A 243,155-nucleotide genomic window follows, 5' to 3' on the forward strand; every position below is an offset into this window, starting at 1 on the left:
CTGAAAAAAATTATAATAATTACATGACACCAGAAAATTTTGAAATTTACACCGCAGTTTCACGTTCTACTCGAAAACTACTGAAAAAAAAGAAATTAGAAGGCTGGAGAAGATTTTGTTCTTCTATCTGTCCAGAAGTTAATTCATCAGTCGTTTGGAATAATATTAAAAGATTCAGATCTGCCTTTAGTGATCATACATCACGTTCTGCACTCGATTTAACTTTAGCGAATAAATTTTTAGATCGCCTTGCTCCTAGTTATGTGCCGGAATGCCTTTACAATATTTCTCTATCCGTCTCTGACGAATTATTCGAACTTGACTCTCCTTTTACTCTTGTAGAACTTAAAGGTGTTCTAGCTTCTATTAAAGACTCTGCACCGGGAGAAGACGGTATACCGTATTCCTTTTTTATAAATGCTAGCAATGCGACATTAATTTACTTTTTAAATATAATTAATTCCATAATTATTTCGGGAAATATACCTACTTCATGGAAGTCTCAGATTATTATACCATTTCTAAAGCCTCATAAACCACCTTCTGAACCATCATCATACCGTCCTGTTGCACTTTCCTCTGTCTTACTAAAGCTAGCTGAACATTTAGTGAAAAACCGTCTAGAATGGTTTTTAGAAAGTAATAACTTACTATCCCCGAACCAGTTTGGTTTTAGGAAAGGTAAGAGCACCTTAGATAATGTGAGCATCCTTATTTCAGATATTCATATAGCTTTCTCACAAAATTTGTCAATCCTCTCAGCCTTTTTAGATATAAATTCTGCCTATGATAATGTAATAATTTCTATTTTAAAAACTAAATTACAAGCTCTAAATGTACCGGTAATGCTTTCTAATTTCATTATTAATATTTTATCAGAAAGAACAATACATATGGATTTAGATGAAGATACCAAATTATCTAGAACAGTATGGAAAGGCCTTCCACAAGGATCTGTTCTCAGTCCAATCTTATTTAACATATACACATACGATCTAGAATTATTCCTTGATAAATCCGTCAAAATTTTACAATATGCTGATGATCTTTTATTATATTTTATTGCGAAGTCCATAGAATCTGCTTCTGCCAAATTATCTGATTCATTAGATTTGTTAAAAACGTGGTTAGATGCAAATGGTCTTAATCTTTCTGTAACCAAGAGTAGTGTAGTTTTGTTTTCAAGAATGAGATCACCGCAACAAATTAAGGTGCTTTATGATAACTCATACATTCCTATAAAGACTGAAATTAAATTTTTAGGTATCGTGCTAGATAATAAATTAACAGGTCTGTCCCACTGTAATTATATTTCCACGAAATGTGAGCGTAACCTCAACATTCTTAGGTGCCTTGCTGGAGTTTGGTGGGGAGCACATCCCGTTTCACTAAAACTTGCTTATAATGGTCTTATAAGGAGTGTCATTGATTATGGAACTTTTTTGTTAGCTCCAGGAAGTTCATTTGCTTTTAAGAAATTGGATTTAATTCAATCAAAGGCCTTGAGGATTATCTCTGGAGCAATGAAATCAAGTCCAATCAATGCTTTACAGCTCGAAGTCGGTGATCCACCTTTGGTTTTAAGAAGGCAATATCTATCTGATCGCTTCTTTTTTCGTTGTTTACAATTATCTGATCATCCGCTTATTCAAAAGTTATCTCAACTACATATTTTTATTTCGTCTTCATCTTATTGGAAACATAAAAAACCTCCATGTTTAATACAAAGTTATAAAAAATATAAATCCATAGAATCTCCCACTTTTACATCGTCCTGTTTTCCCATTTATAAATGCTCATATCAATCTTTAGTTTTATCTCCTAATATTAAATATGATTTTGGGTTATCAAAAAATGATTCAGAATTGAATGCCAAATTTATGTTTATAACTGACATTGAATGGAATGAATGGCACTACATCTTTACTGATGCATCAAAACCAGACAATAGCGGTTGTGTAGGTGTGGGTGTGTTCCATTCACAATTTAATATCGTTCAAAAAATTAAACTTCCACCGGAATCTTCAGTTTTTACCGGGGAATGTTATGGTATTTTAAAAGCTGTAGAATATATACTTTTAATGAAATTACATAAGGCAATAGTTTTCACTGACTCTATGAGCTCTTTGCAAGCTCTAGCCAAATATCCGTTTAAATCAAAACCAGTTTATCCCATTATTTGTGACATAAGACAAAGTCTTTATCTTTGCATGTTGAGAGGGTATTCCGTTTCTTTTGCCTGGTTACCAGGACACAGTGGTATTAGCGGCAATGACAAAGCTGACCTTATTGCAAGAGAGGCTGTAACTTGTGGTGATATGTATCCGTATCATAATTACTGTAGTGACCTAGCTTGTCTCCCAAAAATATATTTAAGGTATGCCTGGAAGGAATATTGGGAAAAAACAAGTACAATAAAAGGAAGATTTTATCGCCTTATACAACCCGATATTCCTTTCAAACCATGGTTTTGTAAATTAAAGCTTGGAAAGACCGCAACAACTATTATAACTCGTATGCGTCTAGGTCACGTATGCACACCTTCTCATTTATACAAGCTTGGTATTGTACAAAGTTCGTCGTGTAATTGCGGTGCTGAAGTGGCGGACTTGAATCATATATTCTTCTCATGTTCTAAATTTGACCACACCTCCCTTTTTAATCATCTCCGATCCATCCGTGTTCCATTCCCAACTTCTATTCTTACTCTACTTTCTTCCAATGATCCTATTATCTATAAAATACTATCTTCATATATATATGATAACAATATTAAGATTTAGTTATATTACATGAATACATTTATAGTTGCATCAATTGCTTTTCCTATATATTTATAAGTATATTCTCATATGTACAAGTATATCCTTCATATCCTATAAATATCCTAGACCTAATCCTTATCCTTTCTAAATTCGTTTGTGTTAGGTTTTTTTATTACTATTATCGTTTCCCCGTTTTGTTCTTGGCAAAATACCCTAATATCGGGGTGAACGCCACAAAAAAAAAAAAAAAAAAAAAAAAAAAAAAAAAAAACTGACAGCAGATTAAGAATTTGAAAGAATACTCATGGAAAAAAAAGCGCGGGAAACGTTTAAAAAAGCGGGAGTGTTTTTTGATCTTCTTTAAATTAATTTTATTTTAATTATATAAGGATTAGTCTTATTTATATATTGTGTATTAGATTGTATATATAATTGTATATTTTGTAGTAATAGTGTTTGTTGCTGTAAATATTGGTAAGTAAATTACCTATATTAATTAGACATTATGGATCCACCTATAGACCCTGGGGGGACAACCCCCCAGGTGTCTGCAAATATAACTATCCCATTTAATAATAGTTTTGATATATTGGGTGAATCTAGTATGGACACAGATGGTTCTATCGTTGCAAGTTCTAAACGTAAGCGAGTACGTAGCGAACGTCGCATTTGCAAACATTGCAATAAAAAACGAAGGAGGCACACCAAAGGTCTCGAATCTAAAATTAAAGATAGTGATTGTCAATGTATTGAGGATGAGAATCAAACTCAAGTATCAATACCAGTTGTAAACAATACCGAGTCTGTTAAACCTGCTTCTCCACCCAGTACTTTAAGCAGAACTTTGTACAATGCCGAGGATGTAGCTCCTTATGTCGTTCATGTACAAAAAAATGAAACACATTCTAATGATAACACTACATTACATCCTATTGCATTTGGTCGCTTTTTACACACTAATAAGATAAATAATATAGTGAATGGTAGCCTCAAAAGAATAGGAAGAAACCGTTTATCGCTTTCTTTCTCAAATTTTGAAAATGCAAATGCATTTTTAAATAATAGTCACTTAGAAATACATAATTTTAAGGCATTTATACCTTCTTTCCATGTAACCCGTATGGGAATTGTGAGGGGTATTCCTAAAGATTGGACAGAAGAGGAAGTAATCCAAAATATATCAGTACCTATAGGTTGTGGGAGAATTCTAAAAACCAGAAGAATTAAGAAAAAGACCATTAATGAAGGACAACCAAGTTTTATTAATACTGAAACCATTGTTATTACTTTTGATGGACAAATATTACCAAAAAGAGTATTTATGTTTTACACATCATTAACTGTAGATTTGTACATTTACCCCACTATCCAATGCTATAACTGCTGTAGGTTCGGACATGTCAAGATGCAGTGTCGTTCAAATCCTCGGTGTTATAAATGCAGGCTAAATCATACAGGTGATAAATGTGAAGTAGATGAGGAAAATGTTTCTTGTATCTTGTGTAATGGTTCTCATTCAGCAATTAGTAAGAAATGTCCTGAATATGCACGTCAGAAAGCCATTAAAGAAACAATGGCCCACAGTTGTGTTTCTTATGCTGAAGCATCAAAATTTCATCCTCCCACTTCTAAACTATATTCAGATGTATTAACATCATCACCTCCGTCCAATAAATCTCATTTTCAATCTTCTTTCCTTAAAGAGAAATCATCATTACCACATATTCAATCATCATATAAAAAAACAGTTACACTTAAACCACGCTCTCCTCAAAAAGCACAACAAGGATATGATCGTTCTGCCCATGAAGCCATAGTTAAGGAATATAATATTCCTGCTCCCTCTAATGGTTGTGCATTATCATCAAATAATATTGACAATAATCAATCCATCTTTGATATTATTCTCATGCTTATTAAAGTGTTATCGCAATCGAAAATGATACAAACAACTTTACCACCGTCCAACGATGCCATTTACAATGTATTTTCTCAATTATTAACTTCTCACAATGGATTACAAAGTCCTAATAATTCAGTGGAACTGTCGTAGCATAACAAACAAGAAATCAGACTTATTTTATTTGATTAATAAATATAATCCTTTTATAATAGCTCTCCAAGAGACTTGGTTAAAGACAGGATATCCTTTTAGGATTTCAGGCTTTACAAGTCTCCGTGATGATAGAGCTGACGGATATGGCGGTGTTGCCATATTGGTCAAAAACTCCCTTCCTTTTTCTTCTTTTTCGCTTCCTGTATATAGCGGCATTAATGCAGCTGCTATAATTATAAATGGTATCTGTTTTGTTACTTTATATATTCCTGATCCTACATGCCAAATATATTCACAACTAGAACAATTATTTTCAATTTTACCTAAACCTTTTCTCGTAATGGGCGATTTTAATGCTCAACACCAATCGTGGGGCAGTTCTACTTCTAATTTTTATGGTGGAAAACTCCTGACGATAATTGACACTTACAACTTATGTATTATTAACTCAGATGTACCAACACGTAGAACTGCACCGAATGAAGGGTTTAGTGCTCCTGACATTTCAATATGTTCTTCTGATTTAGCTTCTTCACTGTCGTGGTATCCTCATTCCTCTACCTTCGGAAGCGATCACTTTCCCCTCATTCTTTCTTTTCCAATTTCCATTCCCTCAAGTCGAAAGAGTGGTCCTCGGCTTAAATATAATTTATCAAATGTAGACTGGAATATTTACAAACAATATTTAGATAATAAAATATCGGAGTTACCTATTGTTTACCATGGAAATGAACATCAATGTTGTAATGACTTGATGATAAATATGAAGGAGGTTGCTGATTTATTATTTCCTGTTAAAAATAGTGCTTCAGGGAAAATTCCCTCGCCACCTTGGTGGGACAAAGATTGTACGGAAGCAATTAAAAATCGTAAAGAGGCTGAAAAAAATTATAATAATTACATGACACCAGAAAATTTTGAAATTTACACCGCAGTTTCACGTTCTACTCGAAAACTACTGAAAAAAAAGAAATTAGAAGGCTGGAGAAGATTTTGTTCTTCTATCTGTCCAGAAGTTAATTCATCAGTCGTTTGGAATAATATTAAAAGATTCAGATCTGCCTTTAGTGATCATACATCACGTTCTGCACTCGATTTAACTTTAGCGAATAAATTTTTAGATCGCCTTGCTCCTAGTTATGTGCCGGAATGCCTTTACAATATTTCTCTATCCGTCTCTGACGAATTATTCGAACTTGACTCTCCTTTTACTCTAGTAGAACTTAAAGGTGTTCTAGCTTCTATTAAAGACTCTGCACCGGGAGAAGACGGTATACCGTATTCCTTTTTTAAAAATGCTAGCGATGCGACATTAATTTACTTTTTAAATATAATTAATTCCATAATTATTTCGGGAAATATACCTACTTCATGGAAGTCTCAGATTATTATACCATTTCTAAAGCCTCATAAACCACCTTCTGAACCATCATCATTCCGTCCTGTTGCACTTTCCTCTGTCTTACTAAAGCTAGCTGAACATTTAGTGAAAAACCGTCTAGAATGGTTTTTAGAAAGTAATAACTTACTATCCCCGAACCAGTTTGGTTTTAGGAAAGGTAAGAGCACCTTAGATAATGTGAGCATTCTTATTTCAGATATTCATATAGCTTTCTCACAAAATTTGTCAATCCTCTCAGCCTTTTTAGATATAAATTCTGCCTATGATAATGTAATAATTTCTATTTTAAAAACTAAATTACAAGCTCTAAATGTACCGGTAATGCTTTCTAATTTCATTATTAATATTTTATCAGAAAGAACAATATATATGAATTTAGATGAAGATACCAAATTATCTAGAACAGTATGGAAAGGCCTTCCACAAGGATCTGTTCTCAGTCCAATCTTATTTAACATATACACATACGATCTAGAATTATTCCTTGATAAATCCGTCAAAATTTTACAATATGCTGATGATCTTTTATTATATTTTATTGCGAAGTCCATAGAATCTGCTTCTGCCAAATTATCTGATTCATTAGATTTGTTAAAAACGTGGTTAGATGCAAATGGTCTTAATCTTTCTGTAACCAAGAGTAGTGTAGTTTTGTTTTCAAGAATGAGATCACCGCAACAAATTAAGGTGCTTTATGATAACTCATACATTCCTATAAAGACTGAAATTAAATTTTTAGGTATCGTGCTAGATAATAAATTAACAGGTCTGTCCCACTGTAATTATATTTCTACGAAATGTGAGCGTAACCTCAACATTCTTAGGTGCCTTGCTGGAGTTTGGTGGGGAGCACATCCCGTTTCACTAAAACTTGCTTATAATGGTCTTATAAGGAGTGTCATTGATTATGGAACTTTTTTGTTAGCTCCAGGAAGTTCATTTGCTTTTAAGAAATTGGATTTAATTCAATCAAAGGCCTTGAGGATTATCTCTGGAGCAATGAAATCAAGTCCAATCAATGCTTTACAGCTCGAAGTCGGTGATCCACCTTTGGTTTTAAGAAGGCAATATCTATCTGACCGCTTCTTTTTTCGTTGTTTACAATTATCTGATCCTCCGCTTATTCAAAAGTTATCTCAACTACATATCTTTATTTCGTCTTCATCTTATTGGAAACATAAAAAACCTCCATGTTTAATACAAAGTTATGAAAAATATAAATCCATAGAATCTCCCACTTTTACATCGTCCTGTTTTCCCATTTATAAATGCTCATATCAATCTTTAGTTTTATCTCCTAATATTAAATATGATTTTGGGTTATCAAAAAATGATTCAGAATTGAATGCCAAATTTATGTTTATAACTGACATTGAATGGAATGAATGGCACTACATCTTTACTGATGCATCAAAACCAGACAATAGCGGTTGTGTAGGTGTGGGTGTGTTTCATTCACAATTTAATATCGTTCAAAAAATTAAACTTCCACCGGAATCTTCAGTTTTTACCGGGGAATGCTATGGTATTTTAAAAGCTGTAGAATATATACTTTTAATGAAATTACATAAGGCAATAGTTTTCACTGACTCTATGAGCTCTTTGCAAGCTCTAGCCAAATATCCGTTTAAATCAAAACCAGTTTATCCCATTATTTGTGACATAAGACAAAGTCTTTATCTTTGCATGTTGAGAGGGTATTCCGTTTCTTTTGCCTGGTTACCAGGACACAGTGGTATTAGCGGCAATGACAAAGCTGACCTTATTGCTAGAGAGGCTGTAACTTGTGGTGATATGTATCCGTATCATAATTACTGTAGTGACCTAGCTTGTCTCCCAAAAATATATTTAAGGTATGCCTGGAAGGAATATTGGGAAAAAACAAGTACAATAAAAGGAAGATTTTATCGTCTTATACAACCCGATATTCCTTTCAAACCATGGTTTTGTAAATTAAAGCTTGGAAAGACCGCAACAACTATTATAACTCGTATGCGTCTAGGTCACGTATGCACACCTTCTCATTTATACAAGCTTGGTATTGTACAAAGTTCGTCGTGTAATTGCGGTGCTGAAGTGGCGGACTTGAATCATATATTCTTCTCATGTTCTAAATTTGACCACACCTCCCTTTTTAATCATCTCCGATCCATCCGTGTTCCATTCCCAACTTCTATTCTTATTCTACTTTCTTCCAATGATCCTATTATCTATAAAATACTATCTTCATATATATATGATAACAATATTAAGATTTAGTTATATTACATGAATACATTTATAGTTGCATCAATTGCTTTTCCTATATATTTATAAATATATTCTCATATGTACAAGTATATCCTTCATATCCTATAAATATCCTAGACCTAATCCTTATCCTTTCTAAATTCGTTTGTGTTAGGTATTTTTATTACTATTATCGTTTCCCCGTTTTGTTCTTGGCAAAATACCCTAATATCGGGGTGAACGCCACAAAAAAAAGAAAAAAAAAAAAATACTCATGTCATGTGTCAAAATCAAGAATTTAGTGAACAATACAATATAACGTAGTGATTACTTACTCTGAGTAAGCAAAGTAAAGAATATTGCTAGGTGTCTATGGATATTGGACTTTACACTTTTTGTTTTTAGGTCCTTCTTCCTTATTTAGCTATTACATACTTATATAGAAATTGACATTGAAGTATGTTATTGATATAAGTAAATAATAACTTGTTTTGTATATGATCTTGGTTATAATTTTCAATAAATATCTAACTGTATTTTATCTCTTTATGAATAATTACTTCGTTACACAATGGAAAATGAAAATGTAATTACGCCTACAATAGAATGTATTCCAAATGAAGTGATATTATTGATATTACAATACAATAATCGTAATGAAATCGTTTCTTTTGGGATGACTTGTAAACGTTTCTATGAAACCATAAAAAGCAATCAATCTTTATGGAAAAAGGAATTCAAGAAAACGTAAGCATAATCGTGTTTCATCTAGAATACCCGTCATGTATATACCTAATCCATGATACTACCTTATTCTTACAATTTTGCTGAAATTGTAACTATAATTTGTGTGTAAGGTTTTTTATGCAACTTAGAATGACAAGGAAGTTGACGACCCACCTGATGGAAAGTGGTAACCGTCGCCTATAAACACGAACTGTGCACAAACACAACTAATAATAATAGAATATACTGTATCACCCATTATTCCCTTCATCTGTTCCATTTTTACCTAATGCATCTATACCGCTGGGATTGTTAGCAATGAAGTTTGACAGCCTCATTGCTAGCAATATGCCTTATTAGATCAACCTCCATATGATTCCCCCTGGAAACCATTGTGAACAATTCATGTTGAATTCGTCACAATGGACTAACTGACCTACTTCATTCTCACCTATAATTCTTCACTAGTGCCCTGCCGGTGTATACCAATAGTGCGGGTGGGGTTACCATTCCATTATCATCCATTAAAAAAAAATTGCCTCTATTCCCTGATTTCATATCCCACCCTTCAAACCAAAACACAACTGATTTATGCCAGAAACATGAATGGGACAAAAGTGCCCAAGTACACAGCTTATGTAGTACAGCTTTTGTATAAAATCTCATTTTGATGTATATGTTATGCAATATTAATAAGAATTGTAAATTAATTTTAATATTTTACAATGGGGATCTACATCCATATTAGTCTCGTATTAATTTTGTCAATTTTATATTAATATTCCTGATAATTTGTTGAGAAACCCATGGCTAGAAGTGGGTCTTTACTGGATTATGGTATAGAATATTTTTTGCAGGCTCTTATAGTTATACTTAGTTATATCTTTAATAGCATAGCATTTAATAGCATCAATTTTTAGTCATCACTTATTTGTCCCATTATATTGGTCCCATAGATATTTTATCAAAACTGATTAAATAATTTAATTTTTAAATATGAAATATTAATTTTGCCTTAATTGAAGTCAATCTATTTTGTGGAACAAAAATTATTCTTTTTTTTATAAGTTATGATGTAAAAATTTAAAAAAATTATCATCAAAAGAAATTCCTTGGTGTGTTTTATGAATAGGATTCCCATATAAGAATAAATGACCGAAACTGGTGTCTACACCTTCCATACATTGATCCAAAAATACCAATGAAAGTGGCCTCTCTACACTATTGGAGTGCCATCAAATATATTGACCTGGAGCACAATATAGGTTAGGGCTTACCCTGTGTCCATGCATAGAAATAAATTATAATAATGAATGAATAAGAATAATATATAAAGATATAGTTGACAGTTGATACTTTGTGTTCTATGCAAGGGCACAATAAAAATAAAAAAAAATTGAGGAAATTAGAATTTAATAAAAGCAACTTCTGTAACTCACAATAATAAGTTATAATAAAATTATTTCAGTTTCTCTTCAGACATGTTTGAAGTTGTCAATGAACACTGCAATGGTAATTGGTTAGAAGAATTAAAAAGAATATGTATAATAAAAAAGCAGGTGTATTCTGAGTTAATTAGAATGTCACATCAATTTTACTGGTAAGTATCCCATAAAATATATCTTCCTAATTTTATTTACCGTATGAAATTTGTTATTAAGTAGTTTTATGTACACTTGTATATATTGTTAATAATAATTTTAATTATAATTAATAGTTTTCTCTTACAGGCAAGCTAATGATGTAACACTGCAAAATATCAAGCATTTTTTTAGTATTGCAACAAATAATAACCTGAGTCTATACTATATTATTTATATATTACAAGATTTAATAAAAAAAGGAAATAAAACTGTTGAGACGTTTGTAAGCAAAAAGTAAGTAATTTCATTTATAGTATTTTTATAAAATACCTAATTGTTATTGAAAGTAGTTATGTATCTTGCTTACAAATTAATACTTTTTATTACATTGCTGAAGTGATATACATATAATAAATAAGCAATTTATACTATTACTAATAAGTAATGGTATTCTTTAATATGTAAAAAATAGATTTACAACAAATAGCATATAAGGCAAAAGTATACAGTCTGTGTAGTCATTCCATGTGACTGTTTTTAGATTGATTATTCAAATATATTTACCTACTCAAAACCTGCGATGCCATACGTCCTTAATGTTAGAAATGTTAGCCTTTCTGTGAATAGACATTTATTTCATAGCTTTCTTGTTAATTTTTGTAATATAGAATGTGATTATGTACACAATAATTATAAAAAATGTATATTTTTATAATATAAATCAATAATTTCATTTCGCCAATTATTTGTTTACAACAAAAAATATTACTTAAGTATTTGGTATTCAGCCAAATAGGAAAAAATAACCAAATAGGGTAAGTAATGAATAACAACTGAATATTCATTATAAGTTAATAAATATCGCATGACATTATGTTCATGACATGATTTCTGAAACTGCTCAAATGATTTTAATTATTTTTTATAAATAATGTATTGTTTGATCCAACTTGAAATATAGGATCTAGGGTAGGGGACAAAACAATATTTCCCACCAAATAAAAAAATAAGATTTTTTCATTTATTTCTATAAACATATTCAATTTATGAACATAATTTTGTCAATTGTTTAGTACCTACTAATTATTTATATAAATATTATTACCAGGCTATGAAATTTATTTTTGATTGCAGACCGTTTACGTTGACAGAAATGCATTATGCAAAAGTTATTCTTCGTCATTTGATTCACGGTTACCTAGCAATAAAATTGGCAAAGTCACATTTGCGCAGAGAGCTGCCTCCTGAAATTGTGGTGAACTTCTTTTTGCAATGGATAGATCATGAAAATTTACACTTAGATGAAAATGTCAATAATAAAGTATGTATAAATTATAACATCTTTATTATAATAATAGAAGGTATTTTCCTTTTCGTCACTATTTTCTTTACATATGAAAATGTATAAAATTGAAACTCGTTTGCGCCTAATTATTTACTCTGGTGGGGCACTAGAGAGGCATGATAGGTGATGTCAGTTGACCCATCATCATAATGAATTAAACAGGAATTAACCAACAGATGGTTTCCAAAAAGAGCCATGTACCTGACGGATTAAAGACCCCATGTCACGAACGCATTTGATCATGTACGCAATTTAGCCACTACACGCAGTACGTAATTTAGTCACTACACGTAGTTTGTCACAGATGCATTTCGTCAATATCTCAATTCGTCGCATACGCAGTTTATCACAAACGCTAGTCATCACTAGTTTTAACTACTGCGAATGGATATTGTATTGCAATTCAAGTATATTACTGACTTGTATTGAATTTTTAATTCTTTCGTGAATACAAAGGTTTATATTCTATGGGGATCGAACTCACGATCATAAGATAAAATGATGTAATTGTTGCCAGACTATCATGATCGTCAATTAGTGTATAATATCATACTCTTTTAGCTACAAGTACTAGTGAATAAAGTAGAAAGCCTATTGGAAAATAAAGATTCATCGAAAGGCCCATTCATGACAATTCAAGAAAGGTGTGCTAAAGGACTGATATCACAAGAAAAAGTGCTGGACGCTATCACTCAAGTAATTTATCGACAAAGACATATGGCTGTGACTACAACTGCAAATTTGCAAACTCTTGACATAATTAAGGTTACAAATAATTTTATTTGCTTATTTTGATAGTAGTAAAATTAATACAACATACATATTTTATCTGCATATAAATATTAAATTACGTCCTATTCGGTAAGCTCTGTTTTGTAAATTTTTATACATAGGAAGTCAAAAGCAGATCCTTCAGTTTTTTTCACTATTTATGGTTAAAAAGAAAGTAATCAACAGCAAAGAAAAAAGATAATATAAAATATTTTTATCAATAAACAATAATGTTTGTATTGTATTCTAAAATCTTTATTGTACATACTTTACATCGAACACATTAAAAAGATTTAATAAATGGTTTCTTTAATTTTAGGTATTAGAAAACAAAATCGGAAACGCCATTGTTGTTGGGGCTATTTACCATGCAGTTGCTAGAAAATGTAATGTGAAATGTGAACTAGTAGCGTTCCCGAATCATTTGTTTCTCGAGTGGCGGCCCAATTGGGACGATCCAAATGCTCCAGCTTACACCATCGATCTTAATAATGGAGAATTGAAACCAAAAAGGCGCTGCCCTTTTTCACAAAACAACCATAGTAATCGTTACGAATATCATCCAGATGCGCTACTTCAATCGATTTATTCTTCTTTTCGAATGAGTATGGGATCTATTGAAGATTGGTATGTAAACACTTAAACGAATTATTAATACATATAAACGTGCACTTGAGTAGATGTCGCAGCTATGACGCGATACTTAGCCCAGTAGTTCTCGTGAACCTGAGCCAATTTAAAAAAAACTCTTTAATTGGCCGGACTGGGAATCGAATCCGGGACCTCATTTACAAAATGGACCCACCACTACGCCACGGAGATCATTAATATCAACGAGTATTCTCTGTGTATTCGACTAGAGATGAAACGGATATCCGGTAACTATTCGGTATCCGGTCTATCCGGCGGTCTTAATACTAACCGGCCGGATAGGCATCCCGCCGAATTAAAAAATAATCTGGATAAAAAAGTATATTTTGAAGTAATTATTTGCTTTATTTAGTTAGTCTTACTATCACTTATACAATAGAATGTTTTAATTTTAAATTTTTAATCACACAATAGTAAATGAATGTAATAGGAAAAAAAAAAGAATTAGTACTCATACTGCACTAAGGGCAAATTATGGTGAATAAATACTAATTTCTCTGCATTGAGAGGTAACAAGCGGTTTCGCTTCTCTTCATAAATAAGGCCAGCTTCAGAAAAGTCTTTCACTGTACACACTGCTGCAAGATGCTGAAAAATAGATTTTGGCAAACTTTGTTAATTTGGGTATTGTTTGGCATTTGTTGCTTACTAAGAATAAGGGTCATGATTGCGATCAATTCGCACTGACATAGCCGGATATCCGACTATTCGGCCACATGGTTAGCCGAATATTCGGTATCCAGTAACCGGCAAAACTGCTATCCGTTTCATCTCTATATTCGACATAATCTATTTTCCATGCAAACTTTTTTCTTACCAACTATGTTTTAAATAAGGTTAAAAATTCGTAATCACTGCATTATCTATGTACACTTATATTGTATTTTTATTTCAGGAACACTCAAAATGCTTTACTGCTCCTTGATCTGCTAGGTATCAATCAAATGGAACAAAATGCATACAGGAGTTTTTTCATATTCCTTTTTGATAATATGCGTGACCTTGACATTAATACACCCCTGAACATTAAATATGTACGTAAATATAAAACTTTGTAACATAAATAACAACTTATTGAGATTAACTAGTTTATTATATACATAATAATTTGCGTTATATTCCTTTCCACAGATGAGTGATGTTCATCTGCAATTGCTAATGTTGTTGGCCTCTAGAAGTATTTCTACTGAGCCAAGCCTTAAAGAAGTGAGTAATATAAATTTGATTTTAATGTATGCATATCTCTCATGTTACTATAAACTGTCAGACTTATCCGACAGAGAACATGTTTATTTCTATTTAACTGCCTACTTTATAAATATAATAATAATAGAGATAGAGTATAGGATAAAAGTAATATTTCAAAATGATAGTAATATTAAAACCAAGTACAATATAAAATTTCCGATTTGAATCGGACGTTAAGGCAACTTCTGAAACCAAGCAGTTAAGAGGTTAACATCCTATACCATACTTCAAATTAATTCATAAAAACAAAGACAAACCAATTTCGACCCTTAAAGACTTTATACTCCCCGACATCGTTGTCTGAGTCTTGGACCTCGATGATCCAATTACTTCACTATCGCCGGCGGGGACGAACACCCCCATCACAGCGTTCGCGAATAATCAGGTGCACACCTGAACACAACTCGCCCACACTTCCCTCCTCGAGCTTAATAGACCCTCGTACCCTTAACGGGAGGCAAAGTGGCGGCTTAAACCGAGGCCACTCTAGCGCCTTTGGACGTGCGCCTTAATCCATCGGTAAGAGTCGACACTTCATCGTTCCCCTCTCGCGAGCTTGTTGTGTCATCTGCACTCGCCCCTGCACGCGGTGCACCCGATGAAGCTGTATAGTCAATCTACGACTAACAACAAATACAGACCGAAAAAATAATACGATTTTATTATAGTTCTAGCTGACCTGATAAATATTTTACCCCATATATTCATTTTTGGGTCCATTTTTAGGGTTTTTTTTGTCATGATAATGTCCTCTCTCTCAAGTTGAAGCAAATCATATACATTTACAAAATTTGATTATAATCGGTTGCGCGGATAAAGGATAATGGAGTCGATTTTGAGCGTTCGTTTCTTTAAACCTATCTCTAAAATTTCAATTTTTGTCAAGGCGAAACCTTTATTTATTTTATTAAAGACCAATAAGAATTAAATTTCTAATAAATTTAACACAAAATTGTCATAAATTTAGTTTATGAATGTCCATAAAACAGTAATTTTGCGTAACTATCAATTTAAAAATATTGGGATAAAAGATAGATTTAAAGAAACGGCACCTCAAAATCGATTTAATATCTCAAAACAGTATTATATACTTAGCTTTATTACATTTTAGATTGTCGTAAAACGACATGATAGCCGAGTTCAATATGCTATCGGTATGGTTTGCTACCATTTAAAACTGAACTATGTGTGTATAGTTCGTGGGTGGGACCCATGTTGCCGAGCCGAATGGTTGAATCGAATGGGAATGGAGACTAATTTGAATTTTGGTATGGACCAACCTTTCTACTATGTTGTAGCTGTGGATCAGTCTATAAGATACGTAGCACAAGGTAAAGTTATTTTATTTTAAATCCAATAACCTACAATATAATAATTTAAGAAAATGAGAAACAAAGACTTACCTTAAAAATAATTCAATAATTAGTCTTCTCCTTTTAGTGTACACAGCAAACAAGCCGACGATCCACTTGCTAGAAAATGGTAATCGGCATTTACAGACACGAACAGCACTATGGACATTACCTGTGATGCTAATACCACTCCTCATACGCTGTCAGTAGCGGATTTACTGGCAAGCTAAGTAGGCTAGAACCTAAGGAAACAAATTTGGATCCAACATTTATTTTTATTTAAAAATATAAAAATGTAATAAATATAATTTTAATTAGGATATCGAGTTCTATAGGAACGTCAAATGTACGCTATTCCGCTATTGTACGCTGCTATTCCTATGAACTAAAATGATAAGTTTCTTCTAACAAGTAGTCACATTCAAATCACCAATAAGTTTTATTTTTAGAATACTTTTAACTATGCACAATCAAATTTATTACTAAGTATTGACTGAAAATACTTGCTAAACTAGACAGTACAGTTAAAATATATTGATATGCATCTATATATATATATATATCTTATTTAAGAGCTGCGCTCTTGTCGGTCGAGCTCTTGCTACTCGCTACAATTTTCTGCGAGTCTCTTGATACGACACGACACCAACCTTTTCGTTGATCTGCCTATGTGTATACTTTGGTCTCCCTCTACCCCTCCTTCCTTCTATTATAATGTTCATAAGTTTGTCGTATCGTATCTAGTATACTAACATTTTTTCTTTTCTGACTCTTTTCCTTAATCCTAAGCAGGAGCTCCTCATTACTAATTCGATCTCTCCAGTTAATTTTATCCATTCTTCTTCCATTCCTTCCCTTGATATGCATAAAGTAACCAATAATGGTCCTATATAAATAATTAACTTTCTTTGTTAATGAACACTTTCATGCCTATATTTCAGAAAACCTTAAGGATGTACAACGTCCAACACGCCTGTATCATTTAGAAGACATTATAGCTCGAGAATTTACACATTTCGATGGATTTGCGTATGTTCCGAATGATGAGAAAAGATATGAGTATCCCGATGATGAAGCCATCGCGTCTATGTACCGGAGTCGCGCTGTAATTTACGCAATTACTTTCTAAAATTACTTTTGTATAGTTTAATTATATAAAATATTTTAATTATATATAAATAATGTAAAAATAATAATTATATTTGAAATTGAAATCAATTTGAAAGTAAAATTATTATCTACCTACTTTTCCCCCTCTTCATTTATAATTTATATTAGGTAGGTTTCTTATTACCTACCACTATGATTATAAAGATTAATAAATTGTCTATAAACATACAATGCAGAGGTAAGGCTGTTCTAAATTTTTTAATATACTTATATATTAACTAAATAATAATAATATATAATACTTTTGCAAGTATTATATTTCTCCTAATGCTTCTGTAATAACACGTTTCTGTAAAAATAGCCGGACAGATAAACTCATTTCATAAAACAATGACCACCAGTCTTGCAAACGGAAGATGGATATTAAATTACAGCTGATTAGGTCTAACCATTTTGGATCATTGCTATTAATTACTCAATTTAAACGGATAATTCTCAACATTTCTCGTCATTTCATTTCGAAGTTACTTTTATTTATTAAATTATACAGGTATCAAGATAGTGTGAGGAATATGGATTGAAAATAAAAAATATGTACGTACAATTAATTTTCATTTATTCATTCTTGCAGTGCTCGGGAGTTGACAAAATTTAATAAGAAACGAGATCTCATAGGAAACCAGATATTTACAAAATAAGTGCTATGCTCTCGCTTTAAACACAAGGTATAACGCAATGGCACTATGAATGAGATGTCTACAACGAACTAAAATACTTTTCTTGAAATTTGCCAAACATATCGATGAACTTTTCCAAAACAAACATTTAAGTACATACGGTATCAGATTGCTTCACATTTCAAAACGTATGTAACACGAAAAATAAAAAATCAACATCAAATTAGCTTGAGACAAAAGTTTAGTCAGATCATAAAATTTTGACAAACTGTATAATTATTTTAATAGTAATATTTTTTTCGCAATTTTTTTTATATTTATTGTATAATAAACATAATATACAATTTTAAATTAATATTCTTGCTACTTTATTCATTATTACACATTATATCGTGGACTACAAGAATAATAATATGATACTTGACTAATACTTTTCTCTCACGAAATCTGACAAAGCAATATTGTTGTGGACTATTTCTTTACTACTGGATCATTTCATAACCTGGAAATATAAAATGTTCATTATATGAACTTTTGGTACGAAATGAGCCAGAAGGGAAAGTGAGGAATGATTTCATTTCCACAGGCACGTAACCAGCCACACGAAATCTTCGTTGGGTTTGCCCATGGCGCCACTTAAAGTTTGAATGACCTTGGATGAACTCTTGCAAAATTCATGGCCACAATCAACGACGTCCAAATTTAAAGATGAGCTTTTATCAGCCTAAAAATACCGTTTTTCAAGTTTTTTTTTCCCTGAATTGTTGGTGAACCTTTTTTATTATAAACTATGTAAAGCGTATGTGGACTAACTATCGACTGTTATTGCATTAAAATTTAAGGCCAATAAGTTAGAAATGCCATCGATGACATACAAAAAATAGCATTTACCTTTTAATGTAGCAGTTAATTTGCCAACTTATTAAAGCTTACAATCAACGCAACGAATATAATGGCTAAATTAAAACATAACTACAGTAAATTTGAAAATGTAATGTCATCATGAAGTCCAACAACGTAAAATTTTCACCGGTAAATTTTCCTAAAAGTATTTTTTATTATAATCTAGTTGTTCCAACATACTAGTATTAAATTAAAACGTGATTACAATTATGACTATGTAAAAACTATTATACTAAAAAAAGAGTAAAGTTGGCAGCAAAATAACATAATTAACGCAGCACGTATTAGGAAAGGTTAATGTTTACTTTTCACACACAACTCATTCGCAGAGTTCGAGATCAAAAGCGCGCGTGCTGCGATACCTAAATAGAACACAAGTCTTCGGAGCGAGATTTACAATTGAGCAGATTAATCTACTGTAAAATCTCACTAATATACCATTTTAATAAAAGAAGCAATAATTCTACTATTATTAAAATTAAGTAAGATTAACATATTTCCACTCTATCAATTTACAATTTGTTTCATCACACTGAATATTTAAATTAAGCAAAATTAAATTACGTTAAGTGTATTAAAGTTGGAACTTAACTCACATATACTGAGTTGACATTTGGATCAAAGTTTGGTTATATTGTAGAACGTTACTCGTGTTTAACTGTAAGTTAATGATTGAGGTACACCATTGACAGTCTTAGATTTGAGGACCCCGTTTTCGTAAGACATCACAGTTTCGCGACCGTTCTCTGTTACCCTGAAAAAGAAATTATCGTTAAACATATGTACAAATGTTACGAACCCCATATAGATTTCTTAATACAAAAGTCGTTACTACTAATTGATTGAACTAGAATCATTTGGGTCTGGACAACTGTGAAGTATAACATTTTAAGATTTCTAAATGTAGTAAAATTTTCATTGATGATTTGTTTCAAAATTTTCAATATTTAATAAGAATAATTAACATTCTTAATATATTTTTTTATTCAAGTACTTAAGAGTGCTGATATTTGAACTTGTAACTATCAATATAATATTAATCAATGTTAATATAGGTACATATGATAATAATTATGCTAAAAGCCCTTTCAATATGCATGTTATGTATTAATCATATAAAGTTTTCTTGAGAACCTCGTGGTACAGTGGTATACTACCGCCGCTAAGGTCGTGATTTGGAATCTAGAGCATAAACTGTATGTCAATTTAACACGTTCACGCCGGCGCGGGCCACCGGTGGCCTGCGCTAGACTGTCTCATTGGACGGCGCGTACCACCGGCGGTACGCACTAAATTCTCTTATCTGGCGGCGCGTATCACCGGTGGCCCGCACTAAACTGTCTTTTCTGGCGGCGCGTACCACTGGTGGTACGTATTCGATTGTGCTATTAGTATCAATTAGAGAGCCGCCTCGCAGCAACAAACATTAAAGTCGGCCCCAGCGTGAACGTGTTAAAATTCCCACTGTCCGATGATAGGATACACCATTGACAAACCAAATTAATTGACAGTAATCTTCACCACGACAGCAGTTAACAAATGCCTGTGGCTACCCTGTTAGGGAATATAATGGTGAAAATATTTGCTTTTTTTTTTTCTTTGCTTACTTTTTGGTGGTAATCTTTTTCCCGTTGACTATGCGCGTGGTTGTTGTGGTACTCCTCATATTGGCGCTCCCAGGTCCCGCCAGTGAGCTATTGAACGTCGAGAATGAAGTGAAAGTGTTGCCGTTTGGTGCAGCGTGAGCAAATATGTCGTCCAGTCCTTGCATGCCGAATCCAAATGGACTGAAAAGGGACGAAGTGAGCGAGGTGCTGGGATGACTGCGACGTCCATGTCTATGATGATGCCCATGACCGTTGATTTCTGAAGTGTAAACAATACATTTATACGTTATAATTCGAAATATGTCGTATCGAATTCGACGATCGATCCCCGCCAATACAGACATCAGTATTATTTTCACGGTTATCAAGGACTTCAAATCATAATAAACCTTGTACGTCACATGTCTCGTACAAGCAAAATCTATGAGAGAAAAAAAAATAACTTTTTTGATATTGGCCAAATTTAAAAATAAATTTGTATTATACAATATTAATAGATAATAGTAAGCTAAATAATAATAAAAACAATACACAATTACCTTTGTGTATTTTTAAACACAATTTTTGTACGTTTCTTCACCCTCATAGTTAAACTCCCAGTGATAAATTTTTAAAAAGTTTCGTACTATATGGAGATATACTATGTTCAGTGGTTAGTCTATTATTATTATAAAACTGTGAGCCAAAAATACGAGTGTAACGCCTCAAAGATTGTCGTTGTGATCGTTCTTACGTAAATATAGAATGGGCCCTATTCTATTCTGTGTATGTATTATAATTTCAAAATCATTAGCGACGACAGAAGTAGGTTAAATCCCGTCATTTATGCCGACGAGCGCCATAGCGCTCGTGAAATCAGCTGCTGTTTAGCTCGTTGTAGAAAAATTATTAAAGTTGGATAATTTTTGAAGGAAATACAGTTTTTTTAGAGACAAGGGTAAATAATATCAATACGACAAAGATTTCTTTGGCATTTTTAAGTAGGTATGAGTTAAAATCAATGGCACTAAAACGGTTAAAGAAACAGCCAAATTGAATAAAAGAATAAGGTGATTTAAAAAATAAAAAAAATTATACCAACCAGCAAACAAATCGCCAAATGAAGATCCACTAAAGAATTCTCTAAACACCTCCTCGGGGTCTCGGAATGTGAACGGGAAACTGCCATAGCCGAAGTCGTAGTCATCGTCGACGCCAGAACGCCGGCCGCGGCCATTGTTCAGCCCTTCCTTGCCGTATTGATCATATACTCGTCGCTTCCTTTCTGCGGAATAGAATATAAGAATAACAACTTTAGTGACGACAAATAATTAATTAAATTACATAATTTCAAATTTTGCTATACCGTGACCAAAATTTTATCCAAAAAACACAATAATCAAACAATGTTTATTACTAAAAACTAACTCATTGTATATGTACAAATTATAATAAGAGAATGATTGGCTCCTTTGATATTAAATAAAGAGGATTTGAATTAAAACTATTTAAAATTTTTCAATGAATATTTAAAAAGTGCTCTTGTAGCGAACTAAAACTTTAATTACAAATAAGTTGCAGATAAAAATATATTACTAAAAGTTTTGGACATGCTTCATATTTTACATCTAAAGGTTTCATATACTTTTTTACTATTAAAATGCAAGTATTTAGTGGCAGCTTTATAGGTATTTTGCTGCATAATTTTTGTTCACTAAAAGAGCACTTTTTGAATGAATTAAAATATTGTAAATTAGTAAATTATTATCAAAACTTCCACTTCGATAAGGTTCTAATGCTCTTAATGACCAATCGTCTAAATAATAGGCTTTCTTGAAATGAAATGGAGAAACAAAAAAATATTGACTCAAACCATGCACATAGACAACAAAACAAAATAAAATTAAAATAATATAAGTACTTAAGATAGTAACAATTCAACACATTCCTAATGGAAGGGATTAGTTTCAGATAAATAACATTTATTTCAAACTTAAGAGCAATCATAACGAACTATAGGAACAACAATTTTCTGTCTGTCTTTCAAAGAACAAAGAATTATCAATCTTCTTGTTGATTATTTTAAAAGTGCTCTACCTACAAACTAAAACGTTAATCATAGAATACGTTGCATATAAATCCAGCACTAAAAACTTTACACCTACTTCATATTTTATTTTGGAATATTTCAAATACTTTTTTATTCTTAGTAAGGTTTTAGTTCGTAGGCCGAGGACTTTTTAAATAATCAGTCAATAATATTGAAAATTCATCAATTAATTTTGAAAATTGGCAGATAATTGCGACATTGCCACCCTTCATCAAGCTAAAGTTATGAATGCTCTTAGAATGCTAATCATCATCTTCATCTTCCTACCCTTATCCCAATTATTATTTGGGGCCGGCGTAATATGGTTTTATCCATATTACAAAAAGGCTTTTAGTTTTATGACCAGCAGCCTGCCTGACGACAACCCTCTTTGGGAATGCTTAGAATGCTATTGTAACACTAATAATAATAATTACCCATAAAATCAAAATATTTCCTAATAATTAATATATAATAATAATTTTAGTGTTTAATATTATAGTTGTTTTTATAAATGGTTTTATATTTACAGCTCTTTTTGATTTATCATAGTTTGACGCACCACTACTACACTACATCCCGTGTTACCCTCAATATTTCCTGAGATATTATTTATTGCTTTCTTATTTCTGTGCCCGAACAGGGTTTATAATAGTCCTCTATTGATTTATGAAAAATATATATACGTAATAACTATTTAAATAATTTATTATTTATGTGACACGGAACGGGCATACAACTTATGTTTATTATAACCAAGAAAGCTCCAAGAATATAAAACTTGATTAGATATTGACAGTTTATAAAATAAATACAAACATTACTGCAATATGTGCATTTTTAAATGGTTTTTAAACCTGTTAGAAAAAAATATAAGTCTTAATTCTGTTATTTGGCTAAGCATACCGTCATTATTGTTGAGTATTAATACTTAACAATAAAAAAAATTAAGGCATTTTTGTATTTATCGTAAAATACTGATCCGAGATTATTAATATACAAGGCACAACATCTGTTTTCGACTTTTCTTGGGTTATTTATGATCAAAAATCCTTTCTAATATTGCAACTATCAAGTGAGTTTGTCTATTACCTCTTAATACGTAAACGGCTCAACCAATTGTCACGAAATTTGGTACATACGTAGCATTTAGAATAAAGGACAGGCTATTTCTAATCTATATCAATTAACATACATAACACGAACGAAGTCACGGGTAAAAACTAATAGGTAAATGTATCTAGCAAGCTAAAAATAGCTGGAAATAATTTCTTTTAATGTATTTTACATTTTAAAAGAAAAATATTTTTTTATTTAATAGTAAGTACATGTTAAACACACGTTTTTGGATAAATTAAAATACTATTCGCATCATAGCTTGGCGTAGGTTATTTTTAGAACGAAATAGAAATACAACCAGATAAATAAAATGTGATCCCACACGCCGAAGGTTCCGTACAAAAAAAAAAGTATAAATAAGTTTTTGTTTTCATTAGATGAACATTTATTTAAATATAAAGATTCTTACGAGATAACATGGCTTTATGTACAAATGTATTTTATTTTAATACCATTTAGGTATGAAACCCTAAACTGCCAAAACGTTAGCTGTTATTCGCACTTTAAATTTTGTTAACGAGACTAGATAGTGGCAGCCTTGATCACCAAAGCCAGAGTAGGCTAAGAGGCCAGAGATAACCTACTTCTCTATTTTACTACGAGTATAACGTAGTACACGACATCAACTTTTTATTTTGAAAATTACAAACTTAAACCATAGTTTTTCGAATAAAGAAATATTTACATTTAATAAAATTACTATCCATACTTATTGTTGGATTGAAATGGGATTGCAACCCTTACATGTAATATATTCGATAACATGAACAAATTAATGTCAATATATTTCCACAGATGTAGTATATTTTAACAATTTAGTGCTCTAAATATTGTATACTTACGTTATCAATTAAATGACTACGACTCGGACGATTCTTATAATCAAAACAATTGACTCAACCAATCGCGCAGATGGTGCGATTTAAAATTGCTCATGGTTGTTATTTAGAACATATGTATATTTAAAATATCAGTAGTATGTTTCTTTAAGAATCAGCTACAAAGTAATTTAATTACTAGCTTCCCCAGGCTTATTGCATAACTCTGTTAGCTAAAGCGAATAATATCAATACTGCACAACTTGTATTACATAAAGGCTATAGCGATAATAGAATTGTAGGCTAAATAGCTAATGGTCAAGTCATCCACACAAAACTCATGTTGTTAGTAATAAAGTTAAACGCAAATATAAAATTTGCCAGTTCATTATGAATATTATCACACTTGGTCGACATTAACCGATGAAATAAAATTAGCACCAGTAAAACATGAAACAAGAATCTTTATATAAATATCTGCTAACAAGATGCTGTTTTGTCAATCTCTGATATATACTAACTGATGGAGACTTATAATTGTAAAATGATAAACGTAACCTTTAATGGAGGTAAAGAAAATTTATGGCAAACATCACTACTTTTAAGTTAAATGATAACTATTATTGGTTTACATGACATCCGCATGATAATATTCATAGCTTATATTATTTGTGGACAACTACCAAACAAACGATGGAATGGCGTGTCTCCAAAAAACCCTTTGAAGCTAAAGTGTCGATGGCCATTGACTCCATTCTTGCTCTGATATCTGTGACCGTGATGGCCGGATCCCCGTGCGTCATACATTTTCCGCTTGCTCTCTACCCAACAATAAAATGACATTTTACATTTTTATGATTAAAAATCACTGTATGTAGAATATAGATTCTCAACGGAGGCTGTACGTCCTCCTAATGGACGATGGAGCCTTCCATGTAGACGGTAGCAGATCCAGACGCAAATTGGGGAAGTTATATTTTTATATTTGATACTAACTATTATGGTATGGACAGTGCGGGACATCGTCATTTGGCGATGGTCCAGAAAGGGTTAGGAACCACTGCTGCTACAGAGATTGGGATTAGAATTTTAATACACTATGAATGTGGATATGATGCTTATTGCACCTATTAAAATGTTCATACTTTTTTATTAAAAATAAGCGCTTATAATTTAATATATTATATTAGCAACTCGCCCCGGCTTCGTGCGATTTATTGTTTTAATGTATCTTTTAAAATTTCACAGTGTAAACCATGAAAATAAATTTTTCGTGACAAAGTATTTATCTACTTAAATCTATCAAAATTTAATTAGTATGTATAGTATAAACAAACCTTCCGTAAAAATATCTAAATGACAAAATAAAACCAGTAACAAAATTTGTTGCGTGCTTTAGAAGGAAGCGGAAAAACAGACAGACGCAAAGGACAACTTTGCTTTATACTATACGAGGTCTGTCCGGAAAGTTCGTATAAAAGTGTTCTGGAATGCGAGAAAGAGGAGTGGGGAGGCCAGGTAAGCGCAGGACCCCTTCCTTATGTCCCTAACAATGCTTCAGTTCTGGTCTGACCGCCGTGCGGTGCGAACTGGCTTGTCACGCCATCTGTGAAGTTACCTCTTAACGAAACCCCGTCGGCATGGAGCCCGCTTCCGTTGAAGAGCAGCGCGTCGTAATCAAGTTTCTCTCGAAACTCGGCAAGAATGGCCGTGAAATTTTTGCCGATCTCAGAACAGTTTATGGGGATGATGCTGTGAAGGAACCAACCGTCCACAAGTGGCTAAAAAGATTCAGAGAGGGCCGAGAAAGCGTTCAAGATGACCCACGTTCAGGACGTCCTTCCACTTCACATTCCGACGAAAACGTTGAAAGAATTCGAACTTGTGTTAATGGGGACCGTCGTTTAACGGTCAGACAGGTGGCTGAAGAGCTTAATTTGGGCAAAACCGTGGTCCACGAAATTCTAAGAAACGAACTTCAAATGAAAAAAATTTGCGCCAAGATCGTTCCGTGAGTTTTTGAGTAAAAATTCCATTACGGTGACCGAACACCCCCCCTATTCGCCGGATTTGGCCCCGTGTGACTTCTTCTTGTTCCCAAAAACCAAATTGGTACTTCGGGGGCGGCATTTGGGGGACATAAATGAGATAAAAAAAGCTACGACGGGGCAGCTGAGAAACCTACAACCAGAGGACTTTCAAGGAGCCTTCTCACAGTGGAAACGGCGTTGGCACAAGTGCATTATGTCACAGGGGGAGTACTTTGAAGGGGATAAAATTGATTTACCTGAATAATTGTAAAATAAAATTTTTAAAAAACTTTTATACGTACTTTCCGGACAAACCTCGTATAATGATTAAGTCAACGACAACCTAAGAAACTAAATTTCTTATGAATAAGAATTGAAATGAGTCACCTTACGACTGACGTTAAAGACGACTAAATGACAAATAGGTACTTGATTTAACTGTAAATTAGCATTGCCTACATTAATAAAACAATTGACATGGATATGGAAAATTTGCCAAATATATTTGGAATGTGTACTAATACATAATCCAATGCATAAAATCTAATCGCGAATGGCTCCTTTATTATAATCACAACCGGAAACTTGATCGATTGTATACGTCTTTTTTAGTTTTCTCCAGAGAAAATAATAATGAAACAGAATAATATATTCATGTACATAAAATACATACATATTTACACACATTTATATACAATAATCTATAATTTTTAATGACGTCCTAAATATAAAAATATAATATATATAGATAACATCTATCGATATTATTTGGATATTACCTATTGTTTGTTATTATTGAAGTAGTATATATTATTTTACTAAATCTGTATAGTATCAGTGACAGTACATACTTAATTCTATTCTCTTAATTGTATACCTGCCCCAAAGTCAAGCTGCGCGATGTATTTACCTTTTTTACAACATCACAGTTTAACTTTTTCTAATACGTCGAATATTGCAATAGGCAGCGCAACTGACTGTGTCGAAATTCAACTATTTTACATTAATTCTGAATGAAATTTAAAAAAATAGTTAGATAGCGTACTAAAATTTGGTGCATGCGTTAAAATTGTTGTTAATCTATTACTGAAATTTTGTGTTAAAAATTTATTGAGAAACTACGTAAATTAAGACTTACTAATATATTAAATGTAAATAAGTTTTTTTTTGGTGCCTTAAAAGCTCGAATAATTTCTCCATACGCTTAATAACTATTTGGTACTTAATCTATTATAGCTAGTACCTCATTAAATAAATGCCAATTTTAGGTAGTAAGTTTATTAGGTTAACTAAGTTACGTTACGTACGAAAGCTACGTTTAGATATTAAAAATAGCTTCATTGCATTTAAAATTACTCAGTAAAAAAAAACATATTAACTAAATATTAAAACTGCTACTAATCCAAGTAGATTGCCTAATATATTGCAATCAAATTATGAATTTTAAATGTCCAATTAAGAAACCGTTTTGAACAGAGTAGAAACAATAATACTTTTTATACTTTTTCTTTCCATTCTCAAAGCGTATATTTTTTATATTATATGCATATCATTTTATCAAAATAAAATACACAATTGTGCAAGCAAATTGTATATACGTTGTGTGCACTATGTAAACAGTATTTTCAAAATTTTCAAGCATAATTACTTTTATGCTGAGTATTTATTAATATTAACGATAAATGTGCTAGTCAATTATAATATTATTTTTAATGCAAACATACCATCTGAAAGTACTTCGTATGCTTCTGATATTTCTTTAAACCTCCTATTGGCTTCGTCTGCATTATCTGGGTTCTTGTCCGGATGCCATTTCAAAGCTAATTTCCTATACCTGAAAAAGAAATTATATTTCCATTTGAATATTATGAATGTAATAACATGAATAAAAATTATAAATACCTATTTCAAATAAAATAAATACTAATTAACAAAACAAATCTTGCAAGAAGAATATCAAGTTAAAACAGTTACCGCTTGTCACATAGGTAATAAAACTACAAGACAAATTAGATAATATGGCAAGTTGTAATTTAGATATCCGGCGTATGCCAGTGGTCTAAATGCATACATGGCCAAATGCATTTGTGAGAAAGGGGTATAATCTCTCTTCTATTATAATAATAAAAAAAAAAATGCGAAAATTTACGAATACCTCTGCTATTAAGTTTCCGTTTGTTATACTTACCTATCTTTACCTATCATCCCTCACTGGCACCCCGCCAGCGTAAACCGAGCGTAAGCACAGGTTGAGTTCGTTCGTTATGATAACATAAATAAAAAGACCTTTCTGTTACAACCTATATACCAAATTGATGGACAAATTATAACGGATATTCATCTCTTTATTTTGAATGATACAGCATTGCATTACAATGTAAAACAAACGGATAAAAATAACGAAGCAGTGACGAACTCTGAATGTATGGATAAATCATACATTTCTATAATGAGACTTTTATTACTATTAAGGTACGGTGCTGAAGGTTACCAATACTTACAACACACACCATTTTATATTTTCAAAACGAGCAATAAACAGTTCGCCCACCAGTAACTCTATGTAGATATTATACCTACTTACTATGTGTTGAGTGTGTCTACCATGAGCTTGCCGCCTCGATACTCGCTTGCAACAACGTCAAATATTTGTTTGCTGGATAGTTAGTTTGTATAGATAGTTCTACAAGGCTCACTGATTTTAGTTCAAATTGTAGCATTCGTAACCACTATCTGAACGATCTGATTACACGATTGATCAGTGGATGTTGTAATTTATATAGAATACTTTAGTTTAAGACATCGTAGACTGACACTAAGATATGTATCGTATTAAAATGTACCTTCTTAATTCGAGGGAGAATACCTCAACGTACTGTTTTGTCCCATATGATAAAATTGAATATTCTTGGTTAAATAAATGAACAAAGAAAATAAATATACCCCGTCTAAGCGAGCCTTCAAACTAGATTTACCTGTACAGCAATTTTGCAGTAAAAATGCTTCAGATAGTCGGCTACTTTTGTTTATTTGTTTGTAAAAACTTTATTGTACATAATTTACATTGGACACGCATCTTTGTTGTATTAGATGTTATAAAAAAGCGAACGTATATAGATACTACTAGAGCAGCAGCATAACTACTAAGCGTGAAAATACAAAATCACTTAAAACTTGGAATAGCAAACGCTCTGACAGCCCACCTGATGGAATGTGGTAAATAACAGTTGCTTATAAACATAAAAAGCTATGGATATTATAGGATTTACTATGACGCTCAGGTGATCCCATTTCTGAGCACCAAGGTATCATGCCTTCGTACTGCTATAAACCTACCATCAAACCGAAACACAGTCATATAAGCACAACTGCTCGTACTACTAGTTGCTTGTCAGTCTGCGGCAGAAGTACTCGCGTAGACTAGTTACTATCGTGCAATATCTGTATGTATTATTAAAATATAATTCAAACAACTCACGCTTTTTTTATTTCTGCCTCCGTGGCAGATCGAGTGACGCCTAGTACCCTGTAGTAGTCCACCATTGCTGGTTTCCCTCAAGGGGCGTTAGATCTGCAACAGTAATTTAAATCAATTAACAATTTTATTCATAACTATATAGATATAATTATTATATAAAATTTATACAAGTGTATCCAGTTTGAAAAAAATTCAGTTAAGTAATAAAATCTTTATAGTTTTAAGGATAATTTAAAAACACTACCAAAAATATAAATACATTGTGAGTTTAAATACATAGCATGGGGGATAGGGGGTTGTACATGCGAAAACGGACTACAGATATAATTGTTTATATAATAAAAGTAGTATTTTTATTTCTACAGTCTGTATCAATACAACATAATGAAAATGTGATCAAATAAATAATTGAAGCAATCTTAAGACAGTGTGCTATAGATCGATATTAGTACAAATAAAAAATCTGTTGATTGTTACGTTTTATTACCAATTTAATTTAGACAGTGTTTTTATAATATTTTGCTTACTGTTAGTTTTTCATTACGTTCTATTGGTACAAAATATAATAGAAATTTATTTTAAATTTGGCACATCACATAAATATGATAAACATTACACTACTCTCCCAAAGACATGTACTATGCCCTACAGTTTGAGATACGCAGTTTACACACTACCTAAAACCATTTAGCCCTATCTATTTAAATTAAAATATACAAGAATACATATACACAGTCTTAGTCATAGGGGTAACGAACTAACTTTATATTCCTAAGTGCATATTATTAGATAAAACTACTACAATTACCTACATACAAAAAGTTTAGTTTTATTTACAAGTAATTTCAACTAATAATTGAACTAAAACTATAGCTTCAGTTATATAAATATATATAGTATAAATGAACAGTTAGGTATACCTATTATATGTAATATGCTCGGCTGGGAAAGCTCCTATGAATGTTATGGTAGTATTAATATTATATGGATATACACAGCTAATATAAACCGAAATATGTAGTTACGTGTAAAACAGCGACAAAGAACCGGTCGCGAGTTTCTAAAATTCTCGATTTAATTTAGGAAGTATACTCATGGTGAATTTACTCCATCCATCACTGCAGATTTCACATTAACATACTTAATATAAATTGATCATAAATGTTTATTTAAGTAATTCTACAAATAAATATTTTATATTCTTGGTGATCTTATGCACATATCTGATCAAGGAGGTCAATAACCAAATTACTTACCTATGTGGGTAGCTCTTTCCGCATTGAAAAAAAAAAACTGTTAACCGTTTTTAAAGTATTTTACATATAGGGACTGTCTACGAAAACCGTACAATGCTCTAAATTTCAATCTAAGATTTTCTAAACAGCCAGTATTATACATCTTGTGTCCATTGATTACAATGGACACAAGAAGCATAACACCTTAGTACCTAATCAGGAGTAGCAACACATAAAAGGATGACGCCCTTCATTTGTTGCCACTTCTAATTACATGTGATGACGGTTATCATTATACTATGAACTATAACGGTGTTATTCGTAACTATAAGAGGCAATTATCACTTTAGATCAAAAGGGGTCGCCACGCCAATTTATTTATCATTGCTAAAACGGTTTTTTATTAAAAACTAGCTGTTCGACCTAGCATGGGTCTGCCTATTAATTAAAAAAAGAAATCTTCTCTTTCACTCACTTATTTGCTTTTTATATAGGCTAGCTTTTTGGTCGCTACTTTACACGCATGGATTTCAGAAATGGAAAATCAACTGATTATTTCTAGACGTGCTGTCAAGATAAAACTTACATAAAATTTTAAGTCAATCCTCAAGACAACAACTTTGAAAATTGCATTTAATTTGATGTCGTTTTTTGCGTGTACTGGACGAAACATGCAAATTGACAAAATTTCTAAAAATTTTTGTTTCTGATTCTATATACAGGCATAGTTATCTTAAAAGCCTCGTGTGTTCATACGATCTACACATTTTGTATTTTTTTCTTGTACTTTTCTTTTCTGTTTTTTTAGGAACTATATTTATCAGGAAACTAAGAAATAGCCAAATCAAGGAATAACAACTGTTTACATATTTTTTTATATTAGCTATTATAAAATAAATTAATGATCAGCTTTTGCAAAACGGTTTAGATACTAAAATTATTAATATAAACTAGTTAGATTGCAAATAGCGCTGTTTGTCAAAGAAAAAATGCATTTAATCCATCTAGCTATAAGGAAGTAATCACGCTATGTAATATCTTTTGTGACAATTAGCAATCGTTTGCAAACTTTTCGTTCGTGCAGTATCTACTATTATAGGAAATCTTTATAAGTGAATATCTAACTTTAGACGTCTAAATATGTAAGTAAATGTAAAAATATAATTATCTTTTTTATTATTTTATTATTCAAAACTAACACATAAGACATTGCGTGCAAAAACGAGGCATAATTATAAATTTTCCACTTGTATTATGATGTTTATTCAAGGTAATCTCTGAAACCGCTGAATTGATTTTAACTTTGTAAATCATTTGCTCAAATTGATATATAGGACAGTTTTTTTAACCTACCGTATCCATTTTTATAAATTGATCCGGTTTTATAAATGGATCATGTGGCGGTAGGGGACAAATCAACATTCACCGAACCAGCTAGTAGACTACATTTTGAACCACCAAGAAATATGAATTAAGTGTGATGTAGCTGTTCGCCGCGGCGTTGCTCGTATGCAACAGTATATAAAGAATACTATACCAAAAATTACAAAATTCGTTCAACCATTTTTGCGTGAATGCGTAACAAACCGTAACCCTCCCCCCCCCCCCCCATTCACCTACGGAAAGATGATGCGGAATGTTTTTTTAATGGGATGAAAATAGAATAGTAACCCCACCTGCACTATCAGTACTGACACTGACAGTACTATTTGTACACCCTGGTGGGGTACTAGGTAATAGGACTTGCAAAATTCGATAATTTTGATATTCGAATATTTGTTCTTTTTTCGAGACAGTATTCGAATATCATTCGAATAATCCAAAAGAAAAGTAACCAATAAGTATAATTTTATTAAATATTTTCTCATATGACAGAACTGGATAGGCATGTTAGAAAATAAGCTAGAGAATTTGAGTGTGTTCTAGTAGGTAAGATCTCGTTTACTTAGTAGTAAATAAATGGAAAAATATATTTGAAGAAATAGAAAATGAGTATCAGGGTAATGGAGTGATCACACTAGGCATAACAAAACGTCCCTGTGTTAAGAACTCACGCTATGAGAGAGTACCTACCATATCCCGAGGACATTTCCGAATTGTAAAGAGGAAATTGTGAAAACGGATAAATTAAGGTATCTCGGGGTCTACCATATAATGAAAGTGTTTTATTAATACGGAAACGGCCCAGTAAATAGAGCTTAACATTTTGTTCATCATGAATCGTATCACAATAAGTAGTCCAAATGAATTATATTTTAATATTTTTAAACGGTATGTATTATGTAATTTATCACATTTGTGTTTCGTTCGGCCCTGAAATTTCGGAAAATATTTCATGGTAGGCCCCTCTTGTTGCGAAAAAATGGAGGAGCAAACAAAATTGGAGAAGAGATTGAGGCTGACTCTAGTAACAATTTCTAGGATAAATATAGTTGGTAATGAAATAACTTATACTGAAACTAAACCTTAAATTATTTTTTCTGAAAACTGATTGAATCAACGATATAGTAAAAAGCAAAGAGCATCTATCCGGCTATTTTGGTTTATTACCTTGATAACTTTGTAAAGAAGAAATCGCTCATTTCAAATTATTTTTACGAAGTATATTTTCTTTGTTTTATTAATAAGAAATGTGGGTATAAAATTATTCGAATATAATCGAATAGCACTGATTTTCTATTCGAATATTAATTCTGAAATATTACCAGTGCGTACCAGTACGTATGATAAAGAGTAAATCATATCTCATATATTGCGTTTAAAAATTTTATTTTTCATAATAATGAATAACATTGTCTCTTCTATCTTGTATCACACACCAACTTGATTGTCAATTTCATGTAAAATATGCGATATTATGGTCCTATCTGTATTAAACGTAAACTAATTAGAACACAAAGCTAATATTGATTAAAAACTAAATTATTACTCATGACTGGGATACGTTGTTTGACCGGGACAAATAAGTGCCTATGTACTTCTCCATCCCATACAGTTTTCATTACAATTGATAGAACCATTAAAGTGCCAAGTAAAAATTACGATGGCGCCCTTCTAGACCAGTAGAACAGACAGGATGAAATATCATTTTTATTCTATGAAGAACAAAAAGAATTTAACACCTAAAGTTCAACACTTGCTGTACGCAGCGTCACATAAATAAGTACTTAGGGAGGTCTATTATGGACGAAACCTTTATATATGCCCATAGCTGTGGTAATAATTTTTCTGGTGGTCTTATAGAATCATACTGCTATGTAAACAACGTTTTGTCGTCTATTACAATCACAAGGTTCTAAGAGAAATAAACTAAAGAAAAAAAACTCACATTAATATGTAATTGAATACCAGGACAAAACCAGAGCATATAGCAATAATTTTACTAAAGCCTGAATTAATTTAAATGCTAGGTTTCTTTTGTCGTTCCTAGACTAGTATAATCTTCACTAGCTACATGAACTTCAAAACTTGTTCGGGTAGATAAAGAAAACAGAAATTGTGCGACATCATATATAATCTATAGTGGATGGCTATAACAGCTATAATCATTAGATGCTGGGCCTCCATTACGTATTCACTTTACTCCTCTATGCCACTCTTCTAGTTAAAAACACAGTGGAAGTGTGTGTTTTGTGAGTCAAACTTTGTAGGTGATTAATAGTAGGTATTATCTAGCATTCACCATATAATATTTCTTATGACTAAATTAAAGTCTGTTTACTAACCCTGTCATGGGATTAAATAAGAATTTCTATTCACTGTATGGTCTATTCTAGTTGGAAGCCCAGATGAAAGTACATAGTAATGTGTTGTATGCAAGTCAAAATTTCAAAACAACTAATGATGTCTATCATCAACCACTATTATCATCATCATCAAAAATACATCTGTGTAGTGATGGAGTAAAAAAAAAATGAGTCACTACTTATTTTCATCTCCAGGATGTATAAAGGTATGTGATAATTACAATTCATCTGTTGCACTTCTTGAGAATAATGGTATGTATTGCCTCAGTATCCTGTATTCTCATTGGCATCTTAGAATGTTCATATTTCAACATACCAAAGTATGGCAAGATCAACAAATATATAAATTTTCAAAAACATTTATTTTTAAATGTTTCTTGAATAATTAAAAAGTAGATATTCTGCTAGGGAATCAAAACAATAATAAAAACATAAACATAGGATATGCAGCATATGAATCTAACACTAAAAAGTTTGCAACTACTCACTTTTGCTTTGGAATTTTTTAAATACATTTTTGCCATTTGATGGCAATTTTTTGCCATCAAATGGATCCAAATTTTCAGTGACTGTTTTCATCAGTGAATCATGCAATAATATTCTTATTATTGCATGATTAACGTTTTAGTTTGTTAGCAGATATTTTTTTAAATAAATCAATCGGAAATAAACAGCTACAGTTTGTCTAAGTCTTAAAATTTTTATAAAATTTGAAACAAAATGTTATTTCCATTAAGAGGATTGAGGAGGTTATTTTTTATATTATTTTTTAAAATGGTAACTGTTGCCTATAGACATGAACAGTACTATGGACATTACAGAGTATACTGTTTTGCCCATGATACCTCTCATGCGTTGTCATTCCTGAGGGCTCAGGTGTTATTCCTCTGTACCCTGAAAATTGACACCATATCCCACCCTTCAAACCAAAACACAGCCATGCAAACACAACTGCTTCACGGTAGAAACACGAATGGGACAGATGTATGCAAGCAATCGACTTTTGTACATTAAATTTAAAATACCAATATCTCTAAATATAACAGACATATTATAGCAAAGTTTCAAGTTATCAATTTTCAATTTTTTATTGCACAATTACATTTCTGTTTTGCCAAAGATTGACTGTGAGAGAATTTACCAGACTTTGTACAAAAGTCAATTGCTTGGGTACCTCTGTCCAATTCATGTTTCAACCGTGAAACAGTTGTGTTTGCATGGCTGTGTTTTGGTTTGAAGGGTGCGATATACTGTGAATTCACTGGGTACAGAGGAATAACACCTGAGTCCTTAGAAATGGCAACACATGGGGGGTATCATGGGTGAAACAGTATACTCTGTTATTTCTATGGTACTGCTCATGTCTATAGGCGATGGTTATCACTTTCCATCAGATGGGCCGTCAGCTTGTTTAACATACTAAGTTGTATAAAAAAAAATGTTGTTTAGCATTAAGTCCACCTTTTTGTACCAATCATTTTATGTAATGTGATCAATAAAAAATAAATAAATAAGTACCAATATAAACTAAAACTTATATTAGAATAAGCTTTTACCTGCAATTTTATTTTCCTGATGTTTATTGACTAGGATAAAAAGTATCTCACTTAGTATGTGTAAATTTCATAGTAATTGGTTAAGCTGTAGTATAACCCTTAATCAAGCATAGTACGATTTATCGACCACCTAGGTAATTGGAGTTTTATAGTGATCTTTGTCTTTTTTTTAATTCATTGAACCTTTATTTGATTACCAATATTTGTATCTTTCGTATGAAGCTAAACATTTTTTACTAAACAATTCATTTTGGGAAAAATCATTATTCAAAGAAAGTGGTCATTATATGCCCTATACCAGTCTGGCGATAGTATGATATGGACACTGTTTCCATTATACAAAAGATGATTTTGAAATAAAAATATAATTGTAAATTATTAGGTTTTTTATAACAAAAATAACATTTTATTTTTTTTAACAAAAATAACATTCTTCTAGTAGCATAAAAAAAAAATTAAAAGGGGAAAAAAAAATTAAAATAGGGATAATGGAAACAAATTATAAAACAACAGAGAGCTCCTTAACAGGCATAGTGCATAATACAACCACTTTTTTTTGTTTTAATTTTAATATTTTTTAAGAAACAGATATTGTACAGATAAAAATTAAGAACACACCATATTTAAAAATATGTTTTAATGCCAGTGCAAATGGGGCCTGATTAAGGGATAAAGTAACAAACAATCTCGTTTTCACATTTATAATATTAGTATTATATTATATTGCATCAGAACTACATCGCATTTAGTTTTTATTGGTCCATAAACACAATAGTTTTGCTAAACTATCAAGTTTTAATTTTAGAAACAGGTCAGTTTAAAAAATAGAACAGAAACAAAACAAAAATACATAACTTGATATTTAACATATTAAAAATTATAATATAATATGCCTTAAAGCTGTGCAACTGTGTAGATAGAGAACATTTTCAATTACATTAATCATCATTATATCAGCCATTATCTATTCACTGCTGAACATAGGCCTGCCCCATAGACTGCCATAAGAGACAGTCCCGAGATACCTGCATCTAATTTTATTATCCAAATTCCACTAAATTATCCTCAGAAATTAATTGAATTTACCAAGATAAAAGGCATGAAGTACTCACTTGCATACAGAATTAAATACAAATGCAATAACAGAAGTAAGATGAAATAACAATACCATTAATATGTCTAAGGTATGCAATGAATGGCATGTAACAGTTCAAAAGTTAAAAGAAATTTAATTTTGAATTTGTAATAGAAGATATTTGTTACTATTATTATATTGTAAACATTCAAAGCTTTACTTAGATTAAATGTGACAATTTTCGCTATCAATTCTCGTATAAGAATTTTGTAATGATTCTAAAATATTAAACATTAAAATGTTTAAGAAGCTGTAAACTTACATATAAAAAGTGTCATTTTATAGATTATCTTTTTCTGATATATCCACAAGTAACCCAAATTAAATATGTACATTAAAACCAAACTACACTTCAAAACATGAAAGTAATTAAAATTTGTTCTATTCATAACTTACAATGGTACTATAATATTAATTTTGTAATGAAACATTTATAACAATAATTTAAGTAAAATATAGATAAATCAATTGTGATGTTATTAATAATAAAAAAAATGTTTTATTGTTGTAAATATACTCAACTAAAACAAAAAAGTATATTTAGTTGACAATTGGGATATACTTAGCATAGTATTGCATATACTAAGTATACACAGAGTGCATGATTTACTGTATATAATTTAAATAATATTCATTCAACCCACCTGTCTTTTACTTAGTAAAAACTGTTTTCTTTTATCTATTTCTGTTCAATTGTTACAATAAATACTACCATAAACAGAAATATGTGATTGTGATACACCATTTTGATTTTGTTTTTTTTTTTTTTGTGACATTGACATTAACATTACACATTTAACTTAAAAATAGTACAAAGTTTACATAATGCAGGTCTGTTTACCAGATATAGATATTTAAATGTTTTATATTCAATCACTCATAGTTTATTTAAATCAGGTAATCCTATTCATATAATAAATATGAAAATTTGTAAGGATGGATGGATGTTTGTTACTATTTCACACAAAAACTATTGAATGGATTTGTATAAAATTTGTAACCTAACTTAGCAGCACATAAGATACTTTATGTAATGCAGACAGAGCAGTGAAATACAGTTAGTTCTTATTATATACATATACATATGTATACAACTGACTGACAACACTCACTTGGACATATCAATACAGCAAATCTACCATGTTAGAGACCCCATTACCCAAACTTTTGTCAAAAGTAATTCTGATACTCTAAGTTCTTGGTAATTGAATATTTGAAGCAATGTATTTTTTTTTTTTTAATTAACTGCAGAAAGACAATTTATGATACATCTTTCTAAGATTAATACATAATGCAAGGTAGGAATTCAAAACAAAAAATATTGATGTGATTTACTTAAACATTACTCACTGTTAGACATATGAATAATTAAATCTCCACTGTATATCTAAAATAATTTGTATGGCACATGATGTCTAAAAGCTAGATATTGGAACAATATATATCTTTATTATATATACAATATGCATCTGTCATGCCTGACCCTATAATCAATTATTGAGGAATTGACAAGAGAATTTTGTTTTTTTTTTTTAATCATTACCTAAAGAACTATGAACATCTTCATGAAACATAAATGTCTATTTATGTTTCATGAAGTTTTATCTTTCTTATTTTTGAATGACAGAATTCAATAAAAAGATATACCAGAATTGTTTACCAAATATGACAAGTATAACAGAATAAAGGTGGGATGTCAGTGATTATATACCACAACCTATATATTTAGCTATCTACCTACCTATTTTATACAAACACCTACACAAACCACCTATAACTTGACTTCATTGAACGCTAACAATACAATGTGGCATTGCATCGAACGCCTTTATAACATGTAAGTAATCCATAAACACCTGTTTCGTAATGATATATTAGTTTCGATCAAAATTTGTTTGTTACAGATACTGCAATAAATACAAACCTTAAAATAACATTGGTTCTTCCGGTGATAAGATTTAGGTGCCAACCGTGGCCAGAAGCGGTGATTTTTCCACTCCACTTCACTGAACAATCTAGAAATTTCACCCAACAGCACACTGAATATTGAAAAATACAACAGACTGTTTCAATAAGTACAATCACAGGACGACACTATCACGATTAGTTAGATTGATGTTGAGACTCTTAAGGACACATGCACGAAACGGATGACTGATTTTGTCCAATGACACCTTGTATTCGATCTGCCGTAATTAATACACAATAATGGAATTGTACTTTGTACGCTCATACACTGAAAAACTTTTAATGCAAAATCAATAAAAGATGGCTTTAGAACATAACATTTGCGCGTGTAAGACAAAGGGATAGGTGGTAGGTAACGTTTTTATAACCGCGCCTAGTACAAACAACTCAAATGCGCGGTATCCATTAAATTGAAGACCACAGTCCACGACACGATTGACTCAATGAGTCAAACGCAGTCATACTGACAGATCTTATTTGACAGTAAAGGAACACAAATTGTAACATAGGCAATCACAAATACGAGTCGCCACAGATATGATAAGAAATAGATTTTATTTTTGTTACTGTTAATGCCGCCACAAACGATCATGCTCTCTATGTTCAAATAATTTGATATATTTTATCAATCTTTATTTAATGGAATCAAGCGATTAGAGAGTAAAAAGCAATAAAAAGTGCTAATTGGACTATTAATTATCTAGATTTATTGAACTTCTGAATAGAGCAGATCAATACAAATTTTTTTTTTCAGAAATAGACAGCTAAAATGTATAATTATTACACAAAAATTGGAAGAAATATATCAATATTGATATATTAAGGTTAACAAAAAAAACAATAAATACCTACCCTTGGATATATTACACAACACTATTTGGTTATAAACTAAACAGAACTTATACTATGAGTATTACACTCTTGATATAAATATTTACTTTTCTTCGTAAATATATTATACATTAAAAATATCCAAATCGAAACGAACATACTCATAAATTCAAGCAATTATATTGTTGGATTTGAGCTAATGACTACTGATAAAGCGATAATGTAAACCACTAAACCTAAAAACTAAAGGTTGTCAAATATACAGGATAAATAGAATATGTGTCATAATAATGCTTATCTTGTGGGGTGTTAGCTTCTGGAAAATCGCGTGGACGTTCATATTCTTTTAATAGCTAGGTACATCTTCATTATTTATATTAAAAAACGGGTACTGCTTACTGGACAAACAAGCTAGACCTAAACAACAGACAATTAAATGAAGATTGTTTTAGTTATATTATGATGTCTTAGCGTCATGGGTGCTCTGCACCCACTCACATGGGTGCTAGAGCCCCCGAGCACTCGTGGGATCGGTGCCCCCCTTTATTTTTATCAATAACTTTCATTGCTATTAGAGAAAAGTCTTTATATATAATATATTAATTAACAAAAACCCTTCCTTAAAACTAGTGTTAGTATCTACTTATTAATACTATATTAATGTATTATAATAATTTATATATTAATATCTTTTAATTACCAAAAACTATAACTTAAATTCTCGAAAAAAAGAACACCTGTATCTGTATCAACGGCAGTAAATTATTATTTAGTGCCATTATGTTTATTTTATATTATTTTATACGGACCTTTTATTATAGGTCCGTACATACATATTTTGTACTGCATTATTTAAGACGTTAATTAATACTAACACTACTTTTAATGAATGGATTTCGTTTATTAGCGTAATGTATAGAATAGGTCCCCTATATATATTATAGTAGTATTCTGTAAGCGAGACGTATATTACCTAGGGACCCCAGTATGTTTTTTTAATGGATGATAATGGAATGGTAACCCCGCCTGCGCTATCGGTATACACTAACGGGGCACTAGTGAGAGGTGATAGGTGAAGATGAAAAGGCATGTCAGTTAGCTCATCGTGACGAATTCAACGATAAATTAATCACAATAGTTTCCAGAGGGAACCGCGTGGAGATGGACCAGATAACCCTATCTGGTTATATATTGCTAGCAAAGGGGCTATTAAACCCCATTAATAACAATCCGTTCCCCCTCCCCCACAGTATGGTTAATCCGGCCTAGCCTATACTAAACCTGACTTTAAGTCAAGTAAGAGCGAGTTATGGGTCGATAATAACACCTATATCACAGTGATACCTATCCTTAAAAAATTTTTAGGCATTTCACATATTATTCAGTATTGTACATACAATATATTTAAAAAAAATCTTTTTAAACAGTCTTAGTATAAAATAAAAAACCACAGTTAATTATAAGGGCACAGTTTGAGGAGAAAGGGGAGTATTTAGTGGTCTATGTGGTCAAATTAGTGTAAAGAGTCTGTAAAAATTTCACAAAATACTATTACCGAGTTCTTTTGTAAACCACGTAATTCATTCTCCATTAATCTTTATTATTACAGACTCTCGGACAATTTCACAACAAAAATATCGGGCAAAGAAACGAATAGGCATATCTAGGAATATGTTTTAAAAAAAACATGCTACCTTGGCAGGTAAAAAGACAGACAAATGTATACACGCAAATACAATATTCTTGATACATACATCACTATGTTAAGTAGGTTTACCTAAACAAACCAGTCGTTTCTTCCTGATAACTTTTCATATTCATACGCACAAAATGAAAATGTATACACGTAAGTACTCGATTTGGCATTATAACTAAGTAGGTGCCTGTCCAGATAAGACTCGGTCAGAAAAAAACAGAATACAACATTTTCATAATTCCATTTCCTTTAACTATATCCTTTAACTATATCCTTTAACTATAGCTAATGTTTCGTTATACCACAACACTTGGGCTTTATCACCAGCTAAACTTAAATATACCCACCATTAATCCATCACCAACATCTAAAGTAGAACTTAAAGTCAACGCTATCGATTTCTTACATATTTGCCATAATCTCTTTCTTGTCCTGTGTATTTGAATTGTGGAAGATAAATGCTAGGTATATTTATTATTATTCGAGTAATGCTATTTGACATCACACTCATGACTACACACGACCTTCAACGGACCGGTTCACGGCTTTGTAGCTAACAGTCACCCATCCCAGCTGATACTGTAGCTGAATACCAACTGACGTCATCACATGTTTATTGTTAGGAAGTAGATACATTTCAGTCACTTTATTTTAATAATTCCTACGTTTTACGCAATTTGTATATACGCATACACATACACACGAAACTAAACAACTCTTAAATAATCTTCATAATCGTTATGTAACACAACTAATAAAAATGAACAGTTTATTGCTTTGTTAATAATTTATAAACTGTGAGTTGAACTCACACTTTATAAATTATTCAAGACACGATTCGAAATCACAAACCAGAGGGAGACTTTGTACAAAAGTCGATTGCTTGGGTACCTCTGTACCATTCGTGTTTCAACCGTAAAGCAGTTGTGTTTGCATGCCTGTGTTTCGGTTTAAAGGGTGGGATATGACGTGAATTTACTGGGTACGGAGAAATAACACCTGAGTCCTCAGAAATGGCAATGCATGGGGGGTATCAAGGGCGAAACAGTATACTCTGTTATGTCCATGGTACTGCTTATGTCTATAGGCGACGGTCACCACTTTCAATCAGGTGGGCCGTCAGCTTGTTTGCCATTCTAAGTTGCATAAAACAAAAATTAAAAAACAAATTGAGATTATGCTTAGTAGGCATAAATAGGAAAATTCCAAAAAGATAAGCAATTATAATGACGGTGAGCGAATTACATTTCACATGAGTTTGATTATAATTTTCCTATCAAATTTGAATCGGTCGAAAGTGCAATCTTTCTTTCCGATTACATTTTTATATATTACCAGCTGCTCGCTTCAGATTCACACGGATGTACTATAAAAATCTCCCTACTGTCTTCTGTCTCACTCACTCTTTTTTTATATAGAGATTTTTTTAACCCAATTTTTCATTTTCTGTACATTTTTTTCAAACATATTTATATGAATTTTACTCTAACGATTACAAACATAATAATTAAGGTTTTGTTTCACAAAATAAACGGATTCCAAACATGACAAAATCGGTTAATTTGATTTAAAAACTAAACCATTGAACTGAGTTTAATATCATTTCTATGAGACCAATCTAAAAGTATATTCCTTCAGATAAAGGAAAAAATATCCAATTTGATGTATGCCTGACGGAGTTATAAGGTTTGTTTGTTGCCTTATTACTCTGTCAGTTATAAAACGATTTCAAAAATTCTTAAAAAAATGCTAGTACGTGTGTACCGAATTTCATAAAGATTGGACGGGTCGTTAAAATACTAAAAGGTTATAAATTAACTAACTTTTACACGTATAATAAGAATAGTAAGTACTAACTACTAAATAAATTTTAACGTTACATTTTGTAGAATAATCTCTTTATATGCTCTAAGAACTTAATCTTATAACCTTATTCATAATAACTAAAACCAATTTTAACTATTATACTGTTTTGTCACTTTCATTCAAATCGAAAATTTAACACAAAACATTGGTTGATTAATACAATACTTTTAAACTGATTCTAATACTACTGATTTACATATCATTGGTTAACCCTAAATAAAAAAAAAATCGATAGTGTAATATCACTCCGGATATTAATCCCAAATAAGTAAACTAGATATAGAAAATAAATGAAAAATTAAAATATTTATACAGATGATAGTCATTGAAGTATGACTATACTAGTCATATTTTTATAGTATTGTTATGGTATAGTATTTGTGGCCATGCATAATGCAAGTCTACCCATACTATATAATATACTTACCTATTAGAACAAACATTTTGTAAAAAATTCGAAACAAAATATTTTCAACGCGTCTTGTTAATATGGAGGAACCTCAAAGTTTTATTTCCTTTATGGACCTACTAGATATGTTCCTTAAGGAAATTCGCTAAATTTTACTGATAGAATAGTACTTTAAAAAGATTTCGATCTCACCGTGTAATGTTAATAAAAACAACAATATAGTTTTGGAATCACGGCAAATAACATACTTCAATATTCAGTGGCATACTTTTCATGTAGGTATACTAGGACATTTAAACAAGTAACTAATAGGTACACTATTAGTCCGTTATAAAATTTTATTGAAATTCGTTATTTTCTAATGATGAGTCAATAAACAGATATACATCAATTACGATTTTATTAAGTAGGTATATTAATAGATAAACAAAAACGTCTTTATACCAATAATAAAGTACCGCGTTCGTGATTCACTGTTCATCCCAAAGGTTGACTAGTAGAGAATGCTACTAGCATTAAGTCTATCTTTTGTGTCTTATTTTATTTTGAACCATTACATTATTTAAATAAATAAATACTTAACACATATTTTCATATATCTACAATATTAAGATATTATAATTTCTATCACTAAAAGTGAAATTGTAACAGTTAAATCAACGAAATAGATGTATATCAGCATCGCGGCTTTTGTATTTACCCGTCAACAGGTCGTTGGCTATCGAGGTCAACAAACTTGCTCTAAATACAAAAGGGTTAGTGGAACTAGGTAGTAATGTAGGCGCAGTACAACAATAACAGTAGTAAAACGGTGATGTTTAACGTTTGACATATATTGCTTTATAACAGATTATAATAGGATAGGTACTGCAGAGAATTACTGGGTAATGTTGTACGACGAAAAGTACGTAGATTTTTAAAAAGATTTTTATTCACAATAATCACATTAATTATTTTAATAAATATTATAATATAATATATGTACAATTAAATAAAAATAGAATATAATTTGAATACTAGTTACTGTGTTGGTAACAGGTCGTCATAGCTATTACTATGATTTCAGCATATTTAGTATTATGCACTAAACCTTACATACGTGGAACACTCAGAAACTTTGCGACACTAAAAGAAATGTTCTATAGGTAAATAAATTTTTATTACATCTTTTCAAAATACTCTCCACCAGCCTCTATACAAAGTTTCATGTGTCTGAACCAGTTTTCGAAACACTTGTCCAGTCCGCCGATGACCCCTCGTTTACAGCCTGCTCGAACGCTGAGAGTGCATCATCTAGCGACGAAAATTGTATCCCTTTGAGCTGAATTTTTATTTTTGGGAATAAGAAGAAGTCACACGGTGCTAGATCAGGGCTATAAAGAGGGTCACCCAGGACTTTGACCGGTGTGCTGTCTAGGAAGATCCTCGTTTTGATTGCGGTGTGGTCGGACGCATTATCGTGGTGGAGCAGTAGCCCGCGGAACCCTATGTTTGGTCGCTTGTTGCTCACAACAGAGAAAACTTCTGCCAAGCATTTGGTAGTATACCATTCGGCATCAATACTTCTTTGGTTTCGTAAAGGAATTGACACCAAGTAGCCAGTCAAATTGAAAAAGCTCGCGATCATATCTTCCCCCCGCTTCTAGGTCGCTTTACTTTGGTAGGCGTTGATTCAATTTGAAACACCCAAATCGTCGACTGACGCTTTGTTTCTGGATCGTATTGATAAATCCAGGATTCATCATCTGTAATGATGTCGTAAACATGCCTAGACGAGCCTGCTTCAAATTTGTCTATCATATCATGTCACCATTCCACCCTTGCCTGCTTCTGAACATCGGTGAGGTTGTGCAGCGTGAAACTCGTGAAAGCGTCCTGATCCAATTTGCAGTATATGCTGAATCTATTATTACTAGTAGAAAACATGCAAAACTTGACCGAATACGTTTCTAAATAATTGACTAACATGTTGACATAAGTTTAAAAAACTTAACCAAATGGTTTAAATTGTTCTTTTTTAGAGCAATCTGTTATTAAGAATAGTGTTGTTTCTATTAGATAGTAGATGACGTAAAAATAAAACAAGGCAAAAATGTTGTACTTAGGTATTACATATTGATAGAATACAACGTAAAGAATAAAAACACCCCAAAGAAATTAATAAAAGACAATTAATGTATACCTACTTATAGTGTAATAAAATACATAATTAATTTTATTAGTGATGAATACGAAATGAAATCATTCTCATAATTGTTTTCAAATTTCGATTGTGTTAAGATAATAATCATATGTACAAATTGATTAAGAAGGATCACTATATCTATAACACAACATGATTATTGTCGGCATGAGTATGGTCGGCAGCAGCTAGAATTTTGCGCTTAAAAATAATATTTCAGTCTTGATCTATTTAAATCATCGGAGAGCGCAAATAGCGCCGTCACAGTGGGCGAAACGAGACATAGCACGATGCCATACACATAGTAAGCAGATGCGTTGAGTATTGGCATTAGATAATAATTTTAATGAACTGTATTTATATCTAAGTCATACTCTATGTAGACGCTATACTAGAAATAAAAATATTCTATTCACAAAACTTAATAAAGTACATAAGTTCAGTTCATTCTTTTAGGAGCTACGATGCTACAGATAGACACGCAGATATGTTAAACTTTTTGCGTCGAGAGTTAAAAATACGAGCTAATAGTCAATTGAATGAATGATAAGAGTTTATATTTATCATTTTTTATTAGAACATAGAAAAATATATTTCTTAAAATGTTCATAATTTATCTAATTTTGCTATGTACAGTGTTCTTTTAATGTTTTATATTACCTACCTGAATATTGATTATTGTTTGCATTAATTTTTAAATAAATTATTAAAAAATATTTTTTAGTCAAAAGTACTGTTTTCATAAGTAGATTTCTTACCCGACGGCCGAATGAAAAAAGATATTATTTAAAAAATTCTATAATGGTATGACATACTCGCAGATATGCATGTACGTTCGTACTAAAGGACTAACAGAATGGGGGAAGACATCGATATTATTAGGAAAGTTAGTTCTCATAACTAGCAATACCCTACCCTGACAATTCGATCTCTACCTGGTGTCCCTTGAAACTATCGTGGTTCTAAATTTCTGGTGAATTCGCTACGATGACCTGATTGATCTGAGATCACTTACTAGTACCCCGCAGCGTATACGGTTAGCGCATGCGAGGTTATCATTCCATGTGCACCCCATTAAATTATAGTGCTGACGGATTTTAGTTTACATTTAAATTTATATTATAATTTTAATTACTAAGCAATGTAGATATATATGTATCTTCCTTATGAATGTGCTTATTTGTACTACTACTGGACATCAGCAGACAAACTAGCACATTCGTTTCTTTTTTACATTTTCATTAAAATATATTGAAACCGTCTAAAATTATCATTTATTTGAACGAAACTATTGCAAGATTTCTCAGAGGTAAGAGAGCTATTTTTGCTCGTCGCAAGAGTAGTTATAATTAGAAAAGTAGACAAATATACGCAAGTAGCAAAGCAGTATTTTAAAAATAGCTTCGAGTCTGACGTTGTAATAATACCACCATATTAAATATTCTCTTCCATGTTTCTTGAAATGTAAGGAAATATACTAAGTGGAATATATATTATTTTCAAATACAGTACGAATATTTACCAGAGGGAGACTTTGTTCGTTTGCTTGGGCACCTCTGTACCATTCGTGTTTCTGCCGTGAAGCAGTTGTGTTTGTATAACTGTATTTCGATTTGAAGGGTGGGATATGGCAGTGAATTTACAGGGTACAGAGGAATAACACCTGAGTCCTCAGGATTGACAGTATATGCTGTTATGTCCATGGTACTACTCATGTCTATAGGCGACGGTTAGCACTTTCCATCAGGTGGGCCGTCAGCGTGTTTGCCATTCTAAGTTGCATAAAAATAAAATTAAATACATACATATCTAGCCTCAGCCGTATTGCATATTCGCCAATATATACGATTACTATAATAATATAGATAACTAATTACAATAAATATAAGTATGGTTAAAATTATGACGGAAATGCTATCTAAATGAAACAGCATACTCGTTGTATTATTTCATTTAGAGAGTAACAAGTAACAAACCAAAACATTCATCAATTAATTGATTTTTATTTGTATTACTATGTATTAAACACCAGCAAACCGATAGACGGGTCAATTATTCGTTTGTTTAAATTTCCATTAAGTTCTATCAAAATAGATTAATCTGAGATTTTGTTCTACAAAAATAACATTAACCTTGACAAAACAGACTTGAAAATCAGTTCAGAACAGCGAAGTTATCGCGTTACGTACAAAAAAACACGGAGATGAATTGATAACATTTATACGAGTAACTACATATTTATTGTTGAAAATATTTATTAATACGTCCATGATGGACTCACTGGTAGTCTATTAACTAGTTAGCGGTACCTATTATATTTTTAATCTTTTCAACGGAGTTCAAAAGAAAGGAAGTTCTCAATTAGGTTGTACTTTTTTTTAAATGTTTGTTACCTCATAACTCAATCAGTTATAAACCAATTTGGAAAATACTTTTTTATCTGAAAGGATATGTATCCAGATTGATCCCATAATAATTTTATCAAAATCGGTTTAGTAGTTTTTAATTATTCTTTAATATTGCTTTTTTTTGCTTTTTCCACAATTTTTCTTTGTGTGCACATACTAATAAAAATACACATACTGATGGTTCTGTGTGGTCCCAGCATAGAATAGACCACCCCTCCTTTCCCGTGGATATCGTAAGAGAAGACGAAGGGAGGATGAGAGATGGGCAGCAGCGTCCCGCTTAAAACATCTCCAAAGCCTAACTGCGGTTACCAACCCGCCTGCCAACAAAGCATGGCAACTGCTAGAACCCCCCCCCCCCCCCTAGTGGGAGGCTTATGTTCAGCTATGACAGTTATTTTATTTTATTTATTTTATACAACTTAGAATGGCAAACAAGCTGACGGTCCACCTGATGGAAAGTGGTAACCGTCGCCTTGACATGACATGAGCAGTACTATGGATATAACAGAGTATCCTGTTTCGTCCATGATACCCCCCATGCGTTGCCATTCCTGAGGACTCAGGCATTATTCCTCTGTACCCTGTAAATTAAAAACTGAAAAAAAAACTATAGTGAATCACTTAGAGAACATACCTACATTCCCAGTAATTTAATTAACATCTCATATCCTGTCTGTCTCTTTCCCCGAGGAACAATTTAAAAATTTATAAATTGTATGTATTTATCAAATCTTAAGTCAATTCATGTCAAACTGGATTTTATTAGATGCAGAAAAAGTATGGCTGCAATCATAGGTAGTAAAAGAGAAATTGATAATTGAATTTGACTAATTTGGCGTCAACACGCTCAACGACGCGTGATTGAGGCCAGTGAAACGGTACTTAGTTTGATGAAATAAGCAATTCTATTAAACACTCTTCACATTTACTTTTCATAACAGAAAGTTGATGATGGCAGTAAGTAGGTAATCTACCTATTTATACGACGTCCACTAAATTATAATTTTGTTTAGTCTGTTTCAACTTCATGAAGAGTTTTATTGAAACTATCACAGAAAAATTCTCTAAAAGAAATTATCAACTTGAAACATATATCAACATGTATCTATATCAACAAACTATCTAATGTTTGAATCAATTATTAAGGCCTATTGTAACAGACTACAGGTACTACTATAATATTATGTTATCTGTGCTATAGCACAGGTACCTATGTTTTAATGGATGATAATGGAATGATCACTGGCGGGGCACCAGTGAAGAATTATAGATGAGAATAAAGCAGGTCAGTTAGCCCACGGTGACGAATCTAACAATAAATCAATCACAATGATTTCCAGCGGAAACCACGAGGAGATCGAACTGACAGGGTATATTGCTAGCAATGGGCTCATTACTAACAACCCCTTCTCCCCCATAGGTACCTATTAGTAGAAGGTATCCATAAGCATCAGTGACTAGTGGACATATAAAACAAATTGACATTTTACAGTTAGATATAAAATATATAAATAGGTATAAAAATTTACTATTCATCTCACTCAATATTTTGAATGAAATGAAAAGACAGTAGTCTCTAGTAAAAAAGTTGCTAGGTATTCCTAAGCAATTCAAGATTTTGTAAAACTATAACTGTACCTAATGAACGTCACTAGCTTTATAAAATATTTAAATTAAATGTAATAAAGAAAAACTCATTTCCAGAAAAAGTGCCAAAACTAGTTACGCTTCAGCAAAGCTATTACGTCGTCACATTTCTCTTCAAATTGTCAAAACGTGACTAAAATAAACATGACAAGACAATAAGAATAGATTAGTAGGTCCACTTGGTAAACATTGAGCGAGGAATAGAGATTTTCTTTGACTCATTTATGGTTATAGACCGATTCGAAATCAGATAACACTTGCTATTAAGCTTGTTATCATATATTTCTTTTACGTATGGAAAAATCTTCAGAATGACATCCTATACACTAAAGCGAAGGCTGGATAGAGTACATACGGTCACTAAAAAGTATACGATGTACCGCACATATGCCATTGTAAGCTATATTGAATTAGGGAGGGGGGAGGGATTGTTAGTAATGCGGACTATCAGTCCCATTGCTAGCAATATACTCTATCAAGTCGACCTCCACATGGTACCCTCTGGAAACCATCGTGCTTAATTCCAGATGTATTCAGCACGATGGGCTAACTAACCTGCTTTTTCATTCTCATCTGTCATCCCTCACTGGTGCCCCACCAGCGCATACCGACAGCGCAGGCGGGAATACCATTCCATTATCATCCATTAAAAAAAGCTATATTGAATTTAACTACTTTTGACCTAACAGTGTTCATCCAATTCTGTGCTACTTATGTAGATACAGAATGACGGGTTTTGAAAATCTGTAGACGTTCATCGACTTTTGATGCTGACTGTGCCTCAAGGCGAATTTATCGGGGTCGTCGGGTCACACAGCTCCGATAAGACGGCCTGCCCAGTTTGTTTTTAATGTACTACTACTGCCCTTACTTCTGATTTTTTTTTCAAATTTATTTAAGATCGTTTTCGATGGTGTAATTTGTAATATTTATATAAATAATAATATAACAATGTTTCCTAATTAGAAATGTTCTATTTTTTTAGCTCTGCCTGTTTGAGATATTACCAAAATATTTGCACAAACATAATTATGCGTTCCGGTTTTTAATCGAGGTTATGGCCTAAAATAAGGAATTCCTATTTGCTCATATTTACATATTGGGGTCGATTCTGGGCCACCATTTCTATAAATCTATAAATTAAACTGTTCCGGGTATTTAGTTAGGATATAACCTACCCATGTGACAAATTCATTCAAATCCGTTCAGCCGTTAAAGTATAATTTAAGTAAGTAACATACATCCATACAAATATTCGAATTTTTATAATTCGTAGGATGAAGTAGAACGTAGAATAGAATACCATTTATAAAACTTTAAACATCTAATAAATCTGTTCTAGCTATTGCAGCGCTAAATTTTATTTTTTTATATACAAGGTTAAATTGAAGTCATTAGCATCATATGAAGATAGTGTTCTACTAGCGAAACTGAACATCTTCACCAAAGAAACGTGGATTGTAAAACGACATCATCCCCTTATTTAATACAATTAAGGTCCATACCCTAATCGTATATATCGTAATCGTATTGCTGTAATTAGATTTCATTAGATATTTTTAAACTAGAGTCATCATCATCATTTCAGCCATTATCCGTCCACTGCTTGACATAAGCCTCCTCCATAGTCTGCCATAAAGAACGGTCCTGAGCCACCTGTATCCACTGACTCCCTACAACGCATTTCAGATCGTCACTCCATTTAGTGGGGGTCGTCCTACACTGCGTTTACCCATACGTGGTCGCTACTCAAGAACCTTTCGTCGGTTGTCGGTTCTTCAAGCTATGTGACCAGTCCATTGCCACATCAATTAAGAGTATTTATGATACATTTCAAGTATCAATTGGACAAAAAAGACTATTTCATTTAAACCTCCACCCCTATATTTACATATTTATGGACCGAATTTCGAAAAATCCTTTCTTATTAAAATTTTGTAGTTATAACTTTAATAGTGTCGGCTGTGCATTGATGAAGTCAGGATTTTTCTCTTTATAAATTGATTAAACAGATCCCCTGTCAATAATGGAGACTAATAGCTCCATTGTTAACGACATACATAGAAATGCTAACATCGCCTGCGCTATCGGTATACGCTGGTGGGGCCACCAGTGAATGATAGCAGGTGAGGACGAAAGCAGATATTTTTTTATGTTTGATAATGGAATGGTAAACTCGCCTACGGCATACGCTAGTGGGGCACTAGTGAATTAACCACGATTGTTTCCAGGGGAAACCGCGCGGAAATCGACCAGATAGGGTATATTGCTAGCAATGGGACTGTTAGAGCATATTAATAACAAAGTCTTTCCCCCAACATACCCTATTAGGTCGACCAGTCAGTTAATATTATACCTTACCTAAATGCACCTATCATCACTCACTGGCATCTCGCCAGCTTATACCGACAATTTAAGTGAGGTTATTATTTCTTTTTACCTCATTAAAAAATCTAGTCATGCTATCAATAAATTAACACTTAAACTTTTAAAGACTTAAATCATTTTAATTTCAATTTTCGCAAGTTTTGATAGTTAATCTATTTATATCAAAATTTAGACTAACCAATATTTAAACTAACATTTTTTTTTAGTTCAACTCTATACCCTACGTGGTCAATGTCTAGAAATTGAACTAAGAAAGTTTTGAAAAATAAAAATATTTCAGCCTTTCATATCACGTGATTCTATCGTGCCGCAACAATGCTTGTAAGCGGTAAAATATGACAGTAAAAATACAAGCAACCCGGGTGTATTATATATTTACTTATCATTCATTTGAACCAAATTTCATTAAATGCCAACGACGGGATAATAATAGCATAATAATATGTAGTACGCACGTAGGTAATTATTATAAGCACTACGTGCACAACTATAGACCACTTCCGTTTATGATGCGATGTCATGATCGATTGACGTATCAGCTGACTCACAGTTTAACATAAATTTTTCTCCGATACCTCATTAGGAACTCGTTTGCTCTATACAGCCTTCTCTGTATTGTAAATAAGTTATTTACAATAAGTTTGTCAAATGTAATGGCAGATTTGGCGTGTTATAAATAAAGAAAATGGGCCAGAGGATTTGTATTCATTAGATAGCATTGAGCCCCTAATATGGTGGAAAGGTATTTGTGGTTCCACTGAGTTAAGCAAAGTAGCGATTCGTATTCTATCAGCTCCCTGTACTTCGGCAGCCACTGAGCGTTCCTTTAGTATCCAAGGCTACATACATAATAACAAAAGAAATCGACTTACAACTGAAAGAACTGAAAAAATTTCATTCATTTGTTATAACTGGAATCTTAAACATAAAGCTGAATGCGAGGACATTCAGTTTAATGAAGAAAATACCTTAGAAGCTTTCATTGAGCAAGTAAATGAACATAACAGTTTAGACGAAATAGAGCCTATCGAACCTATACAATTCATCGCTTGTAATAACTCTGAATCTGACAGTGATTGACTGTAGTTTTACATTTTACTTTCATCTCTTTCTTAATAAACTCAAAATCAAATTAAAAGTTTTTTATTCTGTAGGCTGCATAATAATATTGTCTATGTCCAGTATAGTGGACGTCTTGCGGCTGAGATGACGATGATGAAGTACAAAATCATAAACACCCAAAAATTTGGGTGTTTATGGGGTTTAAACCCAATAAACCCAAAACACCCGGTTTTTACCCACCAGACTTTAAACCCACCCAGGTGGATTGCCCATCTCTATAAATAACAAATTTTTGGCGCAATATAATTATGAGCAATTCGAAACCACATCGACCAGACATCAAATGAACTTTACCAGCATTATACAGTTTACTGTTATAATGGTAACAGGAAGTAGTATATTCATACAAACTGTTGTATTTATAAATGTATAAAATAAATATTGTAACGTACATGCATTGGTAAACATTTGTATTTGAGTGTCTTGTGATCGCATATCCGCATTGTACTTTTCCTTTTTTGCGCAAGCCCAATTTTGTACTTTTAGAATAATAATAAACCTGTTATTAGCTTTAATATTTTAAATATTAGTCTGTAAATATTAACTATAATGCCGTTGGTATCTAATAATAAATAAATACAATTGGACAAGAATCAAATTTACACCGAATTATAGCAATGTATAAACAAAATACTGTAAATATTAATTATAAACGCTTACTATTATAAAACTGATTGTGAATGTAATTTCTAATACAAAAACTAAGTATGTACCTACTTTGGTAGGTGTGATAAGGCCAAAACCCAAGGTTGGTTGTTCGTGTTTTGTTATGGTCACGTTTACAATTCGAAGGCGTGACTGTTACATCTTTTCAACTGTTTATAAATTAATTATGAACCTATTATTATTTTTTTATTGATAAATGGTAACTTTCTATAAATAACAGACTTCAATTTTAATCAAAATTTTCAGTTTAATTAAAAATATTATAGATGATTTTCTAATTGTACTTGTTAGAAGTTAGAACAATGTTAAACTAGTGGGTATCCTTATGAACTGTACGGGTACAAAAGAAATTATACGAAATTACCTGCGATTGGGTATAATCAAAATAGAGACGTATAAAAATTACTAAAAAACTTGGAATTAATGTACTTACTATGACGCGTAAATTAATAATTTAAAACTTTGCTACCTAGTTGAAACAAAGTTTAATGTTTGTATTAAGAACCAACAAAATATAATAAGGTTTCCTAAAAATATTCAATATAATAGGTAATGAAATAATAAACCCGTTTAGGTTGCACATAATATTTGTATATTTGGAAGACATAATCGAGGTTTACAATTTTATAACACTAATTGACGAATTACTTACTAGGTATATTCAGTATTAATTAATCCACAAGTAATGTATATTTGTGAGAGAAACTATAATATGCCACAGTACTTATATAAAACTGTGCTTAAAAATAATAATACCCAAAGGTTTACACAATTATGGCACCTCCGTATTTAAACAATTTAAAACTCATATAACAACAAATTATGAGCTAAATAAAAAAATCAGTACAGAAAGATATGTAACAATAACAATAAATGCTATAAAATAATAGATGAGATTAAAATTTTAGAGTTTACATCTCTTTTAATGTTTTTCTCAACATATCCAAATAAATTTCTGCGTGCTTTGGTTGAAACACTAGAGCAGGTCTCAAGCGTATCGCAGTCTCTCCACACACACCTCCTATTACTCCTGTAAATATCAGAAATACTACTTAAAACTAGTGAATAATCATCAGAGTGATCAATTTATTGTATAGATATTTGTTAGCACTATTTAAATCCTCCACACCCTTGGTGCTATGCGGTGAGCTTTTAGACAACCCGTCCCCTACCGAAAAACACGTGTATTTTATGGTACCAAGTAATCTTAAAAAATTTCAGAATATTATCTTTAAATACAAATATAATCGAATTATTAAGTTGTAATCTTAATTTGTCATAAGCTGGCTAGCATACTTATTTCTTTAGATATTTAAAAAATTTATAACTTTGTCTTTTACGTATACATGTGAGCAGTATTTATACATTTTTATGTATTTGTGTAGATGTTTATATGTATATGTGAGTATTTATGTATGTGTTGTATATATCTAATAATGAGTAGTGATATATATTAACATTATTACATGTATCACATCTCCATATTTAGAAATAATAGAATTCTCATCGTGCCTCCGATCAAACTGTTTATAATTATTCCTCTCCATCCAAAGGTTGCCTGGAAGAGATTGCTTTAAGCAATAAGGTCGCCCATTGTTTTCTGACTGTGATTATTTCTTATAATTGTTTGTATCTATAATAAGTTTACTATTGTAATCTTTTGGAGGAAACAATAAAGAGTAGCTATCTATCTATCTATAGAAAATTAAGTACCGTAATAAAAATGTCCAAACAGACATTAAGGTTGCAACAACAACAGTAAGCCAAGGTCACGCGCCGCTTTTTGATTTAGAAATCGCAAGTTTAACGAAAAAATAAATGCACGTGATATCTCACTGCAACTCCCCTCGAACTTTGCGATATTTCGTTTTTTTCCGTCGATTTTTTCGAATTTCTCCACCCCCTTTTGAACCTTATGTGACTAATGGGCGACCCTCAACACGTAAGAAGCATTACAGTGTAGACAACATTATAGGTTAGCATGTTAATCTGTATAGATATATGTAGCTAATTTATATACATTGGCTACTTGGCCTATAAAGTTGAAATTTTATTTTGCAGCAATAAATATTTATGAGATATTGGAATAGAGAACATAACTGATATGTGTCACATATAGAGCTATATATTGCAATGATCTTTAATGTTTAAAACAAACGAATAATGAGTTCTCATGAATAATTGTTTCGTACAAAAAAGTGATAGGCGATATTTCAGACTTACCATTTTTCTTCAAGTTATTATTAATCTTATCTCTTGTTTCAGTGTTGCAAGAATTGAATGAAAGGAATGTTCCGCGACCCCGTACGCTGTTCACTAAATTTGGAAATTCCTTTTCAATCTGGTGAAGACCATCTTTCAATACTTTCCCAGACTTGTTCACAAGAGATATAAGATTATCTTCTTTTATTACTTTTAAAACGCGTTCTAGAAGTATCAATTTTCCAGGATCACCCATCCAAGTATTAAAAATGCGGTATGCTTGAGCCGGTCTGTAAATATAATTCATATGAGTAGTCTTTACAAAATCTAATATTTTATTCCAAAAACAATTAGAATAGGACTAATACAGGAGTAAAATTTATTGATTAAACAATCATCAAAATTGGTTACGAGCAATCGAATAGGTACAAGTATAATTTAATTGCAGACTTGTAATGTTATCATCGTATTCTGTTAATAAATATTTTAAAATAAAATAATAATAAAGATGGCACTAATATTTCTCATGTTTAACTATGATTACTAATTGGTATACATACTTGAAATCATTGCTGAAATAAAATCCGCCGGTCAGCATTTTCTTACTAAAAGTGAGGACGTCTGGGGGCGATGGTAAGTTAAAATGTTGATAACACCACATTTTCCCTGTGGGTCCACATCCAGTTTGTACCTCGTCAATAATGAGAGCCACCCCTTTCTGTATTATATTTCAGTATTATAAATGATATAAATTTTAATAATCTAGATATAAGATGAAAATTATTGAACAAACAGGTAGGTTTAATACACTTCCTCTCTCATCTTCCAGTAATCATGATGGAAAAAAATTCAATCTCCGCACATTACGAATATTTGTATTTACGAATAACTAGTGATCCGGCATTAACATAATCAATACAATTATTGTTGCATATATATAGTATTTTTTTATGCATGATAATGGAATGTTAACCCCGCCTGCGCTATCGATATACACTGGCGGAGCACCAGTGAGGGATGATAGGTGAAGATGAAAGCAGGCCAGTTAGCCCATCGTGACGAATTTCACACGAACCGAACGACGGACGAACCGCTTGGAGGTCGACCTGATATATTGCTAGCACTAGAGCTGTTAGACCCCATTACTAATAATCCCTTTTCCCATCTATATATAATATTGAAATTATTATAACCTCAACTTTAGGATTCCATTACGTGCTGAAAGGGCAGATTTCTGATATGATATCCAAAAATTACAGCATAAGAATATTTATTTGCGTATTTAATTGTGTTGTATTCAAAATGAAATTTAGATATAATATTACGTATACATATTCTAATACTATAGTCAAATGTATGTGAAAGTATTAAATACTACGGATAAGTAGATATCTATTTATATCTTAATTTCTAGGTTCCTTATAAGATATAAATCAAGTGCTAACAACCTCTTACATTGATCTCTTGCTTCATTACCATTTATAAATACTATTATACACTAACCGTTTCCCGCGGCTTCACTCGTGTATATACAGAATAATATGTGTTAAATTAGAATATAATAATCTTCCCATGTACCAAATTTTTGTACGATTGAGAAACAAACTTAGAAACATTTTTCAAACTTTTACATTTTTTTTATGAAACTTAGAGTGGCAAACAAGCTAACGGCCCACCTGATGGAAAGTAATAACCGTTGCTGTAAACATGAACAATACTATGGACATGACAGAGTAAATTGTGTCACCCATGATGCCCTTCATGCTTTGCCATTCCTGGGGACTATAATGCTGTATACGATGAATTATGTGTTTTGTAGCATGTGATTTCATAACATTAGTAGGATATAAAAATATTTTAAATAGTATTAAACTATTATGTAATTAATGTTATTAAAATATTTCTTCTAATCTGTAGCTATGTTACTGTTCAAAATTACCTTTTTGCATATTTTCTGAAGATTTTGAAAGAATTCTGGAGATGCCTCGTAATCTCCTCCTTCAGATTGAATTGGTTCTACAATTATTCCGGCCACTGGATTGGTCTTTTTCTTATACTTTTCAATAATGTCAGCCACTTGTTCCAGACATCTAAAAACAAATTAATGTTAATATAGGTTATATAATTTTATTATATGGAATATATATTGTAGTGTTCATTTATTGCTCAATACTATCGAACAATCGCACAGTATATTTTAATACATGCAATGCATACAAGCAGTTGATAGGTTTTAAATCTAAATCCCAATAAATTCACATTTGCAATCTGATGATTCTATATACTGTGCAGTCATATCTGTTAATATAAAAAATAAATACTTGTACATTTTCCCATGTACATTAAGCTTAGTTATATACATTAAAATTTATTATATATAGGTTAATTAATATTTTTATGACAACTACCCAAAGCAGCAAGTCTGTTGGATAATTGCAAAAAAAATATTGATATAAAATTTTACACCCATCGTAACTTTTCAACGAAAGGTTACATAATCAACCATGATTATAAAAAAATATAATTGGATAAGGATTAACATCATGATACGAATGTCATCATCTTTCAATTATAACCATATTTAGATCGATTAATATGAACAAAAAACTGTGACTTAATTATAATAGTTAAATATATAACCCCACTGACATTATGTATCATTAATAATTTTCACAACGAACGCCAAATAATGACTTTTATAAGCAAATTTTTAATTCCTTGGATTATATTACTGTAATTCTCGTAGAGATCTCTATTTTTTTAAATGATACTTATATTGTCTATATTATTCGCTGATAATATAGTTTTATACGGGTAAAAGAATTTTTAAAATCAGTCGAGTAATTTTAGAGTTTGTCCATCACAAACAAATAAATAAACAAATCGTTTCTCTATGTAATATTAGTGTAAACAGTAGGCATATTTATAATGTCCATGTATGGTATTCATAAAAATAAACGACAGTTAACACGTCCCATTGAATGAGTCGTTAGCTAATTTCCATTTCAAGTTGTATAAAAAAACCATGCCAGATCCTACGAGTTGCACCTATTCATGACTATACCTAGTCATTATTGCATTTAACCGTATTCTCGAGTCAACCTAGTTATCAATTTAGATATAGTGAATATAAACTGCCGACTCGGGAGACTAAATCAATGTAATATGGTGTCATGGTCAGAAACCCTAACTACATTACTTATATGGACTATGTAATATTTATAGTACATGTATATTACGCCAACTGAATTGCAGAGATAAATAACTTCAGGTTTATAATATTATTAATGGGGTACCAAGTTTTTGTCTCACACAATCTCATGTCACCTATTTATTTAATACTTATTACGTTGTCCATGTATCATTATTATATAGAAATTTAAAAAGTGAAGTTACTACCTATAATAGTATACTTGTAGCCTATATAGCATAGCAATATGTTAATTTATATAATGTTGTTTAGCAATTAATAAAATTTACTTCACAACAGAAATAAATGCCAGATTTGTGGTATAGAACTAGAGCACTAAACTACTAAAACAGATATTAGCTAAATACATATTATTATGTCAGTATCAAATAGATTATCAATTTAATATTTATTTTAATAGACAATAAAACATGTTTTTAATTTAAATATGCGCTCCCACACTTATAAGCTGTTAAACATAAAAAATAATCGTATTAGTAAGTAAACTGTATACTCCTATTACGTTATTAACAAAACTGTACAGTGCATGTTATGTAAAGAAAGAAAATATTACTGCACCCAGTTACTGCAATCGTGCTTCAAGTGTAGATAAACAATACTGAATACAAACTTTCAAGCGACTGATGTCAAAGAATACTAATTAAATATGTCTGAAAAAAAACAATATAAAATGTTAAAAGAATGCGCTAAAGAAAAAAAAGGGGCCACAATATTTAGATACTAAATTATAAATACTTCTGATCTTCTTGCTGATTTTCGCGTTGATATTCTTCTAGGGGATATCTATATCTTGGAAACGGAGCAACCGGCCAATCAAAAGCGGGGCAGTCTAACTTATGTATCGGTTTTGATCTTGTAGTGGAAAGAGCGCCAAATGTGCGACCATGGAAGCTGCCCTAAAAGTTATAAATTTTTAATTAATTATACAACTTTAAAATAATCCTTGTGAAAAAAATTGTATAATATTGTGTGAAATAAATACTTTATATACAATTTGAACCTTTGCAACTGTAACTGAATAATATTAAGAGATTGAACAAAATAAATAATCACCTGAAAAGACATTATAGATAAATTTGGAGAACCCGGCGATTGATTCAACATACAGGAATTCATTTCCTCAGGTGTAAAGTCTGTTTTGCCACCCCGCTCTTTTGTGCGATACCACATGAAGACGGCTTTATATGCATTCTCGTTTGAGCATGAGCCACACATCATTGTAGCGATATGATCAAGCCCTTGCGGTGCCACAGATAACAAAACATTTCTTAGTCTTTCAGGCCAGTCCGCTGAAGGAAACACGCCTAATGCAGGACGATTCACCAATGCTCTCTGAAATATATTAAAAATAAAATAGATTTAGCCATGAATTGCATCCGTTGCAGAGATTTTTGGTTCTCGAATACTGAACTAATATTAATACAGATAAAAGTATAGTATGTATTTTTTATTAGTGGATGATAATGGAATGGTTACTGTGCTATCGATATACGCTGGCGGGGCACCAGTGAGAGATGATATGTGAGGATGAAGCAGGTCAGTCCGCCCATCGTGACGAATTCCACTAGAATTAACCACGATGGTTTCCAGAGGGAACCGCGTGGAGGTTGACCTGATAGAGTATATTGCTAGTAATAGGGAAATTAGACTCCATTACTAACAATCCCTTTCCCCCGGGTAGTATGTTTTTAAAGTGAGGATTTTAAACATTTTAGTATGTATTTGATTTTCAATCTACTTCAAAAAGAAGGAGGTTCTCAATATAGTTGTATTATATTTTTTTATGTTTGTTACGTTATACCTCCGTCAGTTCTAAATCAATTTGGAAATTTTTTTTTTTTTTATGAGTCCAGGATATACTTACAGACTGGTCCCACAGAAATTGTATCAAAATCGGTTCAGTAGTTTAATTTTTGAACCCAAATAACTCGTTTTGTCACAATTGAAGTCGGTTTGATCTTAATCAACCTACCTGTTATTTTTTTTTATTACACTCAGGATGGCAAACAAATTGATGGTCTACCTGATGGAAAGTGGAATATTCAATAAGTACCTACCTGTATAATGAAATTGCATTTGAGTATAAATCTAATTTTTTGGCAATTCTTAACGATAAATACCTAATTTGTAATCAACAACATGACATCCGTTCGAATTTAAGTCTTACTAGATTGTGCTGGTCTTCAAAAGCAGTCAACAACTTCGGGTGATTATATCCAATTGGTACTGACGATATTTGTGTGAAAGCATCCAAATACTCATTCCCATCTGCATCCACAAAATAATTACCAATACTTTTATCATAATCAGCAAACAACTGGACAGAACTGGCTTGCTGAAATTACATTAAACGATATTATAAGTACAGATGACATTAATAACTTCTATTTTAAACTTAGGCAAAATATAGATTTCCATTATATCGACGACTCACGATTATAGATATGAAATAACCAAACTAGTTCCAGATACGGTAGTGGGAAGAGTTTATTCCAGAACATATCTCACGCTTGTGTAGCAAAACCACACCCCTGTGCGACTAGCGAGTAGCGAGCTGTTTTTAGCTGCACATGTGCAATCGGCTACATTATATGGAGGGAAAAGATATATTTGCTAGCAATATCCTATTATATATATTATGTCGACTTCCACGCGGTCCCCTTAGGAACTAGCATGGATAATTCTTATGGAATTCGTCACGGTGAATAACTAACCTGCTTCCATCCTCACCTATTTTAGCGCACGCAGGGTTACCATTCAATTTTTTTTCTTTCAAAAAATTCACTCCACCCCATACTACTCTAGATTGCACAAGATCGCCACTCAAAAACCTTTCTTCCCCATTGAGGACTCCATTCTTAGCTTACTCCACTTAGCTTTTCATTTGAGCCACCTTGTACGAAAATTATGGCTAACAAAATCTACAGTAAACAAATAATTGACTGTGGTAGCACCCTTTACGTAATCCACTAAGAGACATGGTCTCACACCACCTAAAAAAGAAGCTAGGGCCAACAATGCACCTACAATGCAAGATTTATTGTTTACACTACTATATACTAAACCAGGGATGCTAATCCTTGCTATATGATGATGACTGATGAGATGCTATACCTTAACTAAAAAATTGCATATTGCATAGAAAGCTAATATCTATACCATGTTACACCCCTCAGAGTTGATTGATTACAGTCTAACAATATTGAGGTAGATTAACAGTAGTTCAAGTTTGAACACCCCTGTGCTAGGCTAATTGGAAATGAACATATCAAACTCTACATCAGTCACACCTCCCTTTTCTTACACCAGTTAGATATATGATTTCATTTCTGTTATATACAATAAAAAAATTATAAAATAATTCCTTAAAATATAGATAAAAATGCATATATATACCTGTAGAGAATTGAGATCCTTTAATAACTGTAATGTTTTTGGACCAGGAACTGAAGTTCTTAATGATGGTTTGCTTGGCTCATTTTGTACAGATGTTGATAATCCTCTACAATCTACAATAAAGAAAATAAATTGGAGAATTCTGTAAGTTGCAGGTGCCATACTATGTTACAGCAAAGCTTGTAAAATTTTATGACAAAATTTAAGTCCTGTTTTAAAATGTGGATAATAAATATGATTGATTCAATAGATTGCTTTTTGATTTTTTTTAAGTTACAAGTTAAAGTCCCAGGGATTTATCTCCTAAAAACTAATAAGGTTTTTACACAAGGAAGGCTTAATTTTGTGTATTTTTTTCGTTTTTAACAGAGCAGTTAGTGGTTCCATGTATTCTTAAGTCAACAATAGCCCTTGAACATGCAGGATGAGAGGTCAGCATCAGTCTCAGTATACATTCATAACCTGGTGTTTTTTCAGATGTGCAGGCATAGTGGACTACTGACTTACAGCATAAATAATAAACTTTTGTTTTATTTTTATTTTGTGTGTAATATATGCTATTTTTATATATTATTATGTATTATGTTTATTATTTTCTATTTATTTAATTAACTTTATGTACATAGCAAAGGCACACATGGCAGACACTAAGACATTCTCTACTAATCAACCATAGGGCAAACATTTGGGGAATACAACAAATATTTGGTGAAGGTAAAACAAAAGGGAAAGTGAATTAAAAACATGCATTAATATGAAATATTGAATATATAACATATTGAATAATGTAATATGTGTAGATAAATAAATAAATATAAATAGATATACTTAATAGAAAACAACTTTACATAAATAATATGTGTATTATTTATGTGTATTAAACATGAATAAGTTTAGAAGTGTTTGTTAATTTTAATTATTGTAGTCTATAATTACTAAAAATCTGTTGATTTTATATTTATCTTATAAGCATCTTTGAAAAAGATTGCTATTATCTCATTTTCATTTAAAATATTCATGTGTTTTTTAAATACAAGGATAAATTGGATGCCAAACTAAAGTCTTATCTGTGATTATTAAAAAATATAGACTGATTAAAAGAAGATTTTTTTAGAAGTTTTTCATTATCCTTTAAAAATTACCATGATTTTGTGAAACTCTTCTTCACTCATAAATATTTTTAAAAATTAAACCTTTGTATCGAAAGATCAAATAATACTAGCCATAAATGAATTTATGTAGTAAATTCGAAATTAATGTAATCAACATATAATAAAAAATAGTAAAATATTTTTAATTATATTATATATTATTAGTTTTACACCTATAAGACTTAGCTGTATACAAATTGTAGTTTTAAAGGAAGTATTAAGGGATAAAATACATAAGCAAATATGTTAGTGTTCAAGGTTTTCCCTAACTAATCATTAATTACTTTTAAAACTCCTCGTTTTACTACAAGCCCGTCTTGCCAAATTTTTATAAAATATCCACCATAAGCATGGCTTCATTATAAACTGTAGTAAAAAAAGTATGTACTTACTTTTGAAAATTAAGGGAAAAACACCCTTTTTAATTACATAGTTTTTCAACTGTAGCATTTTTCACTATTTACCACCCAAAGCTTACTAAAAATAATACTGAATTCGCTAATATAGTTATTTTAGAATTTTCATTGATTTCGTAGAGCAATTCAAAAAGAATACGGCCAATTCAAGTCAATTGACAATAATTTAATTCAATTCACTCCTTGAAATAATTTTCCTTTATTGATATGGAGATTAGGACACTCAGATATTCTTTTTTCATCCCTTTCTCTCTTCAATAAAGTACAAAATCATATAACAAGAGATTTGTTGTTGTATAAAATGTACCGCCCTCCTGCGCCCAAATCTAAACACAATGTTGACATATAAAAAAATATAAGGTCATCTTATTTATTTTTTTATTTGAATAAAGTTTAGTATTCGTGTTACTTTCCTTTATTACGAACGTTCTTGTTTGCATGCCAGGCGATATGCATCTTAGCAGAGCTTGTCAATGTGAATGAAAAAATAATACGCGAAAACATAAATAACTAATTAACCCTTTGCTTTTGTCTTGGATATTATGAATATTGCCTGAACTTTCTAGCTGATAAATATTTTGTACTTAAAGAAACTAAAACATATCTACTATAACAACTTTATAACTTGTCTGCTACAGAAACTTTCTGATAATTACGTCTCAGAATTGGTTCCAGAACCTATCTGTGTCCTTAAAATAAAGTTAAGATAGTCTGAAGGCCTATTTCAAAATCTTTGCTGTGACTGCTTTTATGACATTTGAAAATGGTTTTGTCAATGTCAAGTTTTATTTCATAAAATTGTTAGTATTTGTCAAAGACTTTTGTTATTCCTTATTATTAGTGATTTTTCTATCTAATTGGGAATAATCTTAAAACATTTATTGGTATTTCAGCTGGAAAATATATACGTACTTATCTATATCTAATTCATAAACTTAATATTTATTAAACAGAAATTTATAACATTTAAAACTATATAATATAGGAATTGATTTGACACAGTATATAAACATTATACTGATAAACATATTACAGCCAAAACGGTTTCAGTTGTTTTTGTTTACCGTCAATCTGTGGCTGAAAAATTAGAATTTTTACGAAATAGTAACTATGACTCTAAGCAAAGTATTACTTTCCACTGATGTTGCATTGGTATGTGTACAACATGCATTATCTACTGAGAAGGAAGAAATAATGGGACTACTCATTGGGGAAGTATGTGAATACCAATTCATTACAAGGAATATAAACCTATAAAATATAATAACTACCTCTATCTATTAAAACTATTTCAATAATTAAAATTATTGTCATACTAGGAGTTACAATCTAATTTTCAATTTATCTGGATCCAGCATGATTTCCATGTAATAAAATATGAAAGAGTATAATAATATGAATGGAATAAATATATAGAAGAACCAATGCAATTAACCCCATGAGATCAGTGAGCTGAAGTGAAGTGAATGATATAAAACTCAAGAACTGATAGCAAAGAATAGTTTAGAATAGTAATAGTCCCCCACTGAATGGAGCAACAACACTGAATATGTTGCAGGGAGTCTGTAGATGCAGGTGTATTATGCTTTCAATTGAGGGTGGAGACCTATCTTCAAAACTAGAATATTCATGGCTAGAATTATATATATTACTTGTAAATTATAATAAGAAAACTGATTGTCTATTGCAAATAATTATGCTTATATCATACTTTTTATACTTACCATTATCAGGCTAAGAATATATTATTATATTTGTAGGTAAACAACAATGGTAATGTGGTTTCCATAGTGTCTTCTGTAATTTTAAGACGATTAGATAAAAAACCAGACCGAGTGGAAATATCAGAGGAACAGTTAGTACAAGCAACATTTAGAGCAGAGGCATTAGCAGCTCAAGTGGGGCGACCATTGCGAGTTGTGGGCTGGTATCATTCACATCCACACATAACAGTTTGGCCATCACATGTTGGTAAGAAAAATGTAAATTAGTCTTACAACTTCTTTCCACTTTTAGCCTCTCATTTAGATCATTGTATATGTTAATCCACAGCTGTCATAAAAACTAAGTTTGTAAACATTTGTAACATTAAAATAAAAAAGTTTCAGTGCTTGTACCCTTTTTAAATATGCAATATCTTGTCAATGGTTGGAAATGAACATTGGAAGTGGCCTACCCTAAAAGGCACACTACAATTAGAGATATACTGTAATAAAAGATAGATTATTGGTTTAATTGCCATTGTACATGTAAATTTATTTATTTAACTATTATTAATATAAATGGAATAGTAAACCTGACTGTGATATTTGCTGACAGGCACCAGCGAGATATGATAAGTGAGGATGAAAGTAGTGACTTGATTCATCAAAACTAATATATGAAATAATGGGGGGAAAAGGAATCATTAGTAATGGGGATTAGTAGCCCCATTGTTAGCAGTATATTGCTATCAGGTCGACCTCCCCGTGGTTCTCCCTGGAAACCATTGTGATTGATTTATTGTTAGATTTGTCACAGTGGGCTAACTGACCTGCTTTCATCCTCACCTACCATCTCACACTTGTGCCCCGCCAGTGTATACCGATAGCGCGTGGGGTTACCATTCCATTATCATCCATTAAACAAAATATATAAAATAAACTACAATGGTTTTTAAGTGTGAATATTGGCTTGATAGGGTATATTGTTAGCAATGAGGCCGCTAGTTCTAATTACTAACAATCCTTTCTGCACTAAGTACTCTGATAGTTGTACCTAATTCAGAAAAAAAAAATATAGTGTTGATGGATTATTTGTAGTAGCTGTCACTCAAAATTACAATTATAATAACCCTTAATGCTAAATACCTGTTTTTTTTTATACAACTTAGAATGGCAAACAAGCTGATGGTCCATCTGATGGAAAGTGGTAACCATCACCTATAGACATGAGCAGTACCATGGACATAACAGAGTATACTATTTCGCCCATGATACCCCCCATGCATTGCCATTCCTGAGGACTCAGGTGTTATTCCTCTGTACCCAGTAAATTCACGCCATATCCCATCCTTCAAACCGAAACACAGCCATGCAAACACGCTTCACGGTTGAAACACAAATAGGACAGAGTATCCAAGCAATCAACTTTTGTACAAAGTCTCCCTCTGGTTATTTTAGACATATAACTGATTTATATATCTAAAATATTCCATGTTTATTTTTACAGATCTTGCTACTCAATCAATGTACCAAAGAATGGATCCTAGTTTTGTTGGTATAATATTTGCAGTATTTCTCACAGAACAGTCGTCTAAGGCACCATCGGTAACAAATTTCATAATTTACAATTTTACTTCACTAAATCTTTTAGACTGTAAAAATAATTATTAAAGTTGATTCAGGATTTACAGAAATATCTTGTAAAGCCCCATCAATGTACCATTGCTAAAAGTCCAAAATACATAGCTATAACTGAACAATGAATATAAACTGATATAAAGTCTTGTTCTAAAATAATAAACCAAATTTTTTTAATGAAAAAATAGTATTAGATTAGTACCTTTAAATCTGCAAGTTATACAAAGCAAATCTTATTGTGATTTGTGTACAGTAGAGGATTTTAACACTCATTGTTATATATATTCGAGAGTTTTTTTTTAAATATTATGTATAATATAGCTGACACGACAAACGGTGTTATATGTTTACGGTGGTACGGTATGCTAGGTCCATTTTTTCTTATTAGAATAAAAATTATATTATCTCGCAAATTGAAGGCAACAAGATACATTTATAAGATGATTTATATCTACACGAATATTATAAAGAGAAAATATTTGTATATTTATAATGGATAAACTCAAAACTACGCAATCATTTTTGGATATTATTTCACCTATAGAAAGCTACATTATTAGCAAGTAACAAGTATGCTACATAATATTTTCAAAAATTTTATTTGTTCATACAAAGCTAGTTCGCATAGCGAGTACTATATGTATACAATATATTATGTTTTTAGGTACAAATTACATGCTTTCAGTCTCATAACGAAGGTTCAACTCAAAGTAGAAGAGAAATTGAAATGAAAATAGTAAATGACAATGATTCTTTATTAATGAATAACTTTGAGGTAAGTACACAAAAATTATACAATTTTCTATGTTATTGAATTATACATTGATACATAAATAATTACATAGGCCTACGAGTAATAAAAAATCATGTGTACCTAATTAATTTAATATTATTTGTTTTTTAAGACACTAACTCAGCTGCCTGCAATATTGAAGGAAGAGGAAGATGAAGCATACAATAATGAAGTGGGCCAAAGTGAAACAGATGATATTATTAATAAACAACATAATGCTGCTGTCAGAACTATTGCAATAGGACATATAGTTGAAAAGGTATCATGTTATTACTGGTATCTATTGCCCAAATTTATTGTCAATGTAAATATACTACTACTACAACTAAGATGATTGTTCCTATTTCTACAATATAATTGAATTAAAGCTGATCTAGTTCTGAATAAACTTTACTATACCCTTGGTAATAAGGTTTGTAATAAAGCTTGAGATTCAATAAAATCAATAGTATACATATACATAAAATGTTACTGAAAAAGACTAAGTTATACTCATTGAATGACACTGTATACTATACATACCTTAGGTATAATGATAAGAAATTCAGCACTGATTTTATTAATGACAATGAATAACTTTTTGCAAGCAACAAATTGGGAATAAACTAGTAATCTCGAAAATAAATAATAGATAATGTTCAGTTTTATAAATATGCTGGATTTTGGATTGTATATAGCTTTACCTTTTTTAATTTATATTTAAATTAATTAGATATAGCAAAATCAAAATAATGCGCAACGAAATTAATTTCATGTGGCCCTGATTCGACCGGTCCGCGCGGGATACCCGTGACCCCCGCGCCTCGCGTCCTAAAGTATAGATATTGTATCAATGTTAATTAATATTATGTATAACAAGGAAACATGATTGATTATTTATTATTACCATTTAACTCATAAACTACTCAACCAATTTTACCGAAAGCTACATCTTCTCGAAGTTACATAGGCTATTTTATATTTTGTGTAAAGAACTCGTGCGAAGCCAGGGCCAAACTAGCAACCCATGCTAGTTTCTGTTATAACTTCAACAAAAATTGGTTACCTTTTTAGTAAATCCTGTTGAGATAGTGTAAAATAAGAATTACATGAGATGCGAACGACACGGCAGTGCAACATGAATTTCGATCGTTAATCGCTTTTAGATAATACAAAACAAAAATGTAGATTTACTGTCAAAAGCGTGTAATTTTTGTGTTCACAGTTATAGGGAATCAGTATTTTAATTTATTGTAATTTCAATAAAATCAAGTTATCATGTAAAAATTGACATTTATTTTAAATGAAAAAAATAAGATGTAATAGAATGTCTTCTAATGAATTCTATTGTATGATGAACTGCGACTAAGACAAACTGTCTTCTTATCAGTGAATTGAGCTATGCATATATGATGAAATATGTGTATAATTCCTTGGAATTTATATAAACAATGTTATACATAAGTATAATTTTTATAATTATTTCAGATGTCACGACCTATGTTAGAAGGTCTTGTTGCCCGAAATGCACTTAACAACGTACGGCTACAAGCATTAAAAAAACAGCACCAAGAACTAATGTCAAGATTAGAAAATATGTCCTGTAACAGTTAGTGTATAACAAATCAAAGACGCTGAGAACGTTAATTCCTAATGAGGACTTTTTTTTACTAATAAAGTTCATTAAAATAAAAGAAGTTTTTTCTTTATATCAAAGTCTCTTTTGATATGTTTTACATTAAATCTGTTTTATCAATCATTTCAAAACCATCTGAAGAATCCATACTTGATACACGTTTTCTTTTATTGTCTTCGGTCCTTGAATAAACCATATTACTCACAGCTCCAGTAAAATTCCAGAGTGCATTATAAGCCGTACTACTCCATGTATCGGAAGGCTGAATAACTTCCAATGTCGACTGTAATTGTCCTTTTTGTTGATCTGAAACCAGTTTGAATTTGTAACTTGTAATTCTGCCGGATACTTAAAGTTCTTCTTAATTGCTAGATGGGTTAAATACACTTTTCATATTTCTACTGTGAAGCAGCTGTGCTTGCATAATTATATTTCGATTTGAAGAGTGGATTATAACAGTGCAACTACAGACTACAAAGAGATATTACTATAGTCATTATTCTCACTACATTTTAATGTATTCTGTGGTATCCATCGTCCTGTTTATGCCTATAAGTGATGGTTACCATTGTCCATTAGGCGCGCCGTTAGCGCGATTGCCATTCTAAGTATCATACAAAAAATTAACCCTATGAAATTACGAATTGTTCCTGTAAGACTTCACAGTTCCGTATTCTTAAACTTATTACAAAGTTAGTTTACAATTGTGGTTTACAAATTAAAACAGGAATTAATTTAGATAAACTAAGATAATATAACTATAAACTACGCAACGCGAAAGTGTTAAAATTAGAATATTATTATAATTAAAATCTGCAAGTCTATTCTCGAATGTAATATCGAATACAATTTTGTATTGCACTATGAAATAAATAGAAATTAGGTTAGAATTGGGATTGGTTTGCAACAGTTTGCATACTGGTTTGGAACCATTATGTCGTTAGTATTGCAATTCGAAAATGCGAAGCAGCTCCATTCCAATATCTATCTGTAGAATTTATTTCAAGAGTTTTTCATTGGTTCCTTATTCGTGATTGAGCAATATTTAACGTATTTGAATAGAAATTTTAAATCTTTAAAAGTTGATATTCTATTTAAACCAATATATTGTTATAAATCAAAGTAAATATATATTTTTTTTTTCACAAAACAGATCCAGAAGTTTATAAACGACATGAGAATCGAGAGCAGACAAACAAAAATATTTGAGCAATTACCACAGAGCAGTAAGTGTTGTGATAATTATGTTCCACAAAAATCTAACTTCAATTGTGGCAAAATTAGATATTTTGATTTAAAAACTGCATAATATCCTTTAAAAAAAAATATAATTATCCGAATTAGTTAACAGCTGGTGGAAATATGGGATAAAAAAAAATAAAAAAAAAACAAATTGAGAGCTTCGTCCTTTCTTGAAGTTGAAAATCCATATTCATAGTTTTATTATAAGTTTCATGTATACATACCAATGGGTATATATTCATCTTCACTGGAATCAGATGTATCAACATCTTTATCAAAAGGCTGCATCCTTTCTATTGACAGATTGGTGACTAGAGAACTACTGTTTTCAGAACTGTCACTTGCTTCATCGTTAGGCAAATCTTCAGGTTTCCAACAATCTGTAAAAAAAAATTATTTACTTGAGCTATTGGAGCAAAAATTATAATATAAAAATTTTATTTTAAGAATAATGTAAAAGATACTTCACAAATGCAGATTTAGAGTCTAGATCAAGTCAATGTATACTATATAGAAATTAATCTCTTTGTTCGATTCAGATGGGCTGTGAGAATTGTCGACGGTCTCAAACTCAGAGGCAGTATTAAGTCTAAGGCGAGGCTTTGTCTCCCTGTATGTTTTACCGCTTGTAAAGAGGATTGTGTTCTGAGGAATAATTGTCTAAACAATAACCTTAGTCATCTTTTATCATCACATCGCTCGCCATCGGTAAGGAATTCTTTCTGACACGCTTGATCCTAAATAGTCACTTACAGTGCGGTTTTTTTCTCCCGTGAACGCTCAGGCTCAGTATGAGCTTCGAGGTGTTTTCTAGAGGCTACAGTATACTTAATACTTTTTAAAGGGTGTATTAAGGTTTTTTCAGAGTCGACAACGTGCACGGGACACCCCTAGTGTAGCAAGTGTTCATTTACATCACTAGACTGGCTGTTAGCCATCTTCGTGGTATAAAAAAGCTCATTCAAAATATACGAGTTTACATTTAACACAACTTTTCTTACAAATTTTTGTTTCTGGACATCTTGCATGTAGTTTGTAGTGTTGTTTACGGTTAGAAATTTATATTTACCTTATACATAGGCGTATTTTATTCTTTACCCTGTGTGTATAAATATGATTTGGTTCTGAATGATTTTTGATTTCTCGAGAGTTGCTAAATTTAAATATCATTTTCGTATGACATGAGACAAGAATATGTAAAACTATTCCAAACTTCAGATCGGTACAAAAAAGAAATCCTACTATAACCGTTCATTTTTATCTTTTTGATCATCATCATCATATCGGCCCTTAACCGTCCACTGCTGAATATAAGCCTCCTCCTTGGGGGGTTTTGTCAGTAGTTGCTACGCTTGGCAGGCAGATTGGCAACCACAGTTAGGGTTAAGAGATGTTTTAAGAGGGACGCTGCTAGCCATCCCTTGCCCTTCCTTAGTCGCCTCTTACGACACGCACAAAAAAGAAAGGAAGGCCACTACTTCCTATTCTACACCGCTATCTTTTTGATACAGAACCCTAATTAATTATAAATTTGTTAAATATTTCTAATAAATTAATCTGATGTGTCTAATCAATATTTAGTAAATATTTATTCTGACATTCGTTAGATCCAGAAAAGCCACTATAAAATGAGCCAGCCAGACCTGCGTAGTGGTGTGCACATTACGGTATGTCCATATTAGCACTAATATATATATATATACTAGCTGACTCGGTAAACGTTGTTTTGTTGTTTTACCATATACATTATTTCTAGAACTATACATGAAAATTTATCATAAACAATAAACAAATCTATTGCAAAATATAAAAATCACGATTATAAAATATAGGGGTTGATCGTAAAAGGGTGAAAATTTGGAGTTTTATGTATTTTTCTATGCTAAATCATAATGAAATAAAAGTAATAAATTTTGTTAAAAAAATAAAAAAAATATTTAGAGGTGGGTCACCCTTATTATTGAGGGGTATGAAAAATACCGATGTTGGCCGATTCTCAGACCTACCGGATATGCACACAAAATTTCATAAAAATCTGTAAAGCCGTTTCGGAGGAGTTTGGTACCAAACACCGCGACACGAGAATTTTATATAATCTATAGATTAGATTATAGCGTTATCGTCCACGCTAATATTTATAACCACTCAAAGCATTTTATTGAAATTTTCTAAATGTTTATTCTTTACACCAACTTCAGAAATAAGCAATGATAATATCACTTACTTCTAATAATAATCTAATAAACGAAAAACAATGTTTGCCGGGTCCCCTAGTGTTCGAGTATTTTATGTCTATGAACATACCTAAACTTTGACGTTCATCAGTAACTATAACAGGCTCAGGTTCAATTGACAATAGATTTATATCAACTTCAGAGATTTCTGGAATTAAACCTTCAAAATCTACATCGGACTCTGAAAAAAAAGAAATATTTAAAAAACTTCATAAACAAATAAAGAATAAAATACATAGAACAGAGGTTTTTAGTGAGACGTGAGTGGGGGCGGGGACATCCATACGTTGAATATACTAGATGTTTTTTTGAATCGAGTAAAAAATATATAAAGGTCCTACCATCAATGTATTCAATATTTTGATATATTTTTTCGAGTGTACATCAACTTTAATAGATTGCCAGATATCACTGCTTATACCTAACTTAATGAAACACAATTATTTATATGATTGAACTACCTACGGTACCTTTAAACTAGAGTTGGAAGAATCTTAAGTCAATTGCTTGGGTACCTCTGTCCATGGCTGTGTTTCGGTTTGAAAAGTGGGATATGGCGTGAATTTACAGGGTACAGAGGAATAACATCTGAATCCTCAGGAATGGCAACGCATGGGGGGTATCATGGGCGAAACAGTATACTCTGTTATGTCTATGGTACTGCTCATATCTATAGGTGACGGTTACTACTTTCCATCAGGTGGGCCGTCAGCTTGTTTGCTATTCTAAGTTGTATAAAAAAAAAATCTAAATACCACATTTTTATGTATAATGTATAATGTGAATCATGTTATAGACAGGGACCAAAACATGAGCACATGTTTTGGTTTAAAGTGATAATTTTAATTCTGTAAAATCGCGTAGATACATGTCTTTTACGGTTGCTAAAAGTACAAAGTAGTAAGTGAAATGAAAATTACGATTAAACATGCTCTGAGTGAGATACACTCTCATTGATTAAAAGAATTTAATTCTTGTGGGTGGATGTCGCTTCTATCTAGTCTCTATTCTCATATCATGAGATAGTCATGTATCATGAGTCTCTAAAACTTTTTAAATTCATTCACTGTTTGGTTTAATGACAAAAGAAAAGAATAACTTTTATAATTGTTACAAACTAATAAATTTATTAATTTGTAACTATTACAAAAGTCCTATCACAAAAATTCAACAATAATTATTGTTTCAATTTTTTACTATAATATAATCATACGTAATTATTTGTAAACAATTACATACAAATATACTATATTGTATATAAGAAAAAAGTTATTCTCATTGAAGAAATTACTTTACCTGCATTTTGTTGAATTTTTTTCATTAATTTTAGAACTGGTGGTGCTACTTTATGAAACAAGCAAAGTAACATACAAAGTATGTATAATAATGTGTAGCCACTTATATATTTTCCTAAAAGGAACATCACACTTAAATTTATGTTGACCAGCAGAAATGCCTGAAACATGCCAATACAATAATCATTAATAATACTATTATTGTAAATACATAATATAAAATCCATACTAATATTGTAAATGTTAAAGCCAACCAATTATCATGAAATTTGAGATATACATTGTATTTGGAATGAAGATCATGATACATTTAATAAACTTAATATAAATAGAGAAAACAATGGGCGACTAAGGTCAATGTTTTTCAAACTTTTTCATGGCGCAGTACTTTACTCTTCGCGGTTTCTAACCTGTATTTTATTATATTATAAATATCTAATTCGTACAATTTATTTTCATCGTTAGGTATTGATTACAATAAAATAAGTAAATAAAATATAATGAAGTACCTAAAATAGACATCGACTAAGTTGCGAAACGTCTGCATGAAAATGGTAGGCTAGGTAGGCTAAGTTCAGATTGAGAGAATTGACAGTATAGAAGAAGTTAAACCGCTCCTTTAGGTAGTAAAGAGCAAAAGGATTAAAAAGGATTTTATGCAGTAGTATACGAATGTGAGTAAACAAAAATGAAGAGGAAGCCACTTAAGCTCAGCATGAAACAGAAACATAATCATATTTTCCAAGACCGAAAATAAACCTGATAAAAATATTTTGTAGATACTAAAGTTTGTTAAATTGGTCTTCTGTAAGATCCAGATAACAAGTGTCAGCATAATCAAGAATTGGGAGAAATAAGAATTGGGATAGTGCAATTTTGGTAGGTGTAAGCAAGAAATTATGCATTCTTTGCAATGAGCTAATGAATCCGAAAAGTTATGCATAACTAGTAAATGATGTGCCAAGTGAAACTCATTTGAGTACTGATTAAAATACTAGCAGCATGTTCATTCTTAGCCTTGTTTTTACATTTGTTTCATGCTTTCCTTAATTATCACAGTAGAATTAAATAAATAACTGAAGATTTGTTGTCTTTATTAAAAGTTTCAGAAACAATTGAAAACTATTATCTAAATCTGATATGAATAGGTAGCGATTCAATTACCCAAGAAATAAGCTGAATACACTTTTTCAAAAATACTCGAATACCAAAACAGATAAACATGATACACTACTCAATTTTTTTTACTCCTATTTTATTTATTAAAACTATGAAACACAAATATGCAAAATCTGAACCCAATATACCTTATCTGTACATAAAAATAACAAGTTCAAAATATAGGAGGGAAGGGATTGTTAGTAATGGGGAGTTTAGTCCCCATTGCTATCAATATACCCTATCAAGTTGACCTCCACGCAGTTCCCCCTGGAAACTATCATGACTAATTTATCATTGAATTTGTCACAATGGGCTAACTGACCTGCCTTTTCATCCTCACCTATCACCGCTCACTGGTACCCTGCTAGTGTATACCGATAGCGCAGGCGGGGTAACCATGCCATTTTCACACATAAAAAAGTTCAAAATATATTTCAATACTAGCTAGCCTAGTAAATATTGTGTTGCCAGGTTCACTTTCCTTTTTTCCTTATCTGTACAAAAACTACCTTTCTCTCAAGTTGGAACAAACAATACTTATACAAAATTACATTATATTTAATTAAATAATTTTAAAGATTAGTATAACTAATGTTATAAATTTGAAATAAATTTAACTCTCTGAATCATAACTGTGATTAGCAATCCCTTCAAAACCAGTAAAATTGGAGTGTCTATTTGTAATACTGAAATAACCATTTTTTACTACATGTATATGAATATATATATTATACAACTTAGAATGGTAAACAAGCTGACAGTCCACCTAATGGAAAGTGGTAACTGTCGCCTATAGACATGAGCAGTACCATGGACATAACAGAGTATACTGTTTCGCCCATGATACCCCCCCATGCATTGCCATTCCTGAGGACTCAGGTGTTATTCCTCTGTACCCAGTAAATTTATGCCATATCCTACCCTTCAAACCGAAACACAGCCATGCAAACACAGCTGTTTCACGGTTAGAGTACATACACCAAAATAATTTTTTTTACAATTTTTGTCTGTCTATCTGTCTGTCTGTTTGTTTCGGCTAATCTCTGAAATGACAACCGATTTTGACAGGATTTTTATTGGCAGGTAGCTGATGTAATAAAGAGTAACTTAGGCTATGATTATTTTAGAAAAATTCTTTTAGAAAAATAATTTTGCAAAGTCCAAATACTGTCCAATACGTGCGCGCAGCTCACAATGAAATTAAGTAAGTATCATAATAAAAAAATAACAAAAAATTAAAGAATCCACTGTTAAGTGGCACGAAGTTCGCAGGGTCAGCTAGTTTAAATATATAAGACATTGAAATCTCTTAAATATTTTAAAAATTTTATGTAAATAGTTCAACTAAAATAAAAAAAAGATCCCGTAGGAACCCCCTTCTTACACACACACACACTTCTGACACACTGGGATTCCTTGTTACCTAAGATATTTTCTAAGCTAACTATTCTAGAAACTTTCAAGAAACTGGCTTATGGTAGTTGCCCTGTATTCTTTGACAATCTGATTTTTATAACTGACAACAAATATTGCAAGAAAAAAAGATTATCTTTGAACAAAACAAAAATAATGACTAATAAGTTGCCAAGTACCTGACAGCAATAAAAAAAGGAATTATTCAACAGGTGCATTCTTCCCTGCCTCTTATATAGGTATGGGTGTCAAACATGAACACTGACTCAGAACTCCCTATAAAAATAGTTAATATTCAAACAGCCAGCAGAAAATATCCTGAGTTTGTCACTTATATACAAAAAAGGCTAACAGTGGAATAAAAACCATAATTTAAAAATTAAAGAAGAAAAAAATAAATATCCTTTGACTGGCCACATCCTAAGAGAATCAAAATAAAAATGGACTTTAAGTTTAATAGAGTGGTGACTAAAGACACTAAATAAAACAAATAAAGATATGGTCTGATCAGATTATCTTTTTTAGTTTCATCATCAGACTTTGATGGTAATTCTGGACCCTTATGGATAAGAACAGCTTAATATAGAGAAGTGAAATAGGCTAGAGTAGGCTTATGCATTGATTGATATACAAAGAGACATGCAATATGAAAAAAAATTTTAATCATTTATTCAGTAAAAGACTACACCTAAACAAATTAACAAAAAATTCATACACAATAAAAAAAAAAAAGGAAATTGCTCACCTTTGTTGGATTCCTTTCTCTTAAATATATAAAATTAGCCCATTTCTTTACAATCAATTTATTGAAATTATTAACAGATGATCTTAATTTATTTCCTTCATTATTAACTAATCTTCTTAAAAAAGTAGTTCTATGTTTATGTTTCAACCAGGCTTCAAATGAATCAATAGACATGATAGTAACAGAAATATATAGAACAAATTCTAAGAAATTAATTTGTTGTTGAATACATAATCTGCAATGTATTAAAAGACATATCACAGTAACTACTAAATATAAGACAAAATATACATATATATATTTTTAATATTAAAGTACTTACAGTAATATTATATTTAAAAAGAACATAAAAGACAAAGACAGCCACATTTTTTCCCAAAATAAAACATCTTCAAGCACTGATATAAATATTGACAAAATAAGAGATGTTTGAATACTCCGACATTCGGAAGTTCTGCTGGAACCCCATTTCAATTTGTTTCTTATAGTTGCAAACATTGATGACTTTTAAAAAATTAATAGATATACGAAAATCTAAATATCATCACAAATATCACACACAATTATATCATTGACAGGACAGTAAAAAATTATAATGAAATTGCTTGATTTAAACTATGTTAAGTATTTTGAATAAGGTGATGTAGTTAAATGAATATTATCACAGAATATTATATACTACCTATCGTGTTTCTGTGAATTTATTTAAGGATACAAAATGAGAAAAATAACAAAGATTACACATTTGAAAACATTGATACAAAATAATTAAAAACAAAACAAGCTTTTTTATTATATACTTTACTGCTTTAGATACATCAATTTTCTATATACACATTTTCTATTTTACCTTTAATAATGTAAACTACAACACAGTTACTATTCTTAATCTGTGGTGTGCAGTCCCTAATACATTTTTGACATCTGACATATAAACTAATGAAAATTTGTCATTTAAAATCAAAACATAATTTTATTATCCTCCTTCTCTAATTTTTTTCATTTTCTGATTCTATAACTAATTTATTTAATACACAAACTGCTATAAGTGTACCTAATTTATTCATTATACTATGACGGCAAACATTTATGAAAAATGTTCAAATAAAGATGGAGCACGACCCTACAAATGTCGAGACTATGCAACAAAAATTGCATTAAATTTGCAACATTTCAAAAGAGACGGTAGATTTTGTGATATTGACCTTATATCAGGAAAAACAATAATTAAGGTAATGTTAACAATGTTAAACAAAGTACAATGACAAACGAATTATTATTCAATCTAAATAATAATGAGTAAATTCCATTAAACAGCTTGATACATACGTTATGTTTTGCATTGCTTTATGTAGTGTTGAGCTATAAAACTTGTAATCAATTTTTTCCACTAAAATAATTTAATTTACAATTATTGCTTGAAATTTTTTAAAGTTTGTTTTTGTTTGCAAATTAAATCATATTATATTTAATTTGACAAATTAAGTTAAATTTAAAAGAGATAATGAGTTTGTTATTTCTTGATGCTTAAGGTCTCAATCAATCATCGTCAAGTTTATTATATACATATTATTTGGAATGGAGCAGAACATAACCTTCTATTAATCTTAGTAAATAAACATATAATGATCACATAGATAAATATTTAGGTAATGATTAGTCCAGTTTATTAAAAAGCAATTTGTGCCATTCTAGGCTCATCGGGTGGTCTTAGCTGCAAGCTGTGCCTACTTTGATGCTATGTTTAGTGTGGGCTTAGAAGAAACTCAGAAAAACCATGTGGCTCTTCCTAGTGTTCCACCAGATATACTACCTATGATAATTGACTTCATTTACACTGGTATGAATTGTCAGAAAATTTTTAAGCATAAGTAAAACAACAATATTTGGATATTCATCTCATAATTACTTACAAATTTTGGTATAGCATAAAATTATTACTAGTATAGCCGGTGCCCTATAGTTTATAGATATTTGTACTATTTTTCTGTTTATTGTGGGAGCTTTTATGGGTACCGAAATAATCTTTAATTATTTATATATTTACTATTTGCTCAAGAAAAATGAGATATGGTGGCAGAAAACAAAAAAATAGATTTATGTATGAAGCCCTTGCTTAAATCTTATTAGCTAACCCTTAAAACATTGTGTTTGGGCTCCTAACTCCACCTACTGGGTCTATTTTTTCTTATTGTATAAAAACTATTGTACCTCTCAAGTTAATGCAAACAATACAAATTTACATAAAGCTCAGTTGAATGTTTTCAGAGACCAGCATTAATGAATGTTGCAACATAAGATTTTTATACATATATTAAAATTATTTGAATAAAATATTCCAATTTTTATTGATTTTTAAATGTATAAACTGGCATTTTTTATAGGTGAAGTTGTCATTGACAAAGCAACAGTGCAGCATTTATTAATTGCAGCTGATATGCTACAGCTTCGTGAACTTGTCACTGGTTGTGGAGAATATTTAAGAAGAGAATTACATCCATCAAATGCTCTGGGTATTTTCAGGTATATTATATCTTTATTGGAATTATTTAAAATTATTAGGTAGACATCAACATGGATGAAAAATTCTTTGTAATTGAAATAAAAAATTAATCTAGACATACTGTTTTAAATACAGTGAATTTTGGGTATAACAATGATGAAGGGACCACTCTATTTTCGTCGTTATATCCGGAAGGCGTTACAGGCAAAGGTAAAGAGATACAGACACACACATATATAGTTTTTTCTTCGCATAAATCAGCATTGTTTTTACCATTTCCAATTTTGAAATGATTTCTGCCTTTTCTTTAACAATGAATGTGTGTTGAGGCAGTGATACTTATCCAAAAGTTTACTAAACTCAGTTGCTACTCAGAATATCATTTTGTAACTGAACCATAAATTCAACTCCAAAATGTACACGCTTCCCTACTTACTTAGCTGATATCTATAAACAATAGGTAAAGGTCTCCATACTTGCTGACCATCTGTGTAGATGTAAACAAAAGGTTAGAAATGTTTGTGAAAGAAAGAAATTATGGTGTATCTTTAGCGGCCAACTTTGGTCACAATGTCTGCATGAGATTTCTAGGAATTTGTTACAAATGATTCATTAAAAACATCAATCAACAAAGTCATTACACCCGAACTCTCCGTTACATCCAAAGTCACTATAGCCACATGAATTTTGTACTTAAGTATGCTTTAAATTCAAGGGACTTAGATTTAGCGTCGCTATAGGCAAATGGTCGCTGCAACCAAGGTCGTAATAAATTAAATCCACTGTATTTCTATTCTTTCAACAAATATATACTTCTTCTTTTATTCTGAATTGTGTATTTTGGCAAAATAAATTTATTTATTCCTTCCATATATATATATCTATTCTGGACTGTCCTCATACACTTTGGCCCATTTTCCATCACTAGTGCATCTGCCCACTATCTGTTAAACCAACCTATCTTCCTTTACTTTTCTCGTAGTATCCATTCCATCACTGTCTTTGTACACCTACAATTGTCTTTCCTGCAGATATGTTGGGCCCATATCTATTTCAGAGATCTAATTCTATATGTAATATCTGTAACTACCATCCATCTACATATGTCTATATTACATATCTTATCTAGAAGTCTTATAACCAACATACATTTTATTAAAATTTCTTCATTTTTTTTTCTTGATGCCCACGTCTGGCATCCATATGTTAAACTAGGTAGAATAACAACATCTTATAGTTTCTTTATGTTGATATTATTTTGTTTGTTTTTCATTATTGCTAGAAAGTTCAAATATTTTCTCCATGCCAAAGCTACTTTTCTCTTTCTTTTCTATGTGATTTTTAAAAGTGAACAATTGTCTTAAATAAACATATTCTGATACATAATAAATTTTTTCCTCATCTAATATATTGTCAATATCTTATGATCCATTGGTCATAATTTTAGTCTGAGCTGTTAAGAAATAAAATTTTAGCAAAATTAATGTGTTAAAATATGTTAATTATTTTCTAAAATGCAATATTTGTTTCACATTTATTTAATAAAAAAATAAAAATATAGATACATATTTTTTTTTTGACATTTTTTATTGTAAATCGAAGAATACCTCCTGTCTTATCCCAAGTTTCTAAATTAGAATAAAAGTAAAAATAGTAATTACACAAAGGTATAAGGAATATTCTTCTTCTTCTTCTTTTTAAAAATATGGCATCCAACGTAGAAGCAACGGTGACTTTCTGCCAATGTCAGGGTTAGAGAAGACTCTGTGTAATTTATATTATGACATTTTTCAGTAATGTAGATAAATCATTCAGTTGAGTTCTCTGGAAAGGAGGACAACACAAGATATGTTATATACATGAAGGAAAAATAAATTTAATATGATATGTGTGTATAAGTGTATTATAGCAAGGACAATATGCGGAAGGAATGAAAAGACGACGAAATATGTAAAGAGTGACATATATTTTAAATTTTTATATTATTAGTACATATAAAATTGGCCAGTACCTTAATCAAAGGAGAGTGGACTAAAGTAAGAAGGAATGGAATATTTACAGGACGTGGCAGGCTACGAGGCAACAGGTCATAGAGGGGAAGAGTCAATTTGGGGCATTCAAAAAATAGGTGCTCTAACGTTCCTTCCGCTAAGCCACATTCGCACAGAGAGTGATCTTGGAGATAAGGAATATTAAAGGAAAATTAGAAGAATGTTTTTAAATAGCAGTTTTTTAGAAATTAGCAAACTTCTTATACATACTTTTTAATGCATTCTGGTTCATACCAAGCTTAATTGTAACCCAAATTAAGTGATTAATCTGAATCACAAAAATAATTTTTATATATATTTTATATAAACACAATAAATTACCTGGTTTTTACCCAATATTTCATCTAATTGACCAGAATAATATCAATTGAATGGGATAAAAGCAGCTTATATCATATATATATACACACAGTATACTAAATTTTGATTAAGATGTAACAAAGGAACAAATATTTATACATTGGCAGCCTAAATGCTATTTTACAAACACCTCCATTTTCCTCATCCATATTCTATGTATGTTCGTTTAAGTCATATTTAAATTGTACTTGCAAGATTTTAACTAAATATAAATACTTATACATACAAATGTGAACTGAATAAAATGCTTGTAAAATTACATAAATTTTTTATACTGGGAGTGTCACTCAGCTTTGTCGTCCCGGACTTCTGACGGACTTAGTCCGCTACTGCATATTTATATTATTATTCTACATATTATCACTTTCAGGTTTGCTGAAGCCCACAATTGCAGAGAACTAGCTGAGGAAGCATTAGGCCATGCTCAGGCTAATTGGAATATAGTTGCCAATGGAGATGAACTTCTGGAACTGCCTTTACCACAACTAATCACATTATTATCATCAGAACAGCTAAAAGTAGATAGTGAAGCACAGGTAATATATTCCTTTTAAATTACGCAAGCGATTACGAGTAGGTTTCTTATAATATTTATTTTATTCAATTCTGAACTAGCAGATTAATTAAATATTGATATAGTGAACTAATCAATCCTTTTTATTCTGCCAAGAATTCTCAGATAGAAGAGGAGTTATTTTAAAGGCATTTTGTAAATTATAATTAACAAAATAAAAATAAGTAATTAATTAAAGTCAGTATTTTTTATTGTAGGTTTTATATCCAGCATTACGATGGCTAGAGCACGATCCATCATGTCGCAGACGTCACTGTTTTGAAGTTTTGAGTCATATTCGTCTGCCTTTAATATCGCCCCAGATTTTAGATGAAGCCATTAAGAACGTACAAGATCCATCAATTGCAGTCGCTTTGAAAACAGTTAGAGTAGATATGGTTAGTATTTTTTTTTCTCATAAAATTATGGTTAATGTTTTTCTTCATGGTTCCAGATATGTATCACTATTCTATTAGAGTACTTTATTTCCACAAAAAACAATTATATTAACCATTCAACATTAAGCAAAGATATATCTGAGTGTACAGACATGACTTTTTGAGAAACCAGCCTCTCACTGGTAAATATTCCTATACAATGCCATTTTTTAATCACTATCCAAATTTTCATATTGTGTTCTTTTATAAAAATAATGAAGTAATAATTTCTTATTTAAGTGGCCTTTAGTACTAAAATATGATAATAAATGACAAGAAAGTTAGCCTAAAAATTTCTAGTTTCATGATCTACATGTCTCACAATCGCCCGCGCCGCGCGCGCTTCTGTTCTAAGTTCATTCACCTAATTAATTCATATCTACACTTGCAATGTACTTAGACATAAGTTGCAAATTTTCCCTTCGTACTTTTACGGGCTTAGGACCGTCAAACTGCAAAAAGTATTTGTGATTTGAAAGTGAATTCACTGAAAACATGGCCTAATTAATAATAATTGAAAAATGTAACACAATTAAATAGGTATTTTACAGTTTGGCGTATTTAAAAAATTTTAATCAACTTACAATTAGGTAGATAATAAGAAAATAAAAACAAAATCCCCTTACTACTAATAAATCATAAATAAAAACTTTCGATTACTTTAATAATTGTTTAAAATGTAGTCCAAAGTGCGTAGAGATGTTGCATCTCTGTGCATCTTCTACCGAATTTATCATGGGGAGTGCTCTGAAGATTGTTCGGATTGAAACCTGCTGCTGATTTTCACCATCGTACAACCCGCCATAAACTAAAATTTCATCCCAACCATCTGGACGAGTGGCGGTCCTCCACCGTGCGTTTTTCAAGGCACTTTCTCCCACGCACAACCACTCTTTGGAATCAACTTCCAGCAGCAGTATTTCCGAACCGATACGACAACATAACCTTCAAGAAAAGAGCATATTCCTTTTTAAAAGGCCGGCAGCACACTTGCAATGCCGTAGGTGTTGTGGGTGACCATGGGCGGCGGTAGTCACTTACCATCAGGTGAGCAGCATGCTGGTTTGCCCCCTGTGTTGTAAAAAAAAAGTTCATATCTCTCTAAACAGAGTCTGGCACGTTTTTGCACATTGTCTTTTATTTTATTTAAAACGAATTGGTTCGTTTAATTTCAGCCTATAAAAAAGTCACAAGGTGTGAGGTCTGGTAAACGAGGCGGCCACGTCAGCTTAATGAGGCGGTGCACCGTCCTGCTGATAATAAAAATCGTGATAATAAGCTAGTGGCACATCGTCCATTAATTCAGAAATTAAGCCCTAAACGTGTAAACAGTATGCGCAAGCGCGAATGACGAATGTTTTTGAGTCGACCGAAATTGCGCGTCGCGGCGTTGAAAGGCCTCCCTTCGCCCCTCGCTCGTCCTTCAGTACGTTCGCTAGCTCGCTCTATTTGTTTAAGAAAAAAAAGGAAAAAAATCATTGTTTCATGGCTTACATTGTTTGTTTGTTGCGTAAAATCTATTCCAGAAAACTGCGCGCATGCGCAGTTACTTAAAGTGTCTATACAGTAATAAATTTTTTTTGAAACCCGTTTTTTTAACTTTAAATTTTTACATACTCAAATTTTATTTTTTATGTACTCTACAAGTGATATATAATACTATAAAAAAATTGGATAGTGATTAAAAAATGGCATTGTATACACCAACGAACAGAGGTCGAAAGTAGACAGTCCAGTATTGGGCCAACTATCTTCCGTATAGTGTGCCTCGATAATATTAAATGACTATTAATTTAATATTATCGGGGCACACTATACGGAAGATTAGTAAGGCTAAATAATCTGTACATTTCTTTTTTTCACAAAAATAAGCAAAAAGTACAAAAATGAGCAATGGATCAAAATAGTTGATTTTTAAATTAATGACTTTCCTTCTGATGGTATTGTATTAGTATTAAATAACACCATTTTTGGGAGAAGGATTATCAGTAATGGAGATTAGCATTCCTATTGCTAGCAATATACCCTATTAGATCGACCTTCACCCACTTTCCCTTAGAAACCACTGTGAATGATTTATTAATGAATTTGTCACGATGGACTAACTGAAATGTTTCATTATCGTATATCGTCTCTTACTGGTTACCTCACTAGTGTATAGCGATAGCGATTTTTTATTAGTGCTTGTTTGCAATCTTTTCAGAAAACGGGTCGTGGAGCATTGGTGTCGCTGGCTGCGGAGCCTCGCGCGCGCGCTCGTCGTCTGCTGATACTGGCGGGCGGCTCTTGCCACGATCACGCTAAGCACCCACCACTCTCTTCAGACAACATTCTCTCCTCAGTCCTAAAGTTTGACTTGTACAAAAGGTACAAAAATAGACGTACGTTTCTCGATTATGTTCTGTTACATACTTTAATTGTAAATCAAGTCTGTTATTTTCATTTAGGAAAATGTTAAAATAAGTTTAAGTCTCTTCATCTATACAGAGATAAATAATACAGAGAAGTTTAATTGTACTTTAAACCAATGTCTTTTTTTTTTTCAAATGAAGTAAAGCATTAATCGACTGTTACCATTGGCGTTTTGCTGAACTTGACATTGACTATTTCAAATATCTATAAACATATTTTAATTTAAAGTTAATAGCGTCTCGTCTAGATTGCCAGTCAATTTTAATTTTAAGTTTTTAAAATAGGGTAATAAACTATCAGTTTACGTTTTTTGTAAATTACTACCATTACTGTTATTACTATACAGAGAATGGGAGGATCTCGCACCAATGGGTATAGCTCGAATTCAGCCTGGAGTAGCCACGCTAGGTGGTCGTGTTTACGCAGTCGGGGGAGAACAAGGTAGCCAAATACTTGCGAATGGGGAAGTATATGATCCACAGGTAAGCGACTCAAACAAGAAAACAACTTTAAAATATCCTCGACATATAAAAATTTACAACCATAATAGTGTCATGTCGAAAATGTATATTTGGTTATATTTTATTTAACAAATTGATAGATTATTTACTTTGTGCTCATTTATCATATTTATGCTCAAGCTGAAATTCCAAATAATATTTAATTTAAATAATATACTTTTTTATTCAACTTAGAATGGTGTGGTTTTTAACTTATAAAAAACTTAATTGTAATCTTAAATATCTATTGTTATAGACTGATAAATGGTCAAACATATCACCAATGAAAGAAGCACGTTGCGAATTTGGGCTTACTGGATGGAATGGTAATTTGTATGCATTTGGCGGTTGGGTTGGATCAGATATGGGAGCCTCGGTAGAAGTTTACGATCCCGTGACTGATGAGTGGACGTTAACGGGGCGTATGCCCGAGCCAAGGTTCGGCATGGGCGTTGTCAATTTCGAAGGTATTACATGCTTGCTTTTTTGTATAAATATAATGATGGCTACTGTAATATATATATATATATATATATATATATATATATATATATATATATATATATATATATATATATATATATATATTATATATATTGTATGTTAGGAAGGAGAATCCGCCTGCCTAACGTAGCAACTACTGACAAAACTCCCCTTATGGGGAAGGCTTATGTTCAGCAGTAGACAATTAACGGTTGAAAATGTTAAATAATAAATTTATAGATTATATTTAACAGGCTGCGAGGCTGCGACGTGCGAAAAAAAGGCAATATATATTGCCTTTTTTTCGCACGTCTTTTGTAAAATTTCGATTCTCACTCGTATACTGAATTCATCTAATGCACTATAAAAACTGTTTACTCATTAATATTTGATCATCTTATTTCCAAGCACATCAGCATCACACAAGCACACCAGAGGGAGACTTTGTACAAAAGTCGATTGCTTGGGTACCTCTGTCCCACTCGTGTTTCAACCGTGAAGCGGTTGTGTTTGCATGGCTGTGTTTCGGTTTGAAGGGTGGGATATGGCGTGAATTTACTGGGTACAGAGGAATAACACCTGAGTCCTCAGGAATGGCAACGCATGGGGGGTATCATGGGCGAAACAGTGTACTCTGTTATGTCCATGGTACTGCTCATGTCTATAGGCGACGAAAAAAAGTATAAAAAAAAGTATAAAAAAAAAGTATAAAAAAAAGTAAAAAAAAAAGTATAAAAAAAAATTGCATAGCCTCTTCTAATGAATATAGATTTTATGGTTGTTGTATAGCAATACAGTACGCAGTAGCTATCCAATGCCAGCCTTTAAATTGTATTTATGTATTACATATTATATTGTTGCAATTGTTGGCAGCTAGCTAGATAAAAACTAGTTAGTAATAAAATTATAAAATGCCCTATTTCAGGTCTGATATATGTAGTGGGTGGATGCACACATACTTGGAGGCATACGCGTGATTTACTGTGTTATCATCCCGGTTCACGTAAATGGCACACACTCACTTCCATGCGGCATCCCAGAAGTCAAGCGGCTGCAGTTGTTCTCGGAAACTATCTCTACGTTATAGGCGGGAATGCTCCGAGACGAACTGTCCTAACATCCGTAGAAAGATACAGTTTCGATGACGTAAGTTAATATACAATACATATAACTAATAATTAACTTATTTTGTAATTTACTCCTTAGCAAATAAAAGGGCATTCATGTCTTATTATTAAGAGAAAATATTTTTTAAAATGGATAAATTATTAACAATTTGAATAAATTCAAACAGATATTTATTTATATTTAATATATATAATCACTTGACAAAATAAAAATAAAATATATACGACATCAAATTTTGTACATCTAATCACAACCACAGCAACTTCACATCATAAAATATTATATCAATATTTTCAGGATTCCTGGGAGGAAGTTACAAGTTTAAAGGAAGCAAGAGCAGGTTGCGCAGCGGGTGCCGCCGAAGGAATGCTTGTAGTGGCAGGCGGAGACAGCGAGAGCGGTGGAGAGAGAGCCTTCTATCGCGCTCGCACCACGCTCGCCTCAGTCGAGATATACGACCCGCGGGAAGACACGTGGCAGGCCGGGCCACCGTTGCCACATTCTCGCGCCGAGGCAGGCGCTGCGTTACTCTGACAAATGATCGAAATACTCTCGCCGATTGTACGGTTACAACATGAACGCATACGATAACAATCGATTGTTACAAACGTACAAATAATATAAGCAACATACATGAGGAAAATTAATTACCTACTGAGATTTCAGCTATTGGTAGTTTAAATTCAATTTTTAAAAAAATGTAGAAAAAAGTAGAATATATAATAATTATTGAATCATTACCATAAATGTTTATTTTCTGTAGTCAGTCTAGTTCTCATCCAACCGTATTGTGAAATATAATAAGACAAGGAATGATCAATAGAAAGTTCGCATTACATATCCACACATAAATGTATGCGATTGTACGTATAGCTCTTGATATGGCACATGAAATAAATTTGTTACAAAAACGACATCATAGATGTATATAGAAAGCAGAAGCGCGACTGATGTAGTGACTGCCTTACAATGCAAATCTGTCGCAAAAGAATTTGAATCATTGTATCGTTTTGAGATACATCAGTCGTTATAATACATACATAGATATTTAAAATTGACTGAAATGCGTCGAATGTACCTATTGTTATAGCGTGAAAAGAATGAACTAGAATCAACTAGAATGTTTTAAAAACTGATTAGTCATGCGCATATTGCTATAGCATAAGATTAAATATTCAGGTAGATCTGACAATCCCATGGTTAATAACTTTAAGTTACGTTTTGTAAGTCAGTGCTCGCAAGCAACGGACGTCGCAGTGGTATCGTACGTGTCTTTCGCCGACACGTGTGTCGCGTCTTATCGTCATTATTTGTTAAATGCGAGAGCCTCAGAGTAAGCGGGGTCTGAATGTATGAAAGGTACATTTCGGCGACATTGCCGCATTTACAAAGAAAATCATACAAGTGTCACCCAGCTTAATTGCTGTTATAGCCGTACCCTCTCTTATATGGAACATAAGGCTATCTTTACAGCCGCAAATTTTAAAGAAAGGCAGCCTAAAAGATTTCACCATAGCCATGGCCTGAATCGCCCCACTACATTGTTTATTTGGTGATTTAATTAAAAACAGGAATTGAGTGAGAGCAAGAGAATTAAATTTGCTATGCAGGTAAAATTTTAGACTAGTTTTTGGTTTACACTGTGTCAAACAAAAACTGGGATGATAAAATATGTGAAACAATGTGATAATAAATCTTAACACAAAAAATAACTTGTAAATCTGGTAACATTCTGATCTGAAATTTTTGAAATCATGTTTTTTATATTTTATTCAATTTACTTTGTGTTAATATATGCTACCTATTAGTTCTTCCTATAAGTATACTTGAAGTTCATAATGACCAATCAATATCAATGGTTTAACTTTTTATATTCCATGATGTATATTATAAATATTTATACAAATTTCCAATATATGACCTAATTTATATGTACTGCTCTTTCATTTCTTTCACTGGTCTAGTGATTTTTACAGTTTAATCGCTACCTTTAAAATGTAAACATATGGCCTGAATTAATCTGTATGTGAAACCACATTTTTTATTTTACCATAGAAAATAGGACGTCGAAAATCACTCTTCAATTGTGCGCTACTTTAGTATTGGCGTGAATTAATGTACAAAGTACATGTTAGGATATAACCTACCCATGTATAAAATCTCATTCAACTGTTGAAACATGATTAAGTTATAAACATCCAAATATCTTTACAGAGTTTCATATTTATAATAATTGTTATACAATACCTTCATTCACAGAAAGTTACAAAGTAATGCAATTATCTGGAATTCATATTAATCAAAACATATAATGTAGAAAATTGAAATGTTTATAAGACTGTATCAAAAACATTATGCATTTTATACTGCGTATGTACTAGGTATCTTATATAGTTACTTATTGGGGATGGCAGGGTATAATGCAGATTTGTCTAAACCTATATACACACCCTGAGTACCTATATACTCAGGGTGCAAATAATAGAAATGTTTATGAATGGCTGTATCAAAAACAATGTAAGATTGTATATTGCAAATCCTACTATATAACCTAATAAGTTCTTATTAGAGATGGCAGGGTACGACGCACTGGAAGTGAGGTAAATGTAAACAAAGCATCCTGACATCAACATAGGTATGAGCGCGTCGAAGTCAGTCGTTCATTTTAGTATGAACCAAGCCAGTACTGAAATTATATATATATATATATATATATATATATATATATATATATATATATAAGTTTTATTAATAATATTACATAGAAGCTATTAGCAAATTGTAATAACTAGGCTGGATATCGTCATCGTCCCACAAAATAGTAAGTGCTTTTTATATAAATTTCATTTCATGAAAAATTGAGGACTGAGTAATATATTCCTTATAAAAACTTACTATATTTTTTGTCTATGACAACTAGCTTTTTTACCTGCGACTTCGACAAAAAATAAATTACATATCATTTCAGTCCTCTAAATTCTTTAACAAAACATTAATAATTATTATAAAAATAATTATAAGAAAACCAAATTAAATGAACTCAACATTTCTAGATGGCGTATCAAGATACAATATGTACTAGATGTTAAATTCGAGCTACAGGAACACAACTATCAAGACCGTATCCGATTACTAATAACTGAATACGTAATACGAGTAACTGAATACGTCTTTATATCTAAATATGTTATATAAAATAAAATAATACAATATACGAATTTATTTATATTTTCACTTATCACATTAATGAGAGATAATAGTTAATATGATACCTTTACAGGCACAATGCAGGAAATTTCGCATCTAAAATACGAGTAAGGTCTTCGGCTAAATAGAGCCGCCCAACCAAGCCTTCAAAGAGAGAAGCAGGTCTATCTGGTCGGTGTAACTCTGTACCGGAACGCTCCACTGCGCACCATTCCATGAAGCAACAAGCACGATACAAATGCAGAGGTTTCTGTGTCAACAATTTATTATAGATTTATAAGTATAAAAATAAGTATATATAGTACCAGATTACAACATTATAATGCTTACTTTTGTAGCTTGATACAACTGAATGAATGCGTAAGCGTTCCCGCTTACTCCGTGACATATACTATATCCTTTAGTGGACAAACCTCGACGCCATATAACATCGCCACATTGTAGGGCAATTTTTAAGTATTTATCCTCTTCAAATATCTATAACCAATATACATACTTCTATAAATTGATGTACTAATAAAGTGAGAACATATCTATCTGTAATAATAAACATAATATAATCCTTATACTATAATATCTATTCTATAGAATCGTGGTCCTAAAATATGTGATTGTTTGCATTTGAAGTCAGACTATGTATAGGAACAGATAATATTATAGTGCAGTAAGTATAGGTAACATCAGGCTATAAAATTAAACAAATTTTCGTATGGCTTTAAAATCATATCGGTTTTTACAGTTATATTTCTGAAGGTCTAAATTAAAAATTGGTGTATGAGTATGTTTTATTTTGGTAGGCTATCTAGAAGTGTGTACAAAGTAGCAAGAAAACAGCTACTTAATGATATAAATCAATAGAATTTTTATTTACTAACCTGATGTGCTAATAAGCATAAAGGCACAAAGCCAGGTGCTCCATGACACCACTGAACCAGTCTATCACCAGAACTGCTACCTAAGGAAGATGGAAAGTTTCCACTTGGAAAGCGCTGATTCAATAGCCAATCTAAGGCTGGTTTTATAAAATTTCGTATGTCAATAGCATTTATATAAATGCGAGCCTGAAATACAGAGGTTTTTTTTTTATAATAGTATGCCATGTGACTATACCATGCCCAGGAATGCCCTGTCCCTCTTAAATAAGTCGAAGCTGAAGGGAACACGTATTGGACGAGGCCATCACACAATTTTATGGTACGATACAGCCACCTCTTACATACCTACGGTACTTGTGAATGGATGCTTTAAATTTGTATACTTTTGCTATCTATTTTAAATGAAAATTCTTATAGGAATTTAGTGGTATTATAAATTAACTGTTCCATTATAGTTTGTAGCCCCCACCACAAATAAATGGCTAGTCATAAATGTCGTTTGTTACAATATAGTTAGTATTACTGCTTACTATCAGGTGGGCCGTATGCTTGTTAGCCACCTCAGTGGTATAAAAAACAATTTACTTAATATCTTTTACCTATCTAACAAATACAACAATAAATTTTGACTCTCCAACACGGCGCGTTGAGCTGTTAAGTTAGTATAAGAACTTCTTTATATATTTTTTTTATGATATTTAGAATGACAAACAGGCTGTCGGCCCACCTGAAGGAAAGTGGTAACCGTCGTACAAGACATGAACAACATCATGGGCAATACAGAATACACTATTATGTCCATTGTTATACCCATTCATTACCATTCCTAAGAAATACAATATTATACCTCCGTATCATGTAATTTCACTCCCATATCCCACCCCTCAAACTGAAACACAGCCATACAATCACAGTTGCTTCACAGCAAAACATGATTGGAACAGATTTACTCATGAAGATGACTTTTGAACAATGTCTCCCTTTGGTTTAAAAACAAAATATTTTATCGTTTCAGAATATTTGATTTTTGATGATGATGAAATTTTTAGGTACAGCTAGATATTATTGGTTTTATGTGCCAGCAACAATTGCAATTTTACCCTGTATAAAAACAGTGGTTTTTAATATTTGCTGCCAATTATTTGTTATTCCACAGGTTTTTATGCACTAACATAAATCACATAACTTGACGGTTTTGCTGTATCAATGTGACTTGTAATCTTGTGCAACACTGGAAAACTTTCCAAATTCTACCAAGAGTAAACAAAATACAACATCTACATAATAAAATTTATGCCTTAATACCTGTAATAACATATATAGAATTCCAGCCATTCCATGAGCTGCTCCAAAATATATTTTATCATGCCACTGCCATAAAAGTGGACTATCTGACTTCATTTGTGCAGAAAATTGTTTACCAGAGTTTAAAATGGCAACAATTACCTGAAATCAATGTAATTGTCCTATTTAGAACTGTCTGTCTGTTATGTATATAGCAATTTTACTTATGTTTAATATAATATATCAGTATATAAGGTAAACACATCAAATTAAAGATGAAGTTTAAATTGATAATTATGGATTTACCTTTTCAATATGATTGGCAGGAATGACTTCTTTTTCAGTAATATATTTATTCACAAACAGTAAAGCATAAAGGTATCCAGATTTGCCATATAACAGTTCATCAGGTGAATCATTCAATAAATGTATAAGGGACATAAGTCTAAAAATAAATAATGTTGTATACCTCAAAAATTACAAAACTGTACTTCCATTAAGACATATTAATACCTTTGGGCTAAAATTTTATAATCAGGAAGGTTATCTGGGCGCCTTGTTCCTATTTTATATGATATGACTGTAGCTAAAGCTAATGGTCCAGCGTCTCCACATAAAAAACTTATTCTCCGACCTTTCAAGTTCTCTATATTAATATATTCCAATGCAGCCTATAAACAAAAAAATAATATTAATTTTAAATATTATTATGCTAGACTAAATGATACTAGCAACCATATCTTCACCTGCATAACTTATTTATGACAATTTTTTTAAAATATTGTAAAACCTGAATTTTATTTGGTATTTTTAACTTACACATTTTTCTGGAGCCTTATTTATTTCTTTCCATTGCTTTATAAGCATTAGAATAGAATGCAAAGATTATTAAATAAATATTTAGGGCAATACAATCACACTGAAAGTTAAGTGATATGTTTTACATTATGTATTACTAAAATACAAATTTAATTTATAGATAACATACCTACCTTTAAACTTTCATAACTGTTTTTGTTTTTTCCTAATGCACATGTAAAATGATACAAAGCAAGTCCTGATGAGCCTGTGTATATTGTTCCATCATAAAAGATATCATTCTGCATTTTTGTTGTCAACACATGCATTTTATTGGACTTAAAATTTTGTAACTTTGCTAGAAACCTTTCAGACAGCTACAAAATAGATAATGTTATATGGAATAAGTGTACAAGTTAAATATATACAATAGTAAATTATATTTGTATAAGGTTAATACATACATACAAATATAATTTATACAATAAAAAACAGATCAAATATATATATAACTTTTTTTAATAGGTGATGATAGAATGGTAAGCCCAACTGCGCTATATACTAGCGAGACACTAATGAGTGATGATAGGTGAGGGTGAAAAGACAGGTCAATTAGCCCATCGTGATGAATACACTTGGAATTCAGCATAATGGTTTCTAGGGGGACCACATGGAAGTCGACCTGGTTGGGTATGTTGCTAGGAATGGGGCCTTTAGTCTCTATTATTAACAATCCCTCTCCCTCTGATATAGGTACTTACTATAATAGGTGTTTATTGTATATTTATAAATAATTATAAAAAAAATAACAATGTGAATATTTTTATTATTTCAATCTGGCAATGAAATTACAAGGTATGGTGTAATAATATTATAGTCCTCAAAAATGGCAATAGATACAATATTATGGGAATCACAATATTTTTTGCTGTTGTTTATATCTATAGTTAAAAGTTGTCAATCTGTTTGCTATTCATAAAAAAATCCTAGCATGACCCATCATAGTCCATTAGAAAAAGCATTTATATTTTCCAATATGCATACACAGATAAATAAATCAATTAACTAACTTATTAGTTATATTTTATAATTATTAAATATGATGATGATGGTATCAGCTGTTAACTGTCCACTAATGAACAAAGGCTTCCCCCTTGAGGAGATTTTGCCAATACTTGCCATACTTGGCAATATATAATATACTTAAATATTGCAAAGAGTTTAATGTATTGTCTTTAATAGTATTATTTTTAATAGATTTTGTAGGGGGTGGGAATTATTATTAGAGGTAGAAGCAGTCTCATTACTACAAATAAACATTGTCAAGTGGACCTCCATGCAGTTCCTCTAGAAACCATTTTGGTTAATTTCTCACGATAAGCCAACTGATTTTACTTTATCCTCGCCTATTCCTTATAAGTATCTCTCCAGCATATACCGATAGCGCAGGTGTGGTTACCATTCCATTTTCATCTCATAAAGGTTTTGTAGCAATTTTAATAACTCGGTTAAGAACTTGTTTTAATGTAAACGGGAGGAAGAAGACGGATGGCACCAGGCAGAATAATATTTAAAAAAATCCTGTGAAAAATAAAAACTCGGTGAAATTTTTTCTAGAAGATGAAATGGAAAGACGATTTTTGGATAACATAAACTCGCTTTTTAGGGACGGTTGTTGAAAAATTTGTAACAAGATGTAATTTCTTAACGAATATTAAACTTACCCCATCTTTAGATTCATTAAGAATGTTATTTGCAACTTCGGTAGAATAATCGTCATAGTTGTTTTCAAATATTCCTTTTGAAGTCATTTTCATATGAGTTAATGGTTTATCAGAAGTAGATACCTATTTAGACATCTATATAATCTTTGAGTTATTTTAAAAGATACCTATTAATTATATTAATACATTTTAACATCTAAATATTATGTTAACTCAGTTTCGAATATTTACAATCTATTTGGAAAATAATTTCGAATATTTTTTTTAGAGCTAGTGTTGCCAATAGATTAACAATACTTACTGAAAATGTCGCCCGAGAAGAAAAAATACAACTAATTTTACTTCCTAAATCGCTTTGAAGAGGCAGCACTAACGCCTCACTAATTGCTTTAGTTATTTAGATAATATAAACTATGTCAAAAATGAAGTTTGCAAATATTGAGAAATTTTCAGTTATCGCAAAATAAGGTCATTTAGTGTAACTATTTAAAAATATTTTATTTGTATTAAAAAAATTTGGTACCACAGATAACATAATTGGATAGACGTCAAGACATAACAAATACACAAACAAGACGAATTCACTGTATAGGTTCTCTGATAAACAGATACATATCTATAGTGGGGAAAGAAAAGAACGAAGGAAAATCGCGCATGCGTCTGACAAATTTCGGCCATATTGTTATGACGCATACGAGATCATAGGTCTCCGCCAGTGACGAGTCTTCTCGCAGTTGACGTGGCTACTACGTACCATCCCGTTCGCCCACTCCGGACGCAGCATAGACGGTGACGAGGAATACGTAACTGGTGAGTGCTTGTAATGAAGACAAAACTTGCGACCTGTCACGGTCGCTTAAATTTGGCTTTACAAAATATGGATGTTCTGTATAATTTAAGAGTACTTCAGCAACATAGACAAGTCTTTCAAATAATGAAAAATATGTTGCGTATAAGTTAGACGCAATAAGAAAATATCTTGACTATGACGCGATAATTCCGTTTTAGGGATTTCTTATCTCCACAATATGGTCAGGAGAGAACCTAGTGATAAATATGAAAGATTCATTCTACATTAAGTGACAATAGTGGGAAGAACACAGAAAGTTGACCTTGAATATTTTAGGTGACCTTAGTGGGCATGGACGGAATGGTGGAGGAAAACGGCACCTCCAGTGGAGCTGGCTCTGCGGATCCATTGAGCGCGGGATCTTCCGCTGCCGGCGCTCCTCACGCTGTCGTTACCAGCATTGTGCAGCTTACATTACCCACACAGGCTTCTTCTGCACAGGTGTTTGTTTTGATATGATAACAATATTATGTATTTATAAACTTAGTGTTTGATATAATAATAATAAAAGATATGTATTGTAGATTATTGAGTTACTATTAAAATTATATTACAGAAACACACTTGTGTAAACTAAGCTGCATTTATTTTTCTCACTGAATCTTATTAGAACTTAAATTATAATGTGACTATATTTTTAATTCTTAGTGATAAAAACTGAATTTATTTTTCAGGCTCAAAGTGTAATACAACCCAATCAACAGTCAGTTATACAAACAGCATCCAATATTCAATCTGTTCAGTTACCTAAAGGAAATGTTATCCTTGTTGGCAAACCAAGCTCTGTAATACATACTACCCAAGGAACTTTGCAAACATTGCAGGTAAGTTCAGCTGTTTAGACATATTGATTAAGAAATGCTGTTATACATTTATACATTTTAAATTTTAATAATGAGAATATGTTTTATATTGAAAACCTGTGATTTTGCTTATGTGACTCATCCAGAACATTATTTGTCTTTGTATAAAACTTTAATAAAATTAATTCAGCCATATGATATGATAATCATGATGACATTTATAATACTAGTTTAATTAAAAATACAAAAAAATAAATTGTGTATGACATACATGTTACTGTTAAATATTGCATAGATTTGTATTTATTAATTTCAGATAAAGCCAGAACCTAACACAGTAGTGGGTACACAAGGGCAGTCCTGCAGTGATGATAGTTGTAGTGATGATGAAAGGCCCAAACAAAAATATCGGGAAATGTTGAGTAGACGTCCATCTTATAGAAAGATACTCAATGACCTTGGAGGAGCTGAAATTGCTGGTTAGTTACCATTGCATGATTTTAAATATTAAACTGCATAACCCTTAATTGCCTATTATAGAATAGTCTAATAGTGATAATTACATTAAAATAAAATAACTGCAATGTATTTTGGCTTTGAAAAAGTCAGGAAATTAATTTGATTATATAATTACTAGTTTTTAGTATGTGTATATACACATACTCTGTTTTTTCATTTTTTGCATATTTATTAAACAATCTTGGCTTGTATTTTTATTGATACAAAAGTTGATAGAATTAATTAATCTCTGGAATGAAAGATTTTTTTTTATATTAGAGTTGTAGACTTAACAGTCTACAACTCTAATATAAAAAAAAATCTTTTTTTAAGTAACTGCTTTTTATTTTTATATTACTATTTTCGTTAAAAATATATGCTAAGATTGTAATGTAAAAATGCTAACTAAGAAAAAACAAATTATAACTGTTACATTTAAAAATGTAAAGATTGTGCTTTTTGAGAGTTAAATTTTAAAATCCATATACAATTAATTCCAATTATAAATTATATTCAGTATATTAAATGTATGGTTACAATTTAATTACTATTATAAATAAAATTGTTCAGGAAATTTTAAATAAAGGTACAACAGGTTTTGTATTTGTTGAATTGTATAAGCCATAAAAGTACTTTCACATATTTTTATAAGACAATAATAAAGAACTATTTACAAGGGAAGGTTTGACACATAAGGTATTGAAGAGTATAAGAGCCTGATAACATTACAGAAAATCGCATGGGATCTAAACCAGGCTGTGAGAACGAAGTGTCGCTGTCATCTCCTTTGTCCTTTGCGCCAGGTCAGTTTAATGTGCTGCCGCTGACACTACTCGTTTCTGTGTGCAACATGTGTCACTAACCTGTTTCAATGCATCAGTTATATGTTTTACATACTTCATTATCAGTTTATCACCACCAATTTTGGAGTACTTATTCCATTAAATATATGTTTTCAGCCACATTTCGTTTGAGATCTCTTCTTACTATTCTGGGCTTTTTTTTTTTTTTTTTTTAATGGATGATAATGAAATGGTAGCCCCGTCTGCGCTATTGGTATACGCTGGCGGGACACCAGTGAGGGATGATAGATGAGGGTGAAGCAGGTCAGTTAGCCCATCGTAACAAATTCAACAATAAACCAATCACGATGGTTTCCAGGGGGAACCGCGAGGAGGTCGACCTGATAGGGTTTATTGCTAGCAATGGGGTTGCTAATCCCCATTACTAACAATCCCTTCCCCCCACTATTCTGGGCTATACATTACATATATGAATTTCATAATTTAAATAAATGGCCGCCTTGCCATTATTCAATTATTCATTATAAGAGTTTAATCTTAGATCATACAAGACACAAAATAACATATATAGTGTAAATTGTCAATACTTCATATTTCAGAATATCAATGTCTAAAAAGATCTAAATCTTAATAGATTGATTGTAACAAGAATTTTAAAGCAACTATGTCTCATAATGTACAAATTATCTGTATTAGAGAAGTAGAAGTGGTGTCAAACCAAGTAGCGAATTGTGTCTTTAAATTATCTATTATAGTGTACTTATTTATTTTATTGTTTTAAATTGTAATACATAATAATTTCAAATCTAATATAATATGGTAACGTAAGTGTAGATTTTTTATTTTGAATATAAAATATTAACTTTGTCCCCAGGAATATCAATGTATGAATATAGTGTCATGGGCCTCAAAGTGTATTCTGTAATGATGTCCATGATGCTGCTCATGTTTATTAACGATAGTAGCCCCTTTTATCAGCTTATTAGTTATTCTATGTCCTAAAAAAAACAACATCGTTGTTAATTAGGTTTCTTATGGTATGACTGTCTGTTCGTCCGTCCATTCATCTGTCACAGCCTTATATCTCAGCAGTTATTATTGTTATCGATTTCAAATTTAGAATTGTTTTAAATAGCATTGTTCCGCACATATTTCATAGAAATTGAAAAAATATTTTTATTTGCTAAGGAGCCAAAAACGAATACTAAAAATTGCAAAATTGACCTACAAGTGGGGTACCATATGAAAGGGCTTCATTTGTACATTTTAATACTGATTTTTATTTATTTTTATGCTGCATTGTTTTTTAGATATGAAATTACGACATGTAGTATCAATAATAATAACTTTTAGGAAGGAGTTGTATGTCATATGAGAAATACAATAAAGGTAATTTTACCTCATATTTATGTACGGAAACCTCGGTGTATGAATTCAACTTGCACCTGATCGGTCCCTTTTTATTTTTACATGCGCATTAATCTAAATTTTAATACAAGTTATTAAAAAGTACATTATAGTTCATATACTATATATAACATAAAAAAAAAATTACGTTTTGAGACATGTCTTTTGATCTTTTAAAATTTAGATTTTTTTACTTTTTATTTAAGACTGATATTCTGAGATACAATCTTTTGCACTTCATGTGTTATTTTTTCTGAGATTAAACCATTTTAAGAACCTATTCTTATCAAGTTTCACCTAATTTTCAATCACGAATTATAGGTATAATAATTTATGTGTTAAATTATACTAAAGTACTCGGTCAATAATATTGTATGTATGGTATTGTTTAATTATATATTCGATCTTATTTACATACATACCTACCTTAATACTAATAATCAAATAAATTATTTCGAATGATATTTACCTACTTGGCATATTTAGGAATTAAACAATATTGACATATCTTTGCATCATAAATGCATAATTTTTATAGTAATTAGATGCATATGAGGTTATAAATCATCAAATTATTTACATATATTTAATTTATAAATAATAAGCTAAATAACTTATTTGTATATTATTTTATTGTCTTATTTTTAAATTATTGACTTAAATAAAAATATTTGCCAAGGTTGTTTACTAAATATACCAAGTATTAAAAAACGTACTATTACTATATGTACGTATATAAACGACTTAATTATTATAAATAAAGTAATAAATCGTCTAAGGCTAAATTAATAAATATGTGTCTCTATCTGTATTAGGAAGAAAAAAGTCGTGAGTTTAATAATGCAAAACAAAATTATATACAGTAGTAGCCCAACAAAAAGATGTCGTCATCCTACACTGCCTGATTGACATTCTAACCGATGACGTAATCTAGCGCGAGCCGTGTAGGTGACGTCATGCCAACCTGTTTCTTGTGTTATGGATGTTTATATCTAAAAGTTTTATGTATTCATTTTGATCTCGAGAAAACTATGAGAATTATCATTACCTATTTAGGATATTTTTTCTACCTGTATTGTTTGGCAATATTCATTACATACCTATCTTTTTTTTAAACAAGTGGCTGTAGATGATTGACTTAATTACTCCTAAGATGCATTAATAATCGTATAAGAATATCACAAATACAATAATAATTTACAATTTTAAATGCTATAATATCTTATTTTTATTAATTAAAAATGTATGCTCATTATTTTGCGATTCTAAATAAAAAAATTTGCAACTTAAAACTCTAATTCTCCGATAATGACATGACGTAGATTAACAAAATAGATAAATGGAAATGCTATACTCCCTGAGTTGAATTAAAATTGATTTGCGAAATATATATGCATATTGAGCACCTTGACACCAATCCACTGATCGACAAATGTTAATTATCGATTAAATTACAGTTAAATAGGTGACAGTCATAAGCATAATGCGTCAATACCATCTGGCCAAAATCAATCCATCTTTTCTAAATTTTTTATGAGCCCAAAATGATATATATTTAGTGCCAATTAAAAAAAATAAATTCACTAAAATACATCTTCCACTCCCATTAAAAACCATTATTATATTCCATAAATATTATACAATTTTTTTTTAATTTATAATCCAAGTCCTTTGCTTAATTGTATACTACGATATTTTAATTCCATAGTCTGATATTTAACTGCTAGATACGGTTCTTTTACGTATAAAACTATAGATATAAAAAAGCCTTAGATATACCAATAATCAACATATTGTAGGGTATATCTATAGAGACAAGTCTGCAAGGTGCAAGGATATAACCAGTATACATCAGTTCTTTTTTTTAACGCTGACAATGAAATAATAACCCTGTCTGCGCTATTGGTTTATACTGTCAGGATATCAGTAATAAATCTCGTGTATTAACATAAGAATGAAGTCTGTCATTTAGCCAAACGTGAGAAATTCACTAGGAATGAATGACTATGGTTTTATACTGAGGACGTCGTAGAGGTCGGTTGTATACGGTAAATTAATTTTTTTTCATTGGAATGTAAATGAATGCCTCTCTATCTACGCTATAGATATATAGTAGCCGAACACCAGTGAGGGTAATACGATGAACGCAGGTTAACTGGCCAATCATGATGAATTCAACAATAATTCACCACGATGGTTTTCAGTAGGACTGGAGAAACCGCATGCAGGTCGACTTGATAGGGTACATTGCGAGCACTAGAGCAGTTAGATCCCATTACGAACAATCCCTTTCCTCCAGGGAAATAATATATTAGCTTCTAGTCAATTTGATAAGGTCATTAGGATTTTACTAACAATCCCCTCTTTTCCGCTATATTCACAGACTGTAGATGAGGGTGTGTGTGTACGCCTGTCTACCATAATATATATACATCTTTTACATGTGCCAGTCAAGAGGTTCACGAGTTATAGTGAAATATTTTTATAAATTGTTTCAGTGCATCCAGATGCCCCTTTAAATACATACATATAAAATTACTCTTGATGTAATATTACTACCAATAAATAAATACATAGAAAAAATATCAATGGTTAATTATTTAAAAACTTGTGGAATCATTAACACAAAATTAACTGTATCCAACATACTGCAGATTTATTATTCATAATTATTATACTATAGTGATAATGCAATAACATACCATCACAAAACTAAATAATTAAATGAAGTCATTGTTTTAGTATATTGTTTTCTAACCAGAGAGCACAATCTTTATATAGTCTACTTATTAATAGCCTATTAGTTATTAATACGAATCTCATATTTCTTTTTGTTCATATGTAGTATGTAAGTACAAAATAAATAATTATATATTATAATTTACAAAAGGATATGTATTTTAGTGATTCCAGCTGGAGCACTTCAGACAGACAGTGGCTTACATACACTAGCGGTATCGGGGGCCGCAGGCGGCGGCGCGATTGTACAGTATGCAACAAATCAAGACGGTCAATTCTATGTGCCGGGTTAGTATAGTTTATTCAAATGCAAGTTAAACCTGAGATATTTCTTTAGATGCAATGTTTTGTCAAAGACACGAACAAATCGTACTATCTTTTTAGGTCCAATGCTAGAAGATCAAACTCGTAAACGTGAACTAAGACTACTAAAGAATCGGGAAGCAGCGCGAGAATGCCGAAGAAAAAAGAAGGAATATATCAAATGTCTTGAAAATAGAGTTGCAGTGCTTGAAAATCAAAACAAAGCACTCATAGAGGAACTTAAATCTCTAAAAGAACTTTATTGCCAACAAAAGACAGAATGAGGCCCAGCCGGCTAACCGGGTGTGCCGTTACCCTGCCGGTGAAAATTTGTGGCACACATGATCACTGTGCTTACATGCTGCTCTCAGAACAGGTACATGGGTTCGCTCCACTCTCAATGCAACGAGTCACGTTGGCGGGCTTGATTGATTGGAATATATTCAATTAAGTCAAATAAACTTCTTGGATTATCATTTAAGACAAAGTGGATTATTACGAAGTATTGTTAGATTATTTTGATATGTTAAATTGTTAATATCTGTTTTATAATTTTCTGTTATTGTTTTTAATATCAGTTTGACTTTAGACACAGTGAAAATATACGAACTAGGTAATAATGATAACGAAATAATGATTAAAATATTTTAAACTTATCCTAAATACCTATTTATAGATTTTGTTTACCATTCCTTTATACATTTTTTGTAATACTGTATGAAGTGAAACATTTTAAAAATTCTAGTGCCATTTTGGGTCAAAAATTTTTTTTAAAATAAATTATTCTTTTATTGAGTATTTGTCAATGTGCTCATAATATTTGATACAACAATTGATGTATGACATTTTTACTTGCCTGTCTGTTCTTTCTTGTCAATTGTGTTTCTACATTCTTTACAAATGGTCTTCATAGTTTCTATATAATTGTCACGTTAGTCTGTGATTCAAGATATTGGTGAAATTGTCCCTTTTTATTATATTTAACATGGTTGTTAATGAATTTTTACACCTATCAGGTGTTTGTGGGTAAGCCAAAGTTATAATATTTAGTTATTTTGTGCAATAGCCATATTGCAATGTACAGTTTATACCTATCACTATTTCTTCTCATAAGTGAGAAATAAGAAATGAAAATATTATGTACATTGTGTATAGAGATATAGGTATTGTAAAGAATGTATGTATAATAAAAGATGAAATTCCTTTGTATATAGTTTATTAGTTATTTTAATCTTGTGGGCGAGAAGGAATGGTTGCTGTTGTACATTAGAATGATAATTAATTTTCACTGCATTTCTGATTATAATCACAAATTATGAATCGTTGCTGGTGTAAATAATTGCGAATGACAGATTCCATTCTTTCAATTTGAATTCGCGAAATCTACTATATTTTTGTGAAAGGGTAAATAGTTGACTACCAGAGTTAAATTAAGATTTTATGATGTATAATTTGCCATGATTGACTTGACGAAATACCTATTTACTTTTTAATACCTATAGGTACTCATTACCATGATAAGATGGTATATTACCATTGTATTAAAGATTTATATTTTTCTCTTGTTTAAAGTAAGTCATGGCAAGTGATTTAAGATTAATGATAGACATTGTGCAAAGTGCCTTCTAGAATGAATAAAGTTTATACCAAGATAGCTTTTTATGTTAACTTAATGCTATTTATAAATATTAATAATATTAACTGTTTGATGTATTAATGTAGTTTTTTTACTATCTAAACGTACGGTAATAAGTTCTGCAAGTCTACCATGAAATGAAATTCCGAAATTTCGGACTCAATTTCGTGTTTTTGTTTATACCAAAATCGGACCAATAACCATTTATTGGTCCGTTTAACATTTCATTCGTCATACATCCTATTATAAAAGTCCAAAGGAACAATATTTAATAGTTTCAAATGCCATGTATTATGTAATTTTAACATCAATTTTTTTGTTTCGTTCGGCTTCGAAATTTCGGAAAATATTTCATGGTAGGCCCTCTGATTTCAATTGGGTATAGTAACCATCATAAAGCTGCAGCTGAAATCTGATATATTACAAATTACTGTAATTAATAGGCAATCAAACAAGCCTCCTGATTACGTATTTATTAAACAATTGAAAATTTAGCGAAGATATTGTAACTTAATTTTTGTATTAGTGCTGCCTCTGTACGTCATATTCTTTACGAATTGCCAACGCATGACGAAAGTCATGGGCATCGCAGTGTTTATACTCAGATGTCCATGGTGCTATTCATGTCAATAGGCAATGGTTACACCATAGTGTATTTAGTGTTATTGTACAAGGATGAAAAAAACCCACCAAGTATAACACAATAGTCCTCAGAAACGCATGAAGAGTGTTGTGGACGTATATTGTTCATTCTATAGGTGGTTACAGTTACCACTATCCGTCAGGTGAGCCAGCTTATTTGTCATTCTAAGATACATATTTTTTTTAAGTAATGAAACAACTATCACCGATGAACCGCGAATCTGTTTCAAAAGGTACCATCTAATTAATTTTTTTTTTAATTATCCAAAATCCTATGATTTTGGATAATTAAAAAAATATTAATTATCCAAAATCCTATGATATTTATCCTCTACTTACAATCGTGCCGAATTTATGAAGTAGGCATGGGAAACCTTTCATACATCTATATTTCTTAAACCTTGTTCCTACATCAGATTATAATGTCTATTAATTCTATAGATTATTCCCCTAGCACTTGCATCTTCTCACTTTCGCATTCAATACACCTATGTTCAATCAATTATTTATTTCATACTTTTCCATATTCCTAAACCGACGTGCAAATTTTCTCTTTTTTACACTAATACTTTTAATAAATTTGCTCCCACAGGTATTAAGAATGTCTTGTCATTGTCACATGGAATTTTTTTCTAATACAATTGGGAAGTATAATAAAATCTGAATATAAATAAAAAGCTAACGGTAGTTAAAAAAAATATAATAATCCCAAAGATGACACGGCGGTAGGATTGTGGCTTGGTCGGCGAAATGTAAGTACAATAAATGTTACGTTTACTACAATGGCTGGAGTCGACAAATGCCCGACTACTTCATCTGGATTTACAGTGTAGAACATATTATATGCATACTTTATTAGTTAAGCTGGCAAACGCTGTTTTGCCTCCTACAGACTAACCAGGGCAGACCGACCCCCAACCGGGTCCCTCTAGAAACCATCGTAGTTAGTTCCTGGCGAATTAACCACGCCTTCATTCTCATCTATCATCCCTCGCTGGTGTCCCGCCAGTATACCTACATCTTTAGGGCAGGCAGAGTACGATTCCATTTTCATCCCATTAAAATACATCTACTAGGTCCATTTTTCATCGCATTAAAAGCTATCTTATTTCTCAAGTTGGACCTAATAATTATACATTTAGAAAATTTCATTGAACTATTTCGTAAATTAGCATAAACGAAAATCGTGATATGGGACTTTTTAATATATTGCTCGTTGCTGAATTTAAGATCAAGTAAGAAAGAATATATTTAAAAACAATGATTTCCATATACCTACATTTATCAATGCGATATTTTACGTTTTATATTTTATTCAAAAAAAATTATGCTAAATTTTCTATCTAGAGACACACAAATATATCTAATTATGTATTTCTAAAATTAGGTATTTACCTATAAGTATGAAATTATTTATTTCTATGACTAAAGAGTACATTATAGTCACTATGAATTTACCCTAGCAAAATTTATTTGGATGGAATTGTGCACAGATAGATACATGAAATGGGTCGACAGTATCAAAATCACCAAAGGTAAGGTATTAGCGCTAGAATAATATTTAAGCTTTATGTCAGTTTGATAGATGACTAGCAGATTCTCGTTTTTTTTTTTTAATTTAAATATACAAATGAGCCCAACTAGTAGATCAGTTTAAAATATATGATCTATATACTATTTATGTTATATATTTAACATAACAGCCCTTGACAAATTCATTTTCAGTTACTTATACATAATGCTAGGGAACAAGCTAAAATACCAAATTAATTTACGAGTTTGAAGTGATCAAATATAATTCACATGTGTAAAACTAAATAAACAGCATTGTTCTACACTTTTCATTCATATAACTACTTTATTTACATTCCTTTCTATTTATTTAAAAAAATTTAAAGTTCAATTTGATTATAGTTTTGTTTACATTTTTAAATTTCAATTTACTTATTTCTTCCAAAATAACATAACAGTAATAAATAATGCATTTGAACAATAAGAAATTTATTAGACATGACAAATTATGAAATTCAGTGTAAAATGTACACATGAAATATACAAGCAGTAAACTATTAGGCTATTGACATAGGAAAACATATGAAATACACTTTTTTCATGAATGTTGAATTTATAATTTCGTCTCTCCACTTCAACAAGTTCATTGTTATAAATGAAAATTATTTTAGTCATCAAAATTTTGTGATAGCAGGAAATTAGCTGCCAGATTTTCATTTTTTTCACAAGCAAAGTATGCTTGAATTACCATATGTTCAGGAAAACCCAAAGCTTTTAACCTTTCAATAGCTTCTTTATCTTGGGGTGAAACTTGAATAATGTTATGTGGTTGTTGAGGTTGTGCAGAGTCTGCTATTGCACTCTCCTCTGTGGCTGCTGCTGCTCCAGATGCTGGGGGATTAACAGGCTCATTGAGCATTCTCACAAATGCTTGTTGATGCTGACTGATTGCTTGCAATAATGCAGGATTGGTTTGGCCAATCTGTTGTAAAACTGCATTCAACAAGTTAGGATTCTGTTGAATAACTGCACGCATCTGTTGAAACTGTGGCTGGTCACGGAGGAATGCTAATGGATCCTCATCTGACCCTTCTTCAGCTTCTTGTTCCTGAAGCAACTCTTCTGGTATACCTGTTATTAAATATTCTACTGCCCTTTCTCTATTATTGAATGAAGCTCGAAGAGCTTGTTCCACTTGTTGTCGATTGTAGCCCATATCCATTATACTCTGAACTGTTGATTCAAAGTCTGGTTCATTCGCAACTGCTGGGGTTTCGACAGCACGTTCTGGTTCTGTAGTAGTTGGGGGCTTTGGCGTTTCTTCAATAGAGTTTTTCTCTTTAGAGTCTCCACTTTCAGTTGAAGCACTTTCACCTGCTTCTGGCGCAGAAGTTGAGGAAGCCGGAGTTTCCGCTGGTTTTGGTTTAGTTACCATTATAACTATGAATTTCTTTTCATCTATATTATATGTACTTATCTTATTGTCATCGAGCAAAATCTTCCCGGCGTAAATAAGTCGTTGATAATCGGCCGCATAATCTTTACCTTTCTCAACTTCGATTTTTAGCTTCAATGCTTTGACAGTTTCTTCTGGATCAATCTCGATTTGAAAACTTTGTTGTTGTAATGTTTTCAAAGTCACCAACATTTTGATTGTACTGCGTTATTATTGTTATGTAGTGAATCAGTCACTTTTATATCCTCAAATAGATATCTAAATTCTGACTCGACAAAATTATGCAGTAAACATAACCTCTACAAAAAATCCGTCAAAAACCGTTTGGATACACGCAAGCGAGCCAGGCAAACGAAAGTTACCTAAACAACAAAATTGGAATCACGTTTTCCTCTTCATGTAACTGACATGACCAAATATAAATTTATTTATATATGTAGGTGGTATATTCTGTAATTAAAAAAAAATATTATGGATAAATATTATTTTGGAACCTTTGATGTGATAATAAAAATAATAAATAAAACATACCTATCCAATATAATTGTAAAGCTTGGTAATTACAAAGAAATATAAACATATAATCATCATTGCCAGATTTAAAATTTTTCGTAACTTTGCATAAAAGTTTTTATTAACGCGAAATTTTGGAATATTAAAAAGTGAATTAGACTTGGGAAAACTTAAGTAAAATTATTGTTTTTTTTTTTTAATTTTTATTTTAGTACTTGCAGACTATATAGAGCATTGTTTCTCAACCAGGGGAAGGGGGGAGGAGCCACTACCCCTGGGGGCTTGGTCGCGTTTTTATTAAAGGAAGTCGCAGTCTATTAAAAAATAATAAGAACTCGAAAGATTTATTTAACGTAGCGATGCATGACTTTAATGATCTGACTACTAATGACTAATTTCATTCGGTATACGTATTTTTTGGTGGTCACACCTATAGATAAAGTAGTGGTATAGAAGTAATGGATACAGAGAAAGGATTTTGTTTTTGATAATGTTATAGTGAGGAATCGCAAGACTTTTGACTTAACAATTTGGCTTTTTGTAGATCATGACATAAAAATAGTTGAGAAGCAATAGTATAGAGGTATATAAATATAATAAAATATATGAATTAAGGTAGTAATACAAAAAGGGTAAGACGAACAAAAAGTAAAGGGTAATCTTAAAAATTGTAGCAATTTGGAAAAAAATATTTGATGTTTCGGTGAAATCAAAATTCGTATCTGGCAACCCTACATATAACACATGTTAAAGCGAGATAGAGAACCGACGCTCTGAATTAGTAATTTTCGCACATTGGTCGCTTTTAGTAAAGCATAACATGTCACAAATTAATATGACAGCAATATCATGTAATTTTCAGCTATCACATTTGTATTTGTTAAGAAGTCAACTAAAAAGAACTATTACATGCACATATTTAACATTACATAGTTTAGATGTTTTGTCTCGTCTCGGGGATTGTATTTCCAGTTTGTTAGTACGTGACTACGTTATTCTACGTAGATACTATCCTTATATTGTTATTATAATAGGTTACCGACAGCACCCACCCTTAAAGCCGGGAGTCATTTTCTATCACAGCTAACGATTGCTAATTGTAAAAAATGATATTACGTAACATAATCGCTTCCTAATCATTCGTGATGCCTCTGTAAAGCGATTTAGAAATTAAAATTACTATTTTGAATTAGTTCTTTTTAATTTTTATTAAGTCACGGTTTGTTTAAAATTATGATTCTTTTGCAATTAATGATAGTTTGTGAAGTCTTTATTATAGGAAATCATTTCCCGCTTTAGGTTTTTTGAATGGGGTGAAAATAGAATGGTAACCCCGCCTGTACTGATGCAGATAAAATTATCAATTGGTTCATCGTAAGGATTTACTACGAATTAACAACGATGGTTACCAGAAAGATTGCATGGAAGTCGGCCTCACAGGGTATTTGCTAATCTTCTCATTGAGAAAATAAGAGATTGTTGGTAATGAGGCCTATCTATTTTCACCTATCGTCCCTTACTGTATCATCTACGGTGCTTCGCCTGTATATATAGATAGCGCAGGCGGGGTTATTATTCCATTTTCACACAACCAATGAAACCCTTCCTTTATCACCCATTAAAAAACCCCAGAGTTATTATTATTCTGCATTAGGTATTGGCAGAGTATAAGTAATAGTATTAAAGTATCGACACTTCCTGTCGCCTATTGCGATCTGATCTCACCCCCTCTCAAACACGCGTCAGCTACCCTACTTTAATGGATATCACTAGGGGGAGAAGGGATTTTTAGTAATGAGGATTAGTAGTCGTATTGCTAGCAATGTACGCTGTCAGGTCAACGTCCTCGTGCTTTCCCCTGGATATGATCAAGATTGATTTATTGTTAAATTTGTCACGGTTTACTAATTAATCTATTATATCCTCACTTATTATCCCTCATTGGTGTCCTGACGGTTATACCGATAGCGCAGGCGGGGTTACAATTCCATTATATTAATGGAAAATGGATGTCTCAAGTCTACGCTTCAATAGCCGCCTAAATAGCCACATGAAAATGGCACAAACATGTGTTTGTGCATAATTGAAAGCTTCGCTTGCATCTTGGAGTTGCTAGTAGACAATTCTGGTGTAGGTACGGTCCACCTGGTTCTTTACAGCAGAATGAGGTAACATTGAATGACGTATGACCAAAAACTAAAACCAATACTTATTTGAACGATCTTTGTTGAAGATTTCGGCCGAAACATCAAAAGCTAAAAAGTTAACCTTTCTTTTTTTTATATAATTTTTGGGGATTCAGTGTCATTGAATGCCCAAAAATAATGGAAATTTCTATCATTATGCAAAGAAGGGTTAAAATCATGAAGCCCATAAATTGACCGATCAGTTATAATCGAATTCTCAACCTATTTAACGTTTATAATCTAGTTTAATATCCAAATACATAATATCAATAGATAATTAATATTTATTTTCTTATTTGTTTGCCTATTTTATTACTCAAAAATAGTCAAATATTATTTGAAAGTAGTCCATTTATCTATCTGTGCCATTATAAAACATATTGAAATCGGTGATCAGTTGGTTTGAAAGGGATTTTGAAGACTAATTACGATGGTTCTCAGAAAATAGGATCCAAGGCCTCTGGTATTTAAAGAGCATAGTAAACAGTGAGTTTATAACTTAACTCATCTTTACAGACATACTTAAACTTTTTAGATTTTAGTGAAACTCATGTCAGTTTTTAATTATGGACTAAAATATAATGACAACAAAATTATTATATATATTAGATAGCTGCACGAAGCCTAGTGTTAACTATTCGCATTTTGAGTGCCAAACGGTAAAACTACTTTCCATTTTATGCCTGTTAACTCATCCTGATCCTTTGAAATATAACTATTTTTCATAATAACATCACACTATCACTGATAACAAAAAAATTACGGTTCCTTTTTAATACTCCATCTCTTTTCCTGTTTGTTTGTTGGTGGTATAATGAGCAATATTAGTCCTTTGCCAATTTATAAAAATGATCCTTACCGTTTTTTGTTAGTATCTCGACTAGTTTCATTATTGTTAGCGGCACATACCGATGAGCTCCGGAACAGACTTGTGTCTGAAATCAAAACTTCACTCGATAAAGTTTCGATCTGGGGCGAACGCAATCTTGTTCACTTTAACCCTAAGAAGACACAAGTCTGCATGTTCACCGCAAAAAAGACACCGTTTGTCGTATCTCCTCGCTTTCAGGGCACTTCCCTCGATAATAAGTCGAGTCTGGGGATTCTTGGCGTCGATATATCTAGTGTCGTCCAGTTTTGCGGTCATCTGGAGGAAAAAGCTAAGATAACTTCCAAAAAGTTGGGGGTGCTCAATAGGGTGAGACGGTATTTCACGCCGGAAAACCGCCTGAAACTGTATAAAGCTCAAGTGAGGCCACAGATGGAATACTGTTCTCACCTGTGGGCAGGAGCGCCACAGTACCAACTCCTTTCGTTAGACCGCATTCAAAGTCGGGCAGCTCGAATTGTTGACGATCGGCGTCTTACTGTCCGGCTCGACCCACTGAAACTGCGTAGAGATGTTGCATCTTTGTGCATCTTCTACCGAATTTATCATGGGGAGTGCTCTGAAGAATTGTTCGGATTGATACCTGCTGCTGATTTTCACCATCGTATAGCCCGCCATAAACTAAAATTTCATCCCAACCACCTGGACGAGTGGCGGTCCTCCACCGTGTGTTTTTCAAGGCACTCTCTCCCACGCACAACCACTCTTTGGAATCAACTTCCAGTAGCAGTATTTCCGAACCGATATGACAACATAACCTTCAAGAAAAGAGATGCCGTAGGTGTTGTGGGTGACCATGGGCGGCGGTTGTCACTTACTCTGCATGCGCTGCCATGGGGGGTATCATGGGCGAAACAGTATACTCTGTTATGTCCATGGTACTGCTCATGTCTATAGGCGACGGTTACCACTTTCCATCAGGTGAGCCGTCAGCTTGTTTGCCATTCTAAGTTGTATAAAAAAAAAAAAAAAAAAAAAAAAAAAACCATCAGGTGAGCCGCGTGCTCGTTTGCCCCCTGAGTTGTAAAAAAAATAAAATAATGGGCAACACTAGCTCTTTTATTAGCTATTTAAATAATCCGTGTCTATTATAAGGTTTATAGACTCGAATTGTTTTCTTTTTAATTTTTAAAGGCTTTTACCTTTTTAGGCATATCATCCGTATCAAACCCTGAACAGATTTTTTAAATTAGGCTCTACCTAACTTAGCAATATATACTCTCCCTTACAAACATAGCCTCACATGACTAACAAATAATATGAGGCTATGCTTGGAGTTTAAGGACATGATATAGTCCAAAGGTGGTCAGCTAGTCGCTATAAAACGGCTAAATAGCTCAAATTGTAGGTATATAGTGTTAGTATTGGGGAGCCTACAGATCCATTGCTAGCAATATATCCACTCAAGTAAACCTCTACATGGTTCCGGTTAGAAACCATCGTGGTTAATTTTTGTGGAATTCGTCAGGATGGGTTATACTATCTTTTATCCTCATGATCCCTCACTGGTGTCTCGACAGCGTATACCGATAGAGTAGACGGCATTACCATTCTATTATCGTCCATTAAGAACTATAGATATGTCTTTTCGGTTGTGAATGTACTTATTTTCGCGTGATAGCGTAGATAGATCGTCCGCTCATCCAAGTCATTGGTCTTAAAATGTCCAAATAGCTATGATAAAGGAATGGCAATCCCGCCTACGCTAACAGTATATATACGTGCTCAGAGGTTGATGGTCCCCATTACTAACATTCTCTTTCCACTGTCCCGTAATAACTTCCTCATCTTAAATTCCTAATACGCTTTCATACACGATTCACAGCGCCCGCGAAAATCGAGTTAAAAAAATATAAGAATTTACACACTACATATTACAGTCCACTTTTTAAAATTCGTTTACAAATCAGTTTACTTTCAGCACGCAGTTTTTTAATAACCAGTGAATACAAAGCATAATTTTGATGTATATTTTAAAAATTTATTTCTTACATACAATAGGTTTAACTTAATCTAAATGCTACTAAAATAACTAAAGTCGCTAAGTTATACTAGCTAACATAATATTTCACAGAATGGTATACATACATAATAATTATTCTGTCAAGAGTTTTATATCTAATGAGCGCGTCAGCTTTTATTTACGAATTTGAAAAGCAGTAAATAAATACAATAAATATTTAATGGTACCACTGACATACTCAATAGATATCAAAATCATTTATATTTTCAATTTAATTTGTGTACAATTTACAGATGTTACAAATCGTAAATAAACAACAACATAGTCATAGTCTTTTTGATATTTTTGCAGCCCAAGTCAATCACATTAAAACACTATACACTGGCACTTTTCATTGAGTAGATTCAAATAATTTTTCACGAAAGTATTTAATTTTCTGTGCAAAAAAAGCTTCTAGACCTTCTGCACAACGATAAAATTCAGAGTCTTTAGGGTTAAAGTATCTACAATTGTCAAAAATTTTCGTCATATCACCAATAAATTCACTTAAAGTACTATATGTTTGTTCATTCACTTTTCGTTCTACTGTCTGTAGATCTGGAAAAAAAAAGAAACGACAACATTTTATGTAATGTATGTATCAGATTATTCGTAAAAAAAAAAAAAAACTATGTTTCCGTCGCCATTGGGGTCGATTCTGTGGCACCATTTTTCTAAACTTATCTCTTAACATGACAATTGAGGCTCAGCATACTTAATTTAATTGTAAGTTGGGATATTAGTACCTATTCATATATATATATATATATATATATATATATATACACACACACATACACATACATATATGTGAGTTTGTTTGCTTCATCTTAGTGCTTTAATCGCTTAACTAATCGCTGTGAAGTTTTATATACACGTACTATGTGTGGAGAAAATAGGACTACTTTTTATATCAGTCAGTGAATTCCAGCGACGCAGATAAAGTCATAAATAAAAACTACTTAATTTATAATAGTATTGTTTACACTTATTGTTTTGTATTGGATCGAATTAACAATAAGGAGGTCCTGCTTAGGGTTAAGGAAAAAAGACAAATTATTAGGACAGAAGGGGAAAAATGTTAGGACACTTGATACGACATGACGAACTTATGAACATTATAATAGAAGGTAAGATAGAAGGAAGAAGGGGGAGAGGGAGACCGAGACATAGTTACATCAGGCAGATCAAGGAAGGAGTTGGTGTCGTGTCGTATCAAGAGGTGAAGAGACTCGCTGAAAATCGTAGTGAGTGGTAAGAGCTCCACCGACAAGAGCGCAGCTCTTAAATAGATAGATAGATTGTTTACACACCCATTGGTTCCTTGATAACTTTATAGTATGTAGGAGCTTCTCTAGGATCTACAGGTTCCATGAACGGCCAAGCGTTTTTATGTAATTGTATTTGTTTTACCAGCCTCTTTAAATTTTCAAAGTCTTTAGACGTCAATTCTTTCATATTTGCATAATTAACAGAATTATTTTTTTGGCAATTGGGGCAAACATATTCATCAATATTGTCTGCTTCTGATTGCAGAATACCAACACATCGCCCATGAAACCAATCCTGACAACGATCGCAACATATATAAAACCTGAAAAAGAAAAAGATATTAAGAGTTAATAATTGTTTTCAAGTATCAGATTTTATAGGAGCTATAGAATTTACAAACTAAATGTTCTATTATGCTTATGGAATTAAATGAAGGATATAGTAAGTAATATTTCTAAAGAAATCCCACCATGTCAAAGTTTGTAAACATGTTTGTGTCTGTTACTCAAACACGTTTCAACAGATGAACGGATTTTAATGAAACTGGGTGGGCAGGTTATAAAACTAATATAAATAAATTCTTCTCTTTGATGTGATGATGTTGATATTTTCCTTTTATCCCTCAACAAGGACATAGAGCTCGCAAGAGAAAATTCAATTCTACTCCATAATTCTACATTGAACTATTTAAAAAACTTGTTAACTTGCAAAATGAGATACGAACTGTGAATTGTCGTAGGGTTGCCGGCAGAGACAATATAATTCTTGGGTCTCCTCAGCGCGTCGACAATCAGTACAAATATATTCTTCCATAGTTTTACTCATTTCTTCAGTGACACCAACGCAATCACCATGAAACCAATTGCTGCAGTGTTCACATCCAACATAAAACCTGTAATAGACAAGTTTTAATTACAATACTACTATTGCTTATAAATATACTATGAAGTATTGGAAAGGTTGATACAATAAAGTTTTCTTCACAGTAACCCTCATTCGTGTTCCGGCCGATCCACACGGCAGCTCTATTGGTCGACGGCGACTTTAAATCGACGCGTGGATGTGAACATATAGCTAGTAATCAAATAAACTCTGACTTATGGCAATGCAATTTTGTGTTCTAAGGGGAAAGGGATTGTTTGTAATGAGATTTAACAATCCCATTGCTAGCAATATACTCTATCAGGTCGACCTTCACGCGGAAACCAATCTCTGGAAACCACCACAACCACTTCTGGAAACCATAGTGGTTAATTCTTGACTATGGACCAACTGACCTGCCTTCATCCTCACCTGTCACCCTTCACTGGTACTCCGCCAGCGTATATCGATAGAGCAGACGGGGTAACCGTTCCATCTTCATCCATTAAAAAACCTGTGTTTTATTTTAACGGACAAAAATGTCCAGCTAACCTTTACAAATTAAATATAATCAGAGGTATTTTGTGCTCATGTATCGGATTTCAACAAATGGGATATGATGAAATGGATTCGTAAGAATACATCTGGGTTCTAGTCAGATTTATCGTTAACTGTTCAAATTGTTGTGAAGATAACATTTGGTTGGTTGATCATAACTTAATTCAACCAGGTAACGACAGTCTCGGAATAAAAATATAAAATACTGCTTATAATCTACTCAAACTAAGAAGAGTTTATATTATGAATATTGGAAAACCAATGTTTTTTTTAACTTCGAGTAAACTACTCTAATAAAAAATGCCTAATAAATTCTTACTTAGTATTGTCATACGGCGTTCGGCATATGCAAAGGAGTTTCTCTTTTTTGACATTTTTCTTAGCGTTTTTCGGCGTGGAATCGCGTGTAACCGCCGGCGGTTGTCGTCGCTTACCGCTTCGCACTTCCTCTTGTTTGCTGCGTTCCGCACGCGTACGTAACGCCAACTCTGCCGATAGTTCTTTCTACAAAAATGTATAAGACAAATCATCTTTCCATGAACCTAATAGGATCGAAAAATTAAAGATGTTTCAGAAATGATGAAATACACTAGCCAATGTAATTAACTTTTCTTATTTTTTTTTTTTTTTTTTGCTTTTAGTACAGAATACGAATTCAACATTGAGAACACAAAGAAAAAAAAAAAGGTAGCTGAGTAACTATCAAACCTGTGAGAGTTAGCTTGGTTAAAATTTTTTAGTGTTCACATAAGAAAGAACAAAAGTTACAGTACAAGGGCGACTTATTCCAAGAATGTATAATATATTCAACTTAGTTATTACTTTGTTAATGATTTTTTTTATATATATATCCCATTACTTTTATATTTTGATCACTATGAGAACTAGGCTCAAAACGAAACATCTCTTTTTATCTGAACATACCTGTATCTCTACGCCTAGTTCTTTCTCGAGAAGTCCCCGTTTTTTTATTATATCCTTCTTCAGCATCTCCTTATGTTTATAAAGCAGCATTTGTAACCGAGAGTGAGTGGAGGCCGCTCGGCGCCGCTCATCAACTGCCGAAAGTGGGGCTGGTGAGGTCGGTGGAGGCTGCACCGGTGCGGAGGCTGGGGCGGGCGTTTGCTGCAAGGTGACGGGAGCGACGGCTGTGGCAGCGGGCGGGGGCGGGGCGCGCGGCGCCGGTGGCGGCGTTGGCTGGCGCGCCGCCCTAGATCGCTTGCGTGGACTGCTTTCGACCCACTCATCGTCATCATCATGGCGGGAAGACAAGGCGCGGCGCCGCGGCGGTGGCGATGGCGATTGCGTTGAGACGGCAATCGCTCTCGGCTCTCGCTCCACGTGCGGTTCAGGTTTCATACGTTTCTCCTGATACCGTTGAAGCTGCAGAAGTTTCTCTTCAATTTCAGGATTCAGGTTTTCCTGCTTCAAAGCACTTTTGATCGCTGAAAGTTTAAGAAAGATTTTCTTATCGACCACTAAGTTACGCCATATTTTAGTAAGTGCACGTGTAAGAATATATATATATTCATGTATACAAGTCGTTTGCAAAAACTTTAACCTGAGATAGCAAATAGTCGATCTTATGATTAATCTGGGCATCCACCTGTATTTGCTTTGCATCTTGCATTTTTGTGCTTTACATCTGTTTTGTCAGCCTTCCCTCTTATAGAAAGAATGATCTTTCTACAAGTCTTAATCGTTAATTGCATGCCCAATTTTATTTTTACACCAACACTTTCTTACAAACTAAGAATGTAACAATACATACATATTTGATTTTGCCTGAAAATCTTTATGTGAAAATGTATTTTATTTATAACAGTTGCATAAACATTAAATATACTCACTCTGCTGTATATAGTCTGGTGTAAGCACGAACTTATTACCGGGTACTCCTTCCTGAGTGGAATTAACTATATCTGCTTTGTTATTATTTCCCTTTATTTCTTCAGTTTTGTGACAATTTATTTCTTTATCGTCACCATTTAGAAGTGGTTGATTCTTTAATTGTTCTTCTTCATTAACACCCTAGAAGTAAAAGGTATTGGTAATTTCATAAAATATTTTTAATAGCTACTTACTTTGAGAAGTCCATTTGTTCCGAAGTATCATAATTATTCCTCATTTTATGCCACATATACAGATCCGGTAAATTCATAAAAACCTGCACTACCCTTAATTTATGGGGAATGTAAAAGAAACAAACTAAACAATTCAAAATCGTTTGTGGGAATATATCAGTACAAATAAATTTAAATTTTTAATAATTGTTATATTATTTTAATTGCGATACATTAATGAAATGAAAATTGGATTACCCGTTCCCTATTTTAAGAATTATAATTATTAGTAATATTTGATTTATAATCAGGTACAAAATTGCCCATACACCCCCACAAAACGTTTCAATAAAATGATAATTAGAAAATAAATTTACATAAATAAACAGGACTTGTATAAATAAAAGTCAATGAATTATTCAAATTATTTTATTTAAGTGACATTATTGCACTAATCATATATAAATAATGTTTTGATCTGTAATAGCTAATTACATAGTTATACAGGTGGTGTATGAGCAATTCCTGATACCAAACGTATTTCAAAACTGTATACTAGGAATCTAGGATATATTATGAACAAAATATCTTTGTGTGAAATACACAAAATGATTATACTATTTACCTGATATATATGTAAAAGTTCTACAATTGATTAAATGGAAGATTAAGACTATTATATTTATATTATTTTTACGGAATGCCATTTTTGTAGCCCATAGATCAAGTGAGTGTACATTTGTTATTCTGCGTTTTATCAATTTTATTCAATATGTATATTAGAACTAATACATATTATTATGGTTCACATCTTGATAAAACGCCAAATACTTATAATCATAAGCCGCGCAATTTATTTTATATATTATGTTAGTCTACATGACAAACCGGGTAGAGAAACACATGCTCACAAAAGCATACTTATGAGATTATGTACAATGAATAACATATTGATAAACGACACTCGTATTAAAGAATAACTAATGTACTCCCATAAGTGAAATATGTTCAAATTGGTATGTTTTGCTGCTAGTATTCTGAGCATGTGTATCTGTATTAGCACATTTAATGTAATCATATAGACTAAAATAAAATAGGTGGAATAATTAAAATATAAATGCATAAATAGTAGTTCAATAATCAAGGAATAATTAATTGTGATCGAGGAGATTCTCTTTGATGTATAATAGTAAAATACTGAAAATGTAATTTATGTCTTGGGTAATTTAGCACCACTTTTAAAATATATCAGTAAATGGAGACTTAATTAAAATGTCTAAACGCTCATTTAATTTCCTACTATTAGCAATCTCAAAAATGCTAAACTAGGTTAAACTGTCAATTACATATATTCATGAATATATATATATTATATTTATTTATTACTGATAGTATTATATGTACTTATATAGTTTAGAAATCCCGTTTCGGCGTTAAGTTTTACTTTTCTAAGAGGTTTCTTTATCAAACTATGCATTCATTAAATAATTGCAAAATAAAATAATGATTATTGTGGTAATCATATTTATATTCAGTAACCAAGCGTTCAGGTTTGCTTGCAATATTGCAATAAACGTAGAATGGTAATTAACTCAAAATAACATTAAAAATATGCGATATTACTTCGATTAATTTATAAAAATTTAAAATTCTACTAAAGACTGGAACATTTATCATAGTAAAAATCAATTTTAGTTTTGCATAAATTTTGATACTCAACACTGCATTTAGTATTAAAACTACTATTTATATAACTTATCTGCTAAGAAAAATATTGTTTTCATATCTTTAACAGATATGAAAACAATATTTTCATAAATACATTATAGAAATTGCTATCATTTTACAAGGATCTTTGGTGCATTATAACAATAATAATTAAATTATTGCCGAATTATTATTTCACGCTAAAATTGTGTCCAGTCTCATAATTTACAATACCTATGAAATGGACAATAGTTAAAACACTTTATTTAATATTAATGAGAAGCTATATTGATATTAGGTTATCATCATGACGAGTGCATCATTATTTATATGAAAATTAATAAACATAATACTTTTCTAGCTACAGCACGCAAGTATAATATTAAAATTATAAAAATGCACTCATTTTGATAATATCCCTTAAAATAATTTAAATTTCATGCCTCGCCTATTAAGATTACATAAATAAGTTAACACTACAAGAATCAAATATCACAATTTTGCCTAATTCCTAACTGCCCATATACAAATCTCTCTAGCAGATAGGCTCTTATTTAATTACAAGTCTAATATATAACAACGAAACGGCGTCCACGCGAAGTGAAACATGGTGACGAGTGGCGTCTAGTAGTAATAAATTACCTGATGCGGCATGGGCACGGGCACCGACACGGACTGCAGTGGCTGCAGCGCGTGCAGTGGTTGGGCGGACACTGGTGCAGCTACTGGCGCCAGTGGCGGCAGTGGCGGCGCCGCACCAGGTCCACTCGCCGAGTTCGCTCCGCTCGGCGCTGGCTGTACCGCTAAGTACATCTTCCTCGGACCCAGCATACCTTGTTTACCCGTTGATTCTTGTGCTACAATTTTATACAATATACAATTTAATTGCAACTAATTGTGGTCATTTATAAATAATTTTACATTTGAAAACTATTTCATGATACTTTATTAAGCATGTAACTTTTCTGCATGGAAAAATTTAATGTTTATTTCTTTTTAATACAAATTAATTGAATTCAAATTTGACTGAGATTTGTATCAACTTATTTTAAAAAATAAATTTTCAAGTTAATATCAAAATATTTAAGTATTTTCTATATTTTTTTTTTATTTCATGAATAGTATTATTTATGGCTTCACTTAAAAAGCAACTAAATACTTTTTTCTCAATAAGACTAATGAATGTTGTAGTGAAGTTATTATTGTCATTAATTACTGTAAATAACATTATGAATTTAATACCTTTCAATAACTGCTGTTTTACTTGATGTTGTACTAAAGCCAATTGTTGAGGTGTTAATGAATAACCATGCAACCCTTGCAATACTATACTAGGACCACTACTCGTTTGCATGACCTGTAACAAAGAAAAAATAATATAATTTACTTTGTACCAATATAGCAGTGGAAACAAACAGTAACAATTTGGGAATGCCAATTCATAAGGGTTTTGTGAGGTTTATGCGTACAGGTAAGTTTTCACTATCAGGTGGCCGGCAGCTTGTTAGTCATTACAAATTGTATAAAAGAATTGTTTTTAACTCCTTTATTGTAGTACAGTACTCATTATATAAAATTACGATTGCTAAATTATCTTCAGAAAATGACATGGTTCATATGCATTTGTAGAGGAATGAATGATAAAAGTATTTGCTTATTTATCTCTCTAGGTAATAATAAGTTGAAATAAGTAGCTATTAACGACTATATCTTCGCTTACTTCTTATGAAGTTCTAAACTAATTTTAATATGAATTTCACTTATATTCAGATTTTTTATGGAAAGTTTATACAATTTGCACCCATATAAAACGAAACAAGTGCTAGTATACAATAAAATACTATTATTTCGCATGGTAAATACATTATGTACCTGTGCTGTGACAGTCTTTATGACAGTGCCTGGTGGTTGACCCACTAGTAGACGCTTTTCAACGATCTCATCTTCAGTGAGCGGTTGTTGTTGAGCCGGCTGTGGGGGCTGAGGTGTCGGTGGAGGCGCAGCAGGCGGCGGAGGCGGCGCCGCACGCGGCGTTGTCGCCACTGCCGGGCTCTGTCCTATGTGCGCTACTATCTGTGCTTGGTTGTTTCCAGTAGGTCGAATCAAGACTTGCTGTCCATTCACAGTTGCCAATTGTATTTTACCAGCCGCGATCTGCTGTACGAGAACGGGATTATTGACCACGATTTGCTGAGTAGAGGCGGGGCGAGCGCGGGGTGTCTGCGTGCGAGAGAGGGATGAACGAGTTGGGGCGGGCGCGGAGGGTGTGGCGGGCCGCTGTAGCAGCTGACCCTGCACCAGCACCGTCTGCACGGCCTGCATGCGCGGCTGCAGGTTCGCTCTCGCTCCGCTTTGTACTACCACCTGTTGCGGCGACTGGACGACCACTTGCTGCGGTTGTTGCACTACCACCTGTTGCGATGGTTGTACTACTAGCTGCCGGTTACCCTGTAGAACGATCTGTTGTGTCGGTTGTGGAACGACGCGCGGAGAGGCCTTTGTATCTTCAGTTGTGGTCTTGGCTGTTAACACTTTGTCTTCTTTATCATTGTCTGAGACTTTGGAAGCAGGCGATGCTGCCACAAGCTGACCAGTGATTCCTTGTTGACCAGCCATCACGACATGCAATTTTCCATCAGGCATTTGTATTAACTGTTGTCCAGCCAGCAATCCCCTAACTGTAATTTTTCCATCTGGTGCCCTTATTATTTGCACTTTCTGTGGTCCATCCTTTTGTGGTGTTCCTGTTGTTTTTGGTGGGACTTCTGTAACTTGTCCACTTTTTGTGGTTGTTGTAATAGGTTGACTGATAACCCTCGTTGAACCATCTACTCCTTTAGTCATGATAATCCGTCTGGTGCCTATTACGGTTTTTTGTCCAGTTGGTGTACTTGCATTTGTGGTTAACAATGAAGTAAGGGTGCTTTTACCAGAATTTTGATTAGGAGTGGACTTTGATTTCTCTGAAAAGAAAACAAAGATTAAATTTGTGATTATGTGAAAAATAATGAATTAGAGGATGATAGTTGATAGTAATGTTACCCTGAGAAGTTTCAAGTGCTCTTTTTTGTTGATGTGCAGCTCTTTGTTCACGTAGTTGTTGCTCCATCTTATCCTTAAGGTCTGAGGCATTGGGGGGTGGTGCAGCTGGTGTTCGCTGTGGTAGTTTACCAGTTGAAGTGCGAGTAACTGGCGTCGCCCTTTCAGTGCGTTCACCATATTGACGTACTTCCCATAATTCCAATTTATCCTCATCGACCCACTCTTCAGAAACCTGTGATTAGTTATATAAATTTAATAATACCCAATATCAACAAACAACACAATAAAAAAAAAAAAGAAAATAAATTAGTATGGAGTAACAGTCTAAATAGTAGAGTACGAGGCCATAAAACTTATTAAAAAATTAAAACCTGAAAAAAGCCCAGGTTCAGACAACATTACGAATGAAGCCATAAAAATCGGAGCGCCTATTTTAATCACATATCTAGTGAAAATTTTTAACCTAGTTCTGGAGAAGCAAGTGGTACCAAAGCAATGGTGTGAATCTGACATTATACTGCTGTACAAGAAAGGCAACCTGCTTGATATTGGCAACTACAGACCTATCAGCTTACTATCCACAGTTTACAAACTCTTTTCATCCATTATTTTGAGCAGAATAGCAACAGAAATTGACAAATATCAACTAATAGAGCAGGCTGAATTCAGACCACATTACTCTACAATCGATCACATCCACACAATAGAACATAGATAATAGAAAAGTATAAAGAATTCAATAAATCACTTTACATAGCATTTGTGGACTACTCCAAGGCCTTCGATAGCATTACACATTCATCCATATGGCATGCTTTGGCTGACAATAATATAAACAGCACCTACATAAATATTATAAAAAATATTTACTCTAAAAGTATAAGCAGAGTCAAACTGCTGTTGGCTGCAATTGGCTGACAATAACATAAACAGCACTTACATAAATATTATAAAAAATATTTACTCTAAAAGTATAAGCAGAGTCAAACTGCTGTTAGCTGCAATTGGCTGACAATAACATAAACAGCACTTACATAAATATTATAAAAAATATTTACTCTAAAAATATAAGCAGAGTCAAACTGGAGAGGCAGGGTGAAAAGTTCACAATTGGAAGAGGCGTAAGACAGGGAGATCCACTTTCTCCAAAACTTTTCATAGCAGTACTTAACAACATCTTTAAAAGTATCGATTGGAGCCATGAGGGTATATGGATACTGAACAAAAGACTAACACACTTATGTTTCGCAGATGATATAGTACTTTTTAGCGAATCGGCTAGCAACCTAGAAAAAATGCTACAAGAACTAGATTTGGAAAGTAAGAAAATTGGCCTAAATATGAATGCAACCAAAAGAAAGATCATGACAAACCACAGCAAAAAATTAATCAAAATAGAAGAGAACCCTATAGATTATGTGGATAGTTATGTGTACCTAGGTAAATTGGTCTCTTTCGAAACGAACAGTGGAGAAAATGAAGTTGATAGAAGAACACAACATGGAAAAAATATTGGGCTCAAAAAGAAATCCTTAAAGGGAACTACAGTCTCAACTTAAAAAAGATAATTATGGATTCCTGCATCCTGCCAAGCCTAACATATGCATGCCAAACATGGACGTATACTGAAAACAATAAAGAACAAAATCCTATCATGTCAGCATGCGATGGAAAGAAGTATCTTAAAGTTAAGAAAAATACAGAAAATAAGAAACACTGATATTAGGAAGAAAACTAAAATAACAGAATAGTATGAAACAGAAGTGGAGATGGGCAGGCCATATAGTGAGGTACAAAGATAAAAGGTGGACTCTTCAAACAACAAAATGGCGAGGTCCAGCGGGAAAATGTTGGAAGGCAAAGAAAGAGATGGGCAGATGATATAATAAAGACAGCAGGAAAAAACTGGACAAGTATTGCTATAGATAAGGAGAAGTGGAAAAAGATGGAGGAGGCTTTTACCATTGGGGACCACTGAAGTGGATAAAAAGCTATAATTATAATAATAAAACAATCTAAATGAAGATATACGAGTCATTTTTCTTTATTTACCTGAGGTTCAGTATTTTGAGGTGATTCAGCGCGCTTTCTTTTCCGCAAGCCACTACGTATTGATGTTACTTCCCGTACAGTTTTTGGTAATTCTAAAGGGATAACTACTCGGCGACGAAGATACTGTGTACGTTCGGAAAACTGTCCTATATGACGATGTTTCAATAACTCTAAAGAAACAATTTCTGTATCCGTTGTTAATTGATGTTTTCCGTCAGCTGTAGCTGGTTTAGCAGCCATATCATCCCATCGTAAACAAGCCCACATTATACGAAGTTGTAATGCCGCACTTGCTAACCACTGCAAATTTACAGTGCGATATAACCAGCATGTTTTGAATAAAGGTCTTGCACATGGATATGGCCACACAGCTTGATTTGGTTTTGCACTATGACTAAAACCAGAAACAGTGCTATGACCAGCTTGCCTCGAAATTTTTCTTAATTCATGATGTGGCAAAACCATTAATGTTTTTGCTTTACTTCTTGTGTGGAAAGTGGAACACAGTGGATACTTGACTGGTGTTCTTTTCTTCTTTTTGTCTAGTGCTGAAGTTTGTACTCTTTTCAGGTATATCTTACCACGGGGGCTGTCTGCTGAATAAATCCTTATCAAACCATCTTCAGCTTTCTCTTCTTTGACAAGTTTATCTTCTCTTTTCGGTTTAATAAGTCCAAAACGTCTATTAATTGTAGCACGGTATTTGCTAGCTTCCTCATTTTTAGACTGTGTTACTGAACATTTATAGGATGTAGATTCCTTATTATTATTGTCACTTGTTATTGTAGAAGAGTTACTTGATACTTTCGAAGATCTACCTCTAGTTATCCTTAATTTCGGTATAGGAGGCCTAGCTTTATCAGAATCGAGATCAACTGCAGTATCATCAATATTCTGATCAGGATCAGTCAATTCCTTCAAAGGGCCTATTTCAACTTCATTTTCTTCACTATTATTGCAAGTAATATCGATATCCAATTCATTTCCTACTGCTGGTACAGCTGATTCTTCTAATGTACTCTCTGATTTAAGAGAAGACATTGCATCATCATCTTTTTCAGACTTCACAACAGCATCACAATCACTACTTAATTTTCTTTTTACAAAACCATCTGTGGTTTTATTATCACATTCTTGTGCACAGGCTACAGCAGATAACAAATCTGTCAAAATATTCTCATTATTGTTTACAGTAGAAAATGAACTTTTTCCTAATAAGTACTGTTCAAGAATTGACATTTTTGTGTTTTCTTTTGAGTTGGTTAATAAACTAGAACAGTTGTTAATACCGCCTTTTAATACTGTCAATAATTCATTTAACAGCTTTGTTTTGAGAATACACAATGGCGAATAACAATTAATTTTTAAAGCTGACCCTTGTAGAAAACTTGACGACTCCATTTTGTTACAGTTATTTGAATAACATTTGTAATGTTTTGTCAATTCAACCAATTTGTGGTATCGATCCCTCAAAGCATCGGCAGTTTTATTTGTGCCATCATCTTTGATATTCTGTTTTCGTTCATTTGGTGTTTCGCAGATAGATGGAATCTCGGTTTCGGGTTCATCATTCTCAACATCAATATTTTTATCATCTTCAATTTTAACATCTAAATCTTCTTTTTTCACTTTGGTTAATAAATTAGCAATTTTCTTTTCTTCCATGAATTTTAAGTACGTGCGGCGAGTTAAAAAATCATCTAATTTCGATTTTTTTGCAATCTTGGGATAATATCTTCTTGTAGAAGAACTCAAAGATTTTTCTACATCAATTTCTTCAAAATCATTATCATCTTCTTTTTCTACAATTAAGTTACGCATCGATGGGGGTACTGAAAGCATATACAACATTATTATTCATAAAATAATAATCTAAAAGTTACATATTTTACTACTTTTGAAAATTGCTATATGAAATAATAGAGCTATCAATATAATTGTTACACCTTCATACATTCTATATTCATGTATATTATTATTATATATATATATATATATATATATATATATATATATATATATATATATATATATATAAATAAAAATAGTGAATATCGACTTGCATGATTGCATTACTCACATTTATCAAGAACTTCCTTGTTCACAGTTTTATCTGAAATTAAATACTCATAGGTTTTAGGTTCAACAGCTAATACTTTAATTGTATTTCCTTCCCTCACTCTAACTGCAATTTTAGCAGGTCCATTGCTGAGGTTCAATTTTGGAGTTGTGTTATGCTTTTTAAACTTTCTAGTGGTTGAATTCCATAACCAACCCCATTGGCCATGAATTCTGTATTCTTCTCCTTTTTGCTTCCATACCTTAAATAGACGCATTAATTATAAATATACATAGTTTACGTCATAGAAAAAAATATAACATTATATTTTAGAATGAATTATAATTCCTTTATTGATGTATTTTTTTTTATTTGTCACAAAAAATATTTTTTATTTTAGTTTAATCTGCACTTTCTTTACAAAATGTATACTTTAGTACTATTTTCTGTTATATATTACCTGATGGCGGAAACCTAATGTATATTTAACAAAATTATATCCAGTTCTGTAACGTTCTTCTTCTTCATCTCTTTCTTTTTTCTCTCGTTTATCTAGTTTTTTACGTTCTTCACGCTCTAAGGCCGTGGTTCGTATCAATTTGACATGGCCAAGTTGTTCGTGCCAAGCCGGCATCCATACAACATTTTTTATACATGCCTGAAAATGTGTAGAAAATTGTTTAAAAAAAGAAAAATATTAACAAAGTGATTAATGTTAAAATATAATACCCACTTGTAAAACACAAAGAGCTCTAGAAAAATCCCGTGGGGCTTGACATAGTTGTACTGCCTGTACCCAAGGCTTTCTTAGTAATGACCAATTAGGATGCATAAACTGTATCACTATATTGGATTCTAGTTGTAACAAAGTTTGTCTCAATGTAGCGACTAGTAATGGTTTTGTAGCTGAAAGAAAATACATATATAAGACATTGTAACAACATATAATAACTAACATATATTATTTATAGTTAATATAATGACAAACCATTAAGAAGTCCAACCCATTTAAATTCTTGTCCTGAAGATAAAGAAAATTTGTGCGCCATGTAACGCTTTTTATCTCTTTCTTCATTTCTTTGAGGTTTATTCAAAGCAAGAGGATTGATCGAATATTGATTTACATAATTTTTAAACGAATTTTCATTTCCTAATTTAAATAGGTATGATCCATTTGATATTTGATTTGATTTTAAACGTGTTACTCGTTCAGAAACTGGAAATAAATAATGTATTAAAGACAATACAAGAACAACAACATATTACTCATATTGTGATATAAATCTATAGTAGCGTTAAGCTATAAATGAATATAAGTAGCAATTTTGCTATAATCATCTATTTATAAAATTTACAGTACGACTATTACAATATCCAGAAAATTAAAGTAAGTTTGTCAGGTTATGTGAGGTGCACCTCTCAGCATATGATAATGAAACGAGTTTCTAAAATTCCGATTTATTCTATGGTTTTTTAAGTTATATATACCTTCATCAGTTTTCTTTTGTGTTAATGATGATCTAGTTTTATTATTATGAGTTTTATTTTTCTTCATTTCGTCATCATCTGTGACGTCGGGCTGTGAATCTTCATTATCCACATGTGATATGTCTTCACTAGTTACCGTAACTTCATTGACCACATCATCAGATACAAGTGAATCATTTTCCATTTTTTCATCTTCAATTTTCAATCCGACATTTTGCTCATTTTGTTGCCTTAATTCTTCTTTCAGTTTTCTTTGTTTTATAATATTAGAATTTTCTACTTCTAGGTAGGATTTGCGATTTCCTTTTGCTTGATTTGTTAATCGTTCTGTAATTTCCATTTGTCTAGTAATTTCTTGTCTCATTTCTAATAGTTCCCGGACCAGGGGAGTTTCCATTTCGTCAGCATCTAATACATTTAATAGTTCTTGGAACTGCTGAGGTGTTGTATAATACCATACATCGCCATTTTCAGCTTCTCTAAAATAATTAATTGCTATCATTTATTGATTGAATATAATAATTATTTAATATTTTCAGGAAACAGGACTCTCATATGGAAAAATATTAGTTACACAGAATAAATCTTTATAAATAAACTAGATTATAAGCATTTTTTAATACTTTTATGATTCTAGTTCAGGTTTCATTGTTGTATCTACATACATACAAATTAAATTTCGGTTCCAAATAAGTACATCACTGGAGATAGGTGGAAAAATTTGGCACATATTTCTAAATATGTATAATAGCAATATTTTGCGCTTTGTGTAAAAGATGTGTGAAATATTTTTTTAAAGAAAATAAAATAAAATTGGAGATTATGGAATAAGTTCTGCATAATTTTCATTTTTGTTTTTAAATCAGCTAGCTAGGTTAAATTTTTATGTGAATACAGATGGGCCACTAATATTATGGTAACACAAAGCAATAATGAATGGAGTAACATGAATTATCAAAAATATTAATTCAGACAAGTTACACTCATGAATACTGGCTCGAGTCAATCATAGTGAAACGAAGGAATACATTATAATGGCATATTTATTAATACCGTTACAACAAAGAATATTTTCATATTAGGTAGAAAAAAAAATGAAAATATTTAGAATATCTTAAAATATTGAATTGGCTTTTTCAAGAGAAAAAATTAGCTCGAAAACTCCATTTAGTATTTCACAATCACTAAATAATCTCTAAATAATATAAATACTTGTTCTTCAAAAGTTCAAAGAATATTTGATTAATAATGATGCTTTAAATATATATATATGATAATTTATTATTAATATATATATATCATAACCTATATAGTACAGAAAAGTTCTCTTAGGAAAGTGCTACGATACTATAAAAGTACTACGAGCAGCATTTACAAAATTTGCTTGATCAAGTTCTTTCATTTTGCGAAAAATAAATGCTTTAATGTAGACAGCTTATACAGAATGTGAAAGGGACTCCATTTTCCGCACTTAGCCTCTCATTTGGGCCATTGTGTGTATAAAAGCTAATACAGAATACGCTGGATAGAAATATAACTGTTAAGTATTAGCAAATAATTCAATATCTCATTTTTTTAATTTATTTTAAAAATTATAATTAATTAATTTATATACTCAATTAACTGCATCTAATATCTGTGTATTTCAATACTTACATAAATATACGACGAGTAATAAACCAATACTTTCTTCCATGGCGATCGAAACCCATATGTTCGTGACGACAAAGTAAACCTTGTTTTTCAGCATCAGGCAAACAATCAGTTACACCAATAGTTTTATGTTGCTTACAAAGAGCACACTGCCAGTCTTCAGATGGGACATCAACTAATGGTGGGTCCACACATTCCAAATGGAATACAGCTGGACAAGTTTCACAACACAACAAATCCCCCAAACGATGACATACTCTACAGTGATCATCATAATGTATAGGAACTGCAAAAGAAGATTAGTTGTTATGTTTTATAATATTATTTGTATACTTTAGAACTTGTGGGAGTTAAAAAAAACAATATAAATCATAATAGGATACTATACAGTGGTTTAAGCATTTATTCATGTCATGGATACTTCTATGACTGTTTGTAGTAAAGTTGTAATTTCTTAACATTTTGATAAACTTTAGTAGTGTAAATCAATCTAGATTCCAGATTAAAACAATAAAACATTCAGTTATGAATATTGTGCATAGTCATAATACTGGCAGTTTCTCATGGAAGTCCAAGTGATGTTATGATGTGATGATATAACATTTATAACTTGAAAGAAATTTGGTACATGGGTAGTTGTATATCCTATTTATGTGTGCAAAGCTTGTACCCCGCAGCTTTGATAGTCACAGTCACAGTTGTCGATTACTCTTGTAATGGAATAAAAAAATTTAAAACAAATACTATAAGGTAATGATGGTTGTTTCTTTCCATTAAAATAATTTTGGAGCTCTGTTGTAAGAAAATAATACTTAATTATTTCTTTAAGTACCTACTTTGCTTTTTTGGGGTATTGATATCATTGGTAATAGGAGGTTGATATTCTCCACCAATGAGAATCAATTCAATGCCAGTTAAATGTTAACAAGCTGTTACTGTACTTTAAGTACAACAAAAAACAAAGCTTCAATTCTCCAGGAGTTGATAAATATAACACCAAGAAATGTAAAATATTAAAAATGGCTTAAAAATAATATTAAAATAATTTATTAAATTACATTAATAAATGATAATTTGATAGTTTCTCATATTTAAATATTTTCTTAAATACATAAAATTCTCTTTTGGTAATTTTTAGGGTTCTGTACCTCAAAAGTTAAAACTCCTTATAGGAACACTTCAATGTCTGTCTGTCTGTATGCCCACCACAGGCAATTTTCTCCTAAATTACTAAATCAATTGAGTTGAAATTTATGTACACACAAATAATTCAGTGACTCAAAGATGGGCATGTAACATAAATAAATTAATTTTAAACATGGGGCCACTTTTAGGGCTAAGTTTGTTTTATGATAAATAGTTTTTAAGTTATTTACGAAAATAGGCAAAAATTTATCACCCTTCTTTTAACTCTAAAACTACTGGGCCAAAAATTTTTAAAATATATAAAAAAACATAGGAAATTACTCAATATTATGCATGTATGAATTTAAAATTTAGTTGTAATAATATGACCAAATTACTTTGAATAGACTAGGATTATCTAGAGTATGGAGAGGGTCCTATATGTTCATTAAACATACAAAACCTTTTCCATGTAAGTTTATCTAGCACTTGAGTGGTTTTTCTTAGATTTTGCTTGTAAACAACTTCATATACAATAAGCCGGCAATAATATTTTAACAATACTAAAAACAGAAATACATTACCATAAGAGAAACTACCTTTTAAGGCAATGGATTTGAGTTTTTTCAATCTTATTAGCCCTATAACCTAATGAAAATTTATCTTTTTTTAGAAAAGCAATGCCTAAAATTTTTTATGCCTTTCTGATCTGTGATCTTATTAAATAATAAAATATGGTTTTCACATACTACATTATATTGATCATTATGTATATTGATAAACCTCTAATTTAGAGTACTTCAAGTTAATATAAGTACTATACATATAAATTGTATACTATATGCTACTTTAGGGTAGAATGGTATAAATATCAAAATAACAACTTTACAGAAGAAACACAAGAACAATAATAAAATATTTTTGCTCATAACTTTTGTGTTAGATTTATAATCATCTGATTGTGAAAGACTTTCTTATTTATATACTTTAACATGACAATTAGATTTAAAACTTTAAAAGTTAGGATGGGGATTACTACCTCAAATAGGTTCTATACTGTAACTTTTTTAGGACAATGGCAAACAAGCTGATATGTACCCATGTAAGCCCACATGATGGAAAGTGGTAACTGTCAACTACAGACAAACAGCACTATGGACATTATAGAATACACTATTATACTCATGGTAATTCCAATATGTTGTAATTCCTGAAAGCTACAATAGTATGCCTCCTAATCTATAACTTACTGTAACTACATTTATAAGCTACAGATTGATAATGTCAAATTCTAAACAAAATTACATAAGTAATATTTGCCAAAATGGTAATTATGCATTCCTATTTCAAAGTAGCAATATGCCAAATATATTTATTGTTATTTCTTTCTATGATATTAACTCCACTTTTTACACTGTCCATATATATTTAAATTTAATAAATACTAAAGCAAATCCTTGAATCACACTATATTAGTTTGCAATACATATACATCCACCTTAATAAAGTTTGTCTAAAATTTATAACTATAAAGAATAGATGTTACATTAATTGTAAGTACTTACCTTCACTCAACAGGTCATCGCGTACAGGATTTGTGATTAGGAATTGATTGCATAAAAACTGTAGTACTGTTACCCTGTCCTCTATAGACGTAAATGGGTATTCACATGAGTTCAAAACTTTTATCACATTTTGATCAAAGGACTTGTCACTCTCTACATAGATCCTTAATATTTCAGGCCATGTCATGACATCCAATAAAAATAGAGTAATATTTATACTATCTTTATGATCCAAAGGACCAAAGTGAGTCTGTTGAGCATCTTCTTCTCTCAGTAAGGCCTTCAACAGCATTATATGTACTTCTATAAGTAGATTACTTTGATCTTCACAGCTTAAAGCTGCACACAAGTCTTCTAAACGAAACGGAGACAGCCTCACCAAATGTCTAAAGTGCCGCAAAACTTCATAAATACCAACTACTTGTAAAATTAAATTTTGGGGGATGACTAAATCATCTGATGATGCAGGAAGCTCTAATGGAGGGATTTGCCTTTCGTCTTGTAGCCACAGAGGATCTGGACTAGGTACCCGAATTGCATTGCTGCCAACTTTCCTGACAATGCCCCCTGTTGTGCTGTAACTACTTACAGAAAAGTCGCTGTCACTGGCGGCCCCTTCGCCAACGCTTCCTTCAGAAGTTTCGCTGGCGCGATCATCTTCTGGTTCAGATCTATCACTATATTCGTCTCCAAAATCCGACCCATAATGGTATTCCGACTCATGATAGTCCGCGGCTTGTGGATTATAGCCTCTTCGCGAATATGCACTTGACAAACCACCTCTCTTACTCTTATGAGATTTTCCTCCTCTCTGTTTACGCGTACTTCGTCTGCTAATATCACTGCCTTGTGGAGAAGATGCTCTAGATGCAGAAGGCGTGCTTACAAGAGAAGTGGATCCCACATTAAGACCTTGTAAATATTTCGGTTTTTTCAATAAATGATATTGGAATTTTCTGTTCTTTTCAAAACAACCCGATTTCGGGGGCCTCCCGCGTTTCTTTGCCCCCCTTCCCGACATCATTGATAGCAACTGTCAATTATGTACTGTTTCGCACGTGTACCACAAAAACATAGTCTTGTTTACAAAAACAAACCGATGGAATTGCATTTTAGTTCAACCTAAATCCAACGCAGTCATGATCCCAGCAGTTTTTAATGCTTTCCACAAATTGAACGTCACACACTACTCTTACACTTAATTCACTAGATCCTTTATTCCAACTTAAATATAAGTCAATCAAATCACTGACTGATAACAGAAGACAATTTCAATTTGTAAATGAAGAAAGGCACCAAAAACGTAATGACGCGAAATACGAGTATATCAATTCTGAAACGCTCCGATGCTGGCTTCCCATTGGTTGATTAGTAGTCCGCCATGTCGTTTTCATACTTGCAATAAAATTTCGGATCAGTATTCTGGACTAGAGATCGAATATTGTCACACACTCGATATCTAGTACAAAATATTTTATAATTATTTAATTAGGATCACAGCATACAATTTCTGATCGGTGTAAATTTATTATTTGCTGGAGAGTTGATAGTTCACAGAACACTTTCTTTGATATACACCACATCGGCGGCCATTTTCCTTTGTAATATCTATTAATTATCAATTGACAGATTGAAAATTTTAAAAATACCAAAACTTATTAATATATATAGAATTATATTAAAAATTGCAATAAAAATTATTTAAGCATATTTTAATAATAATTTTTATGTTAGAATGCTGCAGTAAAAGCAATGTACGATAAAATATAAGTAACGGAAACTAGTTTGTGTTTGTTATATTGGTAATCGCAATAGCGTCTGTTAAGGGTGGCAATATTTTAAAATGCCGAGTACATCAGATACGGAGAATAATTCATATAAAAGGGAAACCCTTTTATTATGAAATATTCTCCATACCAATCAACTTTATTATGAATTTTAGTTCATATTTTTAACTTTTTATTTTATTTTAGTGAAAATACTATTAAAAACAACTTTATCTCTCGCTAGTAGGATAACTCACTCGCCAATAGGGTATTTTTTTTTCTTCTTTTGACTTCAGATTTTTAGGATAGCCATTAGCCATTTTCAAATTTAATTAAGAAGCGGGGAAATCGACGCGTATCAAAACAGGAATATAGTGGCAGAAAACAATAGGATATTATATAAATCATGATATGGATAAATAGATACTCTTTATTATTTCCTCTATAAAATTACAATAGTAAACTTATTATAAATACAAAAAATAAAAAAAAAAATCACAACGAGAAAACAACGGGCGACCTTTATCGCTAAAAGCCATCTCTTCCAGGCAACCTTTGGATAGACAAGAGTAATTAGAAACAGTGTGACTGAAAGCATGAAACTCTGTTCGTTAAATACTATAAATATAGACATATAATACGTACGATAATGTGAATAAAAATATATTTTAAGGGTTAAACTGGACTAAGTACAGTTTAACCCCGCTAAGACACAAGCTTGCGCATTTACCGCTAAAAAACCCTATTTGCTGTGGCTCCACATTTCCAAGACATGTCTCTTAACATCTCTACATGTGATGTACAGTTCCGTGGCCACTACACACACAAACTCGGTGTGTTTAATTAATTAATAGAGCAAAGCATTATCTCACGCCGGATCAGTTATTAATGCTCTGCAAATCGCTAATCCGGCCCCACATGAAATATTGCTGTCACATATGGGCGGAAGCACCTAACTACCAGCTTGAACCCTTCAACTCGTTGCAACGACGAGCTATGAGAATGGTCGATGATCCCAGGCTTATAAGCGGTTTTGAACCCTTAAGTCTCAGGAGAAATTTTACATCACTCTGCGTGTTCTACCGCTTGTACAACGGATTGTGCTCAGAGGATTTGTTAAATATGATGCCCACGGCCACTTTCTACCATCGTATGGCTTGCCACCGACATGCAGTTCATCCTCATATCCTAAAGCCTAAATAGTCGCGTACAGCGCGGTTTCAGAGATGTTTTCTCCCACGAACACTCAGGCTATGGAATGAGCCGAGGGGTTCTTCAAAAGGGGGTAAAGAGATTTCTTCAGGATCGGCAACGCGCGCGTAATATCTCTGGTAATGCAGGTGTTCATAGGCTACGGTAACTATTTACCATCAGGTGAGCTGTATGAAAATTAAATACAAATTCATACATATAAAAATAAACATACATATGTACAAAAATAAAAAAATAAAAAGAATGTGAGTATATGGTAATCAGATACAAATTATAAATTTGCCAACTTGTTCAGATAGAAGTTTTTAACATTTAAAATTTTATAGGGATTGTATACTTAGTAGAGGTTGATAGACTATTTCATAGTTGAACATCTTGCATAGTAAATTATTTATGATAAAAGCTTTTTAAATGTACTTCAGCTAGAAGCTCCCAAACAACCTCAGATTAAGATAAAGAATCGTATATAGAAAGTCAAACTGTTCCTAAAAAGTAAACTCCTAGAACTCCTACTAGAAAGTAAACTCCTTTCTGAAACAGGGAATTATGATCATATTTTCTAACAGCGAAAATAAACCTGATAAAATCGTTTTGGGATAGTGCAATTTTGATAGTTGCAAGCAAAAAATTATGCATTCTTAGCAATGAGCTAATGGATCCGATAACTTTCCTACAGAACGTTTCAATTTGTGGCGGCCTAGTTAGAGAACTGTAAATGATCATATCTAGGTCTTTCACTGATGCACTGAAAGGGATTACTAACTAATTTTGATTGGTCTACCTTTTGGGTAAGTTTAGGACTACCTGCTAGTAAGACTTGTGATTTTAGACGGATTTACTCTTTTGTTAACCGATACAAAGTTTTGTGGCTTTCATCATCATCTCAGTAGTTTAAGTTAGGATTATATCTTTATTTTTAAACGAGATAAAGTACAAACAATTATTTCGACATGTCCAATAATTATTATATATTTTTAACAGATTTAAAAAAAGAGGTTATGATCCATTGTACATTTTGTTATATACGTCCACCGATTTCTCTGTCAATTGGAGATCAATTTTAAAAATTCTGGTGGTCCCATTGTCACCAAGTTAAAATCTGATGATGGGATCCTAGGGAGATTTGAGGGCAACCCATAAATTTTATTACGATGTTTCAATTTTTTTCAAAATTTATTTAGATATTTGTATCTAATATTGCTGAGCTGATAATGAAAGCCATAATTTTTCAATGGTTAGCAGTTAGAGGATATTTTTTTAAATACTATGGGCACGTAAATTGTTATATTCCCTTAAGTTATTCAGATGAGCTGATAATGGAAAGTTTAACTCCTTAACGATTAGGAGTTGGGAGATTATTTCTTGTATATTATAAACACGTTTCTTAGGCTCTTTCAAGTTATTTGAGTGATCACTGAGAGTCATCATTTCGTCAATGTGGAGGCTAAAGAGAACGAGAACAATAATTATAATAAATACAACTTAACAGTATACTTTCGTTATGTCCATGGTACTGCTTATGTTTATAGGCGACGGTTAGCACTTTTCATCAGGTGGGCGGTCAGCTTATTTGCCATTCTAAGTTGCACAAAAAGAAACTTAAATGAATAACGAAATGTAATTCTAATAAAATATTTAAATATTTTTGTTAAGGCTTAAAGACCAATCCTTAAACAACTGTGAGAAACCGTAAAATTATTAACAATAATGTAACGCCTTATTGCATTAATTGACATCGAGTTCAAAGATTTTGTCCTCTAAAGAAAATTCAGGCAGTGTGTTCTGCAGTGGCCAGCAACTGAGGCATTGATGGACGAACGTGCAAATATGGGCTGAGGCGTAGCCGAGGCACACATACGTAAGTCCATCAATGCCTAGTTGTGGCCAAGGCTTGTATAGTACTTCTCTCAAACAATGCGCGGAAATCAAAAACACAATTTTACTTTTTAAGTTCAATGACGAATAATGAACAATAATAATTTTTCACGCGCTATAATGTTCCTTTGTTGTTTTTCAATAAACAGCTTTCTATTTGCAAGCCAGTTCGAAATTTAAATAAAACTTTTTATTAGTTACCTCCTTAATAGCCATGTTTTGAAGTAAAAGGTGATTCCATTTTTAAATTACAGGACAGATATGAGTTTACATAGTAATTTATCTGGCCGCAAAACACGACAGAAATGGATTTTCATATAACTTTTGCCGGCCGCTGCCCGCATGTATCTGGCCAGTACCTACGGCAATTTTGATTTATCTCGAAGAAGATTGGCAAGATAATGTTCACATTTCCAAGCATGTTTGAGAACTGTAGGCACTACTAGTAATTAGTAATTTGTGATATAAGCATTATATAATCAATTGTCGAGAAATTTGTTATATGGGCAGTTTTTTTTGTCATAACTAAGTTGATCACGTTACCGCGCATTTTATACGATAATATAATTTATTTATAGTATATGTATTTATGTAACATTTTATTATGTATCTTAATATTTTATTTAACTGTATATTTGTTTATGTATACTAAATATTAATAGTTGTAGCACTTCAGCTGCCCGCTAGCAACATGTTTTCTAACTGCATTGGGTTGACTGGAAGAGATCTCTGTCAGAGATAAGTCCACCCTTGCTCACAATATTTATAAATGCATTAACATTGTAATTTACAAGTGCAATAAAGAATATATATAATTCTTGGTAATTTCATGATAATATACCCTTTCCGACTAACCTTGTCTATTCTGGTCACTGCTCATGAAACAATTTTTTTTTTAATTAATTAGGATTTTATACAGGTAAGGTAAAAACAGGCACACTGATATATAGTGGACATATATAGACATTAGATATTTTTTAAATGTTGTTTAAAATTTTTAAGTTTGTAAAATAAACTTATGGCTTATTACACTTTTTGGGATACTGTAAGTGTAATGAGCAATTTATCAATAAAGAAATAAATAAATTGCAGTCCATTTATTAAGCTTAGTTAATTCTCACGGAAACAAAAATTCAATGTACAGACTTACAGTATTTTGTTATAAATACTGGATTTAATCAATTATTAACTGTTAACAAAACGTGTTCATTAGTAAATTTTTATTGGCAATATGCATAGAACAATGTATATAATGGTATAGAAAAATGTATATAAATGTAAATAGAATAGAAAACACCATCACCATCTTAAAATAATTAAAATGGTGATGGTGATTGCATAATTGTAGACAGCGACTAATCCATAGATTATTATTATATACTGAGGCAACACCATCTTATGTCAGTAATAGGTATGTACACTGTATAGTGCAAAGATTGTTTTTAGTTATAATGTCTTTAGACATACTTTCTGTAATCTGTGGTATAGTGAACTAGAGAAAAAAATATTTTTTATTAGGTACCTAATTGAAGTTTGTTTATTCCAGACAAATTATCTTTTTGAAGACTAGGCAGCATGGTCTCCGACCTTAGCCTGTTCCAAACGGAACAAACGTACTAAAAAAAAAAAAAAATGAAGTTTGTCTTTTTAGTGTACCCATTAAATTAGGTTTAAATATAGTCGTCTATTCTTTCATTACATTTTAAAATGATGTATCGCATGAAGAATATCATAAAATATGACGATCAGCTGTCATTGCCTAAATGCATGTATCGCATAAAAAATCCAAACGATGCTTTACAAGCAGACGATTGTGATATTAATATCAGTGACCAGGTTATCAAGCTTCTTAAGGTTTACTTTACAATATTTAAATGTTATTCTCTAAAATATAATATTCTCTGTTTTAATCAGTCCTTTATTCCTGAGAAATGCGATCCCGTCCTAATTTTTTTATGCCTTTTTCATTTGACACGATCTTATGCCAGATGGATAGCTGCATTCCCCTATATCTACAACTTCTTCGCTACTTGAACGGCTTCTTGGTTTTTTTACCTGACCTGTCACTATGCTTTTCCAGGTTGTCATTGCTTCTTTATTTATTTCATATTTTTTATGTTATTTCTACATAATACATATATTAACTACTCCATAAAATTGATACAACCATGTGGTTCATAATAAATCTTGCCTTGTCCAATTAAATAGTTGGGTAACCTGGTTTTGCTACTTTCATATTTGTCTTCTATCTGATAACATAAAAGTTATCATTTATTTATACTTTAAATACTGAGATAATCTTTACTAATTTTATAAATGTAAAAGTGAGTCTGTTACCTCTTAGTGTTTTAGAAGTTTAACTAAACATGAAATAATATTGTGTGATGGAGAAGGACACAAGTTATTAATTATTCTGTTCAATCAATATGTCTCAGTCACACAGGTGAAGTCGCGGGTAAAAGCTAGTCTTTTAAAAAATAAGTGTTGAAATGGTATAAAATAGTTTTACTTATAAATAGATAAGTATAATATCTCTCCCTATCCAAACATTATAAATCTCAAGATTTGTTGAACTGTTGTGATTTAGGTAGGTAGATCTAACAAATTCACTTTCAAGTTTATAATGTTATTAGTATATTATAATTATGCTAAATTTTATAACAAATCTTTGTTGAACTTTTATTTCAATATTTTTTTGTACTAAGAATGGTAAATAACACAGTATTCCTGCAAGTGAGAGTGAGAATGTAGTTTATAGATATTGTGCTATCCTTTGTGGATTGATACCTCTGGGAGTACTAAGCATTAGAATGTTATCTATCACATTTTAGTGAACTCTACATTTTCATATAATAATATAATAAATGAATGCACTAGTTATTCTATAATTTTAATTAATGAATAATAAAAAAATCACACATTATAACTGTATACAGTAATGTGTTGAGGTGTCATCTGATGTTTATTAAAGCTTTATTAATTATTGCAGACATTAAATACATGAGCTATATTAATGGGAACACTATTGTGCATATGTTTTATTTAATATAGTATATGATTGTATATATAGTATATGATGTAATTGAGACATAAAGAACTGAAATTTTTAAAAGAGTAACTGTCCTGTTTTAGTTGTATCAATAATTAATAATTACATTTTCTCATTGAGATAAGGGACACTCACTCCCAAACTAACTTCAATAGATTGAAATCATAAAATGTATACCCAAAAACAAGTGTGCATAATGAAATATGTAGAAGTGTTATAGTTTGGGACATTGGAGAAGGACAGGCTACTTTTTATCTTGAAAATTCAAAAATGGTAAAATGGGATGGAAGTTTGTATGGGAAATCAATTATTTCTCAAGTAAAATAATATAAATTCATCATAATTATATTTTTGGTAAAAAATAATATTTCTGTGTTTTGGAGATACTAATTCTACTCAGGCAAAGTTGCAGGTATCAGCTAGTCTCTTATAAATGTTTCTAAATTGTTTGATGTTATATATTAATGAATTCATTTAACTCTAGTAGTAATACTCTTTCATTCAACTGTTATACTTCATTCATTATTTCTCTCATTACAGGCACAGATTCCAAACAAGAAAATGGCTGAATTGGAAAAGCGACAAGATCTGCTGCTAAAAAAACTGGATATACTCTATGATAGAATTAAAACTATTAGTGCATATTGCAACTATAATGGACAAGATGGTAAAATAAGAAAGAAGCAGGATCCTGTGAGTTGCTATTAAATTAATTTTTTATGTGTAGTTAGATGCTGTCTTCATGTCAATATTAAGTGCAGTTTCAAGATTCATTAAATATATTGATAGTGCTTAGATGTTATGCCCACCACATATATCTTTGTTATGTACATGAAATTAAAGTGTTAAATATGTTTATATACCATTATCATAATTTCTGTTGTTATTTATCAACTGTTTAAAACAGACCTATAAAGACTGGTATAAGGAATGATCCTGATCTAGCTATGTATATTGCAACAATTCAAGTTGTTGTTCTACCTAATGGGAATTATCTTGCAAATGCAGCATAGGATACCTTGAATGGGAATGTTACTTTCCCATTGGTTGTTGGTTTTTCAACCTATTAATCAGTCTATTTCTATTTTACTTTGCTTTTGCATTAAGTTTATCTGTAGCTTTAATGCCATGGTCAAATTACATTAGATATATTTTTATATTTAAGTCGTCCAGCTATTATTCTTGTTTATAATAATTACAAAATTTTTATTAGGATACCCATGATATACCTAGCTTAATATATTTATATATAAAGCCATTTTTACTAATATTATACATGTAAAAGTGAGTTTGTTACCTCTTTGGACCATATATGCACTCGTTATAAAATTTTGTGTTTATGTACATACCCAGTGAGATGGGTAAAAGCTAGTATGTTTTCAGAACCAAATTTTCCACACCTAGCTTCCCATAGCCTGGTTTTTCTTAGTGTTTTTGAAATCCAGTGATATGGGGGAAAAACAGCTGTCTTTGTAACAAAACCAATTTATATATTGTTTTCATATTTAATTATTTATATATTTTTTCCTATTTATTATTTTCAGATACAACCAGAAGAAATTGTTTTGGTTATCAGTCCTGATAATTTACCTTGGTATTTGAAATTAATACTTGCACAATCCAATATTGCTCTTAGAATTACATGGCACATTCATTCATCTGTGCCTAATGAAAAAGTCCCAAAAATAACAGGATTTGTAAAAAATTTGCAAATACAGAGATTTTTAAATAATACTAACATTACTGTAAGGCTGATATTCAAATGTGGTAAGTTTTACCTTCTTTAATTTTCATTACCAGATTTTAAAATGTCTGTTAATCCATATGTAGAAAGAATATAGAGATTAATTGCATGTATCAAGTAATACTAATAAAGCATATTCTATATTTTTTTTTATTTAGTTTCAGCTGATACTGAATTGAAATTATCACCTTTGGCCGTGCCAATAATTGGAAATGTGAATGTACTGAGATATTTGTCATTGGTTTTCCCATCTGTTGTACTTTATGACTATGAAGATCATATTGTGGATGGACTTCTAGACATTTGTCATACATTAGAAAGGACTCCAGAAAAGAACAGAGAGACTCTAATTATCAGATTATTTTCACAGTGTAAAAATTGGATATATAAAGATGAATGTTCAATTATTGATCTAGCTACATATAATATTGTTAGGCAATGGAAAAATATTCCAAAATCAGTGCCAAAATTGTGGTATGAAAACTGCAATAAACTTTGCTCGTCTTTGTAAAATAAAAGATGTATAACAACTGAATAGTATTTTAAATGTACATAAAATAATATTTTCCCTTTAATTATGTATCAGAATTCGATCTTTAGTAACATTGTCAATTCGAGTATCAGTTTTGTTTTTCAAAATGAGTTTGATTCCTATTCAGGTAATAGATTAGTTCTACAAATAGTATTTAATGATGTATCAGTATATTTTATATATCAGAACATTTAACAATAATTTTAGTATAAAAAGTTTTATTTTATCTTAGGATGGCAACCAAGTTGACATTTCAATTGGAAATTATTGATAGATGTCACTACATTTTAGAAGCATAGTATTAAGGATAACTACCAGAGGGAGACTTTGTACAAAAGTCGATTGCTTGGGTACCTCTGTCCCATTCGTGTTTCAACCGTGAAGCAGTTGTGTTTGCATGGCTGTGTTTCGGTTTGAAGGGTGGGATATGGCGTGAATTTACTGGGTACAGAGGAATAACACCTAAGTCCTCAGGAATGGCAACGCATGGGGGGTATCATGGGCGAAACAGTATACTCTGTTATGTCCACGGTACTGCTCATGTGTATAGGCGACGGTTACCACTTTCCATCAGGTGGGCCGTCAGCTTGTTTGCCATTCTAAGTTCTATAAAAAAAAAAAAAAAAAAAACTAATTTTATTCTATAAAGACACCTACTTCAATCGTGGCAGAACCAGTTTATTTGATTTTAAAACTTAACTACTGAACCAATTATGATTAAATTTCTTGTAGACTATTTTTAAAATATATCGTTTCAAATAAAAAAAGAAATATATGTTTATAAATGATATAATTCTGAGGTAACAAACAACCGACTTTAGAACATCCTTTTTTTAGGTCGGTTAATAAACACAAATATAATTGAAATTGTTCCATACACATACGTTTTACATACCAGATTATGGAACTTCTATTGTCAAAATAGTCAATTTTCGGTTTAATCGTGTAGTCTAGACGTTCAAAGACATTGGGGTTGAATCTGCCATTTGTCTTAACCTATCTTTAAAATTAAAATTCAATTTGATACAACAGCGAAATCTTTATTCTAAAGGCCAATATGAACTAAGTTTAAATTATTATTATTAAAGTTTAAATTGTTATAATTTTCGTTTATGATGGTCCATAAATCAGTAATTTTGCTAAACTATCAAAATATAAGGTTAAGAGATAAATTTATAGAGATGGCGCCTCAGAATCAACATTATTAAAGTTTGAAATTCAAATGAACCGTTTGGGCCATACTCGAACGTTCGCCACAAGTCTTTTGTGGACGGGAGAAAAGGAATTGTTAGTATGGGGATCGAAACTGTTCCATTAAAAGCAATATGGCCGTCAGGTCCACCTCTACGCGGTTTCCCCTGGATATCATGTTGGTTAATTCTTGTGGAATTCGTAACGATAGAATATAACTAATTTGCTTTCATCCTTATCTTTCATCTCACTGGTGTTTCGTTAGCATATATCGATAGATCAGGCGGGGTTACCATAACATTATCTTAAAAGAAAGTTTCTTGTGAGCATATTTTTTAGTCTCATATGCCTTCTCCTTGTATTTACTAGGTGATCTAAAAGTACTCTTTTGTATTAATAATCAATATAATTAAAAAAAATATTGGAATATTAAAAATAAATAATTAAATAATTATTCCCAAAGAGGGTTGACTTTAGGCAGGTAACTGGTCATAAAGCTAAAAGATAAAACTTTATGTAATATGAATAAAAATATATTACGCCCAACTCAAATAATTGGAATAAGAGTAGGAAGATGAGTAATTAACAAGAATAAATGACGGAAATTGTAAGAAGTATATTTTTAATGCCAAATCAAAAAGGAATACGTAAAATGAAACTTGTTATTTACAGGTATAATATTGTTTATTTAAATTATGTAAAAAACTTTATCTATAATGTTTAGAAGTACACACAGATGATTCTAGTCTGCTTTTTTATAAATGGCACCTTTTTGTTCTTTTTTTTTGACAATATTTTAACAACATCTATTATCGTCTCGGTCATACAATACAATCCATTATAATATAAATACAATTGCATTTTTAAATTAAAATTTTATTATATCACTTTTCATTTTCTTTATAATGTACTATGTGTGGTAAGTTTGTAGGCTTATATGAAGGAGTGACTTTTGTGGCTTATCCCAAGTAATACCAGTACATAATCTTTATATTTATAAATTGGAATGTCAGTCATGAAACAGTGCATTTTTATATTACGTAGTTTTATGGGTAAATACATCTACAACTTTTCTGCCTTATTTTAATCTAAATAGAAAAGAAAATCTCATTTTGTTTTCTACTTGTCCCTAATTGATAATTACTACATAGAATGTCGATAAAGATCTTATGGAATATGCAAAGGAAAAATACTGAAGACTTTTATATAATAAAATGGAATTTAGTGTATAACGAAAATATTTATTTACAAATTGATTAATGTGCATCCTGGTCATTGTAAATTAAAAACTTATTTCAATATCTCAATAATAATAACTATTATTATTATATATCATTGTAGTGTGTTTAAGGAATCAACACTCGACGTCACGGGTAATTTAGTTTGAAGATTGTTTCATTATTATTGAATGAAGTATTATTATATGTATTGCCTAATACAATATAAACCTAATTAACAAATAACAGTAGATACTTAATTACATAAGTAAGTAGGTACGTAACATAAATTCAGGATAGTACCTGTACTTTAAGTAAATCACAAGATATATGTCTAAGTAATGTCATTATGATGTAATATAAAATGTTTCACTAATTTTACCTTTATATCTGTGATTGAAAAAGTAAACTTATTTATATGTATATTTCTGGTTCTTGTACAGCCTGGAGTTTGTTAATAAGGCGGAATAAATATAAGATATTAATGGCACTGATAGAATATTCAAATTAATTAATGTACCATATTAGCTTCCAGGCCTAGTAGTACTTAAGTAGAAGGTAAGTCTATGGATAAAGTTATAAAAGTTCTGTCTTGTTTTCATAATTAAAATCATCCGAGCGATTTGAAGGCACTGTAGTGCATAAACATTTTAAATTATGCTAAGAATTATTACTGAAATGCAATAGATGAAGAATAAAGTGTTTAATTATGGCGAATCACATTATAATTTTATTAAGTATAATAAATCGGTGATCCAAAGCGTTTTTAACTATTCTCCAGTAGTTACTTTTATAATAAAGTAGTTATATTTTATAATAAAACTGAAGAGACAGAATTAGTTTAATGTAATTGCGTTTCACCGTCTGTGGGTGTAATTGTGTGGCACTATTATTATTGTTATAATAGTAGGTACCCTCATAATATATGAAATAATCGCAATGTGAAGGCAGCGGTCTTCGATTGTAAACGATCTAAGCAGATAAACAGAATACTAAAAACATAAATATATGTATAGTAGTACAAGTATATTAATCAATAATGGTGTACAAATATCCAGATTCTTATAATATTAAGATTCGCATCTTGTTATAGCATAATACGATCACAGTTTTATTTTTAAATATTGTGCCAATTTTATGAATAAAATGCATGTGTTTGCATTATGAAAAATTTTAAAACTATTTACATCTATAAATCTGATTTTTACTATAACTATCAGTCAATTGTATATTATAACAATAAAACATCGTAAAATTGTCATAAAATAAGCTTCAAACTTATAATCAAGAGCTTAAATAAAATGGCTAAATATTTTATCAATACTGATTGATATTATTTGTATGGTATTTAAAAAATAATGATAAGGATTATTGATTATGCGCATATTAAGTACTAACATGAATAAGCGCATTTATAGTTTGAAAAATTAATATTAAAAGTTTACGTAATGTTGAGTACATTTTGGTGGAACATAAGTTTAACTTACAGTAAAGCTAATATTATACTAAGCATAAGAGCTGCCATATAAACTATATTTACCAACTGTACGTCTTAATATAAACAATTAACGAGATCTGAAAATTTAAAAACGTGAAGCTACCAACATTGGTCGTAGTAACGTCTTATATCAACAGTTACTCTGAAAACAAACATGAATATGTATGATGTTTTATTATTCATGTATATTTATAACTAGTTATATGATACGTAATCGTAAAGCTTGTCAAGTGATATGTACATTCGAAATATGAAATAAATAAAGAGGAATGGGCAGTGAGAATTACATATGCAATAAACCCGCGGGCGCGGCGGAGGGCTCGTGTCATACGAATGAAGAGAAGCCGGGCAGCGGCGCCCGCGAGCGCGCCATATTATTCATCACGATCTGACCGCCGTTGAGGCTCACCACTGCGCTGCCTTCTGGTTCCGAGTCCGTGTAACTAGAGTACTGTCGGAACGGCCGTTGTCGCTTCCACGACTGTCGCAACGTGTCGTTTACGTTCGCGTAATGATTCACGAAAGAGTGTGGTTCCGATTTCACGCTCTCGTTTTCGCTTTCCGAATTCTGGAAACAAATATTAATGCTTTACACTGGTTGCATATATTTTTTTTAATTAAAACATCTAAGATTTTATATCATGCATTAAGCAAAATTTTAATTAATATTTTTTTTAAGTGTTGATTATTAATACTAAAATAATATTAGCTATATATCATGAGATTTTAATTTTAGTTGAAAAAATGTAATAGAATATGTAAAATACGAAACCTAAGTAACTTAAATAATAACTAATACACAAGACAGAAGAACGAAGACAGAATGAAATTATTAATGTATATTGCTTTATGTACAAGTGGGCATAATAGTACAAAATGTATGTATTTTTTATAAAATTTAACCACACGACTAAAAATATGTTACCGATGTCGATACGGTTATTTATTCAATCGTGTGGTTTATCAGAAAATAATACAGCACTTACTACAAAGAGTGCTCAGTCTGGATGAAAGCGTGACGAAAATGAAAACTTTAGCAGATATGATTTCTCATTCAGATATTTACCGTCACAGGATCCGATCGAAAGTAGTCAGGGAAAAAATAAGGATCGAATTTAGTGACGGGCACGAGCGACGTGAACACAGACATTGATTTAAATAGATGTCGCATTGCATGTATTTAGCGTGCCATTTTTTTGGCCTATTTGGACTCGAACTAGACTTCGATTCGGAGTTTCTACTAGAAATTTTAAATTTAGGCCTATTAGGAATTATACCACATAAGCATGTGGTATTTTCAAGACGGGTTACCTAATGGAAACCTTTTTAAATAATTAAATAAGTTAATTGCTAATGCAAATAGCATTTGTTAACATCTTAAGTGAGTTCAAAATATAGGACACATTTAGTTTTTACGATTGAGATACTTGCGTCGTCTATATTCATCAATATCTGTGGTTATGTAAGTTTACACGACGCTTATTTTAATTGTGATCACCTGTGAGTCGGAAGAGCTCATCTCGGAGGGTTTTTCAGTGAGTGAGGAATCGTCGGGGTTCTCGTCGTAGCCACGGAGGCTCTCCTCATCACTGTGGTAGGCGACGGAGGCAGGCGAGGGTCGCGGCGGTGACTTGGCTAGCGCGGCGCCAGTCGCTTTGCCGCGTCGCAGCGTGCCACCAACGCCGCCGCCGCCGCCACCTCCGCCCAGTACGCCGGTGCTCGCCACAGAATTCTGCCGCGATCGGTACATATCCATCGCCAACGAGCCCCGTTCGTCTGTCTCGCCGGCAAGTGATTCTTCCAGAGTTTTCTGTGCTTCTTCTGCAAATTGTAAAATAGTATTTTTTACTTACAAGTATAATAAACGTCAACTATCTCGTTTCAATAAAGGCTAACAGTATAATTGATGGGGAATAGTAACTGTCATCTATGGAATATACATAAAATATGGGGGCTATTAGCCCAGGACCAACAAAAAATATAGACATGTTTATGCTATTTCTATTATGTTGTTATTTCTGAGGACTAAGGTATTGTGTCATTCGAACCAAATAGAACCAAAACAAATTCAGTGTGCAGTCTTAATTAAATTAAGATAATACCAATATGGTCAATTGAATTGGAAATTATAATCGACTTCACTTTGATATATTTATTTCCTCTGTATGACGGAATCCAAAAGGCCAGATAATGCATATTTACATTACAAATATAAATAAACATGTATTTAAAAAAGGATAACTTACTTTTATATTTATAACTCTTGCTCTTAACGCATAAAATGGCTATCACCATGATTATGATGATAATGGATGCGGCAGCCAGCGCCACCATAAACCAAGTGCGGCGGTAGAACGGGCGGTACTGTAAGTAGCCGTACTCAAGGTACAGCTTCGACGGCGTCACGATCACTTTATCGCTGTATGTGGGGTTACTGATGCCGTAGCTGTTGTATGCGATCACCCGGAACGAGTACGAGGTTGATGGCAAGAGACTCTGGTATGATATTGTGAATTCTTCTAACATGCCGTTGCTAGTGCGGGTTATGGTTTCCCATCTCGTGTCGTCTGTGTAAAAAAAATATTATATGTATTAATGTTGATAATAATTAATGTTGGAAATTCTTAAAATGCAAAGACATTTTAAGAATTTCCTCTTGTTCTTTTCATTCCAATTTTAAATAGCTTCATTAGTGTAGGATAAATGCATATTGGCACCCTTTTATTCTTATGTGAAAGCACTATCTATCTGATTTCTCAAACATTACATATTAATTTGACGGTTTATTGATGAATTTACACGATAGCAGATATATAAGCCAGGTAAGCATTTTTAGAAACTAAAAATCTCATCTAGTTGATTAAATAAACAATAAGATAAAAAATATCACAAATAGAAAAAGTCCAGTAATACATCAGAGTAAAAATGAGAAAGGACATGTTATATTGTTGCATAGATCATGATCACGGTGATACCGTGTGAACAGATATGTTTGAAGGAGGAAAATGAGTCTAAAACTGGGATTTGTGAATGAAACATTAAAAAATAGATGAAGCAAGAGATGTATTCAAGTCTTTTTGCATTCAATTCTTTTTATTTATTCTGTAAAAGACTCAATGTTGGATAAAAAAAAAATGTTACTGTAGGAACATGGTTAAATGAAGGTTAACGACTTTTAAAATTGTGTAATTAGATTTATTAGACTGGTATAAATGTAAAAATTTGGGAGAACTTACAGGCTTGCCACGTTTCCTTCGCTGCGTTTAAAAATAGACAAATAGTAAGTATTATACGCTAATATATAATATTATAGTAGTATTCTTGTAACAAGCACAAATAATTTAAGTAATTCCATATTTTATAACATGATTATTGCACGGCCAATGATGTGTACATCTCTTACTGGTCTGTATATATTACCATGTCTATTATTGTTGTCTATAAGTGTTGTATTATAAAAAACTATATGTAACACTGTTGATGTACCAATACATAAATAATAAGACAATTGGTTTTAATGGTTTTAATAAAATGCAATTTCACATGACAGAGTATATATTTAAATCTAAGACAGTAAAAAATGTCAGAGGTTAATATGTTTTTTAAAAAGAGTATACGATGAGGTTGTAACATTACTCCCCAATGAATATGATTTATATACAATGTTTGTCTGTCTCTACAATGTTTCTTAATCATAAAGTAGTCGTCTCGGAGGGCGTCTGGTACGTACACTACGACGCAATGGTACGGCTGTTTCCTCGGCCGTAGAATATGCCTCTTTAGTAAGTGGTATTGATGTCAATTGTTGTCATTCTTGTGGTAGCTCACAGGGTGATGTTTGTAACGGTGTAATTGGAGCATTTGCTTGAGTTTGCTCTGGAGAAGGTTCCTGAATTTCTGATGTTGGGGCCTGTAATGGAGTCATACTCGCTTGTGAGTCTTGAGATGGTTCTTTAACCATTCCTCCTATTTTGGTACTTTCAGCTTCATCAATTGCTCGAGAACGTATATGATCTGCATGTCTTCGTTTTTCCACACCATCAGGTGTTTGAACTAGGTACGAATAACGGTGAGTACGTAATGTTACAGTAGCAGGATGCCAAGTTGATTCATTTCGCGTGCGTATATAAACTGGGTCACCACTCTTAAATTCTTTTAAAGGCTGATGTCCATGTAAGTTAGTTTGAAGTTGTTTGAAATTTAGTGTTTTTCTTAAATCTGGGCGTAGATTGTCAAATACACAATTTAGTTGATGGCCAAACATTATTTGTGCTGGAGATTTACCTGTTGTAGAATGTGGTGTATTACGATAACTGAACAGGAAATTTCTTAAGCGTTGTTTCAAGTTAGCTCCGTCTTCGTTACTGGCTGATAACCGGGTCTTGAAAGTGCGAACAAGGCGTTCTGCTAATCCGTTGGAGCGAGGATGGTACGGTGATACCCGAATATGTAAGATTCCATACTGCTTGCAATAATTTTCAAACTCATGCGACGTAAATTGTGGACCATTATCAGATACAATAATCTTGGGTAGACCGAAAGTAGTAAATATTCCATCCAGTTTAGCACATAGTTTTACTGTAGTAGTTTTAGTCATTGGTCGTACTTCAATCCATTTTGATAAAGCATCAACAACTACTACCCAATACTTTCCTTCGAAAGGACCTGCGAAATCAATATGAATTCTTTCCCAATTTTTTTCTGGGATAGACCAAGAGTAAATAGGGAGTTCTGGATCATTCGGCCTGTTTTCTTGACATTTATGGCAAAGTTTAATATATCTATCTATATCTTCGTCTATGGAGGGCCACCAGACATAAAATCTAGCCAGAGCTCGCATAGCAGATGTGCCTGGATGGCCGCGGTGGAGGTAGTGTAATACAGCTTTTTGTATCCCTTGTGGAATTACAATTCTTCCGCCCCACATTATAATTTTATTCTCGATGGCAAGTTCTTCACGTTTTCGATAGTAAGGTTTTAGGTGACTATTACATTGATTCTTCCAGCCAAGTTTAATATGATTGGATACTTCCCTTAGGACGGGATCTTTTCCTGTTTCTTCTTTAATCAGTTTCTCTGAAAGTGTTAAATCAATCATTTTTATCGCTTGCAATCGCGTGCCTATTTTATGTACAGTCAGTTCACCTTCAGACGGTATTTGGTCAGGGTTTGGCATTCTTGACAAAAAGTCTGCAAGAATATTGTGTTCTCCCTTTCGATACTCAATGTGATAATTATAACACCCAATTGCTAACGCCCATCTCACCAATCTGTTATTAACAAGTTTAGGCAGATTTCTTTGTGGGCCTAAAAGGTAGATTAAAGGTTTGTGATCAGTAATTAATGTAAAACGGACTCCTCTTAAGAACTGATCAAATTTTTTGATACCAAAGTAGATAGCTAATGCTTCTCGGTCTATTACAGAGTATTTACTTTCTGCAGGTTTTAATTTCCTAGAAGCATATGCGACCGGTTGTTCAATATTGTGTTCTTTGTGGAAAAGAACAGCCCCAAGTCCTTTTTCGGAAGCATCACATGCTAGATAAAGCATTCGTTTATCATCATAAGCTATCAGAGGTCTTGTTTTTGTTATGCAGGTTTTTACCTTTTCAAATGCGGTTTGTAATTCTTTCGTCCATTTCCATTTTTTTCGTGAAGATGTTAAGTCGTGCAAGTCTGAACAAAGTGTATGTAAGTGCGGAATGAATCGCTCGTAAAAGTTGACCATTCCTAAAAAAGATCGTAGTTCTTTAGTATTGTTTGGCGCTGGAGCTTTAGCGATTGCATCAATTTTTGTTTTAGTTGGGCGTACACCACGTGCGTCAATTATGTGTCCAAGATATTCAATTTCGGGTTGGAGAAAACTACATTTTTTTAAGTTAACTTTGAGGCCAGCTTCTAGCAATCTCTTGAGTACTGACGTCAGAGTACTTAGGTGTTCGCTGTCATTTTTTCCTGTTACTGCAATATCATCGAAGTAGACGGCCGTATTCGGGATGTTGTCTAGTAGTTTTTCTAAATAATGTTGAAAAATTGATGGTGCTGTTGCAATACCGAAGGGCATTCGATTGTATTGGAAATATCCTTTATGTGTTGTTATTGTAAGATACTTTTTTGATTCAGGGGCAATTTCAAATTGAAGATATGCATCCTTTAAGTCAATTTTGGAAAATTTTTCACCATTTGCAAGCTGTTGTCTTAATTGGTCAAAAAGTGGTACTGGATGTAGGTGTGTTATTAATGCAGAGTTGATTGTGACGCGATAATCACCGCAAATACGAATTTGACCATTAGGTTTTACGACATTAACTGTTGGAGTTGACCATTCTACGGGTGTTATGTTAGGATCCACTTTTGTGATAATCCCTTCTTGCACTAATCGATCTAGTTCCAGTTCAATGTTCTTTTTGATACTGAATTTTACAGGACGTGGTGGAAAATGTTTTGCTTCTGTTCCCGGTTTAATGTGAATGTTGACCTGATAGTTTTTTACTTTACCAAGTTTGTTGTTGAAAAGTGTTGCGTAATTTGTTAGGATGTTTTGTAGTGTCTGTTGTTCATTAATTGCTTTAATAGAATATACAGCTTCCGGAAATTCCATTCCAAACATTTCACTCCAGTCTAATCCAAACAGCATAGGGTCTGAAGTCTTCATGACAATGACAGGAAGAATTTTTGTTTTCCCTGTATTTCCACTGATACTTCTGTTAGTCCTCTTGGTTTAAGTTTAAAATCATTATTTCCATATGCTTTCAGAGGTGGTGAACGTTTTAATTGTGGTGATCCAATTTGTTTCCAAAATTTTGTATTTATAATAGAGAACTTCGAACCTGTATCCCAATCCATTGTACAGGGTATGCCATTGATAATGGGGTCTATTCTCTTGCAGTCTTTGTTCTTGTTAAGGTGATATACTCCTTGTTCACTACATTCGTCGTCTGTAGTAGTTGACGATGATGATGATGATGATTCATTCGCGTCTTGGTAGCGAGATGAAGTGGTGTTTTGAGTCCTTTTAATGCTTTGTGTGTGCGGCCTGCTGTCAATAAAAGCGCGTCCTGTTTTAATGCAACATGATTCGAAATGGCCGATTGTGTCACATGCTTTGCAATTATGATTTATAGCTTTGCATTCATCATTACTATGCTTCTGTTTATTTCCACATCTGAAACAGTGGTCTTTTTTGAGTTTTCTGTTTATAACTTTATTGTTTTTATTGTTTGTACGTTTATGTTTATTGTCTCTTATTCTTCTAACAATGTTATCAGATTCTGCTATCTCTCTGGATTGAGCGAAAGTAAATAGTTGTTGGAATGTGACTTCTATTAATTTTCCAGTCTCATCTTTCTCAAGCAGGTCAGGCCATCTTTGTTTTAGGTCTATCTCTAACGCTGCATGATTAAGGCCTGTTGCAAATCTATCTCGTAATTGTCTCTCTAGCAAATTGTCATATTTGCAATCCTTACTCAGTTCCTTTAGCCTGTTTGCATAATTTGTCATTGACTCGTTTTGTTGACGTGTTGCATTCCAAAAATCAGTGAGGGCTTTATACCTTGTTTTTCTAGTACCATAAAGGTCAATTAATTTAATTTTAATGTCGTTATATGTCGATGTTTCAAAATGCGGTGTGAACGCTACCTTAACTTCATGGAATATTTCAGGGCTAAGGCATGTGAAAAGTAATTGTCTCTTCACATTGTCAGTGTCTCCACCCCATATGTTACATTTGACTTCAAAGTAGTCTATGAAATTATGTATATCCGTTGTTGCGGGATTGAATTGATCGCATTTAAAATTTTTTAAGACTGTGTTTGACGATGTTGTCAATATGCTCGAGTCTGTTGCACTCGTAGTAGGGGTCTGTGACGTTCCACTTACTTGTATTACTGTTTGTGTAAGTAATTCCAGTATTTTAGTTATTTGTGTTTGTTGGTTTTGTTGTACCTTAAGGAATTCTTCCATTAATTCCGGATTCATTTTAAAATCCTCGTCGCCAATTTAATAAAATGCAATTTCACATGACAGAGTATATATTTAAATCTAAGACAGTAAAAAATGTCAGAGGTTAATATGTTTTTTAAAAAGAGTATACGATGAGGTTGTAACAATGGTGATCTCAATAAGTCATGATTAACATTGTTAAAAGTTCCCTTACCATGAATATATTTTTATGATTTTCTATTTGTGTTTCTGTCGTCAAGCAATAAATGCTTATATGGCTGTGTTTCGGTTTAAAGGGTGAAATATTTATTTATTTGTTTAGGTTCACCAACAATTGTTTCTACAAGATAGTGCAAGTATTTATACAATCATGGAGCTTAGGACCAAGTGTAACAATTTTTTATAGGCAATAACAGCAGATGTTGATACTAACATTTAGTATGGAGAAAAACAAACTTATACAGGTTACAACTATTATTAAATGCTTAACAACTAAAGCCACCATATCCATAAGCAGATCCAGCAACACGACTTATTTCTTATACATTCATAGACATTTGCTACAAAACATTTGGACTATCAATTAATATCGACCTGGTCACTGCAGTTATTTATAATTTTACAGAATCTTAAAATTGGAGAATTACTACCCAGAACAGTTCTAAATGGAGATATTAGCGGAACTATGGGTTCACGAGGTAGTCTAGGGGAGACTCACAATTTGATAAGGCTTAGTAATAGGGGAAGAGGCTTAGTAGTGAAATTATATAAATAATATGGAGGCATATATACATATTATTTATGTTATTTAATATAATACATTACACATTGTTTGATTCAATTAAATACCATTTTATTTCTTAGGAATGGCAATGCATGGGTACATGTTATATTTAACAGGATAGATGGATCGTTAGTGTGGGTGCCATCCAAGTTGGATAAAAAAAAATTAATTGAAAGAACTTACCGGATTCTTTTTTTTCTGTATTATTTTAATTTTGATAATGAGTTGATATGTGACACAAAAATTAAAATTGCGACATGGACGTATTTTGTTTCGTTTACGAAGAGGCGAAACGTTACGTTGGGCCGAACACGAATTTTAGCGTGGCTCTTTAAGTAGAAGTAGAATGCATTGTACACGCGGTGTATATTTCTTTTATTTGATTTAGATTATCTATTTGCTATGTAAACAGGTTACACTCACTCACATTTATATAATCCTGAATAGTCAGCTTTACATCCTATGCTGATTGGGCATTGCCTTTCCGTGAAGGAGACCTTCGTCTGTAAGTAATCAGTAGACAGTGCTGGGTGCGCTTATGTAGGTGTATATACTTATGTTTGTGTAGATGTTTACCGTGCGTTCTGTTACGCATACGCATAACATTCTTCTTCGAATGCTGGCTCGAGTAAATTATCGAGGCTGCCCTATGGCAGCGGGTCGCGTATGACTGTGAGTGAGAGGAGTGAGAGGAGCGAGAGGGGCACGTACCCTTCTTGCGGGCCTCGATGTAGTAGCCGAGCAGCGGGCCGCGGCCGGGGCCGGCGTTGTCCCAGCGCAGGTGCAGCGCGGCGGGGTCGGGCGCGAGCCGCAGGCGGCGCGGTGGGGCGGGCGAGCCGGGCTGCGGGCCGGTGCGCACGCGCGCCTCGGCCGCGGCGCCCGCGCCCACGCCCTCCGTCGCCGCGCGCACGCTGAACCGGTACTCCACCTCCTCCTCCAGCCCGCCCACCGCTAGCCGCCGCTCCGTCACCTTCTGCTTCACTTGCTTGCTGAACCCTGCACCGGGAGGTTGCGCGCGTATTATTCATGTTCACAGTTCGCGAGTACATTTCGATATCGGACATGAAAATGAGTTTATACTCTTAATATATTCTTCAGTTCATACTGACATATTTTACTATTACATATACTATATGAAACATAAATTGACGAATGAAAATTATCATATCAGCCGTTAACTGTCCACTGCCGAACACAGGCTACCCTTACAGGTTGCCAAAGGGATGGTTCCGAGCCACCTGCATAAATGAAAGTACTACACACTATAGATTAAAAAAAATTAAATATATAATCATTAATTTCATCTCATGCCCTAACATGGATTGTTTATTTTATTAGTATTGTGGAAGTATAAATTGAGTGATTTAAAAGACTTCAACATACAGTTTAGCATACAGATACCAAAACTAGGAGAATATATCTGCTTCCCTCCCCCTTCTATTACACGCACGCTAAATTAATACTCACGTTCATCTTGTTCTATTGTCTCATATGTGACCAGATAAGACTGTATAAGTCCATTACGACGATGCGGCGCTTCCCAGGATACAACGAGACTGTTCATCGTTATATCACTGAAGGTGATGTTGCGCGGTGCCGACGGTAATCCTTGGTGGGTACGTACTGAGATCGCACTCGACCGAGGTCCATCACCGGCTGGATTAAATGCCAACACCTGTAACGTTACAATAATGTTTACCGGCTGGGTAATCCAAATTCGAAATAATTTATTTTCGATTTATATATATATATATATATATATATATATATATATATATATATATATATATATATATATATATATATATATATATATATATATATATATATTTAAAATCTTTCCCTGTAATTTAATTATACACCCCATATTAACATTAGTTCTGACAAACAACAACTCATTTACCTTATATTTTTCAGTACATTTCGAATTTTATTCTTCAAAATACTTTTTTAGCGAATACATTTTAATGCTTCAGCTTATTTTCAGTAAATCATGAATGCATAACTACATAATGACTGGTCTATTTCAGAATTACCTGAATACGATACTGAGTATATTTGTCGAGGAAAACTAGAGAATGTGACGTAGCAGTCGCCGGGACTACTTCAGTTTCTTCTTCAACCCGACGACCAGGTTCCGGTTCTTCCGGGGAATCCGTCATCAGATAGAATATCTAAAACAAACATTTATTATTTAATTTTCTATTCCATTTTACACTGTGAATAGGTTTTAATTTATTATTTAGAAAAAGGGGTTTGTACATTTTTATATATTTACATACATGTAAATAGTTCCTATACCGCACTTAGAGTACATACATAGTGGTACTAGGGAGATATCTTCTACCACGAGGGTTTTTTAATGGGTGATAATTGAATGGTAACCCCACCCTCGCTAACGTTATACGCTGATAGGGCATCAGTGAGGGATGATGGTGAGCGATTAGCCCATCGTGATATACACGCACTTGGAATTCAGCATGATGGTTTCCAGGGGGACCGCAGGGAGGTTGACTTAAACAGAGTATATTGCTAGCAATGGGACTGGTAATCTCTATTATTAACAGTCCCTTCCCACCGTGGGAGAGTGTTAGCCTAGTAGGCCGCGAGATTCGGTCCTGGGCAAGGTACCTTATAGCCAAGCAGGTCGCCGTTCTGGTGCGCGTGCAGCGGCGGTTGCCAGGTGACCGCCACCTCGGTGGGCGAGAGCGCGGCGGCATTCACGTGGCGCGGCGGCGCGGTAGGCACGGCCTCGCCCACCCACACTACGGCTGGCGTGCCGCCCGGGCCCGTGCCCTGCGAGTTCACCGCGCACACGCTGATCTCGTAGTTGCGGTCCACCGCCAGCTCCGTCAGCACCACCTCCTCGCTCTGCGCACCACGACACAACACATTCGTTATCAAATTATAAAAGTATCAAAATTTTTATACAACTTAGAATGGCAAACAAGCTGACGGCCCACCTGATGGAAAGTGGTAACCGTCGCCTATAGACATGAGCAATATATCCCATAAGACTGATCGTCACTAAGTCCAGTTTCAAAATTAATTTACAAAAATTCTTAATTGATTGGCAAATGTTAGACATTCCAACAAGTTACCTCTATGTTTCATTTGTATGCTAGATAGACTGTCATATCTTTTTGTTTTATACAACTTAGAATGGCAAACAAGCTGACGGTCTACCTGATGGAAAGTGGTAACCGTCGCCTATAGACATGAGCAGTACCATGGACATAACAGAGTATACTATTTCGCCCATGATACCCCCCATGCGTTGCCATTCCTGAGGATTTAGGTGTTATTCCTCTGTACCCAGTAAATTCACGCCATATCCCACCCTTTAAACCGAAACACAGCCATGCAAACACAACTGTTTCACGGTTGAAACACGAATAGGACAGAGGTACCTAAGCAATCGACTTTTGTACAAAGTCTTCCTCTGGTAAATATCTGTCTGTTTACCGTATATCTATTTATTGTATGGATAATCTGGTAGTATTGTTTTATTGTTACCCTATTCCCTTGGGCCGCAACAGAATATCAGTGCTTTGCTCTTTTGAGGGCGAAGCAATAAACTGAGTTGTGGCCACTTTGTATTGCTATGGCACATTCACAAACGAAAATTGTATTTAGCTTTATGTATTTCTTTTTTTATCATTTATGTTATCTCGCTTTTTATGTATATCAATATATGTTGTAAGTTGTGTGCTGTAAGTAATGCAAATAAATTATCTATGTATGTATGTATGTATATGTAGAAGGGGCGCGCCGGGCATACCTTGATGCCGGGCACGTCCAGCTTCATGGTGTGGTGCAGGGCGGGCACGAAGTCGGTGAGCGGCTGGTAGAGCACGCGGTAGCCGCCGGTGCGCGCGTCGCCGCTCCAGTGCGGCTCGCCCAGCGGGCTCCACTGCACGCGCACGCTGCTCGGCGTTATCGGCACCACGTGCAGGTTCTCCACAGCTTTGCTTGGCGCTACAAACCAACATACATGTATATCACTTCATCTAAACCAGGGGTGCTCGTCTAAATAGGTTCGATCGCGATCGACTGGTTTGACCTTGACTAAAAAAATACATATTGTGTGGAAAAATAATAGCAGGGGGGATTACAGAAGGGATTGTTAGTAATAGGGATTAGCAACCTCATTGCTAGCAATAAACCAATAATAATAAGGTCGACCTCCACGCGGTTACCCCTGGAAACCATCATGATTGATTCGTTGTTGAATTTGTCAGGATGGGCTAACTGACCCGCTTCATTCTCACCTGTCATCCCACACTGGCGCCCCGTTGGTGTATACCGATAGCGCAGGCGGGGTTGCCATTCCATTATCATCAATAAAAAAAAAAAATATCTATGCAGGTATCAGGTAAGAAGCAATTTACAGTGGTACCCTGCACTTTGGTTATGTTTTGTTAAGAGAGGGACTGGCTGAAACCTAGCGCTTTGCAGCTGTTCACATTGCGCTGGGACACTCACAGCATCAGCTGAGCCGGTTCCTTTTGCCTAGTATGGGACACTTTTTGTATATGTTATTTATATTTTATATTGTAATTGTATGTTTACTGGCAATAAATGTTTCTATTCTATTCTATTCTATTCTATGCCACGATACACTCCACCCAGATGACAATTCTTCATCCCACATACTCACAGTCTCTGAGAGTGGATCGTTCGTAGTTTAACGATATTGAGGTAGATTGCTAGTAATTCAGGTTTGAATTCTTCTGATCTAATTAAAAATTATAAAACTTAAAAAACCGATTTTATCTTTTATTTATATATAAGGGTGTAAAGGGATAGGTTGGTAAAAACTGCAACAGTGAATTCAGACAATTACTCACTAATAATAATAATTAATGCCGATTTTATCTTTTATTTATATATAAGGGTGTAAAGGGATAGGTTGGTAAAAACTGCAACAGTGAATTCAGACAATTACTCACTAATAATAATAATAATTAATTAATCACTAATAATAAGCAAAGCTTGTTTTCAGTACTAGATAACTAATAGGTATATTAAATTACTTTTTTTAAATATATACATACTCGTACTTATAATACGCAGGAAACACCAAGACCAATACATATATAGTTATAAATATAAAAGTTTGTATTGTGCGAAAATCGAACCCGCGACTATTGGAAGGTAAGGGCGTGTATTAAACAGCTGTATCGTATTTTCAAATTAACGCTTAAAATAGACCAAGCGATCTTGTATGTATAAACTAGTTACTAATATATTAAAATTCTTTATATTGCAAGTTTGTAAAATGATTCTGAACGCTTTTGAATGAATGAATTGAATTTGAATGAAATTTATTATACATATCCTTTGAAATTTTAAGCCTGTTTTTGGGACATCTTAAATAATTATTTTGTTCAGATTGAGTCAAATATATATCAATATATATATATATATATATATATATATATATATATATATATATATAAAATAAAGATGTACAACAGGCGAGCTTAACTCTGTAAGAGTTTTCTTCCAGCAAACCCTGAGTGGAAAGGAGCATTAATTATTTGCGGGCAGTATGCGTACAATAATAGACGGAAACATTATAGATGTTTCTATTAAAAAATATGTAATATGTTGACATATATATGTAACTCATACAATTAAAATCAAAATAAATACATATCTGTATACGATAATACATATACATATATACATAGACATAAAATATCTCTTTACATACAAAATAGGTACATATACATACATAGACATAATAAGTTTATGAGGACAGAAGATGCTCTTTTAATCTGCTCTTGAATATATTCAGCGATTGACTTTCACGAATATGCAGTGGAAGAGAGTTCCATAGTCTAGCCGCATGAACCGTAAATGATCCACTATAGTATGAGGAGGTATGAGGAGGGATTTTAAGAATAAGGGACTTACTCGACCTACTGGACATGGCAGTGGGGTCAAGGAAAGTGAAACGTTCACAAAGATAAGATGGGGAGGAAGAATTAAACAATACAGAATACACGAAAGATAAAAGATGAAAATCACGACGTTGACGAATCGGGAGCTATTTTAATATGCTTCTGTAAGAGGGGACATGGTCGTATTTTCTAAGTCCATAAATAAAACGTATGCATAAATTCAGACATCCAGATAACATACGTTAGCATAATCCAGAAGAGGTAGTAATAAAGCTTTAGCGAGTGTGATTTTCGTTTCAATGGGCAAAAATTTCTGGAAAACGTTTGAGCGAATGAAAAGAAAAGTATAGTCTCCTGCTCACTCCATTGATATACTCACCCCAGGATAAGTTGCTGTCGAACATGATTCCAAGATTTTTGGCACTTCTAGCATACGGAATCGGAGATTGCTCATACAAAATAGGAGGTAAAATATCAATATCAAGTGCACTATATCTCCGATGCCCACCCGATTAATGCCTGAGATTTACGGGGGTTGACTAGAAGTCCGTAGGATTTTTCCCAATGGGATATTTTATTTAAATCATGATTTATATGATCAATAGCCACAGAGATGTCACAGAGTTCAAAGTGTATACCATATATTATATAATATATAAAAAAAAATTGGCGACAGCATTAGTAGTTGCCAAAATTTTGCGCTGCGTCAAACAGATGAATGGATGGCGACACAATAAGATTTTGTTTTTCCTGGCGGGATATTAAACGTAACTGGATGACGGCGCGCGTTAAAATAACCATTCGGTACTCGTAGTTGGACTCTTTGTAGCACTTATGGGTGATGCACCCATTCCCGTTCATTCCTTCATAACATATTTTACGAGAGTGAGATTTCGTAAAGGAGACAAAATAATATGGACTTCATCAAGATATTTTGTAAATGCAACTGCAAATATGTATAAAATTTTTAACTGCTTTAATAACTAAACAAACGTCTGTCAATAATTTTTATTATTAACAGAAGTTTGTTATTGTGTATAAAGAAATAATAAAAACCGGCATTATTATATATAGATAAAAAAAGATTATATTTACCCGCAGGGAGAGTGCGAATGGTTTCTGTTGCATTGCTGAAACGGCTAGGTCCTATGTCATTAGTTGCTCTTATTCTAAACTGGTAGGCAGTATATGGTTTTAGACCTTCGGCCGTATAAGAAGTAGCGAACGGATCTACCCGTTCTGGAATCGTTTGCCACGTTCCTCCTTCTTCTTTTTGTTGCACAGTATAATATCTGTAGAGAGAGAGAAAGAGTACATATTTAGAAAAAGATTTCACTAATTATATGGGTATTAAAATAAATACATATATTTTATCTTTAAATTGTAATTAAAATAAAAATGGTTTATGCTGTATGGTTATGAATATAAGAATAACAGATTGGCAACTCCTTGCAAAATTTACCTGTATTGCCCATCAACTCACACAGATTCAGTCTTTTTTATTATTTGTAAATATTGAGCGCGGCACCATTATTTTCTTTTTATATCCATCTAAACGCTAGTTGGGCAAGGCATTTCTGCACTTGGTCTTGTAATTGGAATATTGTGTGTGTGTGTGTGTGTGTGGTAAGTGCAGCCAACCCAGATTATTTCAAAGGATCTGTGCTCTATCGTAATAAATCCATGCAAACGCGACATGAACAGTACCTATCTACTGAACTGTCTACTATTCAGAAACGGAAAGAATGAGACGTCTGCATATACATTATTCTTAGATTATATGTATAGAATGTCTCCATAGAAATGCTTCGAGAAAAATGGGTCAATTTTTTCATACAATTTTGTGTGATAAATAGTTATGAGTGATTCGTTTATAACTTCTATTTTTATTTTGTTTGATAATTTCTACATTCTTTAATGCGTAAACACTCATTTTACTTATTAAATAATGTCAAGATACATTTATGCATAAGTATATAGAACATTGATAAAAAAAACGAGTCAGCTAATTTGACGATTAGATGACAAAAAGTTGTCCCGTTTTTTAAATTTGATGCTCTCTATCTATATAATACATACATACATATCTGTCACACCCGTTTCCCATTAGGGTAGCCAGAAACAATGGAACGCCAAATGCTTCGAATCAAACAAACCTCTTTTGCTTCTTCCACATCCATCAATCTTTTCATACACGCTCGCCGGTTACGGGTACTTTGAATTTGGCCCTTCTTCAGCACATCGCCTATTGGTCAACATACATCCGTCTAGGGCGGCCCCTACCGACATCTCTATTCATTCTTGCTCGATAAATCTCTTTCGTAATTCTTCTTTTATCCATCCTCTCCAAATTATCAAACCAACGCAACATTCCATTTTCGATTTTTGTCACTACGTCGTCTTTCAGTCCACACTACTCTCTAATCACACTGTTTCTTACTCTATCTTTTAATGTATATAATCTAAAACATTATTGTATTAATTTACTTTACGGATAGACTTTAAGGATACCTGAGCGGCGCGTAGCCGTCGTCGCCGGGCGTCCACGAGAAGGTGATGTGGTGCGGCTGCAGCAGTGAACGTGCGACGTGTGGGCGGGCGGGCGGCGCGGGCGCGGCGCGGTTGCTGGTCGTCAGCACGAGCGCGCGCGCCGTCGCGCCCCAGCCCAGCCGCGTCTGCGCCCTCACCGAGAACACGTAGTACCGCTCCGACGACAGCTCCGTCGCCCTGCACACGCTTACGTTTAAAGGACGCGCCCAACTCTGGCCGCAGCGAGTACAATGCACAATAATCATTCATGTTATATATATAGTTAGAGAATACAATACTTTGACGACTAATAAAGGTTCATTAAATCCACATGAGACAATGCATCCGTCAAGCAACAACGGACTCTATACATATAATATTAAGAATCAATTTACATTGTTTTCCCCTCATTGTAGTTCGCGTTATTTTGAAGCAGCGTTGTTACAACTAGTATGCTCATTCATTTTAAAATATACATAAATCAATTTCACTTACCGGAATGTTCGATCCGACGGCAGAAACTCCCTGGAGAATGTGTGCTGTGATGTATTATTGAGATGATAAGTGACCTTATATGCCAATATTTCACCGTTAGGATCTTCTGGTACATCCCAAATTATACGAGCAGTTGTGAATGTGACATCAGGAAATGAAACATTTGATGGTGGCCCAGGAGCTGTGATGAAATAAAAATTATTACTTTATTATTAATAAGAAGCGCATTTTCTTTTTAAATTACTAGTAAATGATAAAACTTACGTAAAAAAGAGTAAAAAGGAAGTTTATTATTATATTAGCCATTAACTGTCTACTGTTGGACATAGGTTCTTGTCCTTGTAAGGCTTGGTAAGCAACTACAGTTAGGCTTTGATGGTATTTTAAGAGACCTAACACTCGACCACTAAATTCCCTTAGTCGTCTCTAACGATACCCCACGGGATAAGAAGTGGTTGCTCATTCTATGTCGTGATCATACGGCAAAAAAAAAACATAACAAAGAGATTAAACAAGAAGTGTGACGTGTACAATTATTTATACTTACTGTCGTCAAAAGTCCTTACAGTGACGGGCGGATCGCTTAAAACGCCGTCTCCCAATCTCGTATATCCTAATACTTGTATTTGATACACAACATATTTTCTGAGTTCCGTCAATGTTATAGTGTGCGTCTGATTAGATGGTATAGCTTGGCATTCCACATTCTGGTTTTCGGGCCGTGGTGGAGGTACAATCGCCGCGTAGCATACTTTGTATCCCTCAATTAAACCATTTTGGTCTTGTACTGCAATGTCTCCCCAAAGAACGACCACAGTGGTAGATGAGGTGGCATTAGCTGATACGTCCGTTGGACCACTGGATGGCACTGAAAATTTAATTATTATATTATAGTTACACTAAAGTTATATTGCAAAAAACCTAGTAGCCTTTACTTTTTTATAATTCTTATTTGCATTGATAGACAACTATGTTATCGATACCGAGAATACATAACAATATTTATAATTAACATTAAAATAAGTACCAGCTTCTCTTGTCCTTTCTGTAGCTATCGGACTCTCTGTCGATGTCCCAACTTCATTGATTGCAGTCATTTGAATTTCGTAAAGCGACCACTCCTCGAGGTCGGAGAGGACGTGCGAGTTGGCTGTATGGTCCTCAATGATGATATTTAATGTTTCGTTGGTCCCGCTTCGTTTGTATGTGATATTGTAACCTTTAGGATTACCATACCATTCACTTTGTTGTAAAGGCTGTGAAATAAAAAAAATTACATACACAAAAATAAAGAAAATATATTAAAGAAGTTTTTAAATTAAGAAAAATCAAGTAGTTTTAACAAGTTCTTGGTACACAGTCATTTTATTTTATCAAATATATTCTACCTAAGGGTGACATTTTAGTCGCTCCTACAAAATCACAAAAAGCTCTAGAGCTTCTTTAAACAGGTATAGCATTATCTTGGTAAACAGTAATGATATCACAGAAACAGTTTGACGTAAGAAGACAAGTGACGTGCGTCCATAAGATTGAAGAGAATGTATTACATATATAGTGTATACTTACAATCCAGCGCACGCGCAGCATATCGGCGCTGACGGCGCGCACGGTGACGTTGCGCGGCGGGTGTTGCGGCGGCGCTTGTATGGTTTGGAACTCTTTGCACGGCTCCGAGGGCGGCGACGAGCCTACCACGTTGGTTGCAATCAGCCGCAGCCGGTACGTCGTGAACGGCACCAGGCCGCTCACCAGAATTGACTGCGCATCCGGCGCGTTCACCTCGTATACTGTCACCCAGGATGAGTTGCGTGCTGTTTGGGCCTGAATAATACAACGTTCGTATAATAAACAAGCGTACATTTATAATCGGTCAATAAAAGGAACAATGTATAATTTTTTTTCTTTTCATTCATCTCTATTCGCATTTATTGTAAATCTTTCATATCCATATTTATGGATGTACATATGTATGTAATGTATGTAACAATATTTATACATATTTTAGTAGTAAATGCATCACCTACTTAATTTTCTGCTTACCTCATGGTTGACTAGTAGAGAACGCTATTAGGTGTTAAATCCGCTATATGTACACTTACGTAATTGTGCATTAAAATTTAAATAAATAAAAATTTCACACAGTCCATCCACATCTTATATTTGAATATTTTTCTATCTTTATAAATATCCAAACCTGTATTTAATACTTATCCTAAACTATTCTACTCATACCAACTTATCACATTACCATAATGTAAAATAAGTTTTTGATAGAGAGTAATAATAAGTAAATAAAGAGAATGTACCTGAACGGTCCACATGGATATGGAGGAGTTGCCGTCGAAGCCGGGCGTGAACTGCAGTAGTACAGAGAAGGCCTGTATGTTGGATAGCGCGAGGTTGCGCGGTGCGTGCGGTAGTACCGGCTCCACACCTGACTGTATGGTGGCTGAGCGAGCGCCGCCCTCCCCTACTGCTGTGAGCGCACGCAGTGTCAGTAGGTAGTGCGTGCTGGCCTGTGAGGAATACGATTCAAATGTAACTCGCCTCATAGAGTGCCTAGTCTATTTTACTACATACATATAAAAGAGTATTGTTAGTGATAAATACAATCGATAGATCAGGTCAGCATATAATGATTAATGATAATAAATCTAACGTCAATTTCGTATAAATTGTTCAAGTGCAGCAGTGCCAATAGTAGAAATATACATATGTACCATACGTTTTTGACCCTGCGTCCGTTAACATGAAATTATCATTTCAACACAGTATGAAGGATTCTATTTTTCATATTCCTTACACTGTGATTTCAACAAGAATATAATAACATCACTTGACTGAAGCTTAACTGATTAAATATTATATTAGCGTGTCTACCTAGCATTAGTCCCGATGTGATTAATAGTTATCGATGTACTAATTATATTGGAATTATCAGAAAATTTTAAAATCTTAAAGATTAATTGGACAGAATTCCTCTCATAAACCTATTTTTATTCAGTCTTGTATTTATTGGTAGAATTACCGGTTTCCTCAATCATCACTGTAACCCTGTTTTGTATTAACATTATTACCGTTAATGCTTCGTATTTCTCATGCTCGGAAATGTATTGTTTCGTATAATGCGTGAGAAATTTTAAGGATGTAACAAAAGAACAGTTTAAGGCATATAAAAAATATACTTATCTTACCTGTAAGTGTTCGATTTTAATACTGGTGATATTAGGTGGCAGTGTCTCCTCTTTAAATGAATTATCATCGTCTTTTATTTGGTAAGACAGTTTGTAACCAATTAGAATTCCATTTGATTTTTTGGGTGGAGTCCATGAGACGCGTACTGCGCGATCTGATATGTCATCGAATTGTAGACTACCTACTTCATCTGGTGCTGTAAATGCAAATAAAAATTTAATACGATGGAAATAATTATTATATTTGATAATACATTAGTGATAACATGCATTCAAAAAATAGACGTATAATTGAAATAACTTTACGTTCATTCATGGAGTCATAATATCAAATTAATTTATTTAATTATATTTCATATATATCTACTCACTGTCTTCTTTGGTTCTGATTAAAACATAATCACTGCGAGGTCCATCGCCGGGCTCAGTGAAACACAGAACTGATATGTTGTAATCTGTGAATTTGTCTAGCCCGCCTATGACAGCAGATTGCTTGGTAAGAGGGTCCAGCAGATTTGGCGGAATGCTTACAAGTTTATGTTCCACATTCATGTTCTCTTCATCACTCCATCTCCATGCTTGGATTTTATAACCCTGTAATAAATATGACGAAAGATTTTAACGATTATAAATTATATATTAAACAAAAGATTTACAATATAACATCAATAAAAAAAAAGTATATTGTTAAATGCGTATTGGTTATTACAAATATACAAGGTTATATAAAAATAATAAATAATACGTCTAATATAATAAACGGTAGAGATATTTATTTTAGGTTTTTTTTATACAACTTAGAATGATAAACAAGCTGACGGCCCACCTGATGGAAAGTGGCAACCGTCGCCTATAGACATTAGCAGTACCATGGACATAACAGAGTATACTGTTTCGCCCATGATACACCCATATCCCACCCTTCAAACCGAAACACAGCCATGCAAACACAACTGCTCCACGGTTGAAACACGAATGGGACAGAGATATCCAAGCAAACGTCTTTTGTACAAACTCTCTCTCTGGTTTAGGTTATAGTTTAAAGAAAGTAATTCTAATTTCATTCTATAACTTGCATCCTACTCAAGGAATAGTCAAGTCCGGCATCTCGTATATCGCAGAAAACTACTCCCTAATTAGACGCTGACAAATAAGTACTGTTTTTTTTTCTACGTGTATAAAAATAAGATTATTTTTATTCCTGTTATATATAACAAAACGGTGGATATTTTCCATTGCAGTATAATGATTGCAATCAAACATACAACCCGTCTGATAGTATTATTACCAGCAGTTATTGCCGCTTGTGGACTCGCGTTGAAGGACTCATTTTAAAACAAGATATGTAAGTTCGTAAAAAAAGCAATTTACTCGAACAATTGAAAGTTGCACGAAAAGGTAATTAAACCGTTATTCCCGTGAGGTGTTCATATAAAAATAAATTAGACATTAGTTTACGAGACCACAGCAATAAATATTGCAATAAAACGATAGGGACTATACTAGAGTTACAACTCACATTGCAGACCATAAAATGATGCCCGAAATCATAATTTCTTTATCATACCATATAAAAAGGTCATAAAACAGACGTGATCAGAAAATCAAAATAGACAGTAAGATATGTATATTTAATTTTTAATCAGCATCCATAATGAATCTGATTACTATATTTACTTATGATTTGAAATTCGACAAAATTTTTTCAACCATACATAAAAAATTGTCGAATTTCATTTTATTTTGTTCCGTCATAGAATAGGTTACCCCTTCTTTTCCATAGGTGTCGTAAAAGATGACTGAGGGTACTTAAGGAAGAGGAATGGGCAGCAGTGTCTTTCTTAAAATATTTTAAAAGCCTAATTGCGGTTACCAACCAGCTTGCCAAGTGTGGCAACAACTGGCAAAACTACCCTTATGGGGAAAGCTGAAATGATGAATAATGACTATAATCTTTAATAAAGTAGAAACAGTAGTAGACTGTTGCCGTTGTAGTAAACGTAACTCTTCACATACTTCGTTTCGTTTAGTAGAATTCAACGTGCTAAGCGGCGATCGTGCCGCCGTCACTAGGAACCAATTTTCCATGTTATTGGTGTTTTTCATCACCGGAAAATTAGTCGCGATAATTTTAATATGTTAATAATATATTTACCTGATTAATACCGTTGATTTTCTGTGGGTTAGGCGGTGTCCACCACACAGTGATAGCCGTTGAGTTGAAAGGTTCGCACCGGACATTATCTGGTGGTGCTTCGGGTACACCTTCCTTAGTTTTAATAGTATAGCTGTCTGAAAAGACTCCTACGCCTTTATCGTTGTAAGCAGCAATTTGCACATTATAGTCTTTCCATGTAATAAGGTCTTGTATTAGATAGTTTCTTTGTGCTTCATTTGTGATATTCTGGTAAGTCCATGGGCTATTATCGTAGCCGCGGAGTCTATATCTGATGACGTAGCCCAGTATGTGACCATTTCTATGCTCTTCAAGAGGTGGCTGCCATTGTGTTATTATTTCGGACGAAGAGCGCGCTGATCCCATGAAACCCACAGGGGGGCCTGATGGTGCTGTAAAATGTATGAATTATACGGTGTTCAATAAACATTTTGCCATGAAATTATTATGTAAGGCTGAGTTTATGTCACGGACAGCCAGTTTCGATCAAATATGTGATTTTTTTCAAATACTATTTGTCAAAATAAAATTTACATAAAAAAATTCTCCAATCTAGCAGGTTTCTCATGTTAGTAAAATATAAATATTGATATAAAAAGTTTGTGCGCAATTGAGAATGAAGGCCCTTACTTAATTAATTGAACTAGAAGTATAATAATACATAAATTAGATATAGAAAACCTGATAAGTACCAATTTTATAATTCGAAAAAACATTCCTATCATTAGAAACAGAGCTTGGAAAGACGAACATAAATATACATGATTAATATTTAATAGAAAAAACCACCGCACTGGAGCACGCATGCGTGGTTACTTTATGCCGAGTTTGAACTTGCATATAAGTACATTAAAATTATCTAAGTTAATTTCCTGCAGTAAATCATTCAAATAATTTACTATCTTTAATCTTGGAATAATTTGCACGTATTTGAACTTTTGTTTTCTCATGTGTCTAATTATTGGATTGAAGTTAAGATAATTAAGGAAGAATATTATTATTTATATTGGTATACACGCACTCAGTAGTAAGGCAAAGTTGCTCAAGTCGTATCCCCTAAGAAAGTAATACTGTTATATTTAGTGAAATAGAAATCTGCACGTATTAAATATTTATTTAGTTACCGTTTAATTAAAAATCATAGAAAATTGAAAATTTTATATGGTACGGTACGATTAAGGCTAATTCATACAATTAGGCGACCAGGAGCTTTTAATCTATAGCCTTAGTCGTATTTAGAACATAAATTTTAGTGAGTACATAATAACTAATTTTTATTAAATGTAATGCAGGCTTTTTCTTTTCTTTTATATTGTCCTCGGTTTCCATTTCCTTTTAGAAAGGACTCAAATTAATTACTTTACTGGCTCAGTATATTCTTTTTTTATTGTTGACTTTATGCAAGGCTCATGAGATATAATTGTTCAAGTGATTGTATCAATAGGTTTTTATTGTCATGGTGTGAAATATGATATTGTAAAAATATTTGAACGATATTGTGAAAGATCCAGGTTGAATGATAAGCGGCATTGAATCTCTAGGTGTTAAGGGTGGAGTTGTATTTTTTGGTGGTAATGGTGATGATGATGATGAAACTATTAGTGGAGCTACAACCATTGTTGGTAACAACGCAACTATTGTACGATCTAAATATTGTATTTTTTCTTTGCCATATTTATTACCTGGTCAAAATTTAAGTTAATTACTAAACCTAAATCGTATCAGTAAGTATTTTGCATAGGTACTATTTAAGAAGCAGATTCTTCTAAGTTTAATTTTTTTTAAATAGTTCCACCGTTTGAGTATGGCTAAACGATTGTCAAATAAGTATTATAAGTAGATATTAACAAAGAAAAAATATAGTGATCACACTCTTGTCATATAAAGCTTATATAAATGAGTGAAAATTTTTATAGAAAACTGTATCAAAATTTACTTTTTAATTATTTTCGCTTTATGAAGTCGTTCAGCCATACATCCAAACCTATACGAGGTTTGCTCGTTCAACTAAATGGTTCAGATTGACGACATTAAATGGTGCAATTCTAAATTTTAGCCAACATTTATTTAAGATTACCGTGTACGATTAAGGTGGTGGTACGACTAAAGCAACCTTACCTTAATCCATCTATCACAACGATTAAATTAATAAAATATTTATAAAATAAATCATATTGTTTACAACTGGTAGGCACATTCAAAATAAGGCGTATTTATTTTGTATATATGAATACTCATAGATACAACATAAGTTTATTTGAATAGAATATAAAAAAAAACAATAGATTCTGATGCACTCAAAAAGTAAAATTATTAAAAGTTTAGTTAAAAATGACAGATGTTAAAGTCTTCTAATCGATAAAAATGTACGCGAATGACTAAATAATTAACACTTTTTTTAATTTGAATCGTTACTATTTCGCAAATTTCAATAAAATAAATGAATTCTTGCAAAAAATTAAAAAAAGAATAAAATGCAGTTAATAAAAAATAAATAATAGATTGATCACACCATAAAATAAATTATTACAATAAAAGCCATCTACTTGTAGTGTAATTCATACCTTGGCAGCATATTATATCGCTGGCTGCTAGATCACAAAGAAACACAATTATTGTAGTGAAATGCTTGCTTAAACTTTGCCAGCTCGGTTAGTGTTAGAACTATTAGCGTTAAATCACTACTACGTACGATACCTATGTCTATATCATACTTCGGAAGTACATATTAAATATAATAAATATTTCTAATACATGAATATACAATAACAAAAATATTCAATGACACAATAATTGTCTAGACAATAATACCTAAAATTATTAATACTTTATGAGTTCCTTTCTTATTATAACCATATTTCTTTCGTACAGCAAGCAACTCGTCTTTCAAAATTTACACTTAAAGTAGGTATCATGTAAATATATTTTACAGTCATCTGATACACCAATCACTGGTTTACATGAAGCTATCATAGAACATGAACCTTAATGTTCAAACTGAAATATGTAAGTTGTTTGCTGTGTTGGGTTGTAATAAGTAGGACTAATGTTTTACTGTTAATTTTTTTTTATGTTCTAAAATATACATCGAAGTTTAATAATACATAGGTTCGTTAAGTCATGAAGTGCTGATGATCTATGTAACCATGTAGTAGTGCAAGTTAGCTAGGTTATACGAGTAGGTAATAGGAAATTTCTCATTAAAAGAAGTTTTAAACTTATAGTTAGTCTTACATCTTTGCTGTGAATACGAATATATTTGTTATATAATTATCGAACATTGTGCCGATTAGAAGCATATTAATTACTATGTAGCGAAATAGTTCATTAACACAAATTATTGACTCAATCGTTGAAATATACCTTCTTGGGGTAGTGTCAAAACATCAGTAGGGTCGGAGGCAGGCCCTTCTCCGACGGTGTTCACGGCGGACACCCTGAACTGATACGACGTAGCCGCCTTCAAACTGGTCAATAGAATCCAGCGTTGGGACGCAGACACATTTACGGGTTCCGTTACCCAATTCAATAACGGATCCGGCGTAGGACCTAGTTACAATGAAAAGAGCTCGTGATAATATTTTTCATTTTAAAGTTTTAGCAGAGAATTATTTTTATTATACTGACCAAATTCGGGTACAACACGTTTCTGGACTATGAATTTCTGAATAGGTGAATTTCCGTCGAAGCCTGGTGTCCAGGAGACGTTGACAGCTCTTTGGGAAGCTTCCTCGAGCTTAGAAGCGCGGACATTGGTGGGTGCAAAAGGCAACTCGATGACGGACAGTGTGGCGTGGCGCGTGTGGTTACCGCCCGGTGACGTCACCACACAAGTGTACTCGCCCGCGTCGCTGGCACGTACAGCCTGCACTTGCAGCGCGCCGTCCGCTGCGACCCACACCCGGGTTCCGACAGTCATAGGCCTACAATATCAATTAAATTTGTTGTGGAGAAATCATTATATATACATATAAACGGAAAATATTTTTTATGGATTTTGTAATGGCAAAGATGATATGGACGCAGCCCGTCCATATCATGGACAGCAGTAACCGTCATCTATACGTAAATATAAACAACATTACGGATATCACAATAATATACTATAACTACCTTTATTTAATGTACTATCTTTATTTAAAAATTACTAAATTCTTTGTGATACTAATAGTAGGTATTAAAAAATCACACGAATGGTATAAACACATGCACGATATACACCGAAGTTTTAGTGCAGCAAATGTTACGGATCAAATCAAAATTTGAGCTTAATTTTTAGTAACAAAGTTTATTTATTATTACTACTCGTATCAATTTGCAGACTCGCTATAAAACTATAGTAAGTCTTCAAATTGATATGAACCAGTAGCAATTTTGGTAGTTTTAAAATACATAATTTGAACATTACAACCGATTTCATAATTTACATGTTATTGACTTACATGTGATTTAAGTAAAAATAGTTTACTATAAATGTACACATGCGTACTTATCGTCAATAAATCGAAATCGACATGAACGAATTAAATAATAATTGCAAAAGCACTTTCTTTTAGAATTCGATTAAAGAAAGTGAAACTCGGATACTAAAGTTCAGTACTTAGTTATTTTAATAATATTTAACTACGTCGTAAATAATAAAATTTTATTTTCGGTTACAAACCAACTTAAAAGATAAAAAGAACAAGAAAAGTTTTGCGGGCATAATTTCGTTTTCATGTAATATATGTATTAAGACAGCGAAAGTTTTAGAGTCGCACATATTAAGGACAGATAAACATCGCATACCATAGTTATTTCAACCGCTATAATTACAACACTTTTCATGTTAATTTATTATAACGGCATATTAAAAAAATATGATAACAATACACGCACGATTCTATAATATATTCTTACAAATGTTCAGAACTGTAAAATACTCACTGTTTATTGTGAAACCAATCGATATTATATTTCACATTGGGATCATTGGAAACCTTGCATTGTAAGGTAGCGGTATGACCAAGTAGAACCCGCGTGTCCACCGGCGGAGCTATTATTTGCGTTCTTACTGTAATATATAAATGAAAATAAATTTATGTAATTTTTAATTGTCATTCATACATTTGTGTTTATTATACGAATTAAATTGCGGACACAAATAAGAAGGCGGGTCGAGTGAGTTGAGTAATACAATTTTTCTAAATTAAATAATATGACAATTATTAAACTTACAATAACTTACCTAGTACAGTGAGATAAGCTTCTCCAGAAACGTTGCCAGCGTCATTTGACCGGAGGCACGTGTATTTTCCAGTGTCCGCGGTAGTAGTTCCAGTAATTAATAGATCACCTTCTTCTAATGCTTGCAATCTTCCCGATAAGTTTATAATAAGGGAATCTGTAGATATATATTTTTTAGACATTAAAGTAATATATATATATATATATATATATATATATATATATATATATATATATATATATATATATATATATATATATATATATATATATATATATATATATATATATATATATATGTGTGTGTGTGTAATTTATATCTATTAAAATATTGAGTATAAACGTATATATACTATATATTATAATCATAACTGGCTCTGTCTGCAATTTTATATTTTATACTAAAATTTGTACATTACTAGCTTTCTGCCCGAAACTTCTTGCGCATTTAGATAAGTTAAACCTTCAGGAACACAAATCTAAAAACCGCACTCAATTTGGTGCAACAGTATTCGCATGATGTCAAAACAAATATACAGACAGACACAAAATTTCTAAAAAACATTGTTTAATTTCTATTGCCATTACTAAAATCTATCATATAAATTTTTCTTAAATGGTTTCCATGTCATCTAATTAGAATTTTATTATATTAGTAAGAGCTTATTTATAAAAAAATTTAAGATGTATATTTCGTACAGATGTATATTTTTAAACACTAATTCGAGTTAGAAATTAAATTTGTTTTTATGAAGCTGAAATTTTGAAAACACACACATGATAGCAGCAAACATTCGTAGGCTATGGTTTATACATCGGTGGGATCGTATGTATGATTACCACTCTGTTGTGGGTATATAAAATAATTGTGGTGATTTATATTGGAAGAAAAATATGTAGAAGTTAGAGCACTGCTTCATGGCCTTATGTGTTACTTTTGATTACATCCACCATAAAACGATGAAATAAATCGATTGGCGATCATATTTTTTTACGAAGTAGAAAGGTAAAACTCTTTTTAAACCATGTTATATAATAAAAAACATTTTGTAATAATCTGTTGATTGCCATATCTTAGATAAGGGATAAGTATATAAAAGTTATACTCCATAGATTATAGTATACTCGTATGTATTGATTGAAATAATCAGTATAGACGCCACCACACAACCTGGCAGTTAAAGACCATTGATTTATTATTATTGCGTGACTAGAATATATGAAGTTAACTGTCAACCGTACAGCACTAAAGCATATTACATTTCTTATTGCTTTTCCAACGTGTTTCAAAACTAATATGAAACAATCATATTACTAATATTACGATTGATACAAAATAACAGGTAATAAATTTATACTTATTCGTATATCTACCTATTTTAATTGGCTATACACTTTATTAAATTACTATAATGTAAATATTAGACAGTAGGCATTTAAAAATAACACATTGCCGATATTAGGAATTGTTAAAATGTTGTCTATGATACTGACGATTTCATGGACGTCACAATTATACTGTGCCGTCCGAAGCAGTTCTTTCAGGTTAGATTATAAATCTCTAGAGTCATAGACAAGCGTAACAAATCTTACAAGTTATTTCAACTTTAGCTAGAAATATTACAAGGTACGCATTGCTCATTTACTTGTAGTAGACCATATAAAACTACCATAAGTAATATTAATGTCAGATATTTACTCAGAGCTCTGATTTTATTAATCATAATGTTGTATAGCGATAAAAAAATGGATGAAATGAAAAAAAAAAGTTATATGATTTGGTACAGAATCAATAGAGCCGATCGCTCAGCACCGAGCCATTCGGTTTTTCAGATAAATTCCCTTGACTAACTTATTGATACGTCTTTGTAGTGATACGGATCGGCTCTACCGATCATCTGGCATGTCGTACTGTTCATAGGGAATTTTATAAAGTGCAGGGGAGTGTTTACTCACCATTGAAATACCAGGTGACGTTGGGAGTCGGGGCACCGACGGCTCTACAAGCAATTGTGGCGTCTTTCCCATCAAGTACAGTCAGGTTGGCTGGAGGGCTCTGCATTACTGGCGGGGACGCTACAGTCACACACTATGGTTAGTAGACGATCTACTCTAGCCACACAAATCATAGGTACAATATTAGTATACACACATTGTAGAAAAATCATGCACGTTAAATTATAATTATATTAAATTGTTTCAAACTAAGAATGTGACGTGTTTTAGGGTTCCGTAGTTATATGGCTATAACTGAATTTATTCATATACTCTTATTATTTTGTTCATATCTGTCTGTAAAAGACAGCATCAGAAAGAAAAAATAAGACTGACGAGTATTACAAATAAATATAAAAAAAAAAATCGATTAAGTTAAAATTTCTTTAACTCTCATCAAATAAACTTGTAAAGATTTTTTTTATGAGAACTTAAAGTTTTGTTTAATATTACAATTATACACATTATATGAACAAACAAGTTAAAAACCACAGAAACTCTACAGAACTCTTACAATGCGTGTACGACGACTTGTCCTAAGTCGGTTTATTTTTAATTAATTTATTACTCAAACAAATTTATTATAATAATCAATATAAATAAATAATAACATAAATAAACGTTACTATTAACTACGAAGCGAAGATAAACTAGTTTTAGTTGAGTTTTAGTTGATAAGTGCATACGAGTTTATTCGTGTTCAATGTTTTGATTGTTACATCGTCACAATTAAAGATCAGAATGAGTGTGAATAAAAATTTGTAGTGATCAAACTCGAAGCCTAAAGATGTCAAATGATTAAAATATTTATAGGCTAGGTTATACCTACATACTTGGACTAAGTTGTAAATAATAAAAAGGATTGGAATGAATTCCAAATTAGAGTAATACAAGTGTTAGTGATGTCATACTTTATAATAATAATGTCTTATGGTTATCCTTGGATTTTAAGTAACTTCTATATAAATTTTCGTTCCTATCTGTTACGTACTCATAGTATAGTTGTAAACGTGACAAACGAATACATACACTTTCAAATGAAAACTATTAACTGTAAGGATATTAATTTTTTCGGGAATTAAATTCTAGGTAAGCCATTTTAGGGATCGGTACGATAAGAAAATGACAAGATATTAATGTTAATAACTTGGTAACATTTTAGGTGAACTCTATATCTTGATAGAATTAGGGATGAAAATAGCACGACAAAATATTTGAGCTTTAGAAGAAAGCGTCAGGCATCGTTCTAAGCTTAGCAATATCCGTAGATTTCTCATTAACTCGTTATAATATGCAAAGGAGCCTTTGAACTTTGTAGATCTGATCTCATTCTTACTTTTACGAATTATTTAAGTGCCGTTTACATTTATTACTAGTTGTAATTGTATGAACTATTTATTATTACTTATAGAAATTTTCTGTTTATCTGCATAAATTCGTACAAAATTTATCCTATTTATTTACTATAACTATAGACCATCCTTATACCGAATTTTATTAATATTCGTCAGTAACAAACATTAGTAAAGATAAGGATTAGTAAGACTAGCGAATACCCGGATTTCGACCTCTGTGCACTCGGACCCTAAAGAATATCACGTGAATGACCCTCGTATTTCTTGTCTGTAATCTGGGACCGGTTCATCTGTGTACTAAACTTTAGCTGTGCCACAAACATTTAAGAATATACACAAACTTTAGCATTTAATAATAATATTTTGCAAGATTGTACATGTTGCACAGAATAAATAAATTATAATCAGTATGTTTAAAATAACGGATAATATAATATTAAAAAATTTGATTTGATAGTGTGCGATATAATTACATAAATTTTCATAGTTAAATATAATAAGCGTTTTCTGGTTTTCCTAAGTGAGGCTGGTGTATAGTGTATTTTTATCAAAAACAAGTCACGTTACATGATAAGTCTTCTTTGTTTGCTGAAGGTGATAAGACTTGTTTGCTGGTTAGGCATACTTTATGTTACAAACTATGGAGATAGCGTATTCTACTTAGCAAATGAATGAGTCTTAATTATCATTAAACCATTTAACATTAAAAATACAATTTCCTAATTTATATGTTAAAGATATCTTAGAAAACAGAAAGTATTTTTATTTGCCATAATTCCTATAATAACTACATCATGCAATATCAATAAATTGGTTTTAACGCTAAACAACAGGTAATAACGATCTGTACAAGTTAATATTAAAAGAAATTACTTACGTCTACGTCTAACATGTAAATTACCAATAAATGGATTGAATAATAAACAAAATAAAAGAAAAAAACAATTGGACCTGTATCGTGAAAAAGAAAAATTTTTGAGAAGCAATCATTTGCAATCACTCTGTGCTATAAAAACATAATCGCTAAAATGTGCAAAAACGATATCAATTTGCTTACTGCCGGTATCAAATTTGAACGTTTTTGCCTTTTTATCTGTCGTCCTCATTCGTATTAACTTCATGTGACTGCGTGGAAGTCGCCTAGTTTCCTTTGCTGCACGATAGTTGCGAGTGTTAGTTATAGATTATTTATTTCTCATTTACATTGTTCACCAAGGGGAGTTAAGGACAGATTACTAACGGGTATATATTTAGAGCCCTACTAGGGCTGTAAAATACAGGAGTAATCTGTACTTACTCTCTGCTCGTATATGATGTTTTTACTATATCATCAATAAAAATGAAGAGATATTTTAAAAGTCTGCCTTTTATTAAAACTTACTTTATTATAGTTTTCAAAAGTTCTCTAAATATTATGTTCGAAGTTCCCCGACAAATTTATAATACTAAATATATAAATTATTTTAGAGAAATTTTTTGAAATTTTATTTTGAAATGCATTTTGCATTGTCATCATAAATAATAGTAATTGAAATTTAAAAATCGAAATGAGAAGCTCGTTGCTTAAGAAATCGGAAAATATGTACCTATTCTTAAACATCTAAGAGACCTATAGTTTTTATCTTTCTTACTATGTTTAAACTGCTTATATAACGATTTACTTACTTTTAATTTTTAACCAAGTGTAAATAGATGATTCTCCCGCCTCGTTGTTGGCGATGCACTGGTATATTCCCATGTCTTCCATTCTTAGGTCTCTGATAACAAGAGAACGATCCAGCTCCACCCTGTATCTGCCGCCGTTGTCGTCTACATCGCTATTGTCACTATTGGCTGCCTCGACACCCACACTAGCTATCTTTTTAGCATCCTTATACCAAGTTATGCTAGGTATAGGAATGCCTTGAACATTGCATTCTAATACTATAATACTTCCAAATTCGCCGAAAGTTTCTGATTTTAAATTAGTTAAGAAAACAGGTTTCTCGTAAACTGTAACAGTTGCTGAGGCCGACACTGTGGCAAATCCTCCCGATTTAAGCCGCGCTTGACACATGTACTGGCCCGTGTGCGTCAGATTAGCAGATATAAGACTAAGAGTTCTGTTCCACTGGTCATTTAAGTCAAATGTGATTCCGGCTAAATCAATCATAATTCCATCTTTGAACCACAAAGTTTCTAGCTCGTGAAGGGGTCTAGCATTAGCTACGCAATATAAGTTTGTATATTCTTGACCTTTGGTTATTTTAGTGTCCTGTGGTTTAATAATGATTTCAGGTGGAATTTCCTTACTATCGTCTCCAAATACGTTTAACGTTATATAGGGACTATTTTCTTCCTTGCCAAGTTGAGTATTAATAGCTCTAACTCTGAAAAATTTTGTGTGGATATTTAGAATTGAATTCACTATTAAAATGTAAAAAAAAAAATGCTTTAAATAGCTTGATATTTACCTATAAGCTCGTTCATCTTCTTGTGAAGCGCATAGTATAACTAACTGGTGTTTATTAGTAATTGCATATTTTTGATCATAGCGTAAAGCTCCATTTTCATCTTGCCAGATCACTGACGGTGAAGGTTCCGACTCTATATGTGGAAAATCTAATATAACGGCTCTTCCCGATTCCGCAGTCACTATTTGCTCAGAAACATTTTCGAATACGCCCATATCTGTATATCATTACATTTATAAATATTATTGTAAGTAGTAATGAACATTGTATGTTATAATAGAAAAACTTAAAGAAAGATATTTGTAATTTTATATTGACTATAAATATGGAAAAAAAAAACCTATATACATATTAATAATATGTACATATGCTTAAAACATTATTGTAAATTTATAATGTGCATACCTATTTTGGGAGTTATTAAACATTTAGCTGTCACCGACAGGAGTATGGACAAATTGGGATCGGGTCAATAGTCAAAATTAGAATCAGGGATAAGTTAATAATAATAAATCGATGTGATTTAGGGTTCGAGGTAAAACGAAAGACAATGTAATGTAGCGCAGCACAATGAATATTTTAATAATACTATAAAAAAAAAACAATATAAAGAAAAATGTACCTAATTTAATTTGCAGAGGAATGTAAGTACCAAACTATAACTTGAGTATTAAGTTTACATGAACTATAACTATAGCATAGCGAATGTTGGTATACGAAAATCGTAAAAGCTCCGCTGCTTGAAATATTTCTATGAACTAAGATTAAATAGTCTAGACTCTGATTGAAAGCTACACAACGCTCATAATAATTTAACAATATAAACTAAATAATAAGTAATACATACCTATATCATTTAAAATAAGGAAATATATTTAAATAAAGATCTTATGTTAAAAGATGTTAGTGCAGAAAATTATTTTTAGCACAAAATTGCCGTAATGAAAGTAAGTCGTTCAAAGAGCACTTTACTTACAAGCGACAACAATGTTATTCTTTTCGCTGAAAATTGCACCGACATCGTTCTTGGCGATACACTGGTAAGCTCCAGCGTCTTGTCGTTGTGTATTGTGTATCTTATAAAATATTTCGGAAGAGTAATCGCCAAGCGGCACGCCATTTTTTAACCACCGATACATAGGTTGAGGTATTCCTATAGGAACAACATATGAGAACACATATATATGTTTGTATTTTTTTAATTTTTTTTTTAATAAATGAATAAATGATAGAGCTTATTCTTACCTATTGCTGAGCATTGTAAAATTTTTGTTGTGCCTTCTCTCACTATACTATTTGATGATGATGGCTGCATGCTGAACCGTGGTGGCTGCATTTGTACTGTAAATAAAATTAGATAATTAGAAAAAAATATAATTAGTGTTGGCAATACATACAATATTAAGTTTTAGATACACGAGTCAACAGAATTAACTTGTAATGGCGGGCATATCTATTTCAAATATTATTCACGAAATGTTAAACAATATATATGAAGCTACTTTTTAACCGCGATTTCATCCACGTGACAGGATATATCGTTTGGCTGGGGCAGAGACTGTATTTTAATATCTTAAATAAATTACTATACTGGAACAAAAGTGTTGTGTGCAGTCATAAAATTGGATGCAATCCAGATAGCGCCACAAATCTCAAAAATCTGCAAGCCCTGGAAGTGAATTTTATTTATTAATTCTAATGAAGAGCATTATTATATAATAACTGTTATGTATTATTGTCGTGTTTGGGTTTTAGCGATCAATTTACAGTAGTAAACTATATTTATCCGGGATAAAAACTAGCTATGTCTTACTTCATCCCTAATACTACTATGTGAATACCACTCCCATACACTCGTTATGGGGCCGTGAGGTAATAAACAAACATATGATCATATTTATAATATTAGTGGCGCGTAATATTTAGGTTTCAGTTTTTTTGATTGAATATTCTATACGTGGCATTATGAATTTATACACTAAATTTAATATTTCAATATTTCAAAGAGAATGATACTCAACGTGAACGTTTCCGAATATGTTTTTACGATTTGTATTAACTACTATATCGGGTGAAGCTGAACGGATATAAATGAAATTTTGCACACATAATGCACGCTAACAGGAATATTTTGTCATACTCGTATATATTTTGTTAGGGTTCTTAAAATGTTTTAGCTTGATTAAAATAATTTATCAGCGAAATATTAAAACAGAATATTATTATTGATAAATATTAACAGATGAAAAACTGACTTCTAAAGTTGATGCAAATCACGCTTAAATATAGATACAGAAGTATTTTTTATTCAATTAAACTTAATAAAAAATTAAAAAATATTGGACTATTTTTGTTTTTGGAATGAGATCTTCAACCTCAATCTTTAATCAAAAAATTATGCCGAAATCCGAAACTAAAATATTGTGAGTGACTAACAACCAACCAATCTAGGTAGGTACTGCCTATCCATTGTCTAAAATCTTTGAAAAGGAATAATACGTTAGTCTTATAAGTAGCAATGCACAAGGTCATTATTATTGGTGTCACTTGCATCAGGTAGGCCGTCAGTTTAGCCGTCTGTTTGTAATTCTGGGTAAAAAAGTTTATTACTGGTAAAGTCTATCGTTATTAGGAAACAAATATTAAAAAAAAGTATCTTGATATTAAATATTTTTAGTAAGATAACAACAAATAAGCCAGTTCTTTTTAACCATTTTTTCCAAGATTAGATATATGTTACATGTTAATTTAATAAATGTTATTTAACTTTAATATATTTTAATTTTTGCCGTGTGATCCTGACATAGAATGAGCCACTTCTTCCTTTCCCGTGGGTGTTATAAAAGGCGACTAAGAGAACCTAAGAAGTATGGGCAGCAGCGTCTCTTAAAACATCATTAAAGCCTAACTGCGGCTGCTAACCCGCCTGCTAAGCATGGCAATTACTGGCAAAGCCTTCGATAGATGGAGGTCTAGGTTCAGCAGTGGAGAGTTAAAGATTGCCATGATGATGATGATGATATTACAATTTATTACAAGACTTACAGTCTGTAATATAAAGTATCAAAATGCTTTGATCAGCAAATAACAAAAAAAAAAAAGCAAAAAGGATTATATCTTTAAAATGCTCTACGACGCTTTTGGGAATTGAAAGGTTAAACTGAACGTTAACTCATAAATGAATGAATGAGTATACTTTATTTGCATTAAACAATATGGGAAATAAGCAAGACAATTAACAAATATGTATAACGACACAATTATATAAGTGCAGTAAGTAAGTATATATAATTCTGCAAAATGTATTTTGGAAAAATCCTTTTTAATTGTGTTGATTATTAGGTATTTACCGCAGTATCGCCTGCGTGGAACCCGTTATTCCCTCTCTCACGAGACTCCTAAGAAACCCCTTCATAGTAAATAGCTATGTAAAAAAAGAACCCTGCAACAGAAATTTTAGGCGAGCGATTTAGGTTGTTCGTATCAACGAATTACGAACAACGAACAAAATCTATCAAGATTTAGTAAGGATCTGACTTCTTATAATTAGTGTGGACAGATTATTCGTATTTAATCTGGAATGACTCACAGTAAATACCAATGTAAAAAAACTGTATCAATTAGGAGATACGTCATTCTATTGGGACCAGTTTCAGCAACATTAAGGAGTGCTCATTGATCGAATTTATCTTCGTATCGGAATGGCGGTTGTGGTCGTTCAGAAGTCGTTGCGATAGAAATCATTAATCAGTTACGCAAACATTTTGTTAACATTAACATAGCACTAAGATAGACAAGGGTCATTTTGATCGAGTAATACTCGTAAGTATAAATTAGAAAGTGCTTAATATTAATTCAAACAATGGTCTTAGCAAAAGAAGATTTTTTTTGTACTGAAGACTTTTTCTCATATATTTTTTTATTTGTATAAATATTTCTAAGACATTAATTAAGGATTATATAGTTGTTCCAATAAAATAATAACTAGCAATAAATAATTTTAATTGGAGCGCTTTATGGCAGGCTGTTTCCAGCTTTAATGGAATTCTAACTCTAAAATGGAATGGCAGTCAGCAAATTACTTAAACGGTGTTAGTAATGGTTTATCCTATTTTACGAAACTTTTTTCGAATCCCTTTACTTGAGAAAACTTTGGTATAATCATATCGTTACTAAGTAGATACTATGTGCGCAGATTCGTTCACAATTGCCTACCTAGATTACCTATTTGGAATTCGCATGAACTGAAATTTCGATCTGTCTTCTGGACGGGGTAGTGAACTACAGTATTAATTCTATTACATGATAGTAGATCATTAAAATTATCCACAACTGTTTTTGCATGAGTGTAGAATAGTCGTTCTCGCAATTACCAGAGACCATGATCTTCCTTGGCTTTACATCCTGTGTTCAAATACTCATGCAAGCGTAACTAAATCTTATATAATATCAATGTCATGATGATAGGCTTGATCATCATTAAATGAATTTCAATCCCTGTATGTAGTAGAAATTATTCATTAATTATTAATGATTATACGTACAGCGGAGAATTGTAAGTGTACCTATTAAAATTACTATACAAAATGGGGAACGTCACTTCGCCTATAAGTCCATCAACATATTGATCGTGCTTCAAAAGGCTTCCATTCAACAATCAACACAATGACCTAAAAATGTAATTATTTCTTATTTAACGTACTGAAACTAATCGAAGTTGAAAATTAGCATTAGATTCAACATTATGTCTGTTTAAGTCTAAGAAGAAAAACTTTATGTAATTTGTATTAAATTTGGAAAATTTCAATCATCAACGTGAAATAGCTTTATAAGTAAAAGGCTTACTAGACTTTTTCAGATAGACAGACAGTAACCTCATTTTGCCAATTTAAGGCTTAAATAACACATAATTCTGAAACACCTATTAATTTATTTGCTTTGCAGAATATTTAGGTAATGAGGTTATTTACATAAAATTGTATGGAACGTTTAATGAATTTATAACTTTAAAACCACTTTCGCCTCTTGAAACTTCTCGTCATAAGGTAGTCAAATTTGCGTTTATAGACAAGTCAAATGAAAAGTAGGTACTATCTCTTCATATGAGTCAAAATAGATAAAATGTAACAATGAAGATCACTAATAACCGAGGTTACGAATGTAGAGAAAGCTAAAGAGGCAAGTGGCGGTCTGTGGCTTATCAAACATGTAATTGTGTCTAAAAAAGATGTGAGTTTATAATGAGCTAGCAACTCGTCCCGATATTGTAAGGGTAGATAGTTGCAGTAAATTTAGGGATCTCTATTTGTTTTTTTGTAAATAACACAGCTCATGTTACTCATTGATAATATAGCTTTCTATAGGTTAAAGAATTTTGAAAATAAGTATATTTCGACCATTAGGAACAAAAAAATAATTTTTCACGTTTTATAATATTAGTTTAGAGAATATTTTACCTGCAACTATATCCGCGTGACATGTTCACCATGAATAATTCATCATTTCAGGCCAAATTTTTGCTATGCATTAATTTGTGAGTCAATGTGTGAGTCAGTCAAAATTTTTCTATAACTTAAGAAGAGTACCTAAATGACAAATCGACGAATGCTATACTGAACTAGAGGAGTAAAAGAAATGGATAACTTCCCTATTATATATAATCCTGATTATCCTGATTTATAGCACTTTCTTGTATAATGCTGCACAACTAAATATTTCACGTTCTTTGAACTGTTCGCTAATTGTAACATATGAAGGTTTTCGATGAAGACGGTCAATTCAACCCTTTTTTATTATCACCCAAAGGGATCGTTAAGCTTTGGCAAAACTAAATCGAGATGTATTATATCTTTCAGTATTTACAGCATAAAAAGCAATCTCGGTAATTTTTGTAGTTGCAAATTTTTTTCTACAACTACATCGACTTATTTGTCTATTCGCCCGTACAATCTATGAAATCTGAAGTATATTTTTAGGTCTCACAAATATATTATACTTTTAGTAGTTTGAAATGATGTGATTCTATAGCAGTTATCAATAATAACTTACTACTAAATAATTAGCGAGATATAGTCAATCAAATATGAGCTCAAAAACTGTTTTGTTTGAAAAAAATTATCAAAACCACTTTGTAAGCAAGACCTTTGCTTAACGAGCCATGCCTATTGTAGGAACACTAAGCATGGCTCAATGCTCTTTACCGGGTCTCCTTTTTAGATACAGGGAATTTTCAAAGTTCATCGCACTTTTGGTTTTGTCCTAAATTAGGGTACATTGTACTTATTACAAACAAATTTTTAACATTATTTTGTATAATGTTTTCCTGTTATTATTTTTTAGACACAAACATCTAAACATCTTTACAAACTTTTGTACTTATAATATTAGCAGAAACTTTTATTTATTTATTTATTGAATCGAACTTACTTAATACGCCTTTTCGTTATTTAAGTGAATACAAGAAATCGGTTATAATCAATTACTAAACAGCATACTTAATCCACTGTATAATTAATTTGCTGTGACATCATTTATATCTACTGCAACACTTTGTTTCTTTGAATATCCATGACTCATTGCAATTTTGTGTCCTTGTCAGATACTCATGGTAATAATAATAATAGAACTCTCTAAATTGGCGACTCTCAAATTTTTATCCGAAGAAGAAAACTACAACTAACAAGTATCTTGGTATGCTGGAATTGGATATCTGTCTTACTAAATCAAGCTGTGCAAAAAAAGTTTATTTTGTCGATGGACTTGAAAAAACCTGGCATGTGCTGCATACGTATAATTTATTAGATTGTTCATAAAATATAAAAATCTAATATTTGGTTTGTATAACATCTAAACATATTGTTAATTTCCTTTTTCAATTAATTAAAGATTTTATTCGTCAATAATAAAGATCAAGCATAAAACCAATTAACTAATACAAAATATTTGCATTATGTTAATAAACGCAAGATTTAAATGGCCGCAATTTCATTAGTTCGCTTATTCCTTGAGTCGGAGAATTGATTTATTGCCCTTGTATCTATATTTATAAAAAGTGCGAAAGTATAATGCTTAAGACTTTCAAACTGAATGTTTTATGTTTGTAACACTGGTTATTTGATTAGAATTGTTTAAGTAATTGCGTTACTAATAATATGTATGTGACTGCTAACACTCGAAGATTGACCACTACCATAATTACCAGAAGCTCCACTTTTTTTATATTAAATAATTTAATCAACCTCCGACTGCCATTTTGTTCTCGCACGTTTTGCTAGACGTATTTCTTCTGTAAACGAGGCATCTCTATGTAAATTATTAGATGGCTGTTCGGAGTTTTGTATCTATATTACCGACAATTTCAGTTAGTACAAAATAATATAAAAAACGTTTATCAATAAATAAGTGTGGGATTATATTTAAAGATAAAATGTAGACTATAGACACTGTTTGTTTGTACTTCATGATGTTGTCATACATATAACGTGCGCGCTAAAACAGTGCAATGAGTAGATATGATAAAGTTGATAAGATAAGCGAATAACTAATTTATTGCTTGAAGAATATGCTCATCGTAATCTTATATGGTTTAATAGGGAAAACAAAATTCTGAAATTCAACAATAATATTTGTGAAACAGAACAAATTTCCCAAAGGGACATGTAAAATGATTTAGCATGAAAGGTTACAAAATAAGTTTTTTTTTAGATCTTGTTCTTTGTTCATTTCATGAATAAAAGCTTTGATAAGTAATATGAGTGATCGGGAATCTTAATAGTATAATAAAATTATAACTAGTCGATGTTTTAATTTGATAAGCAATCTAGAAATAGTTACTTTCAAAATTCACGCGTAACGAAGTTACGGGGTTTGGTCGTGGTTAGTTTTAAGCAAAAGTGTAAAGAACTATGTGAGTGTACTCTCTCTCTCTATTCATTAAAAAATACTATGGAATTCCAAATTTCAAATTCCACCAAGTGCCAATAATCCATATTAATATAACAAGACATATAACTTGTTTTATGGTTTATTATTGGCTATTTAAAAGACTTTTTCTTCTCGAATAGCATCGCAGATCTATACTTAAAATAAGTCTGCGTACACAGACGTTAACTTCCCAAATTTTCCTTTATGTCAACCCCTATTATGCTGAAGTTTTTTGATCAGCAAATCATACGAGCCGTGACTGTACTTTAACACAAAGCATGGCCTACGTTGAGGTGAATGCGTTCTGTTGACAACGTTGCAGGTTTATCAATGCAACTATCGATTAACAGCTTTTATTATTAACTAGAAAGACTAATAAGGTATGAGAACCACATTGCTTTCCATTTTTAAATGTAATTTCATTGTAATTTTTCTTATTCGTATAAAAATACTGTACCAATAAATTGCGTAAAATTTAATATAAATTTTGAGTTCGATTGCTAAGCATTAAAATAATTCATTATTTTTATCTTAATATCCTGGTGTAAAATCATAACAAGACTATAACATGTACTTAAATAAATGCATTTTGAGTACCTGGTGCTTAATAAAATTAGTGTCATGTATCACTTTGCGATTAGCCGTAAGCTGGGTATGCTGGGATAAAACAAAGACTTAATTGGGTTGGAAAATACGCTACTTATTTTAAATGCAATTCCACCGTTGAAACACGTATAATATAATATCATTTATTTAGAGAAATATATTAAATTTCCTGTATGAAAAAGAATAATTTAATAATAAACTTAAAATTAATTAATAGAATTAATGTTTGTGTATTTATATATATATATATATATATATATATATATATATATATATATATATATATATATATATATATATATATATTTTTATTTGTGTTTATTTTATATTATATTTAAAATTATTATGCATTTTGTGTACAATAAAGAATAAAAGTATAATAATCTAAAAATGTTAACAGAAAATTATATTTGGCCGCGATCGGCCGCCTCATAAATAAAGTCAAGTAAAATTGAAATTGCAATTACAGTATTCTCATTCAATATCAGGGCGCTTTGCTTGAGTTTTTGTAAAGAGAAACAGTCGTTTAAACAAATTTAATTTATACACCGACCGGGTACGCAGATGTTTGTTGATAAACGGTTTAATCCAAAAGGTTCATTTTAATTAGGATTAGCGTAGCATTGATAATATTCGAGTTCGCGATCAGTAAGTTTCTCGGATCAGTATATACAAAAATGTGAAAATGGTATTTTACAAAATGAACCATGGGAATGCATCAAGTAAAGGCATTAATATCTGAGCAAGAAGAGTTTCCGTTACGTGACTCACACCTATGGCACGTTCAGTCGATGCCAGCGACCACTAACATACTAATAGGTGAGATTCAGAGGGCCATTTTTATTTCCAAGAAGCCTTCAAAGTGAGGGAAGTGCTCGATACACAGCAAGAATGTTAGTTAAGTTTTTTTAATTTTAAAAACTTTTATTTTGTATTATTATTTATCTATGCCAATAATACAAAGAGGAAAGCTTGATTTTTTGTATGTCTGTAATGGTTAAACTTAAAAACTACTCAAACGATTTTAATAATTCTTTCATATATAGGAAGTTATATTATTAGCGAGTATCTTACATTATCAGGCTATAATATTTTCAAAAAAATAGAGGTACCTACAAAAATTACAATAATGTATTCCAAAGCATCAAAAATTTGCCTATTAAAGCTAATATTACTTATTTGTATTTCTACTATCTATCTAGCGGGGCGAAACCGAGTCGGATCGTACTTATAAAACAGAAGAATTTGTTTGTTTGAACGCATTAGACTCTGGAACTACCAAGCAGACTTGAAAAATTATTTTTGCACTTGATAACTCATTTCTTGTACCTCAAGAAATGAGCTAGGCCATTCAACATCACGATAACGACCTCGGGTGAATCCACGGAGTACAGCTAGTACATATATGTATTAGAGATACAGATGGAATTATAAAAAAATATTTGTGTAGGCTAAAAAAAAAATAGTTCAATAAATTAGAATACACGGACAAACCTATTAAAATGGATCAAGGCCTCCTATACCTGAACAGAAAAAAAAGAAAAACTACTAAATATATAGACTATGTATTAAAAAATATTTACCAAATTTTTTCTAAAGTAAAAGAACAAGCTCTATCTCATATAATACGATAGATATAATGATTGCAACTACTTTTGTGGTAAATTCATGGTAAAGGATAAATTTATATGCACATAGCATACGACGACGAGGGTCTCCTCGAACTTTTATCGGATTTTTAAACGAGGTTCAACAGTTGTAAGGCTATAAGAACAGTTAGCTATATTGGGCATCAAGAGTTCGCTCAGGAATAAGGGAAGCCTTTCGGTCTTCCTTATGTTCATTTTACAAAGAAGTCTTATAAGTTTGGCGCGAGGGTTAAAATTATGACGGGTCTAAGAATAAATATTAAAAACATTGATATGGAAACCAAAAATGTGCCAAATATTACGTGCCTTTTTATAAACTTGTTTTAAGTGCCTATTAATAGAGTTGAGATCTGTTGTTAGTTGGTAGTAGTAATTAAGTGCAAACCTCGGTCTGGCTAACAATATAAAACGGCTGCACGGACATTTAGGTCAAATACTACAATTGTTAAGGTTAAATGTATTTATAATTCTGGCATAGTGATTTATTTGAACATAATTTCAGTTGTTGAATACATACTAATTAAAACAACTAATACAAATAAATAATTAAATATGAAAAATTTATAAAAAAAATATAGACAGATATGGACATAATCGTCACTGTATACTAAATATGGTATATTTAGTATACAATGATAGTCTTAGTTATAAGTAAGGTGCCTGTCTTACTATATACCTAAAGGAAAAGCATATACACTGCATGTGCAAGGTTAAATATTACCTTAAGTACATAATTAGATAGCAAATAAACCTTCCGATAAATAAATAATTATATAAATCAGTGTAGGATTGATGAAGATATAGTATGATATATACAGTCTAATAGAAAATCTCTTTTTAGAAATTGTTTTGTCCACAACGAGAACTCCTTTTATATATTTCTTTTTATTAATTTAATTCTTTTTTTCTTAAATCTGCCACTTTGTTTTATTATTCTTGTTTTATCATCTGTTATACTTTCCAATATACTGCTGCTGACTATTGCTTGTTTTCCTATCTTCACATGAACCTTTACAAACGTTACGCTTAAAAATAATTACAAAATTAAAGAATACAATTCTAATATGAATTTTATTCTCTATAATATATGAACGTAAATGGACTACACCTACACGGTACTTGAACATTAATCCAGCGGTGAAGAACTGTTTCGTTACGCTTCAAAAATTTTTCTCAAAATGAAGCCGCAAGAAAGCCCCTTGTATTTTTAACTAGTTTTAAAAAGGAAGATGTTCTCAATATCTTAATTCAAGTGTCTTTTTCGTGTATTGTGTTCAATATGATTTAATAAAATAGTACTAAAACTTTTCTTAAGTAATTAAATCCATAACGTAATTAGAAATAAATTAGGGTAAACATATCAGTTCTAGGGCACACCTATAATTTTTTGGGACCTAAGTAAATTTTATTAAGTCAAAATAATGATAGTTAATATTTATCAAAATATTTCAAAGTATTATTCAATGAGTTCTAAATTGTTGGAAAGCAAGTGTAATTTTCAACATAAATGGTAATGGTAAGGAAGTCACGCAATGTATCGAGGGCCTGCAGCGTAAATGTTTACCCTGAATATGGTGGGACGAAGAATTTTGTTGTAACCGACCTCAAGATTATTATTCTATTATAAAGTCTACTTCAAATTGTTTATATTTAAAGTACCTAATACCTATTTAGATATGCTTACAATTTATAAGGTGTACAAAAGATATGTATACGAAATATGTTTTTTATCAGTGATACGCGTATACATTTGTGCATTTTTGATCTATAAGTACATTGATTGTGACAAACCTGATAATTTTTCAATGACGTACATATCCCCAAAATAACAAAGGCTCAAAGGGTGTTTACGTGAAAAATTTACTGCGGTGTACCGTTATTAAGTTTATTTATTGTTAAGCTAAGTCCCAATAGACTGCCCACAACGCCTCATCGGTTTGCCCTTTGACTACGGTCGAAGCTGTGGTGGATATTTTATATGTCGAATAAGGCTATCAGATATATGTAATGTATTATTTGCTATTATAAAAAGTAAACATAAGTTATTTGTTCATATTTTCATATATCATTAATTTACTGTAGTGCTATATTATCTATTGCCATAGCGCCAATATATCAAATTCTTATTAATGATATAAATATGAAAGTGAGTTAGTTATTATACAGTGCTTTAATGGTTTAACCAAACATCATAAAGATCTGAGATTATCTTGAAGATAGGGTGAAGCTGGCGTCCAAAAACTCGGGGTGCTCAATAAAACATACCGATATTTCACCCCGAAACAAAAACTATTATTGTACAAGTCGCAAATCCAGCCCTTTATGGAGTACTGCTCTCACCAGTGGTCCGGAGCACCTGGATACCAGCTGGTCCTCTTGATTTGGTTCAAAGACGGGCTGAAAGAATCGTCGACGATCCCAAACTCAGAGGAGGTTTCGAGACATTGAGTCTAATGAGAAACTCTGTCTCCCCTTGTGTTCTTCCGTTTCGTCCGTTATACGGATTATATTCTGAGAAATTGTTAAATGAACGATGCCCACAGCCAGTATAGTATTTATTGCAAGCCTCCATAGGCTACAATGACTGTTCATCAACAGACGAGCTGTATGCTTGTTTGCCACATTCGTGGATTAAAAATAATCACTATGTAATTTGGTATACACAGTATATGAAATGGAGAAGGATATAGGCTACTTTTTGTCTCGGTCACACATTCCAGTCATGCGAAGTCGCGGGTATAAGTTATTAATATTATATATTGTTAATTCTTAAACGACTTCCAAAAGGACTTTGTCTGAATTTTTTAATGGTTGACTAGGTAACGTAGTTATATCGTCAATTTATTTATTTCAATCAAGCAACTAAGGCCCATTTAATACATAGATATTAATAAAACATATAATAATAATAGTTTTAATGGGTGCAAAACCAATTTGGAAAATTCTTTTTTTATCTAAAACGATATATTTTCAGACTGGTCTCGACAAAATACGTGATTCTGCCACGATTAAAGTAGTTTTTTTTTTTTGTTGAATACAATCATAAATATATTTTTTTTGGTACAAATTGTACTCGTTAATGTCATAATCATAGGTTATTCTTACTAAAACTATATTAAGGTATATTAGAACTTTATTAAAAGTAGATCATTCGCTTTATAAATTAATTTAGCTTTATTTGTATGTTTGATAGTGTAATATAAGGATATTTGTATAATAAATTGGAAATAATCTGTTTTCTAGCAGTATGATCTACATACCCGATCTCAACAAATAACACATGAAATTGTTTACTGTACCGGGTTCTGGAAGTCTTCAAACAGTAAATCAATGTAGTTAGTTAAGTAGAACACGTATAGTATAACATGGTTGCACAAGACGTACATACATTATTATACTTAATAATCTAGATAATCATGAGTAACAAAATTCAAAAACATTTCAAAATACTTTTGGCCGGTCTTTAGTTCGAATTTTTTCTTTAGTAGTTGAATGATGACAATGAAGTTGAAAGTAAGTAGTTGCTATCCGTGCAGTAATAGTATTGCATATCCTAATATACCTACAGATAATTGATCTTATTTTAGCAACAACTGATAGGTAAGTGATAAGTCACGTTATTGAAATGAGATCAAGTTTTAATAGAAAACTGTTTACTTTAGTTAAGATAAGGCTATGCGCATAAAGATCGGAAACTGATTGTTCTTGGTTTGGTACTGATTATACAGATGATACAATTCTTTATATTAAAAGCTATGTTGATATTAAAAAGACTGCCATTCATATTGATTATGCGACGAAAAGATAAATTAATTTATTTCTGACACAAATAATATTGTAGTGGCCGTCGTCGTTTTATATCATAACTCATATGTACTTCTGTAATCGTGAGTTCCATATCCTTGTTAAGGTCAAAGCAATAGTAACAGTCAATGAAATATCTTTTGATCGCCCCCTAAATTATATTATTTACAACATGTTTTACAGTAGCGAAACGTTCTTATATCGAGCATATCCGCTGCAATATAATTGTTTACAATATTAGTTAATATTATAGATACTATACTAATATTATTATTAGATTTTTTGTGTTTGTAAGAATTGATTGAGTAGTTTAATTTTAAATTTATTAAAAAATCAAACGATTATACTAAAAAAATTCTTTCATGTATACAAAGCTGCTTTATCAGCGAATATAATTCATTATATATTATTAAAAAAAGTAGATATCCCTATAAATATTACAATACATTATTGTATCGTGTAACCCAAAGTATCAAAAATGTGGCTGTTAAAGCTAATATAAAATAATAATTTATCTTTCAATCTATCTTCTCGTGCGAAGCCAGGGCAGATCGCTAGTAATATGGTATGGTCACATGTAGATAAGCAAGGCTATAAACACAAAATGGAAAAAAATAGCGATTATTATAATAATCCTATTTATACATAAATAAATGCTAAACTTTGTAAGGATTTAAATGACGGGACTATAGGCGACGGTTACCACTTTCCATCAGGTGGGCCGTCAGCTTGTTTGCCATTCTAAGTTGTATAAAAAAAAAAAAAAATTTTGTACACTAGCAGGTTATATCCTAACTCAACATATAGAATACTTTATGTATTGATTTAAGGGGTCAAAGCCGTGGGTTAGAACTAGCATAAAATACGTTAAGTAGTTGCCAAAAACAAAAAAAAAAATGTTTCGTATGGTTTTAATTTCATTAAAACTATGGAGGAAAAGTGAAAAAAAAATATGTGACTCAAGAATCTATATATTGCATTTTGCTATTGATTTACAATATAAAGTTAGGTCACAGGCTTTTTGTGATTTATAATTTACAGTGGGAGCAGTTCTCGACGTCCATGAATAAAATCAATGGACTAGAATATTAAGGCGGGTTGTCCTGAGGGTGTATCAAACAATCGATTTTATGTATAGGCAAATACTTATTACAAATGTCTCGCTTTTGAAGGGAACAATCCGCTGCCGATCGACAGGTCACCACTCAACGCAACGTCGTATAGCCTCACTAGCATAACCACACAGTTACTGTGGTATAGCATAGTAGCTTGCAGGCCAACGACCGCCCGCGGCCCCATGCAAGTATGCAATGTGCTTCTGTATTCATTGTTTTATGAGATACTGATGAATTGGTTACACACATTATTATTATTATATAAATATTACGCACATTATATAAATAAAATATATCAAATATACAGTATTATTTTTGAAAACTCATGAAATATGCAATATTGTTTTTGTATAATATTTCTGTTGTTTTTAATGTAAATGCTACATATATAAAGCTATTAATAAAACAGTACCAAGGTATTTAAGAGTAGAATTGTAGGAGATCGAAAGATGCAGGATTTTGTAGCTAGAATTTAAATCTTAATGGATTTAAAGATTACTCTAGCCATGGTGAGTAGTTGCTTGATAGATATGATCAGAATTTGATAATAGTTTCGATACTCTACGCAGTAAACAACCTTATAGACTCTAAAAAAAATTAATGTGAAAGTTAATGTATCTGTAACCTCATCAAAATCATCCATCCTCAAAAAACCATCAAAAATATTATTTACTAACGTAAAAATAGCTACAGCCGGTTATAGTTATCTTGTTTTTTTATTTGACAGACCCATATTTCCCTACTCTTCAACAGATGCTACAGGGCAGACGTCATCAAATAATCATTATCATTAATACTGCTATCTATATTTTTATTATATAGGTATGTTTAAAAATACTGGGCTATTTATAGTTCTGAATTAATTTAAACGAATACAGTTTTGTTTGTTTTTCTTTTTTTTTTATTACTGTGACGACTGTCACGTCCACTTCTTAAACTTTTTTTTGAGACTTTTTTGTCTGGAGTGGGGGCATAGCATACATTAAAAAAAAAAACTCGTGATTTCATATTTATCTGAATATTCTGAAAGTTGCAAAGTGACAATATTAATAATAATTTACGATGAGCGCACACAATATTGCTATTAATCACAGACAATCGATGGTGTGTTTCAATTGAATGTTTCAGAACACAAAAAAGCTCTTATGCTTAAATGTCAAATGCCCTTTGTTTATCCCGGTCATTTTCAGTCACATTGGAGGCGACCGGCCGCTGGGCACTGGGCCGAAGAGCTGCAAGGCACGGCCACGAGTAAAAATAGAAGTTAATCGATCCTTTTATTCGTGTCAGCTGCTCGCAACCTCAAACAGGAGTCGTTCGACAGGAAGTACACTTTTATTTTTAAAGAAAATTAAAAACATGCTTATTATATATTTCACTAAAATAAAGTTATGATATGAAAAATAATGAAGGTTCTATTATCAGATGACAAACAAGCATACAATCCGTCTGAGAGTAAACGATCACTGTAGCTTATGGACGCCTGCAATACTAGGGCTGTCATGTGCCCATTGTCGAGCCTAAAAAACCATAATACACCCATTTTATATATATACATATATATATTTACTGTGTCATTCATATACATATTTTACAAAATATGATAAGTGTAATAAATTAATATTTCATTGCAAGTTCGGATCCAGACATCTGAATCTGAACATCTGGGAACATAACGTACACTGAGCCAGTTTATTGAGAAATGATCATTTCCTAAATTGACTCAATCGAAAAACGAATTTGGGACCACATTTATGTAAAGCAACGTACAGTTGAAAATATAAGGATTACGTTTTTTAACTATTAAACCCTATAAATCATTAAACTTTAGCGTATAGAGAACGTCGACAGACGTTTCTTAATTGAGAATCGCTCCGATTTAATTAAGTAATCGAACTTAATTAATGACGGCTGTACTATATGTTCTTGACGGGCTTAAAGCAGGAGGAATGGGGAACGCAAATACACACGGAGAAAACTTAAACGGTTATAGGTATATAAGTGTTTATAATTTATCGGCGATTACTTAGTACGCACTCGCGGCGCTCACACGAAACTGCTGTCGTAAAATCTTGAAAACACTCCGCACGCACGGCTCACTTCCTACTTTCGGCGTAAATTACTTACTTAGAAGAGAAGTTAAATTGCGAAGCTGAATGGGTGAATGAAGATAAAAAATTAATCAATTTGACCAAAAAAATATTGGAATAAGCAAAATTCTATCAAATTAAATACGTCCATTCTTTAAGACCATGCTGGTTTTAGATATATAGAAAGATAAATTCGTAATTTATATTAGCTTTAATAGGCCAGTTTTTTATACTTTGGGTTACTTTTTGGGAATCTCTATTTTTTTTAAATATTATATCACCTATGTTACTCGCTGATAATGTAGTTTTCCATAGGTGAAAGAATTTTTAAAATCGTTATATTTAGTTTTTGAGTTTATTAATTATAAGCAAATTTTTAAAATGACTTGTAAGTCATTGTGTAGTAACAGAATGTGGCCATTTCCATTTGTCCCTACAAACTTTCCCGCTTGGACGGTAAGATGTTAGTATGATATTGGGTTATGATATGAAGTTTAGGATTTTGTATCTGCATTTAATTTAATTATAAATATAATAATATTATACTTAATAATTAATAATTTGGGATACTAACTACATGCAGGAAATCTTAACTCATGAATTTCCTGCTTGGTTGGAATTACGATAGTGAATATCTACATAGTGAGAAATTGGATGAATATTAAATATTATTGAAGAGATAAGATCATAGTATTATTCATGTCATTTTAAAGGCTAAACTAAATTCAGCAATAGAGATGTTTGTTAAACGGAGCACGTGCATTGTCGGTAGCCACACAATCACGATTTGGTTGGGTCACTTGAATAATTAAGAAGGGTCGCTATAGCCACTGTCACCCCGACATGTCATCTCGCCTTCCGGGACCTGTCAGCTGGACTATCTAACGACATTGACAGTTACAACACTACAAGAATTTAATAAAATAATTGTTGTTGAAGTTATTCATATACAGAAAATAGGCGATATGTAAAGAAAGGAAATTCAGACATATTGGGTATCACAGATAATTTAATAGCCACTACTATAAATTCCTAAATATAATACAGTCGCTCTCCCTGTTTTTCAACTTCTAAAACACGCTACGGATTTTTATACCAGTTTCAGACATTTTTAGATATTTTTTGTTTTGTATTCTGTATAATTTGAACACATGTGGTGTTGTGGTGTCTCTAGTATAAAATAAATAAGGCTCTCATGACCATACCATAACAATTATTGTTTAGGCTTCAAACTAGATAAATCTGTAAACTTAAGACATGAGTATTTTACACATGTTTACTGTCTTAATAATTCTCTAAATAAAAATAATTATTATGTTTTGCATTCTGAGAGTTTCTAGAAACAGTTTCTGTTTTTAAGTACGTAAATAATGAATTATAAAATGCTGTATTTACACTTGACAGGTTAAATTAATGTGTACCGTGAACAGTGTGATTTTTAGTAGGATTGAATTTCGTGTATCCATGTTAGGTAGTGATAATATTATTAGGTATTGTTTAAATTACATATCTTTACTTTGTTCCTTTCGGAAGGTAACAATATAAACGGAGAATTTTCACACGATTAAAGAAATTATCGTCGGAATTGTAATTTCTTTAGAAAAAACGGAGTAAGTTAAATTAACTTTAATTTTATTTGACTGTTTACATGATGTTAAAAAAAGGAAAGAGTCATATATTTGTAGTTGCGTAATGGCTTATTATCTCTAATAATTATTGGGTAATCATAAAAAGAAATTACATTGCTTCACATATTTGTAAGTGTCAGGAAATATAAAATGAAATGATTACACTGGGGTCAGTCAATACTATCAATTAAAAAGTATTATCAAATGTCTTCGTTTCTTAATAACTAGCTATGATAGTTATTTTAATAAAGTATTTAATCGATAAATCATATATACACACATATACATATTATACTATACTTCAGAATTATTGGAACTTATTATGGTGTGATAGTTGATTGCCTGTATGTATTCAGCTTAAAAGATGTTTTAGTATTAATAACTCCCATAGAAAGAAGCTCCTGTTGCTGTTTCTGTGACACAACTAGCGAGCCTTTATATGGATGTTTACCGCCTACAGCTCTCGCCGCCTGCCTTTAAGTCTAGCTAGGTTCTGAGGGAGTTAAATATTACTACATTCTGGCTTTCTACGACCAAGTAATGTTGTAAAATTGTTACAATATTTAAATGTCGTTGAAATTGTTAGTATTTTGTCGTGTCTGCGAGTTTATTTATATTTAATATTAGATATTTTAAATATTAAAAACTGATATAATGTTTGAAATACATCCAATTTTCAGTACTTATTTATTCATCTTTATTTACCCATTTGTGTGATTCAACCTAAATTCAAATGCATCTCTGTGAACTAGTAAGAGATGCACTGACAATACAAAACGAATAGCATTGTAATGTTGTTATCTAGGTAGTAAAGCAGTATATGGATCCGTCACATTACACGAGTACTTAGTATAGATTAGTATATGCATCACCAGTTGATTACCGCCGCTTTGCCCGTGTGAAATGGGATAAAAGTACATACTCTGTGTTAATAATCAGGATATAGTACTTCTAGAGTACTAAATTCTAACAAAAGTATACCGTCCTGTACGTATCATTTAGAAATAAACATTTTAACAACTGTTATACTACAAAATGTAATATTAATTCGTTTCATAGATCCGTTTTATGAATAAAATGGATCGTTGGAGCTATCGTAGAGAGATTTCCGATACAGAAGACGGTATCAAAGGGTGTAAAATTTTAAAGTTATTGTTATATTGGAAAACTAGCGATCTGATCTAGCTTGACATGAGTAGACAGAATTTTCGAAAATCTATACATATAATAAAAAAGTTTCAGCCAATTCAACTGATCTGGTATTTTATATGTGATTTTTTTAGATTGATATAACTTTTTTATTTATGAACCGATTGAAATAAAACTTATAATTGAAATAAACACTACACGCTAAGTGGAGCAAACCGCAACGCATTGGTGAAAACCGCATTCAAATCGGTTAAGCTGTTACTGAGATTAGCGTTCGCGCGCGCGTACAGACAAAAATTCTAAAAATCATTGTTTTGGGTTCTAATGTGTTTATAAAGCCCCCCTTCCCAAATAGTTTTTCTTATATATCTTCCATGTACAGACAGCTACCATTTACTACTTTATTATATGTATTGATTTGAATAATTAAGCCATCATACGGCGGTGGTATAAACAAGTTTGAAAAACAGTGATCTAAAGTGTGTCACCGGAACAACATTGTGGCGTCGTTCAGTTTTCTTGAATAATTGACGAACATAACTGCCTTCGTATGCACAAGCAAATTATGAGTTTTGACGTTAATTCATCATTTAATATTTTAGTACCACTCTAAGTTAGCAAAGTTCGTTAAAGTCCTTGATTGAGTTGTTTTCCAGCCACAGAGCACTTAACCCTACATCTCTATGTACGGACACACTGTTAACTACCGATATAAGAAAATTTCTAACCTACGCACTTTTTACAAATGTACAAGTATATTACCTGTTCTTTTATTTTTTTCTTATATTAAGATTTTAACATTGTGGTTATGGGGCCAGAACTGGTCAGTTATCTAAAATGAATAAATGGTTTTTACAATTTTCAAAAAATTGTAATTTTGTTACTATTGGGTTTTAGTTCTAACCTCTGCCAGCATAGCAATTTTGTAGTCATACGATGTGATCTTTCTTAATTATATCAGTTCCTTAATCTTTAACACTTCTGCATATTGATATATCCGTAGTTTACGGACACTCGAAGAAAACAGTCAATTAGATGAATTACAAACATAAATTGTTTTAGAATTCCTTTATAATTAGAAATCACCAAAAATTCTTTCATTATTGTAAGATTTACGTATATTTTTTTTCAATAACATCTACAGTACAACATTAGGTAACATATACTTCAAAAAAGGTCAAATTTTTTTAAATAATGCGACAGGTATTAATTTGATATAAGTAACTTTTATTACATATTTTTTTTTTTTAATTTAATGTTTCACACTCATATTATCAATATTATACTTTCAGAATATCGTATATTACGATAAAAACAACGGCTCAGTCGAAAAATTGTATTTTGATAATAGACGCTCTATCTATATGGATATGATGGGATATATCGTAGAAACATTCTAAGCCCTAAATTCTAGTACGGATTCGATATCTAACGAATCATAAGAGAACTGACACCTGAAACTCCACGTACTGTAATTGTAACTAGGTATATTATTGAAATAAAATTTTAAGTAAATTATACGATTTTATAGAAATAGAGTTCATCGGCATATAAGTGCTTCAGTGGTATTAAACGTATAGGCGTTAAACTTGTAATAACTTTAATATTTGAAACTGAAATAAACTAAAGTTATTATATTTAGTTATATTTAAAATCGATTTGGAACTGCATGATATATTTTTTATTGTGTATACATATATAAAAATATAATTATGGCTGAAGGATGATTTGTCAAATAGTGTAAAATGTTGACTAAATTCAACTGTAAATTGAAAGCCACTAAAAGCATTTCGCCTAATATTCACAGCTCAGCGGAAGGGATTGTTAGTAATGGATTCTAATAGCCCCATTACTACCAATATACCCTATCAGGTCGACCTCCACGCGGTTCCCCCTGGAAACCATCGTGGTTAATTCTTGTTGAATTCTTCACGATGGACCAACTGACCTGCTTTCATCCTCACCTATCATCTATCACTGGTGCCCCGTCTGCGTATACCGATAGCGCAGGCAGGGTTACGTCTGCATAATGCGATGCGGTTTTTATAATGAGTAAAAATTTTACCTTGTTAGCTCTATCAGTATACGTTGGTGGAGCACCAATGAGAAATAGTAGGTGAGGACGAAAGCAGGTTAGTTGGCCTTTTGTGATGAATTCAAAAAGAACTAACCATGTTAAGAAGAAAAAACTACGATGATTTCCAGAGAAACCACATGTAACCACACCTGATACAGTACGTCGCTAGCAATGGGGCTCATAGACCTCTATTTTTAACAATACTTTTCACCCCTGATGATAAGCGATTAGTGTAGCCTATAAACGTTTACTATAGAATGAGCTCCATGGGGGCCGTCCCTTTTTCAAGTGACTACAGCATGGTTTTTCAACAGAGATAAAGAGAGTATATAGTGGCGGCAACGTGCACGCAATGCCACTTATAATAAATACGATAATCATTTACCATCATCAGGTGGGTAGTATCCTTGCCAAGAAATTAAAATGATGGTGTGATAAAGTAAATTTATTACTTGTTATGATTATTGTATTATTATTTAATTAGGGAAAGTACCCATACTACATGACTCGTATATCGTAAGGGGGGGGGGGGGGGGGGGGATATCCTCTAGGGAAAATTTTAAACTCACAAGTGGCAACACTAATGCACAAGGGCTACAACCCAGTTGTTGGGAACATATGCCGGGAGATAAGATTATTCAAATCTGCCAGTTTGTAGTACAGTGTCGTTGTCAAAGACGTACTGGTACAATTATGTCGTTGTACGATCGGCTGTAAAATGTGTTTATTAATTGTGTGATATTTAATAAAAACTTTATACAGCTGAGGTTGCTTGTCAAGACAAGCAATACAAAACAAGACCAATGAATGGATGTTTTTAAGGGATGAATACAAAAAGAATCCAAAGGAACTGAAGGATCTAACACTGTTGAAAAATGAAGTAACTTGTCTGATTGGTACTAAGAAATGCGTTCATCTCCTCAAAAAAAAAAGTTAATAAAAGAAAAAACTTGTTTTTGTAAACTGAGTTCCTGTTACAATAAGTTTTTACTTCTTGATAATATTTTTTCGCTTTTAATTACAGGTATGCATACACTACTGGTGTCGTGCAGCAAATGCCTAATTAATAAGGATAATGCGAATATAAACCTGATTATATTTTTTTACTACTTATCTGTTTGCAAAAAAATATTTAAAACCATATTAATTAGAAGTTATATTGTTCTAAAAAGTGAGTCACATAGTATAGATATGTTTCTTTATATAAGGCTAAATAGAATATGTGTTCATGATGACCATTTTAATGAACTTCAGATGGTAAACATTTACCATCAAGATCATATGCTTACCACATTAGTAGTATAAAAAAATAATAAATACTGATAGATTTTTTTACAACACAGGGGGCAAACAAGTATGCGGCTCACCGGATGGTGACTCCCGTCGTCCATGATCACCCACAACACCAACGGCATTGCAGGTGTGCTGCCAGCCTTTTAAAAAGGAATACGCTCTTTTCTTGAAGGTTATGATGTCATATTGGTTTGGAAATACTGCTGCTGGAAGTTGATTCCAAAGAGTGGTTGTGCATGGAAGGAAGTGTCTTGAAAAATGCATTTTTTTTTTACAACACAGGGGGCAAACGAGCATGCGGTTCACCTGATGGTAAGTGACTACCGCCGTCCATGATCACCCACAACACTAGCGGCATTGCGGGTGTGCTGCTGGCCTTTTAAAACGGAATATTCTTTTTTCTTGAAGGTTATGTTGTCATATCAGTTCGGAAATACTGCTGCTGGAAGTTGATTCCAAAGAGTGGAAGAGTTCCATGCACAACGTGGAAAACCGCCATTTGTCCAGATGGTTGGGATGAAATTTTAGTTTAAGGCGGGTTGTATGGTGGTGAAAATCAGCAACAGGTATCAATCCAAACAATTCCCAAAAGCACTCCCCATAAATTCAGTAGAAGATGCACAGACATGCAACATCTCTGTGCAATTTCAGTGGGTCGACAGTTGATATTATAGTGTTACATTATACATTTTTTATTTGTATTATTATTATTTAATTATATTTCATATTTGTTTCAGCTCTGGCCCATTTACAAGTTATTGGAAAAATAGTATGTGATGTTCAACAAAATATTTATTATTTCAAATTTAGAGTTTCAGTTTAGTTTTGGAATTTGTCTTAAATTATGGCTGAAACTGAAACTTATGTTCGAGAGTTTATTCCATATTTTATTGTAATTTTTTCCATGGTTTCGTCTGTCTTGCATGATTTAGATACCAGAAAAAAAATTGTTAATTAACAATTTTTTTTCATTATTGAAAGACAATCATCAATCAGAATATTTAAAAATTATAAAATTGATTGTTATTACCAACTTCTTATTTTTCTACTTTAGATAATAACTGCAATTTTATAATATTAATGGATAATAAAATACTGGCATAAAATATTACTAGATTAGTAACTGAAGTTTACTTAATAAAAGCTATCCTTCTCTTATGGCTTATTTTTTTTCAATAACCAATGTATGAATTTATAAAAGAAATGTAGTGTGTCCTTCTATGAATTTTAATATGTATCCTTTTATAAATTTTAATGTGTCCAAAAGGACATAATAAGGATTAATAAAAATTAATTTTATGAATTTTAGTATATATGCAAGTGTAGTTTCTGACCAGTTGGTACTGTTAGGGATCTACTATCTACACACATTATAATATCATAACAGGTCTTGTTGCACAAGTAGTATAGTGTGATTGTAGTGAGTAGTAATTTAGTGTGATCGTAGTATTAGTTTCATTAGTAATGAATGTTTGACATGAGTCTAGGGGCATCTGCACCCATTGCCGCTTTTTGTATCCGCAACTTATCTATAACCGTATAATAAGTACTCGGCCGGTTTTTGTTCAGGAACTATGTTAGTTAAAACTTTAATAAAGTTCGCTAATAAGAATAATTAAAGGTACCAACCTGTATTATCTATAGATAATGTATTCTGCACTATACAAGCAATAAACAACACAAAAGTTCCAAAAACCTTGTATTGAAACATTTTGACCAACCGCTCCAACTCTTCCATGACACGTAATTTTTTCACTTCAATTGCAATGTCTTTACATTTTTATTTAGACAAAATTTTCTTCAAAACTAAGTTCTTAGTATAATTTATATTTAAATTCATTTTGATTTGGTTGCTAGGATTTCAAATACCACAACATTCAATTACCACCTGTACGATTAAGATTTATTTGAAAGAAACCAAACTGGAAAAGTAAGCATTCACAAGTTTATTCAACTTAGTCATTTCAAATGTTACTGATTTGTAAAAACGAATTTAATAAAGTTTTACTATTTTTAAACACATATTTATTTTCTCTATAATACACATTTTTAAGCTTTTCAACTTTGAAAGTTTGTTGTAAACTTATTTCACAATCACTTGAAGGACGCGGACACAATTCAGATCGTATCATACGGTCATTCGGGAAGCGAGCACTGTGACGAGCACCAACTAAATTCCATTTCAAACGAAGCAAATTAAATAAATATCATTCGTCGTTTCGTTCACCGTCGTACATTATCTACTAATCATTCGTTCTTCCGGTAACCATAGAATAAAAACTGCTATTTTTTAACTACATCCGTTTTGTTTTGTTAGGATATTAGTTATCTATGTGCACTTTTTTTTTATAGATTGATAATTGTCTGCGCTATCGGTATCCACTGGTGGGGCACCAGTGAGGGATGATTGGTGAGGATAAAAAGGCAGGTCAGTTAGCCCATAGTGAACAGTTCAACGATAAATTTGTCACGATGGTTTCTAGGGGGAATCACGTGGAGGTCAATTTGATAGGGTATATAGATATCAATGGGGACTAATCTTCCCATTAAGGGGGAAAGAGATTGTTAGTAAAGTGGTCTCATAGACCCATTGCTAGCAATATACTCTCTCAGGTCGACCTCCACGCGGTTCCTCCTGGAAACCATCATGGTTAATTTTTGTCGAATTCTGATGAATTTGATGCAAGTCAGTTGGCCCACCATGATTGGTGGCCCAACTGACTAGCATTCATTCTCACCTATCATCTTTCACTGGTGCTTCGTTGGTGTATACCCATAGCGCGGGCGGGGTTACCATATCATTACCACTCATTAAAAAAAACCTTCCCATTACTAATAATCCCTTTTCCTCCATTTGTATGCATTATGCGTGTGGTTCCGGCATAGAATAGACTATCTTTTCCTTTTCCGTGGATGAAATTTAATGGTCAAGGGATGGGCAGCAGCGTTTCTCTTAAAACATCACCAAATTTTAACTGTGGTTGCCAAACCGCCTGCCAAAACATGGCAACTGTTGGCAAATCTCTCCTTATGGGGGAAGCTTATGTTTAGTAGCGGACAGTTAGCAGCTATTATGATGATGATATTATCTGTATCTTATCTATGACTTGTTTGCTGTAACATTCTATTCTAAATAATATATGTATTTTAATATTTAATTTATTTATTTATTTATTACATCCACTGGGTAGCCTTACAGTCTTCCAATACGTTCAATTAATATTGCTTTGTGTTCTTAACTTTACTACTAATATATTGTATAATAATTAATGTATAGTAATAAATATTAGTATCTACTTAGATAGACAGTTAATAATACAATATACAGATTCAATCTATTTAGATATCAATATCTTAGTTTATTTCATAAACACAGCTTTATTCTTAGTCTATGGTTAATCACTGAAGGTTGATAAAATTAACAACGACGTCTCATTTCACTCTGTGCCTTAGGTCAAAATGACTTAAGTAGGTTATGTATTAAGCTGTGTAAATTACTATAGTTTATTAATTATCTCATGGGAACTCTTTATTTTTTCGCGATAAAAAGTATGTCAAATGATGTCTGGAGATGTAAGGTATCACCATGCAAAAATTTCATTTAAATGGGTCCAACAGTTTTGGATATTAGCCCGTACAAATAGATAAAGGGATGAACAGACAAATAGATAAACAGATAGAGAAATAAAATATTTGAAAAAATCTGGATGCGCTCTATTGCACTTCTAACATCCCCCTAACTCGGTTTTCAACGATTTTTTTCTATGTACGGACATTCGACCTTTACAGTTTTATTATATGTATAGATTGACATAAAAAAAAGACGTTTACATACCGGTAAAAAGTTCAATCAATATTACCATAAATTTTATTATTACACAAATAGGTCGTATTGCACTTTATAATTTTCACGTCCATTTTCTACATTTTTAGTAACGAAAATTATAAAATTTTTGATTTTTAATATAATTGGAGCATACAGCTTAACAATGGCGAACTTATACGCGACACATGGAGTATATATATAAAGGATAATATGATGGTGAGAAATAAAGAAAGCTAAGAAATTAATGAAACTCTGACTTCATAATTGTTTCTGCAGTATGGTTATTATTGGATTTTGAAACTTTCATTTTTCTTGGATTTTTTAATTACAAATAGACTTACTCGATGTTAAGAGGCTTACAATTCTTATCTAGTTTCAGGATTTAGTTATATTATACAGTTAGATTACATTATAAAGTTAATATATTTCCGATCTTGATGATATCGCTGAGTGTAAACGGAATGGAGGAGTATTTTTTATCAACACCTTATTGTAATGTAAATGAGATGGAAAGCACAGGAGACTCTTTATTTAATTCATTAATTATCTAAAGAACTTATAGATTGAGATTAATTTAATGTGGGTTAGGCAAACTTTATTATACCTATTGGTGGGGATAGCTTTTATTTACTTGGAATATTTTTTGTAGATTTAATAATATTATAAATACAGTAGTATTATAACTATTCATATATATTACCTATGAAACTATGACCACAGTTCTAAACATGACGTTTGTCGGTCAGCCAATCGCTACCAAAGCAAAGGTCCACAGATGTGCAAAAGAATTAAATAAACTCTTATTGCTGTTTGCAGGATCGAAAAAGATTCTTTGTTTCACAAAAATTTAGCTAATGTGTTGAAGTAGGTTTTATGTGTTATGTTCGTCTGTAGAGCCCACGTGTAGCTAGGTTACCTTTTTCTGTTATTCTCAATCTATAATGAAATAAAGTCAAATAAAATATAATACGCTATATAGATATCCCTTATTTTATTTTATCATAATGTGTGCATAACATAATATAACATATTTTAATAATCTAAAATGTATTAGTACATCTGAATCGTCTATGTATCTCATTAACGATTGTGTAAATCTGACATGAAAAAGTAGCAACACTAGAAAATATTAAAAAAATATTCTTTTACACTGTCTTGTCATTTTGTGTTGTTGAGGCGGGTTTTAAATCCTAGGTAATCTTTATTTTTATTACGTTTAAATGATACAGAAGTGTATATTTAATATAAGTGTTTCATTTGTAACAAATACAAAGTAATATTTTAGTTATAATCCTTAAAATATAGCTTATTTTTCATGCTTATTTTGTTTTGACGGATAGTGCAGTATGAAGTTTTGTATGATAACCTATAAGTTAATGTGTAAATTTTACTAATTTTTCAGCCATGGTGCGTATGAATGTATTAAGTGATGCATTAAAATCAATCCACAATGCGGAGAAGCGTGGCAAAAGGCAAGTGCTTATTCGGCCTTGTTCGAAAGTTATTGTCAAGTTTTTGACTGTGATGATGAAGCACGGGTACATCGGTGAGTTCGAGATTGTAGATGACCACCGAGCCGGCAAAATAGTTGTAAACCTTACAGGAAGATTAAACAAATGTGGAGTCATTTCTCCTCGTTTTGACGTACCAATCAACGATATTGAGAGGTGGACCAACCTCTTGCCGTCAAGACAGTTTGGGTAAGTTAAAGTTCACCCTTAATATTATTTTGTACTCTTTATTTAAGAGATATATTACAACTGAGTATATGTTTGGTTTATTATTTTCAAATGGCGGTTCTATATATTGTAATCTCAGACACTTGGTCAATATTGTGAGTTACTACAAAAATTAGTAGTATATTTACAAGATATTTGCTTATGTATAAATATTATATATTGATTGAGACTACTAAGTTTTTTTTTTAATTTTATATTGCAAAATGACAAGCTAGTAGTAAATTTAATAGTTTTATCACTTGAACAAACATGTTATAAAACATGTAAAAAGGTTTAATAGGATTTGCAGCATGAATAAAAAATCTGGAAAACTAAATTTTTTTTCTGTCTACCATGTTTCTTATATGCTACAAAAGAGTAATAATCATCAAAGCCAAATTATCTCAATCTATCGGAAACATGTTTTGAAAGTTGTAGTGTGAAAGTGTAAAATGTTCATGGGTTTTTTTATTATTTATATTTTTACACAGGCCACGGTAACACCAAGAGAACAGGTTATATATAAATTTGTTTAATTATTTTAAACAATAATTACAACTTAACTTTTATATAATCTGAAGTACAAATATATTACTTATAATTATATTACTTTTAAATATATATCTTGTGAAAAACAAAGTGGCTGAAATGTAAAGAATTTAGAAACACTTGAAAATTTTGCACTATCACTATATAATTTTTAAAGTATATTTTCAGATAAATTGAAATATATTTGGAATTTGATAATATTTGCCTTAAAAGATAAAAATGTTTATTTTACTAAAATGTTATTTGTATGGTGGAATTCAATAGAAAAAAAAAGTCCTGCAATTTTTATTTACCCCATTTTATGGTATTAGAATTTTTTTAACCTTAATACAAAAACAATAATAATATACTCTTGGCTGTTTAATGAAAAAAATAGTTTTGGTCTATGATAATATAATTTTGTTAATGTATCCTAAAGTACTATTATTGCTGGAATTGCTGAAAACAATAAAGTTCTTAAATTTCCCATTATACATATAAATAGATATTGTTAAAAAGGTATATACATCTTGATAAGTTAGGATAATAAGATGTAATATTCTCTCAATTAAATGCTAAGCACAACTACCGCGGATCGCCAATAGTTCTTGTTGGTCGTCATTTGATATGTTGTGCAAAATAAATTAAAATGGGGCCCAATGATGTCACTCTTAGTAAACATTGTGGGTGCTATTTTAAACATTTATATCAGTTTTAGTAACAAATTATTTTGTTATACATATTGATTTTATTTTAGTATATGCAGAGAGGTGTACCTCTGTATATTAAATATATTCATCATATAATGAAGTATGATGTATTAGTATTCATTATATAGATGATAAAATGGTATTTTTATATCTTATTTCAGATATCTTGTTCTCACCACAAGTGGTGGTATTATGGATCATGAAGAAGCAAGACGGAAACATCTTGGAGGGAAAATCCTAGGTTTCTTTTTCTAAGTTTATGTAATACATTTAAAAGTGTATTTTCTTGTTTTATTTTATTCAATAGATAACAACTTAACATAGTTCAAATTAGTTTTTGTATGTAGTCATGTCATCGTTTTTCACGATCAGTCATGGTTTTACAAAAATAAGTAAAAGTTTGTCAAAAAACTTGCTTTATGAAACAAAACATTAAACACTGATTCAGAATGTTATTTGGCAGATATATTTTTTTCATACAATGTTTTTTATAGTAAGAGAATATCGTCATAGTCGTAGAATACTGATGGATATATCGTCATAGTCGTAGAATACTGACGAATCTTATGAAGATTACATATAAAGATCCGTCATTATTCTATGCCTAGACAATATATATTTAATATTTGTCAGATCCGTCAGTATTCTAAGACTATGATGATATATTTATGGTAGGATAGATAGGCATAGAAACATGAAGATGAGGCTTTAGATAGATAGATTCAGATATCTGAAGAAGAATGTGACAAGGACTAGCTAGATATTTGTAATACTTTGCAAAATAACTAAAATTCCTTTCTTGTTATTTTCATTATGATACTGTTAGGATGGGCTAATCTAAAATTAGGATGGAGCAATAAACTTACATGTATATATTGTAAGACTGCAGATGACATACATATATACATATATAGGTACATTTTAAGCTTAAAAAAATTTATTATCTCAATTTATTTCATTCTGAAAACTCGGTTTTTAGATAGACACTATTGTTTTCTTCAAATGATTACATCAGTAAACTCATTATAAATACAAACAATTATAAGAAAATATTACACTGAGAAAACAATGGGCGGCCTTATCGCTAAGAGCAATATACGAGGTTTGTCCGGAAAGTACGTATAAAAGTTTTTTAAAAATTTTATTTTACAATTATTCAGGTAAATCAATTTTATCCCCTTCAAAGTACTCCCCCTGTGACATAATGCACTTGTGCCAACGCCGTTTCCACTGTGAGAAGGCTCCTTGAAAGTCCTCTGGTTGTAGGTTTCTCAGCTGCCCCGTAGTAGCTTTTTTTATCTCATTTATGTCCCCCAAATGCCGCCCCCGAAGTACCAATTTGGTTTTTGGGAACAAGAAGAAGTCACACGGGGCCAAATCCGGCGAAGAGGGGGGGTGTTCGGTCACCGTAATGGAATTTTTACTCAAAAACTCACGGACAACAAGAGAGGTGTGGGCAGGGGCATTGTCGTGGTGAAGAATCCAACGCCCCTCTCGCGCCAATTCTGGACGAACTCGTGCCACACGAGCTTTGAGGCGTCTGAGCACATCGACGTAGAATTTTCCATCAACTGTCTGGCCTGGAGGGACGAATTCTTGATGGACAATCCCCCGAACATCGAAAAAAACAATCAACATTGTCTTGACATTTGAGCGGGATTTTCTTGATTTTTTTGTTCGTGGTTCCCCGGATGTCTTCCACTCTTTGCTTTCACGGCCATTCTTGCCGAGTTTCGAGAGAAACTTGATTACGACGCGCTGCTCTTCAACGGAAGCGGGCTCCATGCCGACGGGGTTTCGTTAAGAGGTAACTTCACAGATGGCGTGACAAGCCAGTTCGCACCGCACGGCGGTCAGACCAGAACTGAAGCATTGTTAGGGACATAAGGAAGGGGTCCTGCGCTTACCTGGCCTCCCCACTCCTCTTTCTCGCATTCCAGAACACTTTTATACGAACTTTCCGGACAGACCTCGTATTCCAGGCAATCTTTGAATGAAGAAGAGTAATTATAAATAGGTTTATAATTACTTTTCTCTACCCAAAGGTTTCCTTTAGATGTACAAAAAACTGGAGGCACGAAACTGTTAGTTTTTTTTTAAAACATAGATATATAATAAGTACCATAATGTGAATATATAAATGTACTTTTTAACTTATTGATACGTATTTAGATGACAGATAACTATTGTCAATAATCCGCGATTTCCATTATTTGTCCACGTATTAAAAAATAGCTTGTTCTCATTTTCATATAATACCTGTAAACTAAATACAATAGTGATTTGTTTAGCCGCCAAAATGTAACAAACTAATAAGAATATTGCTAGTAGGCATTGTTAGGCATAATGATGAATCTTTAAGCAACGAATAAGTCTATCTATCACTAAAAGTCTTTACTAGCACATTATTCATTTATTTCAACAAAACGTAAATTTTTTTATTGAAGAATCCAAAATATCGCACTAATATTTCGTAACCTTAATAGACTTCTGTTCCTTCCTTTTTGGTGGCGTGGCGCGTTAATTTGTACTGTTCGTAAACATTGTTAACCTAACTTCAACAAACTAACATTTTATAAATTTATTCATTTACTAGTGTCTTCCCACGGCTTTGTCCACTTGAAACTATACACTACAAATTCTTGTTTAGGGCGGTATATATTATGTAAACATCTTTGCAAGAATGTGCTATATCGATCATGAGCGAATTGATTCTCTGACTCGCACTTTATCGATTTTGGGTTACTGTCACCACAACCTTGAGGGCTTTTTTAATGAATGTAAAAGCAGATCAGTTAGCCCATTGTGATGAATACATCTGAAATTCAGCACGATGGTTTCCGAGGCAATCACGTGGAGGTTGACCTGACAGGCTATATTGCTAGCAATGGGATTGTATTCCCCATTACTAACAATCTCTTCCCCCAACCTTGAGGGCTGGATAGGCGTTTATCTTCTCGTACTCACACTGGTTCTCTAAATGTGTTATTACTGTATTATGTACTTAGACAAACTTGATATTTCGCGGAAAAATATGCTTCGATTTGCATTTTGAACTTCAAGAAGAAGGAGGTTCTCAATTCAGTTCTATTTTTTTATATTTGTTACCTCATTACTCCGTCAGTTTTATATCGATTTGGAAGATTCTTTATCTGAAAGTTTATCAAAATCGGTTCAGTAGATTAAAATAACTGGTTTTGTTACAATTGACGTCCGTTTTTTCTACTACACAATCTTTAATTATCATATTATGAAAGCATACGGGAGCAAAAATTACAGGATTGTGTATTATGCGATTGCAAATCATAAAAATAAAAATGCGAATTAGGTATAATATCTAAGAGATGGAACTTAGTAAGTAACGTACCTACTTCTCTGAAGATATCCATCCATACTATACGTATATACTATGTGTATGGATGGAAGACATTTAGGAAAATGACATTTTTGGAGCCCATAGTGATGAATGATCTGGGATTATATGAGGTGATTGAAGAAATTGAAAAGAGTTCATAGTCTGTTACAAACATTTTTATTGACCTCTATAGCAGGATTTCTCTACATAAAGGTTAGTCGTAATGGGTATACTAATCCGAAACCTAGTGATGATACTCGTGAAACTGACCAACTTTCTCCAAGTTGGTGTCGTATTAACACAAAGGAAAGAGAATTCATGCGCCACTTTAAATAAATTTAATGTTGGTCTTATTCAATCTATGTTAGCTGAACTTAAACCAGAAATTTTTTAAACATCTCTGTAAATTATTGATGCCCATTAATTCTCTTTCCGCGTCTAGGGAAAGTAGATAAAGTTTGAGAAATCAGTTCAGGGTACGATAGGACTGATATACCTGAAGAAGGTAAAAGCCCTTAAAATAATAATAAAAAATAAATAATAATTGATTTTGTAACTTTTATACAAAAAAGTAGTATGAAATGTCCAAAAATTTTTAGATTCCGAATAGGTTGCATTTTGTTCAGTTTCATGAATAGGTTTTAGCTTTGGATTTCAAGATATCAAAATTATTTTTACATATCAACTTTTTTAAACCTACAAACAGATTTAGCCGAGAACAACTGGAAAGAAACGATTGTTTGTTTTGTTTCTTTTGAAATCAACCTGTAAACAGAATATTTATGTTGGTATATATATCTTTTACGACATTCGGTATAGCAGAAGCCATAAAAGCGTGTCCACGGTTTACGGTCATTGACACGTAATAATATGAAATGTTAAACCATGCTTAGGGTGTTCTAATTTTGGCAAGTGCTACGTCAGCCACCAGTGTAGCAGGCGTCTCTATTAGAATTTATTCGATTGCTATTTCATTATACTTATCTATAAGAGGGTTTATACCGAAGAGTGATAACGAACGTCGGAGTTATCTGTCAACAAATATTTTTCATTGTTTTTGAATTATTACTTAAAAGAACTAAAGCATTAATTATGCAACCAATATCTTAAACCTATAATTGAAAATTAAAACATAATTATTAATCAATTATTAGTGTTGCCGCCTTGCATATAATGGACCATCTCTTTCTTTCCCATGGGAGTTGTGTAAGAATGGCGACTAAGGAAATTTAATGGTCGAGGGCGGGCAGTAGCATCCTTTTAAAACATTATCAAAGTCTAATTGCGGTTACCAACCCGTATGCCAAGCATGGCAAGTACTGACTGAACTTGAAGGCTTATGTTCAACAGTGGACGGTTAACGGCTGATATGATGATGATAATTAGTGAAATATTTTCGAAAATGACGATTAAAACATTGTTAAGCTTTAACCAGCTTCGGTATGAATGCAACCTAAAGATGAGCAAAATATTACTTTCAGATTAGCGTTTAGTTTATTAAGAATTTAACAACACTGCATACACTAAAATTAATTTAACAGTTTTGGCTGTACGTTCTAAATTAAGCCGTTATACTCAACATGCGGCCCGCCTAGTATTTGTGAGTGGCTTACTTGGCATAGCAGTAAAGTTATCAACCACTTTGAATTTCGCGCGGATCCAGAAAAAAATGGGCACGCTAGTAAATCAGGTACCGTGATAGGTAATACGTTACAATCATTCTTGCGTAACTTCCATACTTATTTTTAATGTATGAATTTGGCCAGAAAACATGCTGACGTTTAGACAAATGATCAAATCACAATAGTGCCAACTTAACTAACAAGAATACTGTCAAATGCGATGCAAATGGTTGCCATTTAGACTATTTGTAGAACAGTTTTAGCTTTGTATTTAATATTATTTTTTATTATTTTGATGTGATTTACAACTGTATATATTTAATCCTGACCCTATTACGAGGTCTACTCTAGAAATTGATCAGATATTACGGGAAACTTGTGTTTACTATCAATAATATTACGAAAATATATTTAAGAATGTTATCTTTTGTTTTATTTTTGCTAAAATGTTCATATATTTCTTTTATCACATGATTCGCGTTTCAATGAGAAATATTTACATTTTAATATCGAAAATCTAACTACAGTATCATTATTATTATTATACCCTATTTGTTTCCATTTTGAATATCAGGTTGGCTAACATAACGAGAAAAGGAGGATTTTGTGTAGATTGGTAAGAGATTCCTGATCGAGTCGCTTTACGTGGCTTGTATGAAGCGCGTTCTCTTTTCCCTTGGTTATATACTGCTCTACGTAATTTTGGATTATCTGTAAATTTGAATTACATATAATCCAAGTAGCCCACGGCGCTATAATTAAAATATCTTTGTGGCCCTTATAAAAAAAAAAAAAAAAAAAAACTATGTTATGACTGTTCTAAAGACACTAAAGGATTCCAAACAATTTATGAAGACTAGGCAGCATGGTCTCCGAGCTAAGCCTGTACCACAACGGAACAAACGTTCTAAAAAAAAAGACACTAACGGTACCTAGACGTCGATTATAGGATGGCAACCATATTATTTTCAGAATATATTATATATATTCTGAAAATAATATGGTATATCATATATTTTTATAAATGGATTTAATTTACTTTCCCAGGTCAAGTATCGCGATAAAAAGTTTTAATTTTTATATTCAGGAATTCCTAAATACCGCGTTAAAATTGTCAATAGGAAATTAAAAATTAGAATATTTTTTTTTTTATGTATAGGCCAAAAGGATTTAATAGTATAATATTTAACTTTCACTGTAAACTTTTATGTTTCAAACTTGGATTTTTTTTTGTCATAAGAATATAAGTACTCTGTTTTAATCTTTTCATGAGAGCATGTTTTTATTAATTATAAAATGAAAGTATTTTGCGCATGAGGAGGCGGACTGTTTAATTTATTGATTTTAAGAAAGGAATAAGTTCGCCTGTAAAACCTTATAATAAAAATAAAAAAGAAACAGTCTCGCGCCCTTAGTTTCCCGGTAACATAATTATAAGAAACCGGACATGTGGAAGTCGGACTACCACAGGGAGCGTTCTGTATCAAGCATTTATTTTTGTCGTTACATTCTACTATGTACGATTTCACATACGTTACTTTTTTTTTATAAGAGGGAAGACTATAAAAATCGGCTATATGGAAAAGTAATTTACTGCTCTACTTGTGTCATATCATCATGAAGCTATGCTTGCATTTTGGATCCTTACATTATTCTAATAAGTAAGACTAGTTCTTGATAGCTAGGTATATATTTTATTCAGTATTAGAATTTAATAGCTTATATGTAAATGTTGCAGGGAAATAGGAATATTAGGGATTTTGCTTACGCTATCGGTGTACAGTGGGGGATTATCTGTGAGGGATGATAGGTGAGAATTCAGTATGTAAGTTGGTTCGGCTTGATTAATTCAATAGTAATTAACCACAGTGGTTTTCAGGAGGAATCACGTGGGGGTCGTGGTAAGGTATCGCTAGCAATGGGGCTGTTAGTAATAGTTACTAACTATAATTTTCCCCTCACTCTAGTAAGAACTAATTAGGTATATATCCGTTTTATATCTGTTATTAACTGTATTTTGCAAATTTATTCCCGCGACTTACGTTAAAATAAACCCTTTCTTACCACAAAAAAGTAAAAACTGTGATAGACAGATGTTCGATACATGTTTAAACTTCTTTCTACAAATGTGTGTCTTGCTGTTTGTGTATTAAAAGTAAAAGATGTTTAAAGTAATATTTTTTGTTGTAATAAACCTATAGATTTTGGCAAATAAAATTTAAAATAAATTTAATTATATTAAATAATATAAAATCACGTCGACTCTGTATAGATAGTGTTTTAAATTATTTTTGTGTTAAAACACGATTATGGGTTAAAGCAAGATATGATATGATCTGTCTGTGTACCTATATCTTGTTTCATTAAAATCCTTTCTGTTGTTAAAGTGTGATCGATTTACAAATAACTAAACTTCTGAACATATTTATGTTTTCACATTTCTAATTTCATAGTATAGGAACCAAATACATTATTTCAAAACTACCTGACTAATGTTCTTTGTCACCAATTTGTATTACTTCCAAACCTTTAACCCAAATTATCTACCTGACTGATGTTCTTTGTCAACAATTTATGTTAGTTCCAAACCCTTAACTCAAATGATCTACCTGCCTGACTTAGTCAGTAATTAATATTTGCGAGTAAAGATCATAATGGCGTCATGTAGTTACCTACCTGCGTTCTTAAACAATATTATTAATTATGGCGTTCAGCAGTGTTCCGTCACCTACGGCGGCCGTGACGGCGCTCGTCTCGAAGTAGCTGGGCCACGCCGCTTGTAACGCGCTGACGCCTTCGTCACTATTCTCGTACCCCGCCACTCTGCTTTGCTTCGGTTCGACAGTTGTGCGCTGCACGAACTATACTACGCTCGCCACTGCCGGACGAAAATGTGTTCCGCGTCCACTGTGTACTAAGGCTTGTTTGCACTGTGTTTGTGATCGTTGTACTAGCAGACAATTTCAGTTAAGACCCGTAGTAGATTAATTAGACGATGATGGCTCCAGAAACGGTAGTGACTGTGGAACACAATAAACCCACGGCCCCACCACAGCAGCAGCAGGGCGGCGCTTTGGACTGGATTAAAATCAACACGGATTATTTCAAAACGCCACCTGGGATACTAAAAGTCATCGAGTTGGTGAGTTGAATAAATACTAAAAATTAAAAAACATTTTTATTGAATATTCGATAAGAAATAGGTGTCAAACACATTGAGACGCTAATTGCTTATCACTTAGACAGCTAATTCTTCCTATTTAAGTTAGACACGTAGTAGGCTAGCGTGATGGTAAACAAAACCTGTTTGTGTTGTCAATGTGTTTAGTGTGTGTGTATTCTGACAGGTTCCACAATTTCTACTTTGGTCGTATCGTAATATTTTAAATTTAAGTAAATTCAACCCCCATATATTGCTAGCTAATTAAAGTTAATTAGCTAAGTATATCTATTCTTCTTGGTATTTGTGGTATGAGTCGATAGTATGCGTTTGCATAAAAGTTAACGAGGTCACAGTACGTGGTAGGATATTGTATTGCCGAGACCGCTTTTTTGGCGTGCGTTGTGAAGTGGAGGTCACTAGGTAGCGGAGGTAGCGGACAACGGTGCAGGGTGTGGGGCGCAAACGCAGCTGGTTGATAAGAAAGTTATTCGTGGTAGTATCTAAATGCTTAAAATCATTATACCTACATTTCTTTTCACTATTTATTGTGCTGATACATTTGTTATATAGATAAATACTTATATACCGATACGTCTTAACAAATCGCAAGTAATGTTTCTGTATTGTAAGCATCAGTGATTCTAAACATTCATGGACTGCAGTGAACGCTTATTTCTTTGATAAAAAGAGTATCCACTGACCGTACTATATGATTGATTGTCTTTCTTGTTATAAAATAATTAAAGAAATTGTTACACAAACAACAATTTTGATCGTGAAAGTAAGAGAATAAGTAAAACAAAAAATGAAGTGAATTATTGAAAAAAATATTATTCGGCATTAAAAATTAGAAGTTTATTCAAGGTTATATCGGTATCCATTACTTAGAATGTCGATCAGCTCAGCTCTAACTTGTGTGCTTATTTGTAACTGCAGTTTCAACGCAGTTGTTACAAACGCACTTACGTAATAGAATATACCCAACAGATGCCTTTTCTCGGAATTGCTGGTAACTTTTAGCATTTACTCGAGTTGAAAAAATTTTGAAAATAGGTCTCTCCTGTTTCGTGAATTGTAATAATAATATTTTGTTATAACTGTTTTTATACTCTAATTTGCAACGTTGTTGATGTAAAATAATTTTATGGGATTGCTGTTTTTTCTTATATCAATTATTATATATTTTTACGTGGCGTATATACAATATTGGTGCTTAAATTAAAACACTTACAATAATTTAGATATTTTATAAAGCAATGAGAATATTTTTTAAAATTTATACAAGTAAATAATTACTTTCACGTAACAAGAAAACACAGGATCGAATACGAAATTATCCATATATATCAATTAGACAAGACACACCTATTACGTAATACTTATTCAGTCATCAGCATGCATTGTTTTCTCTCGGGCTTAGTGTACATTATACATAATAATATGCATACAATTTGTAAAAAGTAACTTTCTCTTACATAACATTGATTCTAAACTCTCTTTATATCTTTTTAGTCAACAATTCAACGTAGCTTATGGTTTTTGATCGTAGTTCGTCTGTTTAATAATAATAAGAAAAAAAAAATTGTTTGTCTTTGTAAGTAGATAATTATAAACTGTACTTAGTACAGGTGTTATTATTAAATCGACCATGATATCGCGCAGTTTGTATAACATTACAAAAATGTCTAATTGTTTCGATGCATTTTTTGTACATATTGCTGGATTTTGGTTTATTTGCGTACTAGATGTACCATTTTCCTTATTAGATATCCAATTAGTCATTAGAAATTAAATAAAGTTTTATTGTAACGTTTAATAATTTTTAACAATAAATATAAATCTATACTAATATTGTAAAAAGGAAAGATTTGATTGTTTGTAATGGATAAACACAAAAACTATTCAACCGATATTAAAATTCTTTCACCTATAGAAAGCGAAGCCAGGGCGGATCGCTAGTAAATAATGTATGGTATCAAAATAGTTAAACGATTTCTCAATTCGCTTGTATTTTTTTTTTGTGTAAGTAGATAACCATATTATGCAATATCTTTGAAAATTCTTAGCTAATGTTGATATTGTTTTTACAACCGGTAGGGTTTAATGCCGTGGGCGTCCCACATTAATATTGCCACGATTGCGATATTATTTTTTAGCTCAAACATTATATAAATATTTATTAGTTAGAAATGTTCTAATCTAATAGAACATGCTTGAGCTACCTACGTATAGTACGCGACGCCGCGACGCTGACATCATCGTTGCGCCCTGTTGTGCCGCCGTTGTTATCCTTGCAAGGTTATTTGCTTAATAACCTATAAAACCGCCTTTACACATCATAATAAAAAATGACGTGTGCACCTATATTTTCTTTACAGAAACAATGTACATACATTTAGTTTGAAATAGTCATAATTGTTTCTGCCTACCCTAATGGGAGACAGGCGTGACAGATATGTATGTATGTAGTCATTAATGATCTGTATATAGTGTGTGTAGTTATAGTTCATTTTAATAGAACGTAATGAAAACGTAACTTGTTTTTTTTTTTTTAATTATCATAGAAATACATCTTAAATGAAGTAACTTGTTAGTAACTAATCGAAACATTCAATCAATTGGTTCGGTTAATTAATAATTTGTTTACGTTTTTATTAGGTTCTTTTGAAATGAAACTATATAAAATATTTGCAATTATATTTATACCTACTATAAGTACCTATATCCATCGGCACTATGTAATAGGTAGTGCCCTGTGAAATAAATATGTAGACATGACTAACCAATTTGCACAAATTTAAAGAGTAAATGTTAGCTAAATAGTTAATAATTTAGTTTAAGATGTTTTTATTCAGGTATATTATTTGTTATTCATGTACGTATGTAATATGTTGGTAGTGAAATAGTCAGTGAGTTTTCTATTTGAAAGGAGAATAAGCAAACACGTTCGCCATTTTAACGTCTGTGAAGATCTATATTTATATTTGATACTAGTTATATAATATTCAAGTTTGATCAAGAAATTATATAAAAATTTATATAGTTATAGATATTTGAACTTTCTGAACTATTGAATTTTTTCCAGTTTTGCTTGGCAAAGAATTTTCCGAACTAACGGTGAAACCATGATGATAATTATGAGAAAATAATTAAGACCAATTTAAAAGTGCTTGTTAACAAGTCTATTTGCATTCTATTGATGTTAATCTCAGTATAATGAAAGATAACACTATTTATTCAGAGTGCAATTCCAACAAGGTTTGTACTAATAGCCGATACTAGTACCAGCTAATCTTGTGCATGACATAATATATGGACCTAGGTATCTATTTAAAAATTATTTCAAGAGAGGAATATATCTTCCCGTCTGTAATAATCACTTTGGTTTGAATTACTAAAGTGCTTATTTTTAGATTTTTGTAGATTATATATGTGTGAGTATTTAAAATTAATTTTATTTCGTATACTAAAGCTTTATATTTAGCATTTTTTTTTATAATTAGGTAAGTAATTAGACTATATTTTTTTTCCGTACACAATACGTAATTTAACCTTAAGGACATGCTTTACAGAGCACACTAGCTACATAAATTGCTTTCAAATTTGATAATAAATGGAAAAAGAACGTTGCGTGCAAGGTTAATAAATGTTACATTCTAAATAACTTCTATCGAGTATTTTATCGTTACTGCTATGTTTTTCGGTTAATTAACCCCATGTTAGTCGCGGCGGTACCCTACGGTACCGTGGGATTTAGAATTCAATGACTCGACTTGACCGCTAAAACTGGTAGGTACCTAACCTACTATGTATATTACTTTAGGTTTTAGGAATTCACTGTATTTAATTTCTTTATACACATTTCATGCACTTTCATAATGTGTCAAAGAAATATTGCATGATAACACGTCGGCTACATGGATTTTTCCTGTGAAAATACGTGACATAATCACTTATTTAGCAGTTGTGTAAAGTATCTATATGTTGAAGAGTATGTATCTCTTTTTGTATAAATTTATTTATTATAACAATAAATATTTCTAAGGAATTACAAATAAATTAATATAATAATGAGGAAATTGTAAATATTTGAAGTCTTAATAACTTAGAATATTTACAGTTAATAGAACTAACGATATAAATAAGTAAGTATAACTACGAGTACGACGTATATGTATCAAAAGCGAAGATAAAGGCAGAAAATGGAAAATCCAAAGTTATAAATGTAAATTACCTATATTTTAACAGTAATCCTATTGTTGTAACACAGTGACTTGTCGTTTATTTTATAGAAGTGAAATATATGAATATTTTTGTAAGGTAGTAAATATTTTATGATATGAGCAAATTATTAGGCGATTAACATTTAGCACTTGTAACTTTTATTTGTGAGCATGGTTGAGTGAAAGCTGGTAAAGAAATGAAAGTAGTTCTCTGCCATCGACATGTGGTCCGCGGCCGGCCATCGAAACGTTGTTGGCTAGTTATAGGAATCGAGTCTCCGAGTGCTTCAGGCGGTCCAGTCCAGAACGGCTAGTCTGCCGGTGCTGCGTGACAGCTTGTCTTTTTCTCATCATTTCGCTCGCTTCATTTATAATGTACGCTTGTAACGGATTACAGGGGTATATGATATCAATTGCGCAGTATTGGGTAAATTTTACTATTATTGTTTTTATAAGATTAAAAAAAATATTGCATTGGCCAATTGCGTTGCGCCACTATGAAATAGTGCTTAATACTAATAGTAAACACGTAACTAAAATCTTTTTTGTAAAATTATTTTTAACTAGCTGTAACCTGTATTAGTTAATCCAGGATATGATCATTCAACCGTTTAAAACGTAATTGAGTAACAAATATTTAAGTATCCTAAGATCTTTACAAACTTTCACATTTATAGCATTTACCCGCGACTACGTCCGCGTAACTGGGATATATTCACTGACCGTGATAAAAAGTAGCCTGTGTCTTCCATCTCATATATCATAGTCATAGTGTCGAATGTCATAGTGATTGTTTAAGCTGTTAAAGCTCCAAGAGGTAACAAACAAATAAACAAACTTACTTTCACATGTATAATATAATGAAAGTCCCGCCTGCGGTATAAGTTTATGTTAAATAGTAGGATATTGCAATGGGATATAAGAGTGATCATCCCAGGCTGATGTAGAGGTAACCGTCACCTAAATACGATTGTGCACCCACACAAGCAAGTATGTAACTCTACGCAACTCTACAATTTGTTCATATTATATGTAACATTTCTTACTAGTTGAATCGTGCAAACGTCCCACGTGAATTAGGATAAAAAATATCCTGTTTGTTAATACAGGATGTGATTAACTAGTTCAACAAATTGCATTTATATTGAACTTTTTTAGCGTTATTAACAAACATTTAAACGTTTAAAAATTATATAAATGTTCACGTTGATAATGTTGGCTGGATATCCAATGAAATAATATTTTCCCTCTAGTTTGAATGTTTGTATATTTGTTACTTAATCACGCTTAATCAGTTGAATGGATGTAAATGAAATTTAGTACACGGGTAGGTTATCCTAATTTAAGACATAGATATCTTTGTATACAGATTTATATTCACGCAGGTAGAACTACAGGAAACGGCTAGTAACAAATAAGGAATAACGTATTCCCAGGATATGAGAAGAGAGAATAAAGTACATACTATAGACTAGTAAAAGATAAGAAAAAATTTGAATCTGCCTGGCCAAGTTGCCTAGACAGGGTGATTATAGTAAGTTAATCTTACTCTTATGGCAAGAGACGTACTACTGTTACAGTATTTCAGTAGGTAATAAGTATTTAGTAATATTATGAATGCATTAACAGAATTAGATTGTTTCATGTAAAGTGTACCGCGGTAAGGATTTGTGACGTATTATAACTTGTTGTGATTCAATGATTTAATGACTAATAAGGGAGTAAGCTCTTAAATAAATAATTATCAAAATCTGTTGAAAATTATCATTGGGATCACTTAAGTTTATATAAAAAAAAATCATAAAGGAAATTTTCTTTTTTGACACATCAAATTCTATATTATGTAATAATATGAGATTATATTATATCACAGTATATACGTGAAGGTAGAATCCTTGTTACCTGCATGTTGTACTGTGTCCGTTGTATTGTATACACCTGTATATTTTATATTACTGATAATGATAAATTTGGGCAACACATATTTGCGTTATGTTTCCGTTAGATGATAAATAACCTGGTCTACTCAAATTTGTATAGGTAATAGTACAAATATCATAGAATGGAGTGAGAAACATTTAGGTTTTGAATTCTGTCGTAAAACTAATTATATTTGTATTAGGATGAGAAGCACTATTGTAGTGTCATGTATTAAAAAAATTGCGATCCCTAAATAAAAATTGAAAACTCAGATTCAATTGATTTTTATAACATGTTTAAATTTTAGATTATTTTATTTATATTAATTTCTTATCAATAAGTATTATATATCTATTTAATAGTAGGTCTATGTAACTATCTATTTAGATTCTGTCTAGCTAATATCTACATATATACAAATATTAGACTTGTGTCTTGGTTAAGTACAAATAATAAATACAAATGAATTTCACACATTCTCTTAAGAAAATTATTATTCTATGTCGATGTTATGTAGTAAATATTATATTGAGCGTTAGTTAACTTGATAGGCGTTCTATCAAAATTATTTCAATTATGATTGAAATATTTGAAATTGCAGAGGAAAAGTTTGTATAAGAAAAAAAATGGGGTTCATGCTGGTTCACGTTACTGTAGGCAATTTTATTAATTTTCTTTTAATAAAAATCTTACTTGGACTTCAAAGAATTAAAAAAAGTCGATATTTTGAATTATTCCATTCTAAAGTTTTGCGACAAGCAACACATTTAGCAATTTATTATTATATAAAAAGATTGACATGGTGACATGGTGGGATTGATATGTTAATTTTGTTGTTTTTAGGATGATAATGAATTTACGAGCCTATTAAATTTGTTTACAATGTTAACTTTGAAGGACTAAAAATTTAATTGATAGATAATATAAAGTATTTTAGAAAAAAAAAAGAAAAATACCTTAAAACTACGTCAATATTATACTAATACATGCTGAACTAAATGTTCAACGAGCTCAAGGACAGTTGGTTAACACAAAACGTATATAAATAGAGATCTTTGCTAGCTGTGATTGTGTCTTTTGTCTACACTGTTTGCAAGTATAGAAAATTACGACTTTAAATGACTTTGTGTTTTTAAAAAACAAAAAGGATTGATGACAACCATCTTGAGAGCATGTTTTAATTTTCATGACTAAAACCAGTTTTCAACACTGTTTCTGATATGTTATGATAGTGTACATACGGGATGACAGTATCTGAGTGGCGGCGGGCGTAACTATCGCATATTATGTCATGGTTTTAATCGCGTTTACTACTGTTTATATTTATCTGCTGCTACAGCACGTCGGTTATTTTAAGCGTACGCTCATCTCTTGTTCCCTTCATTTTCCATGTTCAACGTCACCTAGAAAGCTGTGGTGTTATAAACGGGTCACGGAAATTGTTACAAAAATAACGTAGATATTATGTTTGATAATATTTACTACTTCCTATGTTTATGATGGTACGTCTTTTCTTTCTATAATGAATGAGCACATCGGGGGCCTTTTAATTTCATAATTAAACATTATGAGCTGTTACAGCAGCATTGAGGACATCCTCGTTGACCTATTGCGTTATCGTGACCCTCCCTTTGAGTCATACCCATCCTGTAAATGGTTTTTATTAGGTTACTTATCCTGGGAACCTTGTGGGTCAATTCTATATAACTAGAACCAGAATACGTGTACTGAATTTTACCTGAAATGTAAGATTTTTTATATAAATTAATCTAGTAATTTTCATTCTCCGGATATTGGATAACTGCTGACGTGTGATTTTGTTTAATTTCATCACCAAGTTCTTATGCGAGTTACCATCGATCATCATTTCATTAGAACTATGGGAGCATAATCTGTGAAAAAGAAGAAATATTTTGTTTGCAGCACAAAGTTACTCAGCTGTTTATTATTATTATTTTATAAACAACTTTTATTGTTTATACAATTCTATTATCGATGGTAATTGAGAATACTAGCTGAGAAAAATTATTTTGGGATTTCGACTACGCTTCTCGCGGAAAGTTGTTCAGTTTCATGAACACTCTCATAAGGTCTCGACAAATTCTGTTTCTTGTTTTTTAATTAATCTCTCAGGCGCTCTCGGTTTACACTAGCCGGGTACTATATAGTTAAGAATGGCATTAAATTGAAATTATAATATAATCATGGGTTAATATTGTCATCGTTGGTGAGGAATTATCTGATGACTAAGTAATCGATTGTGGCTTGGAAACTTTACCTATGTAAAACATGTGGCGACAACTATGTTCAGACATCGTAACATAGGTCAAGTTTGTGGTCGCTGGTATGTACATGGTGGGTTTAGATGTGGGTTTACCATAGTAAAGGTTAATGGTCCCACATAATGTGTAGGAGGTGGCCTTTTCGTAATGTAACTAATACAGTCTACAATCTAAAGAACTGTGCTAACACGAACAAGTTGAATACAAATGTATGTTGAATTATTATTAATCGATACAGCTTAGCTTATTACCTAGGTATAGTACCTACTTGTGAGTATTACTATCGTACATGGTATAGTGTATATGTTGTTTTGGACATTCATTACGTTGTTGTGTGTATAACAAATCAATGGCGGAATTCTGATGACTGCAATTAATCATTAAAATTCCTATTGGTCAAGAAAATCTTATTTTGTGATATTTCGTCTACGCAAAAAAAAAGTATGGTCTTATTTGTAGTAAGGTAAAATCTATAAATCGGTGGTTACTTTATGTTATGAAAAAGTATAATATCAGGAGATACAACCCAGAACATCCAATTAAAACAAATTTCGAAAGTTAATATTCTAATTTGGACGAATTAAGAGTCGAACCCAGGACCTCATTCATGTAAAGCAATATACAACCACTACACCATGGAGATCGACAACATTGTATATGTACTTACTTATAAATTGATTCTCGGTTACAATACTTTTTGATTAGTTATTTTTTTATGCATTTGTTAAATTTTGTCTCACTTTCAAATAAAATGGAGGATTAATCGATTCATTTGTATATGACGGTATTGCAACGAGATGTAAGAAATAAAAAGGTAAATGAAAAACGTGCAATTTTGAAATTGACAGATAGGCGGATATGTGATTAAAAACGTTAATAATTTTCGATACTACTGTCGCAATTTGTTTGTAAACATCTTCTGGCTTGGCCGATTGCTTTTCTTTTACCGTGACGGAACATCACGAGTCGCTGTTGCGAAATCGAGGCCAATGAAATTGAAATAACTTTCATTCACATGGTTATTTTTTTCGTGATGATGCTTTGCCAGTTAACAGTTTGTCAAGCGCATCAAGGTCAAGAGTATTCGATTTTCGATTCAAGTGATCGATAGTAAATCGTTACATTGATAAGGTCACTGGGCGGAGCTTCGACTTCGCGTCATGAAAGTGGGTAGAACAATGAATACCATTTATTTATATATGTATTTGAGTTGGGTTGTATATGTATCTACCTACTCGTTCCGTTACTATATCTTACAATTCAAATGATCTTATAATTTTGTCTTGAGATCGAGACTATTCGTAGATTACATAATCTGAGCATGTAAAGCTGAAATTATGTTTAACGAGCGAATTCTCTATGACCCCTTTAATTCGTACTAAGAGCTCTAATTTCATTACTCCAAATCACAAATTTTTACTAAAATTGCGAAAAAATACCCAATCTGGCAAAGCTGGTGATATTAATTGCCATCAGAATATATAAAATATTTAGTTTTATCTAGAAATGAACTATAACTTGGTTGTGATAGATAGGCCGTCAGTGTAGCTGCAGAATGGTGGAACTTCGTTTGTTGCAGCCCTACCTGTATTTGCGTAGGTTACAATTTACAATACAATTGGATAGAAATAACATGCATTGCCTTGTAGCTAACTTCTAGAATTAAGACCTATTTATTAGCTATTTATTATATTAATAAATAAGAACAAAATTGTAAAGTATCACAATTGCTTATTGTTATGCATTAATGAAGAGTAGGTTAATTATTTGAATTGAGATTGAGATGAGTTTGTTTGAATCAATATCTAAGTGTAGGTATTATATTTTGATTATCTTTTTCAGTTATTATTAATACCATAAAAAGTTTTTTTTTAATACTATAAATTTCTATGTCGCTCGCTATGATCGCTCATCGCACGATGGATCCATATAAAGCTTGTACAGTCGATTGTAGGATTTCGGAGACACGACCTGTTCACAATAACGCTAGACTATGTCGTCCTGCCTAGCTACGTGACTCTTTTTATATGCCCATTATTATTATTATAACTATCACGTTAATATGTATATTTATGGCGTGAACACTCCTTAAACTAAAGCGGAAGTTGGTAGTATGGGTCAATGAACAGACGTGAACAATGTACCTTACTTACTACAAGTAGTTACCTAGTTAAGTTGTAACTCAGTTGGTCAATTATCGGTGTGCACGCAGATACTCACTGACCCTAATGTTTCTTGCCTGACTGCATTTTATTTATCGCGATTGCGTTGCATTTGCGGTGACTGTTAATGTTGTACAATTTGTGATAAAGCAATTTCGATAAATGGTATATAAACATGAATGTAGTCTATGGAATGCAGATAACAAGCTTTAATTGTCTTTTCATCGCTTAAGTACGAATGTAATAATCGATAATTCGATTACAAAGAATGAATGTCAATATATTTTACTGTAATCCATAATAGTTTATAAGTACATACATACGTACATACTTAAAGTAGATACCTGAATATTTTTTAGAAAGTATTGAATAACTAATTCCTTCAGATTGCAGACATAATTTTGTTCAATAACTTGTGCGTTTAAATTTCTTTTTATTATGTTGCTTAGATCAGATACTACTTTTATTTTTTGTGCTCTATTGATTTGGAATATAATCAAATCAGCGCATAGCATCGTCTACATTGAATCGGAAATCCGGCCACGTTTCGTTATTTGGAGCGAGACAGCAAAGCGCAACGTGTAAAAGCGACGATGGTCTGTGAACCCATTGATAGCGCCGTGTCGCCATCGGAATGGCGGTTGCGTCCCATATGTACTCACTACGCACTTTCTCCATACTGCGCTCACGTCTTGTGTGACACACATTTAAGGTTTACTTTACAGTCGATTTCCTGTCGTTGTATATTTTAGTGTTTAAGTTATGGAAGGATTATACCTAGACAAATACTTCGACAACCCTTACTAATATTGAAAATAAAATAAATGTGATATTGAGTTTGTTTGCTTGTTTGTTACCTGTAGCGAATTAACGACATAAGTAAGTACAACGAAATGTGGTACTCACATACTATATGAGATAGAGAAGCATATAGGTTACTTTTTATTCCGGTCAGTGAACCCAGTCACGCGGACAAAGTCGCGGATAAAAGTTAGTAGTATTATAATTGATATTTAATTCTAATAAAAAATGCTTAAAATTATCTAAAAGTATTAATTTTATGAATATTAAAAAGGTGAAAGGTGTTTAAACGATTAGATATTTTGTTTATACAACTTAAAATGACAAACAATTTCGATGTTTGTTTAAATTAATGTTTAATTTACTTTTTAGTCATTTATATACATGTAATAAATATATATATTTATTATTCAATCACATTTAAACGGCTAAACAAATTTGAATGAACTTTGGCATAAAATGCATGCCCTGTATTAATTATTCTTATTATACTTTTTATTCATTGTTAAAGTTGTGGGTTACAGTTAGTTATAAAATAAAAAAAAAATTGTCTAAAAAAAATGAAAGTTACCAAGACTATATCAACTGTTTGCAGTATTGATAGAGAAGTCCAGTTATAATGTGGAATTTCTACAAATAACACCTGTTGAGCTAGCAAACATTGCAACAGTGTGCGTTCCGACAACGGCGTATGATACCTAGGAACCGGTTTGGCGGTTAAGTGCGACCGCGCGGCGCGGTACGACGGGTAGGCAGCTGCTATATAGGGTTGTCGATTGCCTTTTATATATGGCACAGGCGTTGAAACATGTCGCCTTTTTACTACTTACTCCTAATTGAATCATATTTATACAAATTTAAAGGTTCATAAGGATTGACATATAACTATTCTATGTCTATGTATAGTTTATGACATCAATAGCTACTGGTTGGTTACTATTTTTTTTTATGGGTGAAAATGGTATGGTAACCCCGTCTGTGCTAACGGGATACGCTGACGGAGCATAACATAACCTTCAAGAAAAGAGTATATTCCTTTTTAAAAGGCCGGCAGCACACCTGCTCTGCCGCTGGTGTTGTGGGTGATCATGGACGGCGGTAGTCACTTACCACCAGGTGAGCCGCATGCTCGTTTGCCCCCTGTGTTGTAAAAAAAAAAAGCACCAGTGAAGGGTGATAGATGAGAATGAAAACAGGTCAGTTAGCCCATCATAATGAATTCATCAGGAATTATTGATGTCGAACGTTGGTACAATGTTTGTATCTCTGTTATTGTGATATATTTATTTCTATGTAGTTAACAATATAATAAGTATTATATAATCAGATCATTATGGTAAATCAGTCAACGAACGTTTGGGACACAAGCAAGAACAACAATTTTAGGCAATTCAGTAAATTTTTATTTCTATATTTATTCGAGACGTGCCATAGCTATTAAAAATATTTTGACTAAAGTTACTATATTTTTTTTTCACTTACAGCTACACTACTTTAATTAACAAAATGATTACTTTCCTTAATAGGTAATAAGTATGGACTATATTATTCACAATAACAGGATAATAGATTAGAATCCAACTCGTAATTGATATAGTTAATGATAGAGTTAAATAACATACGACATTATTGACCATAAAATCATTCAATTTAAATTCAATCAAAAATTAATGAATTAATATTTTTAATAACAACCAACCCTAGTTCTAGAACCCTACCAATGCCTGATATTAATTTAACTGACTGGTACCGTTGCCCTAGTATAGTAGTAAGTACTAAAATATTACCGTTGATTTTACATAATCTCATTTGCTTATCAACACAATGTATATTTCCTTGTAAAGTATTTTTTTTATATAATAAAAATAGATAACCCCTTGTGCGTTACGAGTATATATTGGCCAGGTACCAATGAGTATGAAGTCAGAACCGTTAGCTTATCGTGACGAATTCACCAGGAAAACTACGATGGTTTCCAGGAGGACTACGAGGAAGTTGGCCTAATGGGGTATATTATTAGCAATTGGTCTACCAGTCCCTATTGCTAACAATACTTTACACCCAAGTGCACTTATCGTCACCAAGTAGTGGATAGTGCTGTGGATTCAAAAAATAATATTTACCATATAAAGCACTTACCTTACATATAGTATAAAATTTAGAAATAGATGTCATATATCTAGTCAACTATTAGCTGCCTCTTGAATATGTTAAAAGTGGATATAAAAGTTTATGCATTTTCCATTTGCGAGCGTGTAAATTTACATACAATTAATTAGGCCTTGTACTTTTATTTGGTTTGACAAAGTTTAAATTTCAAGTATCTTTGATTGTTGAAAGTATATTAGAAAATAAATAAAATAAAATTGACAAATTCTAGTCATTAGAATTTCTCAATTTTATAGACACAAAATTACAACATATACCCAGATACTACTACTAATAGAACCGGTTTTTGATATCGTTTTCATTTCGTAGTAAGTAATGATAAGTATCCATGTAGTTATTAACAAAATGTTTTTCTTTTCACTTTTTTCAGATATTGGGCATTCTTTGTATGGCTCTTTCATCACCCTGGTACTCTACGTGGTTTGTATTCGTAGCTGTTACGTGTTTCATCACAACACTCCTGTGGAGCTTCGTCTATTTTCTTAGCATCAGAGAAGCGTTAAAGATCCCTATCAATTGGGTTTTATCTGTAAGTATATAATTTAACCACATTTAAAAGATATTTTACGTTTGTTGTTTTCAACATTAAATTCGTGAATATTGTGGATCTATGACTACATATAATTAATACCTACTTGAATGTTTTTGGTATCCATTTGTCTAGTAAGATAATGAAGGTTTAAAATATGGTAAGGACAATAATCTCAGGTGAGAAAGGGTAGTAAGGGGCTTAGGTTGACTGTTACTGTAAACTTAGATTAGATTAAACTCTACGAATCGTGGCAATCGAGTGTTACATGTGTTCTATAACAGTAAGTGGTTAAGAATAATCCCCTTATTTATAAAAACTTAAACATCCTACAAACTTATTAAAATTAATAGAGTGTTTTGTCGGTATTTTAAAAAACTCAAAAACTAAAAAGAAAAGGATAAAACATTTCAATAGCTAAAATAGATTCATAAGATAATTGACGTCTTTATTATACAAGGCGGTAAGTCTACCGCCTTCACTTAACTAATAAATAGGTATCTTTATGGTACTTAAAATGTTAAAAAGCTGACGCCTCATCAGATTGAAGGCCATTGCAGAAAAACTGTGATGTCAATTCTGAGGACGATGGTGGTATGCATCCGTAGCCGATAATTTCACAAATATACTACATATATGTGAAGTGGCAAATTTTATTGAAATTGAAATTTTATTTATATGCGTTATTGTGTGGTAACAGTATAAGAGTTTTGTCTCCATAGGACGATGGAATAATTTTGATAGTTATAGGCTAATTTATTCGTTGAATACGACATTTCCTAGCTAATTAAATCTATTGGTTACAAATTGGTTTCTCGCTCAGAAACAGGTCAACCAATGAAAGTCAATAGATATTAATATGTGAACTGTTCAATTGCAGGAACTAATAAGCACGAGTATCCAGACAGTGTTCTATTTGATCGCGTTCATCGTGCTATTCGCAGCGACGGCAAGTTACTACGCGCACGGCTATGGCGCTAATGTTGCAGCTGCTGTAAGTTGGCATTGTTATTGCATAATTAAATAATTTTTTTTTTGTATCTCCAATCTAGCATATATCACATATATAACAAATAATATGCGTGATATATACATATTAAAAAAGCACATACACACACATACATTAATTAAGAAGTAACGAAATCACGTGTTTGTTACTGCAACACATGACGGTCAGCCTCAAGCACGTTTGCCCCATATGTAATAAAAATTGGTGATAGTTCAAAGTTCAATAAAAAAAATACATTATGCCCTTATTTTGTGATAGTTTTCTCTTAAGATTATCAGAGAGTTTAATCACCGTATATCAGTTATTTTAATGACTATCTTAATTGTATAGAGTTTGATGCCTTCCATTGGTTAGGAGTTCGATACTTGCACAATATATAAATGTTTGTATTCCTATCTATTTTTTAGTGTATATATTTTTATAAAATAATGTTTATCTATTACACATGTCATGATCAATTTAATGAATTCAAATTTGAACACATTACTTATTATAAAAACTGTCACCATCTTCCAAATCTATCATCAATTTATTTGTTTATACAAAATTACTTGTTAGTCCTTATGTGCTAACAAATATAATTTGCATTATTATGAGATTTATAATAATGTGCAACAAATTCTGGGAATTTGTGATATAATAAAATTTTTAAAAGAGTTTGTTAACATAGGTCAGTTTAATTTATCCAATTGCAACTTTATTTAATTTGCAATAAGTTGATTCTTAGATACTTCAAACTGTTTATAATTAATTGTATAAGAGAAAAGCTTTGTATCATACAGACATTCCATTATAATAAGTTGCAAACTTTATTTCGATTTTAGGTCACAGCATCCTACACTTACTAGTGCCTTTCCGTATATGTGGTTATACCTGTTTATCTCTGAAATGATACGTAGGTTTTAAATATATTATCGGAAATGTCAGTCGACTACGGCAGGTTACGTCATCGATATGTATAAAAATTACAGAACGCATAGAATATTAATTAATATGTCGAAATTGAATCGTAAAACTTGCTACAAACGTGTAATGAGACATTAATGACATTACACATACTTGAATTTCAAGTTCAAGTTGTAATTGATAAATCTATTCGAGAGAAGAAGTTTCTTTATAATAAACGAATTTTTTAGCCATTACTTTGTAAGCGTAGACTTATAGGTAGGAAAATCAATTAAATAGACCACTTTCATGTGGCATGTCAAGATAAAACATATTTCAGTTTTCAAGTTAGACTTTCAGGAATATAACTGTGAAAACGGTATTTAATTTGGTGCAGTGATTTCGGAACAAACATACAGATATATAAACAGACAAACAGACAAAATTTTTAAAAATTGTTCTGGCATCTATTGCCCTTATTAAGAACCTTCATACCAAATTAATCTTAAATATCTTCCATGTACAAACATTGACTAGATAGAATTTTATTATATGTCTGATTCTTAGTGTGACTGTTATTCCTTCTGTATACTAATTATTCCATATGGCACTTTGTTATATTGACTGAAAGAGATTTCTTTTAGGTTACTGGTCACATTATTTCTCATTATAATGAATTTTTGTATTTTCGAGTGCAACAAAAATACTTATGTATATTTGTTTAAAACACACATTTTTTATTGTATAATATGCTTTGAGTTTTTAAAAATGATGAGATAAATTTCATTTGTGCGTGGTCAAAGTGACTGTGGTGTAATATGTAAAAAAAAAAAAAAAAAATTATAAACCAATCAAATTTTTATTAATATCTCATTAAGTTTTAGGTAATTTTTTTAATACCTCTTCAAATGATTGCAGCAGGAACTTGTTTAACGGCAAAATTTTCTGATTAATTCTTTATAAAATATTATGATTATTTTGGTATGAATCACTTATTGAAGTAAGCGTCATCGTCTTACTCATTTCTGCCATGAGCACTTATGTGTATGTTGTTGTTTGAATGACACAATGTGCATAATATTTTAATCGGTGGGCTCGAACTAATGAATTAGTACAGAATTGTCTGTAACATTATATTGATTTGGATATATCACGCAGCACCATGTAGCCTCAAACTCGGCAGAGTTTGTGCTGTGACCGTGATAATCGGGTCTTTACATATTTATTTGTGTTGCGTATATGGAATTCTTTTTATTATTATTATTCTTGATAGACACACATTTTGACGACTTGTACAAACTCAAACAAACCATCGACTCATAAATTTTACTTGAAATTGTCCAAAGTAATTGTTATGTTTAACTTTGAACAGGTGTTCGGCATCTTCAACACATTGGCCTATGGAGCAAGTTCTTTCCTGCTGTTCAAGGAACACAAGAGTACCGTGAGCGTAGCGGCGTGAACAACGGCACCGTTCAAGCGCGAGTGGCGGTGGCCGGCCAGTAGCGTAATCTCTACCAGAGTCCCTAGTATGACTTGTACCGTTTTAAGTTACTGTTGCGTTTACGTTAACGTCGATAAGTTTATATGGCAGTTTAAGTTATCAAAATCATCCGCTAGAGGTACAGTTAAAAGTCTTCAATACCTTTCGAGGTAAACAATAACGTAGCAGTAACTCAAGCATATGTTCAATTCATACTGGGGATTCAGAACAATTTATACGAACTCGTATTTTGAAAATCAAAATTATATTTTAGTAATTAAGAGATATTAATTATTATTGACCATCTTAAATAATATTGTCCACGATATGAAATCAGCATTTTAAAATTATGTTATTATACATTTCTTTCTATAATATAAGCACACGTTATCTCATAAGTCATATAAAAAATAATTAGCAATTACAAGTATTGTAATTAATAATCAAGGCCATACAATGTTCACGCATGTAAATAAATAGTACATACCTATTATTATTTTCACAAATAAAATATACAAAAATAAACGTTGATGTTAATATTTTAATTATTATTATTAAGAACAGTATCTAAAATGTTGTTATATTAAGAATATGAAGCATATTATTTGTAAAAGACTGATTAAAGAAAAGCGGGACATTTGAATCTATAAAACATTAATACTTTACATATGAATACCTCGAAGTTTTATTTTGTGCTATTTTCTGCATTTTCTCTTTTTTTCTATCAACAAACTCTCTTGTAAGTAGTAAATTTGTTTGCTGGCATTTTTTTTTAAATATATTTTGTTTTAAAAGTCGAATTGTATATTGATTATATGAGTTCAATATCTTTGTTGTTTAAAAAGCAGCGAAATTTTTAAGGCGGTTAAATTTGCAAGGAAATGGACTTACGAAGAAGGTATTAAATTCTGCTGGTCATTGATATTATATATATATATATATATATATATATATATATATATATATATATATATATATATATATATATATATATATATATATATATATATATATATATATATATATATATATATATATATATATATATATATATATATATATATATATATATATATATATATATATATATATATATATATATATAATATATAAAGCACATTCAAGCAGATAATGCACTTTTTTCTAACTAGAACTATGTTATATTTTTTTTTAAAACTGTGATGCGTCTATTTATTCACGGAATTTACATTTTCGAATATTCCACTGCTTATCTTCTCACCTGTGCCCAGCAGAAGAATGGATTGTTATCATAACAATTCCACTTCCTTCATGCATTTTTCTATAATGACTATTTCTTAATTTTTATCGGTAATGTTATATGGGAATGTGAAACTAGAGTTTTTCTTTTATATATAAATGCCTTTCGCAGTCTGTTTTGATATTGAAAACAATATAAGTCATGTTGAAGAACTGCGTGACACATGCACATATCAATTTGTTACATTTCTTATCATGAAAATGTTATCATGTATATAGATCTGAATCATGATTACAGAGAAATTTTACTTAAATTGTACCTAAGTATAATAATATGAAAGATACTGTAAATACAGAATAATAATTTATTTTGTGGTTGTTATACTTTGTTTACTAGCCTTAAAAGAGATACCTACGTAAACTTCAATTATTATTTTATATAATAAAGAGAAAAGAAAGAATATAATTTATTCTTAATGTCTTATATTCTAAAGTAATATTTTTTCAAAGATATTTATTATTACGTTTCATAATCTTAATCGAATTGCAGTTAAATGTACTGTTATAATAACTTGCGATCGTGATGATATCATTTTTTTTAATATTCATTACAGTAAAAAAAAATACAAGGTTGAGGTTGGTTTTGGTACCAAATAATTTTAATCTTCACCTTTGTAGGAGTTGGTTGTGAAATTAAAATTCCATACATTACATAATTATGGTAAATTTATAAAATTGAAGTTAAACATAATCATTGCAGAAGAAACTTTTGGCTTTCTATTTTCAAATTGTGATTACTACTAAAGCAGTTGTGTGCTGATTAGCAATAACGTGGTTTAAAAATGTATCTATGTTGGCATTTTAAATTAGATAGGTACGATTCAAATATTTGTATTATCTATTCCACATTAATATGTTTCATGCGATGTAGCTTATTTTCTTTATTCGTATAACGTGATGGGTTTAGAGATCAACAAGTTATTGGGGTCGATTCTGAAGCGTCACTCTCTATCTAGTCGCTAAAGTTAAAATTTCCGTTTAATATTGGATGCAGCGAAATTATTATTCCTGGATTTGGTATGAACGAAATTTGTAATAGATTTGTGTATTACTTCTTTATAGTTAGTTCTTGGTGATCTTTATGGTTCTCCTACGATTAGTTAATTTCAAATTTTAATTTTAGGGAAGTTTAGGAAATGGCATTTCAGAATAGGCTCCATTGTTTCGTTATGTCGTTAAATATTTAAGTTATGTTGAACGTGGAGATGTTAATTGTGAGCACCTTGTCACGACATTGTCTTATGAGTATTAATAATTTATACGTATAATAGTTAACTAGGTACAATGATCACTTCACGTTTACAATATTATTAATTTTAATTCTTATTGTACCTATATATATTATATTTTTAATATCTTATAAAGTCATAAGTATGGGCTAAATGAAGTGACAAAAGTTAGAAAAAGGGAGGTTTTATGAAATAGTTTATTATTTAATAACTAATTTTGTAAAAAGTTAATAAATATATTTTAACATAAAACAAGTGTGGTTTCAATATCATACAATATACTATTATCCACTTATGTAGTTAGATTTTCATTATGTATAGTATTTTTAATACAAAATACATTATACTAGAGTGCTCCGCATTCATCTTATGACGTACCATCGTTATCATTTATATTTCTTGATAATCTAGTGGCATTTATTTCATTTTTAATCTTATTTCCTCCTTTAAATATTAGTTAGGAACTATACCGATGAGATTTTTCTGTTCATTTTGGTATTGCTACGAAATATTAGACGTTTAATTTTGAAGACGATTGATCAGCTATTTTGATGGGTCTTTTTATACAACTAAGAATGGACAATAAGCTGACAGCTCACCTGATGAAACTGGTAGCCATCATTTATAGATATGAACAGCATAATGTACATTATGTTAATTGTAAGCAATTCGATTGAATATCTTATAAAGAACTGCAGGTATAACATGGACATAACAGTATACTTTGTTATGTCTGCTCATGTCTATAGGCGACGGTTACCAATTTCCATCAACTGGGCTGTCTGCTTGTTTGCCATTCTAAGTTGCATAAAAAAAAGGTGATATGTATTAATAACTGGCAGGAACGATTAATTATTTTGTGGATTGGTTCAATATTCGACATCCTCCAAACTTTTAACAAAGCTACCTTTATTAGAATGTTAACAGAGATTTAAAAGAGTGATTGTTGAGTTTCTTGCGGGCTCTTTTCAATAAATAACAACATTTAAAACCCTGCAGTAGATTTAAAAAACGATAACGATTTAAGAGTGCTTATAAACAAGTCTATTTCAATAAAGATTAATTTAATGATGGAAGAGATAGTATAGCTGATTGAGATGCAACTTTGTTACGCCTTTTTTTAGTATCATACCTGGGATTTCATCCAGGCCACTGGCTTTTTAAACGTAAATACAGCATCGCTCGAATATTGCACTGTTTAGCAGATTAACCTAAAAATGCGTGAAGTTCATTAATTGTTAAATAATATAAATGCAACTTCGCTTAAAGTTATTTCTTCCTTGATTCAGGAGCATTTTGAATGCGGGTATATCTATACTCTGCCAGAGTGACCAACTGTACCTACGAATCACGAATATGAACTTACCAATATAGATTTATTTTGCACAGTTTTCTAGTTTTTATACACTGAAATTTAGAGTAAATATAAAACTATAATCCTTACAACCTGTTGTTGCAAAGGTTTTGTCATATTTTGTTTGTCTTTGTGAGGCGTAATTTTTTAAACTTTATATTAACCTAATGTTGATATTTATCATAAAAATAAAAAACAGACAAACACGCAGAATGAAATTTTAAAAACAATAGTTTTTGGCATAACGCTACTATACACATAGCTAATAATTGTAATATAAAGTAAATATTTACAAATGTTAACAACAATAGGGTTTGAATAGTAGTAGGGAGTTAGACGTGGGCTCAACGTCAGAGATTATAAGACGTCAGTGTTTATATCCTGCCACAGTTATCCTTTCGCTTCAAAAATATACATATAC

The 243,155-nt window shown here is 32.0% G+C and overlaps 14 protein-coding genes and 2 long non-coding RNA genes across 33 annotated transcripts; 8 read left to right on the forward strand and 8 right to left on the reverse strand.

Moving 5' to 3' along the window:
* Nucleotides 1–4,007: 4,007 nt before the first annotated feature.
* LOC128200633 (uncharacterized) lies at nt 4,008–5,177 on the reverse strand. 2 transcript variants are annotated; one of them, XR_008252823.1, is made up of 2 exons: nt 4,724–5,177; nt 4,008–4,461 (listed from the first exon to the last, which is right to left on the reverse strand). It is a non-coding gene; the product is annotated as an uncharacterized LOC128200633 (long non-coding RNA). The 2 variants fall into 2 exon arrangements; XR_008252824.1 differs by having other exon boundaries at nt 4,716–5,177.
* Nucleotides 5,178–8,874: 3,697 nt separating this feature from the next.
* LOC113517553 (F-box only protein 21-like) lies at nt 8,875–17,346 on the forward strand. The gene is made up of 10 exons (XM_026902257.3): nt 8,875–9,199; nt 10,647–10,778; nt 10,909–11,055; nt 11,896–12,082; nt 12,668–12,871; nt 13,197–13,504; nt 14,424–14,562; nt 14,660–14,734; nt 15,888–16,107; nt 17,070–17,346. The coding sequence occupies exons 1-10, from the start codon at nt 9,024–9,026 to the stop codon at nt 17,255–17,257; spliced, it is 1,776 nt and encodes a 591-aa protein (XP_026758058.1). The 5' UTR covers nt 8,875–9,023; the 3' UTR covers nt 17,258–17,346.
* A 491-nt stretch (nt 17,347–17,837) lies between these two features.
* LOC113517267 (dnaJ homolog subfamily B member 6) lies at nt 17,838–40,043 on the reverse strand. 2 transcript variants are annotated; one of them, XM_026901899.3, is made up of 7 exons: nt 39,535–40,043; nt 29,939–30,031; nt 28,185–28,294; nt 25,114–25,251; nt 21,507–21,689; nt 20,426–20,684; nt 17,838–19,572 (listed from the first exon to the last, which is right to left on the reverse strand). In XM_026901899.3, exons 2-7 carry the CDS (start codon nt 30,001–30,003, stop codon nt 19,473–19,475), a joined length of 855 nt encoding a protein of 284 aa, XP_026757700.1. In that variant the 5' UTR covers nt 30,004–30,031; nt 39,535–40,043; the 3' UTR covers nt 17,838–19,472. The 2 variants fall into 2 exon arrangements, with proteins under 2 accessions (XP_026757700.1, XP_026757701.1); XM_026901900.3 differs by lacking the exon at nt 25,114–25,251 and having other exon boundaries at nt 39,535–40,042.
* Nucleotides 40,044–55,365: 15,322 nt separating this feature from the next.
* LOC113517603 (4-aminobutyrate aminotransferase, mitochondrial) lies at nt 55,366–65,485 on the reverse strand. The gene is made up of 9 exons (XM_026902325.3): nt 65,149–65,485; nt 63,606–63,718; nt 62,377–62,544; nt 61,263–61,541; nt 60,945–61,105; nt 58,938–59,088; nt 57,559–57,716; nt 57,020–57,288; nt 55,366–55,826 (listed from the first exon to the last, which is right to left on the reverse strand). Exons 1-9 carry the CDS (start codon nt 65,204–65,206, stop codon nt 55,708–55,710), a joined length of 1,476 nt encoding a protein of 491 aa, XP_026758126.2. The 5' UTR covers nt 65,207–65,485; the 3' UTR covers nt 55,366–55,707.
* Nucleotides 65,486–65,967: 482 nt separating this feature from the next.
* LOC113517605 (lys-63-specific deubiquitinase BRCC36-like) lies at nt 65,968–70,912 on the forward strand. 2 transcript variants are annotated; one of them, XM_026902328.3, is made up of 6 exons: nt 65,968–66,387; nt 66,933–67,143; nt 68,383–68,480; nt 69,178–69,288; nt 69,419–69,565; nt 70,774–70,912. In XM_026902328.3, exons 1-6 carry the CDS (start codon nt 66,283–66,285, stop codon nt 70,897–70,899), a joined length of 798 nt encoding a protein of 265 aa, XP_026758129.1. In that variant the 5' UTR covers nt 65,968–66,282; the 3' UTR covers nt 70,900–70,912. The 2 variants fall into 2 exon arrangements, with proteins under 2 accessions (XP_026758129.1, XP_031768357.1); XM_031912497.2 differs by lacking the exon at nt 65,968–66,387 and adding an exon at nt 66,415–66,747.
* Nucleotides 69,255–79,791, reverse strand: LOC113517604 (uncharacterized). The gene is made up of 6 exons (XM_026902326.3): nt 79,334–79,791; nt 79,012–79,246; nt 75,694–75,853; nt 74,468–74,578; nt 72,388–72,543; nt 69,255–71,227 (listed from the first exon to the last, which is right to left on the reverse strand). The coding sequence occupies exons 1-6, from the start codon at nt 79,507–79,509 to the stop codon at nt 71,019–71,021; spliced, it is 1,047 nt and encodes a 348-aa protein (XP_026758127.2). The 5' UTR covers nt 79,510–79,791; the 3' UTR covers nt 69,255–71,018.
* Nucleotides 79,792–79,938: 147 nt separating this feature from the next.
* Nucleotides 79,939–91,370, forward strand: LOC113517363 (actin-binding protein IPP). Its single transcript, XM_026902018.3, has 10 exons — nt 79,939–80,243; nt 80,707–80,851; nt 81,396–81,534; nt 84,296–84,461; nt 84,697–84,876; nt 87,119–87,282; nt 87,674–87,809; nt 88,084–88,294; nt 89,236–89,456; nt 89,736–91,370. Exons 1-10 carry the CDS (start codon nt 80,085–80,087, stop codon nt 89,970–89,972), a joined length of 1,758 nt encoding a protein of 585 aa, XP_026757819.1. The 5' UTR covers nt 79,939–80,084; the 3' UTR covers nt 89,973–91,370.
* LOC113517444 (lanC-like protein 2) lies at nt 89,829–97,617 on the reverse strand. Of its 4 annotated transcripts, XR_008252816.1 has the most exons (10): nt 97,327–97,617; nt 95,797–95,979; nt 95,318–95,475; nt 95,111–95,249; nt 94,826–94,966; nt 93,521–93,706; nt 92,976–93,122; nt 92,711–92,895; nt 90,180–90,228; nt 89,831–89,968 (listed from the first exon to the last, which is right to left on the reverse strand). XR_008252816.1 is itself a non-coding variant. In XM_052894682.1 (9 exons), exons 1-8 carry the CDS (start codon nt 97,417–97,419, stop codon nt 92,713–92,715), a joined length of 1,230 nt encoding a protein of 409 aa, XP_052750642.1. In that variant the 5' UTR covers nt 97,420–97,617; the 3' UTR covers nt 89,829–89,968; nt 92,711–92,712. The 4 variants fall into 4 exon arrangements, 3 of the variants coding, with proteins under 3 accessions (XP_052750642.1, XP_052750641.1, XP_052750640.1); XM_052894682.1 differs by lacking the exon at nt 90,180–90,228 and having other exon boundaries at nt 89,829–89,968; XM_052894681.1 differs by lacking the exon at nt 89,831–89,968 and having other exon boundaries at nt 90,008–90,228.
* A 261-nt stretch (nt 97,618–97,878) lies between these two features.
* On the forward strand, nt 97,879–106,442 carry LOC113517220 (cyclic AMP response element-binding protein B). Of its 5 annotated transcripts, none has more exons than XM_026901816.3 (7): nt 97,879–98,136; nt 98,335–98,617; nt 98,851–99,000; nt 99,296–99,458; nt 100,209–100,280; nt 104,592–104,714; nt 104,811–106,442. In XM_026901816.3, the coding sequence occupies exons 2-7, from the start codon at nt 98,468–98,470 to the stop codon at nt 105,011–105,013; spliced, it is 861 nt and encodes a 286-aa protein (XP_026757617.1). In that variant the 5' UTR covers nt 97,879–98,136; nt 98,335–98,467; the 3' UTR covers nt 105,014–106,442. The 5 variants fall into 5 exon arrangements, with proteins under 5 accessions (XP_026757617.1, XP_026757618.1, XP_026757616.1 ...); XM_026901817.3 differs by having other exon boundaries at nt 97,884–98,136; nt 98,453–98,617; nt 104,823–106,442; XM_026901815.3 differs by having other exon boundaries at nt 97,887–98,136; nt 98,453–98,617.
* A 1,249-nt stretch (nt 106,443–107,691) lies between these two features.
* LOC113517232 (UV excision repair protein RAD23 homolog A) lies at nt 107,692–110,621 on the reverse strand. Its single transcript, XM_026901836.3, has 2 exons — nt 110,507–110,621; nt 107,692–110,425 (listed from the first exon to the last, which is right to left on the reverse strand). Exon 2 carries the CDS (start codon nt 110,165–110,167, stop codon nt 109,187–109,189), a length of 981 nt encoding a protein of 326 aa, XP_026757637.1. The 5' UTR covers nt 110,168–110,425; nt 110,507–110,621; the 3' UTR covers nt 107,692–109,186.
* Nucleotides 110,622–114,630: 4,009 nt separating this feature from the next.
* On the reverse strand, nt 114,631–136,632 carry LOC113517576 (nucleosome-remodeling factor subunit NURF301). Its single transcript, XM_026902290.3, has 18 exons — nt 135,011–136,632; nt 132,324–132,606; nt 130,668–131,146; nt 130,168–130,395; nt 129,913–130,085; nt 129,640–129,837; nt 129,201–129,441; nt 127,121–128,952; nt 125,069–125,300; nt 123,899–124,989; nt 123,269–123,383; nt 122,669–122,883; nt 120,107–120,287; nt 119,181–119,701; nt 118,576–118,760; nt 117,562–117,729; nt 116,879–117,159; nt 114,631–116,123 (listed from the first exon to the last, which is right to left on the reverse strand). Exons 1-18 carry the CDS (start codon nt 136,032–136,034, stop codon nt 115,918–115,920), a joined length of 7,653 nt encoding a protein of 2,550 aa, XP_026758091.2. The 5' UTR covers nt 136,035–136,632; the 3' UTR covers nt 114,631–115,917.
* A 4,624-nt stretch (nt 136,633–141,256) lies between these two features.
* LOC113517252 (uncharacterized) lies at nt 141,257–145,191 on the forward strand. Of its 6 annotated transcripts, none has more exons than XM_026901878.3 (5): nt 141,313–141,390; nt 141,497–141,699; nt 143,453–143,605; nt 144,457–144,679; nt 144,815–145,191. In XM_026901878.3, the coding sequence occupies exons 2-5, from the start codon at nt 141,571–141,573 to the stop codon at nt 145,165–145,167; spliced, it is 858 nt and encodes a 285-aa protein (XP_026757679.1). In that variant the 5' UTR covers nt 141,313–141,390; nt 141,497–141,570; the 3' UTR covers nt 145,168–145,191. The 6 variants fall into 6 exon arrangements, with proteins under 6 accessions (XP_026757680.1, XP_026757679.1, XP_026757678.1 ...); XM_026901877.3 differs by having other exon boundaries at nt 141,314–141,390; nt 141,497–141,717; XM_031912531.2 differs by lacking the exon at nt 141,497–141,699 and adding an exon at nt 142,208–142,450 and having other exon boundaries at nt 141,347–141,381.
* Nucleotides 145,192–147,044: 1,853 nt separating this feature from the next.
* Nucleotides 147,045–208,670, reverse strand: LOC113517548 (protein sidekick). 2 transcript variants are annotated; one of them, XM_031912512.2, is made up of 29 exons: nt 208,118–208,670; nt 184,400–184,495; nt 184,131–184,307; nt 183,155–183,371; nt 182,367–183,070; nt 181,759–181,854; nt 179,308–179,427; nt 177,353–177,508; nt 177,052–177,178; nt 175,753–176,048; nt 175,489–175,674; nt 172,105–172,517; nt 170,321–170,543; nt 169,950–170,146; nt 169,062–169,271; nt 168,322–168,576; nt 167,780–168,008; nt 167,300–167,620; nt 166,753–166,933; nt 166,240–166,455; nt 164,824–165,020; nt 161,601–161,797; nt 160,451–160,690; nt 159,856–159,993; nt 159,287–159,494; nt 158,531–158,815; nt 151,341–151,661; nt 150,593–150,915; nt 147,045–149,662 (listed from the first exon to the last, which is right to left on the reverse strand). In XM_031912512.2, the coding sequence occupies exons 1-29, from the start codon at nt 208,224–208,226 to the stop codon at nt 149,420–149,422; spliced, it is 6,681 nt and encodes a 2,226-aa protein (XP_031768372.2). In that variant the 5' UTR covers nt 208,227–208,670; the 3' UTR covers nt 147,045–149,419. The 2 variants fall into 2 exon arrangements, with proteins under 2 accessions (XP_031768372.2, XP_026758051.2); XM_026902250.3 differs by lacking the exon at nt 181,759–181,854.
* LOC128200636 (uncharacterized) lies at nt 179,360–207,405 on the forward strand. 2 transcript variants are annotated; one of them, XR_008252826.1, is made up of 3 exons: nt 179,360–179,445; nt 206,220–206,366; nt 206,897–207,405. It is a non-coding gene; the product is annotated as an uncharacterized LOC128200636 (long non-coding RNA). The 2 variants fall into 2 exon arrangements; XR_008252825.1 differs by lacking the exon at nt 179,360–179,445 and adding an exon at nt 205,793–206,127.
* A 2,702-nt stretch (nt 208,671–211,372) lies between the features above and the next one.
* On the forward strand, nt 211,373–213,551 carry LOC113517466 (40S ribosomal protein S15Aa). Its single transcript, XM_026902133.3, has 3 exons — nt 211,373–211,508; nt 211,717–212,014; nt 213,432–213,551. Exons 2-3 carry the CDS (start codon nt 211,719–211,721, stop codon nt 213,523–213,525), a joined length of 390 nt encoding a protein of 129 aa, XP_026757934.1. The 5' UTR covers nt 211,373–211,508; nt 211,717–211,718; the 3' UTR covers nt 213,526–213,551.
* A 7,536-nt stretch (nt 213,552–221,087) lies between these two features.
* Nucleotides 221,088–239,810, forward strand: LOC113517295 (myelin and lymphocyte protein-like). The gene is made up of 4 exons (XM_026901939.3): nt 221,088–221,389; nt 235,338–235,496; nt 236,377–236,490; nt 238,763–239,810. The coding sequence occupies exons 1-4, from the start codon at nt 221,243–221,245 to the stop codon at nt 238,850–238,852; spliced, it is 510 nt and encodes a 169-aa protein (XP_026757740.1). The 5' UTR covers nt 221,088–221,242; the 3' UTR covers nt 238,853–239,810.
* The last annotated feature ends 3,345 nt before the right edge of the window (nt 239,811–243,155 follow it).

Source organism: Galleria mellonella, unplaced genomic scaffold, assembly GCF_026898425.1.
Source record: "Galleria mellonella isolate WM207_F2 unplaced genomic scaffold, CSIRO_AGI_GalMel_v1 utg223, whole genome shotgun sequence".
Lineage (NCBI taxonomy): Eukaryota > Metazoa > Arthropoda > Insecta > Lepidoptera > Pyralidae > Galleria > Galleria mellonella.

Coding starts and splice junctions, on each gene's coding strand:
- LOC113517232 (XM_026901836.3), bottom strand. CDS start 110,167: ATGTTGGTGACTTTGAAAACATTACAACAACAAAGTTTTCAAATCGAG.
- LOC113517603 (XM_026902325.3), bottom strand. CDS start 65,206: ATGCTACAGTTGAAAAACTATGTAATTAAAAAGGGTGTTTTTCCCTTA. Junction 61,542..62,376: donor TTGAAGACCAGCACAATCTA/GTAAGACTTAAA, acceptor AATATATTTCAG/AGAGCATTGGTGAATCGTCC. Junction 57,289..57,558: donor TATTTCAGCAATGATTTCAA/GTATGTATACCA, acceptor TTATATTTACAG/ACCGGCTCAAGCATACCGCA.
- LOC113517576 (XM_026902290.3), bottom strand. CDS start 136,034: ATGATGTCGGGAAGGGGGGCAAAGAAACGCGGGAGGCCCCCGAAATCG. Junction 129,442..129,639: donor CATTAGGTTTCCGCCATCAG/GTAATATATAAC, acceptor CGTCTATTTAAG/GTATGGAAGCAAAAAGGAGA. Junction 124,990..125,068: donor AGCACTTGAAACTTCTCAGG/GTAACATTACTA, acceptor TTTTCTTTTCAG/AGAAATCAAAGTCCACTCCT.
- LOC113517220 (XM_026901816.3), top strand. CDS start 98,468: ATGGACGGAATGGTGGAGGAAAACGGCACCTCCAGTGGAGCTGGCTCT. Junction 98,618..98,850: donor CACAGGCTTCTTCTGCACAG/GTGTTTGTTTTG, acceptor TTTATTTTTCAG/GCTCAAAGTGTAATACAACC. Junction 104,715..104,810: donor CGGTCAATTCTATGTGCCGG/GTTAGTATAGTT, acceptor CTATCTTTTTAG/GTCCAATGCTAGAAGATCAA.
- LOC113517553 (XM_026902257.3), top strand. CDS start 9,024: ATGGAAAATGAAAATGTAATTACGCCTACAATAGAATGTATTCCAAAT. Junction 10,779..10,908: donor ATGTCACATCAATTTTACTG/GTAAGTATCCCA, acceptor TTTCTCTTACAG/GCAAGCTAATGATGTAACAC. Junction 12,872..13,196: donor AAACTCTTGACATAATTAAG/GTTACAAATAAT, acceptor CTTTAATTTTAG/GTATTAGAAAACAAAATCGG.
- LOC113517267 (XM_026901899.3), bottom strand. CDS start 30,003: ATGGTGGACTACTACAGGGTACTAGGCGTCACTCGATCTGCCACGGAG. Junction 28,295..29,938: donor GAGGCAGAAATAAAAAAAGC/GTGAGTTGTTTG, acceptor TTTCTTTTTCAG/GTATAGGAAATTAGCTTTGA. Junction 19,573..20,425: donor AAAAAGATTACCACCAAAAA/GTAAGCAAAGAA, acceptor TTTCTTTTTCAG/GGTAACAGAGAACGGTCGCG.
- LOC113517604 (XM_026902326.3), bottom strand. CDS start 79,509: ATGTTTGCAACTATAAGAAACAAATTGAAATGGGGTTCCAGCAGAACT. Junction 72,544..74,467: donor TGATGAACGTCAAAGTTTAG/GTATGTTCATAG, acceptor TTTTTTTTACAG/ATTGTTGGAAACCTGAAGAT. Junction 71,228..72,387: donor AGATGAATATATACCCATTG/GTATGTATACAT, acceptor AACTGGTTTCAG/ATCAACAAAAAGGACAATTA.
- LOC113517444 (XM_052894682.1), bottom strand. CDS start 97,419: ATGAAAATGACTTCAAAAGGAATATTTGAAAACAACTATGACGATTAT. Junction 95,476..95,796: donor ACAGTTATGAAAGTTTAAAG/GTAGGTATGTTA, acceptor TTTTGTTTATAG/GCTGCATTGGAATATATTAA. Junction 93,707..94,825: donor TTCTATATATGTTATTACAG/GTATTAAGGCAT, acceptor TCTGTATTTCAG/GCTCGCATTTATATAAATGC.
- LOC113517363 (XM_026902018.3), top strand. CDS start 80,085: ATGACGGCAAACATTTATGAAAAATGTTCAAATAAAGATGGAGCACGA. Junction 80,244..80,706: donor CAGGAAAAACAATAATTAAG/GTAATGTTAACA, acceptor GTGCCATTCTAG/GCTCATCGGGTGGTCTTAGC. Junction 80,852..81,395: donor AATTGACTTCATTTACACTG/GTATGAATTGTC, acceptor CATTTTTTATAG/GTGAAGTTGTCATTGACAAA.
- LOC113517548 (XM_031912512.2), bottom strand. CDS start 208,226: ATGGAAGAGTTGGAGCGGTTGGTCAAAATGTTTCAATACAAGGTTTTT. Junction 161,798..164,823: donor CATTCGCACTCTCCCTGCGG/GTAAATATAATC, acceptor GTTGGTTTGTAG/CGCCAAGCAAAGCTGTGGAG. Junction 150,916..151,340: donor CAAGAGTTATAAATATAAAA/GTAAGTTATCCT, acceptor TACAATTTGCAG/AAGAAGCACAGAAAACTCTG.
- LOC113517605 (XM_026902328.3), top strand. CDS start 66,283: ATGACTCTAAGCAAAGTATTACTTTCCACTGATGTTGCATTGGTATGT. Junction 66,388..66,932: donor TGGGACTACTCATTGGGGAA/GTATGTGAATAC, acceptor TTATATTTGTAG/GTAAACAACAATGGTAATGT. Junction 69,566..70,773: donor TAGGACATATAGTTGAAAAG/GTATCATGTTAT, acceptor TAATTATTTCAG/ATGTCACGACCTATGTTAGA.
- LOC113517295 (XM_026901939.3), top strand. CDS start 221,243: ATGATGGCTCCAGAAACGGTAGTGACTGTGGAACACAATAAACCCACG. Junction 235,497..236,376: donor CTATCAATTGGGTTTTATCT/GTAAGTATATAA, acceptor GTTCAATTGCAG/GAACTAATAAGCACGAGTAT. Junction 236,491..238,762: donor GCGCTAATGTTGCAGCTGCT/GTAAGTTGGCAT, acceptor AACTTTGAACAG/GTGTTCGGCATCTTCAACAC.
- LOC113517252 (XM_026901877.3), top strand. CDS start 141,571: ATGATGTATCGCATGAAGAATATCATAAAATATGACGATCAGCTGTCA. Junction 143,606..144,456: donor TAAGAAAGAAGCAGGATCCT/GTGAGTTGCTAT, acceptor TATTATTTTCAG/ATACAACCAGAAGAAATTGT. Junction 144,680..144,814: donor AAGGCTGATATTCAAATGTG/GTAAGTTTTACC, acceptor TTTTTTATTTAG/TTTCAGCTGATACTGAATTG.
- LOC113517466 (XM_026902133.3), top strand. CDS start 211,719: ATGGTGCGTATGAATGTATTAAGTGATGCATTAAAATCAATCCACAAT. Junction 212,015..213,431: donor TTGCCGTCAAGACAGTTTGG/GTAAGTTAAAGT, acceptor ATCTTATTTCAG/ATATCTTGTTCTCACCACAA.